General features: G+C 38.5%; 2 protein-coding genes and 1 pseudogene across 14 annotated transcripts; 2 read left to right on the plus strand and 1 right to left on the minus strand.

Moving 5' to 3' along the window:
* Positions 1 to 9,949: 9,949 nt before the first annotated feature.
* On the plus strand, positions 9,950 to 21,088 carry LOC125164464 (selenoprotein W-like; annotated as a pseudogene).
* Positions 21,089 to 31,331: 10,243 nt separating this feature from the next.
* Positions 31,332 to 55,628, minus strand: DHFR (dihydrofolate reductase). Of its 7 annotated transcripts, none has more exons than XM_047858808.1 (7): positions 55,378 to 55,628; positions 55,012 to 55,061; positions 52,870 to 52,975; positions 46,708 to 46,834; positions 42,831 to 42,985; positions 36,935 to 37,020; positions 31,332 to 31,691 (listed from the first exon to the last, which is right to left on the minus strand). In XM_047858808.1, exons 1-6 carry the CDS (start codon positions 55,461 to 55,463, stop codon positions 36,942 to 36,944), a joined length of 603 nt encoding a protein of 200 aa, XP_047714764.1. In that variant the 5' UTR covers positions 55,464 to 55,628; the 3' UTR covers positions 31,332 to 31,691; positions 36,935 to 36,941. The 7 variants fall into 7 exon arrangements, 5 of the variants coding, with proteins under 5 accessions (XP_047714764.1, XP_047714755.1, XP_047714773.1 ...); XM_047858799.1 differs by having other exon boundaries at positions 36,914 to 37,020; XR_007152182.1 differs by lacking the exon at positions 42,831 to 42,985.
* On the plus strand, positions 51,699 to 242,634 carry MSH3 (mutS homolog 3). 7 transcript variants are annotated; one of them, XM_047858749.1, is made up of 24 exons: positions 51,699 to 51,774; positions 57,577 to 57,697; positions 68,367 to 68,587; positions 72,409 to 72,624; positions 74,287 to 74,403; positions 75,038 to 75,155; positions 77,028 to 77,173; positions 81,483 to 81,649; positions 112,737 to 112,849; positions 115,703 to 115,817; positions 127,735 to 127,819; positions 131,115 to 131,224; positions 148,229 to 148,361; positions 162,039 to 162,226; positions 162,956 to 163,124; positions 168,682 to 168,746; positions 171,101 to 171,217; positions 176,821 to 176,928; positions 184,735 to 184,846; positions 202,178 to 202,335; positions 227,316 to 227,502; positions 232,189 to 232,318; positions 239,273 to 239,441; positions 241,881 to 242,634. In XM_047858749.1, the coding sequence occupies exons 1-24, from the start codon at positions 51,715 to 51,717 to the stop codon at positions 241,987 to 241,989; spliced, it is 3,234 nt and encodes a 1,077-aa protein (XP_047714705.1). In that variant the 5' UTR covers positions 51,699 to 51,714; the 3' UTR covers positions 241,990 to 242,634. The 7 variants fall into 7 exon arrangements, 6 of the variants coding, with proteins under 6 accessions (XP_047714705.1, XP_047714716.1, XP_047714689.1 ...); XM_047858760.1 differs by lacking the exon at positions 51,699 to 51,774 and adding an exon at positions 55,113 to 55,246; XM_047858733.1 differs by lacking the exon at positions 51,699 to 51,774 and adding an exon at positions 55,613 to 55,908.
* The last annotated feature ends 45,724 nt before the right edge of the window (positions 242,635 to 288,358 follow it).

The raw sequence follows: 288,358 nt of genomic DNA on the forward strand, positions 1-288,358 counted from the left end.
GGCAGCTACACCCCCACTTGTCTCCGTAGACCCCACTCCCAGAGACAAACACACACAGACACACAAACCTATACCTGCAAGTTTCAGGGAACCAAGGTGACAGGATTTCCAAGCTGTTGAGTATTCTAGCTGTGTCTCCACAGTCCCCGCTGGCTCCGGGAACCAAGCTTGTTCCCTCAGTTTTTCCTGAGAGCGAGAGCGAGCAAGCCCTTGGTGCTGTCAGAGAAGGGCAAAGGAAGGTGACTGGGGCGACAGCGCCGGGGCACCGGTGGGGGCGGGGTGTGCGTTGTGTCGCCTCGTCTCTGAGACAAGACAGGTAGCTGGCGAGCTGAGGTGATCGCCATCCACGTGAAGGGGCTCTGCCCAGAGCGGCTGCGGAGCGGTCCCCGCAGCGCCAGTCCGGAGGACACGGCCCTCCCTTGGGAAATGGCGCGCGGGAGGGGAGCAGCCATTGCCCCCATCCTGGGGCAGGCGGACCTCTGGATCCCGGACCTCCCGTAAAGGGGTGCGGGGTCCAGGTGCCAAGGCTGTGAGCGCCCGAGAGGCGCCGGGACTGGACTGCCCGCCCCCGTGTGGCTCCCATTTGTCAAGCCAGTGGCTGTAAACGGCTCCGCAGCCCCCAGCCCGCCTCCTGCGCCCAGCCAGTACCTCCCGCCTCCCGGCCGCCCGAGGCACCTGCGGAGACGCGCGCCAGTCGGACCCCCAGACCCGCGCGCTCCTGCGGCCTCGCGAGCGCCGTTCCCGCTGCAGCGCCAACACGCGCCCGCGAGCCCCTGCCCGGATGCTCCCCGACATCCTGCAGCCGCTGGCTGCCCCTATCCACCCTCCGGCGCTGCAAGGCCGAGAAGGAGGCGAAACCTGTATCTTGCCGGGGTTCAAAACCGAGCCGCTGCAAAGCCCGAGCTGAAAACAGGCAGGGTTTGCGGGAGGCGTGAGAGTGGGCTTGAGTGGAGTCTGGACAGGCCCCTGCCCTCCAGCAACCTTCCGTCGGCTCCGGGTCTCGGTCCTCGCTCAGGGCATCGCAATGTCAGGTTGCGCGGGAGCTGCGGGCTCCCAGGGCCTGGGCGTACCGGCCGGGGCTCACGGAGGCCGCGGCCCTCGGGTAGCTCCTTCGATGCCCTCCTCCCGGCAGCCAACACGGCGATCCAAAGTTTCTCCAAGTGTAGCCTGCAGAGACCGCGTCGCAAGCTAACCTGGGACGCGCTGTCAAGTCGGCGTCGGCGCCTCCCACCCTCGGCTCCGCGCGGACCCTCAGCGCGGGAGGCTCCAGGGTGCCGTCTGGGCTGGCTTGGCTTCGAAAGCTCCTCGGCGGCTGGAGTCGCGGATTCCGGTAGGTGCTACCCTGTCCCCGCCCCTGTTCTGCCGAGCGAGGAAGGCTGCGGGCCCGAAGCCGCGAAGCGTCGGAGCGGGGGCCGGGAGGCGCGCACCTCGCCAGACGCCCGGGCGGTGCGGCGTTTCCGCTGGGAGTGACGCGCTGGCTCCTCGCTGCACGGCAGGTGGGGGCGGCGAGGCCAAACTCTGCACGGACCCCGGGGCCAAAGTCTGTCTCTGAAGCTCCGCCCTTTGTCCCCACGAGTAGCCCCACCACATACACCCACCTCAACGCAGCCACCGCGCTGTGGCGGGGACGACTTGGCCCAGAGTAGGGGCGGCAGGGTCTTCCCCACTGCGAGGAGATCGCCACCCCTACCGGCCTCTGATTTCCCCTGTCATACCTGCATCTCTCCCTCCAATTCATTATCCACCGGGCTGGTCCGTGTGTCTGTCTCCCGCGGCTCCTTCTTCCCCCTTCCCGTCCCTGTACCCGCTTTGGGTAAAGCCCCGGTCTCACTTCAAGTTGGGGTATTGGTGGGAGCAACCGTTCGTGTTTTGTTTTTATGAGTTTATAACTTTATTACGCTATTATTAAAACAGTAATATAACACTTCAATAAAATTTAACAAAATGTGTATTTTATATGCCAAACTCTGCTGCAGCGGTTTTAACTCTTCATTTATCAGGGATCGTCTGGTGGAGAAAAAAACTATGACCATATTTTGTTGCTGAGTTAATGTCAATCAAAACTAGTTTAGTTTTGAGCCCTCAAAGGGGGAAAGTAAACTTATCTCTGGACAGCCTTCTTTTATTTAGAAAAATAACCCGTTGAAATGGGCCCTTTAGTAATAATATATAAAGCAAGTTCACAGGACATCTTAACCCAGAGTTGGGCTCTGGGGAGTTGGAATCCTGGATCTGGGTTGCCCTGTACCCCACCAGATTTTGATCGGAGATTGGAGGGTCCCAAGGTGGCAAATTTGGATGAAGGCACAGATCTCCTATCCTCTATTAAAAAAAAAAAAAAAGTTTTTATTAAAGTATAGTACATACTAAAAGGTGCACATTACACAAGTTCAATGATTTCGCACAAAATGAAGCATCTTTAAGATCAAGAGACAGAACATTACCAACTTCCCAGAAGGCTCCCTTATATTCTCTCTTTGGAGGGGGCAGGGTACTGCCTTCACTCAGCATAGATTATTTTTGCTTATATTTGAACTTTACAGCAATTGAATCATACAGAATGTACTCTGTTGTCTGACTTTCTTTCACTGGACATTGTGTTGAAGATGCTAACTGTCCATGGTCATAGTTTGTTTATTCTCTTTGCTGTATAGTGTTCCACTGTGTAAATTTACCTAAATTTATTCATTTTGCTACTGATAGACATTTGGTAATTCTCAGGTTTGAGACTTTATAAATCATGCTGCTAGGAACATTAAAGTCAATGTCTTTGGTGAACATGATGTACATTTTTGTTGGGTACATACCTAGGAAACATACATACAGATATACATATATGTTCAGCTTCTATAGATATTATGAAATAGGTTTTCAAAGTAGATGATCTAATTTTCACTGTTTAATTAGTTTCTTTTTGCTGCTTGTAACAAATTACCACAAACTTAGTGACTTAAAACAACAGAAAATTTTTATTTTAGAATTTTGGAGGTCAGATGTGCAAATTGAGTTTGCCTTTTCCAGTTTCTAGAGGCTGGCTACATTTTTGGCTGGTGGCCCCTTAACTCCAACCTCCAATCTCAATTTCTCTTTCAACTTGGCTGCTGTTGTCACATCTTTTTCTCCCCCTGCTTCCTTCTCTCCCCTTGACCTTCTTGCCTTACCCTTATAAGAACCTTTGTGACTATATTGGGCCCACTCAGATAATCCCATCTGAAGATCCTTAGTTTAATCACATATGCAAAGTTCCTTTTGCCATGTAAGGTAACATATTCATAGATTCCAGAGACAAGAATGTGAACCTTTTTGGGGGCCATTATTCAGCCTACTACACATAGCAGGTTATTGAAACCTACTATATTGGATGCATAGAGAGAGGCTGGACTGCAATGAAAGAGAGAGAGGGAAAGAGGGAAAGGAAGGAGGGAAGGAGGAAAGAGAGTGAGAGAAAGGAAAGAAGAAAGAAAGAAAGAAAGAAAGAAAGAAAGAAAGAAAGAAAGAAAGATGAGAAAAGAAAGATAAGGAAGAAAGAAAGGAAGAAAAAAGAAAGAAAGAAAAGAAAGATAAGGAAGAAAAAAGGAAGAAAAAAGAAAAGAAAAAAGAAGAAAAGAAAGGAAAGAAGAAAGAAAGAAAGATAAGGAAGAAATAAAAAAAGAAAGAAAGATGCAGGGAAGAAGGAAGGGAAAGAAAGGCAGAAAGAAAAAAGGATGATGAAACCTGGAGATTCAATTCACCTGGAGGATTGGCTCTGTTGCCCTAGGGGCTGTGCCAGGACTCTTAGGCAGGAGAGGGAGGCTGATGCTGGAACATTACCTCTGGCCACCACTATCCTGGCATCACCAACATGTCTGGGGCCAATGGTTTTCATTGTAGAGAATGAGAGTCTAGGTCAATTTGGGCCTGGGCACCCTGCCAAGTGAAATGTTTGGGAAGGCAGACTTTTCTCTGTGAGTGTTGGTAGCAGCAAGAAAGTAATGGTGAACAGATCACATTATGCACTGTGGGTAAGACCCCATGGTCAGCAGACAGTGCCCCCACCCCACCCATGTTGCTGTCCATCTTCCAGGCTCTGGGGACTGATCTGTTTCAGGGTTGATGGTGGAATTGTGGGGACTGACTTCCCACAGTAGGTGAGGTAAGGTGAGGATGTGATGGGATGGCAGAGCCTGCCAATCTAGGCAGGCATGCCCATGCCTTCATTGTAATTTGAATGTTAAAGGAAGATGGTTGGCTTTAACTCTCTAGACTTAAGGATCAGGACATATAGTTTCTACCTACTTCTGAATCTAATTTTGGTCCAGCAACCACACCCTCGAAGGAGATAGATGTTATTATCCCCATTGAAGGAGGTAGATGTTATTATCCCCGTTGAAAGAGATTAGATGTTATTATCCCCATTGTACCAATGAGATCACCAGAGCTCCAAGCAGCTTTCTGATTTACTGGAGGAGTCTCAGGAATGGAACCAAGAGCAGAGCAATCCTCATAGCTCTTCTTGCTGCCCTTGGCACTGTCCCACTTCCCTGGTGTGTGAGATCCACTGACACCTGAAGTGATGGGAGCTGAGAGACAGAGCTGACCCAACATGTGCAAACCAAAATGGACACATCCTACTTTGTTGGTGATTCAGTGGGATTACCTGGTTTAATGCCTTCAAAAATATGTTTTGGTGGGGTTTTAGGAACAAGTAATGGTAGATGCATGTGTTTGATAGGCATCTTGATCAGAAATCCCTCTACCAACTTTCTGCCTTCCAGAAATGAGCTGAACACTTTGGTCTATTGATGGAACTCCTCCATTTCTCTTCAAAATGGTTGTTTGTACTACAATTCATTTACTACCTCTTTAATTCAGATCTCAAGACAGAGAAGAGATGTGTGGTTAGTCTGTCATTTTGAATTAAAAATCCCTTGTTGGGGCACCTGGGTGGCTCAGTCAGTTAAGCATCCAACTTCGGCTCAGGTCGCGATCTCACAGTTCATGGGTTCAAGCCCTGGGTCCGGCTCTGTGCTGACAGCTCAGAGCCTGGAGCCTGCTTCGGCCTCTGTGTCTCCCTCTCTCTCTGCCCCTCCCCCACTCACGCTCTCTCTGTCTCTCAAAAATGAATAAATGTTAAAAAAAAAACGTTTTTTTAAAAAATCCCTTCTTGATCATCCTCATAGTCATAATCATTATTAATTATTGTTCTCATGGGGATGCCTGGGTGGTTCAGTTGGGGGTTAAGCTCCAACTCTTGATTTTGGCTCAGATTATGATCTCATAGTTTGTGAATCTGAACCCCGGGTTGGAGCGTGCTTGGGATTCTATCTGCACCCCCTCCCACCCCCGCTCACATGCTCTCTCTTCCAAAAAAAATTTTTTTTTAATTAAAAAATAAAATAATTGCTCCCTTGTCTTAAACAGCTTCCCTCTGTCCCAGCCTCTTTGTCTTCCTTTCTATTCCTTCCCCACCCTCCAACTTAGGTTTCTCTGCCTTGACTGCTTACTTAAGTTGTTCAAGTTCCCAAGGATGGTGTCAAATCTTTGGAATCTCCTTTTACCTCACCCTTTTCAAACTTGGGTCAAGTACTTGCTGGGATCCCATAGCTCTGCTGTGACCCTGGGACCTTTTTCTGTGATTCTCCTGGATGGACCCTATTTTATAGATCCTGTGTCTTTGTCTTTCTTAATTCACTTCCTCTATTTGTTGGTACATCTCTACGGTAATTTCCTAGGAAGGGTATGTGAAAGGTAAATTTTGGAATGGTGAATAAATAAAATAAAATAAAATAAAATAAAATAAAATAAAATAAACCTTGGGTTTATTTTTATGTAATATTTTAGGAATTTAGGAATCCCTTTACATCTGTAAACTCATGTAGTTTAGTTCTGGGAAATTTTCTTGGAAATCAGTTATTAAATAGTGCAGTAAACAATATATAGGCAGAGTGGTATAAAGCACTTGATTTTTAACTTTAAAGACAAAGCACAGAAGACTTCATTATAATCGCAGGAGAGATTAACCTTTTTATCAATCTCACTGATATAGAGATAAAATTATAGATGGCAGGGGGAATGAGTGGTGCAGTTGGTTAAGTGTCTGACTTCGGCTCAGGTCATGATCTCATGGTTCCTGGGTTCGAGCCCTGCGTCAGGGTCTGTGCTGACAGCTCAGAGCCTGGAACCTGCTTTGGATTCTGTGTCTCCCTCTTTCTCTGCCCCTTTCCAGCTCACACTCTGTCTCTGTCTCTGTCTCTCTCTCAAAAATAAATAAACATTAAAAAAAAGTATACATGGCAGAGCAGGGCGTTAGGAGAAAGGAAGTGAGTGAGGGGAGAGTGGGGTCTTTGATAGCCTCATCTTACAAAGTAGGGGGTGGTGGTGAAAAGGTGCTACCTACATTTAATTGAATAGAAATGACAGGTGTTAACTACTGGAAACACTGGGATAGTGACACAGCTATCTCTATGGAGGGAAGCAATGGTGTGGTGAGGCTTTAATACTAGGGGAGCAAGCCAGGTTTGGGAGAGGGAATGACCTGTGCTGGGAAAGCAGGGAGGGGGTTAGGGTACAGCATTTAAACAGGAAACTTTTCTTGACTAATTTTTCTGCCCTGTCTCTCACAAACTTCTTCTGACATGTTTTTGAGACAGAGAGAGCAAGCAGGGGAGGAATAGAGAGAGGGGGACAGAGGATCCAAAGCTGGCTCCACACTGACAGCACAGAGCCCTACAAAAGGCTGGAACTCATGAACCATGAGATCATGACCTGAGCTGAAGTCGGAGGTTTAACCAACTAGCCACCCAGGTGCCCCTGATATATATTTCTAAAGAAAAAAAAAATTTGAGGTAAAATTCGCACAATAAAATAAACCTTTTTATATATTTATTTTTTCAAAATAAACCATTTTAAAGTTAACAATTCAGAAGTTTCAGAGACAGTTTATATATATATATATATATATATATATATATATATATATATATATATAATTTTTTTTTCCTTAGAGAGAAAGAGTGTGAGTGAGGGAGGGGCAGAGAGAGAATTACAAGCAGGTTCCCGGCCCCATGTCAAGCAAGACATGGGGCTCTATCCCATGATCCTGAAATCTTGACCTGAGCCGAAATCAAGAGTCAGATGATTAAGTGATTGACCCACCCAGGCGCCCTAGCGACAGTTTTTGACAGCCTTAAGTGGTGGGTCCCGGAGCTGGTGTGGCCAAGGGATAACTGTCTCCTCCTTTCCTCCACTGTCAGTGGCCCTTAATCTCCTCATCAATTCAGGAAAATAATTTAGTTTCAGCTCTTGAGATGCAAATACATTTTTCAAGGCCTTTTTCACTTAAGAAAAGATCCAAATACAATGAATATTTTCCTTTAGAGAGAGTCCTCTATAGGAGAACCTATAGGCTAAAGGCCATAGGAAAACGTTAAACACTAAGTTCCTTGTCACACTGAGCAAAACAGAGCATATTTTGCTTCCTATGTTCATAATTTTCTTCCCCCTGGTTCCTTTCTGGTGATTTCTTTATGTCTCCCTCTTTCTCCATACTGTCCTAGCATAAGTGGAAGTCCCGTGGCTGAGCCTTCCCCCAACATTTTTTTTTTTTGAGAGAGAGAGGGCGCAAGTGAGTGAGGGGGCAGAGAGAGGGAGGCGGGAAGAATCCCACAATCCCCAGCATTTTCTAAACCTTAACATCTTAGAGTGGAGATGGGCTACTTGCTATTTCCAAGCTGCCAGCGTTTTTCTGATTCATCTTTGGGAGAAGATTGCTCTCCTGTTCTGGGAAGAAAAAAAAATGTTTTGATATGCTGGAAAGATGGTAAGTGAGGTTTAACATCTCCATTTAAGAGTCCATGCTTAAAATCTGTCAGCCTTAGACTTGGATGTGCCCAGTCTCCCAAAACACTTAGCTGTTCACAGAGGTCCCATGCATCAGGCCTTCCTAATAGGAGGAAAGTTGTCATTAAAGAATCGCTTCATAATGGCCTTTAAAAGTTACCAATAAAGGGGCGCCTGGGTGGCTCAGTCGGTTAAGCGTCCGACAGGTCACGATCTCTCGGTCCGTGAGTTTGAGCCCAGCATCAGGCTCTGGGCTGATGGCTCAGAGCCTGGAGCCTGGAGCCTGCTTCCGATTCTGTGTCTCCCTCTCTCTCTGCCCCTCCCCCATTCATGCTCTGTCTCTCTCTGTCTCAAAAATAAATAAACATTAAAAAAAATTTAAAAGTTACCAATAAAATAATTAGCAATAAAATCTGTTTTATGTTCAACCCTTGGTCCTTAGGCTACAATCCTTAGGCCAGGGCATCTTTTCCCTTGGGGGTAGGAGGTAGGCCTCTGTATCTGCTCTATATCCTAGCAGATGAATATTTAAGTGGTTCTCTTGGATTGGAGACTGAACCCTTCAGAGTTGAAAGGCCCAATTTTTTGGTCCCTCTGCACACTGACTTCTGTGATATTACAAAAAGGCTGGAATTTCCTAAAATTTAGGAGATGCCTAGGATTCTTTTCTTGGACTTTGTAAATGGCTTAACAAATACAACAGCAGGGGCAGCAGTGATACTGGGTTATCCAGTTTTAGGACTGCTTCCTCAGAACCTAAGTGGGTAGATCCAAATCCTTTTGTGGAATTCAGAATTTCAAGACCATGAGGAACTGCTGTGTATTATGATAAGAAAGATGGATTTTGTTGAGGGTAGAGTTGGCATGGGGGCCTGAACATGGAGAAAATAAGTACTGCACTCTGAGAAGACACAGAACAGGCCTAATGGAGAGGCCAGTTGGGGTACCCTGACTTATAGACTTTGGGGCAGTCAGGACCAGGATCTAGATTTAAGTATCAGCGAAGATGGTTTGGGCCCAGTTCAAATGTTTTTACTAAATGGGTCTCTCTCTGTAAATGTATGTGTACATATATACATGCATATACACACAAACACACATGTACACACACACACACAGACACACATATGTAGTATCACGCTCTTTCTCTGCCTCTCTCTCTATTCACACAACAAAGAAATCTGTGTTCACCTCATGGTCACAAAATGGCTGCTTAACTTCCAGGCATCATGTCCACATTTCAAAGCTGAAGAAGGGTAAGGGTTAAAGGGCAAAAGATGTACACTATCTGTATCTCTCCTGGTTTTTTTTGTTTTTTGTTCTTGTTTTTTTTTCTTTTTTTTTTTTTTTTCAGTAAAACAATAGTTTTCCTTGGAACCTGACTCAATGATTTCCCCTTAAATTCACTGACCTGAACTGGGTCATATGGCTACCTCTGCTTGCCAGGGAAGCATGATTTTTTAGTGAATTCATTGAAATTACAATAAAATCAAGGTTATGTTGGTAAAAAAAGACAGACTAACATAAGTTTTCTCCCTGTGACCCTGGACAATTACTTAACCTCTCAGTTTCCAGGTTTCCTCCTCTGGAAACTGGAAAACTGGTCCATAACTGTGCCTATCTCAGAGGATTATTATGAAGATTAAATGAGTTAATTTTTATAAATCACACAAAATATGACACTATAAAAGTGTCTGTTAAATGCATTGATAAAGGGAAGAGTGTTCACTGGATGGGGATGAGTAGGGCCTCCCATTAAGCATGGCTTTTCTGCATGGTAATTCTCTTCTGCAGTAACAGTCTCTTGAATGTTACAAGCTAATAGTAGCTCTACTTCAGGGATTATGGGGAGGGCTGCTGCCCTCACTTGGCACAGGCAGTTGGCAGCAGCCTGGAAAAGCATTGCAAGGTGATCTGTAGAGAGTGGGCCGGGGGCTAAACTCCTTAACGTCACAAGGCACAAGAGTAGTAGCACAGCTGGAGCTGGGATACCGCTACCTTCCCCAGCATCCCTTACAGCTACTGTGACCATGTGAGTCGGCTTTTGCCAATAGAGTGAGTGGAAGTGAAATGTATGGAAAGGAAAACCCTTGGCCTTTGCCTTCTGCTCCTCTCCCATCCAATGACAGTGATGGCCATGCTGGAGCTCCTCTGTGAAGCTGCCAGGAAGCCTGTATCCCCGAATGACTGAGTGATACAGGCCCACCGGTTGACCTAGAACACCTACACTGAACTATTATATGAGAAAGAAAGAAATTTCTATTTTTGTTTGAGCCACTGCATTTGGGGCTTATTCATTCCAGCCTTTTACCTCAACTAATACATTACTATCATAATTTAAACTATTTAGGAAATAACAAAGACTACCTATGCAGAGGGGAATTGAGAGGTTGGGGTATAGTGATGGGAGGGAGTTTCGTTTTATTTTTACTCCATCTCTACAGTTGCTGAAATTTGAACCATATAAATGTAATACTCAAAATCTTAAAAAATTTCGGGGGTGCCTGGGTGGCTCAGCAGGTTAAGCATCTGACTTCGGCTGGGGTCACGATCTTGTGGGTTCATGGGTTTGGGCCGGGCGTGGACTCTGTGCTGACAGCTCAGAGCCTGGAGCCTGCTTTGGATTCTGTGTCTCCCTCTCTCTCTGCCCCTCCCCTGCTCACACTCTGTCTCTCACTCTCAAAAATCAATAAACATTAAAAAAAACTATTTAATAAAAAAGTAAAAAATTTCAACCCAACTTCAATTGAAACAGCTTAAAAAAATATTTAGTTAACTAGAGATGTCGATCCTTCACCACAGTGGTCTGTCATTGATTGGCACTCAACCAGCACTTGATTCCCCTATCCATGAATCCTATGAGCAGGGAAAGGAGAAAGGTGGGGGGTAAAGCTGGCAGAAAGGAGCAGCCAGGTGAATTCGTGAGTGGGAGGCAGACTTGCCTGTCTCCACCCAAGACCTCTCATCTGGGTGCCGGCGATTGGACTCCTCATCCCCCAATTGGACTGGGCATCAGCTTGAAGGAGGTGATCCCTGCATGCAGATTAATGCCACTTCCATTTCCTGAGCATCCTATGTGCCAAGATGGTATCTTTTAATAGGAGGCACTCCGAGAGGCTTGTCCTGAATTTTTGCTTGGATGAGCAAGGTGACATTTTGTACCATTTGAAGGAGCATTCAGTTTTCATCTCTGTGACCTGAGTTGACTTTTCCTGCCTCCTATGTTTTATGTTGGCCTGAAAGAATGGCTTATTATTTTTCCAATTGATGATTTCCAACAAAACTCCCATTTAAGAGACAAAAGGAAAGGGGCAGTATAATATTGAGTGACTTTCTCCTTTGGGACAAAACAGAAGTTTCTTATTTAATGTGGAGCTAGGGAGGGCATTGTGTGATTGATAGTTCAGAATTTTCTCAAAATCTAATGAATATTTGAAATGATCATTTTATTCTTGCTTTTTGTTTTCTTTTACCATACAATGGCTCCTTTTTATAAGCACTGCCCCTGGGAAAACACTCATGGCATTTTCCCCTCCTAGGTGCCCTTGAACTCAGTGTATTTTTCCCAGGAGAGTTTCTCAGTTGAAATACTTGGTAAATTAGTAACAGAAAAAGGAATCAAATACTTTCAGAAATCACTTTTTAATAGTTTGAAAGTTGAAACATTAAAAAACTAATAAACTGTTGGTACCAATTTAATGATCTCAGTTTAATCCTCCCCTTTGGTTCTCAGTTGCCCACCAGACTAAGCTTCATGCTGGTCCCTGAGGGTCCCTCATACATCGGCCACAGGCCTTCCTAGCCTTACTACCCGGCATTCCCTGTGGGATTCATCCAGAGCCACAGCCAGACTGGGTGCTGCTGGTTCCTGGGTGCACGCGGCCCACGACTCTCCCCTCAGATGCCATCTTGTCATGAAGTAACTTTCCCCTTCAACCAGAGGCTGCAACCACACTTTGTGGATTTGGGTCCATGTCGCGTGGAGTTAGTGGCACAGGGCTGATCTTAACCATCTTTGCAGTTCTGCACCCTCTGACCTGGCCCTGGCACATAGTAGATGCTTATGAGTGTGAACTGCACTGAGGGGCTAAAGAAACAACCCAAGGCCAGACACATCTCTGTCAAAAAATGTACGCTCTGACAGGGCTGACAAACCACAACCCATGGGCCAAGTCTAGCTGCTGCTTTCTTTTTTTTTTTTTTACAAGGCTCATGAAATAAGAATGCTTTCATATTTTTACATGGTTGAAAACAATCAAAAGAAGTAGAATATTTCATGACATTTGAGAATGACACAAAATTGAAATTTTAGTACTCATAAATCAAGTTTTAATGGAACCCAGCCACACCATTAGTTTACATCTTGGTTGTTTCTGTCTTCCCACTTTCACAGCAGAGTTGAGCCGTTGCAACAGTGATCATATGGCCAACAAAACTTGAAATATTCACTGTCACTTTACAGAAAGTTTGCCAGCCCCTGCTTTATAGGCAGAGGTCTTTGAAATGGAAATGTTTGTTTTTGGTCTCTTCCAAATCTATGGTTGTGCTAGAAGCATAAATGGCTATTATTTCTCTGTTTTTAAAATACTATTTACCATTTCAAAATTTTCTGAGTAACTGCCCTGTGTATAATAAACCAGAAGTATTCATTTCCTGTCACCCTCAAGAACATTCAATAGAGGTACATTCAGTACAGGTGGGAGGTGGCTCTCTGGAGATATGGTGACAAGCAAGATAAACAGAGTCTTTCCCCTTGTGCTGTTGACTCTGATGTGTGGAAAATTCAACAATCCATAATATAAAGTATGATCGTTGTTTTGATAGAGAAGTTAGAAGGCACTCAGAAAACAGAAGGCAAGAATACCTTAGCTTGTTTAGGTAGCATCAGGGGAGACTTCTCAGAGGAGGTGACATTTTCAGTGAGACCCGAAGGATAAGTAGGTATCATATCAGTGAAGAGTCTTTTACATGGAGGGAGACAAGCTTCAATCTTATTTAAGCTACTGTTATTTGAGGGTCTCTGTTACATGCATGCAAACCTGTATCATAACGAATACATCTTTTTTTTAAAAGATTTTATTTTTAGGTAATCTCTACACCCAATGTGGGGCTCGAGCTCACCCCACGACTGAGAGTTGCATGATCTACTGACTGAGCCGGGCAGGCACCCCAGTTCTTCATACCAGAACAGACACTTCCTTAAGCAGTTGGCAGGACCTGCTTCTCCTGTGGGAAAGGGAGTCAGAGCCCCTGGGTCGCCCAGTGCAGGGAGGAACTTTGCGTTCCAGGATATGGGACTCTGGGATGCTGGCTGCTTATTTCTCTTTAGGGAGGTTTTCTTTGGCCTCTGAATATCATAAAAACGTAACAAAAGCAGAAGACCTCTTATGTGCTGATAACCACTGCATTTTGTCAGACAAGTTTCTCTCTGAGTTCACTGTTCATTCTGGAAGACTGTCTCAATCCTTGAGCTCCTTGGCAAAACTGTCTTCCCATCTCTTTTCTACCCCGCCCTTCCACATTGGCCGTGGAAGGGGTCCCACCTAATGGCAGCAATCTCGTGGAAGCCTGCTTGCCACTTTGTTTTCAGGGTGGAAGAATTGTTTCTGAGGGTTAATGGATTTACTTTGGAAGGAGGCTGAGAGGACTTAGCTCTAGTGTCTCTGCTGACATTTGTCACCGAAATTTCAGGTCACTCAGCCATCCCAGCTGATCTATAAAGCCAGGACAATGCAACATCTTAGGGAAATTAACACCATCTCTGTGAAGAACTTTAGACCAGGACTAAATGCCAGATATTATTTTTTACTTTAAAAATCAATGACAGTGTGTGCTCAGAATGAAGATGTGCTTGCTTCTTCCTTCCAGTGATTCATTGTTCATTCCAAGTACTCGCTTTGTCATCCAGAGGAGCCATGTAAATAGGAAAAGGCAGCTCAATAAATTAGTCAGTATCTTGATGAATATGGTTTCATTAACTGGACCAATCACTGATTCACATAAATCAATGAGTGATCAAATAATGATGGAATAATCTATCAGCTGTAAACCTCTCAAGAACATAATCAACCTCTTACAAATGCCTCCAAGATGTGTTAAATTTATAATCACAAGTGAGAAAAGTGTGTAGTTAACATTTGTCATTTTGGTTGTCCAGCATCCCAAAACTCCTCCTATTTGGGTGAGTGCAAGATAAATGGAGCCCAGGATCAGGTGTACCACTCTGGAAGGTGAAGAGGAGCAGATAATCCTGCTTTCGACTCCTTGGACATGTGTATAGACATTTGACCAAGGCTCAGCCAATCAGAGACTCTTCCCAAGACTTTGGCCCTTCAGGGAGTGATAACAAAGCCAGTGATAGTCAAAGATCATTCAGAGTGACTGGGTGGAATTAAGACTTCAGTGAATGGTGACACGTATCCAGGGCTGATGGTGCCAGTGCCAGCACCCTATACTGACTGAACCTCTGGTGGGGTATTGACTGAGCCACATCGCCCTGAATTCCTGTTTCCAAGATGAACTGTCCAATCTTCCAGTATCTTTCCAATAAATTTCTTTTTTGCATCAGTTAGCCAACATTGGTTTTATTATTTGCAAAAACACTGGCTGTTTCATATGCTGTGTGAGAATAATACACATGCTATTATTCTGTACCTGGTCCAGTTCTAGACCAGGAAGAATTAATTTTAAAACAACAGTTACTTTAAGGGTCCAACTGACAGGAAAGCATGTATTTTACAAAGAATGTTGAGTTGTAACATGTTTGTTCAGTGCACTTAATTGCTGCTCACTCTTTGAAAGGACAAAGGACCAATCAGAAACAGGCCACAGTCTCCAAGAGCCTGACAGAAAGGCAGTGGCATTTTAGAATTCAAAGGGACCTTTGAAACCATCTCAGCCAAACCCCTCATTTTACAAATAAGAAAATTGAGATTCAGGCTGGCCAAATGATTTACCCCAAATTGCATAGCCAATTATGGAAGAGCAGGGATTGTAATCAGTCACCCACTCCTGGAGAATTGTTTTATTTGGCAGGAAAGACAGGCAGGGTGAAGAAGGGAGTGGCAAAGAGAGGTATCTAGTTTGCAGAACTGGGATCACGAAGTGTGTTTGGTCGCAAGGCCAGGGCAGTCACAGGACCGGATCATGAGGTCAGAGGGTTCCCACATAGAAAAGCTGGCTGGATGTTGAGATGCTGCTGGAATGCAGGGTTGGCTAACAGCATAGTCTCAGAGCTAGAGCCAAACATGAATCTCTCTTCTCATCCCTGAAATGTGTAGACAAGGAGTCTAAGTGTTTAAACACTTAAAAAAAAAAAGAAAGAAAGAAAACCCTATTGGAACTTGTCACTTTTTCTGAAACTCTGATGAATATAGCTGTCACTCCTGAAACTTTGATTCCCTCTTTTTTTGGTCTTTATTCTGACATGCCTAGTAGAATCTCATTGCAATTGGACCTGTCACCAGTCGGTGACACTATCTAGTTCTTAGGTAGATTTATCACTTCAGTTTGAGGTGTTTGCTTTACTTGTTGTGGGGCAGATATTAGTTATATGGACACTCCCACTCCCCAAAAGAACTAATAAACCATTTGGGAGGATGGAATTTGACTCATTTAGGCTTGAAAATCAACATGTAAAATAAATGTGCTTTCTCAAGCATCACTGCATGATACAGCATGCTTTCGTGTTACGTTATTGACAGATGGGATGTCAATAAAAAAGGTACATCAAAGCATTGATGTACCTTAGGATAACTCATCTCTTCTGTATGCAATAGCCATTTAGAATTGCTTTTTGTTTATCATTTGATATATGCCCAATATAGATCTTCTTACTCTATTTTAAACTTACATTGCTGCATGAGCAAAGGACCTGCAATGAAAAACAAAAAACTGTTTCCAAACCAAGCAGGCGATCCTGCAGGGAATGGGGGTGTTCCAGAACAGAGAAAACTAGAGAATGCATGCAAAACTGGGACAAGCCTTAGTGGGAAAAGTCCAGCCCATGTTATGCCAGGACAAAGGAGAGTTGAAACAAGAACCATTTCTGCAAGGCTGAGGTTGTAGCTCCTAGTTAACAAATATGGAAGGAAGAAAGAAAACTAAGAAGTGATCACCTGGTTAATATAAAATATTAAAAAAACTTTTTTTAAACTTTGAAAATATTTGGTGAGCATTTTTACAATGTAAAATAGTAGTGTGGTGAAAAGAACTAATTGTTACATTCTGCATTAAAGAAATGTTTAGGTGATAATAACTAATCATGGTACAATAGGATTATTTGATGGTTTGTGGATTTAAGTTAAGGATGTTCTATTTCTTTTTGTTTTTTAATTAAATTTACATTGGGTTGAAGGTAGGAAATATGAGCCTCTTTTTTTAAAGTTTATTTATTCATTTTGAGATAGAGAGCATGAGAGTGTGCATGAACATAGGGCAGAGAGAGAGAGAGAGAGAGAGAGAGAGAGAGAGAGAATCCCAAGCAGGCTCCGTGCTATCAGTGCAGAGCCTGATGTGGGGCTCAATCTCACGAACCGTGAAATCATGACCCGAGCCAAAACCAAGAGTTGGAGACTTAACTGACTGAGCTCAGTGCTCCAAGGATGTTCTATTTCTTAAAGAATGGGGAGATTAAGAACTAGAAAATTACTAAGAATTAATATGCCTTTCAGTTTTGTTTCCAACTCAAAGGAAATCATTTTAAGGCAGGAAATATTAAAATGAACTATGAGGCATTCATACCAGTGTCATAGAATCCGTGTCTTCAAATTCTGTGGAAAAATACCTGTGTGTCAAGGCTCCTTGAAAAAGAATACGTTGTTGTTGTTGTTGTTGTTGTCGTCGTCGTCGTTGTTGTTGTTGTTGTTAGAACCCTTTCTAGTGGCTGAGTTTTAAGTGTTCCTTGACCCCAGTTAAGATTGATTATGTTTGTGACTAGGTAAGAGAGTTCACCCAGAATATTACCAAAGCCATACTTGGTGCAGTTTTCAAGATCTCATGCAAAGTAAGACAGGGATTGAATTCTAATTTGCAAAGACTAGGAAGATGTTTCCAAGATCCTAATAGATTCTGGTTTTCCATCTTGACTAGCATTCTGTAAGGAGTTCCTTAGTGTGGATGCAGTTGCCCCTGGGCAGGTCATTTCTTGGAAATGGACTGGACGCATTCCTTCTTCTAATCCCTTGCTTGCCTATTTTGTCCCTCTTCTCCACTCCACATTTCTAAATCTTACAGCTCCTTGGAAACCCAGGGGACCTCCTCCATGAAACCTGTGCTGACCATCTTAACCACTATGGCATACTCCTTTTGTGAGCTCCTATAATATTTTAAGTAGTAGTCATTTGATCCTTAGTTTGCATGTGGACTACTCTTTATGTGCCTTCTTAGTAAAATGCCAGGGTCTTTAATGTTCAGGGTCATATCTCCCACCTCTCAATCGCCAACAGTGCCACCTCAGTGTAGGCAATGAGCACTGGATGACTGATTGACAGCCCTACTCAGCATGGTGGCTTATTTTAAATTCTGCAGAGAGAAAAAAAAAACCCAGCGTGCAGAGAAAGAGGGCTGCCTTCAGATTTCCAAATCCAAACTCAGCCTGAGGCTCATGTTGGGATTCCCTGTTAGCTTACGTTGACATGAGAAGGCATCTATTACTTGTCTTACAAAGACACGTGGACCTGACAGAATGACATAAGGTTCTGGAATGTGGTTGTAAAAGGCAATGTATAACTTCTCAGGTGATCACTGATTTGAACAGGAAGCCTTGGGAGCATTGCAATTGACTAAATGACTCAGAAAGCTTTTACTGAGAGTCTTAAATGTAGGGCAAGGTATGGGAATATAGCAGATGCTTTCAGTACTGATGTTACATCCCCTTGAGCCACCTCTAATTTCAGTCAGGCCCCATAACCTAATAGTGACATTGAGAATGTATCCTTTAAAGAATTTTCATCCTTTCCTGCTTTATTCTCTCATTTCTGCTTCTTAGGATCACATCCCAAATAAATTACTTGTTTCTAGACCTTGTTTAGGCTTTGTGTTAGGGGGAACTTGAGCTAAGAGAGAGAGATATATAGGATATGGTACTTGCCCTTAAGGATCTTATAAGTTTAGATGGAGTATTTGGACACATATTCTTGGATACAATAACATGAAAATAAAACACAGATTTCAATTTAATGACACACAAGTAGTACAGAGTCTAGTCCATTATGACTGATACAGATTTTATGAAATTTAGTAATAATTCTTCCAGCTCTGATAGTTCTAACTAGGAAGACTTGGTTCTTCCAGAATTATTATCTTTTGATATTTTATTAATCTCATATCTTACTAAAGCATTCTGTTCTTAGCTGAATATGAAGACGTGGGATTGGGTACATTTTGTACTATATCCTTCGTGATCTGTAATTATATCCTGTCATTCAAATGCTAGTCTATTCAACTTTACAGAGCTTAAACATCCCTTAACATTTTACTTCTCCTAATACTAAATGGAACACTTAGGTGTTCACAAAATTATCCTGGAACATGTCATGAGAATAAACAAAATGAATTGAAGTTATCATTTTGTACTTGGGGCCAATTATTTTAAAGGAAAAAGACAGGGAACTTAATTTTTTCACTGCAAGACTAATATAGCACTATTTTTGAAAATTGGGAGGTGAATAAATACATCATTGATAGAAATATATATAGAATGTATCAAAGCTTGTTATTGTAATTTTGTAAATTTTTATGATTGACCATATTATAGATACATTTTTAACACAATTGTAGCACTCGTAAATTTTGTATTAAATTCTATATGGAGCCAATTTTGGAGCTTTAAGAAGTCATTTTGAGAAATTTTCTGGTCACATATACTACTCTGGGATTATAGGCTGTCACTATCTACCAGACAGAGTTCGGTCCCCTTTCTTGAGTCACCTATGTCTTCTAGCCTCTTTTAGATAAGGGAATCTTGGTTGCCATGTTTATAAAGGAAGTCATAAAATTTCTTAAGATATCAAGCTTTTAAAATATTGCAATGATTTTTTTAAAGCTTTGTTGAAGAGAAATATGTGTCCTGAAAGCAGGGCATTGCTTGGATTTGCATTTCAGAGTCCGGGCAAGACCTTTCTTTCCTGCTAGATTTTAATTTTTTCCCAAGCCTTATGATAATAAGAATTTGTCTTCAGAGATGATGGTAGGCCTTAGTTTTGGTCTTTTACATTTATTTTTCCTATGCTTTCAGTGACTTTTTACTATGAATACTCTTGTCCTTCAATTCTAGGGACTTTCACGATTTCTTTGATACTTTGTTTCCATTTTCTCTATTCTACTTTTTGGATCTTGTATTTTTGGCATATTAATCCTCTTGGATTCATCATGTGTATAATTTCTCTCCTATTATGCAACTTTTTGTCTTTTCTGCTTTTGGCAGGATTTTCTCAGATTTATCTTTGAACTTTATAAGAGATTTCTTTCATTACTAACATTATATTTAAATTTTTTATTTATTAGTTAATTTTTAACAACTGAGACTTACTGAAAATATCAAAAGAAAGCATTTCATACACACAGTTGCCAACAGAAATAGGCAGCTCAGTAGAATAATAAAAAGTGGCTTATCAGGCTGTTTGTTGAATGGAGTATGCCACTAAGGACGCTTAAGCGTAGCCATGATACCTTTTTTGTTGTTGTTGAGAACTAACATCGTATTTTTTAACTTCCGAGAACTCTTTTTTGGCATCTGAATATTCTTTTTCTATAGCATCACTCTTTTATTTCACAGATACGTTATCTAGTTTAACCTGAGGCTATTATTAATAAGATCATTTTGAAATTCTCTTCTTTTCATTTTCTCTGAGTTCATATTTTCCACCTCACACTCTCACAACTTTAAATCTAGTGGAAGAGAGTCTTCAAAAATATAAGCAAAATTCCCAGAGTTTGATTTTATGGCCTCTGATTGGCACACCTTGGGCTACTTGCTCATTATTGAACCAGTTATTGTGTAGGGCAATGCAGCTTTTTTTAAGTTTATTTATTTATTTTCAGAGAGAGAGAGAGAGAGAGAGAGAGAGAGAGAGAGGGAGAGAGCAGGCTCCCTGCTGCCAGCACTGAGCCCGATGCAGGGCTCAAACCCAGGAACTGTGAGGTCATGACTTGAGCCGAAATCAGGAGTCAGTAGCTTAACAGACTGTGCCACTCAGGCAACATTTGGAGATGTCATTTTCATGGTTGGTTGGGAGCGGATCAATGTTCTTCCCCTAGAACTAGACAGAGATCAGCTGTGTTAGAACTGAAAGTGAGAGATGAGTAATTTTCAAAGAAAACGAGGAGGTTGTTTCTAGGAAGAGAGTCCATGGATATCAGATGGCCGAAAAATAAGACACATTCAGTAAAGCTCCTGGCATAGGGGTTTCCTCACAACAACCTGGCCCAGAGCTCAAAAAGCCAGTGTCTGAATTCCTGCAGTGACCAGTTATTCACAATTTCAAGGAATCCAGTTAATATCCAGACGATACTACTTTTTAAGGAAGTCTTACATTATGCCAAACCCTAGCTTCCTTCAGCTGTCATCTGTGATGGCTGCACCTTGGAGTTATGTGAAGGCAGCACTTATGTTCCCAGGTCTTTCTTTTCAGACTCAGCATCTCATGTTGCTATAGCTCTTCCTCACCTGACAGCACTTTGAATCCTTTTTCTATCTTAGATCTTCTCTTTTTTCCTCTAGTTTTGTGCATTTTGCTGTAGCATGAGCAGTCTAGAGTAGAGTACCATCAGGCAGTACAATTGATTCAAATTGGTTTCTGAATGTAATCTAAGATCAAGTAAAGAATTTCGTTTATTCACTTAATATGTATTGAGCTATCACTATAATGATTCTTAAACCTCTGATGCACACTAGAGCCACTAAAGAAACTTGAAAATCCTTGCAGTGGAGCTCACAGGTCCACACCCTGCCCTAGCTGCGGTCCCCATCCAGGGCGCTCACTGTCAGAGTAATTTATTGTGGCGCTTGAGGCTACAAGTGTAAGTATCTTAAGCTCAAGAAGAAGTTAGAAGATGATGTCCCCAAATGCCTGGACATCTGCGGCGAGGGGACTCCCCAGGCCACATGCTTCTTTGAAGTGATGGTACCAGGGAAGTTGGTTCACTCCAAGAAGAGAGGTGATGGCTACATGGACAAGGAGAGCAAATTTCTGAAGCTGGTGGTCGCCATGAAAGCCAGCTTGGCTCAGGGCTAATGTGCCCTGAAGGCAGAGTCCAGTGCCCTTGGGCCAGCCCCTTGTGGCAGACGCTTCAAGATGGGAAGGACTGAAATGTCTTGTGGGTGCATGGTCTCTTTCCCTGATGTCCCTGTGGCTGCTGGGTGGGGGCAGAGACAAACCCTGGTCCTTGTGTGTGTGTGTGTGTGTGTGTGTGTGTGTGTGTGTCCGTGTCCCTGAGAGGGTAGCTCTGTACCCTCCCTTCCTTGCTTCTTCCTCTCCCTGCTTTTCCCCTTCTCCTGGCATCTCCCAGGCCCTGGCTACTCTCTGGCATTCGGGGTGGTCCTGCTTGGGGCTTCCGTCTCAGGGGGTGGCCAAGAGAGGGATCTGGATGAGTGACTTGCAGATTTCAGCAGTGTTGGCAACAGTTTACTATTCAATAAGCATTGGATGAGTTAAACAAAAAAAAAAAAAAAAAAAAAAAAAAGGAGGAGGAGGAGGGGGAGGAGGAAGGGAAGAAGGAAGGAAGGGAGGAGCTTAAAATTCCTGATGCCCAGGCCACACACCAGACCAAAATTGGGCTCTCTGGGATGAGGGGATGAGAACTCAAGTATCACTACTTTTTTAAGCTCCCCAGGGGATTGTGATGTGCAGCTAGAGTGGAGAATCACTTCTCTACTATGTGGCAGACCTCCTTAAAAATATAATCTCCATTCTTACGGGTTCCTTTAACGTATGTTTTTCAGAAAATGAATTAAAACAATTTTTTTAATGTTTATTTTTGAGACAGAGAGACAGAGCTCGAGTGGGGGAGGGGCAGAGAGAGACGGAGACACAGAATCCGAAACAGGCTCCCGGCTCTGAGTTGTCAGCAGAGAGCCCAATGTAGTGCTGGAACCCCTTGAACCACGAGATCATGACCTGAGCCAAAGTCGCATGTTTAACTGACTGAGCCACCCAGGAGCCCCATTTCAGAAAATGAATTTGAGGCTTATTTGCATCATTTGCCTCTGACTAAGCTTATTCACTTTCTGCATAGGACTGTTCATCAAGTCACATCAGGGAAAGCAACCTGGGGCAAGATAAGCCATTCGGCCAATGTGTAATTATTGAGGTTTCTGAAAAAAGTGATTATGTTAATACTAGGTAAAATATTACTTTTACATAATTTTCTCAGTTTGGCTGATAACTCCTAGGGGATAGTGTCTGAGTTTATTTAATTGACCTCACACTGCATCAAGAGTAACGTTATGTTCTGGTGAAAACTTAAGAGCTTTTGGAATTATTTTCAACCAAAAAAAAAATGTAGTGAATTAGAAACCATCTGTGAAGCTGCTGAATTTTATAGAAAAGGCTTCATTTAGACTGACATTTATCTTGTAATGTGGCAGTAGAAAAAAATTCTGAAACATTTGCAGAACAAAGGTTAAGGCCAAACTTACTCAGTGTGATGTTTATAAAGCATAAATCTGCACAGAAGAGGGTAGATGTATTATTTATGTTTAAGTACGTGTCTATTGTGTGTTTTAAAATCTCATATTAAATAAAGTAGATTCACGGAGGAAAAAGGGAAAGGAGGGAGGTTGAGAATAGGGAATGAAGCAGGTCTCCTTTCATTTCCCGCCTTTAGTTTTATTTATTTATTTTTAAAGTTCATTTATTTATTATGAGAGAGAGAGACAGCGTGAGCAGACAAGCAGCAGAGAGAGAGAATCTCAAGCAGGCACTGCATGAAGCCCAATGGCAGGGCTTGAATTCATCATGAACTGTGAGATAACGACCTGATCTGAAATCAAGAGTCGGACGCTTAACTGACTGAGCCACCCGGGTGCCCCACACATTTCCTGACTTTAGAACACTTCTGCCCATTTTTATTTTGAATATTTTCAAACATGTAGAAAAGCTGAAAAGAATATTGCAGTAACATCTGTGTACCGTTATGTATTCCAAAGGCTCGAGAACCAGGAGAGCTGATGGTGTAGCCCTTGTTCAAAGGCCAGCATGCTTGAGATCCAGGAAGAACCAAAATTTTAGTCCAAGTTTGAAGGCAGGAAGTAAAGCTGATATCTTACTTCAAAGGCAGTCAGGCAGGAAGAATTTTCTGTTAATAATGTGTGGCAAGATCAAACTTTTGTTCTATCAGGCCTTCAACTGATTGGATGAGACCCAGTCATGTAAGGGAGGACAGACTGTCTACCTATTTAAATGTGAATCTCATCCAAAAACACCCTCCCAGAAACTTTCAGAATAATGTTTGACCAAATACATCTGGACACTCTGTGGCCCAGTTAAGTCGACACATAAAATTATTAATTGTATTGGTTTTCTATTGGTGCAAACTTACATCACAAATTTAGCAGCATAAAACAACACCAATTTGTTATCTCACAGTTTCTGTGAGTCAGGATCCTGGGCATGGCTTAGCGGGGTCCTGTTCTTAGGGTCTCACAAGGCTGCACAAAGTGTCCCACAGGGCTGTGTTCTCATCTGAGACTTGACTGGGAAAGGATTTGCTTCTAAGTTCACTCAGGTTGTTGGCAGACTTCAGTTCTTTGAAGGCTCTGATTTCTTGCTGGCTGTCAGCTGGGGGCCATCCTCAGCTCCCAGAGGCCACGACAGTTCCTTGCCATGTGGGATCCCCAACATGGCCAGTTACTTCCTCGAAGATAGCAAGCAAGGGAGAGGGGGACTCCACTCAGAAGCCACAGTCTTGCATAATTTAATTACATAATCATGTGGTTAAACATGTACATCCTGTCACCTTTGCCTTTTTTTATTTTGTAGAAGCAAGTCACAGGTCCTGGTCACACTCAAGGATAAGAAGTCACATAAGAGGATGAACACCAGGAGGTGGGGATCGTGGGAGCCACTGTAATTTTGCATACCCAAGTCTCTATTTAGATATAAGAATTGCTAACGTTTTGGGGCTCCTGGGTGGCTCAGTCGGTTAAGCATCCAACTCTTGATTTCAGCTCAGGTCATAATCTTATGGTTCATGAGTTCAAGCCCCTTCTTGGGCTTTGCACTGACAGCCTGCTTGGGATTCTCTCTCTCCCTCTCTCTCTCTGTCCCTCTTCCACTCGTGCTCCCTCTCTCTCAAAATAAATAAATAAACTTAGAAAAAAAGAATTAACATTTTGCCACATCTGCCTTCTATCTCTCTCTCTCTCCACACACACACAGACACACAGATACCACATATACACACACTCCCACATTTTTGTTGAACTACTTATAAATGTCATGATTAATGTTACCCTCTAAATACTCATTCATCTCCTAAGGGTAGTGCATTTCTACATAACTATGATGGTGTTATCAAGCTATTTTCACCCTTTCTTTCTTTCTTTCTTTCTTTCTTTCTTTCTTTCTTTCTTTCTGCCCTCTTTAGCCATTAAATCTCAGCTCAGGTGTCACTGCCTCTGAGAAGCCTTCTTTGACTTCCTCAGCCAAAGTGAAGTTTCCTTTCCCACATCTCCTACTTTACCTGCTATTTTGTGCTTTTGCATATCACTGTTTGCTTACATGTTTGTTTCTCAAATGAACCATGGGTTCCTTGAGATCAGAAACCATGTGTTACTGTCTTTGGATTCCATGTGCTGATGTGACTTACGTAGATGCTTAAGAATTTTTTGATGAAGGAAGGAATCTTAAAATTGAGTCTGCAGTAGGGCTGCAAGTGGGACAGTGGGGGCTGTGTTTTCACAGATAGGATCTTGTTTGATCCTGGACCATCAATTAATTCCATGGGGGAAGATCTGCATCAGTTTTGTTCCCTCCTGTATCCCCATTGCTGAGCATGGTGCCTGGAAAGTGTGCAATAGAAGTGCTTTATATAAAAGCTCAATAAATGATTTTTAAAGTTTATTTATTTATTTTGAGAGAGAGACAGGACGAGCAGGGGAGGGGAGAGAGAGGGAAAGAGAGAATCCCAAGAGGCTCCACACCTCTAGCATGGAGCCCGATGTGGGGCCCAAACCCACTAACCGAGAGATCATGTCCTGAGCTGAAACCAAGAGTTGGAGGCTCAACCGCCTGAGCCACCCAGGTGCCCCTCAATAAATCATTTTTGTGTGCATGAGTGATAACTCTGTGGGCTGAGACAGGTGCTGCCATCATAATTTAGTGGAAGAACCAGCATCTTGGGGAGGTCAAATAACCTGCCCACGTGTTTTGGACAAGCCAAGCCTCAGAGTGCCTGGCCTGCCACACCCCTTTTAGAGAGGGACGGAAGAAGGCTACTCAACACACTTGGTTGACCAGGGAGGGAACTTTGTCCCACAAGCAGCCAGTCCTTATTGGGCTGACTTTAAAAGGTAAGTTCAGGGGCGCCTGGGTGGTGCAGTCGGTTAAGCGTCCGACTTCAGCCAGGTCACGATCTCGCGGTCCGGGAGTTCGAGCCCCGCGTCAGGCTCTGGGCTGATGGCTTGGAGCCTGGAGCCTGTTTCCGATTCTGTGTCTCCCTCTCTCTCTGCCCCTCCCCTGTTCATGCTCTATCTCTCTCTGTCCCAAAAATAAATAAACGTTGAAAAAAAAAATTTTTTTTAAATTTTTAAAAAAAAAAAGGTAAGTTCAGGGGCACCTGTGTAGCTCAGTCGGTTGAGCGTCTGACTTTGGCTTAGGTCATGATGTCACGGTTTGTGAGTTTGAGCCCCACATCAGGCTCTGTGCTGACAGCTCGGAGCCTGGGGCCTGCTTCAGATTCTGTGTCTCCTTCTCTCTCTGCCCCTCCCCAACTTGTGCTCTCTCTATGTCTCTCAAAAAATAAATAAGTGTAAAAAAATTCTTTTAAAGGTAAGTTCAAAAAATCATATTACTGCTTGAGAATCTGAATTAAGTAACAGAAGAGGGGTACCTGGCTGGCTCAGTCAGAGGAGCAGGTGACTCTTGATCTCAGAGTATTCAGTTCGAGCCCCACATTGGGTGCAGAGATACCTAAAAATAAAATATATTAAAAAAGGAAACAGAGACGATGAGGACTCAGTAGTGGGAGGTGATAGGCTGGAGTTATGAGGGGCACACAATGCAAATCAGACACAGCAGGAAAGAGACCACACCTGGCAACCAGCAGAGCCACCCCCTCCCGCCCCCTTTCCGAGTAGCCTTCACATTCCCATTTCAATGTGTGTATGTCTTTGTAGTCAACACTCTGTCCCACCCAATCACCCAAGGTAATTCCAGGAGGGTTACTTATGCCTTGCAACTAAGGTTTTTAATAAATGTTCCTACATGGACCCAGAATTGAAACCCAGGCTTCTGAGTCCAGTGCTCTTTCTACTTTTCCAGGGCTTAGGGACATTATCTTTGTCCAAATTTTAGCAGAGGGCAATGCAAAAATGGTGTCTATTAAATGTATTTTAATGACAATGAAAAAAGCTATCTTAGTGACTCTGAGTGGGAGGAAACAGCCATTGAGGCAAACCAAATCCCCTCTCAATTTAAGCTCGACCAGTTCGAGGGTCCCAAGAAACTGAAAACAGGCCTTTAACGGAGTACTTATTTGTTCAAGGCGTCTGCCTTCTCTGCTCTTTCAACACAGATCCCCAGGAGTTCTGGTCGCCCCCTCCCACCACCTGCCACCAGGCTTGCTGGGCAGGTGGGGCCAAAAGAGGAAGACAGGTGGCCACTTGAGCACGTGGCTTCTGCCCTTCAAGTTTCAAGGCTGCCTGCAAAGAATGCCAAGATTTTGGTTTCTATCGATGTGTGGCTTTTGACACGCGAGCTAATGCATATATTCCAGGTGCAAATCGTTCTTTCCCACGAGCTGTTTCTGCGGGTCTCCAGTGAGACAATTACCCGGTTCTACTTAACAGAATGACTCAAGGACGGATCTAAGGGCTGGCTCGTGACGAAGCCTGGATGTTTTCCTGCCCTCTTCCCTGGCTTTAGAAATTGCATTGAAAAGTTAACGTACACAATGTTGCAGCTCCCCTCGTTGTCCCCCACGCAGCTGCTTGTGAGGGCAGCCGGCTCTCCAGTGCTCCCGGCAGGCACTGCTTTTCAAGCGCTGAATGGGTAGGTTCCCAACTCCCCGCAATGACAACGGTGGACCCAGAGGGGCTGGCTCACTCCCTCATTTCTCTGCAGAGATGCCTCTACTTAATGATTACCTACCTGGGCGTCACCCTTTGAAACTGACTGAAAGAGCTTATCTTATAATCAACATTTCCCAGAAATCACTCGCAAGCCACAGGCTATGAAAAGAAACAGATTTTGAGAAATTGCACTTAATGTACGTTGTCAAAAGTCTGCAGAGCTGAAGGCCAGCACTTTGAATATTTTCAGATTTGATTTTCCAAAGAAAGGCTGTTTGAAGCTGCAGATATCTGGAGGCGCTGATAAAAAAACAAGAAGGAGATGTCCTATTGGAGCTGTATTTTCAGGAGCATGAGGGAGACCATTTTAAAGGTTAGACTTCACCCTTCAGTGGTTTTTTTTATTATTATTATTAAAATTTATTGTCAAATTGGCTTACGTACAACACCCAGTGCTCATCCCAACATTCACCTTTCAGTTTTAATCTAAGCTTGAAAAATCATTAACTATGGAGAAGGAGACAATTAGGATTCAATTATAAATAAAAAAACTACCACTGGGGTTGACATTCGGCTTAGACTGAACTATAGATTCTTTAAAAAAAGCATCCTGATAGACCCCCAAATGTGACATTTAGTGCTTAAGAGACTGTTGCCTTTTTTCAAAAAACTTTCTGATGTGAAAAGGAAACAACTCCTAGGAGGCATATAGCACAATATCTTTTTCGGTCACTTTCATTACTGTGAGGGTTTGTTTTCTGTGTTAACTTGGCCAGGCTATAGTACATGGTGATTTAATCAAACACAGATCTAGGTGTTGCTGTGAAGGTATTTTATAGATATAGTCAACACCTACAATCAGTTGACCTTAAGTAAAGGATATCACCCTTGACAACTGGCCTAATCTAATCAAAAGCAAGGCTTTTCCAGAAAAGAAATGGTCTCAAGATTTCAATATCAACTTCTGGCTGAATTTCCAGCCTGCTGGCCTGCCCTCACAACTGCATGAGTCAATTCTCTAAAATTAATCTTTTAGTATGTATTTCTTATTGTTTCTCTAGGGAAAATCCGGACCAATACTCAATGACATGTATGCACTTGATGTAATAGCTGAAGTTTTTAAGCTGGAAATTCAGTACCAATCAATATGGATGAGCCTGCTTTCTGCCCCCCTGAGTCTATACTAAGTGAATTGATAACATTCTTGATTTCAACCCAAATGTCACAAAGTGCTGTAGAGGTAGGAAGTGAGAAAGATGGGTGGTCAGGCTCCCTGGGGATGTACACCAGCGAACTCTGGGTGGCGTGAGGGCCAGCAAGAAGCAGTCACCAACTGAAGGCCTGTGGGCATCAGACCTCCTTCCCACTCACAGTTAGGGACAAAGACCTTCCAGGAGTACATTTTGAGGAGAGAATGTAGACAAGTCTGTGCCACTTATGGCCTATTGGGGAAGGACAGGCTTCCTATTCTAGATGGAAAAGCCAAATAAGAATATACCTCTTAACAGAAGAACACTTTTTACTAAATATAATGACATAGGCAATGAGAATATAGGTAATATAAAAACTAAAATCCAAGCCCAATGTGTAATGTTAAAAAAAGCCTGTAAATAATAAAATTATATACCTGTGCAAAGGGTGGTCTTATTTGTTCCATTCTTTACAAAAGACATTTAGTCTCTGCCCATGAATGAGTCACTTTCCTAAAATAAGGAGTTCTTTTCTAAGACCTGAACCCTGCTTATATTTCTCACAACCATTAAAGAACAATTAGCCTTAACGCCTTTTAGTCTTCTGGGTTCAAACACTTCAGGGAGCCTCACTAGAAGCAAGATGCATTTTCAAACCATCCACCCAAATCTCTTAACCTCAGAACAAAGCTTCAAAAAATAGAAAACTCAGAAAGATATATGTACCTCATGTGTATTACATTATTTATAATAGCCAAGATATGGAAGCAACCCAAGCGTCCATCTGTAGACGAATGGATAAAGAAGAGTGGTGCACGCGCACGCACACACACACACACACACACACACACACACATACACACACACACACACACAGAGCAAGAGAGAGGGAGAGAGAGAGAGAGAGAGAGAGAGAGAAATATTACTCAGCCATAAAAAATGAGATCTTGTCATTTGAGACAACATGGATGGACCTAGAAGCTTTTATGCTAAGTGAAATAAGTCAAAAAAGACAAATACTATATGATGTCACTTATATATGGAATCTAAACAAAACAAAACAAATGAATAAATAACAAGAAAAAACAGACCTGTAAATACAGAAAACAAACTGATGGTTGCCAGAGGGGAAGGATGTAGGGGAATGGGCAAAATGGGTGAAGAAGACTGGGAGATCAGGCTTCCAGTTATGGAATGAGTAAGTCACAGGGATAAAAGGTGCAGCATAGGGAACATAGTCACCAGTATCGTAGTAGCATTTTATAGTGACAGATGGTAACTACACTTGTGGTGAGCAAAGCATAATATATAAACTTGTGGAATCACTATGTGGTACACCTGGAACTAATGTAACATTGGCTGTCAACTATACTTCAATTAAAAAAAAAGGAATTAACTAGATCCTTTACAAGGGAAAAAAAGGAAAGAAAGAGAAGAAATAGAAAAAAAAAGAACAATCAGGAGAAGCAGCAGTCAAGTTGTGAGTCTGGTATCTGTCTCTTTCCCTTTACGGATGTGGCAGAGTCTGGTGCTAGGTTCACCGAACCTGTTTCCTCTTCCCTCTGGTCCACAGCTAGCCTACATTTTGCAGCCTCCTGGCATTAGTGTGTGATTATGTGACAAAGTTTTGGCCAGAGGACTGTGGGGGAAAGTGGTACGTGTCTCTTCAAAGCTTGCCCTGCCAGACCTCCCACATGTGATCTTCTGTACTCTTTCCTTTTTAGCAACAACCTTGGAAATCCCTAGTTGAAGATAGAATCTCCAAGGTGGAGGGAGTCTGAATCCCTGAATCTCCACCTGGAGAGCTGCCTACTGGTCAGAAACACCTGTGTTGCACTTTATTTGAGCAAGAAATAAGCTTCCATGGTGTTAAGTCATTGAGATTTGGGGTTTATCTGCTAAGGTAGTAAATCCTTAACCAACAGAGGAAGTGGCTAGCATTGCTTTTCACTTTTCATGTACTGTAGAGAAAGCTCACATCAACTTTGTTTTCATCTATTGACTGGGAATGTAATTTATAGCCATGTGGCTAATATAATGAAATGCCATATCAACCCCAAATGTGGATGCCACATAGAATTTATTATAATGAGATTGACTATATGATAGAAATTAAATGTGACATTTCAATTCCAGATTGCAAGATTCTATCTATCAACATTTTGAAGATGCTAGACATCTTGAGGGGAGACAAAGGTGAGTAAGATAGTTTCTGCCTGGAAACAGCTGGCAGTCTGGCATAGCTGAACAAGCAAACACTGTTAATTGTATTCTCATATTCATCCTCCTTTCTTCCTTGCCAGGAGAACTTTGATTTTGTTGGGGTGGTGGGGAACAAAATGATAGGTGACAGGTCAAGATTCGTTTTAAGGCAGAGATCCTGAATTCTGATGTGCATTAGAATTAGACTCAAGTGCTAGGAGGATTTGGGACAGGTTTTGCTTTCCTGATGAAAGGGAAATATGTGCCTGACATTTCTCACTTCCTCTCTTCCTCCTGCTGTGAACATGCTTTGATTTCTGAAGCAGTAGTAGTCATTTTGAAATCTTGAGGGAAAACCCCAGAGAATCACAGAGCCAGTAAATCCAAATTTGTTTACCCCACTGTTAACTGGACTTGCTGGTACTTGCAGCTGAAGACACTCCTAATTGATAAAAGAGAGATGAGAATAACAAACAGCTGTTAGGCAAGCTGCGGGTAAGTGCTTTAACAGAGATAGGTAGCACTGGGTGATTCAGAGGAGGGTGAGAAGGAAGCCTTCATGAAAGAGGGAGCCCTCTGAATTTGGACAGGACTCTGAGGAACACATATGATTTACACTCGACGATACAGGGATGGAGCCATTATACGGAGAGAGAACTGCATAAGGAAGGGGGTGTGTGTGGCAAAGCTTGGCTCTATGTGGGGACTTGTGAGGAGCTGAAGGTGGCTTGTGTGTGACATGGAGGGAGTAGAAATTTTAGACAGTAAGTCTGGGAAGATTGATCATTGCCATCTGGAGAAGACCATAAAGGCCAAGGTGGAGTTTGGTCTTAGTTGGGTCAGCATGAAGGGGAGACGGTGGCATAATAAGAGGTGCAGTTCAGAGACTATTTGTTGGCCATGTTTATCATAGTTTATTTGTATTGAAAACCGCCAATTTAGATTACCCCAACAGTCCAAGTGAGAGCAAATAAAGACCTGAACTAGATATGGTTATTAAAGAGAACAGATTGGTGAAGTGAGGTGAAGTAGGTGAAGTAGGTGCTTGCCGCTGGATGGACCTGGGGCCTGATGACACTTGCCCTTCCTTGGTAAGGCCTTGTGCTGGGTTTTGGAATCTGGAGATGAAGTTTCTTCATGGTTTTTCCTCTGCTGGGAGCATATATCTGCCTTCCTCCTGACCGTCAGTCACCATCTCTCTAGATCCTTCAATACCAAGCTCAAATCCCACTTCAGAAGAGTCCACATGTCTATCAATAGGAAAAAGGATAAACAAATGGTGGTGTGGCCATACAGTGGACACTACAAAGTTATAACAAGGAACAAACCAGTGACACATGTAACAGCATGGGTGACTCTCACATAAATGGTGCTGAGTGAAATAAGTCAGACATCCTGTATGATTCCATTCATATGAAGTTCAGAAACAGGCAAAAATAATCTAAAATGAGGGAAAAAAGCCCCAGAATAGCGCTTGCTATTGGGAAGGGGTATGAAGGAGTTTTCCGGGGTGATGGACAGAGGTTTGGGTCATGAAGACACATGGATTTACTAAAACCTATAAAATGGTACACTTAAGATCTGCATTTCTCCATATAGATTTTACCCTTCCCCCCAAAAGTAAACAAATTTCGAACTGTGGTTAATGACATACAAGCTAAGAATCTAAGGATGAAACATCCTGAGATCTAAACTTACTTGGAAATGTATCAAAATATATAAGAACGACTGATGGATGGATGGATGGCTAAATATGTGTAAAGCAGAGATAGCAGTGTTAACAATGACAGAATCTAGGTGATGGATAAGAATGGGTGCTTAATGTATAATTCAGCTTCTCTGTGTGCTTGAAATAGTTCATAATAAAATAGTACGGGAAAACCCTTGAGCTTAAGATTTGATAATTCACCTATCAAAGAGGACTGGTAATAAAAAAACCTGCAGGCAAACATTGGCCCTTTGCAGGTGCTATGACCAGGGCATCCTGTCATTCAGGATGCCTTCCCAAATAATTTTGTGTAGTAGGTGCAGCAGAAATTCTCTTCTCTGTTTTCTACACTTTTTCCTGAGCTCCGGCATCATTAAGTCTTCCCCCCTTACAGACTAACCCTCTATTCCTTCAGGGTTTGTGTGTCCGATGGTCCTGGGGCAAAGTACAGACTACCTAAAACATGTCCTCCAGTACTAAGTTTCACATCTAGTTTAATTACTGACTGCAAAGTTATTTGAAAATACCACACAACAGGGGTGCCTGGGTGGCTCAGTTGGTTGAGCATCGGCTCAGGTCATGATCTCAGGGCTCTTGAGGTCAAGTCCCACGTCAAGGTTTGTGCTGTCAGCGCGGAGTCTACTTGGGATTCCCTCTCTCTTGAAATTATACAAACTTAAAACACACACACACACCCCAGTGTGGTTTGTTCCTTTGTTCCAAGAGTAAAGAGATTTAGAGAATAAAGAAATGTCAATGTACAGACAGAAAAACTTCCCGGTCCCCTTGAGGTCTCCTGGGGAACAGAAAGGGCAGGACCAAATAATTAGAAATGGTTGGCAATGCAATTTCATTTTTGCCCCAGGAAAAGCCCAACTTCACATAGATTGTAGGGCTTCTTTCCTCTGTGTTTAGCCAGAAGCTCTATCCCTTTTATGACCAATACCTTTTCGTTAAGAGTCTCTAATTCTACTCCTGATACTCATTTAGTGATATATTTCTTTTTTGTCCTAACTGGAACATCCTTGTTCACAAGTTTCAATCTTTCAGAAATCACTATTTTTCAGAACCCTTTCGGCAGCTGGCCAGCCGACTTTTCCCTCACAAAGTCATGTTGCCTATAGGTCATTTGCTGCAGTTTTTAGTTTACCAAATATATATATAAAGCATCTTGTTAAAGGGACATCTGTTCCTGTGTTTACTTACTATGTATCTCTTTGAGCTACTGATATTACTTTCATATGTATTTTTATTACATATTTAATGAAAATCTAGTTCTTAATATAGATCAGCAACACATCGTTCTAACCTTTACAATTTTACTTTCTCCAATCTCATACATGTTGATTTACAATTTGCTCATTTTTCTATTTTGCTTTATTCAGATGTCCTAGAGATACGAAATAAAGTTTCAGGGTTTTTTTTGTTTTGTTTTGTTTTTTTCCCCCTGCAGGGCCAGAAGCACTCTCACTCAGTGATTTACATCCTTGGATACGCTTTAGAATCATCTGGGGGTGTTGTTTACTCTGCAGATTCTGGGACCCATCCCTCATACAGGTGTACTAGTGAGGACATTTTGAGAAACATTTATTAGGACGTGGGTATGTTACATAATTTCAACCCCACAGAAACATAAAATGGGCTAACCTGAATATTTAGAACACATGTTCATGTTTTATTATTTACATTTTAGCCTCCAATTATCAACACTTGACAGTGCTGTTTTATAAATCAATGTGGAAAAAGAAGACTTGCATTTGTCTTGAAAATGAACAAACCAGGCACCACGAGAGAAAGCCTGATGGTTTTCTAGCAATCGGTCTTTGGAATTTTGTGTGACCCTTGGCTAATTATGTTTTCTTCTTTACATTTTTAAGCGGACTCTGGGGATAAATTGCCATTAAGAGTCTGAAATTTTATGTGAGGTGTTCAAGGAGTATCAGGAGGTCAGCACTTACAAACTTGCAACTTCTTAAGGAAGAATTTTTACTAAATACATGAAAATGGTGAAATAAAATCAAGATCCCAAAAGTCTTGCAGTGAAAACAGTAGTCTGCTCTCTCCCAACCTCCAATGTCCTTTTCATTGGCAAGCATTTTCATCCTCTTAGCTTTTCCTTCTGGTAGTTATGTTCATGTTGGTTTCTTTCCTCCAGTTAACTATTTTGGTCATTTTTCAAATGAATGCATGTATTAATGTATATTATTTTTAGCCTCTTAAAGTTTATAAAAAACCTGAGCAGGGGCGCCTGGGTGGCGCAGTCGGGTAAGTGTCCGACTTCAGCCAGGTCACGATCTCGCGGTCCGTGAGTTCGAGCCCCGCGTCAGGCTCTGCGCTGATGGCTCAGAGCCTGGAGCCTGTTTCCGATTCTGTGTCTTCCTCTCTCTCTGCCCCTCCCCCGTTCATGCTCTGTCTCTCCCTGTCCCAAAAATAAATAAACGTTGAAAAAAAAAAAAAACCTGAGCAGTCTCCTGCCCCACACCCTCCCAACTCTCCAGATTAATGGCTTTTAACAGTTTCTTCTGTTTTTTCTCAAATAATTGATCACATCTTGATTTGTTACTTTACATATTAGTGATTTCCTGATATATCAATGAGGATTTAGCAGTTAGACAGCTATCCCCACTTTTCGTCTCATATTGTCCCCAAATAGTTACCAGACTTAAGTTCTTTAGTCCTTTTGGGTTGCTGCTACATTCTTTTGCAAATTTCTAGATAGCAACATAGAAAGATTTCTCTTGGTATTTATCCATGAGTACAACTGTTAGGTCGAAGGGTATGTGCTTCTTCATCCTGAATAAATATTGCCAACAAACATGGTAAAAGGCTGACAATGTCAAGTGTTGGTGAGAATGCCACATCTGAGTATGTGGGATGGTACCTTACTGCAGTTTTAATTTGCATTTCCTCAGTTACCAGTGGGAATATTTATCTTTGCATGTTATTTATTGGCTATTTGGGTTTCCTCTTCTCTAGATGGCTTGCTTCTTTCTAAGTATCTGAGTCCTAAAAATTCTAGATACCTGTACTAATAGTTTGCTGATTATGTTCCTTGCAGAAAGCTCCACTGTTTTCTTAAGGATTTTAAGTCTCATGCAGTATTGATTCCTTTTCTTGTCTGTGATGTTTTTTTTTTTCCCCCCTCTTTGGAAGATTTTAGTAAATTCCTTTATACTCTTGATTTCTATATTCTAATTTTACAGCTGAACATAAGGGGCTCAATTATTATGTTAATTGTTCATGAAATCAAGCACATAATACTTAAAAAAATCTAATTACAATAGGCATACCTAATTCATAAAATAACATGCTCAACTCTGATACTGTCGACAGTTTCAGCATACATTTTCCTACACGTACTATATACCATTAGTAAATTTTTTAGGTAAGATACACAATTCACTTCTTTTATTTAACAGTCTTTGGCATTTTTCTGTCAGTACCTCATTCTTTTTAACTGTTACAGACAATATTAAATTCTACAGACATATTGGTTGGTTATTTCTTTATTGATTGTCATTTGGGCTGTTTCCAAGTTTTATTTTTTAAGTTTTTTTTTTTTTAAGTTTATTTATTTTGAGAGAGAGAGTGCACGTGTGTGAGTTGGCAAGAGGAGCAGTGCAGAGGAGAGAGAGAATCTTAAGCAGGCTCTGTGCTGTCGGTGTAGAATCTGATGTGGCTTGATCTCATGAACTGTGAGATCATGACCTGAGTTGAGATCAAGAGTCTGACGCTTACCCGAATGAGCCACCCAGGTATCCCTGTTTCCAAGTTGAAAAAAACCAGTGCAACAAATTCTCTTGGGTCTATCTCTTTGTTGTTCAGGATTAATATTTAGAAGTAGAAACTCAGCTCTGGGTCCAAACCCAGAATATTTTAAATTTTAATTGATATTGTTAACTTAAACTCTAAAAAAGTTGTATTAATTTACAAGGCAAAAAATGCCCTTTCTTTGGATACCTAACAAATCCAAATCTTTGCTAACATGGTAGGAAAACATGTTTTAATTTTCACTTTTTAATTCAGTGAAGTTTAATTTTGTTCCCAACCTCATAATTTTGGTTTCTTGCATTATCTAGTTTCATTTCACTACCTTTTTAATTTCTTATTTTAGCCATATGCTTGTTTTAAATCACTTTTTTGTAAAGAACAACTTTATTCTTCTATCATTGTAACATCCATGGAATCCCACAGAAGATCAGAGGCAGAGTTTTTAGAGGTCTCAGACCTTTTCTTTTAACCTTCAAAAAGACAGTGTCCTACCTGCCTCTTTACTATCCCAATGGAATATACCAGAGTTCCCTCAACTTATTGATTGCCTGAGTGAACAGAACCTTTTTTGAGAAGAGTGAATGAAATGCATAGAGAATTCAAAGCCTCTATTTTAATTTTCTTTTAATATCTGAGTTCTATCTCTTCTGTTTATAATCCATGTCTGACCTTTGGACAAATCTGTCTAGTTCTATCTCTATAGGTCCTAGTTTCAACTCATGTTCTCGGGGAATTTTTTCAACTTTGGTTTTTGAAAGATATGCTACCGTAGGCAGGTGCTGGTCCTTGATGGGCATCATACAGCTACAGCAAAAAAGGTTTCATAAATGGTCACCTGATATGGAATAGTTAAGACTAATCTTAACTATAGTCTACATAAGATTAGTTTATAAAATCTCATTGCTTACAAATAATTAGCCATTGACCTAAAGTCACAAAAGTCTTTTTTTCTAATATTAAAAAATATGTAATTGGAGGGGAGGGGGAACTAACTTGAAATAAACCAGAAAACACCTTCACATTAATTGTTCTTCTCATATACTTCAAATTTGTACTTAATGCTTTTCTCCTCCTGGATATCAGAAAGAACACCTGGGTATCTGTAAAAGAAAAATATGTGGAATAATTTGTCAATTAAAAAAAAGATATATACTGTGTCAGTTAAAAAGAGATAGCTCAGCCAAAAGGCATCAATAAAGTAAATAAAAGTTTCGTCTTCATTTTTTTTTTTTTTTTTCCACAATGCTAAGTCACGGTGAAACTGGGTATCATACAAATACACTATGGAACAGTGTAGGAAACAGAAAGAAAAACTTGCAAACTGTACAGAAAGTTAGGAAACAAAAAGTGCAATTTATCCTTTCCTTCTGACTCCTAATTCTTCTGTCTCAAACTAGCCACTGTCAGCAGTTTCTTTTACCTTTCCACTATCACCCAGCTAGTATGAAATTTAGTAACATTTTGCAAATCTTACACTTGATATCAAATTTCTTGCGTGAGCAAATGAAAAACAAGATACAACCTTTACCTGCTTAGAGCAGAACTGAAGTTATGTGTCCTGTATGGTGAAAGATTCTGCTGTTTAATCAATGGACACCACGCTGCTCTAATTTCCCAGAGTGTTCCTCACGGCAGTTCTTTTATGGACATCACTGTTTATCTGAAATTTTCTCTCACTTAGATCTGTGTTCCCGCCACCTTCCAATTCAAAACCCAAGCCCTCCTTTGCGTATATACCAAGAGGCAGAGTTGCTAGATCATGTGGTAGTTCTATTTTTAATTTTTTTGAGGAGCCTCCATACTGTTTCCACAGTGGCTGCTACCAGTTTGCATTCCCACCAACAGTACACAAGAGTTCTCTACATCCTCACCAACACCAACACTTGTTATCTCGTTTTTTGTTTTTGATAACAAATCAGAACCTCAAAGAAATATATATCCTCCCATGTTCACTGCAGCCTAGTTTACAGTAGCTAAGCAACCTAAATGACCATCAACAGATGAACGATTAAACAAAAATATTGTATTTACATACAATGGAATATTGTTCAACTTCAAAAAAGAAGGAAATCCTGCCATATGCAGCAACATGGATGAACCTGGAGGTCATTATGCTAAGTATAAGCCAGTCACAGAAATAAGCCAGTCACAGAAGGACAAATACTGCATTATCTAAAATGGTCAGACTCGGGGCACCTGGGTGGCGCAGTCGGTTAAGCGTCCGACTTCAGCCAGGTCACGATCTCGCGGTCCGTGAGTTCGAGCCCCGCGTCAGGCTCTGGGCTGATGGCTCAGAGCCTGGAGCCTGTTTCTGATTCTGTGTCTCCCTCTCTCTCTGCCCCTCCCCCGTTCATGCTCTGTCTCTCTCTGTCCCAAAAATAAATAAACGTTGAAAAAAAAAAAAAATTTTTAAAATGGTCAGACTCATAAGAACAGAGAGTAGAAGGGTGGTTGACAGGTGTAGGGGGAAAGGGGAAACACAGTTGTTCAAAGGGAATAAAGCTTGTTGTGTAAGATGATTAAGTTCCAGAGATGTGCTGTGCAATGCTGTGCCTACAGTTAACAACACTGAATTGGAAAACTAAAATTTTGTTGAGAGGAGGTCTCATGTTGTATTCTTACAATAAAATTTTTTTCCCACTGAAAAACCCACCACCAACAAAAAATCCCCTCAGGTCCTCCACTGAGGACTGTACTGACCACTCTCGTCTCCAACCCAAATCTTATACTTCCTCAGTATTGTGCGAGCTGCACCCCCATGTGCTCCAGGTGGGGATGAGGAACACCTGCTTTGATCAGACTTGTGTTTGACTCTGGTTCTGTTGTCTTCATCCTTATGAATAATCTGGCCCTGAGTTCATTACATTAAGTGCTCTATAAATGTTATTCTTTAGTATTATGAGTTTCTTTCACCCCGTATTTTCTAATTTCTAATTTTCTAATTTTTCTATTTCATGGTAGCAGGGATAAGATAGGAAAAGATTTAAATCTTTTATGATACCCAGTGCAATGCTGAGTAATAATAGGTATTAACCTTTTGTTGACTAATCAGAGGTTATGCCATTTGATAAAAAACATAAACATATAAAGTAACAATAGTATAATAACATATAAAGAAAATAAAATCTATGTTTCTATTTACTAACCATTTCCTGAGCTGTTTCTGTTCAACTGTTTTAGTAGGAATATAGCATTTTTCTTTTTTTAAAGCAGTGATTTTTCGAGGCCAACTTTTAACCATAATTTTAGTTTCTTTGGAATGAGTCACCAAAAAGTAACATTTACATTTTTGTGTGTTTGTAAAATTCTCAAGAGTATCAAGATTCTCAGTTAAAAGATAAAAGCAAAATATCAAAATTATTTCTAAAACCACAAATAATACTTAGAAATACTATGTTATTGGCTGGGTATAGTCAGCAGCCACGGTATTAATGTTAATCTGCTCTGCGAAACTGAAATTCAACTCTGCTTCGGATTAATTTTACTTTTCACAATATTCATATATTCAGTCTATTATTCTTTCAAGAGAGAGAGCATGCCTACACACAGAGAGGGAGGGAGAGAATCCCAAGCAGACTCCACGCCCAGCGCAGAGCCTGACACAGGGCTCAATCTCACCACTGTGAGATCATGACCTGAGCCGAAATCAAGACTCAGACACTTAACTGATTAAGCGACCCAGGCGCCCCCATATTCAGTCTGTTTAATAATGACAGAACTACCCCAACCATCATAATTCCAAACTTTTCTGAAGAGCAAACTGCTTAGGAGCCACATATGAACTCTGAGTTTAAGCCTAACAGGATGTGGAAATGCCTCCTATTTGTTATGAACCACCCAGATAGAGATCCCCCTCTAGAATCTTCAGGCAGTAAGGAATCCAGTAGATATGAAGAAACATAAGATTCGAACTGACAAAGCATGAGAATACTGAGATGATGTAATGTAAAGTCTAAGAAAGAGGTAAATAGTTATCTATAAGAAACAACTCACAACTAAATTTAAATGAAGACAATAGCAAGCACAGGCTCAGGAGGAGACATACAAATAGTATGAATAAGGATCCGGTTGGCTAGTCAGGAACTAATGGGAACAGAAGAGGAACTGTTAGCCCATCAAAAACTTTCTTAAATTTGTCCACTGATAAGGGGCATCTGTCCCAGGTCTGGAGCCAACTATGGCCTCAAAGGCCTCTTCTGGCCTTTATCCTCTTTGCATAGTTATATGGAACGCTGTTAACTACAAGGAAAAACCTGTTTGGGGCTCATTAAGCAGAAAACTGCTGGTATAAAACATTTAGGCCTGCTGGTTTGGCTGGAGCCTAGTGTGAAATAGTTTGAGATGGGAAAGGTTTCTTACAGGTAAGATGAATGAGGGCACAGCCTTAGAGGACAGGCTGGAATGCTGCTGTCAAAAAAAAAAGAAGAAGAAAAAAAAGAATTATGCAGACAATGACCCATGGGGGAAAAAGGCAGACACAAAGTAAAACCTAACTTTGTTAAGATTTTTTTTCTGCTTTTAGGTTTCTACCACTTGTGGCTTCACCCACATTCTAATTTTATTCCCTTTGCACTTCACAATAGTCCTCTCATCTTTATTTCATTTTACTAGTGCTTTTATTACCAGGAAGTATGGTGTTAATAAAAGATAACTGTTTGAACTGAAACTTATGTCACTACAAGAGGGCCACTAATAGGGAGAATGGGGGGGTCTAAACTCTGTGTAGCTGTGGGAAAAGAAAAAGGGGAGGTAGAGGACAATCAGAGCTCATTTCTGGACAGTACGGAGCAATTCTAAGTTCCCCAGTGTACAGACATTTGGAGAGAATGCAGCTCAAGAACTGAGCAACATTACAGATTTTCAGGGACAGAGTATATTCTCTTTGTCTTTCCAGGTTTCTCTTTTTTCTACCTCAGGAAAGACTGACCTACTCCAGATCTCCCCTTAGGGGATTCCCTGCACTCTGCGTTGAGGAGGTTGTTACTATGTTGGTACAGGCTTCAAAGTAAGACAACCATCAAATGATGTAACAGGAAAAAAAAAAAAAAAAAAAGACTCCATTTTCTTTCATAGCCTTGTCTAGAATGTCCATTTTTGAGCAATTTCCTTGGAATTTGGTTTTGGATAGAAATTTCCTATCTGAAGCTTCCCACTATTAAAATTTTCTAAGACATTTAAAGAACTGGGGAGCCTGGGTGGCTCAGTCACTTAAGTATCCGACTCTCGGATTCGGCTCAGGTCATGATCTCACAGTTCATGGGTCTGAGCACTGCATCGGGCTCTGTGCTCTCAGTGAAGAGCCTGCTTGGGATTCTCTCTCAATCCCTTTTCTGTGCCCTTCCCTCATTCTCTCTCTCTCTTAAAATAAATAAATAAACTTAAAAAAAAATAAGTAAGAACTAATACCAATCCTTCACAAACTCTTACAAAAAAAAATAGAAGAGGAAAGAGACCATTTCCTGACTCATTCTGTGAGGCTGGTACTCTCCTGACACCGAAACAAGGTGAACACATTATTAAAAAATGAAACTACAGACCAATATCCATTATGAATATAAATGCAAAAATCCTCAACAAAATATAAGCAAATTAAATCCAGGAACATATAAAAAGGACTACACACTACCAAGTGGATTTATTCCAGAAATGCTAGAATAGTTTAACATGAAAATCATTGAATATAATACACCATATTTATTAATATTTATTAATATTAGAAGGATGTGTTAAAACCTAGTCTGAAAGCATTGATACGATTAATCTACTTTTACTCTTCATAGCCAATAGCTGAGAAGTACTTAAAAAAACTTTTTTTTAAAGTTGAAGTATGAAAAGTGCTTTTAAACTAAAATGCTGTGAGTTTTCAAAATCAGGCAGTTTCATACTGAAATCTTAACTCCATCTTTTCTTCCATCACCACCACTGCTATCCAAGTCCCTTGTTCTTTCACCTCAACTCCTGCAGCTAACTGGTCTCCCAGCTTCACTCTTGTCCCTTCTGTTCTCCACAAACAGCTGGAACAATGTCACCCTCTCTTCAAACCCTCTAAACTTGTGTCTGGTCTGACCTCTCTGGCCTCCCCCCTTGCTTATAATGCTCAGAGTAGTCAGTCCCTGCTCAGGGTCAGGGAGCACAACCAAGCTTGTTCCTGCCCTCTGGTCTCTACACGAGCTATTTCTCTGGTTTCTGGAATGCTCTTCTCTTTGCATGGTTGGCTTCTTGACATTTAGATCTCAGCGTAGACACCACCTCTTCAGAGAGGACTTCTCAGACAATATGGTATTTACCACATCACAATATTTCAGTTCTCCATATAGCAACTCTCTTAATGTTTACCTTGCATTTACTACTCTCCTTTTCTACTACAAATACTCTAATCTTAGAGAGCAGTGACATCTTCTTGGTAAGCACTGCTTCCCCAGTGCCTAAGACAGTGTCTGATGCTAAGCAGAGACCTCATAGAATGAGCTAATGACTACTCTCTAGATTTCAGTCAAATTATTAAAACTTAAACATCCCAAGTTTGTTAAAGCAGATTTCCCAAAATTCCTAGTTTTTTAAAAAATTTTTTTAATGTTTATTTATTTTTGAGACAGAGAGAGACAGAGCATGAACGGGGGAGGGGCAGAGAGAGAAGGAGACACAGAATCGGAAACAGGCTCCATCCAGGCTCTGAGCCACCAGCCCAGAGCCCAATGCGGGGCTCGAACTCACAGACCGCGAGATCGTGACCTGAGCTGAAGTCGGACGCTTAACCGACTGAGCCACCCAGGTGCCCCTCAAAATTACTAGTTTTTGTCTGCAGAACACATTACTACTCCAAATTCAATATGAAGAGATAAACTGTTTCTCTGATTCTTAAGCAGGAAATCCAAAAGTACTTCAGACAAATTAATAACATTTTACTTACTCTGGGAGAAGTTTATATTTCTCCAAATCAATTTCTGGAAAAAATGTGTCACTTTCAAACTCCTGCATAATCCTTGTCACAAATAGTCTAACGTGGCCTGGCCTGTTCATGGCTTCCTTTGAAAAAACACAAGAGGCATCAATTTCTTTATTTATCTGTCAAAAGAAACAGAGACTCTTAAGATTTGTTTGTTTTAATTACATAGTCAAGTTTGTATCTGGTATTAAGAGACATGCTCCATAACTTGTCACCTCCAAAGCATGCTATTTAAATATCCTATTATTAAGTTTGGGGTCCTGCAAAGTATGTCTTAGTTATTTTGAGAATGGCACTAATAATTATCACTAATTATGAGAGTGAGTTTAAATATATTCTGGCCTCTAGTTTGCTTACACGAATTCTTTTTTCATTTAAGCATTCAGTATTATCTTCTTTCTTTGGTGGTTGTTTAAGAATTAAGAACCCTAAATTATCTAGTTGCTCTCCACAGAAAAATTTGCATATGTATATATATGGATAAGATAGTATATAATTTTATGAGATTTTGATTACTAAAAATCCCAAGGGCATACTTAATTAGTACATTTACACAGAATTTAATAACGCTTCCATTTCTTAGGAGACAGCTATAATGCTAGCAGGTAATTTACTTTCTTAGCCTCTGTTGCTAATGATTGTATTGGCCTTATATTGTTAATGACTTTTCTAACTATAGCCTATGCTACTATGTTGATAGTTTCTATAGAAAAAACTGCACTTGAATGAGTATCTTAAAACTCTAATAAAAAGTCATGAGTCCTAATTGCATCTCCAAGAAAGAAATAACCCTTGATTTTCAAATAACTTATGGAAGAAAAAAATCTATAATTTCAAGTGTGTGTTATCCTTGAAATTCCAAATAAGGGCATAGAACAAATGTTACTTTTTATTTTTGGCTTTTTACTACAGTAAATATAAAATCATTTATTCTCTTGCCCCAATCAAATAAATATCCTACCAATTCTTAATGTTATCAAAAATTAGAAAAACTGAATAGGACGAACCACAGCAGCATTTGAAAGTCTGTACCCAAGGAAATACTATATGGCACAACCTTTTCTGTAAAGGGTCATATGTAAATACTTTAGGCTTTGTGGACCATGTGGTTTCCTTCTTTCCTTTGTGGGCAACAGCAGCTGTAGACAATACTAAACCAATGGGCATGGCTGTGTTCCAATGAAACTGTGTTTACAAAAACAGGCTGGCCCCAGGGAAGATGAGCCTAAAAGTTCTATAAGTTATGGTGATGAGAGGCAGGTGCATAATATAAAATTACCAGGTGGAGATTCTACTTCCTTATAATTTATGTACATATAAATACATCAAATTATATATTTAAATATTTATAAAAAATAGGGGCGCCTGGGTGGCTCAGTCAGTTGAGCGTTCCGGCTTCAGCTCAGGTCATGATCTCGCGGTCTGTGAGTTCGAGCCCCGCGTCAGGCTCTGTGCTGACAGCTCAGGGCCTGGAGCCTGCTTTGGATTCTGTGTCTCCCTCTCTCTCTGCTCCTCCCCTGCTCACACTTTGTCTCACTGTTTTTCAAAAATGAATAAATGTAAAAAAAAAAAAAAAAATTAAATATTTATAAAAAGTAGATTTTCAAGTGAATGTGGTATTAAATCATTCAAAATGCATATTGAACAAAATAAAGAAATGACTTGTTTTCCTAAAAATTCATGCTTGGCTGAAAGATCAAAGGAAAATGTCCATTTCCTCATAAAACAAATAAAGCAAACCAAAGGTTGTAGAAACAGGTCTGGGATCCTGTTATATCTTTAAGTCTTTTAAAACAAATTCAGTGTATACATGTTATAACAAGACACCAAAGTGTAGGGGCTGGCTTTTTTCCTTCCCATAAACTTTAATTTTTTATTAGTGTTTTAAGAGTCCAAAAATTCTATTTATTATCCTCAAAAATTTTGAAAGCTGAAAGTCATTTGGTATTCAAAAGAAGAAATATTTTGGAGCACCTGGCTGTCTCAGTCTGTGGAATGTGACACTCCTGATGTGAGGGTTGTGGGTTTAAGCCCCATGTTGGGTATAGCGATTACTTAAAAAAATAAAATCTTATGGGGTGCCTGCGTGGCTCAGCCGGTTGATCATCAGACTTCAGCTCAGGTCATGATCTTGCAATTTTTGAGTTTGAGCCCCGTGTCAGGCTCTGTGCTGATAGCTCGGAGCCTGGAGCCTGCTTCAGATTCTGTCTCTCTCTCTCTCTCTCTCTCTCTCAAAAGTAAATAAACATTAAAAAATAAAATAAAATAAAATAAAATAAAATAAAATAAAATAAAATAAAATAAAATAAAATAAAAAAAAATAAAAAAAAATGAAGTTTTCAGCCGGAGCCTCCATCTTCCAGTAATTCACCAAGGGAAAGAGGAGAGGCACCTGCTGAATGTGCTCTAGGTGTTCTAGGAAACATGGAGTTGTTCCGTTGGCCACATACCTGTGAATCTACAAGAAAGGTTTATTTTGGACATCAAGGGAATGGGCACTGTTCAATAAGAAATGTTTCACAAATGTTACCACTGCAAAACTGGAAGAGTCTACAATGTTACCCAGCATGCTACTTGCATTGCTGTAAACAAACAAGGGCAGATTTTTGCCAGGAGAGTTAATGTATGTATTGAGCAAATGCACTCAAAAGAGCCGAGATAGCTTCCTGAAGTGTGTAAAAGAAAATGATCTGAAAAAGAAGGAAGCCAAAGAGAAAGGTACATGGGTTCAACTGAAAAGCCAGCCTGCTCCACCCAGAGAAGTACATTTTGGGAGAACCAATGGAAAAGAGCCTGAACTGTTGGAACCCCTTCCCTATGAATTCCTGGCATAAGCGTAAAAAAAAAAAAAAAAACAGACCTCAAGACTGGGAAAAAAAAAAATAAGGACTCTTTTCTCTTTTACTCGTTTTTTCTATTATTATGAAACATGTAATAGTTTTCCTATGCTTTCATATTATACAAAATTGTTAAGTTTTCTTTTAACAAATTCGTATACATTTAGTCAGTGTATAGTAACTGAGAGCCCCATCCTTTCTCAGTAAGGACCTATATATTCTTGGAAAAAGGGGAGAATTCAGTATATCAGAGCACATCTAGGGAGTAGAAAACAGTGCAATGCAAGTACAATTCTTTTTTTTTTTTTTTTTTTTACATTTATTTATTTTTGAGACAGAGAGAGAGACAGCATGAACAGGGGAGGGTCAGAGAGAGAGGGAGACACAGAATCTGAAACAGGCTCCAGGCTCTGAGCTGTCAGCACAGAGCCCGACGCGGGGCTCGAACCCACAGACCGCGAGATCATGACCTGAGCCGAAGTCGGACGCTTAACCGACTGAGCCACCCAGGCGCCCCAATGCAAGTACAATTCTAAGGGAAGGATTTAGAATGTTTTTATCATTTTTAGTGTTTATTTTGAGAGAGGGAGAGACAGGGTGGGGAAGGGGCAAAGAGAGAGGGAGACACAGAATCTGAAGCAGGCTCCAGCTGTAGGCAGAGAGCCTGACACAGGGCTTGAACCCATGAACCGTGAGATCATGACCCAATTCGAAGTTGGTTGCTTAGCCAACTGAGCTACCCAGGAGCCCCTAGAATATTTTTAAATTAGAAACATCAACTATTTGGAATTGAAAATCAACTGGAACAGGCTTCAAAACTCGCTTTTATATTTTTATTTACTTTTCATGATAGTATCTAAAACGAATAAATCAAATTGACAATGTGTCTAGTTTACAGTAGGGATAATGTACTTCCTTTGCTCATGGCCTAATTTTTTAAAAGTTCAGATGGCAGGGAATCTGAAGGAAAGTGGGGTAGAACATTTCTTTATGATTTTACTTACCTTATAAACAGAACTGCCTCCCACTACCCAAACCATGTCCACTTTATGTGCTAATTCTGGTTGCTCAGTCAGTTCTAAGGCATCATCCAGACTTTTGGCAAGAAAATGAGCTCCTTGTGGAGGTTCCCTGAATTAAAAAAAATTACAAATAATGTTTATAAAACCCATTCATACCAGTCAAGTAATCTGAATTGGAATAAGTAATTATAAAACCAAAATCATAAATATGAATTCTTTCAATAATAAACACTTAACATCAATATGGCCTATGACCAATAATTCAAACCATATTTGTGTATGTACGGTCCACAATGAATCAAAAAACAGAAACACTTCTGGTATCTTGTGATATTTATGGTTGAAAAAAATCAGAAGAGTAGTGGTCTCTGGAGGGATGGGGTAAAGATTCACTGGGAAGAGGCATAAGGGAACTTAGGAGGGGTCATGGTAAAATTCTCCATCTTTGATATGGGGTTACATAGGTGCATACATTTGTCAAAATTTAGCAAAAGTACATTTAAGACTTGTACATTTCATTGTATGTATATTTATCTCAAAAGATGGGGCACCTGGGAGGCTCAGTTAGTTAAGCGTCTGACTCTTGATTTCAGCTTATGTCATGATCTCAGGATTCCTGAAATGAAGCCCTGCATTGGGCTCTGCGCTGTCAGCTTGGGATTCTTGCTCTCCCTCTCTCTGCCCCTCCCAAACTTGTGTGTGGGCGTGCTTGCATGTTTGCTCTCTTTCAAAATAAATAAACTTAAAAAAATTGTAAAGAAATATTGAACTCTAGTTAATGATATATATATGCTGAAGTATTTAAGGGAAAACATACTGATGTTTCCATGTTACTCTGAAATGCTTAAAAAAAAAAGACCAATGGATGCATGGATGGATGGTAAAACAAGCATAATAAATTGTTAATGGTGGAATCTATGTGTTAGGTATACAGGTGTTTAAGGTTCTTTATGTTTGAAAGATTCATAAAAAATATTGGAGAGAAAAAAAAAATGTTGGAGAGAGAGTAGTATGTTTGAATGACTAGTTTGGAATGATGTTCAAACTGTTAATATGTGATGAATGGGGAATAAAAGACTTTTCATGTTTGAAATATAGAAGTGGATGAAGTATTAATAAGCATGTATATTTTTTTAAAATCCAAAGGAGAAAGAATTAATTTCAGTGTTACATCTTCAGTTTAATTTCTCCCTTATCTCCACAACTGTTTATTTTTTCCTGGGGGGGGGGAGGGGGCGGGTGGAGAGTGATAATTCCCTTTATAATTGAAGAAACATAGAATTTGACTTTCATTGTAATTAGAGAACAGAAATTATAATTCAAAGTCAAGTTCTTAGAGTGATGCTTTAAAAAATTATGTAACTGTCTTTGAACTAGTGCTTATAACAATGATTAATCAACAGCTAATGGAGATTACTAATTCTCTTCACTGCCTCCTCCCTCACCTCCTTCATAGATATTTTACTTATTTCACCCTTTGTCATCTCTAAAGGAGTAAGATAGCACAAAGAATGTATTTTGACTAAAAGCTGAAAAAAGACTCGCACACCAGGGTGAGGTTAAATGAGCCAAGGAAGTCTCTAAGGTGTCAGGGAGGCTGCGAGTAGGCTGGACAAGGCTGTGTAGGGGGAGAACTGAGTCTAGATTTGAGCTTGGGAAGAAGGTAGTCTAGCTAAAGTCTAGAATGACAAACAGAGTCCAGGTGGTTTTAGTAACTGAGGATGCTGAAGTCAGAAATGATGACAGGTGTCAGGGAAGAATGAAAAATGGTGGTTTAGGATCTGACATAGTGACTTAGGATCTGACATGAGAGGAGAATTTGAAGAGGTGTCCTAGAAATTGGTGGGTTGTAGCAAAATAATTTAGAAGGTGGTATAAATGTTTGGCGTGGATTCAAAGAAAGGGGGCAATCATTCTGTGTAGATTATGGAACAATGGCTTGAAATGCTTCCAGGGCTTAAGGTGAAGACTACTTTTTTACCCTTTTGTAATGAGTCTGTTAAAGGAAAACAAAGACTAGATTAAGGATTTGTTTCAGATTTTAATTATCATAAAGACATGGAGGAAATGCTTCTGCAAAATGTTATTCCTTAGCAGTTTAGGAATGTTTGAAACACTTGACCCAAGATGGGTATAAAAACATAAGCAAAAAGTTGAGCTAATGTTTGAGCTAATTAGGCCACTGTGTTCACTGTGTTAAAGCACAAATCCTAGGAACACAGTGAATAGTATATAGCAAACACTCAATACTGTGACTTATTTCATTGCCCACTTTCCTTCCTCTGTTTATCTCAGACTAAGAGAGATTGCATTCCCTGACAAGAGAGTTGGTATGTGGTTCCATATGTAGTCAAGCATGTGGACATCTTTGATATCTTGTTTCAAACTTAGAATCTTAGCTCCTGAAGAGGGCTGGCATGAAGACTAAGAGATAATGCAAAACAGTAGGCACACCAGTGATACTTCCATCCTTCTCCCTTCTCCAGAGAGGCTGCTTTTTACCTGGATAGTTACATTAGAAAGATCTAACATTTGAGGACCCATTTGCTCTCCCAAGTAGTGGGAACAGGTAATACTTTATATGCATCAGACTAGCAGTCCTATGTAAGTACCTTTATTCCTTTTTATAGATGATATTGAGGCTGAAGGATTCAGTGGCCAGTGGTTATAGATCTAGGAAATGGTGGACCTGAGATTTGAACTCCAGCAGCCTGACATTGGGAGTCTGTGTGTTACAACTCCCTACATAGACAAGGGATTCAACTGGTGGCCATAGGCTACAAAGGTGTCAAATTCTCGTCCCCTCAGACCTCAGGATGGTGTGGCCTAGTTTAGCAGAGCCTTAAGACCAGTGTCCTCTGGCCTTGAGCAGCCTCATTTGATTACCTCAGGGTACCATATAAACATTATCTTTTCTCACTGTGCCTGATGTGAAAGATGATGTGGCAGATGGAATTCTGGCTCAATTTCCTAGACTGTTGGGAAAGCATTTAAAAAATAAAAAACGCTAGGCTAGAATCATATCTTAACCAGAATTCAAAAATATGTTCAATTTAAGACCTTTCAAACTCAGTCTCTGAAACAGAATTTCCAACTAAAATTAAAATTGGTTCAAGCATGCTCCATCCTCATAATCGAATACTATGTACCCACAAAAATATTCATAGAAATTAATCTTTCCATATATCAAATGGGGAAAAAAAGACAGGTTACAAAGTGATATTATGTGGGATCATCCTATTTTTATAAATCACCTAAAGACCATCCATTCTGTAAAAATTTCTGAACCCCTGCTTTGCTAGGGGATATACTAAGTGCTGGGATATACTAAGTGCCACTGTACCAGTGGCAGGCAGAGCTGTATCTCAGCAGTGGCCATAGTATGAAAAGGATATGCGATGGGGATGTGTGGAGGATGCCAGGTAGGCAGAGGTGGTACATCATCTGGGTGGGGTGATGAAAGAGAATACTCCTTGGAGAATGATCCCTTAGCTGACAGTCTCAAAGGAGATAAAAACATGTGCAAGACACGGAAGTGATGGATGACCATAGAGGATACTGAGGTTTATACTGAAGTTACAGAAGTTATTTATTTAACACAAGAAAGCTCCAAGAAAGTTGAAGGTAGAAGTAGTATGTAGTGAGGTTTAAAACAGTAAAGGGTAGCACAACAGAGCAAGGTCTTGAGACCAGGAGAAAACGGGAGTCTAGGATAAAGTGGTGGGGGCAGAAGGATTCTGGTTGACAGGAGGGGATTTTTGACTCAAGACTGTGGGAAGGAAGAACAAAGTGATAGATTAGGGCAAAAAATGAGATCACAAACCTGCTCATTGTGCTCCTGTTAATATTTTCTATTAGAGACCAAAGGTAATTCTGCCAAAATAGAAAAGCTGGGACAGTAGGATCTGATATTGATAGGGTCCTTTCTGTGTGCCATAAACTTAACATAAAAAATTTCAATTAATCCTCAAAATCACCCTAAGAAGTTCTCATTATTAATCCCAGTTAGTAGATAAGGAAACTGTCATTCAGCAAGGCATCAAGTTAATAGGTACCAGACCAGGTATTAGAAGCCAGGTTGGTAACTCTTTGCTGTACCAAGTGTGTGAATAGTGAGGGCAGAAGAGAGAAAGCTTTAATCACTCTGGAGAATATGACAGACCGTAAAAAATTATTATACTATGAGACGTCAAATAGCTTTCATGAGTTGAAGACAATTTACAACATCTTATATCATGAAGGAAATTTTGGATTTACTAAAGATGCTCTCAAAGCTACAGCACTGTGGTAAAATTTATTTAATTTTTGGTTCCAAAGCCTTAAAAAATTACTTTATTGAGCTATAAGTTATATACCATTCAATTTATCCTTGAGGATTCAACTTCTTACATTGGAGGGTGGTGGTGAAAAACTGAGTATTTCTAAAAGCTTGCCTGAGCAATAGCGATTACATGGGTAAATCTCTCCCCTTTAATTCAGAATCTAGCACTGTATGGCATACAGCAGGTGCCCAGGTTATGTGTGTAACTGACCCCCAAGTAGGGAAGCAGAAGGAAGCACACAAAATAAACTCTAAAATGTTTTCCTAACTGGTATGTTTATTTCCTCGGAATAACTGATAATAAAAACTCTGAAATTTTCTGTCTTAAAAAAAACAAGTGAAATATAGCAACAAATGTTATATAAGAAACAACCAAACCCAATTACATGCACAACAGTGGGGCGGGGGGCGGTTATAAAGAAGTAATTAGACTCATCATTTGCGGAGATTTGCTGGCTCAATTGAATATCCCCCCCCACTGAGATTTGTTTATATCTGTTGTAGCTCAAGCTAGCCATAAATAAACTTGAGTAGTATTCAAGAAGATGTTATTAAAGAGTCTCTGGGAATGGCTATACAGTCTGTGAATTTGGATTCTACCAAGTAAAAAAGATAATCAGAATATCCTAGCAACCAGAATAAAGAGAACAGTATAAAGACTGAGGCAGATGGCAAGATGCACATCAACTTATTCCTCATCATCCAAGGCGATCAATGCAAATATTCTGGTATACTTTCTTTCATGTTTTTACCTGTGCCATTCTAGAAGGGATTTGGGAAAAAAATCTATATAAGCCTGAACCCCCTTGGCCTACGGTTGTATAATGTTTTTTTCCCGCTCATAGTGTGATGGTCTTTGATGTGTTCACTTGGCTGGGCTATAGTCCTTGGTTATTGAGACACTAATCTAAGTATTACTGTAAAGGTATTTTGTAGAAATGATTAAAGTTGATAAATCGACTTCAATCTGGGTAGGCAGGATTGAATCAGTTGAAAGGCCTTAAGAGCAGCTCCTCCAGCTTCCCTGAAGAAAAAATTTCACCTGCAGATAGCAGTTTCAGATCCTGCTGAAGAGTTCCAGCATGCCCTTTCTGACGGTGTGCCCTACAGAGTTTTGGACTTGCCTAGCCAGCACCACAAATGTGTAGGCCAATTCCTTGTAATAAAGTCCCCAGGGCATTTCCAGGCATCAGGAACTATCTACTCCAATGTTAGATTGGAGGACAGGAAAATTCCTAGCAGAAGCTAACTGGAGACACTTCTCTTTCTTCAGGATCCCTAGGTCAATTCCAATACTTTCATTTTTTTCACCTGTAGACATTGCATAAAGAATACAAGTACAAAATATTATTTGGGTGTTGTGGTAAACTAGGAATAATCGGGCACAAGGTTATGACTGATTTTTAGCCCATCCTAAAATTTCTATCTTACTGTATCCAGGGCAGGGTATGGAGAGGGGATAAACCACTTAATCTTGGTAAGCCCCAAAACATATGTGAAACTAGAAAAAAGTTATTAACTGTATTGTATACATGATGATTGAGCCTATTGAGTAACAGTTCAAGGAAACTGGCAAAGCTGTTACCCCAGGTGAGATTTAATGTAACTTTTCAGAGTGGTGAAATCAATCACTTAAGGAGCAGAGTGAAATTATTGTCATGTGGCATAAATAACTGCTTATTCATTTTCTGTAATCACCTTTATGACATTAAGCAGCGTGATCAATAGCGCTATATTTATACAATTTTGTTTTGTCATACACAGACCTCTACCATAAGAAATGGGACATGATTTTTTTGTGGTGAATTTGTGATAATACTTACTTGAGGTCTCTACTGAGAACTATGTTAATTCTGTCCTTTAAAGGTCGATTCTTCTCCGGAATAGAGAACCATGTCTTTCTACCCATAATCACCAAATTCTGTTTACCTAGAAAATCACATAAAAATAAGTATATTCTGGGAGTATACATTTATATTTTCATATATTCATTTATATGTGCAGAGATAGGACTGTCACAGTGACACCTAGTGGATCTGCTTTAAAAATTAAAACTTAAAACAGGCTTACAAAATTGACATTTATCACCCATTTCCTAAATATACTATTTTTCTCTTTGGTGTTATCTGATTTATATCCAATATTTAGTTTTAATCAATTGCAATTATGTATAATAGTGAAGAGCCAAGATTCTGGGGCAAAGTGCTGAAACTGAATGTATTCAGTCATCTACTAGGCAAGTCACGAATCTTCTGTGCCTTATGTTAATGGAGATAACAGTAGTTCCTAGTTCTAGGGTTATTGTGGGGATTGAGGATTTAGAACATCTAGTAAGTACCGTTTAACTGTTTGATGTAATAGTATTATTCATTTGTATACTTTGTATTTATATTAGTAGCCATACTTTTAAAGATAGCTGTTTAGGATTCCACTCAATTAAAAAGCCAAAGTGCTTTCAATTGTGCCTCTATTTTTTAAGTAAAATGCTTCTATAGAAACTTTATACACCTAACTTCCATTTTTCATATAATTATGTGGAAGAAAAATCTTGGGAGTCAGATATCTGGATCAAAGGAATACACACATTTCTATAACTCTGGGTATGTTCTGGCAGGCTATCAAAAGAAGTGCACGTGTCTGTTTTAAAGAATCATCATTAGTTTGAATTTCTTTAAACAAAAATACTAACATTTACAAAATACAAGTACACTATGCATTTTTCTGTATTTTACATCATTACTCATAACCAAATTATCACCTCCAAATGTGGAGACAAATTTTTTTCCTCTAAGAATTAAAACCCCAATAATTCATGGTGCCCCCTGTAGAATATGCACTGCATTTTCAAGGACAGAGCTTTAAGTGTTAATAAGGAGATATCAGTGATCAAAAATAACAGCCAAAAGGTGAGGAATTCTGATGAGAAATGGTACAGACTTGGCCTAACAACAAAGGTGGAGATAATGAGTGAAGAGCATAGGAAGACATTGGAAAAAAAATTAAAAAAAAAAAAAAAAACAAAGAAAAAGAAAAAAGAACAAAAAGCCAAGTCAACCTTGGTATCCTTTCATCCACTCATCAAAGAAACACTGTGTTTACTGAAAGCAAGTGAATAGGCCAGGTGTTGGATGCTTTTCCTATCACTAGATCATACACTGGATTCTAGAGTGGTTCATGTCAATTCTTTAGCTTCAAGCTCCTGCTATCTTGTCTCTACCGGTGACCCAAGTGCAAGATCCAAGGACCTTGTACCTGTCCTGTTAAAGTTATGCTGCATCTGCATTCTGATTGACTGTTTGTCTTTTACTCTACTATTTCTTCTCCTATGACCAAATACGTATCTCTTAGGTTTTCAACGGGCATCTCACCACTATATTTTCTTCCATGGTTGTCCTCTCCAGTGTCAATTCACCCACTTTGCTGTACCTGAAATTATCCTGGAGATCCCACAAATTCCTCAAACCTCAAAATTATCATTACACCTGCACACTCTTCTCCACTTCTTTATTCTCCATGTCACCCAGACTCTCAAACTGAAGATCTGAGAGTTCATCCTTGATTCTTTCCTGCATCACCTTCACCTTTCTGATTTCCACATCGAGTTCATGGAACTGTTTCTTTTTGTTGTTGTTTTTTTACTTTTCTTCACTGCCTTCCAGGCCCTACCATCGCTTTTAGCAGCTATGCCAAAGGCCTCCTCTGGTCTCCTTCCCTGCTCTTTCATTAAAGCCTGTACCTAGCTGCTAATTCTGCCCAGTACCTCAATTTACGCGTGCCCACATAAAATTTCAAATAACTTTTTTTTAAAAACCGTGACAAACCTTGGGAACTGCGTATAAATCACTGGTAAGACAAAAGGTCCCAGATTAACATGGAAAACTTTTTATTTAAGTAAAATTTGCACTGATAAGCTTACTCAAGCAAGATGTTTCCCAAACCTCAATCACTTAAAAATCCCACATTACCTTCTACGGATGAGGTTGTGGTCATCCTTTGGAAATACTTGAATTCATTCCTATAAATTAGACAAACAGGGTTACTCAGAACATTATCTGGTAGGCAGACGCTGCACTGGGGGTGGGGTGGGGGGGGGTTGGGAAAAGTCCTCGCCAGGCAACAGGAGCAGGACGGAAATCGAGAACTTGGCCGGCCGGCTCCAGATGGCGGAAAGAAGCCCTGGCCCAGCTCTTGCCTGCTCAGGTGAAAAGTCCGATCCCATCCTCCCAACCGAGAGCGTCTGTTAGGCCCCTCCCTGGTGCCGCGATCAAAAGCAACCCGCGCCAGTTCTCCCCGTCCCCCAACACCCAATCCAGCTCCGGGCCCGTAGGTACCTGAGCGGCGGCCAGGGCAGGTCCCCGTTCTTGCCGATGCCCATGTTCTGGGACACAGCGACGATACAGTTTAGCGGACGAACCATGACAGCCGCTGTGGACACCACACCGCTTGCTCACGACCCTGGGAATCCCGGCCGAGCTTGGCGCGAAATTGCAGCCATCCCGCCCCCTCGGTCCTATTTGTGCAGCCGAGGTCCCGCCCCCTGCCCCGGCGCACGGCAGGGTCGTGACGTGCTCGCGCACGCAGACTAGGGGAGCTGCGGTGGCGTGCTCGCGCTCCCGCCTGGGCCCTGTCCCAGTGGCGTCAATCTGTGCCCTGCGATGTCGGGTCGGAAGCCTGCCTCTAGTCGCGCCGCTGCCGCCGGCCCAGCTCCTGCAAGGCAAGAGGTTTTGAGCAGATTCTTCCAGTCTACGGGAAACCTGAAATCCACTACGTCCCCCACGGGTGCAGTCCCGAAGGCCGGCCCTGACTCTGATTCCGCAGCGCCCCTAGCGTCCACTCTCCCGCTTCAGTTGCCGCCACACGTGGTGGGTTCGGTCCAGGACGGGGCGGGGCCAGCGGGGTAGATGGGGCGGGACTAGATGGGCGGGGACGGTGCTTGTGGGTGGAGCAGGAGGAGATGGGAGCAGTACGCGAGAATCGACGAGATGAGCCGGCCCGATGAGATAGGGGCGGGGCTCAAAAGGGAGAAGGCGGGAAAAGCCCGGCTGGTCTCCTTTAAAAATGTAGTTCAAAGATTGTACTTTCCACTTGGAGTAATAGACTCGAGGCCAAGATCACACAAGTTCTTAATGGCAGACCTGAGAGAGGAACAGAGGGCTCCTGACTTCCATTCTGATGAGGGTAGTGGCCTGTGGGCAAAGGATACATCTTTTAACCTCCATTCTGCCTCCTTTTTTTAAAAAAAAATCTGGATTGAAAGTTGAAGAGGAGCTTTATTTACCTTATTTATATGTACTTGGTTAGGTGACTGGAAGAAAATTGCCACTGAATCTCTAGTTTTTAAGGGTACAACAGTGGTGCTAATATTCTCAAGCGACTAATAAAGGCAGTCATATTGTGCAGTTCCTCAGTGACTATACTTATAGGTAAGATTGTAAAGTTTGATAGACAATTTGGGTTAAGTTCCTTAAGGTGGTGCAGATGTGAATGGTTATTTATTGGTTCCTTTCTGTTGCTTGCCACCTTTCAACTGAGTAAGTTAAGTTTGTTTTGTTCTTACCAGGGACACTGCCACCAGGGAAAACCTCAGGGTGAGCCCCTCACTGGGTCTCCCTGGTACAGTATTTTTAAACTGAGAATATGGAAAGGGATTGCAGACTGGCTTTAAGCCACCTTCCAAGTTTGTTTTGTTTGGTTGTTTTATTTATTTTGAGAGAGAGAATGAAAGCAATTGGGAAAGGGGCAGAGGCAGAGGGAGACAGAATCCTAAGAAGGCTCGTCAAACTCACAAACCCATGAGATCATAACCTGAGCCCCCCAGTGTGCCTACTGAGCCACCCAGGTGCCCACACCCTCCGAGTTTTAATACGGATGGGGTGACAGCTACTTCATAGTCTTCCTTTCATTTATATTTCTTCCAGAGAGTGATTGCTCCTCTCCTGTCTTTGATTTTTGATGATAGTCTACATTTTCATGAATACACCAAGATTTTGTTTTATACCTAACATTTAGAGGTTATTTGGTGAAGATCTTAATTTTTGACAGGTTTCCTACCAGCACATAGGTCATAATCTTACGGTATTTTTGGTGGTGAACATAAGCCAAGTTTGTATATGAAACAGTTACATTACAATTCACAATTCGAAAATGATAGTGTTCTTTTATTATCTACTTAGTTTCACCTTTCCTAAATTGATATTTTTTTAAGAGGTATTTTATTTAACATAGGTAAGTAGGATGATTCAGGTTTTATAATCTGTGATAGGTGAAGGCTGACTGAGTACATAAAGCTATCAGTCTTAGTTCTAATTAATTGTAGCAGGGCTTGAGGTGCTGAGGTTCATGACCTGCCAGTCTTTACATTGTCTTTCATGATGGTAAAGACAGTTCACCCACAGTTCTTTCTAGAGCTGAAAGTATTTGATTCTGTGAAGAATGGAAGGCAAAGACCTTGTCATTCAGAAGTAAGGTTTAAATTATTTTGCATACATCAAGTTTTGAGATTAGACATAACACATCACTTTCCAATATAGGTTGTGGAAATCGGCAGAAGTAAAAAGAGACCACTGGAGAATGATGGGCCTTTTCAAAAGAAAGCAAAGAAAGTCCAAGAAAAGGAAGGAGGGAGTGATTCAGTAATGTCTGGGAATGTTGGTGAGTCTTGGGGCGAGGAGTTTTCATTCTCAGGAGTCATCACACTGACACTGTATTCTCCAAAGAGCAGAGGAGGTTATTGGAGAGTTGTGCCATTTTTTTCCCTTTGTGGAAAAAAGATCTCCATTGCACTTGAGTAGTGCGGCCCCTCCATATGTGGTGGTGTGAGTAGGAGGTTGGGGGAGTGGAGGTAGAGCTGGAATTCTGGAATTTGCTATGGTTCTTCCCATTTTCTCTTTTATTTCTCCTACCTAATTTTTTGTCCTGATTTTTAAAAATGTTTATTTATTTTGAGAGAAAGAGAGTGAGCAAGAGAGAATCCCAAGCAGGCTCCATGCCCAGCGCAGAGCCTGATGTGGGACTTGATCCCACGACCATGAGATCATGACCTGAGCTGAAATCAAGAGTTGGATGCTTAATCGACTAAGCCACCCAGGCGCCTCTGTCCTGATTTTAAAAGTTTTATAAAAATTTCAAACATAGAAATGTACAAGGTAGACCATGAAAGGACACTATAGTCACTCCCTTTTAGTGAGGCCTTATGGTAACACATATTTGGTATGTTATGTATATTATATGCTGTATTTTTAGACCAAAGTAAGTCAGAGGAAACAAAATGTTATTAAGAAAATCATAGGAGAAAATATATTTACAGTAGTGTACTGTTATTTATTGAAAAAAGTCCCCAGTAAGTGGACCTGTGTAGTTCAAACCATGTTGTTTAAGGGTCAACTGTATTTTATAAATTGTATTATACTGTATGTACTAATTTACAGCTATCATTTTCCACTTAACACTTCAAACAGTTTTCAATGTCAAGGACATGTAAATCTACCCTGTGCTTTTTTATTTTTTTTAATTAAAAAAAAAATTTTTTTTTTTCAACGTTTTTTATTTATTTTTGGGACAGAGAGAGACAGAGCATGAACGGGGGAGGGGCAGAGAGAGAGGGAGACACAGAATCGGAAACAGGCTCCAGGCTCTGAGCCATCAGCCCAGAGCCCGACGCGGGGCTCGAACTCACGGACCGCGAGATCGTGACCTGGCTGAAGTCGGACGCTTAACCGACTGTGCCACCCAGGCGCCCCTACCCTGTGCTTTTTTAGCATGGCAGTGTTCTTTCTGTATGCTAAAAGTCTTTGGATAAAACCACCATTCTTGAGCTCGTGTACTTCTGGGGGTGGTGTTGGATTTATAGATGGATGAGCAATGTTTCTTTAGTTTTTGGCCTCAGAGAGCTTGTTATGAGATGACAGAAAATGCTTCTTTCTTTATTATCCCTCAAAATGAGGTAGAGAATGAGACAAAAGAAAAGCCGAAAAAGTCTCATTTTAGTGGGTCAGCATAAAGGTATCTATCCTTCCTCAGAAGGTAAAATTTGGATTTGCGGTCAGCATGAAAGCCTTAGTATGAAAGAACTATAGAGATGGGAAGGTATGCTTAAAGAGAAAGATAAATCTGATAATACTCTTTCTGTTGTCAGTAAGGCAGTCGACTTAGGATGTTTTGAAATAAGACCTTTGCTACTTGTTAAAAATGGCGCTCGGGAAAAAGGGAAAGGAACATCTACCAGTCAAGCTCTTCCATTTGGTTTCCAGTCTTATTAGACCTTGTGCTTCATTTTCGATCAGTTCTCCTGCTGTGTTTTCAAATTCAGTAATCTTCTGTGGTGTCTAATTCGCCATAAATCTCGTTCAGTGAAATATTCGTTTCAGATATTATACTTTTCACCCTTAGAATTTCTACTTCTTTTAAAAAACACTCCTGTTTGTCTATGTGAATTATATCTCAGTAGAACTGTTACCAAAAAAAAAAAAAAACACAACAAAAACAAAAACAAAAACAAAAAAACCCACAAAACAAAAAACAAATTAAAAAAAACAAAACTTCCCTTTTGTTCTTTATTTTTTTTTAATTTATTTTGTTCTTGTTTTTTTTCTTTACCTTTTTGATTACGTGGAATATATTTATAATATCATGTCTCCATATGGTAATTCTGTCATCTCTGTCATTTTTGGGTCTGTAACCCTTGACTATTATTTCCTTCTTTTTTCATGTCTAGAAATTGTTTGGATCACAGATACTTTGGACTCTCTGTTAATTACATGTTAGGTTTTGTGTTTCTTTAACGAACGTTGGATATTCTTGCAAGCAGTTAAATTCTTCGTGGATTTGTTTGATCTTTTTAAGAATTGCTTTTAAATTTTGGAAGAGAAGATTTAGAGTAGTTCTTTTCTTAAGGTTTGATTTTCTAGAGTTAGAAGGGAGTGCTCGGTAGCAGTAGCACATTATTGTATAGTATTTCTACTACCGGGAGACGACAGACATTAATAACCTTTAGAACATAGGTAATAGTGAAGGATAGTAACAGTTTTAGAAGATGATGAGGTTTGAATATTTATTATCTTTATTTTTAATATAATTTATTTAGTTGTAAGTTTATATAATCTAATTTGTAATAATGGCTGTGTTTGACAACTGGTTCACAAAATTCTTAAAGATTTAATAGTTGCCTCTAGTAAGTAAGCCAATATCAACTGGCCACATCCAATACACCACTAGTATGTAAGCTAGTTTGAGTTTTCTCATAGCTTGAGTCTCCAAGGATGACCACCCGGAGAGTCAGACAGAAGCTGTATTGATTTTAAGATCTAGCTCCAGAATTTACATAGTGTTGCATCTGCCTTACTGTCTTGGTTGAGTTAGTTACAAAGATCTGTCTTCGTTCAATGGGAGAGAACATATAGATCCTGTCTCTCAGTACAGGAGCATCAGCATCACATTGTAGGAAGAGCAAATGGGATGGGATATATATGTTTGGCCATTTTTGATAAATAAAATCTCCTACATTGCTCAAAATTCAGACTTGACATTTTCTGTTATTACCACCACATCTTCGTTATCCATTCATCTGTTGGTGGACATTTGGGCTCTTTCCATACTTCAGTTATTGTCGATAGCACTGCTATAAACATTGGAGTGCACGTGCCCCTTTGAAACAGCACACCTATATCCCTTGGATAAATACCTAGTAGTGTGACTGCTGGGTCCTAGGTAGTTGTATTTTTAGTTTTTTGAGGGACCTCCATACTGTTTTCCAGAGTGGCTGCACCATACTGCATTCTCACCAGCAGTGCAAAAGAGATAACTCTTTCTCTGTATCCTTGCCAACATCTGTTGTTGCCTGAGTTGTTAATTTTAGCCATTCTGGGGGCACCTGGGTGGCTCAGTCAGTTAAACATCCGACTTCAGCTCAGGTCATGATCTCTCGGTTTGTGATTTCAAGCCCCGCGTCAGGCTCTGTGCTGACAGCTCAGAGCCTGGAGCCTGTTGTGGATTCTGTGTCTCCTCCTCTCTCTGCCCCTCCCCTGCTCATGCTCTGTCTCTCTCTGTCTCTTAATAATAAATAAACGTTTAAAAAAAAATTTTAGCCATTCTGATGGGTGTGAGGTGGCATCTCATTGTGATTTTGATTTGTATTTCCCTGATGATAGATGTGTCGGCCATCTGGAGTCTTCTTTTGGAGAAATGTCTATTCATGTCTTTTGCCCATTTCTTCACTGAATTATTATTTTTGGGGGGCATTGAGTTTGGTAAGTTCTTTATAGATTTTGGATGCTAACCCTTTATCTGATATGTCATTTGCAAATATCTTCTCCCATTCTGTTGGTTGCCTTTTAGTTTTGCTGATTGTTTCCTTTGCTGTGCAGAAGCTTTTTATCTTGATGAAGTCCCATTCATTCATTTTTGCTTTTGTTTCCCTTGACTCCAGAGACCTCTTGACTAAGAAGTTGCTATGGCCAAGGTTAAAGGGGTTTTTTTGCCTGCTTTCTCCTCTAGGATTTTGATGGCTTCTTGTCTTACATTTAGGTCTTTCATCCATTTTGAGTTTATTTTTGTGCATGGTGTAAGAAAGTGGTCCAGGTTCATTCTTCTGCATGTTGCTGTCCAGTTTTCCCAGCACCTCTTGCTGAAGAGACTGTCTTTATTCCGTTGGATATTCTTTCTTGCTTTGTCAAAGATTAGTTGGCCATACGTTTGTGGGTCCATTTCTGGGTTCTCTATCCTGTTCCATTGATCTGAGTGTCTGTTTTTGTGCCAGTACGATACTGTCTTGATGATTACAACTTTGTAATAAATACGGCTTGAAATCTGGGATTGTGATGCCTCCAGCTTTGGTTTTCTTTTTCAGGGTTGCTTTGGCTATTCGGGGTCTTGTCTGGTTCCATACAAATTTTAGGATTGTTTGTTCTACCTCTGTGAAGAATGCTGGTGTTATTTTGATAGAAATTGCATTGAATATGTAGATTTCTTTGAGCTGTATCTACATTTTAACAATATTTTTTCTTCCAATCCAGGAGCATAGAATATTTTTCCATTTTTTTTTGCCTTCTTTGATTTCTTTCATAAGCTTTCTCTAGTTTTCAGTGTATAGATTTTTCACCTCTGGTTAGATTTATTTCTAGGTATTTTATGGTTTTTGGTACAGTTGTAAATGGGATCGATTTCTTGATTTCTCTTTCCGTTGCTTCATTATTGGTGTGTAGGAATGCAACTGATTTCTGTGCATTGATTTTATATCCTGCGACTTTGCTGAATTCATGGATAAGTTCTAGAAGTTTTTTCGTGGAAACTTTTGGGTTTTCCATATAGAGTATCATGTCTGCGAAGAGTGACTTCCTCCTTGCTGACTTGGATGCCTTTATTCATTTGTGTTGTCTGATTGCTGAGGCTAGGACTTCCAATACTAGGTTGAATAACAGTGGTGAGAGTGGACATCCCTGTCCACTTAGGGGGAAAGCTCTCAGTTTTTCCCCATTGAAGATGATATTAGCGATGGGTCTTTTCTATATGAGTTTTATGATCTTGAGGTATGATCCTTCTATTCCTGCTTTTTCGAGGCTTTTTATCAAGAAATGATATTGTATTTTGTCAAAAGCTGTCTCTGCATCTATTGAGAGAATCATGTGGTTCTTGTCCTTTCTTTTATTGATGTGATATCGCATTGATTGTTTTGTGGTTATTGAACCAGCCCTGCATCCCAGGTATAAATCCCACTTGGCCATGGTGAATAATTATTTTAATGTATTGTTGGATCCGGTTGGCTAATTGTTGAGGATTTTTGCATCCATGTTCATCAGGGAAATTGGTCTGTAGTTCTCCTTTTTAGTGGGGTATTTGGTTTTGGAATCAAGGTAATGCTGGCTTCATAGAAAGAGTTGAAAGTTTTCCTTCCATTTCTGTTTTTTGGAATGGCTTCAAAAAATAGGTGTTAACTCTTCTTTAAACGTTTGGTAGAATTTCCTTGGAAAGGCTTCTGGTCCTGGACTTTTGTTTTTTGGGGGATTTTTGATTACTGATTCGATATCTTTACTGGTTATGGATCTGTTCAAATTTTCTATTCTTGTTTCAGTTTTGGTAGTTTAAATGTTTTTGGGAACTTGTCCATTTCTTCCAAATTGCCCAATTTATTGGCATATAATTGCTCATAATATTCTCTTATTTGTATTTCTGCAGTGTTGGTTGTGATCTCTCCTCTTTCATTCTTGCTTCTGTTTATTTAGGTCCTTTTTTTTTTTCTTTTTGATCAAACTGGCTAGGGGTTTATCAATTTTGTTAATTCTTTCAAAGAACCAGCTCCTGGCTTCATTGATCTGTTGTACTGTTTTTTGTTGTTGTTGTTGTTGTTTCAATAGCGTTGATTTCTGCTGTTCATTCTTTAATAGGATGCGCTTTTGTCTCCCAAGTATTGATTGTCTTTCCAAATTTTTTCTTGTGGGTGATTTTGAGTTTCATAGTGTTGTGGTCTGAAAATATGCACAGTATGATCTCAATCTTTTTATACTTGTTGAGGTCTGATTTGTGTCCCAGTATGTGATCTATTCTGGAGAGTGTTCCATGTCCACTTGAGAAGAATGTGTATTCTGCTTCTTTAGGATGAAATGTTCTGAATATACCTATTAAGTCCATCTGGTCCAGTGTGTCATTCAAAGCCATTGTTTCCTTGTTGATTTTCTGTTTAGATGATCTGTCCATTGCTGTAAGTGGGGTGTTGATGTCCCCTACTATTATGGTATTAGTATCAGTGAGTTTCTTCATATTTGTGATTAATTGATTTATATATTTGGGTGCTTTCACATTTGGAGCATAAATGTTTACAATTGTTATATCTTGGTGGATAGACCCCATAATTATGATGTAATGCCCTTCTTCATCTCTTGTTACAGTCTTTATTTTAAAATCTAGATACATGGCTACTCCGGTTTTCTTTTGTCGACCATTACCATGATAGATGGTTCTCCATCCCCTTACTTTCAATCTGAAGGTGTCTTTAGGTCTAAAATGGGTCTCTTGCAAACAGCTCATAGATGAATCTTATTTTCTTATCCATTCTGTTACCCTCTATCTCTTGATTGGAGCATTTAGTCTATTGATGTTTAGAGTGAGTACTGAAAGTTATGAATTTATTGCCATTATGTTGCCTGTAGAGTTGGAGTTTCTGGTGGTGTTCTCTGGTCCTTTTTAGTCTTTGTTGCTTTTGGTCTTTCTTGTTTGTTTGTTTGTTTGTTTGTTTTTTTCATATTTTCTGGTCTCAGAAAGTCTCTCCTAAAATTTCTCACAGGGCTGGTTTAATGGCCACAAACTCCTTTAGTTTTAGTCTGGGAAACTTTTTCTCTCTCCTTCTGTTTTAAATGACAGCCTTGCTGGATAAGGAATTCTTGGCTGCATATTTTTCCAATTCAGCACATTGAATATATCCTGCCACTCCTTTCTGGCCTGCCAAGTTTCTTTGGATAGGTCTGCTGCAAACCTGATCTGTCTTTCCTTGTAGGTTAAGATCTGTTTTTCCCTTGCTGCTTTCGTGATTCTTTCCTTGCCTGAGCATTTTGTGAATTTGACTATCATATGGCTTGTTGATGGTTGGTTTTTATTGAATCTAATGGGAGTTCTCCATGCTTCCTGGATTTTGAGGTCTGTGTCTTTGCTCAGGTTAGGAAAGTTTTCTGCTATGATTTGTTCACATAAACTTTCCAGCCCTTTTTCTCTCTTTTCATCTTCTGGGACTCCTGTGATTCTGAAGTTATTCCTTTTTAATGAACCACGATTTCTCTAATTCTTAAGTCGTGCTCTTTTGCCTTAGTTTCCCTCTTTTTTCTGCTTCATTATCCTTCGTAAGTTTGTCCTCTGTATCGGTGATTCGCTGCTCTGCTTCATCAGTCCTTACCGCTGTGGCATCCATTTGAGATTGCATTTCAGTTATAGCATTTTTAATTTCGTCCTGACTAGATTTTACTTCTTTTATCTCCACAGAAAGGGATTCTATGCTTTTTTCAACCCCAGCTAGTATTCTTATTATCATGATTCTAAATTCTTGTTTAGATTTCTTGCTTGTTGTGTCTGTTAAGTCCCTGGCTGTCACTTCTTCCTGTTCCTTATTTTGGGGTCAGTTCCTTCATTTCGTTTTGGAGGAGGAAAAAGAATTAATAAAATAAAAAAACATAAAAATTAAAAAATTAGAAACAACACAAAAGAATCAAATAAATGGTACTAGATCCTAGGTGTGTTTTTGTTCTGGTTGTGAAAGAAGCTTGATGGAGTAGTGAAAAAAGGGAAAGAAAAGAAAAGGAAAAAAGGGGGGATAAGGGAAAACGTTTGACAATTTAAAAAAATGAATACAGTAAAATAGAATAAAATGAAAGTAAAATAGAATTTAAAAAACTTACAAGAAAGTAAAAAAATAGTAAAAAAGAATTACAAATATTTTTTATAATAACAGAAAATATAAATAAACTTTTTCTTTCTGTATTTAAGAACCAGAAAAGAAAAAGAAAAAAATTTGAGTAGATGGACTAGCAAACAGAATGAAATAAGATGGAAATTACATCCAGTTTCCCCTGGAAGTCAAACTATGAAGCACTTTATAGTCCATAAACTAAGCAGGCATAGAGACTCATGGTGTTCCTCTAGAGTGTGGTTGGCCCAGTTGGTGTAACAGCTCCATTCTCCACTAGGTGGTGCTGCTTAGTTTACTGGGGTGGATCGTTGTGGTGCTTATAGGCGTGTATATCCAGTAGCAGGAGGAGTGAAAATTGTGTCACCCAGCTAACCAGCCTCTACTATCAGAACTCTGTGCTCTCGCTCATTGGCAATCAAGCACCCCTCCTTTGTCTCCAGCTTCCATCCACTCCCCACTTCTACACTGTCGGTGACCAAGCCAGGTGACTTCCAGGCGGCACCTCCCTCCCAAGTTTTATCTCAGATGGGGCTGTATTTCCAAATCCCGCACTTCTGAGGGCCCTGCAGCTTTGACCTGCTCAGACCCTCTGGGGGAGGGTCTCACAGAGCAATGGCCTATTGCCAACGTGCCCCCAGGAATGTTCCAGAGACCGCGCTGCTGCCGATGCCCAGAGACTGTGGTGGGGTGCCAGCCTGTCCCAGAAAAAGTTTGCACGATTGTGTAGCAGCAGCGTTTCAGGGATTATGGTAAATCACAACACACATCTGGCGCCAGGCTTTATCCTTAACTTCTTTGTTCCGACACCAGCAAACATGGCTATTCTCTGGGGTCTGATGAGACCTTTGTATGTGGGGAGGCCCCACAGCCTACCAGATGTCCTCACAGCAGGGGAACTCCCTTTCGCCATGTGGCCCGAGGACCCCTTGGACCTCACTGTCTGCTCCTGGGGATTTTGCCCTTACCACCAGAGCTCTGCCAGGTATTGAGCTGCAGAGTTTTAGACTCTGTGCTCCCCCTGTTTATAGAATCTTAATGGTATTTAAACCCTCTCCTTTCTCCTTTCTCCTTTCTCCTTTCTCCTTTCTCCCTTTCTTGTTCATTCCCTTGCAGCTGTTTCCACTCTTCTACTTTCTTTCCAGCTGCTTTTGGGGAGGGGTTCTTTACTCGTACTCTTCCTGTCTCCATCCTCTCTCTGCAAGCAAAAACAGCTCCCTCCCCTCCGTAGTTTCTCTCTCCCCCAGTTCACCTCTTCACACTTAGTACCTGCTGAGTTCTCTAGTTCAAGTTGTGCACATTGTTGTGTTAATCCTCACATCAGTTTTCTAGGTGTGCAAGATGATTTGGTGTTGATCTAGCTGCATCTCAGGGATGAGAGACACAAAACAAACTTCCATGTTACTCTGCCATCTTGGCCCCTGATTCATGTATACATTTTGAAAAGGGGAGAATAATTTGAAAGATTCAAGTGTACGTTATCCTAGTTACAAGATTAGCAGGAGACAAGGTAAAATATACATCTGAAGAGAGCTTTAAATATAAACATAAAATATATGTATATGTATAATTAAATATAAATATGAAAAGTTTTAAACTCTTAGGAATAGGCAAAACACAAGTTTGCCCTCAGAGTGTTTTTGCTTTAATAGGAAAGGTAAGAGATGATACGCAATCCCTTTTTCATCATATTTAGTGATAGGAAAAATAATGTATTCTGGCATATGGTAGATAGTAGACAGTAAATGATAGTTTTCCTTCTTTTTTATGGGTTGCTTGCCTCTGAGTAACTGCCAGGTGGCAGATTGTGGTAAAGGCTATGGCGAAATGTGATCTTGTTATAGGGACATGGACAAAAGATGATTTTAAGCTAGGGGTGTTACCAAAGAGTTTCATGGAAAAAGTAGTTTTGAGAGGGATCTTGAAGAATGAGTATGATTTTGACACATAGAAATTGGGGTCAGGGCATTCCAGGGAGAAAGAGTAGCATGAGCCATGCTGTGCAGGTGGGATAGCAGGTGTGTTGGGAAAGGGTGGTGATCTGCCTTCCTTGGTGAACCCCCTGGTGTTAGTATCTCTAGGTCTTTTCCCATTAAGATGATCAGTTCCAACAGACCAGTCTTCCCTGCTCTTGGCCTGGAGTGGGGAGCTCTGGCTGCCTATGTTATGAGAGCTGATGAAGAAGAGGCTGGGGTCTTAGCTTACAGTAAACCCATCTTCCCATTATTCCTCTGGCTTGGACCCAGTACTCCATCTTTGCTGTGCCTGTTTTACCTTCTCCAGAGGAACTTTCAGTCTTTTGCCGAGGTGGAGGAAGCACAGCTGCCCTTGAGCTTGGAGTAGGGTAGGGGTTTAGGATCAACTTGTTTGAGCCAGTCTTCTGCCGAGGTGGAGGAAGCACAGCTGCCCTTGAGCTTGGAGTAGGGTAGGGGTTTGGGATCAACTTGCTTTGAGCCAGTCTTCTTTATTTTAGAAACTCCCTTTATTACATATTCTGTTGCCCCGATTCCTGAGCCTTTTAATTTTTTCGTGTTATAAATGGTATTGGTTCTTAGTTTTCTTCACTACTGGTTTTGGATTTAGCTTTCAGGTGTGCTAAATTGGTTATTGTTTATTCATTTTTCCTTCTAGCTTCAGATATTTTATTTGCACCTGTCACCTCTCCTTTTCTCTCTGTCCTTATCAGCTCATATATTAAAAAAAAAAAAAAGGCAAAACCCTACTGTAGTTTGTAATGGAGTTTCATGGCCAAGGGAAATTATATGTATGTTTCAGCATGCTATCTTTACCCTGAATCTAAACGTTTATTTCCTTATCATGTTGTAGTTAGATTTATTGCTTTAATGAGAAGCTCCCTCAAAAATCTTACACTGGTTATGAATTGATATATGAGAACAAAATACTATTGTTATATTTTCTTCTAATTTGCTAACTAAGAGCCAAAGAAATGTCTGAGGATGAAGACTGTTTTAAAGTCTCTGGAAAAATTGAAAGAATTCTGCTGCGATTCTGCCCTTCCTCAAAATAGAGTCCAGACAGAGCCTCCTCAGGAGAGATACGCAGTTCTGCCAAAATGTACTGATTTTGACGATATCAGTCGTCTCCGTGCAAAGAATGCAGTTTCTTCTGAAGATTCCAAATTGCAAATTAGTCAAAAGGTATGTGTTATATAGATGAATACCGATTACTCAGATCAATATGTTCTTTTTTTTTTTTTTTTTTTTTTTTATTAATTTCTTTTCTTTTAAGTTTATATGTTTATCTTGAGCGAGAGATTCCCAAGCACTGTCATTGCAGAGGCTGATGCGGGGCTCCAACTCACGAGCCCTGAGATCATGACCTGAGCCAAAACCAAGAGTCAGCTGCTTAAATGACTCAGCCACCCAGGTGCCCCAGTAGGTTCTGAGGTGCCATTAGGTTCTCTGAGTTCACACAAGGCAGTTGTTCCCAAACTTGGATAATCACCTGAATTAGCTGAGGCTGCTTTTGCATTTTAGTTTATTTTTTCAGTCCCTGGACATTCTGATTTACTTTGTATTAATGAGGGATGAATTGGTTTGTATTAAAATGTAATAAAAGCCAGGTGATTCTGATGTACAGCCTGGATTATGAGCCCCTGACTTGGGGAGATTCTTGATAATAAATACTAGCACAGTGTTTTATAGTCCTTAGAGTTACCATCATTAGCCTGGAAAATCCCAGGCAACATATATTGTTTCTGTGGTTTTTAGTTGAAAGCTTAGTGATATAAATTCAAAGGCAAACTAAATATATATAGATCTTTACTTCCACTGTTATATGATACATTAATGTTTTTTTCATCGTTGCCAAATTAGGAATTTAACTTTTGCTCCATCACTAATATCTCTAATTCAGAACAGTGCTTCTCAGCCCAGCTTTAAATTAGAATCACCTGGAGGACTTTAAAAACAGATTAAAAAAAGACTCTTCTTCAGAATCATATTGGTCGTCACTAAGAACTGACTTTGCATGTTGTTTAAAGCTTTCATTTTATTTTATTTTATTTATTTTTTTGAAAGTTTTTATTTTTATTTTTGAAGGAGAGAGAGACAGAGCATGAGTGGGGGAAGAGCAGAGAGAGGGAGACATAGAATCAGAAGCAGGCTCCAGGCTTTGAGCTGTCAGCACAGAGCCTGATGCAGGGCTCGAACTCATGAACTGTGAGATCATGACCTGAATTGAAGCTGGACGCTTGACCAACTGAGCCACCCAGACACCCCTAAAACTTTCGTTTTAATGTATAGCAATGGTTGAGAGCCAATGAATTAGAGAAATAGTTCCTTTTATTTTTTTGAGTCATTTAAATGAAAAACTATGGATTTTTGAAAAGTTATGGATTGAAAGCTATGGATTCTTTACTCAGAAAAATACTCACACCAACACAATTTTGTCTATATTATTAAGAAGTTTACACTTCTTCCCACCAAGTCCAGATTTATGAGCTCCTCCTTCAACTAAGCTGAGATCCATTGACTTATCTTAGGTCATCAGGAAAAAAAAAACGTTTTTTTGTTTTTGTGGGTTTGTTTAATTTACACTTTCTTTTAACACTTAGAAGCAGTTCACCTGAGTGTAGTGGTCATAAAGTATAGATATCAAAAAGTTTGTCTATTAAATCTCATTTTATTAATTGGAGAATTTATCCTAGGGCTTCATGAGAGCTTGTTAACTAATTATACATAAAACAACCAGCTTGTTGTTTCTGGTTCACTGCACATTAGAAGTCACCAGTTAGAAGGGACACCTAGAAGTAGTACATGGACGTCATTACAGGAGATACCTGACTGTTTGGTGTTATGGAAGGACACACATGAATGGTAAAAAGCTACCAATTGAAGTTAAATGCCCAGGGTCTACAACCATTAGTGTGGGGATCATCTGCCCCATAAGTCTTGGTAGGTTTTAAAATTCCCTTTTTATTGTGCTGATCATCCTGTATTGTCAAGACAAAGTTAAATTGAGTTCAGAATGCTGTCCCTGAGAATATAAAAAAGAGTATAGTGTATCATAAGTTTTTCCACCCAAATGATGAAAAACAACTTGCTTAATACTCAAGTATTCAGATAGACTTGTTGGTATACTATATGGATAAAAGTTTCTTTCTGCATGCCTACTCTTCATTCCATATATGAATAAACTATAAAGAACTTTTTTTTTCTGTAGGAGATATATTTTCTTACAGTTTTAAGTTTTACAATATGTAGTATTCCTGGATTTTACATAAAAGATATGGAAACGAAATAGAAAATCCATCAAAATTAAAAGCAGATGACATTCTCTCATCTGATACATTGACCCACTTTTCTGTTGCCACAACTCCCCACACTTCACCATACCTCACCATCTCATTGCTGATCTTTGGAGATTTGCTTGGCTACACTACTCAGACAAATTACATCTCTACCTACTCTTGCAGCTAAGATGAATTTTTTAAACAGTTAGCAACTGTAGAGTACATGTTCCTGGACTTCCTCTTTGACCAGAGTCCCCTTGCTGGGCCATATAGGACATTTCTCTTTTTCTCTTCTCTTCCCCTGCTGATCACTCTGCTTTCAATACATATATATATATTTAATATATATAAATGTATTTATATATGTATAAATATATTTATATATTAATATATTTATATATAAATATATTAATATACATAAATATATAAACAATATATATTTAATATATAAATATATAATAATATATATTATATATAATATATTTATATATTTTTATAATATATTATATTATATATAATATATTTTTATTATATATAATAAAAATATATATTATATATTATATATTATGTATATTATATATATTTATATTTTTAATAATATATTATATTATATATATAATATATATACTAGAATATATTTTTTATTATATATAATATATATTTATATATATTATACATAAATATATTTATATATTATATATAAATATATTTATATATATTATAATATATAAATATTTATATATATATAAATAAATATATATTTATTTATAGAGAATGCATGGGAGAGGCAGAGAGAGAGGGAGAGAGAGAGAATCCCAAACAGTCTCCTGCTAACAGTGCCGAGCCCCACACGGGCTCAAACTCACAAACTGTGAGATCGTGACCTGAGCTGAAATCAAGAGTCAGATGCTTAACCAACTGAGCACCTGGGTGAGGTGCCCCTAGGCTATATTTTTAATTCCAAGTGTAGCTGATAAAATTTTCAGGTGATAGCAGTGATACAGTGACAGTTAGTTAGAAGGCAGATTTATGCTACAAATTTGTGTCATTTTACCTTTTATATAAATAAATCCCATAAAAAGGAATTTGCCTTAAGCTCTAAACTGGAATTATGGTTTTCACACATGAAGGTAAGGATAGCAGGAATACTAATGTTGAATTGTGACTTTGCGTTTTGTATTTTCCAAAAGCTCTGTGTCATATTTCTTTACCAAAAAAATTGTGCTTCTTTCTTGGAATCAAGATTAATGGAATATACTTTCAGACTGTGCTTGGAAATTTGAAGCATTAAGTGCAGCTATAACAGATAGCATATGCTTATTGAAAGTGGTTTTACTTACTGTTGAGAGACAGATATTCATGTCTGCTCACTTTTTGTGCCTTATGCATCTGGGAATAAATAAGGAAAAGAAGAATGTTAATTACAGTAGATTTAATGAAATAAAACTTAAAAAGAGGTATATAACTCTTTACAATATGTAGGTTTTTAAAATTTCCTTAAATAGTTGTACAGAGTTTAGTTTGGCTCATTTTTTAAAAGTCTTTTACTCTGAAAAAATTTCAAACTTGCAAAAATGTTTATCTGAATATACTATGTGCCTCCTACAAACTTTCACTTAGATAAACTAATTATTAGGTTTGTGCTGAATTTGCATTCTCTCTCTTTCTGAAAACTATTACTATGGTTAATACTTTGTAAACTATAAAAATCTTTTTGGTTGCCAGGACAAGACACTTTTCGATCTCAGTCCTTCTGGATCTTCACAAAAGGGTAATGACAATTTACAGACAACTTCTGATCCTAAACCATCTAACAAACGGACCAAGAGCATCTACACACCTTTAGAATTACAGTACATTGAATTGAAGCAGCAGCAGAAAGATGCAATTTTGTGTGTGGAATGTGGATACAAGTATAGATTCTTTGGGGAAGATGCAGAGGTAAGTTATTTTTGCAAATACTGTTCCATGTTTTCCTTATCCAGCCTTAAGTATTTTGCGATATTTTTGTTTCCATTTCTGACCTTATGAGAGAGCTAACGTGATCAGTTGCCCTTGAAGAATGCTGTCATTTAAAGTAAAAACTATAAATAAACACGGGCAAACTTGGTGGATGCTAGGCTTTTAGGGGAGGAAGTGAGGAACCCCTTTTGGAATGTCGTGTCTGTTCTCCATGGTGCTCACCCAGTACCTTTCATCCATTGCACGGTGATTGGATGAATCACTTAGTGAATGAACCATAATCGTGTGAGTATTTACGTTTCCTGATGAAGACTCAAGCAGAAAAAATTTTGAGATGACCCATTTACTCTTAATTTATAAATTTTGATAGCTAGGAACATAGTTCCATGTCAGCAGAAGAGCACATTAACAGCCAGCCATCCACAGAAGGTGTTTGAAGTGTTACAATGTCTTTGTATGTCCATCATCTTGTTATCCTCGTCTGAGTTGATTTTGTATTTGATTTTGAGGTATTTGATATAGGCCGAATTTAACGAATGTCAGAAGTGAATTTGAGTATTTAGTGGGCAGGCTTAGGGAAAGCATTGCTGGTGATGTCCTGTTGGAGTCATGCGTGATTGTGATCCTTCCACACTTTTCAGTCTCTGGCATCATGCATCATATGTCCTCAGAGAGTGATGAGGTGGCACATCTAACATCTATCTTGTACGATAGGAAGTACAGACTTGGCCAACGTTTTTCTTCCAGCTTTTAAAATCCTATTGTGGCACAAAAGTGATGTTCTTTAGTTCAGGTGGCATCATGTGTTTGGTGTCATGAAGTAAAAGTTTGAAATAGCATGTTTTCTGAGGACACAAACAGATATGTAGTTGTCATTGTATAGGTAAAGGGTAAAAGAAAATGCTGTTTTCTCCCCTTCTCTCCAGGTTGAGTAGTAGATGTAGTCTTACCACCCAGTAAAGGCTGATGTTTTCTAGCCTTGCAATGAGGAACTACTGTTCAGAGATGGGTGGGGCAGGGAATGAGAATGTTGGGGTGAGCATTCCATGGCTCCAGTGGGCAGTGTGTGAGCCGTGGTGTTCTCCAGTAGAAAGTGGGGACTTAGGTGGTGCTGCCTGATTCTGCACTCCTCTCATTTATGCATCTGATTAGCTAACCATACCAGGGGTTTCTCTTCTCATTTCCTCAAAGATGCCCACTGTCTGAGTAGCTTCAGAATTTATGTTTTATAGTATCTCCTAATTTTCAGTTAGTTGCATGTGCTATGTAGCAAATTCTTACTCTATTATAGTGTTTTGTTCTGCATTGAATATCATTGCGCAGGCTTTTAGGGGAGGCTCAGCACTTTAAGGTTTTGTTAGATCTAATCAGCATAGAAGACATGGCATGTTTTTCCACGACATTGATATTACAGATGTTGGCTCTGAGGTTAGGTCATGGGAACTGCCAAAAAATAGATTAAACTATAGGCTTCTGTATGGGGACTGTCTTTAAATTTTTGTATTGATAGGCCATTCACATAGAGAAGAAGTGCACAAATCCTAAGTGTATACCTTGATGGATTTTTAGCAAAGTGAGCGAACACCACGTGGGGATTCTTGAAATAGACATTTATTGATACTCTCTTTTTTAATTTTTTAGGTTGCAGCCCGGGAGCTCAATATTTATTGCCATTTAGATCACAACTTTATGACAGCAAGCATACCTACTCACAGACTGTTTGTTCATGTACGCCGCCTCGTGGCCAAGGGATATAAGGTCAGCCTTGGCTTTGACTTGAGGGAACAGGATGATTGGATTCCTTTCCAGAGAGTGAAAGCATGTTTCATAAGATGGTATTATAATGGGAATTTGGCATTTGGGAAACAAAAGTGTGTCACAATTATTGGCATTATATCTTTGTGAGTTTTTAGCTTATTATATTTTTACGGTAATTTTTTTTTAAGTTTACTCATTTATTTTGTGAGATAGAGAGAGAGCATGAGTAGGGAAAGAGCAGGGAGAGAGGGAGAGAGAGAATCCCAAGCAGGCTCTGTGTTGTTAGTGTGGAACTTGATGTGGGGCTCAGTCTCACAAATTGTGGGACCATGACCTGAGCTGAAATCAGTAATTGGGCACTTAACCATTGAGCCACCCAGGGGCCTCTAAAATAAATTAAAAAAAAAATGTGTGTGTATATATATGTATATATATGTCTGTGGTAGAGTGTTTCTTAGTGGTTCACTTGAAAGCTCCTTGTAGTGTTTACTTCTTAAGCCCGACATCTGGACATTGTGGACTAAGGTGTTTATTTTTAAATGTTTCAGAATTAACCTTTTAAGTCTTGAAGTGTGTTTCTTTAAAAGAAATTTCCATCGGATTTGATATTCAGTATTTCTTATTTTTGTTGAAGGTGGGAGTCGTGAAGCAGACTGAAACTGCGGCATTGAAGGCCATTGGGGATAACAGAAGTTCACTTTTTTCCCGGAAACTGACTGCTCTTTATACAAAATCTACACTTATTGGAGAAGATATCCTTTTCAAATAGTAATTTTTCTCTTAAATATTACAATGGCTTTGTTTAAATAACATTTTTACTTAACTGTTCTTTGAATGGGTACCTTTTTGGTGAGATAAGGTAATCTAGTTACTTTGACCTTTGATTAATGCACTACTGAAGAGGGAGGGGTTGGGAATGGCTGGAAACAAGCATTTTCAAATGCCATAGTAAAAGGGGAGTTTGTCATACTTTAAGAGCAAAAAAGGGAGCCTGATGAAAGATGATAGCAAGTTAGCAACTGATTTGAATTGCATCTTCCCTACACTGTATGGGTGGTAGTTAGGTGCTTAGGGCCTGTAGGCCCCTCGAGATCCTCCCTAATAAGACAAGACCTAAAAAACAGCTTGTTAACTTCAGAATGTGAAAAGAAAACTACGAAGTTAACACACAGTTAATTGCTTATCAAAGGTAATAGTAGGCCATCCTCATTAATTGTTAGCTTCATAAGAATTTTATTATTTTAAAAAATAGGTTGCGGGTGAACCTTTCTCACTTTGTGAGAACCCTCGGTGTGCACAGTGATTGCCCCCCAATTTTATAGTCATTCATTAATTTAGTGAATTACTTGAAGCAAAATGATTCTAATAGCACAATCATAAAATTCTATTTTTTAAAAACCCAGTAACTATATATGAAATGGGACAAAGATGCGTTTTAAAATGTTTACTGTGGAAAAAAAAATGTTTACTGTGGGATGGGGTCAGGTCTCAAAAAAATGTAGAGATAAGGTCTTAAAAGATACAGTGTGAAAACATTTCTTTTATAATTTAATACAAACCAACTTATTTAGAAACCTGCTTCTACCCAAATCAGCAAGACCGTTTTGTTCCAATAAGATTACGAATAGGTACAACTCAGAATAGACCCAAAACCATGAACAATTCTGTACTGTTCTAAGCTGATCAGGCTGTAAGAACCTGGTAATTCTATTGTTTCTTTTACCTGAACTTGAGTCTCTTATTAAAGCCTGCTCCTAAAATGTTACACCTCCCTGCTTCTCTTTTGGTGTTGCTATAGCTCTTGCCTGCTGTTGCCTAAGTTGGGTTGTTTCCAGACTGACTTCATCCCAACTCAACACTTATCCCTGAGAATTTAATTAATGGACTCACTAAACACACACACACACACACACACACACACACACACACACGTACACATAAATGTTTCTGTTTTCTTTTTTGGGTTTCTTTTTCATGTCTTTTAAAAATTCTCTTGCGGGGCGCCTGGTGGCGCAGTCGGTTAAGCGTCCGACTTCAGCCAGGTCACGATCTCGCGGTCCGGGAGTTCGAGCCCCGCGTCAGGGTCTGGGCTGATGGCTCAGAGCCTGGAGCCTGTTTCCGATTCTGTGTCTCCCTCTCTTTCTGCCCCCCCCCGTTCATGCTCTGTCTCTCTCTGTCCCAAAAATAAAATAAACGTTGAAAAAAAAATTAAAAAAAAAATAAATAAAAAATAAAAATTCTCTTGCTATTTCTGAAAGCTTTAGGCACTTTAAAGGAGGAAAGTAATTTACATTTATTTTAGTGTATTCATGCTTTGGAATTAAGCACCATGGGATTCAAGTCTCAACGTTATCCAAGTAAAGAAGAGGGTTAATATTTGAGCTTCCCCAAGGGGTACTCTCCTAGGCTTTTTGGGAAGTGACAACATAATAGCTGTCTATCCTCATGAGTCGCATATCTCAGGGGAGTTAAGGCATGCAACTATAATCAGAGTAAATCAGAAAAATGAAGCCTGTGTGGAAGATTTTGCATAGAGCAAAAATGTCTGGGACAATGAACCATTGTTTTAAAGGAGAAAGCAGTTAATGGGAATGTAGCATATAATTTTCTTTAATAATTATTACATGTGAATCCTTTAGTCAAGCTGGATGATGCTATAAATGTCGATGAGATAGTGACTGATAATTCTACCAACTTTCTTCTGTGTATCTGTGAAGATCAGGAAAATGTTAAGGACAAAAAAAAGGGGAACATTTTCATTGGAATGGTGGTAAGTACTTTGTAGGTGAAGAATGAATGATAGATGTTCATGGTATCTCTGTGAGTAATCTTGTATGGTTTATAATGAGACTGATCAAGGGTGCCCTCAAGTAACTTACTAGAAAAATATTTTCCTCGTAATTTGATATGTTAAATCACTAGTTACAAGTTTTCTCATATGGCTACTTGGTACTGTGTACTATGGAGACATCCAGGTAGTTTCTGTCCATGTGCTCTATGCATTTAGGGTTCAGGATGGACACAGTGACAGGTATAGATATAGATAAGAAACAGAGCAGAATAAAACACCAAGCCAACACTGTGCATGGATAGCAAAGGATTTTACAAATTTCCTCTAGGGATTTGAAATTAAACGCATGATTTTGTGATTGTTCTATACAGATTTGGAGTAAAGGGGATAGTTAAGGGGAAATGATAGTTGGCCAATGCAAAACTCCATGTTTAATTAACGTTAGGAATACTTACAGTCAGTTTTCTAGAGAAATATAATTTGTGAATCATGGTTTCATTGATTTTACCCTCTGGCAGTTTGTGAGTAAATTTGCCCATTTACAGACCCACATGGACTTGGCTCAAAACCTTAGGATTTTTAGTGCCCTTCAGAACTATTAGATTTTCTTTTTCTCTTGTTGTTAAAGCAAAAGTAGGACTCCTTGCCTAAGTAATAACTAATTCTCTTTGGTTTTTTTTTCTAATTTTTGCAATCAGCTGCAATATCAACACAGTTCTTTTTTTTTTCCAGCAAAAATTCTTAACAACCCAAATGTCTCCAAAGTACCTTTTTAAAAAAATTAAAAAAAATTTTTTTTTTCAATGTTTATTTATTTTTCAGAGAGAGAGAGAGAGACAGACAGACAGACAGACAGACAGACATAGAACACGAGTGGGGAAGGGGCAGAGAGAGGAGACACAGAATCTGAAGCAGGCTCCAGGCTCTGAGCCATCAGCACAGAGCCCAATGTGGGGCTCGAAGTCTCACAAACTGTGAGATCATGACCTGAGCTGAAGTCGGATGCTCGACCGACTGAGCCACCCAGACGCCCCTAGAAAAATTTTTTTTAATCAAGTGTTTATTTCTGAGAGAGATAGAAGGGGGTGGCAGAGTGAGAGGGGGGTAGAGGATTCGAAGCAGTCTGTGTGCTGACAGCAGAGAGCACGATACAGGGCTAGAACCCATGAACCATGAGATTATTACCTGAGCTAAAGTCAGATGCTTAACTGCTGAGCCACTCAGGGGCCCCTCCAAAGTACCTTCTAATACCTTATTTTGGGGGGATAACTCTCTGCTAGCTTGACCTTTGCTTAACCAATAAACTTTCAGACAGTTTGCATTACTGTTGGGTGGCTCTGAATGATTTTTTTTTTCTAAATAATTTTTTTTTTTATCTTTGAGAAGCACTTTTTATCTAGTCACAGGCAATTGGATTTATTTACAAATAGTAAGGTTATTTGCTTTTAAGCTCTAACATATGTAATGTGCTAATTTATATTTACCTGAAACTCAGCCTAAAGAATAGAGTTGAATGTATATGATTCCTCTTTAGTGCTGAGTGGTTGCCACCAGAATTAACCGTTGTGTATGAACTGTGATGTGAAAAAATGAGAAATGATAGTTTGCCTGTCAAGTGTTTTCTTGGGTCTTGTCCTTGTTCTCATTGACCACTTTTGGGCTGATGACATCCAAAGCTCTGGGTCCAGGCTGCACCTCTCTCCTGAGCTCTAGCCTCTTATATCTATCTTTTTGCTGGGCACGGCACTCAGAATTTGTCCTGACTCCTCAAACTCAGTGTGGCTACAATAGATCTGTTCTTTTTTTACCCTCAGTACTATTCTTGTTGGATTTTTCCCTGTTGTTACGAGTGTCACTACCTAGGAGCTATCTTTTGGGTATTGGCAGTTAGTCTAAAATCAAAGTCTTTAGCATTGATAGTATCACTGCAGTTAGGCCCTCTGCCTTCATTCTGGGCAGTGCATGGTTTTATACAGCCTAACTTTGTGTTTCTTAGTGTCACATACCACATAGTAATAGATGTTGCAGGCATTATAATATAGACCATTTCTCTAATTAAAAAAAAAGCAGGGAGGTGGCGCCTGGGTGGTTCAGTCAGTTAAGTGTCTGACTTCAGCCCAGGTCATGATCTCATGGTGCCTGAGTTCAAGCCCCCACATCAGGCTCACTGCTATCAGTGCAGAGCCCACTTGGGATCCTCATTCTCCCTCTTTCTCTATCCCTCCCCTACTCATATTCTTTCAAAAATAAACATTAAAAAAATAATTAAAAAGGCAGAGGGGAATTTGTCTGATAAATTTGTTACTTGAACTTCTATAAATAGCTTTTGTAAATGCTAGATAGATTGGGAGATAAACTTACTTATGTATACTAACGTACTTACGTTCCAGCTATCTGGGCACTAGAGAAGGCCTCTCGGCTAATATTAAGGAGGTACTTTGAGCCAAAAATGAGGGACTTCAAAAAATTATAAAATATTCAAAAGAAAAATTAATAAAACAGAGTGCTTAATTACAGTAATATGAGACAGCACTTTAGGGGTTAGGAAATATTTCCTCTGGGAAATAGAACATTGCCTTGAGAAGGGCCCCCTTCCTTCAGCAGAGGTTAACTGTAATCCAGACTTGTATGATAATAATTTCCTTGCTTTTAGTTCTAGTTTTACCTCCTTAAACTATATACAAATGTAAACATATTGTGTCTTTTGGAGTCTTGCTTCCTTTGCTTGCAAACTACTCTCATATAGTATTTGTATATGAGATTTATTTGTGTTACTGTAGTAGTTGTTACATTGTCATTGCCATATTATATTTTATGATTTTCAGTTCATTCATTCATCTCTTGATGGACATGTGGGTTCTTTTTGGTTTTGGTTGTACAGAGAATGCTGTTATAAACTTTTTTGTGCACGTTTTGTGGTATACCTATGATATACCCTGAGTATATACCTAGGAAGGATTTGAGTTAGGAGTATGGAGTTTACAACTTTGCTAGGAAATATGACGCTGTTTTCCAAAGAAGCCATGCCAGTTGACCTTCTGTCAGCCATGTTTGAATATGGGGGTGAGTATAGCTTATACCATCTGTCACTAGTGCCATGCATTTCTTTTTTTTTTTTTTTTAATTTTTAAAAAAGTGTTTATTTTGACAGAGAGAGACAGATCATGAGCAGTGGAGGGGCAGAGAGAGAGGGAGACACAAAATCCCAAGCAGGCTACAGGCTCTGAGCTGTCAGCACAGAGCCCAATGCAGGGCTTGAACTCACAAACTGTGGGATCATGACCTGAGCCGAAGTCAGATGCTTAACTGATTGAGCCACCCAGGTGCCCCACTTTTTTTTTTTATGTTTATTTATTTTGAGAGAGAGAGTGCAAATGGGGAAGAGAGAGAGAGGGAGACACAGAGTTCAAAGCAGGCTCCAGGCTCTGAGCTGTCAGCACAGAGCCTGACGTGGGGCGAGAACTCTTGAACCGGGAGATCATGTCCTGAGCCGAAGTCAGACGCTTAACTGACTGGGCCACCCAGGCGCCCCCATGCATTTATTTACCATCAGCAGAGGACATGACAGTGGCCTGTGGAGTGAGATCACCTGGATCTTGTTTCCACCACTTTATCACTCTGCAACCTTGGCTAGGTTTCTTACCTTTTTTCTCCTTTCTCAAACCATGAGTTTTTCCAGTTTATCTTTGCTATATTGGCTTGGGATGCTAGGGGGTAGCTTTTAGTTTTTATGGTTATTTTCCAGATTAACTCTCCACTTGGGATTCATTCAGAGTTTGCTATATTTTTGTTAGTTTTTGGAAAAATTATACTTTTATTGATTAATTTTATAAAATGAAATAGAAATTTACTACCGCTCTGGTGGCCATGTTACTAGGAACTTATTACTTTTTAGTGATGACAACTGTTATTTGTACAGTACTAAATAGTTTATAAAGCATTCGTGTTTGTTTTATGATCTGACCATTGCAGTGACCTGAAGATGAAAGTAGGCTGGTTTATTCCCACTTAGAGGAGGAAACTGAGGGTTTGGTGACTTGTCAGAGTCATTCTGTCGGGTTCGTTGGAGCCCAAACTTGGCTCAGGCTGTTTCTCGCTTAGTGTAGATATTGGTGAATCTGACTTCTTACATAAGAATCTTGGAAAGTACACAGGTTTTCAAACACTTTAGAACTGGACTACACACTAGAGAGTGTATCCTCTTTACTGTTTCCATGTGTGTTTATAATGTGTCAAGGTTATAATTGGGAAAAATATGTTTTCTGTGATGTTGCATTTTTGTTTTCAGGGAGTGCAGCCTGCCACAGGTGAGGTCGTGTTTGATAGTTTCCAGGACTCTGCTTCCCGTTTGGAGCTCGAAACTCGGATATTGTGCCTGCAGCCCGTGGAGCTACTGCTCCCCTCACACTTGTCAGAGCAAACAGAGAATCTTATCCACAGAGCCACAGCTGCTCGGTGAGTTGCCACATCATTGGAAAATACTACTGATTTTGAAACTCAGATTTAATTCCCAGACTGGGAATTAAACTCATTAAATTTAAACTCATTGAAGTTGTTAACAAGTTTTTACTTACAGAAGTATTTTAACAGTAGTGGTGGAAATTAAAAAAAAAAAGAAAGAAAAAGGAAATTACTCATAATATCACCTTAATGTAGGACTGTTAGAGCGGTTTAATGATACTATTTAGTAATTTATCTTCAGTTTTTAGAGGTAATTTAGAGTTCATTTCTTAGAAAGGTTATGTAATTTTGAAAATGCTGCAAGTTTTAATTTGTGGCTGTGTCCAGTTTTATTGATTAGATCTAACGTCATACGTCTTACTTATGCAGCAGTGTACTAGGCACTGTGGCATCCAGAGGAAGAGGATGTGTTTGTCGTCCATGTTTGGCAGAGTTTATAATCCATCAGTAGAGGCAGATGTGTACATATCTAACAAGATTCACAAAGCATGATGTTAAGTGACAACACGAAGGTACCTTGTTGGGACCATTCCATACTGCCACCTGGAGGAGTATATGGGGAGAAAAGACACTGGAAAGGCGGGCAATGGCTCCAGGGGACAGGACTATGTACTGAGGAATTTGGACTTTAGACTAAGCAGGAAAGCCCATAAAGATTTTTATTTAGTAGATTGACAAATCAGGAAGTCAAATTGATGGGTAAGTGAAGTTCCAACTATTTTTTTGTTCTTAGAGTTAAGAGTGTCACGCTTTCATTTAAATTGAACTTCTAAGTAGTTTTCATAATAAATATTTTTTATTATAACACTAATCCGTGACCATTTAGGAAAAATTGGGAGTTACCAAAAAAATGAAGAGCTAAAAATAAGTCAAATCCTATAACCCGGAGATAGTTATTCTTAAATGTTTTGGTGTGTTAATTCTATGCATATGTATCACATTTTTTGATTTATGAAGTTGGATTCATGTTGCAAAATCAGTTTTGTGTCCTGTATTTTTACTTAAAATTCCCATAGTTAAAAAAATTTTTTTTTAATCTTTATTTATTTTTGAGAGAAAGAGAGAGTGCGAGCTGGGGGGGAACAGAGAGAGAGGGAGACACAGAATCCGAAGTAGGCTCCAGGCTCCAAGCTGTCAGCAGAGAGCCTGACGTGGGGCTGGAACCCACGAACCTTGAGATCATGACCTGAGCTCAAGTTGGATGCTTAATCGACTGAGCCACCCATAGGTAACCCCATACTTTTAAAAGGGAAATTTATCTTATTTTATTATGGAAAACATATAAAATTATACCGAATAGTGTAGTGAACCACATGAATTCATCAACCAGCTTCAACATTGCTCAACTCAATTTCATTTCATCTATATCCCTACTCCCTCTCTCCTTAGATTATTTACTTGAAGCAAATTCTAGAGAACATCATCTGCTGATATTTCAGCAGGTACTCAATGGAAACAAAATGACTGCATCTCATTCAGTCATGTAAATGGATAATTTATCCATTCCCCTTTTGTTATGCTATGTTCATTTTTTTAACTTCCACAAATATTACTGTGATGAGTATCCATGCATAGAAATATTTGTGTGCATTTCTGATTATTTTCTTAAGCTAAATTCCTCCAAGTGGAATTACTGGGTCACAGGGTATAAACATTTATAAAGCTTTAGAATTGGTAATATCAATTTATACTTCTGTTGCTACAGTACAGGAGAGTTGCTTGAACCTTGTTTACAATGGATCATGTAAACAATCTCTGCCAACTGGATAGGTGAAAAATTCTCTATCAAGTTCCTTTGTTTGGTTTATAATCGTTTTCTGACAGTGAGTTAAAACCTGAATAATTAAAACTGACACAGTAGACTGATTAATTAAAAAAATTAATAAAATTTCTAAAAATTTTTAAAAGTCTTCTAAAACTTTATTTCCAATATTTTGTGGTTTTGGTTTTGTTCATTTTTCTTTATAACTGTGTGTATATTCAGTTGACTTAGATATAACAGAGACTAAAGTTGATGAATTGAATGAATACTTCCATTTTTCTGATTTCTACTTTTTAAAAACAAAATAATAAAGGCAAAAATTCAATAAAAGGTAAAAATATTCCACAAAAACATTGTCAAAAATGAGTTTTTTTGGCTGGCGGGCAGTATTGCCTATGATATTGCTAAATGTTTATTCATCAAATGAAATTCAGAAGGCATTTGGCATACTGAAAGATAGTTCTGGTGTCATATGTGGGCTTTCCCAAATTTGATGCTGCCTTTGTTTTCTTTTTATTTATATTTCTTTAGTTAGCATTGAGAATGTATAACTTTTCTTATTTTCCCGTGCTCATGTAATTTTTGTTTTATTCGCATTTTAGACTAAGCAAAGTCAAAAGTTAATCCCCGTTTCTGTGAGTGTCTAAAGCTAATCTATATCCATGGACACATGGAGTGCTAGAGATTCACAAGTTGAGCAAATATTGTAGCTCTTGTGATGTAGGGTTTGGGTTGGAAAATTGGCTTTGCACCTTACTGACTTCACTACTCACTCAACTGTGTTGTGTTGTCCTTCAGTTTCCTTTCCTTTCCTTTCCTTTTTTTTTTTTTCCTCCTTTTCTTTAATATAGGGGTAATAAGAGTGCTTACCTCACAGGATTATTCTGAGTGTTAAATAAGTTAATACAAGCAAAATGTTTGCAATAGTGGCTGGCATAGAAAGCCCTCTATAGATAGCAAGCTGTCTGTTAACTGTATGATTATTATTTATTATTATTTGCCATTGTCATTTTAAATATTGCTTCTTCCCTGTTCTTTTCTCGAATGCCTTCTTATTCTGCTCTCTATGCGTGGCCCTTTGTGGTGTTATCTCCCACCTCCAGCCTTCTTTTAAAATTTCTTAAAAATGTTTTTATTTCTTTTTGAAGGAGAGAGAGAGAGACACAGCATGAGCGGGGAGGAGGGGGGGGCAGAGGAGGCTCCAGGCTCTGAGCTGTCAGCACAGAGCCCAACGTGGGGCTTGAACTCACGAACACTGAGATCGTGACCTGAGCCGAAGTCGGATGCTTAATCTACTGAGCCCCTCAGGTGCCCCTCCCACCTCCAGCCTTCTGAAACAAATGTCTCTCCTGTTATTTTTGGCTCTTGGGGATTTCCTCTTTTTTGTTGTTGGTTTTTGACTCTGTTTAAGAAACATTTTTGATTATATTTTAATTCACCGTTTCTATGGGTTTTTTAATTTGTTTTTTTTTAACCTTTATTTGTTTTTGAGACAGAGAGAGACAGAGCATGAACGGGGGAGGGCCAGAGAGAGGGAAACACAGAATCTGAAACAGGCTCCAGGCTCTGAATTGTCAGCACAAAGCCCGACGTGGGGCTCGAACTCACAGACCGTGAGATCATGACCTGAGCCGAAGTCGGCCGCTTAACCGACTGAGCCACCCAGGTGCCCCTCTATGGGGTTTTTAGTATACTGTCTGGACCAAGTAAGTTTTTCATGCTTACAGTAGCATTCTCTTATTTTTGTACTTGGATCTCTCCCCATTTTGAAACTACTTCAGTAATCATCTGTATTTTAGTCCATTTTGATTTTCATTAAAATTTAATCTAATTTTTAGCATTTAACACTTAATTCACTTTTTCTTTATTTTATTTTTACTGTGTCAGGTGTGTCCTGCCTTAATTTCCCCATGAGTGCTCGTGAGTCCATTTTACATTCATAACTTAGCTTTTATCAATCTGAGATAAAATTCCATCCATATTTTTTTAAGAAAGAACAAAAATCAGCAACAAGGATAGGGAATAATTTTAATGTATGAACAACATAGCCTGTCAAAATTCTGTTCCATATTTACTACCAGTAAACCATATAGCCTTGAATTTTCAAGAAGAAATTTTTTTTTAATGTGTATATATTTTTTAGAGAGAGATCATGAGCAGGGGAGGGGAAAAGAGAGAGGGGGCAGAGGATCCAAAGTGGGCTCTGCACTGATAGCACAGACCCTGATGCTGGGGTCCGACTCAAGAACTGTGAGTTCATGACCTGAGCTGACCTTGGATGCTTAACCGATTGAACCACCCAGATGCCCATTTTGTTTTTGTTGGACTTTTGCCTGTTTTAAACAGTGATAGGTAGATTCTGGTGTCTCAGACTTAGAATCCACTCTTTTTCTTCTGTAAATCTGAAGGTAAAAATAACAGTTTTTGTCAGTTACTGGTTAATATATATTGATATTGAAGAACAAATAAAGCTGTGTGAGAAAAGGAAGAATGGCTTGGAATTAATGGAATATGCATTTAAAAAAATTTTTTTTTAATGTTTATTTATTTTTGAGACAGAGAGAGACAGAGCATGAACGGGGGAGGGTCTGAGAGAGAGGGAGACACAGAATCGGAAACAGGCTCCAGGCTCTGAGCTGTCAGCACAGAGCCCGACGCGGGGCTCGAACTCACGGACCATGAGATCATGACCTGAGCTGAAGTCGGAGGCTTAACCGACTGAGCCACCCAGGTGCCCCGGAATATGCATTTTAAAGTATTAGCGTTTTTTTATAATCTTTGGCCACAAGGGGTCTCCAAAGGATTTTCTATTCTGTGAATTATCATTTAAAGAGTACCAGAATCTGCACATTTATTTTTATATATCTAGGTAGACTTAGTTACTTTGTATCACATGGTAATTAAGAATAACTACATATTAGTGAAAGGTGACGCTAAGATAAAATTGTTTCTAAGTAATGATAAATAGATTTTCTTAGGTTATTTTTATTTATGTAAAACATGTTCATAAAGTTTCGGTTTGGATCTTAGGAAATCATTTTTACTATTTTTTGTTACCTTTCCCATTTGTTGTAAGAATATATAGAGGGAAACAGAGAGAAAGATGATTTTCAACCCTATATTAGTTGCATTTAAGGTCGCTTTAGCTTAGATATGTTATATGTCTATAAAACTGGTTGAGAGGAAAACTATCTAAAACAATAGACAAATATTAGGCTGTGTTTAATAGTTCTCAAAGAAACTGATATTTGAGGCAGATGAGAAGAACAGAGCAGATGGTGCCCAATTTTGTGTTCAGAGAGGTCAGGGCTTCCTGGGCCCTGGCACAGCCAAAGAAGGCTTTATGTAGGAGGTGGGCTGGGCTGGCAACACTTGCGGGATGGGAGGCTTTGAATTGTTAGTGGGGAGGAGGGAAGAGTGTGCTGTGTGTGTGCACACGTGTACGTGTTCGTGAACAGTATGAGCTCTGAGGCACACAGGCTGGAAATACTAGAGGAGGTGTGAGGATGGAGGTGACACTTTTTCTAATTGGAGGTGAACTTTCATGTTGAGTAATGGGGAAGAAAGCATTGAGGACCATAAAATCCAGCCACGGCAACTGGAATCTGATGGAAGTCAGTAAGGCTTCTGAGCAAAAGAATGGCATGACAAAAGAGAAGAGGCAAGTCTACTACCTAAATGGGAGAATTGAACTTAAAACAAAACAAAACAAAACAAAACAAAACAAAACAAAACAAAACCAAACCAAACCTGTTTCCCTGAGGGGCAACAAGAATAAGTACGGGGAGTCTGGAGAATGTCATAGATGGGAGTAGGAGGAAGGAAAATAGAAAGAAATGGAAAGGAAGGGGATAAAAGAGCTGGGTATAGAGCCAGGGCAAAGCAGGGATATGTGGTCATCATTTATCTGTTGCAAATGATATGGCCAATGGTATGTGTTAATTTTTTACAGTATTGACTGTTAAAATTTTCTGAAGCTGCATGATATTGACAAAGATAGTTGGTTATAAATTAACCCTAACCAGTTCAGATCACTTATGAAGTATCTATAGAAGAATGACCTTCAGTACTACAGTGATCTAAGCAATTTGGCTTAGGAAATCCATGCTTGAACACATCAGGATTTACTCAAAGGTAGATGTGTATGCTGCCGATTTGAAGAAAACATTCAAATCTTGATGTTGGGGAATAAGAATAACTCCTACTGTGGATACTTCCAGTGTTTGAAAGAGAAATATATTATTATGTTTTTGTGTCCACAGACAGCCTTACATCTTTAAAGGTTTAGTCAAAACCATTATCTGACGTGATTGTTTATAACGGAGATTTGTACCATCTGAGTGTCTTTTATAGATATTTGAAATTACCATTGCTGTGTTTTAATTTTGTGTTTCTCTTTTATTAAATTGTATTAGAGATTAAGTACTACTTTGTCATACTTTGATTTTCAAATTTTTAATGGAAAATGTTTTGTAGTTTCAGTATTAAAACGAGATTATTACTTTGAGACTATGTGCATAAATTATCAGAGCAATTGTTATGTAAATTAGGTATCCGTGTTATGACTAAAGTCCAACTTCTTGCTAATGTCATTAGTTGAATTTAGCATTAGTTAAAAAGTATCAAATATTTTTGAAGGATGAGAGGAAAAAAATAGACAGATATTACTGATTAACTTGGTTAAGAGGAAGTGCTCCACACGTATGAAATGTTAAGTGGCTAGTACTTGATGGTCTGAATTTAGTGACTGCACTCTTCTAATATGTTTTGTCAAAGCTTAGTAAGTTTAGTGCCTTGGGCTTATATGAAGTCATTTCAGTATGATTCTTACTACGAGTTGTTGGGAACCAAGTAAATGTGGCATGTATCAAACACTGGGTGGCAGGCAGATACAAGCCAAAAAGTCCCTAAATTTGGTGGGAAGATGAATCTGGGTAAGGTGAGGGCATTCAAGGGAGTGTGAACACAGGATGGGGTAAGGGAATTGTGAACAGTGAGTTGAATGGAGTGTTAGGTGTGTATAGGCAAAGAGTGGCCTGGGACAGAATCTAGCACTTAACTGCTTAGTGAACATTTGCTACATGCCAGTGTGTTTATGGACAGAGGGGAGGACTGTACCTGTTTCATGGAGGATGCTGGGCACTAGCGGGAAGAATTTGTGCTTTATTTTGATGTTTTATCAACTTTGGCTTATTGACTCCTTTTATTTAGTATTTTGTGTTAGAATTTTCTTCTTGTAAATTTGTTAAATTACTGGGGCAGTACATGTCTTTTGTAAAAGTAAAAATAATCTATTTTTTTAAAGTTTATTTATTTTTTTAGTAATCTCTATACCCAACATTTGGGGCTCAAACTCATGACCCCAAGATCAAGAGTTGGATACTCTACCAACCGAATCAGCCAGGTGCCCCCAAAATACCTGTTGTAAAGAAAACAATTCTTGCTAACCTTCCCACCCAATTTGATTTAAAGTATTTGTGTTAGAATGTGACTTTAATATTTATAAAACTTAGAATTTAGTGCTTTAGCTTTATATCTTTTTTTTTTGTAGCAGTAGTCAAAATAAAAGTTGAAATTAAAATCAGGCAAATGTATAAAACTAATAAACTGAAGTGAACAGTATTTTGGCACAAAGGATGATGTTCTTGTCTGAAAATAAATTGTTCCTCATAATTTGAGTGGCATGTGTCCCCCATTAAGGACCAGGTTCTTTGCAGTAGTTCATTTTTTCTATACTGTGATGTGCTTTGTAGACTCAGTTTTTTCCACAGTTTTTCTTTTTGAACCACAGTGTAACTTAAGTGATTTGCCCTCTACTCTCATTTGAAGACTGCCTCTTTTTTTTTTTCTGATTACACCTCAACAATGCAAGTGCTCTTTATTGCTAATGTGATGTTAAGCATAAACAGAAATGCAGGAACTGAAGCATGTGGCAAAATTCATTAAAAAAAATTTTTTTTTTATGTTTATATTTGAGAGAGAGAGAGAGACAGACAGACAGACAGAGTGTGAGGGGAGAGAGGGGCAGAGAGAGAGGGAGACACAGAATCTGAAGTGGACTCCAGGCTCTGAGCTGTCAGCACAGAGGCAGGCGCAGGGCAGGGCTTGAGCTCACAAACCATGAGATCATGGCCTGAGCTGAAGTCAGATGCCTAATTGACTGATCCACCCAGGCGCCCCTTAAAAGGTGGTAATCTAGTTGATTTAGGACAGGTTTTTTTCAAACCAAAGTTCATAAAGTCAGTGTGGTAGGTTGCACCTAACAGTGAAAAAAATAAATAAAATAGAATTTATCATAGTGCTTCACATGTAGTAAAGGTTAAGTGTTTCAGAAAAGGCTTTTTTTTCAGTTTTGTCTATGCATTATTTCTGTCTATAGGTATGCCTTCTGATCCTCTTTGCAATTCCTATCATGTTTGTAATTCTCCAAGAAGGGAATTAAACTCCTCATGTAATATATTAATTAAATGTTATCTTAAATGATCTCATATATACATTCTTATTACCTAAAACTGATCAGATACTACCGAGAAGTATATTTTTAAATAGTACAAATGAGAGGTAGTTAACATTTAAGGACTGTATATTTAAAACTCTAAAGTTGATTTGCATACCATATATTGCCTACATAGAAAATGCAGAAGTGACAGATTATTAGAAGTAATAAGGGTTCATCAAGATTGTTAAGTGAAATCAGTAAATGAAAATGAATAGTGTCTTAATACAGCAGCAACAAATAGTAAAATTCTTAAAAGAAGGTACTACTTGGAATAGCAACAAAAGCAGTATTATTTAGGACTGTATTCACCAAAAGAAAAACAAGACCTTAAAGAAAATGTCAAAACTTTATTGAACAAAGAAGAACTAAATAATGGAAGGAGGTGTATTAAAAATGTGTAATTAGTAAAGTAAACTTACTGTGATTTTACAAATATTTATGGTGTAGAATACAGATTCTTAAGTTGGTATTTGAGTTTAAAAAAATGTGGATTGATTTAACAGAAGCTTGGATTGTAGTGGTGATATGCTCATAGATGTGGTAACATCTTAAAAAACTTTGTTTTAATGCTTTTATTTTTATTTTTGAGAGAGAGAGAGACAGAGCTTGAGCGGGGTAGGGGCAGAGAGTGAGGGAGACACAGTCTGAGCTGAGCTGTCTCCCTAGTGGTCTAGTGGTTAGGATTCGGTGCTCTCAGCTGAGCTGTCAGCACAGAGCCTGACGCGGGGCTCAAACTCAAGAACTGCGAGATCATGACCTGAGCCGAAGTTGGATGCTTTAACCCACTGAGCTACCCAGATGCCCCTAGATGTGGTAACATTTTTGAAGATGCAGGGGATAACTTAAGTTAGGGAATTGTGCTAGAGCACACAGTAAGGGCAGTGTATGTCACGTTTTCTGTTTCTTGTCATTTAGATTTTGTATGTGTGTTTGAGCTAAATCTAATATAAATGGGAACATTGCTTGCATGGGAAAAAATTTCAGACCAGAGGTTTAGGGTAGTACAGATGATGATGAATTTGAAGCTTAGGTCACTTAAACTCCATGACGATGGGTTACTCTCCATTTTTCAAAATAGTTTGCCTTTCTAAGTAAGATACTTTATTCTGCCTTCAAGTTCATGTTATTAATTTAGATGGCAGTAAATTCTAGTTGATTATTTTGTTTTAAGTTTATTTTTGAGAGCAAGAGAAAGTACAAATTGGGGAGGAACAGAGAGAGAGGGAGAGAGAGAATCCCACGGAGAGGCTTGGGAATCCCCCATCAAGGGGCTTTAACTCAAGAACCATGAGATCATGACCTGAGCCAAAATCAAGAGCCAAATGCTTAACTGACTGAGCCACCCAGGCACCCTGATTATTTTTTTCTCATCACTAAAACTATCCGTAATGATAGATATTTCTAGGATATTCTCAATTTATTGATACATCTTCTGAGTTATGCATTATAATACATTCATTTATTCTTAAAAACGTTTATTGGGTGCTTACTGGGTACCAAGTTCATTATTAGATAGTGAAGATGCAAAAATGAATAGGATCCCTATTCTCCCAATTCTTATGGTCTAGAGGATTGGTATTCATGGAAGTAAATAAACAATGATAACGAAAGCGCTGATTGTTAAGGTTCCAGAAAGTGACTGGTAGCATGAGGACATCAAGCTTTGCTAGAAGGAGTTAGGTGAGGCTTCCCAGAAGAATAGTCCAGCACTGAGACTAGAAAAATGATAGCCAGGCAGATGGAGGTGTAGGAGAGCATGGTTTTCTTAGGGAACAGAAGCTAGTTTGGTCTGCCAGGGCAGGCATGGCAGCCTGAGACAGGACAGATGTGGGGTTTGGAGAGAAAGGTTGTGTAAAGTGAAAGTGGAAAAGAACCAAGAGAGAAAGCAATGTAATGGAGGGGTTGGACAAAAAGTTTCCTGTGAAAAAGATGGAGAAGGAATGACTGGTGGCAAAAACTATATCATAATGATCCTTTGAGTCCCCAGTACCTATTATACATGGCTTGCATATACTAGGTCCTTAATAAATGATCAATGAGTGATTAAACAAGTGACTTTTGGAATAGGGAAGAAATGGGTACTTCCTATTTGTTTTTCTTAAGAACATTGATTTAGGTTTTATAAAATGGAGGGATTGTTGTAGTAGTTGGATATTCATACATGCAATATATATGATGATAAAGGTGTATTTAAATGGTATAGATGTGGCCAACTCATTTACTTCTTTTGGGAAGACCATATTAATTCCTTACATTTGGAAATTAAATAAAAACTTAACAAAAAAAATTCCATATCATTTTTGCCTATGGTTTCTAGTCTTTAAAAAAAATAATGTCACTTTAAATTAATTTATTTAAGCTTCTTGACATTTCCGTGGATATTCCCTTACAGTAAATACTAATGGAATCTACATGGCTAAGTTTTCCTGTACAGGGAATTATATAATTATTTTAAAGATTGATATTGATGGGGAAAACAAGGTCCCAACCTCATTTCTGGTACTTGAAACCTTTCCTGTGTGGTACTCATAGGAAATCTTCCCCCCGCCCCCGCCGTGTTTTTTTTTTGTTTTTTTTGTTTTTTATCTTCCTCATTTCCTTCATTCTAAAGTAAGAGATAAATATAAAGTTGACTCCTTTGTTACTGCATTTCATTGTTTATTTTATGGTAATTTCACTTTACTGTTTAGAAAATTCAGAATAAAAAAAGTTGCTCATGATAGTGGATTAAATAGCAGAAAAAATCTCATACACAGGAAGGAAATATCTTTAAGAAAACATTTAAAGAAAAAGTCTTCTTAATAATAAAAATCTGTTTTATATATTTTTTTTTAAAAATATTAATTCCTTTCCTGCTGGAAATGCCATTGTATTTTCAGTAGTTCTTTTTTTTTTCTTTTTAATCACCAAATACAGAAGAAACATTCATAAGATTTTTTCCTTGTGGTCTTAACAAGAAAACAGTTGTTTTTGTATTTAAGATTTATATTGTGTTATTTTTATTGAGGTATAATTGACATAAAACATATTAGATTCAGATGTGCAACGTAATGGTTTGATATTTATATTGTGAAATGATCAAAATAAGTTAACATCTAGTTAACATCCATCACCATTCATAGTTACAAATTTTTTTCTTATGATGAAGACTTTTAAGATCTACTCTCTTGGGGGGCACCTGGGTGGCTTGGTCGGTTAAGCGTCTGACTTCGGCTCAGGCCATGATCTCATGGTCCCGTGAGTTTGAGCCCCGCGTCGGACTCTGTGCTGACAGCTTAGAGCCTGGAGCCTGTTTCCGATTCTGTGTCTCCCTCTCTCTCTGCTCCTCCCCTGTTCATTCTCTGTCTCTCTCTGTCTCAAAAATAAATAAACGTTAAAAAAAAAAGATCTACTCTCTTGGAAACTTGCAATATACAAGACAGTATTATTAACTGTAGTCACCATGCTGTGCATTACATCCCCAACTAATAGTTTTTAATATATGTAGTCAGCACTTTTAATGGGTATGCTTAATATATATCAAACGGGTGTGTTCTTATATATGAAAATGCCGATTTTATTTTTAAAAAAAAAATTTTTTTTTCAACGTTTATTTATTTTTGGGACAGAGAGAGACCGAGCATGAACGGGGGAGGGGCAGAGAGAGAGGGAGACACAGAATCGGAAACAGGCTCCAGGCTCTGAGCCTGACGCGGGGCTCGAACTCACAGACTGCGAGATCGTGACCTGGCTGAAGTCGGACGCTTAACCGACTGCGCCACCCAGGCGCCCCTGAAAATGCCGATTTTAATGTTCATTTATTTTTGTGAGAGAGGGAGGGAGGGAGGGAGGAAGAGAGAGAGAGAGAGAGAGAGAGAGAGAAAGAATGAGTGGGGGAGGGGCAGAGAGAGAGGGAGACAAAGAACCTGAAGCAGGTTCCGGGCTCTGAGCCGTCAGCACAGAGGCCAATGCAGGGCTCAAACTCATGAACTGCAAGACCATGACCTGAGAGCTGAAGTCGGATGCTTAACTGACTTGAGCCACCTGGGCGCCCCAAAATCCAGATTTTAAAACATGGTAAATAAATACATGATAGTTACTGTACAACAGTGTTTGCTATAGGGTTTATCTAAATTCTGAGCCCTTGTATATTTTCATTGAGTATAACTCCTCAGGGGTGTCTTTACTTGGAAAGTATAAATGGAGTGTACATGTAATAGGTTTACTGAGCAGCTGAATAGGAAGAAACCGCATTTGAAGAGTCTGGAGGAATGACTTAACTGATTAATACAGAGAACCCCCAAGATAGGGCAAGACTGCTTAAACAGAAGGTTCGAAAAGCATTGTGTGAGGTATACACAATTGCTTTACTACTTCTGCTTGATTTTTGTAAATACACCTATTCATTTGGGGTTGAAGATTTAATTGCATAAAGTCCCCCAATTAAAGCATTTTATTCTGAAGTTACAAGGTCACTGAGGTAGTAAGTGGCAAAGTCCACTAGGACTAGATCCCCAGTCCTAATTGATGCTTGTAAGTCCACTTTTTACTGTCATTAAGATACAACCTAGTGGCAATCTAGAATACAAATATCTCCATAATTGAACTCTTAATATAGGTAGCCATCTGTCTATAAGATCTCTTCAGTTACTTCTTTCTTCCCTTTCCCTCTTCATAGTTCAGGAAGAGATTCCTTCTCCTTTCTTCCCTTGTAGCAAAACTTCCTTTCACTATCTATTTTAAATAAAAAACTTGAGGCTAGCTTGATTTGAGAGCTTCTCTGGGCTTGCTTATGGTCTAAGTCTTGTCTAAGCCTATGTCTAAGTGGACTTAGACTTTTCATTTAGTCTTTGCAATGACTCCTACCTGTCAAATCTTCCCAATGAAGAGAGATTTCTAATTTGCTTTATTTTTCTTGATTACTCTGAGATTATTCTCTTATCTCTTGTTTTCAGGCCAGAAATTTCTTCTCTCTCCCGTCTTTTTTGGTGGGTTATTTTTAACTGCTAGCCTGAGTTTTGATTTCTAGAGCAATAAAAGTCTGTGAAGTTCTGCTGTGTTTTTTTCCCCTCTACCACTTTGCTTTCCACTCTGTTCCTTCCTTACTCTCTTATCCCTGTTTTTGTCTTCTGTTTGGTGTTTGATTTAATAAATAATTTGACTTAATATACTTAATACTGAGGTTGATGATGTTTCTCCAGGTTTACTTGGGAGCTCCCGCACACCCCAACAATTTAGAAAACTCTGACAAGTTCTTGGGACTGTTTCCTTCAGTGTCATTTTGAACTCTTTCTTTTTGTACCTTCAGCTGTGACACACTCTTCTTGGCCAGGCTGAGCTGGGCTCTGCCTCTCATAGGAGTGCTTGTAATCCTAAACACACAATGTGGTTATACTAGGTTGTCCCCAACCCTAATAGGAAGGCTGGGAGAGAGGGGAATGCGTGAGTGGATCTGCATTCCTTCCCTAATGGCCTTGTTGGACCATGACCATCCACAGGTTTAGTCTTTACCTGGTAGGACCATTGAGATCAGGGGAGTGTCTTTAGGGTGCTTTGTGTCTAGTCAGGAAGGCCTGCACCTGAGCCATCATGGCAGTGCTTTTTTAACTGTGGTCCCAAGTCATTAATGACTCATGAAAACAATTTTATGGATGGCAATTACCATTTTAAAAAATGCATTAGAATAGTACAGAGTTGAAGATAGATAAGTGCATTGTATGTAATAATCTAAGTATTGTTTAATGAAGCTTTTTCCATTTGCTATATATCCTAATCCTGTCTAACCCAAGAAAAAGTTGCTTCAAAGAATGACATACTGACTTCTGGTCATTCCTGTTAATGATGTATATACAATTAACACATTAACTGAATGTTTCCCTTTTCATTCAGCTTCACAAACATTATACAATTGTCATGAATCTCATTGAGATTAGATTACTACCTTTGGGGTGCCTGGGTGGCTCAGTTGGTTAAGTGTCTGACTCTTGGTTTTGGCTCAGGTCATGATCTCACAGTTTGTGAGTTCAGGCCCTTTCTTGGGCTCCGTGCTGACAGTGGAGAGCCTGCTTGGGATTCTCTCTTTGCCTCTCCCCTGCTTGGTCTTTCTGTCTCTCTCTCAAAAATAAATAAACCTAAAAAATTTTTTGAAAAAAAAAAAAAAGGAAATTATTACTTTTGCCCAGTGAGGGCTACTAGTCTATTTGGAGAGCCAGCACATATACTCATTGCTCTGGGTACAAAGCAGATTAATACAGTGTGATAGGAAAGCAAACTGAATACTAAGAGTACACGAGAAGGAGAGAATGGAGCAGTATTCCTTAGTAGAAATATGATGTGATCCACAAATGCAAGTCACATGTTATTTTGTTTATTTTTAAATGTTTTATTTATTTTTCAGCGAGAGAGACACACACAGTGCCACGGGCAGAGAGAGAGGGAGACACAGAATCCGAAGCAGGCTCTGACGTGGGGCCTGAACTCACAAGCTGTGAGATCATGACCTGAGCCGAAGTCAAAGGCTTAACTGACTGAGCCATCCAGGGGCCCCCTTGTTTATTTTTTATTAAAGTATAGTTGATACACAATGTTACATTAGTTTCAGGTGTACCACACAGTGAGTGATTCCCCAAGTCTGTACATTATGCCTATGCTCACCACAAGTGTAGTACCTACTATCTGTCACTGTGCAACACTGACTGTTCTTATGATACCATTGAACACATAAGCAATTTTAAATTTTCTGGTAGCCAGAGGTGGTGCCTGAGTGGCTTAGTCAGGTAAGTGTCTGACTCTTTGGTTTTGACTCTGGTCATGATCTCACGGTTTGTGAGATGGAGCCCTGTGTTGGGCTCTGTGCTGACAGCCTGGAGCCTGTTTGGGATTCTCTCTCCCTCTCTCTTTGCCCCTCCCTTACTTGTGTTCTCTCTCTCTCTCTCTCAGTAAATAAACTAAATTTTCTGGTATCCACAATGAAAAATAAAAGGAAACAAGTGAATTTAATTTTTTTTTAATTTTTTTTATGTTTTTATTTATTTTTGAGACAGAGAGAGACAGAGCATGAATGGGGGAGGGGCAGAGAGAGAGGGAGACACAGAATCGGAAGTAGGCTCCAGGCTCTGAGCCATCAGCCCAGAGCCGGATGCGGGGCTCGAACTCATGGACCGCGAGATCATGACCTGAGCTGAAGTCGGACGCTTAACCGACTGAGCCACCCAGGTGCCCCGTGAATTTAATTTTGAGGGTACGTTTAATTTAACATATCCCAAACAGTCATTTCAACATGTTCTTCTTTTGCATTCTTTTTTATACACTAATTCTTTACATTCCTTTTTACACACTCAGTTTTTAAAATCCATTATGTGTTTTACACTTAAAGCACATCTCGGTTCTGACTAGCCACTAGCCACATTTCAAGGGCTCAGTAGCCAGCCACATGTGATGAGTAGCTACTATGTCAGGCAATGTAGTTTTACAGAATGTAGGGAAACTTTATGTAAGAGAGGGCCTGGAATGATAGGTAGCACTTAACTAGACAGGTGCTGGGAAAAGCATTCCACAGTGAGAGAAAAGTTTAAACAGAGATGAAATAAGAATTTGTTAAAAAAAAAAAAAGTTAATGAAGCTCTTAGTATATACCAGGCATATTCTTTTACTAACATATAAACAACAGTTCTTTGAAGTAGTAACTATGTAATTTATAAACTATACATTTTTATAAATGAGGAAACAGGCTTAAGTAGTCAAGTAGCTCTGCACACAGGTGTGCGTGTGTCTTTCTGTCTGTAGAAGGCAGAAGGATGGCCCTCCAGAGATATTCACGTCCCAGTTCCTGGAACCTGTGAATATGTCAGATTACATGGTAAGGGGGAATTAAGGTTGCTGCTCAGATGACTTTAAGATGGGGAGATTGCCCTGAATTATCCAGATGGGCCCAGTTAATCACAGGAGTCCTTTAAATGTGGAAGAGGGAAGTAGAGGAGGTCAGAGTGATATAATGTACTTAATTTGACCCACAATGCGGGCTTTGAGGCAGAGAAGACAGCATGAACCAGAGAATGTAGCCTGCCTCTAGAAACTGGAATAAATAAGGTAGGAATCCTCTGGGCCTACACCAATGGGTTAACGAGGCATAAAGAAACACAAAGTCATAAAATGCTCACACCTGAGTTTGGGTAACCAGATTGGCACTCCAAGAATAGGGAGGCACAAAGGTGCCAAGAATAGGGAGGTGCAAAGGCACCCCAAAATAGGGAGGGGGTGCTGAACCCCCCCAAATAGAGGCAAAGGCCTGAAATAGAATTGGCACAAAGGTGCCCAATACATAGGAATAACAAGACTAGATATTCAGGATGAAAGCACCCCAAGTTTATTTAGCACTATAGCAGAAAGCTGCTTTCATTGGAGAATAGGGCCAGGTCAGGTAAATTGGTGAATTGGACTTTGGACCGCTGAGCTGTAGGCAAAGCAGCTAGGAGCAGAGATGGTTAACAAAAGAAAAGGTGTCTCGTTAGCCCTGAGGTTATTCCCCCTATCTGTCTCATCCCCCTAGGCTGGCAAAGATAAACAGGCACAGCACCTCGTGTCTCCTGTTAACAACCACGTACCCATCTGCCCACCGCCTGGATTTTGTTTTCTATTGACCCAAACCCCAAACACTGTGTATCTTCAAAATCCCCTTTCCCCCCTCACATCCACAAGTTAATGTTCCTAGTTTCTTTGTCTCTTTGTACACGCACATCACGTTTGCAAGCCTTCTGATGTGAATAAATACAGGGCAAGGACTCTTATGCGGGCTCTTCTTGTCCCCCCCCCCCCCCCCCCCCCCCCCCCCCCCCCGACATTAGCCATCTCTCGTTTTAATCCTGCATCCGCTCTTTTGCTAGACAAAAAGAGAACTTTAGACAGAGTCTATGACTTCAAGGAACCCCATTCTCACCTGGAGCATCCAGAAAGGAACATAGCCCTGCCCAGTGAGACCAGTGTCAGACTTCTGACCTAAGTAACTATGATAATAAATGACTGTTGTTTTAAGTTTGTAGTAATTTGTTACAGTGGCAATAGAAGAGTAATGCACTCAATATCTTTGGGTTCTGGCTAATGATGTAAAATGTTTTTCTTAACCTTTTGTTCATCAGTAGCTATTTACTGGAATTAAGTCAGACCACTGTCTTTCTTGGATGCTGAGTTTATTCTACCTCATTTTTCCCAGTAGCTGGAAAATGACAGGTGTTTAATACTGTTTAAGTAGACATAACATTTCTTGCAAATAGGAATATAAATACTAGCTGTGGTTCTGACTGAAATATTGGGAGTTTGGAAGTACTTGATAAAGTGGTGACTGCCATTTTCAAGTCTGAACAGTTTCTAATTGCTAAGTCAGGGTATCATTTATGTATGAATTACCTTATAGGTAAGTATACTTTACAGTTTTTTATGTAACTCTTAACTATCAACCCCCAGATGTCACAAAGTTTATCTGTGGGTGATTAAATTGAGTAAGACAAGAGATTGCCCACCCATACATAATGAAATCCTCTTTCTTCTACCTTCCAGAGAACAGTGAGAACAGCTTGGCCTGTGGGTTGATTGTCATATTCTGCTTCCTTCCCACCTACTTTTTGCTACAGAGAGACAGAGCTTAGACTCTCCTCACATTCTGTGAAGAAAGGGCTTCCTTAGGTTAGTTCCATGGCCCTGTGTACATAGAAGGAGAGAAGCTTCTGTCTTGCTTCCTGCTTGCATATTTCCTTCCACTTTATCTTTCCTTCTATGCTAACAGTGCAAAGATTTTACTTCAGAGATATGTATTTTATCCACTCCTACCGTTATCCCATATGCTAAAATACTACCTTTGTCAAAGTGCTGATCTATGACCATGCTGTGCAAACACGTAAACGTACGGTGATTTTTTTAAAAGTACAATTCTAGAGTTAAATGCTGGCTAAATGTAGCAGACAGCAGTGGAATTCCTTAGTCCCCTGGGGCTGTGGCGATGTGAAGTGTTTGTGGGTGTCTCTATTCTAACTTCAGAAGTGGAAAATTTTCCTGCTTGCCTGTGCTCCGGGTGCTTAATGCGTGCAGCCTCATCTTCTGGAATTCTCTTTGTGGCTTGGAGAATCTGTATGCTTTTTCCTGCTTTTATTCTCAGAGGCTCTAAGCCATGCTGATTGCTCCTGAGGGACTACAGGTGCTTTTTTACCTTCTAAGCAATCCTTCCATGTAAAAACTGAGAATTAGACACGCAGCAGATAAGGAGACGGTGATTTTGTTTTATGGAGAGATTTTCTCTTGCAGACTTCTCTTGCAGACTTCAGATTCTAATTTGATTTGGTGCATTTAAATAACAAGTCATGCAAGAAGGTTAAATTAATCCACTTTCGAAGAGTTTGATTTGCAAACCCATTACTTGTGTAAGGTAACCTATACCTGAGGCCAGAAGAATGGCACCCTTTCTCCCACCTCGTCTCTTATCCTTGTCCCTGGGCCCTAGCTGCACCAGACTATTGTCATGTTCAGAACATGTCATGTACAGTGAGAAATGGCAAGAACAGTGGTCTGAGTACAGCGTCTAGGGCCAGACACCCTGCGTTTGAATCCTAGCTTCCTCACTTTCTGGCTGTGGATCTTAACATTTTTTTGTGGCTCTGTTTTCCTTAATCAAAAACAGCTATGTAATAATACAACTATCTCATGAAATTGTAGTGAGGATTAAGTTAGTTAATACTCGTAAGGGCTTAAAACAGTGCCTAGAACATAGTGAGCACTGAGTAAATATTAGCTCTTATTTTTCTTTCATCATTTATTTTCTATCATTCTTAAGCTATTCTTAGGTTGCACATTGTGTTTTTCCCACATCTATCTTTTAAAATACTCTATATCCTAACAGTCTTATTGCTTTTATGAAACTGTCCTACACTTTTTAGGTATGAGTCCAACCTTGGCTATAATTGGAATCGCATGTGGATATTAAATCCTGATGCCTGCATTTTTGGTCTGTGCCACAGCTGGCTTGTAGAAGCTTTGTGAATGGATTGTTATGTTTCCAGGAGTTTTCTGTCATGTTGTTAATGCAGGGGTAGCTTAAAGTCAGCCATAGCGGGTATGTTTACACACTTGGAATTGGCAGATACCACCATAGCATTCCTCTCAATCTGGTTGGTATTCTAGTGATTTGTTTATAAGCCTCTCTAAATACATGTTCAGCCTTTTGCAGAGTATATTAATTTGCTAGGGCTACTGTAACAAAGTATCACAGATTGGGTGGCTTAAAGACCAGAAATGTATCGTCTCCCAGTTCCGGAGGCCAGGAGTCCCAAGATCAAGGTATCAACAGGGTTGATTCCTTCTAAGGGCAGTGATGGAAGGATCCTCCAGGCTTCTTTCTGTGGCTCACAGAGAGTTATCTCCTTCCTCTGTTTCTTTATATTGTCTTCCCTTCTGTGTGGGTCTTTACGTGCATATCCCCTTTGTCATAAGGGCGCCTGTCATACCGGCCTGGAGCCCACCCTAAGAACCTCACTTTAACTTGATTACCTTTGTAAGGACCCTGTCTCCAAATAAAGTCATATTCTGAGATACTGGGGGTTAGGACTTCCACATAATGGTTTTAGGGGGACAGAGTTCAACCTATAACACAGGCAGGGACCTTCCTTTTTCTTTTTCTCTGTTTGTTCCTGTAGTATTTACACAGTGAAGATGTGTTGACTTGAACGAAAAAGGAAACACCAGTTAACTGGTGTGTTGTGTATAATTTTTTTAATTCATTGTACTATGAATTTCAGATAGTCAATTTGTTGAATTTTTTTGAAGCACGTCTTTCTGGGCGTAATATAAAAGTCAGTATTTATAGAGAAAAGCATTAGTTTAGGAAGATTTGTTATTTTAGGTTGTCTGAGGCAGGTGTGAGCTTGTTAGTCAACTCAAAAGGCATATGATCGGAGTGAAATAGTCTTGATTTTGTGTCTTGCTGAGAAAATGCTTTTAATCATGCATGAAAAAAATGAGATGAATTTGCAGTGATCTGAGAATGTTTTAATGCTGATAGTCATCTTTAGGATTACATAAGATGATAGTTCTCAAAAAAGTAGGTTTTATTTTCTTCTTTTTCTCAAAGGCAAATATAATGTCACGTAACAATTTTGTGATACTTCTGATTGAAAAAATATCTTTGGAAGCACAGGAAGCATAAATTATTTTTTAAAAAATTTACCTTGTGTTGAATGATTATATGTATATAAAACAGTGGATAACATTTAAACTGTGATCATCTCAAATTTGGAGCATACTTTTTGAAGTTAAATATTTTTCTTCAAAATCATACACTTCTCCACACCACTGCTTTTTGCTGAATAAATATTGGAATTAGAACCTTATTCCAAAAATGTACTTGAAATACACATGTGCACAGGAATTTGTGTAATTGTTCAGTTTTTGTTTAATAGAAACATTTCAGTTATAAATTATATCTCACAAATATCAAAGGCTTTATTTTTAATCTGCTTTAATCAAGTATAATTTACATGCAATAAAATTTCCACATTTTAAATGTATGAATCAAATCAATCTTGACAAATGGGTACATCAGTATAAACAACCCCCCAATTAGGATGTAGAACATTTCCATCTTACCAGAAGGTTCCCTGTGCCTCTTTGCAGCCATTTTCTCCCTGCCTCTGCCTCCTACTCTAAGCAAATACTGGTCTTATTAGACTGTTTTAGAATTTCACATCAATATAATCATATACTTTTATGTCCAGCTTCTTTTAGCATAATGCCTATGAAATTCACCCATGTTTCTGTGTATCAGTAAGTTTTTTTAAATTGTTCGGTAATACTGCATTGTAGGAATGTACCAAAATGTGTTCATCCATTCACTTGCTGAATATTTGGCTTTTGCCTTTTTTCAGTAAAGCTGCTAAGAACATTTGTATACTAGTTTCTTTTTTTAATGTTTATTTATTTTTGAGAGAGAGAGAGCGAGACAGAGTACAAGTTGGGGAGGGACAGAGAGAGAGGGAGACAAAGAATCTGAAGCAGCAGGCTCCAGGCTCTGAGCTGTCAGCACAGAGCCTGATGTGTGGCCTGAACCCACAAACTGTGAGATCATGACCTGAGCCGAACTCGGACGCTTAACCAACTGAGCCACCCGGGCACCCCCATATACTAGTTTTTTTTAATGGACATATGTTTTTATTTGGGGTAAATCCCTAGGGGTAGTGGAAGTGGAATTGCTGGGTTGGGTAAATATGTACTTAACTGTGTAAGAAACAACCAAACTATTTTTCAAAGTAGTTGCCCCGTTAAATACTCCCACCAGTAGGGTATGAGAGTCGTAGTTGCCCTACGTCTGCATTGCCAGCTCTTGGTATTGCTAGTCTTATAATTTTAGCCCTTACAGTGAGTGTGAAGTGGTGACTCATTTTGGTTTAACTTCCTTTTTGGGGGGTTGGCCAGTGATATTTTCATGTGCTTACTGGCTATTTTGGGTTATATTGGGTTACTTGTCTGATGGAGCTGTAAGAATTAGAATTCTTTCTACCTTCTGAATAAAAATGCTTTGTGAGGTATATGTATTGTGACTATTTCCTCCCAGCCTCTGGCTTGCCTTTTAATTTTCTTGATGACCTTGGAATACCAGAAGGATTTTTTTATTTGTTTGTTTTGTTATTTTTTAGAGAGAGAGAGAGAGAGAGAGTGTGTGTAAATGCAAGCTGGGGAGAGGGAGAGGAAGAGAGAATCTTAAGCAGATTGCACACCCCTTGTGGAGCCAGGTACAGGACAGAAGGTTTTGTTTTTGATGGTTTTGTCAATTTCTTCTTTTATGGTTAGTGCTTTTTGTGACCTAAGAAATCTTTGCCTACTTGAAGGTCATGAAGATTTTTCTCTTATGTTTTCTTCTAGAAGTTTTATAGTTTTAACTTTTGGCTCTCTTACATATTTTGATTAAATTTTTTAGGCATAGTAGGAGTATAGGGATTGAAGTTCCTTTTTCTCCATGTAATTACTAGTTGTTTTCACTTTGGTAGTTGAAAAGACGCTTCTAGCCACATTGAATTATGGTTGGGTTTTACTTTGAGCTTAACTTTGAAAAGTAACCTGGATTTTTATGTTCTTCTAGTAGATATTTTAGACACTGAGTTTCTAGGATGTCATTTTAAAAAGTTTAGTCTCGAATGTTATTTATGTATTAGAAACATAGAGTGAATGGGACAGGAGCTCTAGACGCCCACTGTGCCGATTTGCCCCTACTAGACCCAATTAGAGATGAGTATAAAATCGATGACTGCGTGTGTGTGTGTGTGTGTGTGTGTGTGTGTGTGTGAAAAATTAAGCTAAAGCGTTGGTGGATCATCCAGGAACACACAAAAATAAAGACTACACAATAAGTACAGTCTTAAGTAGTCAATTTTAGAGCTTAGCTGCTTTTGTTTTTAATTTTCCTTGTGTTTAACTTTAAAAAAGGATGTTAGTATAGGTTAGCCTTTCTATATCTTTTTGTTCTCTCATGTTTTTTTTAAGACTGCTATTTAAGTGACTACTGAGTAACTTTTGTTTCTACTTGTGAAATGAAAATGCTTTGTGTCTGTTTAAGGAACTTTCAAGTATCAGAAATAGGTGAGATCGTATGGAAGGGGTGCAGTGATTTCTGAAATCACCCATTAGCTTTTCCTCCCTTCACCCTTGTTCTGTTGGGGTGGAAAAGGTGCTATTGGAGACCTATCTTGGTAGCTACTGGAAATACTCCTTATTGCTGACATGTCTTTTTCCTTTTCCTGTCTCCTCCAGTTACACCTATTCTAAAGCTCTCTCTCTTTTTCCCCTTTTCTTTTGAGTATGTGACTACTTTCTTTTATTCTTAAGTAGTGGTAATAATAGTAATAATAATAGCAATAGCTAACAATATGTTTTAGACACTATTCTAAGTGCTTTCTATTTACTGACAGATTTAATCTTCACAAATACCCTGTGAAAGAGCTACTGTTCTTTTAACACTGATTTTATGGATGAGGCAACTGAGCAGAGAGATGTTGAGTCTAGGGTTGTATAACTGGTAAATGGCAGAACTGGCATTTGGTCCAGACTTCCTGGCTCTGAAGCACATGCTTTCAACCACAATGTTACATGACCTTTCAGGAAAAACACACAAGGAAGTAACCATTCCCTTCCTTCACCTCTGTTTCTGGACTTAAAAAGGAGTAATGTTTTATAGCATAGTTGACCTATTATTTTGGTTAATATTTCATGAAATTTTCATTCCGTTATAATGCATATTACAGTTTGTATTTCTGTCTCTGGCAATAAAGTTTCTAACAAAAAGCATGTGTGCTTAAAACAAGGTAGCTTTATTTCTAAAGCTGTTACTTTACAAACCACAGTCCCACGTGTCTAGTAGAAAGCACACGCCTTCCTAGCATGTGGTTCTTCTGGGAAGGCGTCTTAGAGAAGGTGAGTCTTGGCCCAACTTTTAAATAAGAATGTGCACAGAGGTCTGGGGTATGGTCTGTGGAGATTGTAATGGGCAGACAGTTAAGAAAGGATGGAGGTTTTAAAATGTTGTTGAAGAGAATTCATTGTAAGAGATTTCCAAGGTCAGGGAAGAAAAGCTGGAAGGTCATGACCCTGGGCAGAAATGAATGGCTTCTTGAGGCCCTTGGGCTTTTTCTGCCTCCATTTCCTCCCCTTCACGTTTTCCCTTTCCCTTCGGTTTCCCAAGTTCGAGTATTGTAATCCTCTTATTTTCCTCCTTCATTGCAGAGAAGTAGTTTCATGTCAGGTTTGCCAAGACAGATTGGAGATTTTTTTAATGTATGTATTTTTAAAATTCATTTTATTTTATTTATTTTTTTAAAGTTCATTTATTCATTTTGAGAGAGAGATCACACCCGAGTAGGGGAAGGGGAGCGAGAGAGAGAGAGAGAGAGAGAGAGAGAGAGAGAGAGAGAGAGAGAGAGAATCCTAAGCAGCTCAGTGCTGAGTGGCTTTCCATCTCATGACCGTGAGATCGTGATCATGACCTGACCCGAAATCAAGAGTTGCATGCTCAACTGACTGAGCCACCCAGGCACCCCAGATTGGAGATTTTTTTGATGCATCTTTACCTTAACAACAACAACAAAATAAGTAGCAATCACTATAGAAGAAGAAAAAGTAAAACCAAAAGTTTGGAGAAAGCTAGAGAAAGTCTTAGAAAGACATGAATTTTCTTAGTACAGACTTCTTACATTAATGTAAAACTTACCTTTTCTTCTTTCGAAGATCACAGCAGCCCTGCATGCTGGCCTTGAATAGTTCCTGGGGTTTGGCCCTCTGTCCTGAGGCCTCATGGAGCTTGCATAGTGAGTGAGGAGCTTCTCAGTCCTCCCTTCTATTCCCCATCACGCCTGTCCTTTGTGGGTGGGCCTGGTGTGTTTACTTCCACTCTCTAATCCAGCAGAGGATCTAAATCTGCTTTTAGTTTTTAGTCCCCAGTGGCACCTTGGCTAAGATTCTATCTCCTCTGCTTGGTGAGGAAGGCTGGGAGGAGGGTCCTTCTAGTCTCCAGAATCTCCGGGTACTCTGCCTGCCTGTTGGTTTGATCTAAAGCAGACTTAACCAGCTAAAATCAAACTTTAGGTCTTCCTTGCCTCAGTTCACTGTTGGCCATGTGGACTTGGGTAGAACTTGCCAACTTTCTTAGAAGCTGTGTTATAGTGTCTACTTCCTTCTCTGAGTAGCAAAAGATTCCGTTTCTCAGTTTGAAATCTCTTATTTTGTAGTGAGTTCTTACCAAAAATGTTTAAAGTTGAATGTGAACATATCAGCACGTATAAGTGAAAAGCTTGAAAGTAGGCTAGAATCAGGCCTGCCTGCATTTAGGAGCTCTTCTTTGTCTCACCTCCTTGTGTTCACCTTCCTCTCATGTTCCACAAGGTGGCAGGATGGCTCCAGCGACTCTGTCCCTGGACTCAGACTCCAGGGTTCAAGTCCAGGGAAGCGGATGAACATCTCCTGGGAGTTTCTGTATAAATTCTGTAATCCATTCTTTCCTTTTCTTTCGCTTTTCTAATCAACAGTTTTATTTTTTGAAGAGGTAGTATATTCTAGTGGCTCAAAAATCTAAAAGAATTTGAAAGGTAATGGGGTGAAAAGTCTTTCTTTCATCTCCTTTTTGTCAGTATGGAGCACCTGTCTTTGTCTTATTTAGTGCTTTTTGTCCTGAATTCTGTCTTGCCTGATAATAAAGTCTTGTCCCATGTTTTCTTTTTAATTTGCATTTGACTAGTCTATTCATCTAGGCAAGTTTTTTCCGGTGATCCCCTTTATTTTTAACCTTTCTGAATTACTTTCTTGTAAGTTTTACTCCTGATTATAGCAGAATTTTTTTTCCCCTTTGTAATCCAATCTGAGATCACTTCTATTTTAATTGAGTTCATCCTATTTACATTTGTTGTTTTGGCAGATATATTTGATATTAGGTTTTTATTCTATTTTTGTATATTTTAAAGACTTTCACCATGTGGCCTATTGTCCTTGTTTTTGTGGGATGATTCTGATATTTGTTAGGGCTAGTGGTTGTCTTTATAATTTTAATTTCACATAATGCCCTTAGCCTTCCTATAGTTCCCTACTATAAATGGTGATAAGACTAATGAATTTCATACTAATTCTCATACAGAGACATCGTAACTCTGTTACATGGTCTGTTTTATTCATTCTGGATCTGTGTTACATGCTATCCTCAGAGGAGAGAATTAATCATTCAGCCAGGATGCTTGGAACTCCATCAGTATTTTTATTATCAGTAAGAATACTGTCAGTAGAGGCTTTGTGAGTTTTCCTATAGCAGATTGTCAGCCTTTAACAAGGCTCTTTTTGTCTATAAAAATTATAGTTTCTAAAGTTAGCATAGATCATAAAATTGGTAAGCTGACATTTGTTTGGTCACAGTTGAACATTAGATCAAGATCTTTGTAGGTGGTCTATTATTCAACACCAGAGAGTCATCAGTTTTATGTTCAAGTTGACATTAAAAGATATTATTGGGTCTGAAGTTACTTTTTTTTTTTTTTAGTGTGGGTTCCACACTCATTGAGAGTTTTATCACCATTTAATTTTTCAAAAACAATACATTTGGCAACAGAGAGGCATGTTGCATATGAAAAGGATTTTTTTTAAATTAGAAATCTTAATTTAAAACAGTCCAGCTTGGCATACCCCATGTAATGACTGAGACTGCTATTTTGACCATAGTCTTCCGATCCAGCATAGAAGGGGAGTCACCACCCTGGGCCCAGGGAGGAGCACAGCCTCTATTTAGCTTCCTTTCCATTCAGGAGGCTTATGCCCTGGCCACAAACAGCCTCTGTAAAGGATGGGAAAGGGAGAGTGTCTTTATAATTTTTTAGACTCAGGTCAGTTACATGACCATAGTTTATTTCTTTAAAATTTTTTTAGTGGAAAGATACTTACTACCCACCTGTAAAAGAGCAGCTGAAACCTAGACTGTTGTTGGAAAAGATTTACACTTCCTCTTTGTGTTCTAGCCTTGCAGTGACTGCCAGTGTGGCTCATGTAGATGACTGTTTCCAGTCTGCAGATTGCCTGTGAATCATCCTGAAAACTCTGTTGAAAATGAAAACATCCCTTCTCCCCTAACTTCCTGCTGAATTCAGATCCAATACGTTTGGTGTATGGGATCTGTGCCTTTAATGTGTGTTGCAGGTGATTTTCATGCAGGTATTCCACAGACTGTAGTTTGAGGACATCCAGATCAACAGTTCTGTGCTTAATGTAGAAGTTTTACTAAAATCTAGTTTGACAAAATTCTGGTTGGTTATTACTCATTATGTACACAGTGTTTAAAGTAGACATTTGTTTCAAAGATAGTGATTTAAATTTACCATAACTTTCTTCAATTAAGAAATCTGACAAAACAGATTTTATAACTCCAACCAGTTTGTGGAAAAATGTTTGCATGAAGATGTTCAATATACAGATTGCAGAATGATGAATTTAACACTCTTGTAATGCTTCCATGAAAGCCTCAAGGATAACTAACAAGTCCATTTTTATCAAATTTAGTGGGTTTCTAAATCCTTATCTGCTTATCAAACAAAACGTTAATTAGAACAGTAATTGAGTAACCAGCTGCCTCTTGCGTTCATTCTAGGAATTTGTACAAAATCACTGTGGAGCTCATGTAAGGTCATTCACTGTTTTTTGAGTTCCTAAATAATACCTTTACTACAGGCTTCTAAAAATCCAGGTATTAAGGGAGTCTACAGGAAGATAAAAATTGATAAGAGATTTGTTAAAGTTAGTCTGATACTCTCTATCCAGTGGATTAAGGTGAAAAAAAATCCTTCTTCAGCACCACAGATGGGAGAAAATCCTCCCTCTTAGAGTTCTTCCTGGATCAGCTTATGCTTGCCTAGTCTTGTAGTAGAACAGAAAAAGCTTTTGGAGCTAGGTATGCTGGCACAGATTTTCTGGGGGAAAAAAAACCCAGTAAGAAATCAGGTTTATAACTTTACTTAAGTAGCACAGAACATCATGACAAGAATTATTCAGCATTAGAAAATATGAATAATATATTAAGAAATTAAGTGAGATAAGCCATGTGATTATTTTAACACATGTAGAAAGAGCATTAGGTTAAGACTCAATAATCCTTTATGATGAAACATTTTTTCCCCAAACTGGGAAACTTACCAAATCTTAAGCCAATAAGTCATTTATTCAAAAACTTGTAGCAAGTATTGTACTTAAGAGTGAAACTTTAGAAGGATTCCTATTATTGTCAGCAAGAAGACAAAGGATGCGTGTTAGCATTACCTTTGTTCAACACAGCCTGAGGGTCTTAGCCAGTAGTGTAATGCGATAGGAAAAAGAAAAGAAGATTAGAAATTATAAGGGAGAGGCTAAAAAAAAAAAACGTTTTTTTTTCCAGGTGATATTGATGCATACATAGACAATACAAGAAAATAAATTGGAGTATTCAGTAGTTACTATGTACAAAAATTGATAGGTTTTGTATACCGTCATAGCTCTCTACTAAATATGTTTCCCTTCACAGTAGTATTAACCTGTAATACACCTAGGAGCACAACCAAAGAATATAAAACATGGAGAAAATTACATAACATTATTGTTATGTATAAAAGAGATAGAGAAATTGTACTGTCTTTAACAGTGGGATATCTCGATTTGTTAAGATACTTCTAAATTAATTCATTGTGTATCCATTCAAAATCCTAATAAGGTTTTTGTGAAACGTGGCAAGATGAACCTGAAATTTATAAAGAAAATCAGAGGACTATGAGTAGTCAAGGCAATCTTGAAAAGCAAGGTCTAGGGGCCGTGCCACAGATACTGATACCACGCCATGGAAATAAAGGTACTGTGGTCCTGATACAGAGATATATAAAAAGAATGGTGGAACAGGATAGAGAAGCCAGTAACAGGGTCACACGTATATAGAAATATGATATTTATTGGATGCAACATTATGAAGTGGTAGAAAAAGACAGAATGTTTTATAAACAGTGCTTTGAACATTAATGAATGATCATATGGAAAATCAAACTGTGTTTCTAACTTTATACCATCCCCCCAAATAAATTCAGGTGAACTTAATTTGAAAAGCAAACCTTAAAAATTCACTAGAAAATATAAGAAATAATGGAATACTTAGAAGTAGTTAAAAATTAAGAGAGATTTGTCTGGCTTCATGTATAAATTTTATAATGCTGAATGTAAAAGCAATTTATAGAAGGATAGGTGAAATAAAGTACCACTTAAGTAAAATTTACCACATGAAGTAAAACAACATATTGTATAAAGATGCTAAGGTATATTGCAAAGTCTAAAAACCTATGTGGTACTAATATACACCAAATTAAAGATAGTGTTTACTTTTTCAGATGGTAGTGAGATGAATGTGACTGAGGAGGAGTGTGTGCTGTTTGTTTGCTTATTTATTTAACATAGTATTTTCTTTTTTTAAAGTCAAAATGGGTGTTTTATTTATTTATTTATTTATTTATTTATTGGACTCATGGAATATTTATTTTATACTTTGGGCTAAAATCTTATAGTACATTATTTATTAAGCTGCTCAAATATTTCAGCTTTGGCCATTGGTAGTTCTTTCAATTGACTCCTGGTGCCCCTTTGACATACCCATCAATGTGAATTTACATTTTTTTATTACTTAAATTTTTATTTTTATTTTATTATTTTTATTATTTTTTATTTTTTGTTTTTTTTTCTGTTTTATTTCCTATTTTATTTATTTTTTAATATTTAATTTATTGTCAAATTGGTCTTCATACAACACCATCCCAACAGTGCCTTCCTCAATGCCTGTCACCCATTTTCCCCTCTTCCCCACCCCCCATCAACCCTCAGTTCTCAGTATTTAAGAGTCTCCTATGGTTTGCCTCCTTCCCTCTCTGTAACTTTCTTTTTCCCTCTTCCCCCCCTTCCCCTTCTCCCTGGTCTTCTGTTGAGTTTTCCAGGATCCACATATGAGTGAAAACATAATGGTATCTGTCTCTCTCTGCCTGACTTATTTCACTTAGCATAATACTCTCCAGTTCCATCCACAGTGCTGCAAAGGGCCATATTTTATTCTTTCTCATTGCCAAGTAGTATTCCATTGTATATATAAACCACATCTTCTTTATCCGTTCATCAGTTGATGGACATTTAGGCTCTTTCCATCATTTGGCTATTGTTGAAAGTGCTGCTATAAACATTGGGGTACAAGTGCCCCTATGCATTAGCACTCCTGTATCTCTTGGGTAAGTTTTTAGCAGTGCTATTTCTGGGTCATAGGATAGATCTACTTTTAATTTTTTGAGGAACCTCCACACTGTTTTCCAGAGCGGCTGCACCATTTTAGATAAAATGTTCTAAAGCAACATGTGACAAATGTTAACATCAAGTGAATATCCAATAATAAAAGAAATTGGTGAATAAGTTATGACTTTTACATACTATGAAGTATTTTTCAGGCATTACAAACAATTAGCTGTTGCTAGGTCACTTTATGTGGAGAAATTTCCAAGAGTTAATGCTTATGAAATAATACACAGAGCTTGTGTGAAGTCATCCCATTTTTATAAAACAAGGACACATTTGAGTATGAATGTATATGATATATGCTTGTGTTTGAGCATATGAACATGAAATAAAATTAAGTTTCACTCTAGGCTGTTAACATTGGTTGGTAGTGAGGTGACAAGGGAAGGAGGAGAGGAGGGGGGGAATGGGGAGCTCTGTGCCACAGAAGAGAAAGAAAATGTACTAGTCAGCATGGATGATACGGTTTTATGTACTCACATAATCTTAGACACGCATGTGTGCACAGAATTTTACAGAGACTATAGAAGCACTTTAAATGAAGACAGAGTTGACCTAGGGAGAATTTACTGTGTTTGAATGGTGAGTGTGGTAGAAACAGACTTAGCAAAAAGCCAACCAGACAAAGATGCCATTTCAAAGAAAGAATTACTTGATGATGTATTTAATTGGTAGAGTATTTAAACAAATGGTGCAATTAAATTAAAATGATGCTTTTCCATTTTTCTCCCTTTTGTATTTATTAAAGTAATTGACCTCAAATTCAATGGGTTCTTGATAATCCCAGTGTACTACTTGATATAAAATACCAGTGGTAAAAGTGGTAATTATATTTTATGAAATGAGACCTTTTAACAGGGAAACTTTAGATCTTTCTGTTTTTTTCAACTTAGGAAGGAATAAAGAATGAATTTCTTTTTTTGGTCAGGCCAAGGCCTAAATACAGATAGTTCCAATTACGAATAATTATCTTTGAAGTTTTCATTTTTTTCTTTCAGTGTGCGGGATGACAGAATTCGAGTAGAAAGGATGGATAACGTGTATTTTGAATACAGCCATGCTTTCCAGGCAGTTACAGAGTTTTATGCAAAAGATGTAGTTGACATCCAAGGTAAATATTGATATGTGTTAGCCTTAATGTCCTCAAATACAACTGAGTTGAGATTTGGATAAAGGTGCGAGTTTGATTTTCAACTTAATGAAAACTAGGCAGTTACTGCTAAATAACTGGCAAGAGTAGAGGCAGGTGTTCACTGTTCTTGCACTCATCAAAACACCCCCTGCAGCTTCTTCCTTTGTAGTTATGACTGTTTAGTAACTTCATGTTTTTGACAGATTCATTGGAGTGTAAGGTATTACTGATCACCCTTCCTTTTTGCTTCTCTTAAAAAATAGCCCGTTATTTTCCTTGCAGTTTTGCAGAGTATTTGGTTAAATCTCCTGATTTGGTTAATCTCCTGTTAGATTGATTGCCAGAATTTAAATACCAGAACATTAATGACAGGGTCTTAATATGTTAAGTAACCATTATTTGTTTAATTCACCTGTCCTCGCCAGGTATCATTGCTTGATTTGGTCTGTACCTCTCCTTCCTGCTAGTCCAACTTCTGTTAAGGTTCATTTTTATATCCTATCACATGCTATAGGACTGTTACCATTAGACCATAGATAGACCAGTCTCCCCTTGGCCCTCCTACAGACACCAGTGTCTTGTTAGCATTTCTCTGCCCATCTCCTTTAATCTCTTGGTGCCAGATTGAACTGAGTGTCTATGAGGGTAACCCACTTCTGACACAGTCTGTATTATCACAAGGGATTGTTGTCTTATGCTCAAGTAAAGACAGGACTAAGTCCCAGGCCTACCATAAGCCACTTTTGGCATCAGATTCACTTGGAAGGGTGGGAGAGAGGAAACCCAGCTTGCTAATAGGGCACTTGCTCCTCTTAGTAGGAATAGCCCCGCACAGGGTTTATAGCTGTGCATAGGGTCACTGAGGGCTGAAGTCATGCTACTGTCCCATCCCTTTGAGTGACAGCTCAGCTGCAGAGGCAGGAGACACTCATCAGGATCTTCCCAGGTTTAGAAGCCTCATACAGTGCCAACTTCAGAGTCAGTATACTCAGAGAAGACCCAAATTGTAGAATCAGTAATTCTTCTTAGTCCAGATGCCATTTACTGGTTTCAGGTCATTGTTAACCACATGCAGTGTTACCTCAGAATACACTGGCACGTTATCTAATTTATCAGATATCCTGGGGACTAGAGATAGAAAGTTAAAAGATGAAATTCTCAGAAGGTGGAAGAGTTTCGTTAACTCTTTATTTATACCTTTGTTTTATAAAAAGCCACAATTGGAATTAATGTATTTGGTATTACTGATTTGTAGAGGATATTTTGTAATGTTTTTTTATTTCTGAAAGTAGCAAATGGCTATTGGAAAAAAAGTCCAAACATAGTCGTGCATAAAGAAAAAAGTAAAAGTCCCTCCCCTCAAATCTTTAAGAAGTTTTCTATGTACAAATCTACACATATAACTATATGTGCATAATTCTGTATATTTAATCTAACCTGGATTTATTCTTTTAATTTTTTTTTTTTTTCAACATTTATTTATTTTTGGGACAGAGGGAGACAGAGCATGAACGGGGGAGGGGCAGAGAGAGAGGGAGACACAGAATCGGAAACTGGCTCCAGGCTCTGAGCCATCAGCCCAGAGCCCGACGCGGGGCTCGAACTCACGGACCGCGAGATCGTGACCTGGCTGAAGTCGGACGCTTAACCGACTGCGCCACCCAGGCGCCCCGGGATTTATTCTTTTAACTAATTTTTATTGATGGCCTATTTTGTGAAGCATCACACATACAATAAGGAATAAAACAGACAAAAATTCCTGCCCTTCTGGAGTTCACATTCTAAGGGCGGATACGTACAATAAATTAAGTTAGTGTGTTTGAAGGTGGTAAGTGTTAACAAAGAAAATAGCACATGGAGGAGGGTGAACTTGAATAGGGTGATGAAGTAAGGCCTCACTGAGAAAATGGCACTTAAACAAAGATTTGAGCAAAGATTAAGGAGTTTAGGGGTAAAGCCATATGGACATGTGAAGGAACAGTGTTTCAGGCAGAGACAACAGTAAGTACAGCATATCTCAGGTACCCGTTATGTTTAAGGAATAAGACGGAGCCTGGGTGCTAGAACAGAGTAACTAAGGAAGAGAATAAAGGAGGTGGAAGGCAAGTTGTGGGGCGTTATTCACCTCCAGACCTCTGTAAGGGGTTGAGCTGCTTCTCTCATGTTGGAGGATTTTTATAAGCAAAGGAGTCTAATGGTCTGCTGTACATTTTAAAAAGGATTCTTTTGGCTGCTCTGTTGAGAATAATACCCTGTAAGGCACAGGGATGAAGCTGGGAGACCAGATGGTAAGCAGTATTCCTGCTGAGAGATGAGAATAATTGTACAACTTTTCCCCCCTTCACTCAGCAATATATTATGGATAGTTTTCTGTGCCTTTATAGATAGTTGTAAGTCATTCTTATTGGTAGATGCATAATAATCTGGACTTATCAAAATTTATTTAACTATTACCTTATTGATGTTCAGTTAAGTTGTCTCTAGATTTCACTATTACAAAAGATTTTTCAGCTCACTTCCTTGTAAATACATCTCTGACAAGCATTTTAGAGTATTTCTGGGTCAAAGGGGATGGGCATTTTAATATTTTGAAAAAGTTGCTCAATTGCTCAGTTGCTCTCCAGAAAAGGCTTATTTCACTATCAAAATGCCTGTTTTTCCATGACCTAGGTATTTGTAATCTTCTAACATTTTTCCAAAGGGCAGTTTTAGGAAGTATTGTCTAAATTATCATTTCAATAACCATAAGCTGAATTTCACTTAACTTAAAGTTTATTTCTAACAATGGTGAACAATAATTTTAATGAAAGTCTATATTCTGGTTTTTTTTAGGTTCTCAAAGTTTTTCTGGCATCATTAACTTGGAGAAGACTGTGATTTGCTCTTTGGCTGCTATAATAAGATACCTCAAAGAATTTAACTTGGAAAAGGTGCTTTCCAAACCCAAGTAAGTAGTTTTTAAAGCTAAACAAAACAAAACAAAAAAACAAAGGGGGTAGAGTTTTATTAAAAACATTTTCTTTAAGAAAAATTCCTTTTTAAAATTCTTTTGGCTTGAAGTTCATGTGGATTCATTTGGAAGTAAGAGCATCTGGGAAGTTTTACATTATTGACTTTTCTTTGATTATTGACTGACAAAAAGTCATCTTCTGTTTTCTACTGTATGTCGTCATTAAACCATAATATGTCCAGCGTTAGAGTGTGATTCAGTCTCTCCGTATTTCAGTGTATAAAAGTATTTCTTAAATTGAATGTGGTAAGTATGGTACTCAGAGAAGTTCAGCTACTATTGATAGAATATTCTGTTTAGGGGCAAGGATGACCTATATGGGTACTATTGGTGAAACATATTAATTAATATAAAAATATCCGTAAGAATTTTGTCAATTTGTATTCATGTAGCTTTTTAATATACTGAATTCTAAAGCACAGTTAATTGGTAAGTAGTATTAAGTAGAATTAAGAAGTGGTATTAAAAAACATTCATAAAACTTCACTGCCTTTCTTATTCTTAGTTTCAGTTCTCCATAGATCATAAAGTTGGAGATAAAGAGGATAGATACTAACATAGCTTTTTAAAAGAGTGATTAACTTTGTAGAGTTCAGAGATTTAAAAACTGGCAGTTGACATGCTAGGAAGATAATAGTCTAAAAACCAGTGGAATAAAAACAGGTAGTGGGATCATTTTCTTGCCTTTCTGTATTTCACTTTCAGCAGCCCCTTGTTTTTGGCTTTGTGAAGAATTACCCTTTATCATTTTGATCCTTGATAAGTAAGCTTCTTCCTGTTCTGCAGAGGTGGGTGGGCAAATAGGAGCTACCTCAATAAAATGGCCGAGTATGAAGTGGGGTACAAAGAGGTCGTCCTGATTTGGTTGTTGGGGAGGATGGGAGAAAGGCATGTCCCTTGGGAATCTTTTTGTAACGTCTTTTTTGGTGTGTGTTCTACGTAGTATTTAGGATAGAACAGAATATCATTTCTCTGAAAGCGTTTTGTCCTTTTTAAAATCAGTCTAAATGTCCATCAACAGGAGAGTGGATTTATTATGTTATATTCATGCAGTGTGGTGTTATACAGCAATGAAAATAAATGGACTGGAGTTACACATACCAGTATTCAAAAAATTGTGTTACCATTATATTGAGCCAAAAATCAAATTGCTGAAGGACATATAGTACATACTATTATATGAAGTTAGAAACATGTAAAAAAGTCACAACTGAAGTAGTGCTTAGGAATATTAGTTAAGAATACACGCATGTGTATGGGGTGCCTGCGTGGCTCAGTCGGTTAAGCATCTGACTTGATTTCGACTCAGATCACGATCTCACCATTTGTGAGATCGAGCTGCACATCAGGCTTCCTGCTTGGGAGTCTCTCTCTCCATGTCTCTCTGCTCCTCCTCTGCTTATGCACGCACTCATTCTCTCTCAAAAAAAAAAAAAAAATTAAAAAGTATACACAGGTATATAGGGAAGGTACAAAGACATACATGGAAGTGATGAACAACAAATTCAGAAGAGTGATTTCTTCTTCTATTGGGGAAGGAGGGGAAGCAATAAAGGTTGGTCGGGGAAATGGCACAGGGGAGTTCTAACTGGTGTTTTATTTTTTAGCCTGAGTACTGTATTATTAATCTGTATATCTTTTACTATGGCTGAACTGTTTTGTTAAAGAGTATGAGCCTGGTATTAACACCTTATTGGGTTCCACATTAAGCTCCAGTGATAGGAGACTTATGGCAGAGATTGATCCATACAGTTGACTGTGCTGGATCCCTGTAATGAAAGGATGGCAAACTACCTACCATTTGACTTCCTCAAGATAGAGAGCCCCTCTAAATGAGGTAGAATTAGTGACTGATAACTTGCCCATTAAGACTTGTTTCTATGCCTATATCACCAAGCAATGAAGTATTAATTTTGGAATAAAGAAACTGACTTTAAAAACAATTTTTTTTAATGTTTATTATTTATTTTTGAGAGAGAGAGAGAGACAGAGCATGAACAAGGGAGGGGCAGAGAGAGAGGGAGACACAGAATCCAAAGCAGGCTCCAGGCTCTCGGCTGTCAGCACAGAGTCCAACTCAGGGCTCGAACTCAAGAACCGTGAGATCATGACCTGAGCCGAAGTGGGACGCTAAACTGACTGAGCCACCCAGCCACCACCTCCCTGCCTTTCTATTTATTTATTTATTTAAAAAAATTTTTTTAATGTTTTTATTTATTTTTGAGATAGAGGGAGACAGAGCATGAGCAAGAGAAGGGCAAGAGAGGGGGAGACACAGAATCTGAAGCAGGCTCCAGGCTCTGAGCTGTCAGCACAGAGCCCGACCCGGGGCTCAAACCCACGAACCATGGGATCATGACCTGAGCCGGAGTCAGACGCTTAACCAACTGAGCCACCCGGGCACCCCTCTGTGCCTTTTTAAAATTAAATTAAATTTAAATTAAATTAAGTCAGGCTCTGATGTATTTAGAGGTAGATATATTTGGGTCTAAAACATTATCATGTCCTCTTTAGTTTCAAGTCAAAGTAAGAATAATACTAAATAGTAAAACGTGTTTATTCATATTGAAGTTAAATTAGTTTATTTTTAAATCATCTAACTTGATAAGTTACATGAAGCTGAACTCTTTTCATTTTGTATTTGGTGGTGGCGTTGGGCCTTGGTCAGGAAACTGAATCTGCTGATGACTTAGTATGTGTCTAATCTGGTAGTTGGGTGATCCCCTCCTCTCAATGCCATAGAGCCAAAAACAAGAAAAATGGAGATCCAGAATGTTAAGCCCTCATATGGTATAAATTTCAATCACTCAGAATATGCCCAGCACCAAGTAGGCAATCAGTAAATACAGGATTAATGGAAGAAAAAGAAAGAAGGAAGGAATTCATCCTGTGAGTGTGGTTTTGATTGGAAATTGCCAAAATGTCATTGGCAAACTGGTACTATTGTTTTGCTTAAATGTGAAATATGAATGATGATGTTATATAGATGGCATGTGATTGAACTTTGAAGATAATTCCAGAAGAGTGATTCCACACTTACATTTTGGAAAAAGAATGTAACCTCTCAAGGTAATTACTTTGGAAAACATGAATGTTCTTGTGTATTGAGAATTCAGTTCTATTACTTTAAAAGTTCAGCAGCATAATGGGGGACGCCTGGGTGGCTCAGTCAGTTAAGCGTCCGATCCCAGCTCAGGTCATGATCCCGCAGTTCATGGGTTCGAGCCCCGGGTTGGGCTCTGTGCTGACAGCTCAGAACCTGGAGCCTTCTTCGGATTCTGTGTCTACCTCTTTCTGTCCCTCCCTCACTCACACTCTCAATCTCTTTCAAAATTAATTAAACATTTACAAAAAATTTAAAAAACAGTTCAGCAGCATAAGATACTATTATATTTACTTCAAGAGCTGTGTTAATGGGGAAGTTTTTATTTTCCTTGTATTGCAAATGCTTTCATAAAAACTGGCATATTTCATAAAAATTTTGATATGCATTTATTTTGTGCCTTTACAATAGAAATTTAGGATATTAGAGAAAATATGTCATTTTAGGTATTCTTAAAATTGGATTAAGTGAGGGGCGCCTGGGTGGCGCAGTCGGTTAAGCGTCTGACTTCAGCCAGGTCACGATCTCGCGGTCCAGGAGTTCGAGCCCCACGTCAGGCTCTGGGCTGATGGCTCAGAGCCTGGAGCCAGTTTCCGATTCTGTGTCTCCCTCTCTCTCTGCCCCTCCCCCGTTCATGCTCTCTCTCTGTCCCAAAAATAAATAAACGTTGAAAAAAAAAATAAAAAAAAAATTGGATTAAGTGAGGTTTTATTAGATAGGTTAAATTTGGAGGTTCCCAGGGTGGCTGGGTGGCTCAGTCGGTTGGGTGTCCGACTTCAGCTTAGGTCATGATGTTGCGGTTTGTGAGTTTGAGCCCACATTGGGCTCTGTGTTGACAGCTTAAAGCCTGGAGCCTGCTTCGGATTCTGTGTCTCCCTCTCTCTCCGCCCCTCCCCGACTCACACTGTGTCTCTCTCTCTCAAAAATAAAGAAACATTAAAAACATTGAAAAGAATTTTTTTTGAGGTTCCAGTTTGTTTTGAGAGTTTAAATAGCTTTGTCCAGAGCAAAATAGTATAATAGAATAAATAGAATATGAGGGATATTAGTCATTATGACAGACTCCCAGGTTGGATTCCCAAATTGATGAAATTGTAAAGGAATTGGCATTTTTGTTAATTTTGGAAATGAGTGCTTTTGTCTTTTCAGATGACTTTTATTAAGATTGGTATGGTCAGAACTTCACATAGTTTTTGGAAATTTAGGAAAGAATGAGAAAATCCACCCCAGGTGAACTGTAACAGCTTTTTCTTAGAAAACTTCTTATAACAGAATGGTAATGTAGAGTGTTTACTTTTACTAGTGAAAATGAATTTTACAATTATTTTAATGACCTCTAATGGGTAGAGACCAGAGATGTGGCTGAATATCCTAAAATGGACAGGATATTCCTCTGTAGAAAATACTTATTTAGCCCTAAATTCAACAGTCCAAAAACCAGATAAAGATACCATAAAAGAAGAAACTATAGACCAACATGAATATGGACATGAAAATCTTCAAAAAAATACAAGCAAATGGAATCCAGCAAAATAAAGGATTATACATCATGACTATGGGATTTATTCTAGGACTATAGGTTTGGTCTAACAAATGGAAAATTAACGTTCTGTACCGTGTCAGTATAATAAGAGATAAAAACTACAGGATCATCTCAACAGACAATTAAAACTCCCCTTCATGAATAGAAACATCCACAAACCAGAACTAGAAAGGAACTTCCTCAAGCTGAATGAAAAGCTCAGAACCTCGTATCATACTCAATGGGAGAAAGAATGAATGCTAACCCCCACCCCGCCCCAAGAACAGGAATAGGAAGAGGCAGTGTTTTCTCACTTTTATTGAGTATTGTCCTAGAAAGTGTAGCCATGGCAGTTAGGCAAGAAAATGAAATAAAAGGCATCCAAATTGTACAGGAAGAAGTAAAACTGTCTGCTATTGCAGTTAACATGAAATTCTGTATAGAAATCCTAAAGAATCCACAAAAAATATTAAAGCGTATAAAATGAGTTCAGGAGGTTGCAGGATATGAGATCAATATACCCAAATTAACTGTATACCTATATAACTGTATATCTGTAACCTTGCAATGAAGAATCTAAAAATGAAATAATTTCATTTATATTAGCATAAAAAAAGAATACAATACTTAATGCATTTAACAAATGCATTATGAAATTACATAATGATGATGGTTGCACAATCTAACTGTTAATATACTTAAAAACCATTGAATTGCATACTCCAAATAAATGGTGTGGTATGTGAATTATATCTCAGTGTAACACATATACACATATATATTTAAATGTTATTAGTACCAAAATTGGGAAATCCTTGTCTGCGTCTATTTTATTCCCACTCCTAAAGCAGTACTCTTCTGAGGCTTCCACCCAGTGCCCCAGGTATTTTGAGGTATTTCCACCCTAGTTGGTCAGAGAGCAAACTATTGTAAGCCCTGTGTAAACCCTGGTCAATGTTTGACCTAGTGTTTTCTTGTGGTTCTTTCCTTGACCTCATGGAGGTCCCCCCACACATTTAAGGATGAGTACTTGGGCAGAGACCTGAGCGGACCCTTTTGCAGATCTTAGGAGCTCTTTCTGTGTGCATCTCTGTCATCTCTGGCTTTCTGTCTTACAAATTCTAGTTCTCTTGTTCTCTGCAAAAAGTCACTCATAATGTTTACCTCATTTGTTTTTCTTGTCTCTGGGATCACGGTTCTGTGCTGTCTGATGTCTAATAGCTGAAAACAGTCTTTTAAAACTATAAAATTGTCCAGGTTTTTAATTGTTTAAGGTTAAAGGATAATTCTCACGCATTTAATCTTTTTGAATGAAAGCAAAAGTCAGGTGCCATTTTTGAACATCACACATTAACGACAGAAGAGGGAGATGTGTGAAATTGCACAGCTATCCTAAACGATTCCTCTGTTCTAAAACTTCCAGAAAAATGATTTCACTTAAAAAATAAAAATAGTGGTATGCTGGGTGGCTCAATCAGTTAAGTGTCCGATTTCATCTCAGGTCATGATCTCACGGTTCATGAGTTCGAACCCCTTGTTGGGCTCTGCACTGACAGCTGAGAGCCTGGAGCCTGCTGCAGATTCTGTGTCTCCCTCTCTCTCTGTCCCTCCCCTGCTCGTGCTCGGACTCTCTCAAAAATAAACAAACATTAAAAAGATAACCAACTTAAAAATTAAAAATAGAAAAAGAACCAAATTCAAATCTTAAACAAAATGTTTATAAGAAGAAACAGAATAAAGAGCCACATAGCATCCTTACAGAAAATGAATGTGTGCCAGAAAGATGCCCACAAATGAAATAAAAACTATAACCTGCTACTTCAAAATACAGTGATACTAGCTAGTAGATAAGAAAATGATACTAGATGTGAAAGAACAAATGAGAAATAGGAAAGCTTTGAAATGAGATGATAGGATTTAAGAATGATCTGTGTATTAAAGAATAAGATCAATTTAGGAGTGAAGAGTAAACTAGAAGGAACACTAAAGTGAATAAACATAACACATTTACTTGAAGAGAAATAGACTTGAAAAGAGAGATGTGCACATAATGGTTAACATAGCAGACCTGATGAGACAACTTGGAAGACCTACTTGTGAGCTTGACCCTTAACTGGCATCTGGGAAATTTTCCAGCGTTCTCTGATATGAATGGCTCACTCTCCCTAAACTGTGAAAAGAACTTGGTTTATGCTAACTACTTGCTTGTTTCTGGGAGCTGGAATTTTGGTACATGTAAGGGAAAAGATGCCTATGTGACCAGCTTCCAGTGTAAACCCCAGGTGCTGAGTCTCTAATGTGCTTCTCTGGTGGCCATTTCACACATATCATCATAACTCAGTGCTGGGGAAATTAAACACATCCTGTGTGACTCCACCAGGAGAAGACTTTTGGAAGCTTGCCCTTAGTTTCCTCCAGACTTTGTCTTATGTGTCTTTAACTTTTTTTAATTTTGTTTTGTGTCCTTTCACTGTTATTATTAATAGCTGTGAATATGGCTATATTCAGTGTCCTGTGTATTATCCTAAAGAATCACTTGGGGCCCTTTTATATACCTTTCTTATTATTTTCCTCTCTAATGTACTTGGCATCTTTTAGGAATGTAAAGATATTCATTTTGTTAATTACAAATCAACTTGAAGTGATTCTACAATAAAACTGAAGTTTTATAATAAGTAAGTTAATGAAAAGATTAGACACACGGTGAATGTATGAACTATGAAAACTATACATAGAGAACTATTTTCCACTATTCCACCATTTTATAGGTAATGGTAGGGGTTGGTTGTTTTTGTTTGTTTGTTTCAAGTTTCAAATTATATTTGAATAGGATCTTTGTAAGGGATTGGGCTTTGAGATAATATGTGTACCTTTAACTTACTCTAAATCAGAAAGATTGGTTTTCATTTTTTGAAAAAACTGGGGTAGGGGTGACACAGAATCTTAAATTACTCTGGCAAATTTTCAGCAAGGACATTTTCCTCCCATTATAAAACTTAAGGGGGAAAGAAGCATCCTTTGTTTTTTTTGTTGTCTGAAATATTAATGAAGTATTTTCCCATGTTACTTACCTGGATTTTTATCCAGGTTCACACAACATGAATTCTAGCCAGGCATTGTTGATGGGGTTCATTTCAAAGCACATAAAATTTGACTTTTTCCAAAAGGATAAATAATTTAGAATTGCTTGATTATTTCATATCGATGATCCTATCGATGATCGATGTTGAATTCCTAAGGATGCTGGCAGATAAAACCCTGAGTTCAAAAATATATATAATTCTAGTGGAAATAGGCACTGACAGGAGGAAATTTCTTTTGTATTTGGAAAGAAGAGCCCACCTCCAAAATACATTATCAAACAAACATATGGGAAACCCAAAAGCCTATTAGGTTTTTATGTTGCTTAGTAATTACTGTTTCATAGGAATCATTCCAATTTAATATTGCCCAGTGGTTGATCTCTTTTATTAGAATAAATACAGACATCGGTTTCAAATAAACTCCTTGCTTCTCACTGTGTCTACTTTGAAATTTAGGGGACTTGTTCAATAAGGGAAAAAAACTAAAGCAAAACAAAAAACTGTATGCACAACTCATTAATACTGCCAATTAATAAAAGAACATATACTGTTTCTCTAAAGGTCTGGTTTTGTGAGCTAAATTAAGTTGCTTTGGTTGTTCAGTTTATTGGGTTCATTTTGGTATTATGAGTATCCAGTAATTATATCCAGTAAAAATATAGGTGAAGACTCTAAGCCTCCTCCCCCCAGTGCTCTTTGTACTAGGCTGTGGGTTAGTCCAAACCCAATTCTCTCATGCATATATACTTTTTAGCAATAGGGCACAAAAGCAGTCCTGTAGGGGCGCCTGGGTGGCTCAGTCAGTTAAGCGTCTGACTCTTGGTTTCACCTCAGGTCATGATCTCATGGTTCAGGAAGATTGGGCCCCACATTAGGCTCCATGCTGAGCATGGAGCCTGCTTGGGATTCTCTCTCTCCCACTCTCTCTGCCCCTCCCCTGCTTACTGTCTCTCTCCCTCAAAATAAATCAGTAAACATTAAAAAAAAATTTTTTTTAAGCCCTGTAAACTCCTCTTTGAGCTCCATGAAATTCTTTTTTTTTTTTTTTTAAAGGTTCTGACAGTGCCTTGCTTCAGAGGTTCATTGGAGGCATAGTAGGAGTAGGATTTCACTTTTAGTTGGAGTTAGGTGACAAAACTCTCAACTAATTGGTGGAACAGGGATTCTTTCAGAATCCTAAACCTAAGACTTCATTCTTCAGGGTATGGACTGTTGAGTTTACTAGTTCTTGTTGAGGGTGAAGCTAGCTGAACAGTGTTTCTGGACAGTCCACGGATCTTAAATGTCACTTATTTATCTTACAGCTCTGGTGTTCATGGGCGATGAAGACAGCTAGCTGAGATGTTTTAGAAAAGGCTGTTGGATTATGGGTTCTTGATTAGTCTGTCTTTCAAACCAGATGAGCATCCCTGTAGAGTCTGTATTTGATGGAGGTACTCAAGTGTTAATCACTTCTAGTTAATCAACTTGTCAGGAACAGGGGAAGGAAATGACTTCTGTCCAAACACATGGGAACTGGCTAGATATTAACTCAAGTTCAGGCTATCAACTCTTCCAACTTGGATCTTTGACCATGGAGGTGTGTGAACACCTGTCAGCTACCCAGTAAATCACTGCCTAATTGTTTGTTTCTGAAAATAATGTTTTACATTTTATTATTGTCTCTGGGTGTTTTATGGACCTTTGTGAGCTTTATTCAAAGGAAACCAACCAACCAAGCCAAACTGGTTTTCCCATAAGAAAATGGCAGACATTTGTTGAACATCTGTGTTCTGCTAGGCTCAGCAGGTGCTGCAAAATGTATGACATAAATAACTCTTGCCTTCAAGGAACTTAGATCTATTAATGAGGGTAGCAGAAGAACATGTAATTGCTGTAATACAAAGCAAATTAAGTTAAGTGCTCTAAGAAGGAGTGAAAGAGCTACACACACTTGCTGTCAATCAGTGTTAGAGTTTCTTCCTTCTAAAAATCATTAACAGGTTTTCGCAGAAGGTATGTCAAACCTGTCAGAGAAATCATGCTGCTAAAGGACAGTTCTTACTAGGCAGTATTCCTAATAAGCAGTAAGGTATTTCTTTTTTCTGGAGCTTTAGTTGGGAGAGTCATCTACAAGTGAAGGCATCTCTTTTTCTGGAGCTTTAGTTGGGAGAGTCATCTACAAGTGAAGGCATCTCTCTGAGCACAGGCTCTGATTTTAGGTTCTAGACTCCTGGATGGAACCTTCTTTCCATAACTGGCTTGGGAACGTGGGTTGTATTTAAATCTTATCACAGCCATGAGAGGTACAGTAGGTTTATAATGCAAACACTCATGCTTTTCCTCCACATAGTTCAGTGACTTGCCATTTTTTCTTGCCTTTAAGAATAAGCTGTAAAATCTGGAGTACTGATGCATAGGGGCACTTGTACCCCAATGTTTATAGTGGCACTCTCAAGTCAGAGTGGCTAAAATGAACCAATCAGGAGACTATAGATGCTGGAGAGGATGTGGAGAAACGGGAACCCTCTTGCACTGTTGGTGGGAATGCAAATTGGTGCAGCCGCTCTGTAAAAACAGTGTGGAGGTTCCTCAAAAAATTAAAAATAGACCTACCCTATGACCCAGCAGTGGCACTGCTAGGAATTTACCCAAGGGATACAGGAGTACTGATGCATAGGGCCACTTGTACCCCAATGTTTATAGCAGCACTCTCAACAATAGCCAAATCATGGAAAGAGCCTAAATGTCCATCAACTGATGAATGGATAAAGAAATTGTGGTTTATATACACGATGGAGTACTACGTGGCAATGAGAAAGAATGAAATACGGCCCTTTGTAGCAACGTGGATGGAACTGGAGAGTGTTCTGCTAAGTGAAATAAGCCATACAGAGAAAGAAAGATACCATGTGTTTTCACTCTTATGTGGGTCCTGAGAAACTTAACAGAAACCCATGGGGGAGGGGAAGGAAAAAAAAAAAAAGAAATTAGAGTGGGAGAGAGCCAAAGCATAAGAGACTCTTAAAAACTGAGAACAAACTGAGGGTTGATGGGGGGTGGGAGGGAGGGGAGGGTGGCTGATGGGTATTGAGGAGGGCACCTTTTGGGATGAGCACTGGGTGTTGTATGGAAACCAATTTGACAATAAATTTCATATATTGAAAAAAAAATAAGCTGTAAAATCTGTAAGTGCTGTTGATAGAAACATAAGGGAATTGAATTACTGTATTAGGAATGCATTGATTAATATACTTTTTAAGATGAAAGACTACTAAGGACAAAATTGGAATTGTGCATACACTTGTTAATCATCACAGCTCAGGGCGCCTGGGTGGCTCAGTTGGTTAAGCATCCAGTTCTTGATTTTGTCTCAGGTCATGATCTCACAGTTCATGAGATTGAGCCACATGTTGGGCTCCATGTTGAGTGCGGAGCCTGCTTGGGATTATTTTCTCTTCCTCTTCTGCCCCTCCCCTGCTTGTGCACTCTGTCTCAAAATTAATAAATAAACATTAAAAAAAATCATCACAACTCAATACTCAAGTCTATTTGCAAGTTAATTGAACTTTAAGCTCATTTGGGATAGTTGTACAGACATAAGGAAAATGTTAATTCTTTGAGCTTAAGGAAGTAATTTTTGCCACTTGGTTTTATACTCCACTAAAACATTAGTCCTATTAATTTGTGTTGTTAATTACAGAGTATATAACATTTGTTGCACCTATCAGAATGTTGATTAAAAGCTGTTAAAGGGTTTATCAAGATGACCTCATGTTAAAGAATAAGAGATGTTTTTAAATACTTGCACAAATTTTTCTAACTAATTTCATAGCTTTTCCTGAAGATACCACATGCTCTGCTGATGATAAAAGACTGTGTTTGGTTTTATTCCTGGAAATGTAAAAAAGAGATGTTAGTACCATTTATTTCCCTGTGCTTGTTTATGGTGTGAGACAACTATCCTTTTGCATCAGTCTGTTTAATGGCACCAGCATCAATGAAAGACAATATCCCAAAGAATACTCGTTTGCTGCTTTTGATTTGACTTTCTGTCAAAGAGCTCATTTTTGTCATAATGGTATTGGAATTATCTTTAGTGCCTAAATTAGTTTTTCAAATTCCTTTATGCACTTATATCATGGCTCATGTTTCATTCTTTTACAGGAATTTTAAGCAGTTGTCTGGTGAAATGGAATTCATGACAATTAATGGAACAACATTAAGGAATCTTGAAATCCTACAGAATCAGGTCAGGTAAACATAAAGGGTAACTGATTCAAAATCCCTTTGAAAAAAAAACTTGGAATAAAGTAGCAGTCTGTTCTTAAGAGTGTAGGTGAGAACAAGAATATTATGTTCAACTGATTACTCTGCCTGTACTCTTTAGTAGTTGATAACTGAAGCATCCATTTTTTTGAGAATCAGATATATGAACTATTTCCCTAGGGGTTACTTTGAGAGCTATAGAACTTCTTTTTTACTTATTGAAGTGACATGCCCATCCTGATAATTTGTGTATCATACATTTCTTTGGAAAGACATCATCTTTGGAAATTAATATAAAGTGGATATTTTGTCTCCTTGATTATATCTTTTCTATATACCTTAATTTTTCATTGAAATGTTTTGTCTTATTCATTCAGCATTTGAAACAAAGTTACTGTGATATTCACATATTGTAAGATGCATAAATTTCATTTCACAAGCTTCTGTCATCATTTATTTGCCCTTTATTGATGAATTATGAAGATAATGGAGACATTAAATTGATTATTTTAATTTATTGACTTACAACTTAGAAATAAGATATTATATAATGTTAACATAAAGTCACAGAAATAAAAAGCAATTCCACATCATTTGATAAGTAGTTGCAAAGCTGAATCATCTGAGTTAAATGGTTTAAAGCTCTTCAGAAATATTTATTACTGGGGCACCTGGGTGGCTCTGTTGGTTGAGCACTCAACTCTTGATATCGGCTCAGGTTATGATCTCATGGTTCATTAGTTCAAGCCCCAAGTTGGGTTCTGAGCTGACAGCACAGAACCTGCTGGGGATTCTCTCTCTCCCTCTCTCTCCTGCCCCTCCTCTGCTGTCTCTCTCTCTCTCTCTCAAAATAAATGAATAAACATTAGAAATGTTTCTTACTATTGTGAATTAAAGTAAATGCTGAATTTATTCTCCTGACTCCTAGATTTATGTATTACTAACTAGTTTCTCTTGTTTAGTTTCTTCATCTTCTAAGGTATCCTTGTATACTAGTCAGTCTTACTTTCATACTGTAACATTTGTATCTTGTCATTACATTATCCAGAAATTGAGAATTATTCCTGCAAATTTTTTTCATCTACTCTGTATACATTCTCATGATAGCAAATGAGCAGAAGGAAGAAAAGGACATTTCTTGGATGAAGAAGAGCTCAGAGTCAGAGTATTCAGCTGAATACTTTGTTCCAGCCCTGGCATTCCAAACTTTCTTTATTCTGCCACATCCTTCCTATTCAAATTCTACTGCTGTGGAGTCAGTTCTGAAATTAAATTCCTAAGGGAAAAATCACTTACCATTAAGTTACCCTTATCAGGACTTGGGCCATTATGGAAACAGAGGCTAAGAATTCACATCTTCGGCTCGTCTTTGTTTGCACTTGACTTTGGCCTCCATTACCATGGAGGTAATGAAGCGGGTAATGAGGAGGGAGGGGGCTGGGTATCAGGGAGAGCAAACGAGTAATAGAACTGTTTATCTCCCACCCCTCCCTCTCTTGTCTGAGAGGGTTCTTCAGTGATGCAATAAATACTTGGAAAGTTATTCTTGTCCGCTTTCCTCTTCCTGGGACCCTTTACTGTACTCAGGCCATTGGGGCTGTTGTTTCAGAAGGAATGGTGCTGTTGTTGATGTGGATTGCCCTGGTTAGTCAGCTCTGTCTGTCCAACTCATTCTCAGGCAGGCCTTCTGTGACCTATGGCTTTTGTGTGTACTTTGTTTTAAACTCCTAAGGCCTGGCCGCTTTTGTCATCCCTTTCGTAGTTAATTTCTGCCAGGTGCCATCATGTGTTAATTATGAGTCATTTCTCCCATACTTGGAAAGAAGTACCCTAAGGTCTTAATACACCTTTGCTGGCCATACAACTGAGTACATAAGAGGTATTCTGTAAGTACCTGCTTGATGATTTGAAGGAAAAGGAAAAAGTTACAAAAAACTTAGGTGAAAACTGCAGTCTTATGTTCCAAATGAGTCTACTGTTAATAGACTTTTTGAAATACCATGTAACCTTGGTTAAAATTAACTATCATCTCTAGTTAATTGTAAATTGTTTTTTTGGGGGTTCAACTTTCAAGTAGCAAAGCATAGATAGATAATTTTTTACTAAGGACTTAATAGAGCAGACTAAAATAAAATCCTTCCAGGGCAAATTCCTAGAGTGCAGTGCATTTTCACTTCCATCTCCAGTACCTTCTGCTTGTTCGGTGTTTTCATGAGAGTGTCAGTCCTTAGAATGAGAACTCTGAGGTGGTGGAAGATACTGAATTGCTGAAGGAAATTAAATTATCTTCACTGTACTTGCCAAGGGAGAAAAGTATGTATTTTTAAGAAGCTTAGGACAAGCCTGTATTTTTAAAGATTTCTACAGGGGCGCCTGGGTGGCGCAGTCGGTTAAGCGTCCGACTTCAGCCAGGTCACGATCTCGCGGTCCGGGAGTTCGAGCCCCGCGTCGGGCTCTGGGCTGATGGTTCAGAGCCTGGAGCCTGTTTCCGATTCTCTGTCTCCCTCTCTCTCTGCCCCTCCCCCGTTCATGCTCTGTCTCTCTCTGTCCCAAAAATAAATAAACGTTGAAAAAAAAATTAAAAAAATAAAATAAAAGATTTCTACATTAAAAAAGGGAGAGGGGTGGCGCCTGGGTGGCTCAGTCAACAGGTTAAGTGTCTAACTTTGGCTCAGGTCATGATCTCATGGTTTGTGAGTTTGTGCCCACTTTGGGCTCCCTGAGCCTGCCTCAGATCCTCTGTCCCCCTCTCTCTCTGCCCCTCCCCCACCTCTTTCTATCAAACATAATCATTAAAAAGAATATTTCTGAATATTTTTAGTTAACAAAACTACACAGACTGTCCCTTTTTTGTGAAGATATCAATACTTTATATAGTGCATGTGTGTTCATATGTACATGCATTCATCAAACATTAAACACCTGTTATGAGCTGTACTTTATGATAGGCATGTGGAACATTTAAAATTGAGGTATATGGAGGGGTGCCTCAGTTGGTTAAGCATCCGACTTGGGTTCAGGTCGTGATCTCATGGTTCGTGAGTTGAGCCCTGCGTTGGGCTCTGTGCTAGAAGCTCAGAGCCTGGACCCTGCTTCGGACTCCGTGTCTCCCTCTCTCTCTGCCCCTCCCCCATTCATCCTCTGTCTATCCGAAATGAATAAATCTTAAAAAAAATTAAAATTGGGGTATATGGAATAATTAAGGCACATGAACAATTAGCAGTTTTGGTATAAATACAATGTCTAGTTAATAAAACTTTTCTTCTGGTCTTTCTTAGACTGACATGAAAACCAAAGGAAGTTTACTTTGGGTTTTAGACCATACTAAAACCTCTTTTGGGAAACGGAAGTTAAAGAAGTGGGTGACCCAGCCACTCCTTAAACTAAGGTAAAGGGGATTCTTTTTTGTGTGTTTAATCTGAAATTGTATAAATTGTGAAATTAAGTGTGTCTTAGCTTCCTTAAAACCAAAGTTACCATGGCTTAAAGAACAGAATTTTAGGGGTGCCTGGCTGGCTCAGTCAGAGGAGCATGCGATGCTTGATCTCAGGGTCATGAGTTCAAACCCTATGTTGGATGTAGAGATTACTAGAAAAAATAAATAAACTTAAAAAAAAAAGAACAGGAGAACATGGGTGGCTCAGTTGGTTAAGCGTCCGACTTGGGTTCAGGTCCTGACCTCACAGTTTGTGAGAATGAGTCCTGTGTCAGGCTCTACGTTGACAGCTCAGAGCCTGGAGCCTGCTTCAGATTCTGTGTCTCCCCCCTCTCTCTGCCCCTGCCTTGCTCATGCTCTGTTTCTCTCTGTCTCTCAATAATAAACGATGTTAAAAAAAAAAAAAAAAGAACAGAATTTTAAATTGGGAAGATTTTATTTTGTATCTGGCCATATGCTGTCTAATATTGTGAGGATCTGTTCCTTGTCCCAAGAATGAGTCTGCTTACAGGGTGCGTCAAAGGAAAGTGGGTTACCCAGTTAATATGGGTCATCAGTAGTATAAGAGAGTTGGGAGGACGGGGCTGAAGAGATGGGGCACTGCCTTTCATAGAAGGCTTTGAAGGCTAGATGGAGTTGGTAGCCAGGGGAAGTTAATCCAGTGATTCTGAGCATGGGATGATAGGATCAGATCTGGGCTTGTTTTGTCCTTAGCAGTCTTTCATGTTAAAAAGTATATTAATCAATGCATTCCTAATACAGTAATTCAATTTCCCTTATGTTTCTGTCAACAGCACCTACAGATTTTAAGTGGGGGAGGGAACAAACTTGTGGTGAGGTAAATTGGCAAGTTCACAGGAAGGTTCTGAGGGACCTGAGCTAATGCAGGAACAGTAGGGAATCTGAAAGAGGAGCCAGGTGTGACACATTTGGGAAGGTAAATGAGTAAACTAGGAGCCCCTTCAAGGAAGGTCGGTGAATCTGATGCTTAAAACACAGCTGTTTCCAAGCTTGTCTGCACCTTGCGGTCACTTGGGAAGCTTCACAGATAGTGATGTCTGTGTACAGACCCCACAAATTATGATTTAATTGGTCTCCATTGTGGCCTGGGAGTTGGAGGGTTTGAAAGTTTCCCAGATGATTTCGATATGCAGATAAATTTGGGGACTCTGACCTAGAACAGTGTCTGTCACTTAGTAGGAGCTAAGTAGGAGCTTAGTAGGAACTAACATTCAGTAATGTTTATTGAATGAATGAATGCTGTTATTTATTTCACTTTTACTATGTACCACTATTTAGTACTCAAAATCATCTTCTGAGGTAGGTTCTTGAGCTGAGTAAACAAATTCAGAGCTTCAGTAACTTGTTCAATGATTCATAGCTGGTAGGGCCCAGATTTTAAAAGATCATTGACTCTAGAGCCGAGCAGGCTCTTAACTATTCTGAACAGCTTTCTGAATAAATAGACCAGAACGAGTGTGGTGAGGTGTTAGAACTGCTGTGTGTCAGCTCTGTCAACTGAGTGAGTCAGTCTAGGAAGTCCTTGGGTCCCACGTCATGTCCCAGGTGCCCACTTCCCCATGCCATATTCTCACCTTTGAAATGGTAAACTCCCTCCTCACAGGGTTGCGGTAAGGAATACGATGAGACAGTAACCCTAACTACCACATTTGAGCTCTTTATTACATAACAAGCACTATGCTGGGGCCTTTATATACATGTGCTGCACAGCCGCCTCGCTACTGGCTGCATTTTACGTTCAGCTTAGAAAGTAGTCTTCGGTAAAGATATCAGTGCTGGTGATAAGCTTTTTAGGACACTTACGTTGATAATGGTTACCAAATCACTTCACTTTAATTTTTCTTCTTGAGCATAAAGACCTGCAGATGAGGGAACCTGGGTAAAGAAAACATGCCGTGAATGGAAGTAAAGTTGATCCTTGAACAGCACGGCTTTGAACTGTGCAGGTCCACTTATATGTGGATTTTTTTCTGATGCAGTACAGTGCTATCAGTGTGTTTTTCTTAACGATTTTCTTAGCATTTTTTTTCCTACAGCTTACTTTATTATGAGAATACAGAATGTGAAACATATATAAAATATATGTTAATCAACTATGTTAATAAGGTTTCTGGTCAACAGTAGGCTATTAGTAGTTAAGTTTTTGGGGAGCCAAAAGCTGTACTAGGATTTTTGACCATGGGAGGGTCATTGCCCCTAATCCCCACATTGTTCAAGGGTCAACTTATCTACTTTGGTTCAGTACTGAAATGGGGAGCAAAAGCAGACCAGATGGCTTTCTGCAGAAAGTGTGGAAAGACATCTACCTGAGCATCCACAGCACTTCTTACATTCTTCTTTGCTTGGTTGAAGTATTCAGCAGAAAGAGTCAGTAGCAGACTTTTTCATGTAAATTAAAACTTTTATTTCTGTTGTTAAATTTGTTTTCTATAACCAGGATTAATTTGAGATAAATTCAGCAGACCATGTCGTATGCTCTCTAAGAGCTGAATTATGTATCTCTTGGGAGTCTACTTTCCCAGGAAGCATGAAAGAAAATATGCCATGTGTTGAACACTGATGCTTTCCAAGTATGAACTTTAGACCAGCCTAACACTTACATAGTTGATAACAAACACACAAAACTTTTTCCTTTTAATTTTAGATCACAATTTTAAAACTTTTATCTTTCTAATCTAAAAATAATTTCAAAAATAATTTGTTAAATCCTAGTTGCTCTTTCATCCTGTTCCCAGTACCTAGAGAAAATTGTCAGCTGATTAGTCAGTGGTTCAGCTGTGTATTTATTATTGTTTACACTGACTTAGGTGTCATGCAGATCACAGATCATATCAGTATGATTATCCAGGCTAATATTCTGACTCGGATGTTGGCAGCCTTTTAAAAGTTCATTCAGATCCTGATTTTCTTCTATAGCGAGATCATAGAACAAGAAATTGGTGACAAGCGTATTTAGCAAGATAAGGAAGGTCTTCCAAAGTTCTCCAGGAGCCCATTGTTTGTCAGTTATCCATGAATTCTCCCTCAAGAACTTCTTTGTATTTTTAGCCCATTTTAGTTCCGGGGCAATCACACAGATCATAAATCCAGGACCAACTGTTTTTTAAGTTTTAGAGGATTTTCCACTCCCATCACCTTTTTTTTTTTTTTTTTTTTGTATGAAATGGCCTCTTCAGTGTAGAATTTTACTAGTGACTTTTAGAAAGTATACATGACTTTTATCCTATACTTACTGACTGTTTCAAAGACTACTTAGATTATTGACACTGGATTATACTTTACTGAAACCAAATTAGCTTCCCCCCCTTTTATTTATTTTTTTGAGAAGCTGAAAGCCATTTTATTTTTTTATAATTTTTTTATTCAGGTATAATTAACATGCAATGTTATATTGATTTCAGGTGTACAATATACTGATTAAACAATTCTATACATTACTCAGTACTCATGATAAATCTGTTCTTAATTCCCTTCACCTCTTTCACCCATCCCCCCTCCCACCTCTCCTCTGGCAACCACCAATTTGTTCTCTGTATTTAAGAGTCTGTTTCTTATAAATAGGTTATGCTTTCTTATGTGTTGTGACGTATACTTTTTATTAGTTCTCTAAGTTTAGGCAAGAAGATGCTTCATTGTAGTTCTCTGGCTGCTGCTGCTTCTTCTTCTTCTTCTTCTTCTTCTTTTTTTGGGGGGGTTCATTTATTTAATTTTTTAAATGTTTATTTTTTTTTTTTTTAATTTTTTTTTTCAACGTTTATTTATTTTTGGGACAGAGAGAGACAGAGCATGAACGGGGGAGGGGCAGAGAGAGAGGGAGACACAGAATCGGAAACAGGCTCCAGGCTCCGAGCCATCAGCCCAGAGCCTGACGCGGGGCTCGAACTCACGGACCGCGAGATCGTGACCTGGCTGAAGTCGGACGCCTAACCGACTGCGCCACCCAGGCGCCCCGCCACTCCCCTGTTTTAAACTCTTCATTGGCTTTCCACTTGCTTCAAATAAAATTAAAATTCTTTAGGGGCGCATGGGTGACTCGGTTACTTAGGCATCTGGCTCTTGGGTCCAGCTCTGCTCGTCATCTATGGTTCGTGGGATCAAGCCCCACATTGGTCTCCACGCTGACAGCACAGAACCTGCTTGGGATTCTCTCACTTCTTCCCCTCTCTCTTTTCTCCTTCTCTCTCTCTCTGTTTCTCTCTCTGTCCGTCTTCTACTTGAACTCTCTCTCAAAATAAATAAACTTAAAAAAAGTTAAAATTCTTGGGGCACCTGGGTGACTCAGTCAGTTAATGCCTGATGCTTGGTTTTGGCTCAGGTTGTGATCTCACAGTTTCTTGGTTTTGAGACCCCCATCAGGCTCTGTGCTGACAGCACGGGTCCTGCTTGGGATTCTCTTGCTCTTCCTGTCTTTCTGCCCCTTCTTCACTTGCGCTGTCTCTGTCTCTTTCAAAATGAATAAACTTAAAAAAAAAATTCTTTAGCATGGCTCTTCTCTGCATTCACACATTCATCATCTTCTGGTCACTCTGGCCTTTTGGGTTTCTGAGCTTCTAAAAGTTTTTTCTCATTCTGTGGTCTTTGCATTTGCTGGGCTCTCCACATAGAATGTTTTTCTTTTTCTCTTTAATCCTCAAATGACTGATTCCTTTTAAGCCTCGCCTTTAAAGTGTCATTCTTCAGAGGTTTTCTCTGACCACCTAATCTAAATTGTGTTTCCTGTGTCATTCTTCGGTAGCATATAGGACTATGTATCATGGATGATATTTGTGTTTTTTGTTTATTTAATATCTAGCTCTTACTAAATTGTGTGACAAGCATTTGATAAATATTTATTAAGTGAATTATTAAAATAGTGAGTCATTCAAGACCAAACTCAGCTCCTTTGAAAAGTCCTCCTTTTCCTCCTTTCTTCCTCTGTAGAAAGTTAATTGGTCTCAATTTTGTCCAGCCCCTACCCCTTCATCACTAACCAATACAGAATGCATGGGGGGCTCACAGTGCTTTGAATTTATAGATGATCAAGAAATTATGAACAAATGAATCCATTTGAAAATGAATCCATTTGAAAATCATAGGGTGAAAATGTTGTGACATTTTGACAATGTCAAATCCATTTGAACAAATGAATCCATTTGAAAATCATAGGGTTCTCATTAGACTTTGCAAATAAAGGCACACCTATGTGAGAGAAGTTTCTTTTTCTAAGAAAAACAACTTGATTTTGAAAGAACTTTAGAAGCAGGTTTCCTTCATAGGATTCCCTGTTTTCGTGCAACAATCACTTAATTAGGTCTGAAAACATTAACACTTAACAGTGGAAAATATGGTTTGCCCACATCTTGCATTCTTGTCAATTGTTAGTGGAATTAGAGTAAATAGAAGTTCCTTGGTGAAAGTCAAGTGACTCAGTAAGGAAGCCAGGTTGGGTGATGGGAAGGGGCCATCTTCCCACCTTTGGCACAGTTGGTTTTAAGTATCGTGTAAAAGGTTTGACTCATAACTCTGACCACGTCTAAATAGGAATTTTTTTGTGTAGAGTTATTTGGGTGCACTCTGATTTTCCTTTGGTTCTTTAAGGCTATACCTGTGGAATTTGATCCATAATTTAGATAGTGTATTAGTTTGCTAGGGGTAACAAAGTATCACAAAGTGGGTAGCATCAACAACACACATTTGTCTCACAGTTCTTTCTGAGGCCTCTGAGGGAGAAGCTGTTCCATACCTGTGTCCTGGCTTTTGGTGGTTTGCTGGCGATCTTTGGTGTCATTTGGCTTGTAGATGCACCTCTTTTCTGTCTGCCTTCACATTCACAGGGTGTTCTTGCAGTGTGCTTATCTCTTCACATGACATTCTTTCAGTAAGGATGCAATCTTACTGGATTAGGGGCCTACCATATTCCAGTATGACCTTATGTTAACTAATTACATCTACAGTTACCCTATTTCTAACTAAGGTTACATTGCGAGGCACTGGTGATTAGGTCTTCAATGTGTATTTTTTTGTTGACACAATTTAGCCCATTACAGGTAGGCTCAGTAATTTCATATCTTTCCTCCTTTGGGCACAAGCAGATTGAATATATTCATCTCTTGAATGGAAACAAGTGTTTTGATTCTCATTTAAATATATTGCACATGTATTCAACATCTGAAGTGACATTGTAAAGAACCATCGAATTTTGTAAGTTGCAAACATTGTGCACTTTTGTGCCTGCAGTACAGTACTCTGGAAAATCATTCATCTAGCTTATCTTTGAAAAACATTCTATTCTGCGTCTATCCAGGTGAAGGTATTTACACAAAATGTTAGATTGATTTAGGGATCAGAAAGAGACATTTATATGTGAAAAAAAAAAATAAGGGAAATGTTTGGGTAGAAAGGAACAGAGGTCCAATTCTAGGGGTTGAGGAGAGAAGGGTAGCCAAGGTGGGAAGGGAGAGAGCTGAGGGCTAAGAGGTAAGATGTGTTACTCTGTCAGGGGGTCTTGTGTGGGAGTGGAAATAAGATGGCAGGGCAGGAAACTTAACGTCTGACTGTGTTGTGTTATTTTAGTCTGTGATATGTCTATTCTTTCAAACAGTTATTCCATCATTTTATAGAGGTGTAAAACTGAGACTCAGGTTAATTATCCAAGATCATCCAGGTAGCACATAGGGCTCATCTAGAATCATACTTCAGGAGTTTTTGAGACTTTACCTTCAGTTCTGACGCCCTCACTCAGTTGTGTCACTTTGTACAAGTTATGAATTTTCATATACCTCTGTTTTTCACCTGTAAAATGGGAATTATAATACCTTCCTCACTCACAGTGTTGTTGTGAGGACCAAATGAGACAGTATATGTAAAGAATTCCTGTGGTTCTTAGCATCAGTTATGTGGTTAAGAAAATAGCTGTTGTCTTTAGAATTGGTTATAATTTATAACCAAAAAACTGGAGGCAACCTAGCTATTAGTAGGGGAATAGAAAAATAAATTGTAACCAGTCTTACATTAGAATAATGATGCAGCGGTTAAAATAAAGACAGTCGTATGATGACCCAGCTGGAGGCTTCCAGGGATGACAGGGCAGAGGCTGTGCGCTGTTGTCAGCTGTCTAGCATCTGTCTGGTTGGTTCTGTATCTGGTTCTTGCCTATGTTTTACCTTTGCTTGTAGCTACAGTCAGGATTGTGAGGAGAGTTTGCAAGGAGCACTGGTGAGTAAGTCGTGTCTTTATCAGTCCCCTCTCAGAATGGTGCCACCATTGGTAATTGAGCTCTTTCATTTTATGTGGCTGGGCTTGGATCACAGCCTTTCTCTTTTACTTAGTGCTCTGAACCTGAGTCCTGGGAACTTAGGAAGCTCAGTCTCATGTTCTGATTGAGTACACGTTAATGTGTTTAACACTAAAGGTAGTACATTGGGTGGAGAAACTAAGTGCTTAACAGCAGCAACAAAAAACACCACACGGTTTGATAGTTCTAACAGTGGAAATTTTTATTATTGTTTTTTTTAATGTTTATTTTTGGAGAGAGAGAGACAGAGTGTGAGTGGAGGAAGGGGCAGAGAGAGAGGGAGACGCAGAATCTGAAGCAGGATCCAGGTTCTGAGCTGTCAGCACAGAGCCCGACACAGGGCTTGAATTCATGAACCGCAAGATCATGACCTGAGCCGAAGTCGGACACTTAACCGACTGAGCCACCCAGGCACCCCTACCAGTGGAAATTGGTTTCTTCTTTATCTTTGCATAAACAAACCGTGGCCTTTCCCTGGGTGGGCTGGATTGAGGGTGGGCTGGAACTCCTTACATAGGCATTTAGGAACTACACAGCCTATTCAGTCTTAAACATGTGATTTCTGAGGTCAACCTGGGTATTGACATCCAGCCAGAGGAAGGGGACAGGGTATGGAGGACGTATTTTTGGTTCACCAAGTCTCGCGGTGAGTGGTAAATTTCTGCTCACATGTCATTGGGTAGAACTCATTCTAATGGAATCAGAATGATACCCCTTAACTGCAAGGCAAGTTAACAGATGTTTGTCAAGGACAAAGAAGACATGTTTGATGACTGCCTAGCAGTCTATTGCCAGAGATGGGCTATCCCTTTTTTACCTGTGTATAGTTGTATTTCAACTGTGTAGTACTCTTTTTTAAAAACATTTTAATGATTAACTTATTTAAATTTCTAAATAGGCAATACCTTCACATAGTTGCAGAGTTTAAAAATGTAAAAAGATAATATAGTGAAGTATTTGTCTTTCATCTCTGCCCCACATCTGTCCAGTTCCTATTGGATAATCATGGTGGTTATTTTCTTGTCTATCTTTCCAGAGACTTTTTGTTTTAAAAGCAAATAAATAAATATGAATATGTATATTCCTGCCTCCCTTTTTCTACGTGGATGGGGGTGTAATATACACAGAACTCTTTGCTTCTTTCCCTTAGTGATAGAAGATAGTTATTTTAAATTTTGTGTTAGTCTTTCTCCATTACAAGATGTTGTTCCTACTCTTAAGGAGTTTCTAATCTAATTTGGTCAAGGTCTAATCTAGTGAGGAGGATATGCAGGTAGGGAAAGCTTTTGTACCTAAGATAAAATACTTATCTGGTACACACTGTACAGTTCAATGCTCTAATTAGAGCAAATGAAGAATCCTTTTTTAATTCGAATTAGATTTTTAGAGAACTTCATAAGAGAATTAAGTGTGCTAAGTTTATTCTTGGCATTTAAATCACATAAACCATTGAAATTAGCAAAACTGAAAATTGTCGGTATTAGGAAATAGGTCTCTGACTATTGGCTACATTTTTGTGTAATTATCGAAAGCACTAAGTACATTCTAGTGATAGTTAATTCTCTTGAATGATTAAATGACTTTTATTTTGGTAAACTCATATGTTTAGAGTATTAATGGTGTTTTTCTAATTCATGGCTCTGGCCTAAATGACAAAGTAATAAAATGTTATGTATTTCCTTCATTTACCATTTAATTTATATTAACAAAACTAAATGCCATTTTTTAAATGTTTATTCATTTTTATGAGTGATGGGGGGGAAGTGGGAGAATGAGAGAGAGAGAGAGAGAGAGAGGACAGAGGATGTGACGCAGGCTCTGCACTGACAGCAGAGAGCCTTATGCAGGACTTGAACCCATGAACTGTGAGATTGTGACCTGAGCCCAAGCCAGATGTTCAAGTGACTGAGGCACCCAGGCGCCCCCAAATACCATTTTAAACTCTCTGGAACTTGTTGCACTGAACTGCATTATGAGGCCCAGTTTATTCTTTGTGATCTCCCATTTTCCATGACCCTGCCAACACAGCATTCAGCTTTGGTGACTGAATTTCCTCAGCCCAGTGAGACACACAGTACTGCTCATAAATGGAAAGGAAGATTAGTAGGTGGTGCATAGCTGAGAGCGGAGATTGATTGGTGTTGACCCCTGCGTCTTTGCCTTTGCTATGTGACTGTATGAGCAGAAAGTGCTGCTACCAAGAAAAAAGTGATCCCACGTGCCTCTTATCTGAATGTCTGCCCTGACTTAGTGCATATAGAGGAACTAGTGTCTCTTGGGATGCTTATCTTGGGAGCCTGTAGCTGGTCTCTGCTTTGTTGTGTAGTAATAGGCCTCCATGGAAGTCTAAACTGGTTCATGTGACCAGCAGTAAATGGAAGCTTTCATTTGTGCTGAGGAAGAGACGTACAGGAGAGAAGGAGGAGGAAGAATTGGAGATCTTTTCCTTCTTGGCTCTTCCAGCTTTATTTTTCTCTCTTTGTGCCTTTACTAGGAGGGATTTTCAGAGTATATCCCCTCAAAATGTTGTGGGAGGACTTCATTTCCTGTGGCTGTAATGTCATAAACATTGCAGAGCTTTTTAAATAATAATAACAATAACAACAACAACAACAATAATAATAATGGGAAAACCTAAGGGAAGAGATTGAAGAAGGAGCTAGAAATGGAAGTGAGTTGACTTTGTTGCTGCCACAACAACAACAAAAATGGGAAAACCTAAGGGAAGAGATTGAAGAAGGAGCTAGAAATGGAAGTGAGTTGACTTTGCTGCTGCCATTGTCCCCCAGCCTCTGCAGGTGTTGGTAATCAAAAGGATTGGGTTTGTAAGAGCCTTGTGGGAAACTGCAGGGAAGGCCTTGTGTCAGTCTTAAGTTAGGGAGGCCAGAGTAATGTGAGACCCTCAAAGGATCATAATCTCACTGAAGAGAGGGGACAAAGAAATATGTCTGTCTTGGCCTAGTCTTTACAAAGGGAAAATTTTCCAAGAATTCTTAACCCAGGTTCACCCTCACTCAGGTTTGCTATTCCAATTTGTACTATCTGTGTGGTCTGGCAATTCCCAACTTGTGAAAGTTGTTTTAAATGGTCCCATGCTGGGACTCCTGAGTGGCTCAGTCTTTTGAGCATCCAACTCTTGATTTCGGCTCAGGTCATGATCCCAACATCATGGGATCAAGCCCCACAATGGTCTTCACATTGAGCATGGAGCCCACTTAAGATTCTTTCTCTCTCTCCCTCTCTCTGTATCTCTCTCCCTCTGCCTCTCTTCCTGCTGTCTCTCTCTCTCTAAAGACAAAAGAAAAAAAAATGATCCCACACCTCAGGGTTCCTAGCAGAAGCAAATGCAAAGCTTCCCTGAAGGGATACACTCTCAGTCCAGGCTTCCTAGGAATCCCAAAAAGAAAGCTCTACGATAAGCTCAGAAGCCACAATTACAACAGTCACGGGGAAACAAGTAACCATGGCTGTGAGCAGAAATTATAAACAGCAGAATTAGAATCCAAGATATTCAGATAATGAGATTATGAGAGATAAATATCAAACTACCAAGTTGAAAGAAATACAAAAGAAAATGAAAAATATGAGCACAGAACAAAAATGCCATCAAAGGAGAGTAGGTTGTTTTTTAAGAAGAACCGCATACAACTTTTAGAAACAGCAGATGGGTTAAACAGGAATAGATGCATTTTAGTTAAAATGCAGGGTAGTATCTGAAAAACTTACCTGGCATGTAGCACAGAGAGACAGTATGATAAAATGTACAAGAGATTGAAAGAGAATTAGGTGGTCTAACATAATCTTCGTTAGTTTTCCAGAGGAAAATTGGAATAGGGAGAGAGACATTATGCAAAGAGATTGTCCTTTGACAATTCTTTATTAGGATGAGAATTTCTTATATTTCATGCAAGATATAGATGCTTAGGTTTTGAAAGCACATGGACCCAAAGTGCATTTGAGAACACAAAAAACCCACATTTCAATAGGTCACGCTGAAACTATGACACTAAAATCAAATGTGAAAATATTAGAGCAGAGAGCAAAGAAAGATCATTTGTAATGCCCTAAAAATTATATAACTGATTTGATTTCTAATTTCTGTGCTTCATTTGCTTACTTTCAGTGATTTCCTTTGGATTTGTTGAGTTTTTTTTTGTTGTTCATTTATTACCACCCATTCCCTGCCCAAAGCTCCGTGGTTTGTATTGCCTTTCCCTGTTGTCTCTTGTTTCTGTTGATTCTTACTCATCTAGTTGCTTTTTATACTTGATTATCTTTGTGCACTGGTTCTATTCTTTGAACATTTATTTTAAGAATAATGTGAAGGCTAGGATGAAGGTGGCTTTTCTTCTTGTTTGCTTCTGCCAGGTTCTTGGTGGCATGGCCAGTCTGGGACCATCTTAATTTGAGTTCAGTGTTTGATATGTTCTAGTCCATCCAAATGATGCTAACGGAGGCTGTGAGTTCATCTTTACTATGAAGCCAGTTCACTTTCTGGCAGAATCTTCTGGTATATCTCTTTAGTACAAAAGTGGCTTTGACTGCTGGATTACTTCTCTGGGTTCTTGTTTTTTTTAGATTTTGGTGTAGTTATTCCTTACCATTTTGTTAGTTCTTTGATACTTTTATGAACATGCTTTTTATGTTTCATGTGGCTTTTTAAATTGTCCTCATTAGAAGGATGGTCTGAAAGTACTGGTTCCCACCATTACCAAAAGCAAAAATCATATTATGCTCTTTTCAGAGACTCAAGTTTATGTCTTAAATTGGTAATGGAAGGTAGCTGTCAGAGAATTGTTCTGCTTAATATTCTGAAAAGAGTGAACTGTGGTCTGTTACTAAAATGATGCATCATTAGAACAGGAGTAATAGAAATCCTTAAAAGCTTGTTGGGTGATTTATAATTTGCAACAGGGTACATATTCACAATAGCACTTTAGAATGTAATTTCATAAGTAAAATAAAAACTTACTTTCGTGGTGTGTAAGGTTCTGAGCCTGATGTTTGTGGATGACTCATACTCCATCTCTTTACATGTTCCTTCTTCCCTCTCCTTCCCTGCCTTATCTATCACAACTCCTGCTAGTTTGACCTCTTTAATGTCTCTTAAAATATGTGCCTTTTCATCCCTCTATTCTCTACCCAAGTTCAGATCATCAAAATCACTCCCCTGGATTACTGAAACAGCCCTCCTGCCACCATCCTTATGTCCTTTCACACATTAACCGTTGGCTCTCATTGTTCTCAGGATAAAGTCAAAGCTCCTGTGTGGCCCGTGCCCCTCACATGACCATTCGCTACCTAGCTACCTAGCTGCCTAGCTGCTGCTGTCACACTCTCACACTGTCACCCTCCATCTTCCTGTACATCTGCCTGTGCTCCTTCTACAGTTGGCACTTTTGTAAGCACACAGTAATTGTTCATTAAGTGAAGGACTGAATGACGTGTGTGAAGCTAAGGAAATTCAAGTAATCATAAGCCCTCTTATGTTTCTATTAGAAAGCTGTGTGGGTAGTTGGTTTAGCCATATTGCATGAGTACTATATTAATGTCTGAATTTAATTTATTAATTATATATCATCTGTCTTTAGAGCAAGCTTTTCAGTGAAAAGTCAAAGCAGAAACAAACAACAAAAAACTACCTCTCTTCAGTAGTCTGTATTTGAGCTTTCCTCCCCCATATAACCTTATGTTAAAATTATAGAGGCTTCTCCACAGATAGCAACCAGGAGGTAAAAACTTCATCACATGTCCTTACAGTGGCAACAGCTGTAGGTTACGTACTGTATTTCTGACTGATGACCACACACAACAGATAATAGCATCATTACCCAGTTCATCTTCAAATGTGAAGGACTCCAGTGACACTTTTAGTCCTTGGGTCTTTTGTGCTAAAGAAGAATCTTTGTCATCCCCAGGACCTCAAGTGTGTGGTTTTTTTGTCACATGGAATGAAATGACTCAGGTGCCTTATTTTATTTTGTTTAGGATGTGTCATGCTGTGAGATCAACTGTAGACTACTATAGGGCATCTTGAAATAAGCATTTTTATTATCATAGTTGACAGTTACTACTTCCTGTTTTGTTGACTGTCACAATCACTGAATGTTTCTTATTGATTGCACCAAAATAATTTTTCTCTCTTTTGGTGATCTCACATATTATTTTATTAGGGTTATTTGGAAAGTCTTGTTACTGCTCCTAATTAAAGAACAGTTCCAAGATATACAAACTCTTTAAAAAACTTGATTAGAAGTCAGTTTATTAATTTGCATTGTGATCTGCATATAGGAGCTAAAAGTAGCTCCCCCAGTGGTGAGAAATTTGTGGTAAACAGTGCCGCACACCCTGTCACCCTTTTCCTGCCTGTTTTAGACACCTGGAAATGCGTATGGCATTTTTTCTCAGTGTAGCCTAGTAACCAGTCTCAACACAGTAATTCAGGTCCCCACGACCAGTCAGATTTGGCCCTTGAGATCCCAGGGCTAGCTTTTCTTGTGTATTTCTTCCTTGTTCACTTTGCACAGAATATATATTTTTGCATGTTTCGCCTTATGGCTCTACACACAGTTATTTTCAAACTTACATTTTGGGTGCTGTTTCTTCCTCCTCCATTATGTTCTTTGTGGTACCTACCAAACAAATTGTCTAAGCAAATAAAGATCACTGTAATAACAGTGATGATAACTAATGTGTATTGAGTGTTTACTATGTACCAGGCACTGTACTAAGTGCTTAACATGCATTATTTCATTGTAATCTTGTAAGAACTCTGAGTTAGAGACCACTATTCTTCCCATTTTAAAGATGGAGAAACTAGGGCAAGGCTAAATAACTGGTAAATGGCAGAGCCTCGATTTTCACCAAAGTCACCTGCCTTCTCAACCCCAATTTTTAACCTCTGAGCTGTTACCTCCTTAACCAATGAAGGCTGGGTTAAAACCAGAATGATCATAGTAAACATGCTTTTGCCTGTGCTGTCATTGGGCTAAAATAAAAATCCAGTACCTTTGTATTTTTCCAGATTGCAAACCAACTTAGCACAACATTTTTTGTCTCTTTCTAAGAAATTTATAGTTTTATATCTATTTTTAAAAAAATCTTCTGGAAGATTTCATAAATATGACTTAGGTTTTTATTAACCTCTTTTGCTTTTATCTTTCCATATCTCCGACAACCTTTATAATTTTTGAGAGAGTAGCTATCTTTGTAGGCTGTCTTATACGTTCACAGATGGTATTATTCTATCTGTCCTCATACCATCTGCAGCATCAACCTAGTCTATTCCAATTGGTGTTATCTTTCATTTATGCAGGAGTGAGTTATTAAAATAAAACTTTATATTTGTATAGCATTTTGGGTAAACGTTAGGGTAAAACATGGATTTATTTTATCACAACAATCTTATGCAAAGAAAATTTAATTTTTTATTTTTTTCACCTCTTCCTGAATTACTTTATATGTAGTCTTTGGAATTGAATTGAATTGAATTCAACAACTGTTTATTGAACACATATTATGATCCCAGACCTGTGAGAATGAAGAAATGATCCCTGTTTTCACTTAGCTTATAGTCCAACAGAAAAGACAGAGAAGTAAATATAATTACATTTTCCACTATGGAAAGACTGTAGAGGGTCATGTGGAAAAGGATGGCAAAGGATTAAATTTGATCTAGTGAGCCCAGAAAGCCCTTTCAGAAGAATGGTACGTAGGAGTGTGCCAAACCAAGTAGAGCTGGTAGGCAGTAGGGAAGAGGAAGAGAGTCTTCAAGGCAGAGTGAGCAGCAAATGAGGAGGCTCCGATGTCAGAGAACTTGGACGAAGATATTGGATCAAGTTCACTCTGACTGAGACTTACAGACAGAGGAGGAGTGGCAGTGGTCAAGGTGAGACTTGAGAGGTAAGGTAGGCAGGGGTACTGGTTACCCCAAGGTAACCAGTTGTCTTGTGGGTCAGTGAAGGAATCTAGATTACTGGCAAGTCATTGATGAGCTGAAAGCAGAGGTTAAGACATGAACAGATTTGGGTTTTAGGAAGACTGCTCAGACTTCTCAGTATGGAGAATGGATTGGAAAAAGAGAATTAGATAGATCTGGGGAGGAAAGTTAGGAGGCTCTTTTTGTAGTCTGTGTGAGACATGATTTTTACTTACACGAGGGTAATGGCAGTAGAGATGAAAGAAATAGACTGATTTAAGGGACCACTCCACTGAGAATGGAGGAACCAGTCTATATGTTTACAAAGCTCTGGCGTGTTCTGTATCATGCTGAACCAAATGCCTGTTCTACATAGTAGAGCATGAGCCAGAGAAAAATGGAACAAAAATGAAACCAAGTTAGTATGCATTTTGTAAATAGGCATGACCTCACAGAGTAGTTTGAAGGGTAATAGAGAGAAAAGAAATCAATGAGCTGCCAAGTACCATACTCAATTTAACAGTCATCTGGGCAGGATCTGATATAAGGCTTGCCCTTCACATCAGCATGTGTGATATCAACAGAATTTTGATAGACAAATACGTATTCAGTAGCTGATGTTTCCCTTTGCCCCTAAATGTCAGTTCCTTCTTTCATTTGCTTGCTTGCTCATTCTTTTATTCATTCAAAAAAACATTTACTGAGGGCCCACTGTCTATTAGATACGTTTTTTATCTCAGTCTTTAATACCACATTATGGCGATTGTAACTAGTATAGGCCTTTAGTGTTTATAGGTACTAGATGGGCCACATCTCATTTAGCACACAGTTAGTTAATCCATTTTCCATTTTAAGTTGACAGTTACGCCATTTCCTCCCAAGCGGCCCACCTATCACTTAGGGTGCAGCCACTGGTGAAATCCTGCAACCCTGTCTGATATCATTTCTTCTGTATTTTCTGTTGCTGTTCTGAGTCTTTGCTCAGGTTCTGTATGCCTAATCCCATTTTGGTCAAACAGTCAATCAGTTCAGCCACCACCACCAAGTCTTCTATCAAAGTAGTTGGCTGAGTGAGGTTTTTTTTTTCGACGGAGGTGATCAGTTGTTACAGTCAGAATAAACTCACTTGCCCATTGTAGACTATTAGATTAGTCAAGGGAAAACAAGTGGTTGTAAGAAATGAATCCTCAATCTTGGTGGTTTAAATACTATAAAAGTTTATTTCTTGCTAATGTGAAGTCCACCTGGTGGCAAATGTGGGAGCAATGGGTTTTCTGCTACAGTAAAGGGACCCAAGCTGAGAGAGTCTTCAGGTGGCTCACAAGATTGTTCTGGTCCCAGCCTTCAGCTGGGAAAGAGCAAATGTGAAAGATCACACAGGAGGTTTTTATGAGCCAGAGCTAGCCTTGGCTTAATCCTTCCTGCTTGCAGTTTATTGTCTACAACTTGAGTACTTGGCCATACCTAATTGCAGAGGGAAACTGGGAAATGTCTGTGTGTTTGCCCCGGAGGAATGGAAAACCTAATGAGCCAGGTTCTGCTCCACAGAGCTAATGTCTTTCCTTTTGTGATACTTGCTCTTTTATTCAAATGAAAGGGGCAGGGAAGGGCCAGAGGTGTGGAGGAGGAGTCTCTTTTGTGTTTTCTAAGTAGCTGTTGTCTCAGTGCTTGGACATGAGAGTGGAAACGTATCTGTTCTGAATTCCTAATATAACTTATAATTGTTATTACTCTGTTCTCACAGGGAGATAAATGCTCGACTAGATGCTGTATCGGAAGTACTCCATTCAGAATCCAGTGTGTTTGGTCAGATAGAAAATCATCTACGTAAATTGCCTGATATAGAGAGAGGACTCTGTAGCATTTATCACAAAAAAGTAAGTGTGATAGAAAGCAGTTCTATTAAAACTGGCAGTGTTCTTCAGCATGAGGATCCCAGATATTAAAACGTCTCAGAGTTTTATTTTTGTTATTATTTTGTGAAATCTTAGAGATAATGACAGAATTCTTAAGAGAATTAAATTATACAAGTTGAAGGTATTCCAGTTTTTGCATTGTAGAAAATAAAGTTTGCCCATTTCTGTTAACTACAACAACAGATAGAAGCCTTTCTGGTATAATACAGGATGTTCTTATGTTGCATCCTAAAAACGTGGACCATCATCACAATAGGAAATTTCTTAGACTAGTCAGTTTTAAAAAGAGATGCCTTATTTCTTTTGACCCCAGAACAACTTCTTATTTAACTTTTCCAAAGGAAAGATCTACTATTATGTTTGTGGTGGTATCGCTATACAAATAAGTTTGGGTATGGAAGGTAAGCAAAAAGCTTTATTGTGACTTTCATCACTTAAGCTTTACAGTTTGTTATAACAATCAATAACAAAAGAGGTTTTCCCCATGAGACTAGCAGGAGATTTTTTTAACAGAAACCTTGCAAGCCAGAAGGGAGTGGCACGATATATTAAAAGCGCTGAATGGGAAAAATCTGCAGCCAAGAATTTTCTATCCAGCATGGCTATCATTCAGAATACAAGAAGAGATAGAGTTTCCCCAGACAAACAAAAACTAAAGGAGTTCATGACCACTCAGCCAACTCTGCAGGAGATATTAAAGGGACTTTGAGTAGACAGGAGAGACCAAAAGTGAAGTCTAAAGGTAGGAAACCCAAAAACAATAAAAATGAATATTTCAGTAAAAATCAGTCAAGGAACTCACCCACAAAAAGGATATAAAATATAATAACATATACCTAAAATGTGGGGAGGAGAGAAAAACAGTTTCAAACTTGAATGACTGTCAACTTAATATACACTGCTACATGCAGATTACAGAGTAATCATATATGAAAAATCACTAATAAACTTGTAAAGAATAAAGAAAAAGAAATCTAAATCTATCACTGAAGAAAATCAGCAAAATGAAAGAGAAAGACAAGAAAGGATCAGAGAAAGTCTTCAGAAACTACCACAAAATAAGTAATAAAATGGCAATAAATACATATCTATCAATAGTTACTTTAAATGTAAATGGACTAAATGCTCTAATCAAAAGACATAGGGTGACAGAAAGAATAACAAAACCCATCTATATGCTGCCCACTAGAGACTCATTTTAAACCTAATGACACCTGCTGATTGAAAGTGAGGGGATGGAGAAACATCGACCATGCAAATGGATGTCAAAAGAAAGCCAGAGTAGCAATACTTACATCGGACAAACTAGACCTTTAGGCAAAGACTGTAGTAAGAAGGGCACTATATAATAATAAGGGTGACAGTCCACCAAGATGAAAAAAACAATTGTAAATATTTATGTACTCAAATACATAAACAGTTAATAACAAACATAAAGGAACTAATCAATAATAATACACAGGACACCATCAAAACCCTAGAGGAGAAAGCAGGAAAAAACCTCTTTGACCTCAGCCACAGCAATTTCTTACTCGACACATCTCCAAAGGCAAGGGGATTAAAAAGCAAAAATGAACTAATGGGACCTCATCAAGATAAAAAGCTTCTGCACTGCCAAGGAAACAATCAACAAAACTAAAAGGCAATCGACGGAATGGGAAAGATATTTGCAAATGACGTAAAGGGTAAAGGGCTAGTATCTAAAATCTATAAAGAACTCACCTAACTCCACACCCGAAAAACAAATAATCCAGTGAAGAAATGGGCAGAAGACATGAATAGACACTTTTCCAAAGAAGACGTCCAGATGGCCAACAGACACATGAAAAGATGCTCAACATCACTCCTCATCAGGGAAATACAAATCAAAACCACACTGAGATACCACCTCATGCCAGTCAGAGTGGCTAAAACGAACAAATCAGGAGATTATAGATGCTGGAGAGGATGTGGAGAAACGGGAACCCTCTTACACTGTTGGTGGGAATGCAAACTGGTGCAACCGCTCTGGAAAACAGCGTGGAGGTTCCTCAAAAAATTAAAAATAGAACTACCCTATGACCCAGCAGTAGCACTGCTAGGAATTTACCCAAGGGATACAGGAGTGCTGATGCATAGGGGCACTTGTATCCCAATGTTTATAGTGGCACTTTCAACAATAGCCAAATGATGGAAAGAGCCTAAATGCCCATCAACTGACGAATGGATAAAGAAGATGTGGTTTATATATACAATGGAATACTACTTGGCAATGAGAAAGAATGAAATCTGGCCATTTGCACCAAGGTGGATGGAACTGGAGGGTATGCTAAGTGAAATAAGGCAGAGAAAGACAGATATCATATGTTTTCACTCATATGTGGATCTCGAGAAACTTAGCAGAAGACCATGAGGGAGGGGAAGGGGGAAAAATTACAGAGAGGGAGGGAGGCAAACCATGAGAGACTCTTAAAGACTGAGAATAAACTGAGGGTTGATGGGGAGGTGGGGGAGAGGGGAAAGTGGGTGATGGGCATGGAGGAAGGCATTTGTTGGGATGAGCACTGTGTGTTGTATAATTTATTTGACAATAAATAATATTAAAAAATAAAATAAAATAAAATAATAGTACAATACTAGTAGGGGACTTTAACACCCCACTTACATCAATGGACAGATCATCTAAACAGAAACCCAGCAACGGCTTTGAATGATACACTGGAACAGATGGAGTTAATAGATATATTCAGAACATTCCATCCTAAAACAGCACACTACACATTCTTTTCAAGTGTGTACAGAACATTCTCCAGAATAGATCACATATTAGCCCGTAAAACAAACCTCAACAGATTCTAGAAGATCCAAGCCCTCAGCAAAGTAGTATTAGAGGCCACATACCTCAACATAATAGAGGGCAGATATGAAAAACCTACAGCTAACATCATCCTTTTTTTTTAATGTTTATTTATTTTGAGAGGAAGAGAGTGTGTGAGCAGGGGAGGGGCAGAGAGAGGGAGGGAGAAAATCCCAAGCAGGCTCTGCACTGACAGCATGGGGCCTGATGCAGGGCTTGATCTCACAAACTGTAAGATCATGACCTGAGCCAAAATCAGGAGTCAGATGCTTAAATGACTGAGCCATCCAGGCGCCATTAACATCATTCTAACTGGTGAAAAACTAACTTGTTTTGAGTAAGACAAGGATGTCCACTTTCATCACTTTTTTTTTCTTTTTTTTTTTTTTTAATGTTTTCATTTATCTTTGAGACAGAGAGAGACAGAGCATGAGCAGGGGAGGTGCAGAGAGAGGGGGAGACACAGAATCCAAAGCAGGCACCAGGCTCTGAGCTGTCAGCACAGAGCCCCATGCGGGGCTCGAACTCACGGAGTGTGAGATCATGACCTGAGCTGAAGTCGGACGCTCAACCGACTGAGCCACCCAGGCGCCCCTCATCACTTTTTTTCAACATAGTTCTGGAAGTCCTAGACACAGCATTCAGACGACAAAAGGAAATGAAAGACATCCAAAGGGGTAAGGAAGAAGTGTAACTTTCACTATTTGCAGATGGCATGACACTCTGTGTAGAAAACCCTAAGCTCTACCAAAAAACTGCTAGAACTGATAAATTCAGTAAAGTCTCAGGATACAAAATCAGAGTACAGAAATCTGTTGCATTTGTATACACCAATAATGAAGCAACAGAAAGAGAAATTAGGAAAACAGTCCCATTTACAGTAGCACCAAAAATAGTAAGATACATAGTAATAAATGTAACCTCTACTCTGAAACTATAAAGCTCTGATGAAATGTCCATTGACCAATGAACGGATAAAGATATGGTATGTGTATATATACATTTATATATACACATTTATATATACACACATATACACAATGGAATGTTACTCAGCCATAAAAGGAATGTGAAATCCTAACATTTGCAATGACGTGGATGGAGCTAGAGAGTATTATGCTAAGTGAAATAAGTCAGAGAAAGACAAATACTTTGTGATTTCACTCATATGTGAAATTTAAGAAACAAATGAGCATAGGGATAAAAAGAGAGATACTCAGTAAACCAAGAAACAGACTCTTAAATATAGAGAAGAAACTGATGGTCACCAGAGGGGAGGTGGGGGTTGGGTGGGTGGGTGAAACAGATGATGGAGATTAAGGAGTACACTTGTGATGAACACCAGGTATTGTGTGTAAGTGTTGAGTCACTGAATTGTGTACTTGAAGTACACTGGTAGTACACTGTATATTGACTAGCTGGAGTTTAAATAAAAACTTAAAAAAAAAAAGATGAGCTATAGGAATATTACACAATGGAATGTTACTCAGCCGTAAAAAAGTATGAGATCTTGCCATTTGCAACAACATCAGTGGACCTAGAGGATTTTATGCTATGTGAAATAAGTCAGACTGAGAAAAATAAAATGAATAAACAAAAAAGCATAATCAGACACGTAAATACAGAGAACAAACTGATGGTTGCCAGAAGGAAGGAGGTGGAGAGATGGGCAAAATGGATAAAGGGGAGTGGGAGGTACATGCTTTCTGTTACTGAATGAATAAATCATGAGAATAAAAGGCGCTGTACAGGGAATATAGTCAATGATATTGTAATGACATTGTAAGGTCACTTGTGGGAGCACACTTTTGTTGTGGGAGCAAAAAAAACACTGATGAAATTGAAGATGACACAAAAGAAATGGAAAGACATTCCGTGCTCCAGTATTTGGGAGAACAAATATTACTGATACTGCCCAAAGCAATCTACAGCTTTAATGCAATCCCTATCAAAATACCAACAACTTTTTTCACAAAACTAGAACAAGTAATCCTAAAATTTGTATGGAATCTCAAAAGACACCAAATAGCTAAAGCAGCCTTGAAAAAGAAAAAGCTAGAGGCATCACATTTCCAGACTTCAAGTTATATTACAAAGGGGTAGTAATTAAAGCAGTGTGGTACTGGCACAAAAATAGACATGTAGATCAATAGAATAGAATAGAAAATCCAGAAGTAACCCATAATTTGGTCAATTAATGTTTGACACAACAGTCAAGAATATCCAATGGGAAAAAGACAGTCTCTTCAACAAATGGTGTTGGTTAAACTGGACACTGACGTGCAAAAGAATGAATCTGTACCACTTTTTTACACCATACACGAAAATAAATTCAAAATTGATTAGAGACCTAAATGTGAGACCTGAAACCATAAAAATCCTAGCTACACAGGCAATAACTTCTCTGACATCGGCTGTAGCAGCTTCTTTCTAAATATGTCTCCTAAGGCCAGGGAGATCAAAGCAAAAATAAACAATTGGGACCATATCAAAATAAAAAGCTTCTGTACGATGAAGGAAACAATCAACAAAAGTAAAAGGCAGCCAACAGAATGGGAGAAGATATTTGCAAATGACCTACTGATAAAGGGTTAGTATCCAAAATATGTAAAGAACTTATACAGCTCAACACCCAAAAAACAAATAATCCAATTCAAAAACGGGCAAAAGACATGAACAGACATTTCTCCAAAGAAGACATCCAAATGGCCAATAGACAAATGAAAAGATGGTCATCATCACTTATCACAACTGAAAACTACAGTAAGATATCACCACACACCTGTCAGAATGGATAAAATCAACAACATAAGAAACAAAAGGTGTTGGTGAGGATGTGGAGAAAAAGAAACCCTCTTGCACTGTTGGTAGCAATGCAAACTACTATAGCTAGTGTGGGAAAACAGTATGGAGGTTCCTCAAAAAGTTAAAAATAGAATTACCTTATAATCTAGCAATCACACTACTGGGTATTTACCCAAAGAGTACAAGAACACTAATTCAAAGGGATACGTGCACCCTTACATTTATAGCAGCATTATTTATAATAGTCCAGATATGGAAGCAGCCCAACTGTCTGTCAATTGATGAATGAATAAAGAGACTGTGGTATAGGGGCTCCTAGGTGGCTCAGTCGGTTAAATGTCCTACTCTTGACTGCAGTTCAGGTCATGATCTTGAGGTTCAAGAGATAAGACCCACGTCAGGCTAGCCTGCTTGGAATTCCATCTCTGCCCCTCTCCCCTCAAAATAAATAAACATTAAAAATAAAGATGTGAGATATACACACACACACACACACACACACACACACACACACATACACATATACATATATATAGTGGAATATTATTCAGCCGTAAAAAAGAATGAAATCTTGCCATTTTGCAATGACATGGATAGAGGTAAAGATTATAATGTAAATGAAATAAGTGAGAAAGACAAATACCATATGATTTCACTCATGTGAAATTTAAGAAACAAAACAAACAAGAGGAGGGAAAAAATAGTTGAGAGAGAAAATAAAGAAACAGACTCTTAACTATAGAGAACAAACTGATGGTTACCAGATGGAAGGTGGGTAGGGGGATGGGTTAAATAAGTGATGGGGTTTAAGGAGTGCACTTGTCATCATGAACACCACGTGATGTATTGTTGAATCATTATATTGTCCACCTGAAACTAATAGTCTTTTAAATATACTGGCATTAAAACAAAAAATTAATGATAAATAAATGAAAAATTTTCCACACTTAGGGAAATCATTTACCTTCAAAATATGTCTAAAAATAGTTATATTTATAATTGCTAATAAACTTTCTATAATGTTTTACCTTTTGTTAAATTCATTCACATACATTAGACCCTTTGTCCCTTGTAAAAACTTTATGAAATTGATGAGGGGATACTGTGTTTTTTACCTTCTTACTAATGGGAGGCTATATATACTGCTATCTTTACGTAATGCTACCACAGCTTGCATTACCTTGTATAAATGATGATTCTGAGAAGAGAGTTAGTAGCTTGTTAGTAAATGACAGCTAGTATTTAAACCAGGGTCCTTGACTGGGTTTTTAGTGGGTACACTTTCGGACATTACCATTTTTGATGTAGTAGTTACTACCATTGCATTTTTTTTTGGTTATCCCTACATAAGCCATCTTTATTTTCCGCCCCGATGTAAATCCTTGCCAATGTAATAATTTTTTGTAGGATAATTTTTATGTGCCCACATTTTAGTTGTGACCAATTTTTCATTAGTCTTTACTTTTTTTAGTCCTTTCCCCCACAAAGTTTTACTGGAACGATACGTGCTGCTTCTGAGAATACTTGCAGTGCCCAGGAGGACTTATGTAACTGTTCCATATGCTTCAGCTAAATTTGAAAACAAAGAACAAACCAGAATTGGGAAATACTAATCCCCAGGAAAAAATGCCCGAGTTGGTTATGGGGTCAGTAGAGTCTGTTGTACCATTACTTGGTACACTTGTGTTGTGGTTTTGCTGGCAGTGGCAGAGGTTGTCCTGATACATTACTCCCCCGTTATCCGCCGTCAACAGCAGGCCAGAAGCAGATCATCCTTCTGACGTTTCGTCAGTTGTATAGCCTAGCACTATGTCACAGTGCTTCATTTTATCACGTGGGCATTATATCATCTCACACCATGACAAGAAAGGTGAGTGGAGTCCGATGTATTTTGACAGAGAGACCATATTCATATAACTTTTATTACAGTATATTAAAAATGTCTTATTTTATTGTGCATCTCCTACTGTGCCTAATTTATCAATTAAACTTTATCATAGGTATGTACATAGGAAAGACAGTACATATGAGATTAGGTACTTACTATCTGTGATCAGATACCAGTGGGGATCTTGGAACATATCTCTTGTAGATAAGGGGGGAACTACTGTAGTTGAAAATTTTATGGTTGACATTTTGAGGTTAGAGTGGATGTCAAACCATTTGTTATGTTGTATCATTGGTCCAGTGCCTGGCAATCAGAGCATATTACTACCCTTCATCAAGCAACAGATCTCCAAGCACCTTGCCTTCACTGCTTGAAAGGATTCACTGACAGTTGTTAAAGATTTTTGTTTTTCTCGAGAAAAAATAGGGACAAAGCTGAGAAAATTGTTACTTGCTAATTAAAAGAGCTGAGTCAAGGGGCGCCTGGGTGTCTCCATCTATTGAGTGTCTGACTCTTGATTTTGGCTAAGCTCATGATCTCAAGTTTGAGTCCCACATGCATCAGGCTCTGCACTGACAGTGGGGAGACTGCTTGGGATTCTCTCCCTCTCTCTGCCCCCCCCCAAGTACATAGATAGACTTAAAAAATATATATATATATTAATATATCATATATATCATATATATTAATATATTAATATATTATATCATATACGTGTGTGTGTGTATATATGTGTGTGTGTGTGTGTGTGTATATATATATATATATATATATATATATATATATATATATATAAAAGAGCTGAGTCAAAGAATCCATGGCATCAAGACGGAAGCATCTTTCCATGCTACTGTGATTTCTATTCTTTGCTTCCTCTCTTTAAACTTTGATGTTTGCATTTCATGAGGTTTGTGTATTTACAAAAGTTTAAAAAACTCTGATAAAAGAGTCTAATTCTGTTTTTAAATTGAGATATAATTAACGTAGCATTGTATTACTTTCAGGTTTATCACATTATAAATGGCTTGATATGTGTATATATTGAGAAGTGATCACCACAATAATTCTAACTAACATCCATCACCACTTGTAGTTACAAAGTTGTCTTCTTATGATGAGAACTTTTAAGATCCACTCTCTTGGCCACTTTCAAACATACGATACAGTATTATTAACTATAGTTACCGTGTTATACATTACATCTCCAGGACTTTATTTTATAATTGGAAGTTTGTACCTTTTGATCATCTCCACTCATTTCATCCACCTGCCTTCCATGCACCACCTCTGGCAACCACAGATCTATTTTTTGTATCTATGGATTTGCCTTTTTAAAAAATTTCACATAAAATTATATGGTATCGAATCAAATTCATTTTAAAAGTAACCAAGAATGACTTTTGTTTTAGAGTTTCAAACTAGACTTTAGTGAAGGAACTTATGACTCACTCAGAGGTTGTTCGTTGTTGCTGTTTTAATGTTTGCACAAGAGCATGCCCAAAGATTGATTTGAAAAGTGAGAATTAGAAATGACTTGGTAACAGACCAACTTTAGTAAGCCTAAATGCTTCAAACCAATTTTTTATAGATTAGTTAGCTGGCTCTTGGAACACACCATCAAACACATGTCTGTTCTTTATCATTAGATTACTCTAAATAAACTTCTGCTGTATGCACCAAATGGTGAGTGATATCCTGGGTACAGACTGTGCCAATTATGTAAAATTCATAAAATGGTTAAGAACACTGTTTGGATGTTGTGGAAGTGGTGAGCCTAGGCCATATGGCTGTGTGGAAAGTGCCATGGAATAGTCACAAATAGGTATTTTCATATTGATATTAGGGGATACCAAGTGGGCCGGCCCTGAAACAAAATAAACATTTCTTTTGATAGTAAAATTTCAAATCCAAATCTTAGATAATGGTGCTAGTCTTAGAAACCCATATTAACTGTGCTTAAGACCTGTTTTGTAAGAAAATGATACATAACTGCTAAGGTTGGTGAATACATTTAAAGGATTATAGCACTTAGTAAATGTTAGAGGAGAGTGTTTCCAGAATTTTGTAGGCGAGAATGGTTTCTTGGCCAGACTGGTATAAGCCTACAGCCACCTTTCAGTATGGAACTTAGGCTGGAGTTCTTACAGTCTCATGATGACCTGTTTCCACACTTATGATGTGTTCTAAAGCTCTTCCACAGTGAAATTTGCTGCTGGAAATGGGATTGAACATGAGTGACTCCAGGAGCAACTACTTCACTCTTATCCTCAGCTTTCTGGCAGTTCTACTGAGGTGTTTTGTTTAAGAACCTAGAGAACTGGGGTGCCTGGGTGGCTCAGTCACTTAAGCATCGGACTTTGGCCCCAGGTCATGATCTTGTGGTTTGTGAGTTTGAGCCCCATGTCTAGCCCTGTGCTGACAGCTCAGAGCCTGGAGCCTGCTTTGTATTCTATGTCTCCCTCTCTCTTTGCCCCTCCTCTGCTCGCATTCTGTCTGTATTTCTTTCTTAAAAATAAACATTAAAAAAAATAATAAAAAAGAAACTGGAGAACAACCTGCCTTGGGCACTTAAAACTTGATTGAAAAGTACTTTTGGTTGTCAATTTGCTTCTGTTGCTGATTTACACTTTATATCTAAGGGTGAAAAATCAATCCCTTCTAGTCTCTCAAATTACAAAAGTTACAAGAGATTATTATTCAAAAATTGTATTGAAAATGTTTACTTTTAGTTCTTCACTTTTGTTAGAATGTATCTATTTAATAATTAACTATAATAGTATTGGCCAGAATACGTCTAGGCTCCACATTACAAGAATCCAGCTTCCTATGTGTATCTTTCCCATCATACAGTGGCCTATCTGAGGAAGAGATGCTTTATGATAACACTTTGGATTCAGTTGTTATTCACTTGGGCCTAACTTCTTATTTTTTTGCATAATTTGCCTCATTCCTTTTAGTTTAAAATTCTTTCCAAATATGTTGTGTGCATTAATTCATTTTATGCATATTACCTATTATGTATACTTATAATTAACCCTAAATCATCCTCTCATCTCAAGATACTTATTTCCATCACATATTTTATTTCATTTTCTTAAACTTTCTGACCTGATTCACCCTAGACTAGTTGCCCTGTATACTAGTTGTATAGCTATAGTTCATTTCCCTTGAATTGAATCTTCTGTTCAGTCTTTCTGTATTCCATGTCTTCCTCTTGGTTTATTGCTTTCTTCTGATGGAGTACATTCTCTAGAAGCATCCTGGAGAAAAGGTATTGGAAATACAGTTGACCCCTGAACAATGAGGGAATTAAGGGCACCAATCCCTGCACAGTTGAAAATCCATGTGTAACTTTTGACCCCCCCCCAGCACTTAACTACTAATAGCCTACTTTTGATCTGAAGCTTTAATGACATTTGATTAACACTATGTTTTGTATATGTACATTATATACTTATTATTACATTGAGGTAAGCTAGAGATGTGAAGAAAATCATAATGTTAAGAAAATTTCTTTTAAGAGAGAAAACACATTTACAGTACTATAGTATTTATCCAAAAGAATTTGTGTAGAAGTAGACCTATACGTTTCCAACCTGTGTTGTTCGAGTTAACAGTAAATGTTTTGAGATATTGATGTCTGGAAATGTCCTTTTTTTCTACTCACATTTGATTGGTAGTTTTACTGGGTATAAAATTCTAGGCTATACATTACTTGGTGTGATTTTTTTTTTCTCCCCTTCTAAAAATTTTCTTTTTTTCCCTAGTGTTATAAAATTTCATGTTGATTTTCCATGATTTAGTTCTATTTTCAACCATTGTATTGAGCCCTTCAATCTGGCAACCAAGTTCTGGGAAATTGTCCTGAATTATTTTTTGGTTCTTTCTTTTTTGCAACTATTTTATTTTGATTGATTGAATTCCATTCTTGGAATGTTCCTTTAAGAAAAAAAAATAGTATCCTGTTCTTGTTTCATGTTTGCATTATTCTCTGATTAACTGAGTGTATTGGTTGTTTTTTTTTTTTTTTTGAGACATTTTCTTCTATTTATTTATGCTGTGTATATCTATGTAAGTAGAAGAAAATGAATGTCTTAAAAAATTTATTCGTTGATTTATTGTTTGTTTTTTTTCATTTCACATTAGAATTTTTTATCTGATGTCTGATCATTTTTAAAGAGTGGAGGGCTAAAATGCTGATAGGAAGTGCTCTGTAGTTGAATATGGTTTGCAAAATATGAGGTGAACTGTACAATATACTAGCTGATCCATTTATGGGGAGAACTCCTGCTTTAGTATCTTCAGAGTTTTCATCTTGGGCTCATGAGATTCTCCAGGGTCTTTTCTAGCCTTCTAAATGGCTAACAGTGTTCTGGGAGCTAGAAGGGGACAACTGGGAATCTCAGCATTGAGTTTGCAACTGTTTTCTTAATCCCTTGCTTTTGGTGGTACTGTCATCCTTCTCTGTGCTTGAAGATGGCTCAGATATCCTATGTTTTCCCTTCTCGAGAGGATAAAACTAGTCTTTTGTCGGGTAGGAGAATAGTCGTTGCTCAGTGGTGTGGAGACGAATAGAGTATTGAGGGATAATTGCTTCTTAATTCATTTTCAAACAGTCATTTTCAGCCCACCCCCGGGTTCCTCTTCCAAAGATAATTTGTGCCACCAGTTCCTCAGAATTTTAGGATTCTTGGTGTAACTTAAGTTAGGTCCTAGCTTACCTCATATCTACCTTAAGATTCTAGTATCATGAGTCTTCTAAATCAGTGACCACTTGTCCATTTACTTTATAGCTTCTAAGTTGTTGTTGCTGGTGTCTTTTCTTCTAGTTATTTTTGAGGTTTTATGTCTTTTTAAACAACCTTTGACTGTGGTTTCAAGATAGAGTGAAATGAGATACACATGTTCATCTTATTCTCTTTATCAGAAGCTCCAAAAGTAAAAATTATTCATGTTCATGTTAAAAAATTGTCAGTGTGTACAGGAGTATAAGATAAAGTGTAAAAACTTTTCCTCTACTTTCCCCTGCATACACACTACCCAGGGGTAACTAAAGTAAGTTAACAAGTGTACCCTCCAGAAATTTTTTTTGTTTATATTTTTATTTATATAGAATAATGCATGTAGTATAATCAAAAGTGAAATTTTACTGTATAAATACATATGTGGTATATAGTATAAACATATACAATGTTTGTTTAATATGTTGAAATTAGGGAGTTCCGTATTGATGTGTACATTAATATGTACAGATGTCTTAATTTTTTAACTGTTTAACAGTATTATATTGTATGAGTTTTTCCTAATAAAATCTCATTTGTTAGATACTTGTTTCTTATTCATCTTTTTAATATTATTACCAACAGTGCTACTATAAATATTCAGAGCCACATATCTTTTTCATTTCTTGTTATAGTTTTAGTTTAATTGTTAAAAGTGGAATTTAGTCAAACAATCCTCCTCAAAGAGGATATGCCTCTGCTAATGGTATATCAAAGTGTCTTTCTTTATATCCTGTGTGACTCATCTCTTATCAGCCTTTTAAATCTTTGGCATTCTGATAAGTGACAAATGCTATCTTGTCATTTTAATTTGCTTGTTCTAATTATATGTGAGGTTAATCAAGTGCTTATTGGACATTCCTTTTTTATGAGCTGCATATTCAGTTCATTTAGCCATTATTCTTTGGATTATTCCTTTTCCAGGTCGATTTGTAAGAGCTTATTATTCTAGGGATAGTTTTGCCCTTTATCATATGTCTTGCAGATATTTCCCCAGGATTGTCCTTTATATTTTTGACATTGTTTACTGTATTTTTGCTATATGGTCCATATATTTTAAAATGAGAAAATATTGAGCAAATATTGGCTTTACTATCCCTGACCCACATTGTTTCCTTGAGAGCTTTAAAATATTATAAAGTATTTAAACTATTGATTTAACATTTGGAAGGTACCAGTAGTATTTTATTTCAATTAACTAGTTTATAGAGTAAATTAAAATTTTCTTATATTCTAACTTTAAAAAGACCATTAATTAAAAGACCACTAATTAAACATCATGTTCATATATCTTGTATTATTTAGCTAAAAAATATTTCTATTTTCAGTGTTCTACACAAGAGTTCTTCTTGATTGTCAAAACGCTGTATCACCTGAAGTCAGAATTTCAAGCATTAATACCTGCTGTTAATTCCCACGTTCGGTCAGACTTGCTCCAGACATTTATTTTAGAAATTCCTGAACTCCTCAGTCCAGTAGAGCGTTTCTTAAAGCTACTTAATGAACAAGCTGCCAAGTAAGTAGTAGATTCGTAGATTATTGTCACTGCTGGAAATAAAGAACTCATGTATTTGCCCTTTGGTGAATGGATTCCTAAGCTTCCCTAGCAGTAATGGTAGGAATTGCCTGTGAAATTAGAAATGTGATTGGATGCTAAAGGCTGTCAATTACAGCTGGAAGTAACCCTCTTCCATCTAAAACTTAGTTCATTATTTAGGACAATACAGTACTTCTCCAGGTATTGGATGATGAAAAGATAAAGTCCAGGCAGAGCAACTGGTAGCATTTATTAATTTAAAATTGTGTGGCAGATGGCATCTTACACTCATTTGCTAGATATCCAGTGGTCTGCCTTATATTTAGAAATTACAGAAGCAAAGTTATCCTTTAAGAGGTAGTCATTTCACAGTTCATCCCACAAAGAACTCTGTATAAAGGGGGGGAAAAGACAGTATTTTCATTTGTGCTTATTTTCTGAATAGGCAAACAACAAAAAATTTCATTTTATCTCTCACACCATGGAAATCATGAACTTGCAAAATGAAAATGTCTTTAGGATAATTTTGTCTATCTTCAAAGAAATTGAGAAACCTACCTGTAAATACTTAGTGGCAGAACTGGGATTAGAGCCTCGTTTCCTGGCTCCCAACTCTTTGGTCTTTTATCATGCTGTGAAAAATAATTGATGATCGGTATAAGTAGTATGCTTCAATATATATATTTGCTTTTTTTTTCCATTTTTTAGAAGTGGGGATAAAACAGAATTATTCAAAGATCTTTCTGACTTCCCTTTAATAAAAAAGAGGAAGGATGAAATTGAAGAAGTTACTCACAGGATCCAAATACATTTGCAAGATATACGAAAAATACTAAAAAATCCTTCTGCACAGTATGTGACAGTATCAGGACAGGAGGTAATGTCAGACATAATTTTATTTTGCATTAGTTTATCTCAGGTAGAAAAGCTACTTTAAAATGTGAACAAAAATCCGAGGACAGGATGAAAGTTTGTTTTGTTTAGTTTTTATATTTTTTCTTTTGTTCCTTGGAAATAAGATGTAATGCCTTGTTTTGATAAGAATGATTTTAGTAACAGTATTTTGTGTTTATTTACTTTAGTCCCCTGGTGAAATCATGCAACGTAATATTACATGTATTTTAATATTATTTCCTGAAATGTATTATAGAAAACCATGATTATTGTAAATAGTAATTTAGAGGATTCATTTACCCTAAATCCAGGAGAGAGAAGTTAGTCTTTGATGTCTGGCCAGCAGATAATGAAATGATATGAAGAGAACCACCTGTGTTGATTGGATCATAGTGATTAAAAGGCAGGGTTTCCTTCTGATGTTAGTATAGCTGCTAAAAAACAAAAAGAAAAAAAAAGAAACAAAACTATAGTGAAAACCTACAGTTAGTGAGTCTTCCATAAGATTATGTAAGTGCCGTTTAGAATGTATTTTGGTTGTTTTTTTTTTGGCATGTGTACCACTGTTTAAAGTTTGGTGTTATAAATATCTGAGTGAGAACCAGGAAGAAGTATGCCTTTTAAATGTAGTTGTATCCTTCGGTCTTATTCTGAGTCTTAAGGCATGCTACTTCTATATCTTATGTTTAATAGATATAAAGATTCTAACTGAGGGAATTTGAGAAATCCTACTTTGTTAAGATAGCAAATTAGGAAATGTGTGAATAATTTCCAGATCATGAACATTTTATTCAGAATTTTTAAAAACAGGTATTTTTCTAGTAGGGAAGACCTTAATTTCAAATAAAATTTTTAAATATTTGCATTCCTTTACATATTTAGTGAGAAGAATGTTGATTTGTATGATCATTTGAAATAAGAAATCCTACAGTAAATTATAATCTTTACTGAAACGTTTATTAATCTTGTGCCATTTAATAGACCATTGATTAAGTCGGCCTGTCTTTTGGACTAAAATTAAATCTTTTGGACATTTTGCAGTATATTCCACATAGAACTCCATATAACAGAAAAATAATTTGACAATCTTTATACTTGGTTGCCCTCCCATAACCAAATATTTAATTGCATCATTTGGTTTCACTATGCAATCAAGACCTTGCAAAGTAACATATGACCTTACCACCACTATTCTGAGCTATTGTTGAAAATGAGATGATCAAAACTGTTTAATAACATTAATGAAAGATAGGTAGTAGAAAAGTGGTGACCTGGTGTTACAGTGGGGAAAAGCTGTGTGTGTAAGTGCCCCTTCCCCCACTTACATGCTCTGTGACCACAGCAGAATCACCTGTGTCATGAGACTACTTTAAAAACCAGTTGAATTAAAATACATGAAAAGTGCTTTTTAATTCTAAAGCACTACGTAAATGTTCTTCATATACTACTACTACTACTACTAATATAGTTACCATTTATCAAGCACTTGCTCAGAATGGTGCTAAATGCTGTACATGTATTATTTAACCCTTATAATAACACAAAAAGGGGCTATTGTCATTTTGCAGCAAAGAAAACAGGTTTGGAGTAGTTAGGTAAGTTACCTGAGTCAGAAGCCCCGTCCTGCCTGACTCCAGTCTTTCTACCATGTCCTTCTTTCACTTTACTCACAAATATTAACATTTTATTTTATAAAACCCAGACATCTTAGAGCTCATAATACACAAACTAAAATAAAGCTTAAGTCTTGGGAGGACAGTCCTGTATCCAGTTGGCAGTTTTACAGTGAAAATGGGGAAAACTGATCAGGAATTCATAAGCAATAGTAGACTAGTATGTTTTGTTTTGTTTTGTTTTTTATATCAGTGTGGTAATGAAGTTTAAGAAAAAGCACAGTATGGAGATGAAGTAATTGGATTACAAATAATTAGGGAGATACAAATTATCTTATTCTTTACTTAACCTTCAGGTTAAGGTGATGAGTTTGAGGCAAGAAATTTCTTAGTTATTAACTGTGGGATGGATTCTTAATGGTTTTTTAAAAAAGTACAGAATTTTAATAGTACATCAGTACAGAATCACTTTTATAACATTTTTTTGAGAATTAGTGATTCTATTCAAACACCAAATGAATTCTAGATTTTCAGCATTGTTATCAAATTCTGTTTTAAAAACTTACAATTATTCAGAAATACTTAAAGTACAGAGAACCGACTCTGTCAAATATGATTACCTCTGAGAAATGAAAGAGGATAGCAGGAAAGTCCTTAATTTATATATGCTCTTCTTTTATACTCTTCTAAAATTTTATTCTGTACATATAACTGTAACAATTTTTTAAAAACCTGTTTTAGCAGCCCCATGTAGTACATGGATTTTGTTATTATTGGTAAAAATAAGTAGATTGTCAAGCCAGTATTAACTTTTGAAAACATTCATTTTTCACCTCTGTTTCCAGTTTTTATGTACTTATTAGAATACTATAAGCCTTACTGACTATGCACATTATTATCTCTGACTCTGATAGTATTTGTAAGAAAATAATGAAAGCAGAAACTTAGTTCACTGCTTCTATGATAGTCTTTCTCATATTTTAGATATACAGAGAATCATCTTTTTTTTTAATGTTTATTTATTTATTTGAAAGAGACAGAGAGACCAGAGGCAGAGACAGAGAGTGTACACATGTGCAAGTGGGTGAGGGGCAGAGAGAGAGGGAGAGAGAATCCCAAGCAGGCAGGGCTTGATCCCACAACCATGAGATCATGACCTGAACCAAAATCAAGTCAGATAACTGACTGAGCCACCCAGGTGCCCCTAGAGAATTATCTTTTAATCTTGAATCAAATATGGAATGGATATGGGGTGATATTTAGATTTGGAGTAGTACTGGTAAGTATTATTCCTAGGGGAAAGGGAAGAATTATTAGGCAGAAATCTTTAGGAAAAAACATTAGTTCACAACATGCAGCATATCCAGATTCTGCTTGGTATGTTTAAGATATGAAAAGCATTCTCCATTAAATCTTACTTCTAAATAAAAAAAAAAATATTTGAAGATTCTTGAGGAGAAGAAAGAAAAGGGGGATAGTAGGAATGGGTTAAGTGTGGTATTGAAGAAAACAGAGAGCAGTTTCTGGAGTTAATTAAGCAAACTTAGCCATGATGCCAGCCCAGTGATATGACAGACTGTAGTTGAGTAATGGTATCTGACATTTGAGCAACAAAGAATTGGATCCTAGGAGTATGAGAGAAAGTGCTAGAACAAATCATGGCACACTTCGCATCACCACCTAAGAAACAGGGACTGTAGAGCAGGGAAAGTGGCTGTGAGAATACTCTAAGCTTTCTGAAATATTTGTTAATTTCCAATTTTAGTTGGTTTCCATTTTTGTAGCAATAAAATTCTTAAAAGGCCTGTCTGCTCATTCTTAGAATATTTGTAGAAGGAAACAGAGAGAAACTTTCCTATTCGTTAGGTAGTATAGAAGAGAACAAAAACCTGCTAGTCTGTTTTTGGAGAAACCCCAGCTGAGAAGAAGAGGACATATAGGACCAGCACCAACTTGAGGAAGTAATCCCAGGGGTGTAACAAGCAGAAGGTCTATGTGGGCTTTTCCAACTCTCACCCTGTTTTCCATCCAGTATTGGCTCTGCATTTGGCTTCTTTCAGGATATGTAGTCCTTAGAGTAGACCCTTGATACTTACAGATTGAACCATATGGTGCACACTATTCCCAGCATGCTTCAAAGGGCCATAACTAGTAGCAAGGCACAGATATGAATCCGGTGCCCCATGTTGCCCTGTTATGGCAAATTAAGTAAGCCAGCCTCCCTGGCTGCCCAGTGAGACAGTTTTAACTAATTTTCAAAATTTCCGCCTTCCTTTCCTTAGTAACTCCAGTCGAGCTCTGTGTTAGTTATTACGGTTCTAGATGTATTCTTCCCAAGTATTAGTGCGCCACTGTGGTCCTGCATTTTGCAGTTTACTGCAGGCATAGCTCTTCCCAGAATTATTTTATGAAAGGATCAATATACCTTCTTGTTGGGCATTTAACAATAATACTTAGGCAGTTTTTTTAGCATAATCTTAAAGCGCTTTTATCTTTCTTGTCATTGATATTTATTTTGTGGGTTTTTTCCTCAGTTGCTTTTTGTAGCCGAAGGCTAGTTTTTAGACTCTTCACTCTTAATTGTTTAACTGGGTGTAGCAGGTTTGAAATTGTATTGTCTCCATATAAGAAGGCTTCATTAGTTGCAAAATTTTTTCTCAGAATGAAAATTCTTAAAATTAACCAATAATTTCTATATTATTTTTTTAAGCAGAATCTTTTTTTTAATGTTTATTTACTTATTTTGAGAGAGAGAGTGTGCACGAGCAAGGGAGAGAGAGAGAAAAGGAGAGAGAGAATCCCAAGCAGGCTGTACGCTGTCAGCACAGAGCCCGATGTGGGGCTTGAACTCATGAACCGTGAGAGCATGACCTGAGCTGAAACCAAGAGTCGGACACTAAACTGACTGAACCACCCAGCCACTCCAATAATTTCTATGTTGTTTCTATGAAATATAATTTCTATGAAAAACTACACAGAAAAATAAACTCAAAAGATAGGCCAACACTTCTAATAATATGCATATTGTGAATACCTAAAATGTTATAAAACTGGTATACGTAAAGAAGTTCCTGCCGCCATCTCAAAATTAGTGGTAGCCACATAGCTTCTGGGTTCCCTCCTGTACAAAATAAATGTTTGTGCGTTTATTCACTTAAATAAAACATTGCATTTCATTGCAATAATACAGGAGAGTAAGCAGGAGGAAGAGATGACCTACAACTAATGCTAAAAATGAAAGGCATGATAGTAGAAGTTGATTTCACTTGCTTCCTGGCCGATTTCAGAAAAGCTTGCTTGCAGAACGCAGTTGGCTTAATAAAGATATAGTTCATATAAGTGAAAACTTAAAGAAAACACCCTTTGGATAAAATATCTTCTGATAGCTGAAGAAATCTGTGCTTTTTCATGAGGATACTTTTAGATATTGGGCTCTTTGTGTAACAGCCGTGACAATAAATCCTCTTCTGTTCGGAATAAGGGATGGACCATATCTCAAACTGGTATAGCACTTCATAATTGATATTTTAAAATTGTATGTACTTAGAAATTCAATCGTATTACTGAGTAATAGAATTCTTAAGTAAGTGGGTACTAATAAATGAAAGAGACTGTTAAAGAAAAATCACCATTTGTAATATGCACATGATAATGTTATAAACATTAAGTTGTGAAGTTATATGCTTATTACAAACTTTTGTTAAATACAAGTTGTACTTTATTGCAAGTATTACAACCCTAATTAATAATATTTGGTTATATACATGAACATATATTTGGACATACATGAACTTCCCTTTTAACAGTATTGGATTTATTTTGAATGTTTAGAATAGTATTTACTAAACTGATAGAAGTTTTGAGGAAACTTTAAAAATATAATGGTTAATCATTTAAATATGTAATTTTTATTTATATTTCTTTTAGTTTATGATTGAAATAAAGAATTCTGCTGTATCTTGTATACCAACTGATTGGGTTAAGGTTGGAAGGTAGGTTTAAAAATACATTTTTTTCTTAATGTGAATTATAATGACACATTATGAGCATGTACACCTGTATGTTTTTGGAATGATAATAACCACATTCATGACATTAAATATGATTCTTCCCCTTTGGTTTTCTTATGGAACTTTTAACCAAAGAAATAATTATTTTAAACTCTTTCTATCATTGATTTTAAAATATTTTTTCCAAAGAGTATCTTATTTGTATATATTTGTTTTCTTGTTTTATTATTGTTTTATTCTCACACCTTAGAGTACACTTTAAACACATGAAAAAATGTTGGAGGATCTTCAGTTATAAAATTAATTTGGTTGCTTGAATTTTCTGATGAATGCCATACCTGAAATTTCATTTTCTGCTTCACTGAGCTCTCTCTGCATTTCTTTATTGTTGATGCTTTCCATGCCACATAATTATAATAGTTGTTTACATCTTCTTTTTTGTAAGTTGTATCATGAATTGATGAAAACAAATTTAATCAAAAACAAAATTAGAAAACCACATTGAGACTGCCCTTTCTCCTTGGTTAGGCATTAATTCCCAAGAGGGGACTCATTTAAAGAAGTGATGTTAGAGAAGTATATACTCCTGTGAATCATATTCTTTGTGAAATATTTATTACTACTGTTATTAATATGTTTGCTTGAACTTTAGATGAAAATGTCAGATTTGCCTGAGTAAGCAGAAGAGAGCCTAGTAGCTGGTGATTGTATGAAGGAACTATGTTAAGGATGGGAGAAAATTTTGACATGTATGAACGATTATTATAATTTTAACTTTAATTCAAAAAGAAAATGAGTTATCTATTGCCACTATCAAAGAATCCTGAAGGTACAATCATGGGTTTCTTTAGCTTGTTTTTCTTACATGTTACTAGAAGCCATAATTGAGATTTGAGTATTTTGTTTTTAGGGGATGTTTTCTCTCCTTGCAAGTATTCTTTCGTTTTCTGTCCTATACTATAGCTAATGAATCAAAATATGCTTTATGAAGAGAAGTTATTTAAAATTGTGCATCTAATTATCTAAGAAACTGAAATGTTTCACTGAATGAATTTTGTCGGAAGAGAAAGCTATGACAAATAGGTTTCCATAGAAGTCTAGATGATAATTCAGAAGCAATAAGGAAGGTATAAATCAGTGTCAGCATCTTGTGAACATTCAATGATGTAAATTGAAAGAATAAATAAGATAGTTTGGGGGAAGCTCATTGTTATATTTTATATGTTACTTGGCCATCAGAACCTTGACAGGGATAGGTTAGATTATCAGTCAGGTTTTGCATGTGAAAGTCTCACCCCTGTTCCAATAATGCCAAATTAAACATACTTGTGACAGGAGTAGGGGAGCAAACAAAGAACAGTGCAGTCTGTCATCACCTGCCTGTCACTTAACTCCAACCTTCTCTTCTCAAAGGTTCAAACATAATAATAACATCAACAGTGGTAATAATCACCACATCCACAAAACAATGCTTAACATTGGGTGCTAATGTCATGGGACATTGGCACCTTGCTAACCACTATCTTATCCTGTTAACAGTACCTATGACATAGATACTGTCATTATCCCCATTTTATAGATGAAGAAAGTGATGTTGAGAGAAGATCAGTTATATTTGCCCAAAGTCACACAGCAAGTAAGTGGCAGGCAGAGTTAGAGCCTTGGGCCAGACTTTTTGACTGGGGACCTGTGGCAGGCCCTCTTGTGCTCTGCAGTTTCTTGATGAAGAAGCAGAGATTATACACAAGCTCAGACGAGGAGCATGTGGTATTTCTTCCCTTCTGGAGCCGCTGTGAATCTACAGTTAGATAACGAAGCATTCTTCTTTGATTGCCTCCTGAATTAATGCATTGCTATTCTTTGTAATTCTTTATAGTTTTCTTTTTTTCACTGAAATACTGTAGTCATACAGAAAAGTATAAAACTTAAAGAATATTATGACCGTCATCAGTGTATCCAGCTTTGTCAGGACTTATTTGCTTCTGATCTTTTTTTTAATAAGCAAGCATTTTTATTTAGTGTAACTTAAAGAAAAAAGCTTTCTGCTTATGAAATGGAAACTCTAAACTCTGAACTTGTCATATGGGTATAATTTAAAATGCATTTTAGAGCTTCCTGAACAAAGTCCTATGAACTCCAAGTACTTTATTTACAACAGAGATCTTTGGAATCAATAGAATTCAGGACCATAATTAAAGAATGTTCTCTGTTTACAGCTATTTACTTTCAAGGTTCATCAGAGAATAATAAATAACTACTTTAATTTTCTGAAGTGAAGGTATTAGTGGTTTCTTAGTAACCTTGATTTCCTATTTATGTTTCTTCCCCTCTTCTAGCACAAAAGCTGTGAGCCGCTTTCACTCTCCTTTTATTGTAGAAAATTACAGACGTCTGAATCAGCTCCGGGAGCAGCTAGTCCTTGACTGCAGTGCTGAATGGCTTGATTTTCTAGAGTGAGTTTACAATGAAAAATATACTCTGACTTTTTGCTATGAGAAATAGACCGGAAAATCTTTCTATCAAAAAGAAAAGTAGAGATTACTGCTTGTGACCTGCCATAAAATAGTTGAGTACATGTGTTCTCTCATTTTATTTTTAGTCCGTTGAAATGTAAGCTCATCTTAGTCCGTAATGAGAGACCTAATATAGTTTATTGTTACTGTACCTACATTTAGTTGCTAAGGATGCTTGGTAGAGTCACGTTTTGAAATTCCACTTTGGACATCATTTACTTATAAAAAAGGCCTAATATTTTCAGAGTTGGACAAATATGGGTTAGTTGTTCTGTTTTTAATTTCTCCATTTAATTTTTTTTTTCTTATTTTACATCCTATGTATTTCCTAACTTTTTATTTTAAAGAATTTTAAACATGGGAAAGTTGAAATGAACGCTGACACTCTCTTCACTTACATTTATCAAGTGTTAACATTTTGCCACATTTTTTTTATATCTCTCATAGACTTTTTTTTCTGAACCATTTGAAAGTACATTTTAGACATTATAACACTTCACCCCTCCCCCTAAATCTTAATTAAGCATACATCTAAAACTAAAGACTTTATACTATATAATCTTAACACCATTATCACATCTAAAAAATTGATATTAATTTAAGGAATATTGAGTTTCTTTAATTCTGCCCCCCTCCCTGATTTTTATTTTATTTTATTTTTTTTTTAATTTTTTTTTTCAACGTTTATTTATTTTTCGGACAGAGAGAGACAGAGCATGAACGGGGGAGGGGCAGAGAGAGAGGGAGACACAGAATCGGAAACAGGCTCCAGGCTCCGAGCCATCAGCCCAGAGCCCGACGCGGGGCTCGAACTCACGGACCGCGAGATGGTGACCTGGCTGAAGTTGGACGCTTAACCGACTGTGCCACCCAGGCGCCCCCCCCTCCCTGATTTTTAAATGAAAGCTCAAATCAACTTTCACATGTTGCATTTTGTTACTATGTTTCTTTTCTAGTTGAATCTAGAATAATCTCCCACATTTTTTTGTTTTTTATGAGATTTTCTTTTGAAGAGCCCTTGCCATTCCCTCAAAGAATGTTTCATAGCTGGATTTATTCATTGCTGTGTGTTCATACGGACAGGGTTAAGTCTGGGGTGTGCTGGTAAATAAATGATAAACAGCCAGCTCTCTGGAAGAATAGTAGTGTTTGTGGTGCTTGTTGATTTCTGTAGTGTAAACACTCCTACCTGGGCTGATTTCAAGCTGCTGCTGGATTGGAGTTGGGAAAAGAGATGTACAATTGACCTTCATGAGTCCACAGCTATGAACCGCTCATCCAAGCACTTTATTATTCTTCAGATGATATCTTTGAGTGAGATATTATCACCCCCTATTTACAAATGAATTAATTGAGATACAGAAATAAGGAGTAAGTTGCCTACATTGGTTGGAGCCGAGATTCAACTCAGGGTATCTAGCGGTAGGTTGTGCCCTTTACCATCAGGTTGTAGAGGCTGCCTATGGTAAATACGTAGGCGTCACTCTGAACAGAAATCTCTCTGGTAGTCTTTCTCTTTAAAACCTTAAACAGTAAGTATTCAGCGAGGTTCTCCAGGAGCTAAGTAACCAGTCTGGCGAGTGAAAAAAAAAGATTCTGTGTGACAGTTTTTAAAAGGTAGCTGTTTGCCCAGAGGAGTCTTGGATTATAGCATCAGAAGGACATTCCACTTTACTTGTCCTGAATCTCCTGAGGTTATCTTGACTCCTAGTTGTGGACCCAGGGATAGAAACTTAGTGGTGTATTCATTTCCTTTTCCACTTCACTTTCAATTTTCCATTTTAAGGGTTTTCAGGGCCTTTGAGTCTCTAGTTCTCCTGTTTTGCCCTTAGAAGTATCACTGAGACATGAAAATTAGATTCCTTTCAGGCTTCAGGGACCACATTCTAGGATCCTGCAATTTGGTGAGTTGATACATATTCACTCTATTCACAGTATACACAATTTTACACATCTGGTTTATGTTCTCATTGCTAATATTCTAGGCTAAAGGAAGTTCAAATCTCCCAGTGCAAACACTTTGGCTTTATTCTTGATTCTGTCTTCCTTTTTGTCCCTTTATCTGTTATCCTGTTTGTCTTTTTTGCCTTTGAAATGTCTCTTTGATTTGTCCCTTCTGTTGTTCCCTTGTAGCACCCCACCATTTCTGCATACCATTCTTACTGTTTCAGCCCGCTGCCTGGGCCCTTCTACCAAATTAACCCAGGAGAATTTTACTTTCATCATACCACCACTTTGAGAGTTGCTATGAGTAAGCTGACATTAAATACAATATCACAAAGGATATGATATTCATGTTGCATTGCTAAGTGCAGGAAGGATGCAAAACAGTAATGTGTAAATTCATATACACACACGGCATACAAACCTTTTATCTTATAAGATTAAATATATGTATGCCATTATTTTATTATCAGTATGCTTATTGGCCATTTATGTATCTTCTTTGAAGAAATGTATTTATATATATCCTTGAGTATTAACTGATTATTTCTGGATGGTGAGGTTACTGGAGATTTTAATTTACTTTGCAAAGACATGATATCAAAAGTATCTTTAATGTACTTACATTACTTTCAAAATAAGAAAAATACATTATATTTTTATCAAAAAAATATTGGCTCAATTTTAGCTACAGCTTTTGCAACTAGAGCCCCCACTTGAGAACAATATTGTTAAGCACAGTACTTATTAAGGTGCCAGATGGTGTGCATATGATGTCATTTTAAAAAAATGATTAACCTCAATGAACCTGACGTCAGGGGATTGAATACCAGCTATACACGTGTATGTCTCTTATTGAGATACCGTTATGCATTAGTCATAGTAGTTTGGATCAAAATATTGCAAGAAAGCAAGGCTGAAAGAAAGTTCTTTCAAAAGTAAATGGAAACTTCTCTCAAAAAATGTGTCTCTTCTTCTGTATTCTAGAAGATGGGCTGTGGATGTTGAATAATCTTGATTACAGATTTTTAAAAAATTAAGTTATAATGCCTCCTGTACAGTAGTTAAATATTTTAGAAATAAATTTGTAAATAAAAAATAAGATAACTTTCTTTTTGTTAATTTCAGATGCCATTGGGCAACATCTGATGGTAAACTGTCATAACAGCTTTAGAACCCAAGTGTCTTAATCTTTTTCCTGTGGACCTAGCAATATCTTTTGACCAGAGATTAATGGCTTCATTCTTAAATTTGTTGGTGGCTTAGTGATAAAGTTTCATGTTATGCTGTAATCCCAGTCTATCAGATTGTTACTTGAGTTGCCCGTTTTTTAGCTTGTCATTTTTCTAGGTATGGGTAATCTCTTTGAAATTTGGGGAAGTGTAGCAAATGGACAAAGATCAAGAAGTCAAACAAGACTTTGTAAGAGTTATAATGGTGATATTAAAGGTTTATGACGGTTTTTTATTTTATTCACATGTCTTATTTATGTAATTGACATGAGAAAGAACATAATAGGCTACATCAAAATAATTCCCTTATCTCTCTCTGCCTTTTCTTTTTTCTTTTTCTTTCTTTCTTTTTTTTTTTTTAACTGAAATGGTACCCCCTGAGAGCTGTGTCACTCATTTCAATTCCATATACTAGAATATCATCAAGGACAGTTACCCTCAACCGAAGTCTCCTAGATAAGTAGCAAATTAAATTAGGGTCTTGCTGGCCTGGACAAGACCTGAGAAGGAGAGAGTGAGAGTATGAAAAAAATGACTGATGTTTAAAGCTGAAGGTACTTTGATATTCACATTGAGGGAGATAAGAGCAGAAATATCAAATGTAGCTGCTCTCTGGCAAAGCAGAGTGCCAGGATAGGAAGACCAAATGGGTCAGTGATGAGAACAGGGACAGAATAGGACACAGCCCAAGAGGTAAACCAGTGGTTAGATCTAAATTGAAGTTACAACCGGGAATAACAAGGCATGATCACTGAGCAATCACTCAGGAATGTAAGGTCTGTGTACCATGTGACATTTTCAAAACTGAGTCATTTTGTTTGTTTATTTATTTATTTTGAGAAAGACATAGTGTGAGTGGGGGAGGGGCAGAGAGAGAAGGGGAGAGAATCCCAAGGAGGCTCTGCACTGCCAGCACAGAGCCTGATGTGGGGCTCAAACTCATGACCGTGAGATCATGACCTGACCTGAAACCAGAAGTCAGATGCTTAACCAACTGAGCCACCCAGGAGCCTCCAAACTGAGTCATTTTTAAGGTGACAACAGAACATTATCTATCTGATGCCGGGTTCCAATCTCCTTTTTGCTTGGGATTTCTTAACACTGTTAGTGGAATTCTTGTTTGTTTTAATGAACATTAATTCAGTGAGAAATAGGTAAATTATATTTGTTATACTATGTTCAGACAAAGAGGTATAAAATATACTGTAAATATACTTTTCAGTTCATAAAGTTAACACAAAAGTAAAACTGGATACTTAAAATGTTGCCTCTATTTGGAAAAGTCATGTATATACAATACCTTTATATAATATTACTGGAAAAATCATATTACAGATTCTAAAAACTCAATATAGTGATAATATAGGAATAACTGATTACATAGTAGCTTAATTGGGATATCCTTTTCAAGCTAGGAAGTACTCTAAAACTTTTGGATTTAAGAAGTAAACAGATTAAATCTCAAAGTTTCTGAAACACATTGTACAACAGAGAAATCTTTTTTAAGGGAAGCATTCAGCATAATACTCTCATTTTGGGGGGAATCTTCTTTGAAAGGTTGTAAAGTATACCTGTGATATGAGATAATGGAATAATAAGTAAAAAAAAAAAAACACTTGCATACATTCCTATATATTTTTAAATACATCTTTCAATAACAGTTTTCTAAGCTTTTAATCACCAGGTATTTAGTTAGCCAAAGATTTGAGACAATGATTGTTATCTTTTTAAAAATAAATCTAAAATTTAATTTATATATGCATTTTTAATAATGTAACTGAAGATCACTGAAAAAAAGTACTTTTCTTGCTTGCCTTTAACAAAATTTATTATAATGGCTACTGTATGCCAAAGTTATGGGCGGTATGTTAGGGCTTGATAATGATAAGCAAATCAGACAAACATGGACTCTACCATCAAGAAGCTTCCAATTCAGCATGAGAAAAAGATATTGAAACTGTTAATCCTAGTTTGTATGATGCTATCAAGGAGAAGCACAAAGGGAGGCTGACCCATCTGGGTAGTTCATGTTATTTAAGTTGAATGAAAATGATCACATTTGTGTTAATTATATCTAAGTTGACTTGTCATGGTCAAATGAAATGTGTAATATGGTGTTAATAGTACACATCTTTTTATAGAAGTTATTTTAAATATATGTAGTTCTATCCAAATGAAACAAAAGAAGCCTCAGTAATCAAATTATTATATCAAACTGAAAAGTATTTCAGTGTAATTTCCATGTTTCTTAGGTATCCCTGGTTATTTTGTTTATGCTCATCTTAACTAATAAAGTGATTACTTATTGTACAGCTTTTATAGCTCTAAGAAATCAGTGTCCTCACCTTTTTGTTGTTGCTTCTGTAGGGATTTTAGTGAACATTATCACTCCTTGTGTAAAGCAGTACATCACCTAGCAACTGTTGACTGCATTTTCTCCCTGGCCAAGGTCGCTAAGCAAGGAAATTACTGCAGGTAATGTATTTTTTAACACTCCCCCCCCCTTTCAGTGCTTTAGACTAGATGGCATTATTCCACTAATTTTAGCATTTTTATTATAAAATATTAAAATATGCAAATATTTTGCACCCTTTGTAAAGCTGAATGTCAACACATATAGCTTGATTTGAAATTAACACATTCCTTTCTTGCTTGCTCTGTCATTTAGTACAGTGAAAGCAGATGTGACTCCAGAAGTGATTGTTATATATTTCAGTTTTTAAGTTTATGTGGGTGACATTTAAAAAAAAATTTTTTTTAATGTTTATTCATTTTTGAGAGACAGAGGCAGAGTGTGAGTGGGGGAGGGGCAGAGAGAGAGGGGGACACAGAATCCAAAGCAGGCTTCAGGCTCCAGGCTGTCTGCACAGAGCCCGACATGGGGCTCGAACCCACGAATCTGCGAGATCATGACCTGAGCCGAAGTCAGATGCTTAACCAACTGAGCCACCCAGGCGCTCTGGTGACATTTTTTAAAAAGCATAATCCTTTCATTTGTTAGCATTGACTTAAATACTTTGTAATATGTTTCACTTCATGATTATAAATACCATCTAAATCAGATATGGCTGGGACTCATTGTATGATCCATTTTGAGGAAGTGTTCTCTATTGCTCTCAAATTGTTCTTCCTTAACTTTAAAACCTTAAGCTTGAGCCAAATCTTTGGCCCAGTGCTGTGCCCTCCAGGCCCACTGGGTGAGGATCCTACCTTCCAGACCTACTGGGGCAGCATTTCTGTTCCTGTAGTTTTGCTGGGCAAAGATTGGGCCCCCAGAGCTCCAGGTCATGTTGCCCCTTTGGTGGCCCTATGCCTGGGCTCCACCCCTGAAGTGTTTCTTTGTGATATTCCCATGTCTGCTGGTGTCTGTGCCTGGCTCCCTCCTGTGGCTCCCCCAGGCTAGAATTTTGTGTTGGTGGCTCTCTGGGTCTGGAGACCATTGCCATATTGGGGGCTCTCTGGGCTATCTATTTCATAAAATCATAGCCCGCTCATGAAGGCTCTTATGAACCAATCGCCTTCCAAAGGCCTCACCTCCTAATACCATCACATTAGGTTTCATATGAATTTTGGGGAGGACACAAACATTCAGTTTGTAGCACAAAGCCTATTTTTTCATATACTTAAGGAAATTTAAGGGAACATTTACCTCACTGGCTATGGTGAGGAATAAAAAGAAAACATAGATGTCTTACTGCCTGTCAGTGCTTGTGACATACAGAATTCATTGTGTTTGATTAGATATGTTTTGCTGTTCATACGTCTTTCATATCTTGGTTTCTCTTTAGTTTGAGCCAAATAGCTTTTTTTTGAACATTTCAATGTTCTTTATACCTAGCATAATACCCATAGTGGATGTTAAAAAATTGGTTGTTGTAAAGTATTTATTTATTTATTTATTTATTTATTTATTTATTTATTTAGGGGAGGAGAATTGCAGGAATTGGCTATGCCAGTTTTAGATTAAAAACGTACTTTGCTATTTCATTTCATTTTGTTTTGCTATCTATTTATGTGTGGAGACCAACAGTGTTGGGCACAATAGTTTTGTTTAAAATAGGTTCTTTGCATTTTCACTATTGCCCAATTTCTTCTCACATCAGAGGGCTTCAAAAATTTTATCTCATTTATCATCCATAAAAGTGAGATCTGTAAATTTACTGTAGTTGAATCTAGTTCTGGGAGAATAAGAATCTACTCTCCATTGACTTGATTTCTTCCTTATGTACTGTGATCTTAGTAGGACTTCTTTCTTGCTGTACAAGGTTTGTGAAGCTAACTTTTCCTAAAGGATTTTGGTGAATTAAGTAGAGGATCAGCTACAACCTATGCCCTTACTGTGTCTTCCTGCAAAGCTCTTCCCACTGAAAAATACTTGTGCCTGGCTTACCTCTTCTTATACTTCTTCAAGTGGCCTTTTGCCATTTGTTACTGCTGATGCTGCAGCTAGTAAGACCAGAAGAACCATGTCTATGGTATGTGGTTTATATTATAACAAATTTAAATATTTGTATCTGTAAAACATATTCTGTACTGTCAGCACAGAGCCTGACGCGGGGCTCTACCGTACAAACTGTGAGATCGTGACCTGAGCTGAAACCAAGAGTCAGACGCTTAACTGACTGAGCCACTAGGGCGCCCCAGGAATTCTTTATGGAGATGTAGGTTTGGCAAAATCTCTGAGGAGTGAAAATACATACCTTATTACATCACTATAAAAATCTGATTAATTTGTAGACTCATGAGAGATTTAACAAACATTTTAAGTATATACACTAGACAGGTTTGGTCCCAGATTTTTCATTTAGGGACTTCTCCTTTTTTTGGCATCTTCTAGTCCATATATCAAGAGACTACTTGATTTGCATAAGTAAAATTTGAACTCTTTTAAAGCATATCTTTCATAGTGTAGACTTTGGATCAGACAGACATGGTTTTGAATACTTGCTTGGTTATTTAACAGCTGACCTTAAGCAAGTTACTTAACCTCTCTGATCCTCAGGTTCTGCATTGCCATAATACCTACCTCTCAAGAGATGTGCAGATTAAGTGAGGTAAATCTATATTAACTTTTTAAGCAGGACCAGACAGATGATAAGTACTTAGTAAATAGCAGATAATATTTTTCAAAGATGCTTATTTTAAAAATCAGAAGGATTAAGTATTTTAAAAATTATTTGTCTTTAATAAAAATATGGGGTATGTTAGTATGTTTCATACCCATTCAATTTATTTTTTAAAAATCATTTTTGGTTCTCTATCTTATCTGTCTCTTTGAACATGATCAGCATCGTTATCTTAAAGTCTGTGTCTGATAATTCAAATATCTGGAGTCCTTATGGGTCCTTGTTGCCTTGTTTCTCTTGCCTTGTTTTTGTTCATTTTTGTTCTTATATCTTTTTGATGCCTGGTTGTTTTGATTATGTTATAGGCATTATATTTGTAGAATCATTATAGAAATAACTTGATGTTATATTTCGTCTGAAAGAGTCACATTTGCTTCTACTAGACATCTCAAGATGCTGAAAATACTCTGGCATCAATCTAAATAATCTGTCATCTTATCTGGGCTTGAGATGACTCAAAGGTTCAAAAGCTGCCATTATTGCTTCAAATGTATTTCTTATGCCTGGTGTGCAACCTATTGGTGTCTCAGTCCAGAGCCAGGCTATCCTTCGTCTCTACCCTCAGCTGTTTCCTCAGGAATCAACACACTCCCTGGGACTCTGTCCTGCCCCAGGTCTTGGTTTGATAATTCCTTGATGTCTTGTTAGTTATCAGGTACCATCAAGTAACTATTTTCTATACTTTATCTAATTTTTCTTTTTGTCCTCAGTAGTATTGTTCCAAACGCCATATTCTATCAGGAAAATGAGTTCAGGAAATATTTCATATGCTAAAATACTTTCCAAATTGGATACTATATATTTTGTATTAAGAAAAATTCACTGGGGTGCCTGGATGGCTCAAATGGTTAAGCATCTGACCTTGGTTCAGGTCATGATCTCACAGCTTGTGAGTTTGAGCCCCACCTCAGGCTCTGTGCTGACAGCATGGAGCCTGGAGCCTGCTTCAGATTCTGTGTCTGCCTCTCTCTCTGCCCCTCCCCACCGCTTGCTCACGCTCTCTCTCTCTCTCTCTCTCTCTCTCTCTCAAAAGTAAATAAACATGTAAAAAAAATTTTTTTTAATTTTTCTTGAAAGAAAAATCCACCTGAATATTTTTAAATGAAAAATCATACCATAAACTTTAGGAAATAAAATCAACTTCTCTTTTTTTAGCAGAAATAAAATTGAGTGTAAATAGCCACCAAATAGGAAACTTTCATCTAAAATGCATTTTAAGCTAGTATTTAAGTATCTGAAGTTTATACTTTTTCCCCCTTAGATTTCCAGCTTGCTCAAAGATATTAGTGCCTTTGAACTATTGATGTTAGTTCAGACTGATTATTGGCTTTATAATCACGATCTTTCTTTTTTTTTTTCTAAATACTTTTAGGACATTTTATTCACTATAGCCTAACCTTGAGGCAAAAGTTCTTATTCTGTCTTTCTATCCAATTTGTATTTTGGATATTATATTGTTTTACTAATTGTATTGTTTCCCTGAGGCATTTAAAGGAGAAAGATGCTGTTTCAAAAATATAAAATAAATTTGTTCAAGTTCAGTGTTTCATTCTTTCCAGGCAGCATCCAGATTTCCTTAGTTCTTCTTAAATGCCGTGTCATCAACATGTTTTTCATATCCTTCTTGCTCTATCTTAATGTAGTGTATCGTCTCATTTCTCCAAATTATCGTTTGCTTCTCATTCTACCAGGAAGTGTTTTGTCTTTATATAATTTTGATAGTGACAGAGTAAGTCAGTCACTCATTTTCACAGATTTTCGAGCAGAACAAATCATTCAAAATTTTATTCTAAAGTGAAGACCTTCCTCAGAAATCCTATCAGTGTCATGAATAATGATCTATTGATTTCACTTGGCAGAACACCTAGGATTTTATTTTAAAACTGATATTACTTACAGATGCTTTCATTTTTTTTAGTAGTAAATTTATAATGCACCTAGGTAAAAATCCTGTCTTTAGAATTGTACTTTAAAATCCAAAAAATGTCCTTTTCCTGTCATTTTAAATGTCTCTTTCCAAAGGATAATTTTAAATTTTTACTCAGAAGATACTGTAGTTACTTTCTTTGAGAAATGTGAGGGTATATACTTGGGGTTTTGTTAGCCAGATATATTTAAGGAAAAGGATTTAAGTATTTAGGAAAGTACTATTTCTTAGTATTATGAGTAAGTTCAGAAATGTGTTTTATGCTAAAGTTCTGAGTCATAGAACTTAATAATCAATGAGTATAAGTTAACACAATACGAGGACACTGTTCACCCAGCACATTGTCAGAAATTAGAAAATTTGGTAATACCTCCTTTAGGTGAAGTTGTGAAAAAACAAGTCAACTTTCATATCCTGCTGGTGGGAAGATAAACTGATACAGATATTTCTTTTTTTTTTAAGTGTTTATTTATTTGAAAGAGAGTAAGTGCACACATGTGTGTGTGAATAAGCAAGCGGGAGAAGGGAAGAAAGAGAGGGAAAGAGAGAATCCTAAGCAGGCCCTGTGCTATCAGCATAGAGCCCGATGTGGGCCTCAATCTCATGAACTATGAGATCATGACCTGAGCTGAAATCAAGAGTTGGGCACTTAACTGAGCCACGCAGACATCTGATATAGATGTTTCTGTATGTTAAAATAAAAAATAAGCAAACCCTATGACTTAGAAAGCATACTTCAGGAATTTACTCTAGCTTAGACAAACACTTGTCTATATGTAATGGGTATGTGAGTGTGTGTGTGTGTGTGTGTGTGTGTGTGTGTGTGTGTGTATGTGTGTATATATATATAGTGTGTATATATACATGGTTGTTCATTTCACTATTGTTTGAAAATCTAAACACAGTCTAAAATATTTAACAACAGAGAACAGCTAACTCATTTATGTGGCAGCTTCCAAAGAATGTTAAAGATATGACAGGAAATTATCCTAAATCTTCAATATACCATACCATCAGTGTCCACTGGACCTAATTCAGCTTTTGAGTTTCTTAAATGTCTTTCAAAGAACAAAGAGAAAATTCATGTTTTTTTAAAAAGAAGAATAAAACTCATTCTGTCTTGCATTTACACTATGGGTCCATTGGACCCTTTTATAAATATGAGATGTATTTTGGGATCTTTAATGATTTTATTGTTTCTATATCTGGAATATCTTGCTATTTCATCATCCCAGGAATTACTTAATTATTGTTTATTGATTATTTCTACTAAAAAGTCTAAGAAAACTAGAGAATGGTAATGCAAAGGTGAGATAGAACTCACTATCACACCATCCTTCAGGGTTCTAATTGTGTTGCCTGAAGTGCTGCATCATCCTTCAGGAAGTTACAAAAAGAATGGAGATAACACCATTATAGTCGGCTTCTAACTTTCTTTGAACATAGCTGAGAACTCGCAATTTTTTATTTTTCACCCATAATAGCACAAAAAAGTGGCAGAAGACATTTCACAATTATTAATCAAAAGATGAATGTGAAGAGAAAGATAGTGCTCTAGATACTAATGATGATAATGAAATTTCTTGTATAAACCCAATCTCAGATTATGAGTGTTCAGATGACAGTATCCTGGATGAATTTTCCCCAAACTCAAGAATCATTATGCGAATATATTTTTCTAAGGGCAAAGTGAAATGTGTTCTTTTCCAGTCAGTTATTCCATAGGCAGCACACATCATGCAATATTTGGTGACAAGAACCTGATCCATCCTGTTTTGCCAAAAGGACATGTAGTAGTTTCTTTTGTCTTTTATGAAATTTGTGCCCTGAAGTTTACTTGATACTGTTTGTAGGTGGACAGGTGCTTAAGGTAGAAGACTGAAAGAAAATAGACGATGTGAAATAAAAATATTGACTTGGTTGACTATTCTGATTTGATATTTATAAATATAAAACTGAAAATTTGTTACAGTTGTGGAGCAAAGAAGATGCCTGGCCTCTCCTCAACAAAACTATAAGCTTTAAAAGATTTCAAAAAATTCAAGTATTACATTTTCGTCCATGCAAGTTGGGGAAGAACCAAAAATAATGATAAGCCAGAACATTTTAGAAACGTATTGAAATCAAAAATTAGTATTTATGAATGTCTGTTGTCCTAGGCACATGCATGATGGTTGGTGAGCAATTAATTACATTGAGAGTGTATTGTCCGTTCCAAGTATATATGCCTTTATGAGCAGGAAAATGTGGAATAAAAATATGAGATTTGCTCTGTTTAAGTTCTTACTAAAATTCCCCCTTCTGCAAATTATTTGTAAAATGACTATATTTGTAATGACTGTACATTTTGAAATGTACTTTCATTTGTAAAATGGAAGTATTAAAAAAAAAGTAGAAGAGTCCATTGGTGAATAGTGAAGCCAATGTTTTTAGTGTATATTGAGTGTTAAGGGGGGAAATGTAGTTGTAGAAATACACATTACAGTATGATCCTGATTTGTTCTGCTTTTTTTTTTTTAAATAAATCACAAACAAATGCAATGAGTGTATAAAAATCTAAATGCAGAGAAGAAAGTTGGGAAGGATAGATACCACACTGATCTCAGTGGTAATCTCTGGGAAGGAGAATGAGAGTAGGGCAGTGCTCATGGGGGATATGATAAATAGATAAAGCTATAGATAAAAACAAAGTTTAAAAGCTTAAATAACAAGACCAGCAAGGCAAAAAGTTAAGTTTTATATAAAAAAAAAAGTGAAAGATACCAATGATCCTAGAAAGATGTTTCAGTTGAACAGAATATAAAAAGTTTAGGTCTCCCAAGTCCAGCACATAATATAATTTCTATTAATGTAATAATTAAATCTGGACTAATTTTCAGGGCTAGCCTTTATTATGCTTATTACTAAAAATGATTTAAATAATACTGATCTGAACTGTAACTTTTAGTAATGAAAATATTGGTCTTAGATAATATTAACAAAATAAAAATTAAAAAAGATCTTGTAAAGTAGACTTCAGCAGTAGAGCTACTGTAGGACTCTGCTGAAGTTTGTCCTTCAAACACTGTTACAATAATTGTCCTAATTCTTATAGTTAAAATTTAACTTTAATACTCAAAGCCTTATTCTGGATGTATTCTTAAAGTCTGTTTTGTAAACGAGAACTTAGAGATTTTTTTAAAAGGCAGTTTTCATGCCTAGTAAATTGAAACATGCTTCTTTTTGCAGACCAACTCTACAAGAAGAAAGGAAGATCATGATTAAAAATGGCCGGCATCCTGTGATTGACGTGTTGCTGGGAGAACAGGATCAATATGTTCCCAACAGTACGAGTTTATCAGTAAGTACCATGTGATGCCAAATGAGTAAAAGATGATAACACGGATCCAAACTTTTAAATACAAAATAAGTATTTTTCTGATTTACACAGGTTTTAGCTGGTTTTCAGTGTTAAGTGTGGTAATCTTGGGCTCTACTTTTATATTCATCACCACATATGGAATTGGTGACATTTTCAATGAAGGATTATCCTTAAGTGGAAAGATGTAGCATCTAAATGGTTAATCTTAAGTTGTTATCCTAGGTAACTCCTAAAAATATTTTTCATTTATGAATGCCTAAATATGCTAATAGAGTGGACTCATACCATGGTTTTGCAAATTCCTATTAGTGTTTATCATTGTATGCTTTGACCTATGTTTCACCATTTTAAAATGTTCTGTGAAAGAATTAGAGATGTTTCAGCTCATTTCGGTGATGAGAACTTTTGTCATATGGGCTAGAGTTCTCTCACAGAACATTAATGATCCTAAAGATTTCTTCATTTAATACATACTTACTGCATTCCTATTTAGCTTCAGTAGCAAAGCAAGTGTTAGGACAGAGAGTAGGAAGCCAGACAGAGATACACACTGCTCTGAGGGAGCTTGTGACCAAGCCAGAAGGTTGTCCTGCTGTTATAATAGATGATCTAGGAAACCAGGTGGTCCCAGGAGCATGTAGCAGGTCAACCTAACTTATTATAGGGGGAACATTGAGCAAGGGTTCCTGGGGATGAGATACTAACTGAAGAAGGAGTCAGCATAGGCCAGAGAAGTAGAGAGGAGTATACCAGGTCAAGGAACCAACATGGGAGAGGCCAAGAGTGAGGCAGAGCAGGGTGAATTCAGGGAAGTGAAAGATGTTGAGTAACCTGGAAAAGTGAGTATGAAGAAAGAAGGGTTCAGAAATAAGGAAGAGGCCAGTTTGCTTGCATGCCATATTAAGGAATTTGAATTTATTCCTAAAGGATTTAGAATACTAGCAAGAGAGTGATTAAAACTGGGGAAAAAAAGCAAACTTATGGGAGGGAGGGTGTGCATGTGTGCCTTGCCTTTGTGTGTGTGTGTGTGTGTGTGTGTGTATTACATAGAGTACACTGTCAAAGATAAAGCCATACACTAATTAAAGTGGTAAGGGTAGAATCACATTACTGTGATTGCAGTAGGGAAAAGAGGATAGTGTGGACTGAACTCAACTTCAGTTTGTACAGAGATGACTGCGTGTTTTAAAGGGAGAGTGAGGGACTAGGAAAGAGGAATGGGGTGGGTAGTGGAGGGGGTGTCCTGCAGATTAAAGGGAGTAGAAATTGGAACAAGCAGGGAAGGGGATTGGTTAATGTGAAACCTATCTGGGTTTATTAACTGGCAGTTGGAGCTTCTATCCTCATACGGGGAGTGGAAAGAAAGGGAGAGTTGTCTTCTTGAATGTTTGCATTTCAAAGAGATGACTCACCTTGAGAAGACATTTCTAGGTGGTAGAAGATTTACATCTCAAAGGGGCAGAGAATGGATTTCTAACTAAGCTTTCTGAAGGAATTGCTCTCAGAGGAGGTACAGGGGCCTCTCTGCTGGTCATCACCTTTTGTCTGGAAGAAGCAGTAAATTCTCCTGGCAGTCTTGTACTTTTTCAGGTAGGAACTTTAAGAGGGTTGGGGTCATCCTAAGAACATGGCGTTCAGCTGCAAGAAACTGTGCTAGTGTTTATTCTGGTGTCTTAGTGGGGTGAGTAAACAAAATCATTTGTGCTGAAAGTGTGCAATTTTTAGAGGCCATGGTTGAAGCCTAGTGGAGAAGAGGGCCCCGGAGGAGCCTGACTACAATTTGTTCAAAGTGAGAGTCTTGGTCAGCATAGAGTGAAATAATCTGGTGATGAGATCAGTGAATTACTGTAGGGAAGAGTTCAGTGAGAGAGGTTGTATCAAGGAATGAAATGCCTGACTTTAAGATTTCAGAGATACTGCTCTTCTGGGAGATGGCAAGCCCTAGGTTTGGCCGTGGAAGGTGGGTAGCAGAAGTGGAGGTCTTTGGAGATGAGATCAAGGAACAGAGTTTGGGAAAAAGTCATCCACATGAATGTTGAAATCATCTAAGAGAACAGCAGCATTTGTAGGGAAAGCCAAAGGTGTTCCAGGTGCCAAAGATTCCAAGGGATGGAGACTGGTGACAGAGAATTTTGTAGATGCCTGCAGTGAGGACAAGCAGAGGTGGTAAAGTTCTAAAGAAACACATAAGAACACATAAGGGAGAACCTCTGAACTCTGAGATGTGTGTGGCAGGATGTGGCCGAAAGCGCAGCCTCCAAACGAAGTGAACAACAGCCAGGTTTCAGTTTAAGCCTTTTTGAAGGAGGTATTAAACAAGAAGGTTAGAACCACAGAAGGGCTTGGGAATTTTTCAGAGTTCAGTGGGAAAATTGGAATGTAGCAGAGCAGTTAGAAATTAGGTCAGAGAAAGGAAGTCCAGAACAGCAAGGGAGTTGGGAGTATAACAGAGTATTCCCTCTTGGGCTGTGAGCAAGGGTGACAGAGATACGCACATGGTGAATTTGGCTGGCCCCAAGTGTGGTAAGTGAAAGGAAATGCTTTGAATTACATTAAGTTTAAGATTACATTTTGATATAACACACAGACTTGTTGGTAGTGTATAATCTGGTCCACAAAGTCTGTAAACTTGTTCGTTCTCATTAGGGAATTTGTAAATTGCTTAATTTATCAAGCCAAGTTAATACGTACTGATGCTTTATTGACTTTTAAAAGAAGAATGAACGTAAGAATTTCTTTTTCAGTTCCCATAATACCAGTGGGGGTATAGCTTTTCTTGAGAAAGTAATATAGTTGTAACATTTAATACCTTGGTTTATATTTTACTTACAAATCACTTAAACATTACTTCCTGTTACTGTCCCCATCCCCCAGCACGCCAGCCAACTCAAACGCAATCCCAAGTATGTTATCTTCAACATTGATTTTTTTTTGTTTTTTTCCCTTTTTCATTCTTTTTTTTTTTCTCTTTCACATTATTTTGAAAGTATTATACTGGGGCGCCTGGGTGACTCAGTCGGTTAAGCATCTGACTTCAGTTTAGGTCATGATCTCATGGTTTGTGAGTTCGAGCCCTGCATCAGGCTCTGTGCTGACAGCTCAGAGCCTGGAGCCTGCTTCAGATTCTGTGTCTCCCTCTCTCTCTGTCTGTACCCCGCTCACGCTCTGTCTCTCTCTCTCAAAAACTGAATAAACGGTAAAAAAAATTTTTTTTAATGAATAAAAAATGTGTTATACTGTTTAATAAAGCAAGATTTGAGAACCTAAAGTAGCCTTTTACCTAATTACAAAAATGTTTTAAGGAAACATTAAAATTTTATATTTAGGGGCGCCTGGGTGGCGCAGTCGGTTAAGCGTCCGACTTCAGCCAGGTCACGATCTCGCGGTCCGTGAGTTCGAGCCCCGCGTCGGGCTCTGGAGTGATGGCTCGGAGCCTGGAGCCTGTTTCCGATTCTGTGTCTCCCTCTCTCTCTGCCCCTCCCCCGTTCATGCTCTGTCTCTCTCTGTCCCAAAAATAAATAAACGTTGAAAAAAAAAATAAATAAATAAAATTTTATATTTAAATTTTTACAAAATAAATGGAGAGATTTTTTTTCCAGTAGGCACTTTAGAATATTCCAGAATATTCTTTTTTTTTACATATGCTTTTTCTAACTTGAGTAGGAGTTGATATAGAACTGTTGCTATGGTGAAGTGCATTCTATTTTGCAGGGTATAAATTTATATATAGGGATAGTGTTGAAAAAGAACTTACTATGTAAAACTCAATTTAAAATAATTTATAGGTGTTAATTATAAAATATAGCCTGAAAATAATTTCCTGAAAGTCAAATGACATTGTTACTTTTGATAATCATGTAATTTTAAGAAATGGTCTTTTGTACATGTGATTATAATATACTTTTCTGGATTCTGTCTTATGTGAACTTATTATAGTTCTTCTGAACAAGCCAACTTTCTGCCTACTTCTCCTCTGCCAGTTTGAAGAATACTCTTTTTTTCACATTTCACAATTTTGCATTTATTTATGAATTTTTATTAGCATTATTTTGTGAATATTTTGTTCTTAGCGATTTTGACGCACTTTGTGTCAGTATTGTGCATGATATCAGGCTTATAAAGAAGAAAGAGACAGACTACCTCCCTAATGTGGTGGGAGACATACTCAATTACATTAACACTAATAGAGTATTTAACACAAACCATGAGGGAACTAACAGACTACCTGGTAGGAACACTGGCCCCAAACTTGAACAGGCATTTCAAAGTAAACAATATCCCAGTGGTCATTCAACAGACTAACATTTATTTTCTTGACCTGCTGTATATTAGCTGTTATAGAATACAAAAATATAGCAAAGAATTAAATAGAGAGGAACTGTGACTCTGAGGTGTTTGGGTAACATTGGGTGAAGATCCTAATGTGAAGGTGAAATGAAGACCAGGAGAGAGGTCTGAGCTGGAGTTAGGGATTTTAGGATGATCATGATGTATGTACAGGAGTTTAGATTCTGGATCTCTCAGGGAAATTATGTAACAATGTAAAGAAGGCTGATGAAAAAAAAGCCCTCTCAGGCGCTAACACTGAAGAAGTAGTTTCACTAAAAGCAGGTTTAAGTGAGGACTTTCTAAGAATCTTTTAAACATATTTCCCCTACCTTACTTTCAGAATTCAGAGTTCTAGTTTAGTCACACTTGCTCCAGTGGTAACCAGATGCTACTGTGTATTTCTTCCTATCCTGTGACACCCAGCTCTGCCACATCTTCTAGGAAACCTTGGTTTGACTTCTCCAAGCAGGATTGAAAGGAATACTCTTTTAAATCCTCTTTTTGTTTCCCTTCCCGATTCACTGCATAATCTGAGTGTTTGTGGACTTAGCAGCGCTGGATTTCCCCATGTCCATCTTGCCCATCTCCAGTTCAGTCCTCCATTCTGCAGCTGCAGGGCTTTTCCTAACCTGTCCTGTCACTCTCGCACTTAAAATCATGCTTAAAATTCCAGCCATGTAGTTCCCAAGTTACCATGCCTCTGGGACTTGGCAGATGGCATTCCCTCTGCCTAGAATGTCATCTTTCCCCAACACCATCCACTCCTGCCTCACACACACCCACAACCCACCCCATCCCGCCCTCCAGCTCCTGCTGTTCTTGAAGTCTTGTCTTGGATGTCACTTTCTGCACTGAGCCTCTCCCAACCACTGCTGGGTTGGGTATCTCATCACTTACCCGTTACACTCTTATTTCTCCCCATTTTGGTACTTACCCGGTTAATTATAAGTGCTTTTGTATGTGGTTCCTAGTGTACTGTAAGCTGCATGAGAAGGGAATAGGCTTCTCTGGTTGGTTGTAATGCTGCTGTCAGTCACAGTTCTCTGGCATTTAGCGGGCATCTAATCATATTTGTTAAATAAACAAGGATTAGCTATAAGCCTTGAGCAGTCTCCAAATCTCACTCTAAATTTTTGCCCTTTTTTCCCACAAAATGTTATTTTTTAGGATGTTGTATGGGAATATCACAGTTTCCTGAATAATTATACTGTAGAACTAGAAGGGATGTTAGGGATCATTTCGTGTAACCACCTCTTCTTACTTAGGAGGAAACCAAAGCCCAGAAAGAGGAAGTTGACTTGCCAGAGGTTACCCAAGTTGAGTAGTCTTGAACTATTTCCCAGAACACAAAGTATTGTCAGGCAAGCCAATGCTTTTTAATCTTCTTCACTTTTTCACTGTCTTGAAAATGATAAGGGTATGGTGATAAACTGGAATGAAAGGAAAAGGAAAATGTTGCTCAGAGCCAAAGGAGGTTGGCCCAAGGCTCTGGCAACCCCAGCCCCAACTGCCACCTTGAGGATTAGGAGGTCAGCTTCTTAGCATACCTGTGACCCATGAGGCAGACCAAGACATAATGTGCCAAGATAATTCTGCTTGGGAAATGCCACTGCAATCCCGTGCAGTCTCAGCACTGTTTATTTATTAAACCAAATGACTTTCTAATAGATGGATTTTTGACAGCAACTGAAGTTGGAGTTTTAGTTGGTTGTTGGTTTTTTTTGTTTGTTTTTAATGTAAGTAATATAAATTCCCCTTATTGGGAGAGGGAAAGGGAAAATTGTGGTTCAGTGTTTCTCAGTTTGTGGAAGGGAAGAAAACGAGTTGAATGTGCAAACCAGGAAGGTTCCCAGGAAATACTTGAACCCTGTGGATCTCTGTATCCCCAAGGGAAGTCCACAGCCCAGTGGTGGTGGGTGGACACTGAATTCCCAGTGACAATCCCTTCTCCTGAAATCAAGAAGGGACTTTAAGCACCTCAGCCCCTAGCACTGTGTGGCACATAGTAAGTGCTCACACATTTGTTACATGAATGATGCTTGAAAACAGTAAAGATGAGGGCGTGCTGGAGGGGAACAAGATCACCAACTTCCCATTTCCTTCCTTCTCCCAAGATAAATACTTCTAGGTACCCTAGAAATACTTGCCTTGACTATATAAAAGACTGATTATACTAATTTCATAAGCTATTTATTGACTCTTTGTACCTAATTACCAAGCAGAGTAGCAGTAATGCATACCATAAAAATATGTTTGAGCACTAAGCTTAATTTAATTCTGTGCCTGAATTATTCTCATAGATTTTGCTATAAATGTGATTTTTGTATAGTATAATCATGGGATCATACTGTTAAAAAAAGAAAGTAGAGGAAACATTAATGGCACTTGAACATTTTTTTCTGTTACTTCTCACCCCTGGTACCCATTTCTTCCTGCTTCTGAACCACTGAGATAAAGAAGGATATTTTATATGATAACTGATGACTTTTTAATGGGTTCTGACCTGGGCTTCTCTCTTCCTGTCCATAACCTATCTCCATTGATTGAATAAGTACTCATCCTTTATGACCCAAAAGATACTACTGCCTCCTCAGAGCTTTCATCATTACTCTGGTCAGAAATAATCTCTTTTAAAAAACTGAGAACAGGGGCGCCTGGGTGGCGCAGTCGGTTAAGCGTCCGACTTCAGCCAGGTCACGATCTCGCGGTCCGTGAGTTCGAGCCCCGCGTCGGGCTCTGGGCTGATGGCTCAGAGCCTGGAACCTGCTTCCGATTCTGTGTTTCCCTCTCTCTCTGCCCCTCCCCCGTTCATGCTCTGTCTCTCTCTGTCCCAAAAAATAAATAAATGTTGAAAAAAAAAAAAAAACTGAGAACAAACTGAGGGTTGATGGGGGGTGGGAGGGAGGGGAGGGTGGGTGATGGGTATTGAGGAGGGCACCTTTTGGGATGAGCACTGGGTGTTGTATGGAAACCAGTTTGACAATAAACTTCATATATTGAAAAAAAAAAGAAATAATCTCTTTTATCCAGGCATTTTCTTTGTTTTGTTTTTAAAACTCTTACCACGTACCACTGTTGGTACATAGAGGAAGTGGGAGAGTGCCTAACAGTGATTGGAGATGTAAATTCCAGTCCTGTTCTGCTGCTGTTTTGCTATCAGCTTGGATAGACCACTGTTCTCTTCATCTATGAAATGAGGGGATTAGGTTGAGTAACAACTAGCTCTTAGTGGAATATAAATTGGGCAGCATCCAGGCATCAGAAGGATTTGGACCCTTTCCTCAGCATCTCAGCTTGTAGTCTGTACTCCTCTCCAGCCTCATTATCCCCCTTTCTGTTTGTAGTTCACCTTGGGTTAAAAGTGCAAGGATTTGGCTAAGAGTTTGTCTGGAGGAGGCTTTCGCTAGGGAGTCTCTTACTGTAACCTGTTATTGATTGACATTTTCAAGGAATAAAACACTTTGAAACTGCCAAACTTTTTCAGCAGTTTGCAACTATTATAAAAATAGTTCTACCATGAGCCTTTCTTGAAGATAGGTGTCGATATCGGTACCTGTCAAGGAAAGAAGGCTTTTTTGTAAAAAGCAGCTAATGCCCAAGTCTTGGAAATTAACGTGTGACACTTTTGGTGTTTTATTTATTTAATTTTTTTTTGCTATACATCTCCTGACTTTAGGACCGTTCTGACCATCATTTTAGTGTACCCAGTGATGGACCCACGGATGCTGGCCCTGCACCAGAGTAGCCCTTGTCCTGTTTAGCAGTGACTGTGACTCTCTGTCATTGAGCAGGGATCCCCTATGAGACATTTGTCCAGAGATGATCTTTACTTAACATCCCAGTTCTGCTACTTAGTAGCTGCGTGTTACTGGACAAGGTACCTAGAGTCTCCTGGCCTGTGTTTCCTTGCTGTAACGTGGAAATACAGTAGTACTATCGTTACCCTGTGAGGCTGTTTGTTGTGAGAGCTAAATGAGATGGTGCACATCAGGTCATCAGCACAGTTATCTGTGGCACTTGTTAGCTGCAGTGTTCTTATGGTAACTTAAAACCTTTTATGTTTTCATCTCCGCTTTGCTTCTCTTTCCACAAAAGACAGAATTCAGTGTGGAAGTTGACTAGTTATCTAAAAACTTACTGGTTTAGATTCAGTGTTTGATTCTTGATATTCACTGCTAGGCTCTTACTGACTGATGCTATCCAGACAGACATCACCAGTACCAAGGTAAAAACTTGAGATATTGAACTTTAGTCCCCTCAAAGGTTCATTGAGGTGGTAGATGCCATCCAGAAACATAGTCCCCATGGTGGAGTACTTCCGTGTTTGTTGACTGTCATTTATTCATTCAGCCATCCATCTGTGATTTCCTGAGAGCTTGCTCTGTGTGCAGCATCACGCTCAGTACCTGGCATAGGTCTGGGCACCATCTAGGCTGTCCAGTTTGATGTGTTCTTGGTAACTTCAGTAGGTTCCGGAAAGGGTAAAGAGTTTTTGCCAATTTTCAGCTTCTAGCTATTCTCTTGCAATGTTTCCTCATCCTGACTGGTTTTCCAGATAGATTTAAGGTGTTTTTCATATCTAGGACCTTTTGATGTGTGGACATCAAAGGACATATGATCCTTGCTGAAAGGTAGATGCATAAAATACATGTGTGAGATTTCTTTTTTCTTTTTTTAATATTTATTCATTTTGGGGAGAAGGTGGGGGAAGGGCAAAAAGAGGGACAGAGGACCTGAAGCGGGTTCCCTACTGAGGCTGACAGCCGCGAGCCTGATGTGGGGCTCATACTCACTAAGCACAAGATCATAACCTGAACCAAAGTCAGACACTCAACCAATTGAGCCACCCTGGTGCTCCAGGTGTGAGATTTCTTGATCATTTCCTCACTAACTAGGTTATCTTGGGAACTGTAGAGGACAGGGAGTCCCATATTCCTGACTAGTTTCCAGAGAGAATGCACATGATTTTTTGATATGTCAGGGTGGTGAATATCCCTGTTGCAGTGCCTTTCACACAATAAATTCATATATTTGACCAGTACTTATTAAGTGCCTTCTTTGTAGCAGGCCATGTTATATTCATTGGGGATGAGCAAGATAACCTAGTTCCTCTCATGGGAACTAACTTTCTAGCAGTGACGCTGGTAATAAGTAAACAAGAAAATTAAGGAAATTTCAGAGAAGGGTAAAAGATATAAAGAAAATCAAATGGGTTTCATGATAGAGTGTGACAGGGCAGAGGGGCTTAAGTAGATTGAGTGGTCAGAAAAGGTCTCTCCTGGGAGTTGATGTTTGAGTTTGGACTTGAATGACAAAAAGGATCTAATCAGGGAAGAGCACCCCAGATGCAAGGAACTATGGAAAGGCCTGGACAGCTTGGCACCTTCCAGCAGGTGGAAGAAGAGCATAAACCCAGCCTGGCTAGTAGTAAGTGAACGTGTGGAGGGTGGGAGGAGACTGGGCCAGAGAGGCAGGCATGGCCTTTTGGCAGTGGTGTGGAGTCCAGGCTTTATTATTAGAACACTGGGGAGCTGTGTGAGGGCTTTTTAGCAGGAGACCAATTCTGTTTTCATTTTTTAATTTTTTTATTCATTTTTGAGAGACAGAAAGACAGAATGTGAGCAGGGGAGGGACAGAGAGAGAGGGAAACACAGATCCGAAGCAGGCTCCAGGCTCTGAGCTGTGAGATCAGGTGAGATCATGACCTGAGCTGAAGTCGGACGCTTAGCTGACTGAGCCACGCAGGTGCCCCTGTTTTCATTTTTAAGACCATCACTCTGACTGTTATGTGGAGAACGGACTGTGGGCAGAGAAGCAAGAAGACCAGTTGGGATCTACTGCAGTGGTCCACCAGGATGGTGGCAGTAGAGAGTGGACAGGTAGTATTTATGCTCTCAAAGTCCCTCCTGATTCTCCACAGTGTCTTTTTTACATTAGTGTTTACTAGAGTGTGCCCAGTGTATAATTTAGCTCCCATTGGAGGTATAAATATTAGTGCTTATTGGGAAGGCAGCCACTTTGTCACCTAAAAATAGTTAAGTGAGTTGAAAGCATTTCATTCCTTAAAGCCTCCAAGTTAGTTCTCACCTGAAATCTTCAAATCCTGGATAGGCCTGGAAAGTTCACTTCCACAGAAGTGACCGCAAGTCTGGGGCGCCTGCGTGGCTCAGTCAGTTAGTCATCTGACTTCAGCTCAGGTCATGATCTCACGGTTTGTGAGTTTGAGCCCTGCATTGGGCTCTGTGCAGGCAGCTCAGAACCTGGAGCTTCTGATTTTCTGTCTCCCTCTCTCTCTGCCCCTCCCTTTACCCCTCCCCCACTCGCATTCTGCCTCTATCTCAAAAATATATAAACACGAAAAAAAAAAAGAGAAGTGACCACAAGTCTGACTGCGGTCCCTGTGTACCATTTCCCCCAAGCACTTTGGACAAGTGAATTCCACAGTTTCCCCTCTTCAGTTGAACACAAAGCCACATCTCCAATGTCATATGCCTGAATTTGGACCTACTATTTTTCAGAGAATCATAGAACTTGAAGGTGAGAGATCATTTAATTCACCCTCATTTAAAAAAAAAAATTTTTTTTTTAACGTTTATTTATTTTTGAGACAGAGAGAGACAGAGCATGAACAGGGGAGGGGCAGAGAGAGAGGGAGACATGGAATCTGAAACAGGCTCCAGGCCCTGAGCTGTCAGCACAGAGCCCGACGCGGGGCTCAAACCCACAGACCGTGAGATCATGACCTGAGCCGAAATTGGACGCTTAACCGACCAAGCCACCCAGGCGCCCCAAATTCACCCTCATTTTAGACACTAGGGAACTGAGAGCTACACAGTTGCACTGACATGTCACTACCCTGTCAAATTTTTTATTCTCATTGGATGAGAAAACTGAATCAAGCACTAAGTGTAAATGTTCTTTTCTTTCAAGGCTTTGGAAGGAGTATGGTGTCTACAAATAAAAGGTGTGTAGGACTACCTGGGTGGCTTAGTTGGTTAAGCGTCTGACTTTGGCTCTGGTCATGTCACGGGTTCGTGAGTTTGAGCCCTTCCTTGGTCTCTGAGCTGACAGTGTGGAGCCTGCTTGGGATTCTCTCTCTCTCTCTGCCCCTCCCACAGTAGTGCGCTCTCTCTTTCTTTCTCAAAATAAAGAAATAAAAACTTTAAAAAATTACCTTAAAAATTAGTCTTTAAAAAGATAAATGTATATATTTTTATTGTTCTTACAGCTTTCCTAAATTATTAAAAGAATTTTTTTTTTTTTTTTTTTTTTTTGCCTGTGCACGTCCATCAGCCCCCTTCATTGTTCATTGAGTTTGGTAATTGCACTTCAGGCAGCTCCACCAACAATGCCTTCATGGTTCGGGACCTCATCATGGTGCATGTAACCCATCTGTGGGTCATTTCCCTTGTGTTACAGTCTTTTACTTTCTATTATATGTTTCTCTTCTGCTATTCTATTTTTATGTAACTATGCTGGAGGTCCAAATAATAAAATGTCATTTGGAAGTTATATAAATTTTTCCTGAATCTGTAAATCAGTTTATAAGAGCTATTTGATGGTTCATGATGATTATTCATGAAATGAATAATTGAATCTTAAGATAATTCATTTAAATAATTTTTAGTTAATATTTCAAACAAATGAAAAAGTGTAGAAAACAGTATAATAGACACCTGTTTACCTTTCACTCAAATATCATAGAGAATGAACTTTCGTAATATGAACTTGAGATTTACTTAAAGTAAATAAAATGTTATAGATATAGGTAAGGCTACACATAATTGCTATTTCTTTTTCTCCCCCTTCACCTCCTCTTATTGGTAACCATTATCCTGATGTTATTTAGTATCCTTGTGCAAGGTTTGTATTTTGTATATATTTGTATTTTAACTGTATATAATTTTGTGTGTTTTTAAAATTTACATAAATATAGCACATTGCACCTATCCTGTTGTATACTGTTTTGTAAATGATTGTTTTAATAATTGTATAGAATACATCTCATTTTCCTGATGATACATTCTTTCCATTTTTTTGTCTATTATGAATACAAACAATACTAGAGTGAACAGTCATAGAAATATCTTTCTGAGTACTTGTGTATCTTTCTAGGGTAGATTACTAGGAGAGGAATTGCTGGGTCATGTAGACCAGTATACGCAGTCTTTAAGCATTTCCAAATTGTTCTCCGTATCCTTGCCAACATTCTGCATAAATAGACTTTTAAGCCTTTTGATGATCTGATGAATGTGAAAGCTGTCTTTTAAAAAATATTCCTTCAAAATTTTTCACCGTTAGTATTTCTTTATTCCTTCATTTGAATGTTAGGAATAGCTTGTAGATCCCTTGAAAAATCCTGCTGATTTCGTTTTCCTTTTCCTGATTAAGAAAAGTTTTCGGCTTTGAGTGTTTCTTTTTCTGTAAATATCCTGTTTGTGTCCTTTGCCCATTTTTTCATTGTTTTGGTGTTATTACTGTGTAGAAGTACTACTTCTTTATGCCTTTTTATTTTGTGTTTGGTGGCTTAATATAATTTTTTAAAAAATTAATCATAGTCTTTCCTTTTATGATTTATATTGTTGTGTTGGTTTTCCTATTTCTTTCAGTAAATCATTCTCTATCTTGATGCTATTAAGCTGTTGTTCTATGTTTTCATCTAAAAGTTTAAGGTTTGCTTTTCATAATTAATTCCCTCATCTAGATTTGATTTGGGGCCACTGTGTGAGTTTCTGGCCTACCTCTATTTTTTTTCACATGGGTACCCAGTTGTCCCACCATTGTTTGTTGAACATAGCATACATTGTTTTTGCTGATTTATAGTCCTATTTCTGACCTATACCAACTCATTTGGGTTTTTTTTGTCATTTTCTTTTAAAGTTTTGTTGACAGTTTTTCTTGGGGTTGTCTTTTTTTTGATTTGAAGTTTATTTTCTTTATTCTGAGAGAGAGAGAGAGAGAGAGAGAGAGAGAGCGAGCATGTGGCAGTGGGGGGCGGGTGGTGAGAGAGAGAGAGAGGGAGAGAGGGAGGGAGGGAATCTCAAGCAGGCTCTGCGATGTCTACACAGAGCCTGAAGCAGGGCTCAATCTCATGAATACGTGAGATCATGAAAACCAAGAGTTGGACACTTAAACACCTGAGCCCAGGCACCCCTGATTTGTAGGAGTTCTTTATGTATACTGGATTTGAGTCTTTGGGCAATATATAATCTATACATGTAATCTATGTTGTAGCTTTTCATTTCCTTTATGGCATCTTTTAGTTAATAGTATTTAGTTTTGTTTTTTTAAATTTTTTTTTTAACATTTATTTATTTTTGGGACAGAGAGAGACAGAGCATGAACGGGGAAGGGGCAGTGAGAGAGGGAGACACAGAATCAGAAGCAGGCTCCAGGCTCTGAGCCATCAGCCCAGAGCCTGACGCGGGGCTCGAACTCACGGACCACGAGATCGTGACCTGAGCCGAAGTCGGACGCTCAACTGACTGAGCCACCCAGGCGCCCCTCATAGTATTTAGTTTTAATGTACTCCAATTTTTAAATCTTTCTTTATAGTTAATTATGATTTATGCCTGTTAAAGAATCTTTCTCTACCCCAAGGTCGTATATTATTGTCCAGTTATTTTATTTTATTTTATTTTATTTTATTTTTTTATTGTATTTTTATTTTATTTTATTATTTTTTTGGCTGTCAAAGCTATAATCTACCTGACATTGATTTTTGTTTATGTATGATGGAAGTTAGGAATCAGGATTTCTTATTTTTCTATATGGACATCCTTTTGACCAAACCCCAGTTATTGAAAAGACCATCCTTTGTGTACTTTGCTACAATGTCACTTTTGTCACAAATCAAGTAACTGTGTACGCATCAGTCTGTTTCTGGACTTTGATATATTCCACTGTATGTCTTTGTGCCAGAATCACACTAATTTATTTATTTATTGTAGCATTATAATATTGAGCCTTTCAGTCCATGAACATAGTATATTCTTTCATTTAATTAGGTCTTCCTAAATTTCTCTCAAAAATGATTTATAGTTTGCTGTGTAGAGGGCTTGGTCATTTTGTTAGATTTATTCCTAAGTATTTGATTTCTTTTGATATTGTGGTAAATTGTATCATTAAATTTCTTATTTTCGGGGTGCCTGGGTGGCTCAGTCGGTTAAGCGTCTGTCTTCGGCTCAGGTCATGATTTCACCGTTCATGAGTTTGAGCCCCATGTCATGCTCTGTGCTGACAGCTCAGAGCCTGGAGCCTGCTTCAGATTCCGTGTCTCCCTCTCTCTGCCCCTCCCCCGCTCACACTATGTCTGTCTTTCTCTCTCACACAAGTAAATACACTTTAAAAAAAATTTAAATTTCTTATTTTCAATTACTTACTGCTGAAATCTAGAGATAAAGTTTTATATTTATTTTATATCCAAAGATCTTGTTTAATTCATTTATTGACTATAATAATTTTTATAGATTTCTTTAACTTTTCTGGGAACATAATCATGACATATAGGAATAATGAGATTTATTATTTCCTTTCTAATAATTATACTTTTTATTTCCTTTTCCTGCACCTGCCCTTTTTTTAATGAGTAGATACTGAATTTTATCAAATGCTTTGGAGATCGTCATCTGATTTGTCTCCTCTGTTTTCTTAATGTGGTGAATTATATTGATTGGCCTTTGATTATTAAACCAACCTTATACTCCTTAAAAACTCTAAATTGTTTATATAATATAGCTTTCGATTGGTTTAATGTATATTCATCCATATATACATAATAGATGAAATTGGTCTGTAATTTTTCTTTTTTATTATGTTCTTGACAGGTTTTTGGTATCAAGATTGTGTTGGGGGGTGCCTGTGTGGCTGACTCCGTTAAGCATTCGACTCTGATCTTGGCTTAGGTCATGTGAAGCCTGCTTGGGATTCTCTTTCTGTCTCTCTCTGCCCTTCCTTCTCTCTCTCCTTCAAAATAAGTAAATAAACTTAAAAAAAAAAGATTCTGTTGAATTTTTGGAATGTTTTGGTAAGAGTTACTTTGGTTTTGTAGAAGAGTTTTTGTATAAGATTAGTGCTGTTTCTTATATGTTTGCCAGAATTAGTGGGAAAATTATCTGGGTTTGGAGTTTTCTTATGGAAGGGCTTTTAATTACAGATGTAATTTCTTTAATAGACACAAGCTTATTCAGATTGTGTTTCTTGTGTCATTTTTGCCAATTTTAAAAAAGCAATCAGTTCATTTTATTTAAATTTTTTAAATATTTGGTTATGCCAGATGTTTGGTTATTTATAACAGGTTGATTATTTTTAAGGCTCTGTAAGAGAAATAATTTTATTTTAATCATTATTTTCATCATTCTACTCATGCAAAGTTTCTTTTCTTGTTCTTACTATGCTAGGCTCTTTCTGTTCCAAGAAACACAGATTCACTCAAGTTCCTTCAAATAATGGAGCTTTATGACACTCATTATAAAACCACATGTAACCATGAGAGAAAAGAATCACAGGAAGAACAAGATCTCTAGTACAGTTTGGCTTTAGCGAGACTGGAAATGTCTGGTTAATTAGGGTATAAGACAGCTTTAGAGATGGAACAGATTTTCTTCTTATCCCCTGAATAGTAAGACTTTATAATATTTTACTTTGAGACTCTCATTATTTGCATGTGCATGAAGTTTCTCAACTCCTTTAGGCTCCTTTGCTGCTTCTTACCTTTTATTGCTAACTACCCTCTTTACCCCTTGTTCTGTATAATTTTTCTTCATACTTTGTTTCCTCATAAGTTAATACTTATGGTCCCCAGTGCTTTGTGGTCTTGTTCTGTGTTTCTTTTCAACCTCTACTCCATATACCAACTGATTGAATCTCTCCATGGTTCTCAGTTTAAACTCCCAAGAGATTGTATGGTTAGTTTCAGAAGACCTTTTATGTGAGGCCATGTCTTGGGCTCTTGGTCAGATACAGAGTGGCCACTCTTGACCAGGCAGGTATTGCCCAGAGTGGTGGGTTCACATAGCACATCACATGGATGTCTCGGGCTCACTCCTGTCTACAAAGGGCTACAGTTGGACAGTTTCCCTTAGGATGAGTCTATATATGGCAAGTACTATAATTGGTTAATAGAGGCAAATTCTAGAAATTAAATTAGTGCAAGTGTTTGAGCTTTTCTGCCTCCTTTACATCCTCTGGTGAAATGCCAGTGAAAAATGCTGATAAAAATGATATCTAGAATTTGGTATTGTAAATCTCTTTAGTAGTCATCTGTCTATACCTGAAAAAATTCCTGTGCTACCAACCCAAATTAAGGCCTTGGGCAATTAGCTGTATAATACCTGTAGGGTTTTTTTTTTTTTAATGTTTATTTTTGAGAGACGCAGAGAGAGACAGAGCTTGAGCAGGGGAGGAGCAGAGAGAAAGAGAGGGAGACAGAGGATCTAAAACAGGCTCCAGGCTTTAAGCTGTCAGCACAGAGCCCGACCTGGGACTTGAACCCAAGAACCGGGAAATCATGACCTGAGCTGAAGTCGGACGCTTAACCGACTGAGCCACCCAGGCGCCCTATAAATACCGGTAGTTTCAGTATATGTGCTGCCGAAGCGAGCACTAAATACCGGTAGTTTTAAGATAGACATATTGATTGGTTTTAAATGTAAGCAATATAAAAAACACACAAAGAGGCAGGTAAATGAATATTTAATGAGAAAGCCATAGTAGTTATCTCATTTAGGTTGCTTCTTGTTTTTTCCTTATTTATACACAGAAACAGTCATGTACATTGCTAAAAATTCACTGTTCTGCAATATCATGGTTCAGGGTTAAGACAAAAAGGCCCTCTTTCCATTTGTGATACTTAATTGGTAACGTATTTAAATATCATAAAGCCATCTTTTACTTAAGGCATTCCCATTTATGGAATAAATTATAGCTGTTATGTAAAAGCCCTTTGGGTACAATAAGTGAAATTGCTTTTTAATTTTCTAGGGGGACTCAGAGAGAGTAATGATAATTACTGGACCAAACATGGGTGGAAAGAGCTCCTACATAAAACAAGTTGCATTGATTACGATCATGGCTCAGATTGGCTCCTATGTTCCTGCAGAGGAAGCAACAATTGGAATTGTGGATGGCATTTTCACGAGGTAAAAACATTAGTTCTATTTGAATGTATTTCTGAAAATAAGTCAGGCCCACATTGTCACATGAATTTTCTGTGTACATATTTAGATGAATAGATTTGCTCTTAAAACATTTAGAGCTTAGGAGCTTAAAGAGAGCATTTCATCATGAATATTAATACCAGAGGAGACCAAGGAGAGCATTTTGTCCACTAGTTTTCAAGTTATTTTTGGTTACTAAGTTCTTACTTTAAAGAAAATCTTATATAAAAGATGAATATTTAAACACATAAAAGCAGATCTGCTCTGCCTGAGTCAGAGTGGAAGGCTTACAGACTTGACTGGATGGGCTCTGCAGAGCACAGTCTGAAAACCAGCCCACCCTCCTCATTTTATAGGTGGGGAACTGACATGGAGAAGGGCACTGCCCAAGATTATATATGTATGTATGTATGTATGTATTTTTAATGCTAAGAACATTACCCGTAACTAAGTCTTACCCTTCATTTATAAACCTAAATTGCATGTCATATTAGGAATAGGAGTGAAATATCCTGGTCTCACTAATAGGAAAATCATAGTTCAATCTATTTATTCAGATTTATCAGTTCCTTGTCAGTATAAGAAGTATCTTATACTTCTTAAGAGCATGAACATTTTTGGAAAAATTAAATATAGTCCATATGTATGTAGTCAGATTATGTGTATAAGTGTCTGATTGGTTGTGCAGCTGCATATTTCTATAACACTTGACTTTGGAATCACATCAGAATATATCACATACTGAGGCGCCTGAGTAGCTCAGTCGGTTGAGCATCTGGCTCTTGATTTTGGCTCAGGTCATGATCCCAGAGTTGTGAGATTGAGCCCCACGTCAGGTTCTGTGCTAAGTGTGGAGCCTGCTTGGGATTCTCTCTCTTTATCCCTCTGCCCCTACTCCACCTGTGCGTGTACTTTCTCTCTTGCTCTCTCTCTAAAATAAAATGAGAAAAAAAAATACATGCTGATATTGATGCATTTGAGTAGACATTAAAATACTTTATCTTAGGGACGCCTGGGTGGCTCAGTCGGTTGAACATTTGACTTCGGCTCAGGTCATGATCTCACGGTCGGTGAGTTCAAGCCCCGCGTCGGGCTCTGTGCTGACAGCTCAGAGCCTGGAGCCTGCTTCAGATTCTGTGTCTCTCTCTCTCTCTCTGCCCCTCCCCTGCTCATGCTCCGTCTCTCTCTCAAAAATAAATAAACATTAAAAAAACTTTAATTAAAAAAATACTTTATCTTAGAGCTTGGTTTTTAACCTGAGAGTGAGCAGAGACACCTAAATTCTGTTTGATACCCTATCACCAAACAGATGTTATTTTGATCTTTATATATTTGTAGATAAATTCAGTATAAGAAATTTAAGGACTCTTTCTTTACTTTTTAAATTGTAATTAGTCTTCTATCTTGTAAAAATAAATATACTAGGTATTTTATTTTGGTTGCCTTAGTAGGGAGAGTGACAGAAATTTAACCAAGGGAAAAAAGATTAAAAGGAGAAGAGGGAAAGAGAGAAAGACTTCTTGGGCAAAGTAAGATGGTTTGACTGGAAGAGAATCTTGTTAGTGAGCAGAATATCAGTTATGGATATTTTTAGATGTATATGTATTTTAGATATAAGTAATAGAAAAAAAATAAGAGTTTACTTTTCTCATACAATAAGAATGCTTGAGGTGCACTGTTGTTTCCGCTGTTGTGGTGGTTCTGCAATATTTTTGGCCTTTCCCTCATAGCTGCTAGATAGTTGCTGTGACTCCAGGCATCACATTCATGTTCGCATGTGGGAACAGGAAGAGAGAATGCCACAGGCTCCCCAGCCTCTTCACCCGCCCCCCCCCACCCCCCGCCTTCTTTTTTCAGGAAATCAGTGCCTTTTCAGAAGCCTCCGAGAAGGCTTCCACATATATTTCACTAACCAGAATTGTGTCTCATGGCCATAATTGCAAGGGAAACAGTAAGAATTTGGTTTTGTCCAGCTTTTCTCATGAAGTTAGGCACATATTTAGGAATGGATTCATAGATAATCAGAAAATAGTTTTTGCCTATAAGAAATGAATTCAGTGATAATAATAAAAAGTTAAACTTTATAATAGTAACATATTTAAAATACCAGAAATAACATTCTTACCAATGTATAGTGACTGTTTTAGGCCCCTTATATTAAATGCTTTATATAAAGTACATTCAGGGATAGCAAGTATAAGCCTTCTCAAAAAGGATAAACCACACTAATTTCAAGAAATTTAGGTGTTTATTCATTTTAATTTATTCTTTTGTCCAGCATATATTAGCATCTAATATATAACAAACAATGGGACTGCCAAACAACCATATTTTCTCTTCTAGTGAAACTTACCTGGTGGAGATGATCAATATTAACCAAAAAAATTACATAAAAAATGTGAAATTGCAGCAGTGACAAACATATAAAGGCTGTGTACAAGATGCTCTGACAGTCTGCGAGCAGGGTATGAGCTAGACAGGGAAGGCTTCCCTTAGCAAGCAACTCTTGAGGCCTATCTGAAGGGTGAGCTGACTAATCAAAGGAAGAAAGACAATTTCAGACAGGGGGTGTGTGTGCAGAGTCTCTTAGCATTAAAAAAAAATCATAGATAAGTGACTGAAGAGTGACTCTCTAGGGGAACATTATTCTAGATGAAGTTGAAGAATAGGTAAGGGCAAGTGACACAGAGTGTAGAGGGTTGGGACTTTTTCCTCAGCCATGAGAAACCATTGAAGAGTTCTAAGCAAGGCTTGGCATGATCACATCTACATTGGCTATAATGCAGGAAACGTTTGGAGAAAGGACACAGTAGTAACCTTATCAATAGACTCCTGCAGTGGTCTCGGTGAGAGGTATCAGTACTTTGGATGAGGTTTGTAATGTCAGTTTGAGTGGAAAGGAGTCTCATTTGAAAGGTGTTTAGGAAGTAAATCAACAGGGGTTGGTGATAGAAGGGATATGCAGCTGAGATGAATGAAGTGTCAGAGATGACAGTGGTTTATGCATCTTGTTTGGACAGTGCTGGCATTTACTGGAAGAGTGTGATTTTCTTTTTGCCATAGATCCTGACTTTTATTTTTATACGTAGTAAGGAGAAATACCCTGAGACATTCTAGGGGAGCTGTCATATAGGCAGTTGGATATAGAGTCCAGAGGAAAAGATGAAAAGTAATGATATAAATTGGCTGTGAGACATCTCTGTGTAAGTGGTAAGTGAAGACCTGGGTGTGGCTGAGATCATGTTAGCAGAGAGTATAGTGGGGAAAATAAGGTCCTAAGACTGAGTCTTAGGACTACCAACATGTCATAGGTGAGTAACATGATAAGCTAGAGAAACCAACAAAGGACGAGTAGCCAGAAAGGGAGGACAAAACCAGGATGTTACAGTGTCAGGGAAAGACTCCTCCAAGGAGAAAGGCAGTGCCAACAGCACAGAGAGGTCAGGTGAAAGGAAGCCTGAAAAGTCAACTTCGATCTTAACAAGGTGGCTGTCACTATTGACCTTAGCAGGAGCTGTTTCGGTGGAATGGTGGGACCATACTCCGGTTAAAGAGGGTTAAAGAGTGAGTGCGAGGTCAAGAAATAGAGTGTTAGTACAGGTGTCACCAGGGCAGCTTGGCCAGGGGGAGACGGTGAGAGATCCAGTGAGGGACTTGTTTTGTTTTTGAATGGTAGACTTGAACATGTTCCAGAGGGATATGTTATATCCATAAATTTCTGATTTAAAAAATGCCTTGATTACCTTGGGAAATATTAGAACAAGTTAGTAATGATACTTCTAACAAAAAATCATTAGTCACTTTGTAGAATGAAAATTGAAAAATAAAGAGAGAATCAAGCAGCAAGTCTGTCTTTCCACCCAGGTGAGAGAAAGTTTCTCACGATGGAAGTGTTCCAGCTAATAAGCAAAGAAGGAACGACAGAATTAGTGTGTCACCCTTTTTTTGCAACCCCTCCAGGGTGGAGTTTTTCCAGAGAATTGAATGGAAGGGCAGAGGGAGTTTAAGAGTTGGCCAGTGTATGTTGGGAATGGTGGACCATGGAACTTTAAGAAGAGGGCTGACAGCACCAGGGAAGGCACGTGGTAGGTGGGCTAGAGTCCTGAGAGGTTTCAACAACAGTCTTGGTGGAGGTGCTGTGTGAGCTGGAATGGGCAGCTTTTGAGATGAAACAGTTCATGTCTCTGATGAAGTCCAGGATGTGAGTCTGGTGATGGATGGCTGAGATAGAGTAGAGGAGGAGATGGGCAAAGAGGAGATCTAGGATTGAGCGGGATGGTGCTGGCTGGTTTAGCCACGTGGACCTGAAGGGCTACTGGAAGCAATGGTGGGGCTCTTGGTGGAGACAAGATACACGCCAAGTATTAACAGCTTTGATGAATGAAGGGGAGTGATTTGAAACTGAATAGCTGCAGCATGGACAAAAGGAGGATGTTACGGTCTGGTGGTATAACCTCAAAGGAGCTGTTTTTATTACAAGAAGGTAGAGCCTGGAAGGAAGAGCAGGGAGCCTGAGAATCCTTGTGGTATCAGGTGAGGCAAGGAAGCGAATAGCCGGTTCTTCCTGAGAGGGCTGCAGGGGAGGGACTAGAGAGGAAAAAGGAGGGAGTGCACTTGTGGAGAAGAGAGCGAGGACACGAGATCTGGCTGGTTATTTGGCAGCTATTCCGAAGTACCTAGTGTTCAGGTTTAGGAGGTGAGTGAGGCAGAGAGTTGGATAAAACGTGAGAAGTGTAGAGCCATATGGACTTGATGTTGGTGCCAAAAACCACAGAGGAGGACACACAGTGTTCTGACTGATCAAAATAAGGAAAGTAGAAGAATGGGGTCTGGAGACTAGTCTGACCCAGCTTGGGCAGTGGTGGATCCACAAGCTGTAGGTGCTACACGCTGCAGCCTAAATGGGTCAGCCGACTGTAGCCCTGAAACGAGACACACACTGTGTCCTCTGGACTCAGAAGCTCATCAATCAAACAGGAAAGAAATAGATGAAAACATGTGCGAGGGTCTGATTGCATTGTCCCCGCCAGATATTACTGAGTGCCCTCTTAGCCAGTCATGCATCTTTTAAGCTTTAGGCCTAATCTTGGCACCCATTGCTTACTACAAATTATTGCAGAAACTGGTTCCCTGCTCTCTGAGTCTTCCTTTTTTCCTTCTCCAGTCAGTTTTCAAGCCCCTGTGAGGTCCTTTCAGAACACAGCTATGATCGAGTCATTCTGGTGCTAAAGTCCAAGTCTCTGAGCAAATCAGTCAAGAACGACCAGATGAACCCCAATCTTTTCAGTCTTGTTTTCTGTTTCTTTCCCTCACCTACCTATGTGTCAACCCAACTCTTCTTTCTGAATTCTAGGAAGCTATTATGTACTTTCCCATTTGTCTTTTTTCAGTTTATACTATATCCTGGACCAGATATACCTCTCTTGCTATTTTTCTTGTTAAGATTCCACCTTCTTCACGAAGTCTTCCTGGAGCCCCATAGCCACAGTTAATGTTTCTCATCTCTATACTGTGTGTTTTGCCTTTTTTAAAAAAATGTGTATTTATTTGTGTGTGTGTGTGTGTGTGTGTGTGTGTGTGTGTGTGTGTGAGAGAGAGAGAGAGAGAGAGAGGGAGGGAGGGAGGGAGGGAGGGAGAGCGAGAGCACGCAAGTGGGGGAGAAGCAGAGAGAGAGAAGGAGACACAGAATCTGAAGCAGGCTCTAAGCTCTGAGCTGTCAGCGCAGAGCCTGATGTGGGGCTCAAACTCACAAATGGTGAGATCATGACTTGAGCCAAAGTTGGACATTTAACTGACTGAGCCACCCAGGTGCCCCTGTTTTGCCTTTTTTTTTTTTTTAGCCAATAATAATATTCCCATTTATTTATTTATTAATCTACAAAAAGAATTGCTACATTGTATGGTAGTTCTTACTTTGTTTTTTTTAAATATGAAATTTATTGTCAAATTGGTTTCCATACAACACCCAGTGCTCATCCCAACAGGTGCCCTCCTCAATGCCCATCACCCACTTTCCCCTCCCTCCCACCCATCAACCCTCAGTTTGTTCTCAGTTTTTAAGAGTCTCTTATGGTTTGCCTCTCTCCCTCTCTTTTTTTTTTCCTTCCCCTCCCCCATGGTCTTCTGTTAAGTTTCTCAGGATCCACGTAAGAGTGAAAACATACGGTATTTGTCTTTCTCTGTATGACTTATTTCACTTAGCATAACACTCTCCAGTTCCATCCACGTTGCTACAAAAGGCCAGATTTCATTCTTTCTCATTGTCAAGTAGTATTCCATTGTGTATATAAACCACAATTTCTTTATCCATTCATCAATTGATGGACATTTAGGCTCTTTCCATAATTTGGCTATTGTTGAAAGTGCTGCTATAAATATTGGGGTACAAGTGTTTTGCCTTTTTTAAATAGTTCTTACCACTTTTTGTTTTATAGTTATTGGTGTAAACCTCTGCCTCTCCTGTTGCGTAGTCCATTCCCAGAAGGTGATTTTCATGTTTTGTACATTTCCCTTCCCCTTCCCCAAACCTGGAACTCTGCTTTGTACATATATAACAGACACTCAACAACAGGGCTATTGAATGAACTAATCTTTAAGTCAAGATCAGGCCAATAGAAGCTAATCCCATGGGCAGTGGGGAGTTGTTGAAGACTTACGAGTAGGAAGATGATGTGATCAGAGTTACTTACAGTTGAGGTTTCAGGAAGATTAATTTGGCCACACTTTGAAAGATGGATTATACAAAGGGATGATGTAATGCAGTTATTCTTGGGGAGATCCTGAGCATCTTAATTAGACTGACAGAAATGGAAGTGGACAAGGGACAGAGGAGAGATGTTACAGGGTTAGAACTGACAGGCTTTGGTAACTACAGTGGATGAAGAGTGATAAAGAACTAGAGACAAGGAGGCATCAAACCTCGGTGACCAAGAGAAGTGAATGGTGGTGTTTGTCAGTGACCCTAAGAAATTCAGGAAGGGGATCTGTTTTCAGAAGTGATCTTAACTTGTAACATGCAGCACAGCTAGGAGGCTGCGTGATAAGATCGCCATTAAATTCCCGTGTCTTAAGCAGAAACTATAGACTGTTAGGAGACAGTGGCTCAATAACAAGATCAAAACTCCAGTGTACTAAACACTCATTTTTCTTAAAACCTTACAGTGTACTTGAGTTTTATGCTAGGCCTTAGGGATACAAAGCCGAATGAGGCCACGTTACCTGCCCTCAAGAAACTCACGTGTGATAAGGACAATCCATGGAGGCACAAGGCATTCCATTGCTGTAAGATCATGCAGTGCTTGAGAGGTGTTTGTATATGTGTATTTATTTGCTTGTTCGTTCATTAATATTTATCCTGCCATCTTCCAGAAAGTAGTTAAGTCAGTTTACAGAAGATTCCAAATAGTGTGAGTAAAAATGAGGGTAAGGGCTTAAGATGGAGCCAGAAATGAAGCTTACAATATTTATCACATAATGACCAACTCTGCTGTGGGGAAGCTATAGATTTGTCTCAAAGGTTTCCATGAAGGTAAACTTGTTCAGTTAAAATAGTTCATAGTACCTAGAAAAACAAATGAATTACTTAAGAAAACAGCTTTAAAAAACCTGTTTATTTTGTTAGACAACAATTTTTAGTGAAAAGACCAGCTAGTGGCTGACCTAGAAGGTACTCACGTGGACCGTGAGCTTTTTCCTCCATGCTGCTGCCATGATAGCATGACTTTATCTTGTGAGCCAGGAGCAGCCTTGAGGAGCTGGACAGGTTACTAGTCACTGCATAAGGGAGAAACTAAGCTGTAAACCTTGCGAACACCAAAGTCATTGTTTCAGTATAGTGGTTTTCATTCTGAATTAACTTCCTTAAACACACCCATTTTTTTCAGCTACTTGGGAATACATTTTACCATTACCTGGTACTGGTGGGCCCATCCAGAGGTAATATTACATGAAAGAAAGAATATTCTTGTTATAATAACAAAAAAGAGCTGGTTACAAAACCTGGCATTCTGTTTGATTCCACTTTTGTAGGAGAAATTATATATGTAAATATATGCAGAGAAAATCATCTAAATAGAAGGCTATATTCCAAAATATCATGAGGGAGATGGGATTGTGGTGAATGTTCTTTTCTTCTGCTTATTAATATTTTTAAAATTCTAAAATAAATGTAACAAAGATACAACCTCAGATTAAAGGCAGTATCAGTCAAAATAAGATGTTTTATAGGAGTCTTGTGAAATGCGTATATGGTCACTGTCTGAAAACACTTTTTTCCAGGGCAAATTTCTCTTCCCTACTCAGTAGCATGGCATTTGGACTTCTAAGCCTGAACATTCCCAGGTACTTCAGCATATCAGAGCTTACTTTTCCAAAAAGTTTCTAACCCAGCCTGTATGTAACCTTATTTCTTCCTCCTTTAGTGATGGTTTTCTTGTCTGGATCAATATAGAAGATTGGTGTCTTTAATTTTCATAACACACATATTATCATCTGCACACGGAACATCTAGAAACAGTGAGTTTTAACCCTTAATGTACATTGGACTTTTTTTCAATGGAGCTTTAAAAAATACTGATACTTGGACCCTAAACTCAGTAGTTCTAAGTTGGACTGGGGTCTGGAAGTTGACACTTTTGTAAGTGTCCAGACAACTTTGGAGTGCAGCCGAGAAGCATTTCCACTGCCCTTGCTGGAGAGCTCAGTTGTTTAATTATAAAAATAATAGATCCTATTATGAAAACAATTGAACAGTATGATAGGGTATAAACTAACTTTTACCTTCTCCCCAGGTCAACAACTATTGATGATTCTTTGTATAATTTTCCACCAATTTGCAGGTATACATAAATCTTCTCTTATATAAATGGTATTATATTAAACATTATGCTATGCAGCTTGCTTTAATTTCCTAATATGTGGGGGACATATTTCTCTATCACTTCATGCAGATTACTCTCACATGTTTTTTTTAATGTTTTATTTATTTTTTGAGAAAGAGAGAGAGAGAAAGGGAGGGGAGGGGAGGGGCAGAGAGGGAGACACAGAATCCGAAGCAGGCTTCAGGCTCTGAGCTGTCAGCACGGAGCCTGATGGTGGGCTCGAACCCACGAACTCTGAGATCATGACCTGAGCTGAAGACAGACACTTAACTGACTGAGCCACTCAGGTACCCCTCGCATGTTTATTTTTTTTAATGTTTGTTTATTTATTTTAAGAGACAAAGAGCACACACAAATGGGAGAGGCAGAGAGAGAACAGGCTGCACGCTGTTAGCACAGAGCCCTATGTGGCACTCAGACTCACAAACTGTGAGATCATTACCTGAGCCAAAATTAGGAGTTGGACACTCAACATACTGAGCCACCCAGGTGCCCCAGTCTCGCATGTTTTTTTTTTTTTTTCAACGTTTATTTTATTTTTGGGACACAGAGAGACAGAGCATGAACGGGGGAGGGGCAGAGAGAGAGGGAGACACAGAATCAGAAACAGGCTCCAGGCTCTGAGCCATCAGCCCAGAGCCCGACGCGGGGCTCGAACTCACGGACCGCGAGATCGTGACCTGGCTGAAGTCGGACGCTTAACCGACTGCGCCACCCAGGCGCCCCAAGTCTCGCATGTTTTAATGGCTGCACTGGATCTGCTGTTCAGAGATTCCTTGTTTCTTTAACCTCAGAGACCTCCATCTGGGATGCACTGCTTTAGTGTAAGGACCCTGTTCCCTGTCTTTTCTTCTGTTCTTATTCCCTTTCCTGTTTTAATTGAAAGGAGTCTGCATGGACCACATTCATTTATATCCTAGATCCTTACTAGAATATGGTCTAATATTATGCTGTTACAGTTTTCATTCATTTATTGTGAAATAATTCAGACATAGGACAGTCCCATAGGTAAATACCACCCTAGTAAAGTAATAGAACATTTTGCCAATGCTATTGAACCCGTAATCCTCCCTGATTCTTTTCCCCTCCACCCCATCTAGAGGAACTGCCCTTTTGTCTTTTTTTTAATGTTTATTTAATTTGAGAGAAAAAGAGAGCGGGGGAGGGGCAGAGAGGTTCAAACCTTGAACCTGAGCCAAAATCAAGAGTTGGGCCCTTAACCAACTGAGTCACCCACGTGCCCTGGAACTACCTTTCTTGACTAGTTTTCATCCCATGCATTTCTCTATATTTTTACTCCCTGGGTATGTTTTTTGAGGAACACTTTCTACGTATCACACCACACTGTGTATTCTTTTGCACTTGGCTTCCCCCTCCCATGTTATATTTATGAAATTCACCCATATGGATATGTATAATTCTAGTTTACTCATTTTTCTATAATTATGGTATTCTATTGTATGCATCTACCACAGTTTATCCATTTTCCTTGATTGGTATTTAACATGATTCAAATTTGTTGCAAATGCAGACAATACTGATACTTGTCTTACATGTGTTTTCTGGTGCGTATGAACGAGTTTTCTGAATTGAGGCTATCATTTAGGAGTGGGACTATGGAGTGTAAGGAATGTGCATCTTTCTTGTTCTTCAAGGGGGCTGGGGCAGTTTAGAATCCTGCTGGCCGTGGGTAAAAGTTTGTACTCGTGCTTTAAAATTAAAGAGACATACCCATTTGATGATGTTTCTATATAGTCTCCAAAATTGCTCATAAGGAAATTTTCATTTTTATTTACTGACCTTTACATGGAGTGCCATCTGATAAGTCATTTTTTGTTCATGCTAGGAAATTGTTTTCCCTCCATGTGCATGCTGTGCCTGTTTACAAAAAGACTTGAAGCGATTTATTGGCCTTCTCTGACAAACTGCCAGGCCTCCTGTCATCAGCCAATGGCTGCTTCCTCTTTAATTCCTTTTTGTCTTGCCTGCCAAGAAAGCAAGAGCTAAATTCAAGGCTCAGGTGCAGAAACAAATTTGGTTTAATTTTCCCCCTTCTCTTCTTGCATGGGAGTATTTCTCTAACATGGTTCTTATAACAGCTGCATGAGAACCATAGAGATGCTTGTTTATGATTAATGTTTAAAACTTTCTAAGCCCTGTATCAGAGACCTATTAAATTGGAATTGCAAGGATGAGACCACAAAATTAGCATTTTCAAAGCTCATGCACAAATATGCTGTCTCAAATGTGAGGACCTACTGTCTGGCTTAAAATCTTAGTTTCATATTCATTGTAATTCTTCCACCATAAATATGTTGTTATTGTAAATCACTTCAAATTTTTTTTTGTACTCAATGTAAGAAATATTGGAAGTCTAGCAGAGTGAGACATATGCATAAAATTTGTCTCCAAATTTTATCTTTAAATTGGTTGTTTTCATATTAATGATTGAACATTTACAGCACTGGGTTTAAATTCATTAATTGCATAAATACTCATCGAGTGCCTACTATGTGCTGTGCACTGTGCCATGAGAAGAATAAATAAATTTTTGAAAAGCTGCAAACAGACAGGATGCTTTAGGAATATTTTTTCTGAATGTTGTAATCTTGTATAATCCTTTCCCTAAGAACATTACTTTTAAAAAGTCAAATTTTGGGCTCTTTCCATAATTTGGCTATTGTTGAAAGTGCTGCTATAAACATTGGGGTACAAGTGCCCCTATGCATCAGCACTCCTGTATCCCTTGGGTAAATTCCTAGCAGTGCTGTTGCTGGGTCATAGGGTAGGTCTATTTTTAATTTTTTGAGGAACCTCTCCACACTGTTTTCCAGAACGGCTGCACCAGTTTGCATTCCCACCAACAGTGCAAGTGGGTTCCTGTTTCTCCACATCCTCTCCAGCATCTATGTCTCCTGATTTGTTCATCAACTGATGAATGGATAAAGAAATTGTGGTTTATATGCACAATGGAATACCACGTGGCAATGAGAAAGAATGAAATATAGCCTTTTGTAGCAATATGGATGGAACTGGAGAGTGTTATGCTAAGTGAAATAAGTCATACAGAGAAAGACAGATACTGTATGTTTTCACTCTTATGTGTATCCTGAGAAACTTAACAGAAGACCATGGGGGAGGGGAAGGAAAAAAAAAAGTTAGGGAGGGAGGCAAACCATAAGAGACTCTTAAAAACTGAGAATAAACTGAGGGTTGATGGGGAGTGGGAGGGAGGGGAGGGTGGGTGATGGGCATTGAGGAGGGCACCTGTTGGGATGAGCACAGGGTTTTGTATGGAAACCAATTTGACAATAAATTTCATATTAAAAAAAAAAAGTGCAGGGCGCCTGGGTGGCTCAGTCGGTTAAGCGTCCGACTTCGGCTCAGGTCATGATCTCGCGGTCCGTGAGTTCGAGCCCCGCGTCAGGCTCTGGGCTGATGGCTCAGAGCCTGGAGCCTGCTTCCCATTCTGTGTCTTCCTCTCTCTCTGCCCCTCCCCCGTTCATGCTCTGTCTCTCTCTGTCCCAAAAATAAATAAACGTTAAAAAAATTTAAAAAAAAAAAGTGGAACTTTGGCAAACATATACACTTGGCTCTAATTAGTATTTATGTATTAGTGTTTGTATATATATTTATCAGTGAAATATTTCTAGACACTTATTTCTAAGGATCATTAACATCTTTGAGTGCATCCCTGGAATAAGATCTCTTGTTTGTTATCCTGATAAATGTAGGCTTAAACCTTATTCACCATTTTAGACTCAGTAATTAAGTTTTAGAAAAGCAATGAATTATTAAGTCTGGCTTGAAAAAAAAAAAGCAAAACACTTGGCTTCTCTCAGCATAATTTATTGCCATTTATGTCACTTAAATGTTGGTAGAAAGGGATATTTACATTAAGCGGTCCTTGGTTAATAAGTTGCATGCCATGCTACCCATGTAAACCCTCTTATGGCCCCTCAGTTCAGGAATGCTGTGTACTCACGAGTGTGTTTATTTTGAGAGAGAATTAAAGTGTAATAGGCGTTTGAATACTTAACTTATTTCAGGTATTTGCATTTGTGAGGATGATAACTGATTTGTTTGTCCAGTTGAGTTTAAGTCCATGAATATTGATTGAGCACCTAGGTGGAGTACTTGTACTCTATTAAATATGTATATAATGTATATTTATGTATATTTAATAGATATTTAACATGTATATATATCCTAATGTGTGTGTGTGTGTGTGTGTGTCTGTCTGTCTGTCTGTCCTCCTAAGACAGAAAGAAAACCCCTTGAATCAGTGCATGTCTTCTAGTTGGTAGTAAATACTAGCACTAAAAATCACACGATAAATGATATTTTACTAAATGAGTAGGCTGTTATGAATTCTATTGGCATCAAAAGTGTTGCCTGTGAGTATCTCTGTGGTTTATTTAGTTCCCGCAGCTGTGTTTGGCAAACAGGAGATGCCTCACTTCATCTTTTTGCTAGGAAGTGGTTGTATGAATTTAATACTTCAGAGTCACCTGAGGATTTGGTTTGGTTTGAAATCCATATCCCAGGCAGTTCTCCTGAAGGCAGATCTCCTGGAGATAGTGCTGTAATTAATTGGTATGATGAGGGGGCTCTTAGAGTCTGTCCATACTTAAGAACCTCTGCAAGTGACTCTAAAACATATCCAGATTTAGGAGCCATTGTTCAGTTTACAGAAGGGACAGCAGAATCCAAGAGATGGTGATTTGCCTGAGTTCTTAATGTGTATTTAACTATAAGGCGGCATCCTTTGGTTGTGTCAGGTTCCCCTTTAGTAATCTTATTAATTAATCTGATTAATCTTACCATGATGACTGATGAATCTTACCTTTCTTTTTATGGCCTTAATCATTTGTGGCTTTCACAGATATGGTTACAGTTGGGAAATAACATTTTCTCTGTTAATTATTTTCCTCTGAAATTCTTGGGACTTTCCCAAGGAGTGGACTTGAAGATGTGTTAGAGAGTAATTTGCCCAGTCAGCACTTCCTGGGGTCTCTTTGATAGGAAAATGCCTGTGCCCTTCCTAAGTGGCCTGCATGTGTTTGTAGATGTTTTCAGTGAACGTGGTTTCCTGAGAACCAACACAAGTTTGGCATTTTCCTGGATTGCCATCTCGATTCTCAGCAATGTTTCCATTGAAATCGAAAGATTGGTGCAGTGTTCTTTGTTTGGTTATATTTGCAGTTCAGTGTTACAACTTGTATAAATTAATTTTAAATACTATAATGTGAACTGATTGCAACTGTTAGTAGAAACAATTATATTAAACTTTCTTCTTGTCTTTTATAATAATTTCATTGTTGCTAATAAAGTGATTGCTAAAAGAAAGCTGGTTTTTTAACCTGGTAATTACCATCTTTTTGCCTTGTCTCAACATAATGATACAGTAAAGTATTTATCATTTGGGATTTTTAAAAATAAAATTTATTTTCTAATTGCACTGTAAAGCTTGTTTGTTGTGCAAAATATAAATATAGAAAAGCTCAAAAAAGAAATTTAAATCACCTGTAATTCTACTGCGTGGAAATCGTTGTTGTTTAGGTATATGGCTTTCCAGACTCTTAAAATGAATCCATGTAGTGCTAAAGCATTTGTGATTTCATTCCATTTCTGGTTAATGTTTATGTTTAATTAAATGTAACACAGATCTGCTACTTCATATTTTTATGACTTTTAAGAACTACACAATATCTACACATCTTATAATAATTGGTATCTTTTTGTAGCTTTTTCCTTGGACTTTTTTTATTTCTACTTCTTATACTGCCCTTCTCAAAAGTTAGAATACTTTGTTATTTAGATTATTTCCCTTTTATAAATTTGCAAAATATAGAAAAAATAAAAGCTTAGACATGTAGACAGTACAGAATTCTGTTAACTCTTTAGCAAAGTGAAGTAAAGAGGAACATCTTCAATTTCAAAAAGAAGGCAAAATCAGCTAACGTAAAAGTCCTCCTCTGTAGAGCACTTAGAAGACAAGTAAGGTATTCCCCTTACATGAGGAAGCTGGAATAGGCAAACTCATAGGGACAAAAGGTAGAATAGAGATTACCACAGGCCTCATGCGAAGGAGAGCATAGGGAGTTTGTTTTTTAATGAGTATAGAATTTCTGTTTTGGGGTATTGAAAAGGATCTGGTAATGGATAGTGGTGATGGCTGCACAACATTCGAATGTGCTTAATGCCACTGACTTGTATACCTGAAAAATGTCAACTGGTTGTGTGTGTGTGTGTGTGTGTGTGTGTGTGTGTGTGCGCGCGCGCGCACGCATGCGCACGCGTGCATATAACCACAATCTTGAAAGCACTCAAATGTGTCAAAAAGTCCTAATGCAATATAGTAATTGTTGCCTCTATGTAATAATTTTGATATTTAAGCTCTAGTACTGATCATTCAATATGAAAAATTCTTTTTCTTTGTTTATTGCAGCACTTCTCCCTTTTGCTAGCATTTTCCTTGTGTAAGACCCAGAAATTGTGATTTGAGGGGACAGAGGTCCAGCCCATTAGCTACCATTGAAAAACATCTAGAATGTTATCTCAAAATATCAAGATCTCATAAAAACAAATTCTTGTTCAAATTTTCATATAAGTGTTCTTTATTTTAGAAACTGATACAAAAAAGTATTAATTTCTTGTCTCCATTAATGCTTTATTAAGCTTTGTTGACCTATATAAGGGTAATAGGCGAGGAGGGAGTAGGGGATTAGAAAGATTAGTCAGCCGCCACTCCTAAAAATATCAGAGTGATTTTTTTTCTTAATCACATAACTGTAACCTGTGTACTTGGAGCAAAATAACTCTAAGATGAAATCTAAAGAATGTGTTTTCCATTTTTTACTACTTTGAATATATAGACAGAATTATACTAATTCCATGTTCTAGAATTCCTTAAATCTCTAACATATTTTAACTTTTGGAGAATTTCAGAATCGTTATCCAGTATTATGTTTTGTGAAATGCTCGTTGAATTAATAAAACATTATAAAAACTTCTTTAATGTATACTATCTTCAAAAGTGTATTTTTGGTAATTTACTGGGATATATTCAATATAGCAGGATAATAAGAGATAGAATGGTATCTAAAGACACTGGAACTGAGAGAAAGTAAGTGTAGAAACATAAGATAAAGTGCGAGTTGTTATTTGTTATTATAAGGTGTTATTCAGTTATTAGTAATCATGATGAAAAGGAAAATGTGTTTAGTTATAAAATTCTGTGTCCATAAGAATTATATAAAGTCATTATACTGCTGAAATTTATTGGAAAAATAAATGGTATTTCTGAAGGGAAGTTAGCAGAAACTATTTTTATCAGTAAACCTTCCCCATAGTTTTAAGCGTACACTTTGTGTAGTAGCCTCAGTTACTGGTTAACAAGCTGGCATTTCTTCAGTGTCTGCTGGGCAGCATTGTTACTTGATCATCATGTGCTGAGGAAAAATAGAATTGTAATAGACAATTTGTTGCCTCCTAAGGCAGTGACTTTCAAACTGTTGTACAGGGTGTTTAGAGTCCCCCAAAGCCCCCTCTGGATGAGGAAAGATGGCCTAATAGTGCTGTGTCTTGACCAAATCAGCGCTCCTTTTATCTAATCGGTAGTGAGTTTCTTTGTGAAATTTAATTTGAGCTAGGGATTTAATGGATAAAAAGATATTTGAAAATCACTGGCCTAACAGTAGAGTTAGGACTGTTGCATAATAAAAATACATCTAAGAGCCCCTGAAATCTGGTCTCCTCTCCTTAAGGACAGAAATACCATGAGGCACGCTGGGTAATTCAGCTCCAAGCCAGAAACCTGAAGGCCTTTGTATTTTTTTCTTCTCTGTCACAAATTTACTATGTCACCTTGGGAAAGTCACTTGATATCCGAAGTGTTTGCCCTCATGTGTTAAATGGTGGTGTAAAACGATCACTACCAATTTAGCCAGCAGCACGACTTTTTTGACTCTTTTGGCTTGCTGATAGGAAATGCTTTGCTATCATACAGGCTCTTCCCTTCTGTCAAAGTGGAAGGGACCATTGGAGAAAGAAGTGGCCCAGTTCTCTGTAGGGAATGTGAACATAAGAAAAAAACATTAGTGGAAGGGAGAGTAAATCTGTCTGTACCAATCATATTTTGGTGTGTACATCCCTTCTAGTCAGACTGGTCCCATAGGACAAATTCAGTGAGAGCAAAGGCTTTGGATAAAAGGTGACCGAGAGGTTTTCTGGGCCCTGATGCTAAGATCAATAGAGAACAATTTGTGGTCATCAGTGATAAAATCTAAGAGGGTCAGGATGGAGAATGGGTGATTTGTTAGTTTTGTCAGTTAGAAAGGCCCTGAAGACCTTAGCAAGGGTAAAGGGTAGTTTGGATAAGCACAAAGTAAATAGCATTTTAAAAAATTAATCTTCACCAGCATGGCTTGACTTTACCACTAAAAATTTAGCATAGCTTAAGCATTTGTACATCATATAGGTTATAATGAACAGTAAAATTTGGACTTACTCTTGTATTTATTAATTTTTAAATATTTTATTTTTGGGGGGGAGGGGCAGATAGAGAGTGGGACAGAGGATCCAAAGTGGGCTCTGTGCTGACAGCAATAAGCTCAACGTGGGGCTCAAACTCACGAATTTTGAGACCATGACATGAGCCGAAGTCAGATGCTCAGCTGACTGAGCCACCCAGGTGCCCCTGGAGTTACTGTTTTAAATGCAGTGTTTTAAAATTGAGTGGAAAATACAAGTGAATACTATCAAGATTGTGTGCTAATTTTTAATTACTGGGTACCATATAATTGTAATAAACATTCCATGAAAATATTAGAAGTTAATTTTTTATGTCCTTTAAACACTTATGCTCCTTAGAATGTGTACATTGTGATGTTAGAATAAACTCAGTGACAATGTGCAAAGATAACCCTGATTTATACCGAAGCACAAAGGAAAACAGATGTTTAAATCCTTTCACTCTTTGAGACTTCTCCCACAAATGGTTAGTCAGCAATTCTCTTTTTTAACTTGAAGTTTAGACATTCATATAATTTGTTTACTCTTGAGTCATTTTGGCTGGGTAAGTTGTGTTACAAGCCTCGGAACAAATAATTTCAGCAGTTGAACATGACTGAGTCAGTTCATGTACAGGATGTATTGAAGATCCTGGTCCAAGATACTATGCTTAGCATTTGAGGGGAATGCAAAAGTAAGTGTAGCTTGTGGAAAACAAGGCCGTCAGTTTGTAGAAAAGAGAAGAGGGAAGATTATTCCAGGCTAAGGAAATAATGAGGGAAAACATTGAGGGATAAAGGTGTGTCGTATCAACTTTCTGAATATATACTAAGCACCACTGAATTATAAATACATTTTAAAGGGTGAGTTTGTGATGTGTGAATTAAATCTTGATAGAGTTGTTCTGCTTTAAAAGATATGTGGCATATATCAGGGAGCAAGTATGAATTGAGGTGGCAACAACATGGGGTCTAGGGACAGAAGGAGATGAGATTGGAGAGAGGTGACAGGTTTGGGGCCAGAGTTCTCAGAGGCCTTGGAAACCATGCTAGGAATTTAGGGTTTTATTTTCCAGACGTTAGGAAACCATTGTAAGTTTGTTTTCTTAAAAATTTATAAATATTAACTTATTTATTTCTCCTAACCATCCTAAGAAGTAGAAAAGCAGGCACTATTGTTGTTACTGTTTACAGATAGGGGAACCGAAGTGTCCTAGCTGGGATTTGTATACTTAGCTATTATCGTCCTGCCGCCTCTTGGATAGTACTGACTCATTTGGTATGTACATGAAGCAGTTGTCAGTGATTTACTCAACAATTAGTAATAAGATTTTTTTAAAAAGTACATACGAGCTTTTACAGTCATTCATGTTAACATGAACTCTTAACTAACATTGCATAAAAAGCTCTTGTCCAATTTGAGACACCTTGTTTTTCTTATACATTTCCAAAAATTCTTTTACTGTGGTAAGAACAGTTTGGGGCACCTGGGTGGCTCAGTCAGTTGGCCATATGGCTTCAGCTCAGGTCATGATCTTGCAGTCCAGTCCATGGGTTCAAGCCCCACGTCAGGCAGAGCCTGGAGCCTGCTTTTAGATTCTGTCTTCCTCCCTCTCTCTCTCTCTCTCTCTCTCTCTCTCTCTCTGCCCCTCCCCCACTTATGCTCTGTTCTCTCTCAAAAATAAATGATAAAAAAATTTTAAGAAAAATAAGAGGGTGGGCCCTTAGAGGTTTACTATGTCAACTTACCCGTTTTATGGATGAGGAAGCTAGGACCACACAGAAAAAGTACCTAACTTGGCTAAGATGACACAGTACTTAGTGACCAAGACAGGACAAGAGTGCTGGTCTCTTCACTCAAGGTATCACTCTTCTACCATATTTAGCTACCTTACATAATTTATAAATTCCATGACTTTTTAAAAGTTTTCACTCCATCTTATAGACTAGAACTTCCTTTTTCAGTATGACAGTTAATTTTTTAATGCCAAAAAACAGATATATAGAAAGTTCAAGTTCAAGGCCTAAGGCCTAAAATAAGAATTCACATATCTCTAGTGACTAAAAGTCAGCCTTTCAGAACATCTCTATTGTGTAAAATGTGATTTGCTTCTTTAAATGTAAATTTAAGTGACCTTATCTATATACATATATCTATATTTATTGACTCTGTATTTTATTTTGAACTGATTCCTAAAGGCACCTCAGTGATAGTAATGAAATGAACACTTACACAGCCATGTTAGGCCAATATTTCCTACATGTCTTAATCCACTGGAATTGGGAAAGAAGACTTTATTCAATAATCTTTTATTCTCTATTTTTGTATCAGATGTTTTGCTAGGTGCTTGGAAGAAGAGAAAGGGTCACTAACTGACCAGTAACCCCCCACCCTGAGACAATAACTCTAAACATGTAATAACTTTCTATATTTTATTCTGCACAGGCAGTTTTTAATAAAAATGACCTAATATAACATTATTTTTAAGTTTACTTATTTATTTTGAGAGAAAGAGAGTGAGCAAGCATGCATGTGTGCAAGCAGAGAGATAGAATCCCAAGCAGGCTCTGTACTGTCGGCATGGAGCCCAATGCAGGGTTCGATCCTACAACCCTGAGATCATGACCTGAGCTGAAATCAAGAGTTGAACGCTTACCCAACGGAGCCACCCAGGTGCCCCATAGTATAAATTTTTTAAAAAGTATACTTACGGGGGCACCTGGGTGGCTCAGTTGGTTGAGTGTCCAACTTCAGCTAAGGTTATGATCTCATTGTGAATTTGAGCCCCATATAGGGGCTTGCTGCTGTCAGCACTCATTCTGACCCTCCCCCACCCTCACTCTCTCTTTCTCTCTTTCTCAGAAATAAGTAAATACGTGTGTGTGTGTGTGTGTGTGTGTGTGTGTGTATGTAATTGTAGAAGCAATGCCTGTTATGGTAGAAAACAAACAGTACAGAGGGCACACAATTGAAAACTAAAAGGCTCTCCCCCTACTCCCCATCATCTCTGGCACAGAACTAGCCCTGTGCAGTAGGCAGTCACTCTGAGGGTTCCTGATTTTGTTCTGCTGGTAGTTAACATTACAATGTCTATAAAATATTCTTCCCTCTAATTTTAGATTTATTTACTTTAGACAATATCTGTTGAACTTCTGGCAACAAATACAAAGAAATCATTTATCAATCCAAGACCCTTCCAGTTGTTAAAGCTGTTCTTACTTTTACCTTTCCAAAAGGTCCCAACATCTGCCCTGCTGTAATTCTCTTGTTCTCTTTCATAGGCTAGTTTACAAATAGAAGGACCCAATAGTCAACATTTGTATTATTAGGATTCATGTATATGTTACATCCACATTCACTGGAGAGCTTAAGAAGTATGTAATCCTTAAGGCGTTGGACTATCATAGGGGCTCCTCTTAGGCATCCCTCCTTTAAAATTCTCATTTCTTCCCAGCTTTTTTCACTTCTGTTATTCCCTGTAGTTCATGTTTTTCTCTTGAATGCTATTTTCTCTTCTGTATCTCTCTTTGAGCAGTTTTTTCATGAGGACTCATGGTGGCTACTTTTCTGAGTTCTTCAGAGTCTAAAATAAGCTTTATTTTGTCTTCATATCTGTTTTGGAAGTTTAAATGAATATAAACTTTCAGATTTTAAATGTAAGGGAATTGTTCCCTTATCTTCTAGTTTGGCATTCATTGTAGGTAAGGAGTTTGATAGCATCTTATTTTCATCCCTTTGTTAGTAATGTTTTTCCTCTCTTCTCTCTCTCTCTCTCTCCCTCCCTCTCTCTCTCTCTGAAGTGTTCAGGATTTTTAATTTATTTTTATTGTTTTTTTTAAATGTTTACTTATTTATTTTTGAGAGAGGGCACAAGCAGGAGAGGGGCAGAAAGAGAGGAAGACACAGAATCTGAAGCAGGCTGCAGGCTCTCAGCTGTCAGTGCAGAGCATGATGCAGGGCTTAAACCCACAAACTGTGAGATCATGACCTGAGCCAAAGTCTGATGCTTAACCGACTGAGCCACCCAGGTACCCCTGAAGTGTTCGGGATTTTTAAAAAATTCCTGTCGTTTCTTAAATTTTACCAGTGTGTTTCTGGGTGTAAGTCTTTTATTAATCTTATTCAGCATTTTGTGGAAACTTTTCACTTGAAGATGCATGCCTTATTTCAGTTTAGCAGTAATTTCTTCTATGATATTACTACTTTTGTTGTGTCTGCCTTCTGTACTTCCTATTGGGTGGACTTTAAGCCCTTAGGAACTGGCCTCCATGTTAAAATTATTTGTGTGTATTTTTCAGTCCTTGATGTATTCACTGTGCTGAGATATTTCTTTGAATTTATCTTTCAGATTAAAATCTTGGTCCTCCACAGTATCTAATTTTAATCCCGCCTATACAGTGAATTTTTTCAGTGATCATATTTTTAATTTACAAGATTTTTTTGTTCTCCAGCTGTTCCTTTTTTTGGTGGGCTGTTTTATTTTAAGGCTGCAGTTTCTTAATCTTTCTGAGGCTACCAAATAGAGGTTTTGTTTGTTTTAATTCTGTTCTTTGAATTGTATTTTTATTCATTTCCTTTGTGGTAGTTGTTTTGTTGGTTGTTCTCAGTCCTCGTCTTTCCTACCATTCGTTTTCTTCAACTGTCCTCAAATTTTTCTTTAATTTTGGATGCTGTCCATCTGTCTGAACGGAACACTGCTTCAGGTGCTGTAAACACTGACGTGGCTCAGCAGTTGGGTAGGTCTCTTTGCCTAGCAGATCCCTCCACCGAATCTAAACACTTTCTGGTGACCTAGTGTTTTCACATATGTTGTGACCATTTTTCAGTGTCTAATTTCTAAGTGTACCAGTTCTACTGGTTGCATAGCTTTCCACCCAAGTATTATTGCTCTTTCTCTTTTCCTTAGGCATTTGCTTTTTCCAGTTTTTCACTAGATAACATTAAGAAACATATTTGTACACACATTTTTCATACCTCTGTGATAATTTCCACAGCATTAATTCCTAGAGTGAAATTTATGGGTCATGAAAAACTTCTGACAGACGTTGCTAAATTGTGTTTTGGGAGGTTGTAACAACTCTCAGTCTCACATAAGAATATCCTTTTCCCTACACTCTTGACAGTGGTAGATGTTATCATTCTTGTTACTCTCTTTGCTAATTGCATATGTAAGACAGCATTTTATTCCTGTTTGAATTTGCATAATATGTGAGTATTTTCATTAGTTTTTGTGTGTGTGAATTGACTCTTATCCTTTGCCTATCTCTCTTTTGGAATGTTTACCATTTTGTTTAGCTTTATGAAAGTCCTTTTTTTAGGAATATTAACCCTTTGTTATATGTGTTGCAAATATGTTTGTCAGTTTGTGGTGTTTGCTGTACACGTTTTGGTGCTAAGTTTATAACGTCACCTACCTACCTATCCAGAGATTAAATTTCACCTGTAAGTGTTGGTATGGTTTCTTTTTTTTTTACATTAAACTTTTAAATTCATGTAAATTTATTTTGGAATATGGTTTGAGTAGTGGCATACCTGTTGTTTTTTTTTTCTCCTGAAACAACCAGTTAGCTAGCATGTTTTTTATTGACTGATCATTCATTCTTTCCTCCCTTCCTGATTTGAAATCTCTTCCTTATCATATACTAAGTGTTTTATGTGTGTATGTGTGTATCTGCCTAAAAATATCTTCCCAAGAGCACCCTACGGTTCATGAAATTTCTAACCAGACCACTCTGTTACCATACTGTTTCTAGAAAGCACTGAAGCGTAATACTTAAACTATTATATTACATTTTTTTAATGTTTATTTATTTATTGTTGAGGGAGAAAGGACAGAAGCAGGGGAGGGGCAGAGAGAGAGAAGGAGACACAGAATCTGAAGTGGGCTCCAGCCTCTGAGCTGTCAGCATAGAGCCTGCTGTGGGGCTTGAACTCACAAACTGTGAGATCATGAATGAACCTGAAATCAGATGATTAACTGACTCAGCCACCCAGGCACCTCATAAACTATTATATTAAAATCTTACTCAGTGCTTGCCTGTTATTCTAATTCTTGACAACCGAAGACCTTCCCCCCAATATTTGCCTTATCAGAGCATTTTGTTATCAGTTAAAGATTTATTCTTTTTGTCAGCTTGCAACCTGTCAGGAATAAAAGCAACCATGTTAAATGAGGGTAAACATGATTCTGAAGAATTCAGAGTGGTTTCAGAGATAGGAAACTTTAATCTTGCTTTTTGGTGGGGAGAAATACCAATAAACATTGACAATTGAGATAAATAACAGTATTTGAACTTTGAGGAAATAGCCAAAATGCTCATAAGTTAGCAACATTTCAGAAATTATGTCTTACAGTTATTGATTTTAAAATGGATAAAATTAAAACACTTTCAGTAAAACTAAATGCCACTAATTTCTAAATTCCACTGATTCCTGGAGCAGTTCTCCTAAGGCTCTGCATATCTGTGGGGAAAACATTATACTTCATTCTCCCTGCCCAGAACAAGACTCAAGCCCAGAGATGGGTAAGGCTGGATTTCACCATGAATTTCCCCAGAAAGAAAAGGTACCATTATGCTGCTGTATGTAGGTGACATGTGAACTACTGTAGCAAAACTACATGGATGAAGGTATTTTGCTGAGAAAATAGTTACCAGAATTCACAAAGCTGGTTAGCGGGTCAAACACCTGAAATCTAGGTTTTGCTATTAACTGTATGACCTGGAGTGGCTGTTGCTTAATGATTCTACCCCCTCCCCCCACCTTTTTTAAAGAATCCTTTTGGACTAAATAGACATTTTCCCAAATGTGTTCTGTAGACCATTATTGCCACAGTTACCTTGGGAGTGGTAGGTGTCCACAGTTAAGTGAGTTAGACAAATGCTAAATAGTAGATACTTTTCTAGAAACTGCACAATGTGTGGTAGAATATTAAAGGATCACAGAAGTCTTACAGGAAAGAAACTCTTACATCTTTTGCATCCATTTCATGACATCCCTAAGAACTATGTTCCATGAAGTCTACTTTAGGAACCTGTATTAGGTGTCAGAGATTACTAAACATTTGTGATTCTAATAAAAAGTTTTAGCTTCTATAGATAAATTATTTCAACATGGTACTTCAATTTGTAGTACCAAATCTTCTTGAGATACTAGGAAAAAGTCTTTAATTCTAGTACTCATAGATATTTAAACACAGCAACACAGAGAAGCATTATTTTCCCTTGTGAGTACCAAAATTCTGGTTTGGAGTGACTGCTCAGAAGGTAGGGTCATAGGTTTTCCTATTTTGGGGGAGCTCTGTCCAGTACCTCAGACTCTATCCACAGTGCTTCTAAAAGGTGCAGTTTAATGTTAGGCACACAGTGTTTCTAGAAGTTACCATTTGATGTTAGGCACTCTTTTATATCCAACACATGTTTTCTTTTGTCTAGTATGATTTCAGTTATTATTGGCTCAAAGTGTATAGACCCTTAGGGATCATTTATGTTTATTGTTCACAAAGTAATACTTGGCTTCCTAAAAATGAAATTCAGAGGAAAAATCAAGGTGTTTTTATTTTATTTGTAGGATGGGTGCTGCAGATAATATATATAAAGGGCAGAGTACCTTTATGGAAGAACTGACTGACACAGCAGAAATAATAAGACAGGCCACATCCCAGTCCTTGGTTATCTTGGATGAATTGGGAAGAGGAACAAGCACCCATGATGGAATCGCCATCGCTTATGCTACACTGGAGCATTTTATTAAAGATGTGAGTATCTTGTACACCTTTTTGTATGTGAATGGTACATAGTATCCAAATTGTTTTTCTGACCTCAGCTTCTAAATATTCAAAGTTATCTTTAATTATTATAATTGACTCTATACCTGTAATTCACCATTAAATCACTATACATTGAATTTAGATAGATTAGCACTGCATAATGTCTGTAATTCTTTGATGTGTCTTCTTTTGCTGAAGCAAATAAATCTGGTCAGTAGGATAATGGTCTCCTTGGCAATACTTCCGCCCAGAACTGTTTCTTATTATCCTTGGCAAACTAAATCAAGAGCAGAGACCCTGCCTGTCCCTCACCCACCTGCAACCCAATCCTTGAAGAAGACAAAAAGGAGATAGAGACATTTTTACCTGTGAAGTACATTTTTCAGCAATATCCTACAGGATCTTGAGAGAAGGCCTTTGATCTCTTATCTTTGTATCTTTCTGCTTCACTCCTTCAGTCCATGTCTGTTTTTTCCATAGTGCAGTTCTGAGCATCTCAGTGTGAAATTTTGTTTGTGTTGAATTCTCTATCCCTGTCATCTCCCTCAAACTCCCCCCCACCCTTTTTAAGTTTATTTATTTATTTATTTTGAGAGAGAGAGAGAGAGAGAGAGCAGGGGAGGAGGAGAGAAAGAGGGGAAGAGAGAACAAAGCAGGCTCTGAGCTGTGCAGAGCCCAAAATAGGACTCAAATACATGAACTGTGAGATCATGACCTGAGCCAAGATTCCGAGTTGGATGCTTAACCGACTGAGCCACCCAGGCACCCCTTCCCTTTATCAATGCTCTCTCCTCTCTCTGTTTGTTTTGGTCTCTCCCTATCTGTCTTCTTTTGACACCTGTCCTGTACCTAGTCTGTTCTAAGATTTTTCTATGTCTGTTTTGTTCTCCACTTTTTAAACACTTTTGTGTCTTTCCTCCATTTTCATCTTTTTCTGTCTTCCTTACATGACCAATACAAGCATATTTTTTATTCCTATTTCTTTGCAAAACATATAATACAAAAATAAACTCCCCTTTTCTTTAAACTTCTGTGATCCTCAGTTTTTGTTTGAACATTCAGTTGGATTACATAATTAATGATGGCATGTTTTCCACTTTAAAATAAGTACTTTTAACTTTGCTTTACAAAAATTCTTTATTTGCAAAAAGAGCTCAAGAACGTTTCTTTAATCATTTTAGAAACTGCATATCACACATTAGTAAAGTCCTATCATTGTCTCCAAAACACATTTTATTTACTTATTTCTGAAACATTAAGAGAAATTTTTTTTCTTAATGTTTATCTATTTATTTACTTTTGAGAGAGGGCATAAGCAGGGAAGAAGCAGAGAGACGGAGGGAGACATGGAATCTGAAGCAAGCTACAGGCTCTGAGCTATCAGCACAGACCCCAATGTGGGGCTTGAATCCACGAAGTATGAGATCATGACCTGAGCTGAAGTCATTCGCTCAACCGACTGAGCCACCCAGGCTCCCCTTATTTTGAAGCATATTTTAAATCTTCATTTAAGAGCCTTTAGGAATGAATTATGACAGAGTGGATTTGCCACCTCTGAGTTTCATTGTTCCTGCTGTATGGCTGCATATCAGTTAGTATGACTATATAACAAATTACCCCAAGACTAAATGCCTGAAAACAATAATAATCATCTGTTATTTCTCACGATGTCTGGAAGTAAGGAATTTGAGAGTAGCTTAGCTGGGGGGCTATGGCCCAGTGTCTCTCCTGAGGTTGCAGTCAAGTTGTCAGGCAAGGCTGGCATCATCTGAAGGCCTGACTGATAATGGAGGACCTTCTTCCATTGTGGCTCACTCGTTGCTGGCAAACTGGTGCTGGCGGTTCACAAGCGTGAACATTGGGAGGTGAAGAACTTGGTGGCTGTTTTGGGGGCTAGCTACCAAAAGCAGTTTGGCAATATCTTAAAGATCCGTTTAAGAACCCTTGGGAACAAATTATGACAGAATTAAATTTGTCACGTCTCTTCTCATTGCTTTTATAGCAGTTTTTTGACATCTTAAATATTAATGAAGAAAGTGTTATTTTTAGATAAAATTTATGTTAGAGGTAAGTCATTGAAGAGGATTCTTCTGGAGCAAGAATCTCTATGCTTTTTATGGATGAAAATCCTTATTTTCATGGTATCTTTTGATTGCCGACACTGGGAACAGAGATCAGAGAGGAGGAATTAAGAAGCTGTGTGTTTCGGCTGCAAGCTGAAAATGGCCTTGAGGAGAGCTGTGTTGTGACCCAAACCCTTAGGTCTTCTGGTTAGAAATGCCTATCAGCTCAGGGAATGGACATCCTTGAGACAGCTGGTCTGAAGACCCTTCAGGGCAGATTTTAAGAGCAGTTCATCAAAGAAATCCTGCCTTAATAGGTTTTTTCGCGGGGGGGGGGGGGGGGTGGTTGTTTTTTTTGTAATTGTTATAAGAGAGAAGGCACATGTTCTGACTTTTAATGAGGTGATTGGCAGATGAATCAGACCTGGAGTGCTTTGATTTAATTACCCTCTTCTGCTAATATTTAGACCAAGATTTGGCATTAGCTTCTTTTAAGATTTAAGAACTTTGGGATTTCTAGAATACATAATATGTGTGCTTTAAAATAATGCTTATTAAAAATCCACAAATCCATATTAATACTAACAAAACAAAAGTAAACTTTAAAATGATGGGATTAGGGTGAGGAGAAAGAAAAGCTCCTCTTTATAGAATACCAACTAATAAATACAGAGAGAATTTTTTAAAATCAGCATTTACGAGTCACTGCAATAATAACTCATTCAGGCAGTGATGAGCAATGGATGGTAAAACTTTTGGATGAAAGATTGTTGAGGAAGAGAATATTCACACAATCTCAAAGTACTACTCCACAGGTTATTTATTAATTACAAAGGAGAGAGGTGTTAGTATAGTGAAGAAATTTTCTGGGCACTTACTTAAACCAAATAAGCAAATTTATCATCCCCAATAATGGGTCAAATTGACATCATATGCCTCCTGATATGATGTGCTGAAATGAGTACATCACCCACATAAATATGTGTAATATTTCTGGCAGTAAGGTTTAAGCTTATTAGGAGGAAACAATCAGCCAAATCCAAATTGAGAGACATTATGCAAAACAACTCCTGGATATTTCAAAAACATTAATGTCATAAAGATGAAAAAGAAAGGCTAGGAACTCTTCTAGATTGATGGGGACTATAGAGACATGACTAAGTGCATGGCATGATCCTTGATTTTTTTTTTCTTTTTTTTTTTTTTTTTTAATTTTTTTCAACGTTTTTTTTTTTTTTTATTTATTTTTGGGACAGAGACAGAGCATGAGCGGGGGAGGGGCAGAGAGAGAGGGAGACACAGAATTGGAAACAGGCTCCAGGCTCTGAGCCATCAGCCCAGAGCCCGACGTGGGGCTCGAACTCACGGACTGCGAGATCGTGACCTGGCTGAAGTCGGACGCTCAACCGACTGCGCCACCCAGGCGCCCCCGATTTTTTTTTTTTTTTTAATACAAAGAACATGTATAAAGAATATTACTGGGACAATTAGGGAAATTTGTGGACTCATGTTAGATAATAATGATATACCTGTGTTAAATTTCTTGATTGTAATAATTCTGATTAAATCAGTAGGAGAATGTTTTTGTTCTTAGAAGACAGAATTCTAAGTACAGTAAAACCTTGGTTTGTGAGCATAATTCATTCCAGAAACATGCTTGTAATCCAAAGCACTTGTATATCAAAGTGAATTTCCCATAAGAAATCATGGAAACTCAGATGATTCGTTCCACAACCCAAAAATATTCATATAAAAATGATTATAATACTGTAATATAATATAAAATAATAAAGAAAATACAAAATATAAAGAGAAATAAGCCAATTAACCTGCACTTATCTTTGAAAACAAGAGAGAGGAGGGTTATTGTGTAGGACGACTTTCACTATCACTAACGAATGTTGACTACGGTGCAGTATTAATAAACTCTTATCATATACTATACTTAATGTAACTGGCAATAAGACAACAGAGGAGAGAGTCTATATCTGCAGACAACCTGACCTAGAATGAAGCAGAGCATTCCTAAGCTTACTCTTATATGGAAAAACAAGAGTGTCCATAGGTGCTTTGAAGTGACAAAAAATAAACTGGTTGTGGGCACTTTCCAGTGTTCTGAAAAATCACTGTGCCAAACACAGTGCTTGAGACCAAGCATTTGAGCATGGGAGACGATCACCCACAATCATGTAGCAAGAGAGAGAGAGAGAAGATGCATTGGCTTCATGTGATCATGTAACATTGAGCGTCACGTACTACTCATATTGTAAGGCATGGCTCATTGATCAAGTCAGAATTTATTAGAAATGTTTGCTTGTCTTGCAGAACATGTTACTCGCAGTCCAAGGTTTTCCTGTATGTAGGTAGGGATGAAGTGTCATGTCTGCAGTTCTCACATGGTTCAGGAAAGTGTGTGTGTGTGTGTGTGTGTGTGTGTGTGTGTGTGTGTGTGTGTTATGGCAAAATATTAACAGGTGGTTGTCTAGCTAAAGAAAAATGAACATTCATTGCAACGTTCATGAAGTTTTGAACTTTTTCAAAACTAAATTGAAGAAAAGTTTGAAATAAAATTTAAAAATAAAATAACATTTATTATGTCTTACTGCTTTAGGTGAAATCCTTAACCTTGTTTGTCACCCATTATCCATCAGTTTGTGAATTAGAAAAAAGTTACTTACAACAGGTGGGAAATTATCACATGGGATTCTTGGTCAATGAGGATGAAAGCAAAGAGGATCCAGGTACGAAATAATGCTTGCAGTAAGTAAAACTGGAATGTTTTTGGTTTTCATATTTGATAACTCGAAAATCATACGTACATGAACTTCTTATTAAGTAAAAGCTGTGAATGTTGATTATAAATGACATTTGTCCAAATTCATTTTCTCTAAGCTTCGGGTCAAGGAGAATGTACTTTTATCTTCACAACCTCTGAGTGCTTCTCTGGTCTTTCTTACCTCATTTTACTACAAGAAGAAGATGGGGTCAGGGGCAACGTGTAGGTTTTACTCTTAGATGCATCTCAGGAAAGATACCCTAACCGTCAAGGGTATTAGTCACCTTTAGAAATGTCCATTGTAGGGGCGCCTGGGTGGCACAGTCGGTTAAGCGTCCGACTTCAGCCAGGTCACGATCTCGCGGTCCGTGAGTTCGAGCCCCGCGTCGGGCTCTGGGCTGATGGCTCAGAGCCTGGAGCCTGTTTCCGATTCTGTGTCTCCCTCTCTCTCTGCCCCTCCCCCATTCATGCTCTGTCTCTCTCTGTCCCAAAAATAAATAAAAACGTTGAAAAAAAAATTAAAAAAAAAAAAAAAGAAATGTCCATTGTATTTCCCCAAATACCATCCCCAGTATTCTATACTGGACATATGTTTTATCTTAACTTGACAAGGAACCTGAATCTCAGGTAAAGTGGCCAGCCCCTGTGGGCCACTTGGGTGAACTGAGCCTAGAATCAAAAATCTGCTTGCAGGTTCTTTTCTACTCTGTGAAAATGGTATGTGGGGCCTACAGTATTTTACCTACCCTTTCCACTATGTACTAGTGTCACACGACTGAGACATTTCATGAAAAAGAACATCATTAGCCAATAGAAATAAATTCAAGTGCTGTTAAGTAATGTAGTCAATTTTAGTATAATTTTATTTTCCTGTTCAGTAGTAATTTTTTTAAGCTCCCAACTTTTGGGCCAGTGATGGTTTACACAGTTGCTGTGCTATAATGGAAAATTCATTATCCAAGACACTCCAGAGTCCAAATTTTATTTTGGAAAAGTAATAAAGATGGACCTGAAAAAGAAATCAGGCAGCTGGCCCAAATAAAACAAAGCCCTCGACCTTAGATAAATGTAATATTAGGCAATCCTTGCCTTTCACCACTACGCAGCCTTGAAAAACACATCATAAATTCTCTCATGGAAGCAGTTTCATGTCTATTAATCTGCATCCAAAATGACAGGAGGAGCTTATAAGCTAAAACCCAGTGGGATAAATAAGAGTTCACCATCAGGGAAGGGTCATTGATAAGCGTTTATGTGAACAGACTACTAAGCCATAAGTGTTTTGGCATTTTATCCTGTTGATTTAAATGTTTATTCATGAGCATAATTTTAAGCATTAAATAATGCTAAAAGGCTCTGGCTAACAGGCGGTAGACCTCTGCTTCTGGCCTTCACCCATGCCCCCTCCCCATCCATTGCCAAGGCGGCTGCTTCCAACTCTTTCTTTCCTTTCTTCCATTTCTCTAAATAATAGGCTGATCTTCCTATCTCTGGGTTCATCACCTTGACACATTACTATTTGGCTTCTCATCGTGCTGGATGGGAGTCTGCAGCCTTCCCTGCTTTGACCTTCCACTGTACTCATTCCAGGTGCCTTTGGTCTCATTCCTCTTCATAGTTTTCACTGTTGTTGCCAGTAAGGATTGCTTACTCATGAGCCACGTATGAGGACAAGTGCATTCTCTTTGTCTTGCAGCTTTTTTGTTCTTTGTATTTTTGAAGGTCATAATTGCCTTGTTTTCAGTTCATTCTTCTATTTGAGTCTGTATGTGACTCTCCCTGAACCTTCCAATAGCTTTGTAAAATGCCTCTCTAGGCACTTTTCCAGATGACACAACTATCGGTTCCACCATTCCTCCTGGAGCCCTTTGTCCTGCTCATCTGAACTGTTTGCTCCCTAGCCCTGCTGCACAGCTGTTGTCCTGAGACCTGCCTTTACCAGCATCCTAGGAATTCTCTTATCCCACCTTCTGTGCATTTGATTGCCAGTAAAAGAACACTTAGATTCACAAGGGCTCCACTCACAAGAATGTAAATAATCTCACATTACAGGAACCCCAGAGGAAGAGTGGGCTTCAGCTCCTCTTCTTTGCAATTCTCTAGGCTCTGTTTTCCTGCCTTGTTGGCTTTATCATCAGGCTAGTGACAGGGTGGCTGTGGCTCTTTCATGTATCAAACCCAGAACTGACACTGTCCAAAGGACAAAAAGGGACCAGCATTTCCTGTGACTCTTAGGAGCAAGAGAACTTTTCTCATATGCTCACTGGCTTCTCATCACTGTCCCATCTCCTTTTCAGAATTGAATCACATGCTCATTCTTAAACCAGTTCCTAGAAGTGAGAATGGCAAGGATGACTTTGATTAGCCTAGATTAACCAGGATCAATTTTTGGAACTTGGTATGAGGACATTATCCCTTGAGTTAATTCCATATAAAATCAGGGTTTTCTTGGGGTTGGAAAAGATTTTGGATGCCCTACTAATAATACAACTTAAGGAGGTAAATGGAGATTTTGCAGGAATGAAAATGTCTTCAGTATCCCTTCATACTTGATTTATTATTTAGCTAGGAATTTGGGGTTGAAAGTAGCTTTCACTCAAAATGTTGAAGCATTACTCCATTGTCTGATTACTTCCGGTGTTGTTCCTGCTACATTTGTGTTTCATCCATTACCTCTAACCTAACTCCTCTGCTGTCTAAATTAGAGGCCATTGCATAGTCAAGTGCCCCAAAGGCCTTTTGGGTGGCTTCTAAGATACTGTGTTCTAATTTCCCATAGTGAGGTAGATGAAGCAATTACCTGGTAGTAAGAAACATGTATTTTTATTCTAGTCTATAAATTCTTGGAAAAGTTACCTAACTTCATCCACCTCTAAATTTTATGAATCTGTCCCAAAAGCGACTTCAGAAACTATTTGATCAGCACACATCTCTTTAATAACTGCCTAGAGAAATTTGGCTTTCAAACAAATTTTGTTAAGTTCCCTTGTAACAAGCAGGAACATGAATTATTACTTTCACTGACTCTAAGCAATGTCACATAAACTTCTCAGTAGTATCCTTTTAGGAAATGGTTATAGCTTACAAGTGAAGTCCCCACCAAGCAGTTTTATCTTTTTTTCTTTTATTTTTTCAATATATGAGATTTATTATCAAAATGGTTTCCATAAAACGCCCAGTGCTCATCCCAAAAGATGCCCTCTTCAATACCCATCACCCATCCCCCATCAAACTTCAGTTTGTTCTCAGTTTTTAAGAGTCTCTTATGCTTTGGCTCTCTCCCACTCTAACCTCTTTTTTTTTTTTCCCTTCCCCTCCCCCATGGGTTCCTGTTAAGTTTCTCAGGATCCACGTAAGAGTGAAAACATATGGTATCTGTCTTTCTCTGTATGGCTTATTTCACTTAGCATCACACTCTCCAGTTCCATCCACGTTGCTACAAAAGGCCATATTTCATTCTTTCTCATTGCCACATAGTACTCCATTGTGTATATAAACCACAATTTCTTTATCCATTCATTAGTTGATGGACATTTAGGCTCTTTCCATAGTTTGGCTAATGTTGAGAGTGCTGCTGTAAACATTGGGGTACAAGTGCCCCTATGCATCAGTACTCCTGTATCCCTTGGGTAAATTCCTAGCAGCCAAGCACTTTTATTTATTGTCTTCTCTCACATCTAGCTCTCTTGCCTCCACATTGCCATCACACACACACACACACACACACACACACACACACACACACACACACACTCTTTCCCCTTCTCCTCTCTAAGAGGCGTGAAGGACAGTATTGATGTACAACATAACTATAAAAACTCCCTAATGTGATTATGGAAGAGTGGTCACATTATTTACCTTGATGGTGTGAAAACTACCATAATGAGTACTACGGTAGAGACCAGTATATGATGACAAATTCAGCACCTGTTTGTACTGAGATACGTTAACTTATTTAGAGCAATATAATATTTTATATAATATAGCTATAAAATATATTTTTATTTAAATGTGTTTATATATTTATATATTATTTGTAAATCTTTATCTTACTCTAATTTATATATAAACATTAATATATAATTAATAATTTATATATTTAATATATATTAATATATAATACAGCTATAAAATGTATAGCTATATTAGATATAAAAAGCATTGTATAGCCATATATATGAAGAAAAAAAGCCATCAGCAAAGCAAATTTTAACTATGGGGGTTTTGTGACATTTAGTAGGCTTTCAGGAAAGGATAGGATGGATGGATGGATGGGTGGATGGATAATGAATGGACAGACAGATGAATGACAAGGACTAGCATGGAGGCTAGGTTATGGAGTAGAGGCTGGAGGTAGGGACTTTAGTTAGCACTAAGCCAGTGGAAGTGATAGACTTTTTTGTCTTAAGGATGAGAAGAGTTTGCTTTTTTGAATGCCTGCTGCTGTTTACTTCACTTGTGGTCATGTGAGCAGCAAAGAGTAACAAAAAAGTACCCAGGTTAGCAGGCACTGGTTTCTTCATGCTTCTTTCCTAGTCTATTTCCACCCACCTCCTCACCTGCTCTTTGTGTTCCTTGAGTTTTATTTGGAGTCAAAAGGTATTCTTAGTGCTTTGTAATGAGAATTTTAGTCTGTATTCCTGAGAGTGCCAGCATTCTTTCCACCTCCCACTTTCAGCCTTAGAACAGTGTTATTTGTTGCTGAATTCTTCTAGGAGGTTAAAGAATATTCCATTATCCTTTTTCTTGGTTATGCTTTTTAGTTGTTAGCTGATAAAAGAATAAAGCATACACATTTCTCAAATGACATAATGTATGAGAAAAAGCTCTTGATAAACTTACAATAAGTTTTAGTAAACATAGGGTCTCAGAAATCATTAAAAATCTGGTTCATTTTGGGCATTTTGGCAACACAGTGCAAATTAGATTGAATTTCATAATAAAAGCTGCATAATCTTGAGGTGCTTTAGAGTTATCAAAGATTAAACTGTGCAGCTTTATCTTTATATTATTGTACTTTATTATATCCCAGTTCTTTAGAAGTTTTTAATTTATGTGCATGTATTTGTGTGGTAGACTGGGTTCCTCAGGGAGCAGATTCTGAGATTTCTGTGCCAGGTGTTGATTGGGAGTGCTCTCATGATCAACATCTGAGGGCTGGATTGGGTAGGACCGAGCTGGCTTCAGCCACCCTTATAGAGAGCTGTGAGATGGGATTGGTCCATGAGAGTTACCTCAACCTGGGGAGAGGGAGTGTGACCTTTCTACTCCTTATTAGTTAGCTGTTGTCACATAACAAACATATTGTCATGGGTTACCCCACAGCATAGCTTAAAACAGTAAACATTTATCATCTGATCATTTCTCTGGGTCAGGAATCCAGGGACAGCTTAGATGGACACTTCAACCTCATGGTTTCTCACAAGACTATTATCAAGGTTGGCTAGGTCAGTCATCACTTCAAGGTTTGACTGGGGGAGTTTACTTCCCAGACCTCTTACATGACTGCTGACAAGCATAGAAAATCTACTTTCAAGTTTACTCATGTGGCTCTTGGTCAGAGACATCAGTTTCTTTCCACGTGGGCTTCTTCATAAGGCAGCCCACCATATGGCAATTGGCTTCTCTCAGAGCAAATAAGCAAGAAACTGAAAGTGCCCAGGACAGAGGCCACATGGTCTTTTGTAATCTAATCTTAGAAATGACAACGCATGGGGCGCCTGGGTGGCTCAGTCAGTTAAGCGTCCAACTTTGGCTCAGGTCATGATCTCACAGTTCATGGGTTCGAGCCCCACGTCGGGCTCTGTGCTGATAGCTCGGAGCCTGGAGCCTGCTTTGGATTCTGTGTCTCCCTCTCTGTGTGCCCCTCCCTTGCTCATGCTCTGTGTCTGTCTCTCAATAATAAATAAGAGTTAAAAAAAAAAAAAGAAATGACAACACATCATTTTTGCCATGTTTTGTTCATTAGAAGTAAGTCATTAGGTTCTGCCCACCCTCAAGGGCATAGAATGACACAAGGGCATGAGCACCAGGAAGCAGGGTTCTTTGGTGGCCACCTTAGAAGCTGTCTGCCAACCCCCATAGCTATCTATTGAGGTGCAGGCTACCCTAGAAAGGACATGACCTCAGGTGAAGCAGGTCTGGGACTGAGCTGAGGTGACTCCCAAAAAGGGGATATAGCTGAAGATTGTGGGCTAACAACTTCCCTGACAGCTGGGGCAATAAACCCTTTAGTCCTAAGTGGGAGCTGAGTGGTACTGAATAATATTCACTTGAATATAGAACTCTTAGTTAACCCAATATATTTAATAAACTGGAATTTCTCAGTCTTGTTATTAAACTGTGTAACATGTTGTATTTCTTTATGTGTTTTTTGCTGTTTTGTTTTTAGCATTCTTAGAAATATGTCTTATGTATTTTACTTTGCAGAGTGTATTACATACAAGACCATTTAGCGAGCACATTCTTTTACTGAAAAAACTTTTTTTCGTCTCTTTTAAAGGAGAAATTATATTGTACTATGTATCAGAATTATTCTCTTTCTGATAATAGCAGTAGAGTCCAAATTTTTTAGCCAGCAGCGTAAAATGAAATAAATCTAGCTTACCCCAAAGCATTGTTAAAAACCCTTTTAGGTGGGGGCACGTGACTGGCTCAGTTGGTAGAGCATGTGACTCTTGACCTCGAGTTTGTAAACTCGAGACCCATGATGAGTGTAGAGATCACTTAAAAACAAAATCTTAAAAAAAAAACCAAAAAACAAAAAACGCTTTTAGGTGAGCTTTTGGGTGTTTCTTTTTCAGATTGCAAATTTTAATTGAAGTTGTAAGAACTTATAGGTCTTATTTAATCTTCTACTTTCAGCTTTCAGGCATGGTTTCCTTTATCTCCTTTTTTTTTTTTTTTTTTTAATTTGTAGGTGAAGAACAAGTCCCTGATTTTGTCACATTTCTTTATCAAATAACCAGAGGAATTGCAGCAAGGAGTTATGGACTAAATGTGGCTAAACTAGCAGATGTTCCTGAAGAAATATTAAAGAAAGCAGCTAGCAAGTCAAAAGAATTAGAAGGATTAGTAAATATGAAAAGGTCAGAATGATTGTGTTAACAGTTTTTGGTTCATAAACCTTCCACATTGTCCAGCAGGAAGAGGATTGTCCTGTAAATGAACATAAGGTTTACCTTTAAACATCTCTTCAAATATTCTGAAACATTTAATTACAATAAAATGAAAACAGATCTTTGAAAAGCTCATGTGAATTCAGTCCGCCTTCTCTGCTCAGATCTTTATCTGTTGAGTTGCTATATTGGTTTTTCAGTCATTTTTCTAAAGAACTAAGTTAACTCCTTACTGTGTGCCAACATGTTAGTTGCTTAAAACATTCAGTTATATAGCAAATTACTAAAAGAAACGACATTTAAAACCTTTAGAGTACTTCTTTTATTCTTATATTGCATTCAGAGATTAAGAATTCTGTCAGGACATGAATGAAAATAATAGTATCATAGAACTACGTAATTGTAGTCAGTATCCCCTTGTCACTTCTTTTGTGACAAGATTTTCCTTCTAAACTGCCTTCTTTCTGTCACCTAGACTGTTTATGTGAATGTATTCTACTTTTTACCCTTGGTATCCAGCCAGTATATATATAGTCAGTGTATTAACTAATCTTAATATAAATAAATATACTTTGGAAAGAAGATATTCCTAGGAAAATATCCTATTAAAAATAATAAATTGTACCTTTTTTCCCCCAAATACAAGATTTTGTTATAGAAGGACATAAGCTCTTTCTTCATCCATCTCCTTCCCCAGCCCTGTACTAGGTGGAGAGTCTGATCTGCCCGGGACAAGACATTACTGCCTGGCATGAGGGAATAGACTGTTGGTCAAATAGAAAATCTTGTCTGGTCACCATACTGTAAGAAACATTTTTAGTCCTGGAAATCATAACCAAATTTAAATACTGAAATAGTAATACCTAATATTAGTTAAACAGTTGCCAACTTGTGTACTACAGTGTAGTTGTGCAGCCAACTCCTCCAGGTCCTTTCTCCTGTGGTTCTCCCGTGGCACTCTACGCTTTGCAATGGTAAATGGTGGTTGACCAAGTCCCAAGTGCTGGAATAGTATAAATGACATGCAGCTTCTTCTGTTGACACTCTCTTTTGGATCATTTCCACAATGCCCAATTAGAACAGTAATTATTTATTATGAGAGTTTAAAGATAAGCCCTTAGTTCTCTGCAAAGTCCAAGAAAAATTATTTTATTTTATTATTTTTCTTTTTCCCTGGAGAAACTAGAATAAAACTTTACTACAAAGGGATATATATGCAAGGTGGCAATAAAATATGATAGTTTATACTTACTGCTGCTATATATCCTATATAATAGCAAGAGCAATAAAATTCAGACTATAATAGTTTAACTCTTCCAACTACTGTGTAATATTTTGAAATCTATAATCTGGACAAGATAGAGAATTGTCAGAAGAGGTTGCATTGGGGTGGAATAATTTATTAGGGTGCATTGGGGTGATCATTTATTAGGACACTATTTTCATTATTTTACCTTTTACTGAAAGTGTTTATCACATCACTTCCATTGGCAAGATCAAAGAAACCAAGGGGAATCTTGTGCATTTGTGTAGCTTTGTTAGAGTAGCTAATATTTATTGAATGCTTGCTGTGCACAGAAACAAGTCAAGCAGTCATTTGCAGCAGCCTAGACACAGTGCCAGTTACTATTCTTACTGCTTTACATACCTTAACTGAATCCTTACGACAGCCTTGTGAGATAGGTACTGTCATTATTCCCATACGGTAGTTTGGGAAAACGAGGCCAAGCAAGGGTAGGAAATCAACCAGGAAACCAGGGTCCCATAACTATTCAGTGGTGGAGCAGTGACTGGAATTCAGGTACTCTGGCTCCAAACCCTAAACACTTACCTGGCAGTTCTTCTACAGAAAAAATTATGTCTGTGTTCTGTTGGCATTCTGCTCTTTTTTTTTTTTAATGTTTTATTTATTTTTGAGACAGAGAGAGACAGAGCATGAACAGGGGAGGGGCAGAGAGAGAGGGAGACACAGAATCGGAAGAAGCCTCCAGGCTCTGAGCCATCAGCCCAGAGCCCGACGCGGGGCTCAAACTCACGGACTGCGAGATCGTGACCTGAGCTGAAGTTGGACGCTTAACCGACTGAGCCACCCAGGCACCGCAGCATTCTGCTCTTTCAGTAGCTAGCTTTACGTTATAAAATCGGTTTTACTTTTCATCCTGTGAGCATAGCCTGTGGCCTGAGTTAGAACAAGCTGGGTTCTCCCCTCCTTGGAGGCAGTAGTGGCAGTCAGCAGCCTGAGTCCTTGATTATAACAGCATCACTAGAAGGCTGGCGCTGGCACAACTTCCTAACCCCAGAGCCCTGCCTGGTATTCCAAAGTCATAGACCTTTTATAGCTTGCAGTGAGATGTATTGTCCCCCAACCAGTTCATTTATAAAATAAATCATGTTTTATTTTCTCTCCAGGAAAAGGCTAAAGTGTTTTGCAAAGTTATGGGAGATAAATGATGCAAAAGGCCTGCAAAAGTGGAGAGACGAGTTTGACGTGGAAGAAATTTCAGGCTTCTCATCTTGATGAGAACGAAGACTACACTTGTGAACAAAACATGGAGAGTTAAAAATGCCATCTGTACAAAACAACTGTCCAGTAACAGCCTATCTTTGTGTGATGTGAGCATAAAATCAGAACTATGGTATATTCCCATTGGAAATAGGCCTTTTGTGTAGAAAGTCTGTGCCAGGTTCTTGTCATGCTGTCTTACAAAAGTATAAACAGTTTTGAATATTAAGATTTCTGTTCTATCATTAGAAAACTTCATGAACAGTAAGCTTCACATAAAATCACACCTCCTAAATGAAACCTAACATGGTAAAATATAGTTCACGAACTTTCAGAGAGTGACATAAAAATTTAATTCATATTTTTATTTGTTCCAGTTCAGATTAATTTGCAGCTGAGTGAGATGTCTAGCAGAAGTGTACCTTTCTATTTGAACTAAAATAATTTTATAATGCTACCAGTTTATTCACTATAAGCGTAAGAATTTTTGATAAGAAATAGAAAAGATCATCAGGCTTTTAGAAAGTAGAGCACAGAAGGAATAAGATGATATGAAATTTGAAAAGTTAAATACTGTCACAGTTTTAAGCAATTTAGAAATTGTTGGATGAAATTATTTGTCATGCATTCAGGTAATAAACATTTAATGAATACTTGCTATAAATTTTGATTTTTTTTTGTTGAATTTTGGGGTTCTCCACTGTTTGGCAGTTGGTACTTTTTAGGTTTAGTTATGGAACCAAGGTTGCTTCTCCCACCATATACACAGAACTGAACTTAGTGATTTGGGATCTCTCTGTTAATCAGTATAGAAAGTGTATCATCTCCCCAGAATCAAAGTATTTAGCTTTGTTGATACTTGACAACACTGCCTCCTTGCACGTTTAGGGTGACATGTGTTCGACTGAGTCCCTGAGTTTTTCACAGCACTTAACAACCTGGCTTCTCATATCCATGTGTTTTTTGTTTCTAAGTATATGATCTTGCACGAAGGCTCTCCGTTCTGTTTTCCACCCATTTATTATTCCTGCTTGTTAAATGTCTTCCCCGCATTTGGCAGACATATTTCTAATGTCTTTAGTTTATTTCTTACAGTGGCCCTCACAATGACCCCTAGACCCAGAAATCATTATAGTCTCCCCAAGCTGAGGAGTGGTTGGTTGCTACACTTTTGAGTCACTCACATTTTAGCCCCCTGGTTCCCAGCCTTTTTGAAGTTAGCATATGATACCATTTGATTGATTCCATAATCCCTTCAGAAATATTAACACAGTGAAATTCTCAAGAATGTCTCAAAACAGAGTTTATTGGAATTTACTATCTAAATTTTAAAAAGAACAATACTTTTTAAATAGTGTTTGACTACTCAATAGGATTTTGAATGTTTGATAATCTTTCTAACAAGATTTTCAAGGTAGTGCTATAACCTTACTGGCAGGCCAGCAAGAAAAGGAGATGGATCCAGGAAGAATCCCATGCCTGAGGGAGCTGCAGGGACCAGCAATCACTGGTAATGTCCAGATGGATATTTCGGGCCATCTCTGGCTTGGCCAGACCAGCGTCAGCATTTAAGCAGGTATGGGCTCCAGGAGCAGTGTGTCCCAGGCAGTGGCAGTACACAGGGTCTGGAAGGTGACAATGTGGATTATTGCAAGGTAGATTCTTGATATCAGCTGGCCAGCCAGTTTGCAAGAGGCCTGCTCCAAGTTTGGGAGAAGGCCAGCACTGCTGAACTGCATTTCCAGATGAGGCCCATTCCTAATCAGGTTACTGAAGGGAAAGTTGTGGCAGAGTCCCAGTCATGAAGACTGTACAGATGCCATGAAGATTGTCAGGAAAAATGCAGTTGATTGGGTACATACTCCAGATACCAAACTTACGGGTACAATTCTAATGCCCTCCAGATACTAACTTCATTTCCTTTCGATACATACCCAGCACTAGAATTGCTGGATCATGTGGTAGTTCTGTTTTTAATTTTTTTTTAAGTTGATTTATTTACTTTGGGAGAGAGCATGTAAGTGCAGGCTTGAGTGGGGAAGGGGCAGAGAGAGGGGGAGAGAAAGAATCCCAAGCAGACTCTGTGCTGTCCGCATGGAGCTGGGCTCAAAATCATGAAGTATGAGATCATGACCTGAGCTGAAATCAAGACTCAGATGCCTAACTGATTGAGTTACCCAGGCGTCCCTCTGTTTTTAATATTTTGAGAAACCTCCGTACTGTTTTGCATAACGGCTGTACCAGCTTATATTCCTACCAATAGTGTACAAGAGTTCACTTTTCCCTACGTCCTCACCAATGCTTGTTATTACTCATCTTTTTTATAATAACCATTTTAACAGGTATAAAGTGATACCTTATTGTAGTTTTCATTTCTATTTCCCTGATGTTTACAGTCAATTTTAGAACATTATCATTACTCTAAAAAAGAAACCTGTACCCATTAGCAGTCTCTCTTCTTTCCTCCCCCAAATCCTTAGTTCTAGATAGCCATTAATCTGCTTTCTGTCACTACAGATTTTCCTCTTTTGGACATTTAATATGAATGGAATCATACCATATATGGAATCTTTTGTATCTGGCTTTCATTTAGCATATTGTTTTCAACGCTCATTCATGTGGTAGCATGCAACAGTATCTTATTCTTTTTTATTATTGAAAACCGTTTTTGCTTTATACTACATTTTATTTATTCATCAGCTGATGCATATTTGGGTCGTTTCCATTCTTTGGCTTTATGAGTAATTCTGCCATGAATGTTCATGTACAGTTTTTATGTAGTAAGACAGAATTTTTTAATGTAATTTTTTTTAACTTTTTTATTTTTTTTGTAAGAGAGAGAGAGCCCGAAAGCCCATGTGAGCAGGGGAGGAGCAGAGAGGGAGGGAGAATCCCAAGCAAGCTCCATGCTCAGCATAGAGCTCAACACAGGGCTCAGTCCCAGGAACCATGAGATCATGACCCGAGCCGAAATCAGAAGTCGGACACTCAACCTAGTGAGCCACCCAGGTGCCCCAACACAGGATTGTCTTTTTAAAGCCCCCCCACCAGAAAATTCTCATGTGCAGTCAGGTTGGCGAGCCACTAGTCTCGGTGATTACAGTTGACTAAATGATATTTTTCATTGGATTGACAAGTATATGCTTCCTCTCTCCTTGTGGCATATACTGTAGACTCCCCAATAAGTGTTTGTTGAAAGAGAAGGAAAAACCAAACCCTTCCAGATTAGAAACTCAAGGAAAAGACTCCTTTCACAATCGAGGCACCATTTTACTAAGGGGTCAAGATCCATAAGAAAGTATACTATATCTTAAAATCTTAAAAAAAAAAATTATTCTGGCAGTTCATTTAAGTTTGAGCCTGTTGTCATGATTGTAGTGGTAATGGGGCTGGTGAAACCGTGCCCACTGCATGAATTCCAGAGTAAAGGCTAGATTGAAATCCAATGTGGTACACAAATTAATGTTGACCTTTACTAAGTTCCAAGATCAATATTAATTACTGCTGCGGTATGTAATTATAAAAGTGCTGTTTGATGTTTCACACCAAGGATATGGGTAGAGAGAGAAAGGAGCTTGAATTAATACCATCTGTGGTTTCTAACTTTATAATTAAGGTGCATTCCTCTTTGGAACATTGTGCAGTTAGTATATATGATTATTGTTAGGTTTATTATGCCCCGAGATGTATTACCATTACAAGGATATCCTTTCTGGTTTGGTTCGGACAGTATTGGTCTATACCTTTTTCCCGGCATAGTTATTAAAAGTCTCTTTCACTCAAAAATGTCCTGTTTGGGATAATACGTTATATGGTTATCCCAGTTATAGATCTTGCTTCATGGGCACACTTACTGACTTGATAGATTTTGATTATCATCTTTAAAAAATCCACTTTTTTCTTACCCATTGTATGAACTGATGTTTTATCCCGAAGGCCCTCCAGTTTTTTTTTTTTTCTGTTCGTAATAAATGATTTGTATTGTGGCATTTAGAAAATGTGACTGTCTGCTAATTGGCATGTTAGATATTTGTTCCCTAACCTGTTTTGGGACTACATTCCTGAAGTCATCTGCCTTGTGTCCATGAAATCATGGTGAAGAATGTGCACCTACATGACTTCATAAGACACACAGCAGGGCTCTCTTCTTGCAGAAATAATTATTGAGCTTGGAAGGAAGAATCCTTTCTCTGGTTGTTTTGTCCTTTGCTCAGATTCTCCCTTCATTGCCTTTGACTATATTGTTTTTTTCTGGACATTCAGAACAGTTTACTTCTATATCAGAAATATTACATAACAACCAGTACAACCACTCTGGAAAACAGTATGGAAGTTCCTCAAAAAATTAAAAATTGAACTACCCTATGACCCAGCAATTGCACTAGTGGGTATTTATCCAAGGGATACAGGTATGCTGTTTCCAAGGGACCCCAGTGTTTATGCACCCCAGTATTTATAGCAACATTATCAACAATAGCCAAAGTATGGAAAGAGCCCAAATGTCCATTGGTGGATGAATGGATAAAGAAGATGTGGTGTGTGTATATATGTGTGTGTGTGTGTGTGTGTGTGTGTGTGTGTGTGTGTGTGTGTATATATATATGTATATATATATATATAATGGAGTATTACTCAGCAATCAAAAAGAATGAAATATGGGTATGCCATTTGCAACTACGTGGATGGAACTAGAGGGTGTTATGCTAAGCAAAATTAGTCAGAGAAAGACAAATATCATATGATTTCACTCATATGAGGACTTTAAGATACAGATGAACATAAAGGAAGGGAAGCAAAAATAATATAGAAACAGGGAGGGAGACAGAACATAAGAGACTCTTAAGTATAGAGAACAAACAGAGGATTGCTGGATGGGTTGTGGGAGAGGAATGGGCTAAATGGGTAAGGGGCAATAATGAATCTACTCCTGAAATCATTGTTGCACCATGTGGTAACTAACTTGGATATTAATTTAAAAAAATAAATTACAGGAAAAAAAAGAAATATTGCATACTATTTTGCTTCCTTTATCTTAAACCTCCCTTCCCTGAAGCTCCCTCACTGGATCACGGCTGTCCCTCCCTTTATGAGAATCACCTCAGGAACTTTTCAAATGCATATTTCTAGGCTCCACTCTCCTTGTACTGAATCTGAATCTCTAAGGTTGGGACACGGATTGGTCAGTCATTGTTAATTTCCGCCTCCTGTCTTCTCCATTTTCTGTCCCCTTTTTCTTTCTCACCTCTCCCCACACATTAGTAATCTTGTCTCCAAAGCCATTTGCTAAAAATCTTATTCCTTAGATCACAATCCCTTTCCAAGTTTCTGTCTGATTTGGTAGGTGTGGCTTAGGGTCCAGGGAATGTAATTATTTTTTAAATAAACTTTATTTTTTAGAGCAGTTTTAGGCTCACAGCAAAATTGGGCAGATAATACAGAGTTCCTCTATACTCTGTGCCCCCACACAAGCACTGCCTCCCCCATTATCATCATCCCCCACCAGACTGGCATATGTGTTATAATCGATGACCCTACATTGGCACTTCATTTTCACTTAAAGCTCATGTGTATACATTAGGGTTCGCTCTTGGTGTTGTATACTCTGTGCGTTTGGACCAATGCATAATGACGTGTGTCTAGCATTGTAGTATCATGCACGACAGTTTCACTGCCCTAAAAATTCTCTGTGCTTTGCCTGTTTTACCCTTCCTCACCTCCAGTCCCTAGAGACCACTAATCTTTTTACTGTTATCTGTAAGTTTTGCCTTTCCCAGAATGTTACATAGTTGAGATCATATAGCCTTTACAGATAGGCTTTTCTCTCTTAGTAATATGTATTTAAATTTTTTCCATGTTTTTCACAGCTTGACAATTCATTTCTTTTTAGCACCAAATAATATTCCAATATCTGGGTATGCCATAGTTTTTATCCATTCACCTGCTGAAGGATACCATGTTTCCAAACTTTGCCAACTATGAATACAGCTGCTATAAACATCCACATCCAGGTTTTTGTGTGGACATAGTTTTAAGTTCATTTGGATAACTACCATAGTGCAATTGCTGGATCGGATGGTAAGAGTATATTTAGTTTCAACTGCCAAACTGTCTTCCAAAGTGGTGGAGCCATTTTGCATTCCTCCCAGAATTGAATTGGAGTTTCTCTTAGTTCCCGTCCTCACTGACATTTGATGTTGTCACTATTTTGGATCTGGGCCATTCTGATAAGCATTTAGTAGTATCTCATTGGTTTTTTTTGTTTGTTTGTTTTTAAGTTTATTTTTGAGAGAGAGAGCGCACGCATGAGTTGGGGAGGGTCAGATAGAGAGATGGAGAGAGAGAATCCCAAGCATGGCTCAAACCTGACCGGAGCCAAAATCTAGAGTCTGGGACGCTTAACAGCCTAAACCACCAGATGCCCCTCATTGTTTAATTTGCAGTTTTCCTGATGACAGGATGCTGCTCATCTTTTCGTATGCTTATATGCCACGTGTATATCTTTGGGGAGGTATCTGCTCAGTCCTTCTGCTCATTTTTTAATTGGGTTGTTCGTTTTTTTGTTGAGCTTTAAGTGTTCTTTGCATGTTTTGGATAATAGCCCTTTATCAGATTTGTCTTTTGCAAATACGCTGTCCCAGTCTATCTCTTGTCTTCTCGTTCTCTTGATTATGTCTTTTGCAGAGCAGGAGTTTTTAATTTTAATGAAGTCCAGCTTATCAGTTGTTTTTCTCATGGATGGTACCTTTGGTGTTAGGTCTGAAAAGTCATTGGCATACTAAGATCATCTAGATTTTCTCTTATTTTCTGGGAGATTTATAGCTTTGCATTTACATCACGTTTATGATCCCTCTGAGTTAATTTTTGTAAAGGGTGTAAGACCTATATCTAGATTCATTTAAAAAACATTTTTTTAATGTTTATTTATTTTTGGGATAGAGCACGTGCAAGCGAGGGAGGGTCAGAGAGAGAGGGAGACACAGAATCCAAAGCAGGCTCCAGGCTTGGAGCTGTCAGCACAGAGCCCAACACGGGGCTCGAACCCACAAACCATGAGATCATGACCTGACCCGAAGTCAGACGCTTAACCAACTTGAGCCACTCAGGCACCCCTAGATTCATTTTTTTAGATAGACTTTATTTTTAGGCAATTTTTGTTTCACAGAAAAATTAAGCAGAAAGTACACAGAGAAAACTTTAAAGAAAAAGAATTGAGTTCTGAGAAGCATGGCCATAATGCCTTCAGATTCTTATCAGAAGAAGCCACTTCTGCAGATAACAGTGAGCCTTTAATTTCTCCAAACTCTTTGTATTTCTTTTTAACAGACTTTCAGGCAAAAGAAGACATTTAAAGTCGTATTTTTGTATTGTGAGACTTAAAAGAATATCTATAAAGAGCATGTGCAATACCTCAAACTGTCCTTAAGCTTTTTGTCATAATGGTATTTTAATAATATTCTAAATATTTTATTCAAATAAGAATAACAGTTAATAATATTCTAAATAATCAAACCAATGTATAGCATAATTAGGAAAGGAGATAATGAAAATATTCCCAAGCACCGTCTCTGTTTCAAGACCTTGAGCACTACGGTTTTCCAGCAATCAGTGGCTTTGGTATTAGTACACAAGCTAGGTTCTCAAATGTTCTTTTTTTGCAGGTACAAAAAACCATGATGGCCTTAGTCAGAAATTAACCTAAGAATTAATGGACACTTTTTAAACAACAGATAAACAGGTCCCTATGTGAATTAATGCTGGTCACTTGTTGGCCGTAGTGTAACTTACACTTGCAGTGTTAATGCTCCTAGAACAGTCACTCCTATGTCAGGTAGAGACCTTAGAGTGAGGTCTGAATCAAAAAGTTTTTGAGTTCATGTTCTCTCTCAGTGACAAAATGCAATTCCTTATTTATAGGAAGGAGCAAGTTGAAAATTTTAACTTTAATACAGAGGTAAGTACCAGGGATTGCAAGGCATCTGATTTAAATATAAACATATAAACATATATTTATTAGTAGTAGGTGAGTGTAGGTAGCCAATTTCAAGGCACCTCATTATATTCAGGTAATTCAGTTACTAGCACCAAAACAGAAGAAATAAAACGTTACATAAATGCCCAACCACAGTTAAGACCTTCTGAAATTAAAATGATCCCTTCAGAATAGCAATGTTTCATAGACTTACTGATCTGTGCATAAATGAATAAATGTAATTTAGTTAATAGTGGTAGACTCAAGTTGCAAGAGCAGAAAGGCACTTGAGGAAACATTGAAACTGCAACAGAAACAGCGTAACCTGAGCTAACAGAAGATGATAAGTTGGAATAATTTTCAGAACACAGCATATACAGTTCTCTTTTGTTTATCATTTCATTAGCTGTGGGCTTTCGTTTTTCTCTACTTGGCGGCTGTTCCACCATTACAGGGAATCAGCTTCTTTCTGTCTTTGTTTCTGTTACTTTTCACTTCCTTTCTGTTCTCTCTCTGTTCCCTGGCCTCTGATTTTCCATCACTTATACTTACTGCCTTCTCTCCAGGGGTGTCCTCATTTCTGTGCCCACTACCAATTTCTTCCTTTGTTCTTCAGCTGTCCCAAGGAGGCTGACCTGATTGGCTCAGTTTGTCATGATTATTCCTGTTGGGTAGTTCTTGTCTTGGACCACCTCATAGGCTGCTGACTAGCCTGAAAAGTAGCAACCCTTGGATCAAGCAACTACTCTGTACAGTCATTTCTGTCTGGGATGGCAGCTTCACTTTATTCAGAAGGAGCTACAAGCTTGGTGGCAACTTTGATGGCAGTACAGGTGATTGATCTGGTTTCATGAAAGTGCTGAAGGTTTATACAATATATAAATACGTGGGGCTTCCTAGAAATAAAGGAGTTGACTGGTTCATCCTAGCTGGAGCGGTATATTCACATATGCATCTGAATTAGCGAAATACCTGAATTACATACAGAATGTTTTTCACAATCTATAGATTCAGTAACATCATAAATTTGAAAGGGAGATTGTTAACTGAAACAAAGATAAAAAATTTGGGTTGGTAAAGAGAAAGAAGTGCTTTCTCATTACCATGTTATAAACTTGATGAAATCTTAGTGTTTACATGAATAAAGTCTTTCAATGATGAGTCTAGAGTTAGTGTTAAAATGTATATAAAGTGATATGGAAATTTTGACAGTTTTGGGGGAATGGAATAAAACTAGATACTACTGGGGTAAGTATACTAATGATAATGACAGATCCTTATAATCCCAAATTGTTTAGGATTAAACCTGTTGAGTTGTTAAACAAATCCTGATTGGACACAAATAGGTGAGTCTTTACTTCTTAGCAAATAAAAATTCTCTTAAATCCCACAACTGGGAAAATGTTATAATGGTCCAGTACTTTTTGGTTTTTAGCTGAGTTCTAAATTCCCTTGTTAAAACATAGATGTGCAAGTTGATCTAGAAGATGTGGCATATACAGTTTATTTGTTGGCTACATTAAACAGATTGAGCAGATCATCCTTGAACTTTTAACTAAATGTCTAGATGAAAAAGAATATATTCCTGTCGTAGGAATGGAAGCACTTGCTGGTGTTCATATTCCCCCACAGTAAAGAAGTGAGAAGATTTAATCAACTCTGGACTATCACACTTAATGAACCAAGATTCTTGTACACATGGCTGTGTGAATTAATGGTTAAAATGTCCATTGAATGTGTCTATCCTTTCTTTCTCCATTTCCTCATGTGTTTCCCTTTTTTTCTCTTTTAGTGAATAATTCATAACTACTTAAGTGATGTCCTTTGCTCCTGCCTGTACTTATCACCCTTACATGCCACCTACCATTCCTCTACCTTTTCTTATTATCTCAGATCTGTGATGTTTACTTTCCTAAAATACCTTTCTTCATGGCTTTCCAGTGACTGAACATGCTGAGTGACTTACAGATTTGGGGTTGAAAGGGGATTTTGGAATTCACCCACTGAATCTTGGTTGCCTCGGCGTGTGGTGTGTGTGTTTTATCACTGAGTATCATTTTTGCCAAGAGGAATATCCAAATGGGAACAGGAAGGGCCATCATTGTTCGTGACATCTAGTATTCATTGTAGTAGGAGGAAAGGATAATTGTTCACTCAGCTCAAGATTTCTACCTGAAATGATGATATGCAGAAATAGCACTAAAAAGCCTTCACTTTGGCTCCAAAGGCAATCTTCTAATTATGACTTGCCTGATCATTAATTGAAATATGAATGTGATGTGCATACAATTAAGGCTCCATGGGTCACTTCAAAGAGCACTGGACAGAGTTAACAGACTAGTTCTGGTGCTGGCCCTACCATTTAGTATCTTTTAAAAAGTCACGTACAATATAAAAATCTCAACAACTCGCAAGAAAAACAAACCTCAGTATGGCTCAAGTGTTAGACTTATCAAACAATGACTTTAAAACAGCTATTATAGCCCAGCTTCAAGAAGTAAGAGAGAATACTCTTGAAATGAATGGAAACGTAGAAATTCTCTAGAGAAATAGAAGCTATAAGAAAGAACCATGGGGGCAGTAGGGAATGGGGAGTTGTTTAATGGGTATAGAGTTTCAGTTTTGCAAGATGAAAAGAGTTCTGAAGATTGATTGCACAACAATGTGAATGTATTTAACACTACTCACCTGTACACTTAAAAATGCATATTTCTAAGTAAAAATAAAGCATATTTCAGAGAAGAGGGGACCAAATGGATATGTACAAACTGAAAACTGCAATAATTGTGAAAAAATTCAGTAGATGGGCTCAGTTGTAGAATGGAAATGATAGAGGAAAGAGTCAGTGAACTTAACCAATATCAACATGTATTATCCAATTTGAGCGACAGAGAAAAAAATTATCAGAGTCTCATGTACTTATCGAACAGTATCAAAGGTATAACATACCTGAGGTCAAAAAATTAAAAATAGAACTATCATGTGCAATCCAGGAATCGCACTACTGGATATTTACCCAAACAATAGGAAAACACTAGTTCAAAGCAATATATGCATCTCTGTGTTTATTGCAGCATTATTTGCAATCGCCAAACTATGGAAACAGTCCAACTGTCCATCAACAGATGAATGGACAAAGTATATGTGGTGTATATATACAATGGAGGAGTATTCAGCCATAAAAAAGAATGAAATCTTGCCATTTGTAACAACACGGATGGATCTAGAGAGTATAATGCTAAGTGAAATGAGTCAATCAGAGAAAGACATACCATATGATTTCACTCATGTGGAATTTTTTTTTTTTTTTATTTTTTTAAAAAATTTTTTTTTCAACATTTATTTTTGGGACAGAGAGAGACAGAGCATGAACGGGGGAGGGGCAGAGAGAGAGGGAGACACAGAATCGGAAACAGGCTCCAGGCTCTGAGCCATCAGCCCAGAGCCTGACGCGGGGCTCGAACTCACGGACCGCGAGATCGTGACCTGGCTGAAGTCGGACGCTTAACCGACTGCGCCACCCAGGCGCCCCTCACTCATGTGGAATTTAAGAAACAAAACCAACAAAGGTGGGGGGAAAAGAACACCCAAAAAAGACTGAACTATAGAGAACAAACAGATGGTTACCAGAGGGGAGATGGGTCGGTGGGGATGGGTGAAATAGGTGAAGGGGATTAAGAGTATACTTATCCTGATGAGCACTGAGTAATATATAGAACTGTTGAATTACTGTATTGTACACCTGAAACTAATATAACACTGTGTGTTAACTACACTGGAATTTAAAAAAAGAGGAAAAGGTATAACATACATGTGTTTGGAGTCCCAGAAAGAGAGGAGAAAGAGATTGGTGCAGATAAATATTGTGAGAAATATAGGATGACCTGTCAAAAACATGATTATAAAGATTCAAGAAGTTCCATAAATCCCAAAGAAAGTAAACTGAAATAAACAAAAAACTGTCCAGATGCATTGTAATCAAACTGCTTCAAATTAAAGAAAAACTTGGAAAAAGAAAAATGGCACACTACATATAGAGGCAAAATGATCAAAATATCATGAGTTGCTCAGCAGAAATCATGGAGATAGAAAGCAATGGAACAACTTAGAAAATGTTTTAAATGCTGAAAGAGAAGAAACATCAACTCTGATTTCTATATTCTGTGAAAATATTCAATGATGAAGGCAAAATAAAGTCTCAGATAAAGGGAAATTAAGAGAATTTATTTCCAATACACCTGCCCTAAAAGAAATGCTAGAGGAAGTTCTTCAGGTCTAAGGGAAATAATACCAGAGGGAAACTTGAAACTTTAGGAGTAAAGGAAGAGCACCAGAAATAGGAAATATATGGGTAAATATAACACTGTACTACTCCTCTTGAGTAGAACTTTAAGTAGTTCTACTCTTGTGTAGTTCTTTAAAATATGTACAACGGTTGGGGCGCCTGAGTGACTCGGTTAAGCATCCGACTTCAGCTCAGGTCATGATCTCACGGTTTGTGAGTTTGAGCCCCACATCAAGCTCTGTGCTGACAGCACTGAGCCTGCATCGGATTCTCTATCTCCCTCTCTATCTCCCCGCTCACGTGGTCTCTCAAATAAATAAACGTTTAAAATATGTATAATGGTTGCAATAAACAATATGACATTAAATGGTAGGATTTTCAGTGTACATAAATGTAATACATTTATGGATAATTACGTAATGTAATTATATAATGTAAATAGATAATTACAACATAAAGTGTGTAATGTAGCCTATAAGATTGAAAGTTTCCTAGATTTTATTTAGAATAATAAAATATTAATAAGTGGATTACCAAAGTTAAGTATATTTTAATCCTTAGAGCAATCATTACAAATATTATGCAAAGTATATAGTATAAAAAGCCAAAAGATAAGTTAAAATAGTAAACTAAAAGATACTCAAATAATCCAGAAGAAACCAGAAAAGGAGAAACTGAGATATGAAGAAAAAGGGACAAACTGAAAAAAATAATAAACTGTTAAGTCCAACCATATCAGCAATTACATTAAATGGAAATGTTCTGTAAACACCAGTTAAATACAGTGTCATTTTATTTAAAAATAAAGATCCAATTATATACTATCTGTAAGAAGTCCGCTTTGAATAATACAAATAGGTAGAAAGTAGGAGGATGGAAGAACATACATATGCAAAAACTAATAACCAAAATAAATCTGGAGTGGCCATATTAATTAGACAAAATAGACTTAAGAACAAGGAAAATGAACAAGTATAAAGAAGTAAATTACATTACAACAAAATTGTCAATTCACTAAGAAGACATAACAATCCTGAACTGTATACAGCTAGCAACAGAGCTTCAAGATATATAAAACAAAAACTGATAGAATTGAAAGGAGAAAATAGATAAATCCACAATTACAAATGGAGACTTCAACATTCTCTTTCAACAATAGCCAAATTATGGAAAGAGCCTAAATGTCCATCAACTGATGAATGGATAAAGAAATTGTGGTTTATACACACAATGGAGTACTACGTGGCAATGAGAAAGAATGAAATATGGCCCTTTGTAGCAACATGGATGGAACTTGAGGGTGTTATGCTAAGTGAAATAAGTCCTACAGAGAAAGACAGATGCCATATGTTTTCACTCTTATGTGGATCCTGAGAAACTTAACAGAAGACCATGGGGGGAGGGGAAGGGGAAAAAAAAGTTAGAGAGGAAGGGAGCCAAACCATAAGAGACTCTTAAAAACTGAGAATAAACTGAGGGTTGATGGGCGGGTGGGAGGGAGGAAAGGGTGGGTGATGGGCATCGAGGAGGACACCTGTTGGGATGAGCACTGGGTGTTGTATGGAAACCAATTTGACAATTTCATATTAAAAAGATTAATAAACTTTAAAAATAATAAAAATAAAAAATAAAACACATTATCAAGTACATCAGTTTACAGATTAATAGACTTAAAACCAGGAAATTCTGAACAGGAGGCACCATGGATGAACCTTGGGGACATTATGTTAAATAATATAAGCCAGTTCAAAAGAAAAATATTCTATGATTCCACTTACATGAGTTACCTAAAGCATTCACATTCATAGAGAAGGTAGAATGGTGTTTTGACGGATGGGAGTAATGGCAAATTGATACGTTATGTGTGCCCTATTCAAACTCATTTTGAGTTCTTTAGAGAACAAAAAAAGTTTACTAACTTTCAGAAAAGTCATACATGATTTCTTTAAAATATGTTGCCATAGAAGTTTATTAATCATGAAGTAAATTAAAGTAAGCTCTAAGTGAAAAAGCTTGCTTTAAATGCTTCTGCAAAGTCATAGGCAACAATGAAAGCAATGTTTCCTCCCATAATTAATCGCAGAGAAGTCACAGTTACGTAATTGTCCCGTTTTTTATCCTGAAGATACAGGAGTGGAATGTGAAAGAAAGAATGCTCTGAGAGAATTGCTTTGCAAGGACTTTATCAGGCAGGCTGTGTCCTGGAAGGACTAAGGAGAGCTTTAGGTAGGGTTTTCCCCCAGTATAAATGAGCTTCTCAACAACAAAATGTATCCTTTTTTCAACTAGGCCATGAACTATGAAAGATTAGGCTATTGTGCTTGTGTCAGAACTATCCCTTGAGCCAGCCTAATTCTAGATTAGAAAAAGAACATGAGGGGTTGTAAGGCAGTTAAAAATCCTCTCTGTGCCCAGAAGGGCTTAGAGCTGAAGGGAAAAGGGGATGGAGCCCAGGAAATGGGATTTTTTATGGCTGTTTTAAGTTGTTTTTAATATGGTTGCATTGTTTATTGAAAAAAAAATTTAAGAAAACAGTAAATGCTATTATACATTTCCTGGTTCTTCAGGTGGCTTATCATAGGATAAATGGTAAGATCTGGCTGCTATGCTTTAATGGCAACAGAAAGACTCAAGCAAGTTTTACAAAAGCTTAATGGTGAGTCACTAATGTGCAGGACCATATTGAAGTGAATAATGGCTAAGTGACACATTCATCTTTTTTTTTTAAATACTTATTTTTGAGAGAGAGAGAGAGAGAGAGAGAGAGAGCACACAAGCAGGGAAGGGGCAGAGAGAGAGGGGGAGAGAGAATCCCAATCAGGCTCCATGCTGTCAACGTAGAGCCTGATGCAGGGCTCCATCCCAGGAACAGTGAGATCATGACCTGAGCCAAAATCAAGAGTTAGACGCTCAACCAACTGAACCACCCAGGCACCCCACACATTCATCTTGATAGATTGCATTTTCATTCAAGATATTTGTTGCCCCACCATGAGCTCACCTTCCTGCAGGAGGATAATACACCTGGCTGTTGAACCCAGGCATGGCCAAATGACTTGCTTTAGGCAATAAACTGGGGGTATAAGTGACAGGTATCATTTTGGAGCAAACGTTAAGAACCAGCATCTAGTTCACCGTGGTCTTATTCCTCTGCTGTGAGACCAGCAACATCCTGTATAGGAGCTACTCTGTGAGCCTGGGTCTGTGAGTAGAGTTGCAGTGAACCCATTATGGACATGTTAATTGGGCAGGAAATAAACCTCTTTTTACTTGGAGTTGTTTGTTTCTGCAGCATTACTTAGCCTATCCATGCCACAGCAGCATCATAAACATTTATATAGTCTGTATTGTATCTCACTTAGACTTCTTATTTACCTACTTACGCTTTCCCAAAGGCCAAGTTTGCACAGTTTCTTCTCCATTCCTTAACAGCAGAATCCCAACTTCACTCTAGCTACACACTGTTGCCCAATTAATAGTCTAAGCCAATTATAACAACTTGGTTCCTTCTTGAAAGTAATGGCCCACAACAGGCACATGAAAAGATGTTCAGCGTCGCTCCTTATCAGGGAAATACAAATCAAAACCACACTCAGGTATCACCTCACGCCAGTCAGAGTGGCCAAAATGAACAAATCAGGAGACTATAGATGCTGGAGAGGATGTGGAGAAACGGGAACCCTCTTGCACTGTTGGTGGGAATGCAAATTAGTGCAGCCGCTCTGGAAAGCAGTGTGGAGGTTCCTCAGAAAATTAAAAATAGACCTACCCTATGACCCAGCAATAGCACTGCTAGGAATTTATCCAAGGGATACAGGAGCACTGATGCATAGGGCCACCTGTACCCCAATGTTCATAGCAGCACTCTCAACAATAGTCAAATTATGGAAAGAGCCTAAATGTCCATCAACTGATGAATGGATAAAGAAATTGTGGTTTATATACACAATGGAATATTACGTGGCAATGAGAAAAAATGAAATATGGCCTTTTGTAGCAACGTGGATGGAACTGGAGAGTGTGATGCTAAGTGAAATAAGCCATACAGAGAAAGACAGATACCATATGGTTTCACTCTTATGTGGATCCTGAGAAACTTAACAGGAACCCATGGGGGAGGGGAAGGAAAAAAAAAAAAAAAGAGGTTAGAGTGGGAGAGAGCCAAAGCATAAGAGACTGTTAAAAACTGAGAACAAACTGAGGGTTGATGGGGGGTGGGAGGGAGGAGAGGGTGGGTGATGGGTATTGAGGAGGGCACCTTTTGGGATGAGCACTGGGTGTTGTATGGAAACCAATTTGTCAATAAATTTCATAAAAAAAAAAAAAAAAAAGTAATGGCCCAGGAGTGAGCATGTGATGACTAAGTTCTAAACAATCGATTTAAGAGGAATCCACTGGAGAATTCAGGAGAAATGCTTCCTTTCTGATAAGAACAACATAATGCAAAGAAAAAGTATTTGTTTACTTTCCTCCATTTTTAGCTTTGAAAGCTGTAATATAAATATGTCGTGCCTGGAACTGTGACCACAAGGATTAACACTAACGCCCTGAGAGGAGTGGACTCAAGCATACAAAGAGCTGGGGCACTGGGGCACCTGGGTGGCTCAGTTAGTTGGGCATCCAACTTTGGCTCAGGTCATGATCTCATGGTTTGTGAGTTCAAGCCCTGCACCTGGCCTGGAGCCTACTTCTCAACCTCTGTTCCCCTCTCTCTCTGCACCTTCCCAACTTGCTGCCTTCTCTCTCTCTCTCAAAAATAAATAGACATTTAGAAAGAGTTGGAGTCCTTGGTGGCATAACTGAACAACAAAATCAACCTTAGGACTGATTACCTGGACTTCTTAGTGAACTATTAATGTCCTTGTAATTAAGCCATAAGTGTGATTTTGTTGTTGTTGCTTGTTGCCAAAATCATCCTAACTGATGCAGCACGTGTAAACAAAGCATTGTTGCTTTGGCCAATTTCACAAGGGGTTCATCTTTATGACTGGCTCCAGATAGGCTTAGATTTACCAGTTCTTAAAAAAAAGTACAGTGGAAGTCAAAGGAATTTGGAAACTTTACTGAATTTGGCCACCATAGTAACGGTTGTCACCTTTAAAAAATTTTTTTTTAAATGTTTATTTTTGAGAGAGAGAGAGACAGACAGAGACAATGAACAGGTGAGGGGCAGAGAGAGTTGGAGACACAGAATCCGAAGCAGGCCCCAGGCTCCAAGCTGTCAGCACAGAGCCTCACACGGGGCTTGAGCTCACGAACCACAAGATCATGACCTGAGCTGAAGTCGGCACTTAACTGACTGAGCCACCCAGGTGCCCCCGTACAGTTCTAACCTTGATGAGATCCTCTTTGGTGTATGCGCTGAATGAAGCTCTCTGCTCTCTATGGCCATTTGCTTGGAGTAGGTTCATGTATCTTTAGGTAGGCCTAGAGCTACCTGGACCTCATCTTTTCCCCAATGGGGAAATAAGTCATTTGACCACCAAACCCCAGTATGAGATTTCTCCAGCAAAAGATAGTCAAGCTAGAGGGCTGCCAGTGCTATTGTCTTGAGCTCTTTCTGTTATGTTGCATCCTAAAGCTGTAGTATAAATGAGGGCAGAGGGACCTCATGGCTTAAGTCTCAAGGAGTGCTCTGTGTGTGTCCCTCCTCTAAGGCAAGGCTCTTTCCCCACTGGTCCCAGTAGCTGTCATGAGCAGCAGCACCAACACAGAGTAGATCATGGATTTAGGCAAGTAGGCCTGCATCTAAATGCTCAACGTTAAGTTTAATCTTTTCATAATTTCTTGGAACAACATCCACTTTGGCATTCTGTTACCATCCATTATTTCCAGATGTTCCTTGTTTTCCTTTTACTTTTCTATTTCACAAACCAGGTTTTGTTATTTTTAATCTTTGTCTTTTGTCTGTGTTTGTGGATCCCAGAAAAGGTCTCAGAAATGTGATCCTTCTTTGATTTTTCTAGGTATCTTTTTTCTTTGTTGTCATAGCTGAGTGTGGCTTCTGGACATCATAGAGGAGTGTTACTTCAAGGTTTCTGGAAACATAACAACTTTCTTAATTGTTCTAGGTCTACTTTCCATTTATTTCCATTTTACATGTATTACCCAGTTGCCAAAAATGTTGTTTTAATAGTTGGTGGCCCTTTTGTATTGTCTATGCTACCATATACTTCTTTTCATCCTGTAAATAAGTGAGAAATACACAAAACTTTTCTAATACAGTTATTTAAATCAATATTGTAACTTTTGGAAAATTCCATTAAGAGCAGTTAAGTTGCTATTAAACTAATATAGTCTCCCTGCCCCCCCCCCCCCGCTCCCAGTCCTGAATGGTCCAAATTCATACCCATCAAAATAACTTCCTATTTTAAATTTGTATTATCTTTTTTTTTAATGCTTATTTATTTTTGAGACAGAGCATGAATGGGGGAGGGTCAGAGAGAGAGGAAGACACAGAATCTGAAACAGGCCCCAGGCTCTGAGCTGTCAGCACAGAGCCTGAGGCAGGGCTCCAAATCACGGACCGCAAGATCATGACCTGAGCCGAAGTTGGACGCTCAACTGACTGAGCCACCCAGGCACCCCTGTCTTATCTTATTTTAATTTGTTTAGTGTAAGGTAGATAATAATTGGCTATATTTGCTATTTTTCTCCACTCTCTATATTCTCCATTTTATACTTAGCCTGCCCTTTGGTCAAGTTTTGTTGCTAGTGGGTGCCTGTGAGTTCTTAGCATTCTTTCTTAGATTTATGCCTTGAATCAGAAAAGCCTTTTTAAGAAATCTGTTTCTGCACGCTGTCTCATAAAATTTTCTTTGGATGGACTAATGTGCCAAGCTCATAAGGAGTTTAATGGCTATCTTGCCTTGTTGATTTATTGTGTATTTTGTTGTTGTTGCTAGAGAACTTCTGTTCTCCCCTCAGCTCGCAGAAACCTTGAAACATCTGTGCTTGGGAGAAGGATGATCACATAGAAGTGAAGACACACATGTAACTGCTTTGTTGCTGCATATCGTGTGGCAGTAAAAGTCAAAGGTCCTGACGTTCCAGACAGTCAATGACGTACGAACAGCTTGTGTTCTAACCATCTGTATGTCAGCTGCTTACCTGCACTGCATTTCCCTATGGAAACAAGGTTAAGAGGGGCACTTATGTTTTTAGGTTAGTTCAGAAAAGCCTATTTCACCCAGAATATAGCTAAAATTTTATACATTGCAGTGAATAAGAGCAGAGTATTGTTATAATACTAGTAAGTCTTAAATAGCCAAAAAAGCAATACAACTGAATAAGAAATACCTTTAAAAAACATACAGTGGGTGCCGATAGTCAAGGAAAAAGAAATTTAATCTGATGGGCCTATAGAGGAATATACTTTTAGGAAAATTCCAATGGGGGCAATGGAAGGACAAATGGCACTAGTTTTCTTCCTTCTTTCCTTCCTTTCCTTTCCTTTTCTTTCCTTCCCCACCTCCCTGCCTCCCTTCCTTACTTCCTGAGCATCTCATAGCACAGAAAGCTTTATTCATCCACACTGTACCAGAGAAAGGCAGGCTCACTTTAGCATGCTGTCATCCTCGGCTTCTGCCAGTTCTCCCTCATTCCATTTCTTTTTATCCTTCTTCTCTCTCTCTTAAGCTGCCATCCTCCTTTCCTCTTCTGCCCGAGGTTTCAGTAACTATAGCGCTTGTCTCTGTAGGCCATGCCGAGGAACAGGATGGAGTAGTGGCAGAGCTTGATGAAAGGCCTGTACCTGTACCATCGGCCCCATCTTGTCTGTATGACCCTCACACCCACTAGTTTTCTTTATTATGTTTCTCTTTAAAATAAATGCCTTGATATAGTTTCAAAATATTCTTCAATAAGCATTACTTTTTATAACCAGATCAAAGGTGCTGAATGTTAATTTAATAAGAAATTTTTAAGAAATGTAAAACATGATGGTTTTCTTCTTGTTTGAGACAGTTGTTCCAAAGACAATTTTGATGTAATCAACCGGTCATAACTTTAATCTCCTTTGGTTGTTCATGACTGTCCAGTGAGTGACAGGCGCTGCTCTAGGCTCTGAGGATACAGTAGCCAACAAGAGAGATGGAAGTCTGCTTGGCTGGTTTATAGAGAGAATGAAGAACTTCTTTGTGAGAGATTTCCCAATGGAAATGGGGCAAGGAAGAAAAAGGTGAAGAGGAAGGGAATTACTGATGTAGATGGGAGTTGGAGATTTCTTGAGAAGAAATGAATTCACCTGGGAATAGGAGAGGACAGAGGGAGAAGGTAACCGCAGAATGTTGGACTCACTGGGGAGAAGAGAAAGTATGAAAGAGGGAACCTGATTAGTAATCAGTCCAAGTCATGGGGTGACTTGTCTACCCCAAGACAACTTGTATGACCCAAGGTGAGAGAGAGAGGTGAAGAAAAGCAGTTTTGGCACAAGCAGAGAGAAGGGGCCGTTTTGCAAGATGGATGTTAGAAACTACAGGAAGTGAATCACAGGAAAAGGGTAGACTGGCAGAGACTTTGCTCAAATATATTCCATGATTTAAAAGAGTAAATCATAAAGAATAATTTGAGAAATTTCCAGAGGTTTCAATTCAGATCTTCTTTTGTTTTGTTTTAATTTTTTCCTAAATATTGTTTTAATTAATTTCTTAAAGTGTTTAGTTTAATTCCAGTTAGTTAACATACAGTAAGATATTAGCTTCAGGTGTACAATATAGTGATTCAACACTTCCATACATCACCATGTGTTCATCCTGACAAGTGCACCTAAATCCCCATCATCTATTTAACCCATCCCCCTACCCACCTCCCCTATGGTAGCCATCAGTTCTCTATAATTAAGAGTTTGTTTCTTGATTTCTCTCTCTTATTTTTTTCCCTTTGCTTGTTTGTTTTGTTTCTTAAATACCACATAGGAGTGAAATCATATGGTGTTTGTCTTTCTTTGATCAACTTATTTCACTTAGCATTACACTTTCTAGATCCATCCATGTGATTGCAAATGGCAAGATTTCATTCTTTTTGATGGCTGAATAATATTCCATTGGATTTATCCAACACGTCTTCTTTATCCATGGACATTTAGGCTGCTTTCATATCTTCCCTATTGTAAATAACGCTACTATAAACATAGGGGTGCATGTATCCTTTTGAATTAGTGTTTTTGTATTCTTTCGGTAAATGCCCATTAATTAGTATGATTGCTGGATCAGAAGGTCATTATACTTTTAATTCTTTGAGGAGCCTCCATACAGTTTTCCATAGTGGCTATATGTGTTTGCATTCCTACCAACAGTGCACTAGCTTCCTGTTTCTCCACATCCTTGCCAACACCTGTTATTACTAGAGTTGTAAGTTTTAGTCATTCTAACGTGTAAGGTGATATCTCACTGTAGTTTTTTTCACAATAAAATGCTATTTTATATTTGTTATAATGTGGTAATTTGTGGTTGCAAATTGTCTAATATATTTGGAGGGACAGAGGTGGAGAGTGCTAGTTAGGTAACTAGGACTCCACAACAGTGAGTACATAAGAAAGTGGCTCTCTTACTTGTGAGTAAGAACGAGCTCACAAACTGTGACAACTTGCTCACCTGGTTTGCAGCTTCATCCAATTGCATTTATTTTTACTGATATTTCCTCATTTTCACTTTAAGGAGTCCTTGACATTTGTTTTAAATGCATTTAAAGCAATGCAGATTCACCCAGTTCCTACACCATTCACCCAGTTTCTACACCCCACCCCACCCCACATAGTTTCCTAAAAGGGTCAGAAGAATACGATGGTTAAGAACATAGACTCTGGAGTCAGAACATCTCATTTTGAATTGTGACTCTAAGGACACAGTCATTTCCTAGCTGTGTTATGTGACTTTGGGCAAGTTATTTAACTTCTCTGGTCCCCACTTCTTTATATGTAAACTGGGATATTAATAGCACATAGATCATTGTTTACTTTGGAAATTGAATGAGTTAATGTATGGGAAGCTCTTAGAAAAATGCCTGTCTCCAAGTAGTGCTAGTTTTAAAAAGCAAAACAAAACAAATAAAACTAAAAAATAACTACACCATTTACTCACATTAACTAAAACAATAGCAAATGTTGGTGCATGCATATTAATTTGCATATTAATTTACTAGAAACATTCTAGTAAATGCTTGTGTTCATACAAATGGTTAGAAGCTGGCTCAGCTTTTTAGTCTCAGTGCACCCTCAACACTGATGATCAGAAGAATCTGGGTCACTTCAGTTCCTTGCAGAGGCCAAATTTGTTGGTTGTTCTTTGTTACAGCTGTGTTAGGAGCTGCAAATGTAAGTGCTGTCAGTCTTCCTACTCAAAGATGGGGATGATTTTTTTTTTTAATTTTTTTTTCAACGTTTATTTATTTTTGGGACAGAGAGAGACAGAGCATGAACGGGGGAGGGGCGGAGAGAGAGGGAGACACAGAATTGGAAACAGGCTCCAGGCTCTGAGCCATCAGCCCAGAGCCCGACGCGGGGCTCGAACTCACGGACCGCGAGATCGTGACCTGGCTGAAGTCGGACGCTTAACCGACTGCGCCACCCAGGTGCCCCAAGATGGGGATGATTTTTGGTTTTTTTTATTATTTTTTTTAATGTTTATTTTTGAGAGAGACAGAGACAGAATGCGAATGGGTTGGGACAGAGAGAAGAGGGAGACACAGAATCCAAAACAGGCTCCAGGCTCTGAGCTGTCAGCACAGAGCCTGATGCGGGGCTCGAACTCATGGACCATGAGATCATGACCTGAGCCGAAGTCGGACGCTCAACCGACTGAGCCACCCAGGCGCCCCAATTTTTATTTGTATGTAGATGTAGCACAATTTCTTTTAAGTGGGTTCATGAGGGAAAAAACCTTAGAACTTTCCCTTTTGTCTTTGGATGCCCTCCTTCTAGCAGAGCTTCTCTGGAAAACAAAAATAAAAACAAAACTGTCTCTCTCACCAAATCTGGTCCACACGAGCCAGTGATTTAACCAGAATTCATCCTTGGGGAATCTCCACCTAGGTTTTATCCCCCATCCAAGCTTTGTCACAGAGACTCCATAACCACCCTCATCCTCATCTCTGTCTTAAAGAAAACCTATATTTGAACTTGAAACAGGTGACTGTTAGAGGTCAAACATACAGCTCTCTACCTCTGAAAAGCCTGCCTGCCTCTTGCTCTCCTCCCATACTTCCTGTGTCTGCATTTAGAGAAAATACGCCACTGATTCCAAAGAGATTTGGGGGAGAAAGGTCACCAGTAAAGAAGTGGACACCAAATAAAATATTTTTCATCATACTTGGAGGAAGGAGGTAAAGGTAGAGAAAAGCAAGAGCAACAAAGGAGTGGGGGAATGAAAGCAAGAAAGGAATTCAAGAAAGAGAGTGAGGGTAGAGAAAAATGCTAGCTGCTTTTGTGGTTGGTGTCATGAGGAGGAAGCTGAACAAGGTAGGATTTAGGAGATGGTCCACTAGCCTTATATATGAAGTCAGGTAGGGAGAGTTACTAAAAAGCCTTAGTCTTCAGCACATTGAGGTGATAGCATGCTCAGTCAGACTAGGGGTGCAGCAGAGATATTAGGTTAACAGAAGATATGTCCCAAATTGTTGAGGCGGGCTCTGGCTACATAAGTCCTTGTAGCCATTGGGCTGACCTTGGGCAAAGGTCAGCACCATGGATAGTGCCAAAAGGTGATTACTACATGGACCAGAAGGAAGCAAAATGAACCCTAGGTATTCAGAGATAGACTTAAGTGTGTGATTTTTGTTTTGTTTTTGTTTTGTTTTTGTTTTTTTTTTTTAGTTTTGCCCCTGTTTAAAAACCTTGTTCTGCCTATATTCAAAAACACTGACAAAATATTTGTTTGGTGCCTACTGTGTGTCTGGCACACTTACTCGTCCCAGAGAATGACAAGGGAATAAGATAAAGTTCTCTGTCCCTAAGAAGTTTCCTACACCCTGGATAAACTAGAGATTTAAGCAACAACAATAATTATAGCTGAAATTTATTGATCAATTACAATGCACCAAACATATAATACTAACTGCCACAGATCAATTATTTTATTCTCTCAACAGCTTTATGTGAGAGGGGTTATTATTATTATTATTATTATTATTATTATTATTTTAGGTGAGGACACTGAGGCACACAAAATTTAAGAAATTTTCTTTATAAGAAATAAAACCAGAATGTAAACCTAGACATTCTGACTCCAGTGTCCATTACCACACTCTATTGTCGACTCAACATTAATAAATGCCACCTGTGACAGAGATATACATAAAGTACAGGAGGAACATATTAGAGATGCACCTGAATCAAAACTGGGTTTGGGAACAGGGGGCACATTCTGGGAAGTCATCCAGCAGAGTTGGCATCCGACTTAAATTTTGAAGAACAAGGAGAAGTCAGTCATGGAGAATATATGGGAGAAGGCATGACATGCTTAATCTTACAGTCACAGGCCTATTGACAGTATGAGGAGCCAATCCATTGTCCCCTCCATTCCTCAATGGAGGTTTGGAAAATACAGAGAACAGAGAGATTGGGAGATGGGCCATGCCTTCTTTGCATCCTTGTACCTCAATCAGAAAAGAATTGGGGCGCCTGGGTGGCGCAGTCGGTTAAGCGTCCGACTTCGGCCAGGTCACGATCTCGTGGTCCGTGAGTTCGAGCCCCGCGTCGGGCTCTGGGCTGATGGCTCAGAGCCTGGAGACTGTTTCCGATTCTGTGTCTCCCTCTCTCTCTGCCCCTCCCCCATTCATGCTCTGTCTCTCTCTGTCCCAAAAATAAATAAACGTTGAAAAAATAAATAAATAAAAAAAAAAAAAGAAAAGAATTGAGATTTTAGTATAGATTCTGGACAAGACGGGTCATGAGGTAGAGATTCTGAGTATCTTTTCATGTGCTTATTGGCCATTTATGTAACTCCTTTGGAAAACTGTTGATTCAGATCCTTTGCCTGCTTTTTAATTGAGTTGTTTTATTGTTCAGTTATAAGTGTTTTTTATATATTCTGAACACTAGACCCTTATCAGGGTCTTAAATAATTTTGTATAATAAAGAATTGTACCGACCTTTGTCTCTAGCTTCTGGGAGACAACGTCTAAACTCTGGGAGTGTCCCAATGTCTTTATCACTCATGGTGGGCTCCTCAGACCACACCTGACAGTTTGAGTGAATGAGGTGACTCACGGTGCACTCTTTAAAGTAAAATAATCAGAATCACTTTGATAGAAACCATTGGATCTGATATATCTGTTATTGGCTTAGTGAGTTATTCCTCTTTTGATTACACATTCAAGTTTAGATATATTTAAATGCAGCAATGGTCTGCAATTGGCAAACAAGGGAGGTTCATCACAGCCCCTCAAAGTAATGATAAACTGATTAAACAAGGAGGCCATTAGAATGAGGTGGTTCTAAATACTTAGCAGCTTCCATATGCAAAACAAAACCTAAGTCTATAAATGCCTCAAAAACCTAAGAACTTGAAACCTCAGGACAAGCAGTCACCAAGAGCCAACTGGTCTTTCCCAAATACGGCAATGCTTAAGCTGTAGCCCGTCACATAATTCCCTTGCTTTGCTTCCCCATCTTCCCTATAAAAGTCTCTCCCTTGGCTCCTGTCAGTGGAGCCCTCCTAACCACTTCCAGTGTGGCACTGCCAATTAAAATAGACTTTTGCTCAAATAAACTCTTAAAATGTTTAATATGTCTCAGTTTATCTTTTAACAGCCCCCATTTTGTGTCTCAGAAGCAGTTTTGGTCACCTCTCAGCCTTCTCAACCCAAGCAAAATAACTCAAACTCTGAAGGCTCTTTCAACTTCTTTAATAATTCTGATGCTTTTTTTGTTCCATGCTTAGATGATCATATCCTGTTAAATTATAAAGATAGGCTCTAAATTCATGTTATGTAGCAATTTCTTAGGATGGTATATTAGGAGAGAGAAAATATGCCTTTTTTCATAAGGAATATGTCGGTTGGAATATAGGTGCAATCAGGGCACCTGGGTGGTTCAGTCGGTTGAGTGTCCGACTTCAGCTCAGGTCATGATCTCACGGTCTGTGGGTTTGAGCCTCACATCAGGTTCTGGTGCTGACAGCTGGGAGCCTGAAGCCTATTTCTGATTCTGTGTCTCCCTCTCTCTCTGCCCCTCCCCTGCTTGCACTCTGCCTCTCACTCTCTCAAAAATAAATAAACATTAAAAAAAAATTTTTTTTAGGTGCAATCAGCCAGTAGAAGAAGTAGAAAACACATGTTCTTTACTTTTTTTTTTTGGCCTCTTAGACAATATTCAACAGCAGTAAGTTGTCTCTATAAAAAATAAAACCTTTGTTTGCATGGAGAACAGGATGACTTCACTGGGTGTAGAAGGACAGCATTTTCCACTCAACGCTGTCAGTTAGAGTTGTCCTCCTTGCCTGAAGTGTCCCCTTCCTTTCGGGTACCTGAGCAACACAATGATCTATTTTTCTTTAACAATGAGTCTTCTGGGTACAAAGGGAAAAACTGTCAGTTTGGACTGAAGCAGTTTAGACTGAAGATTGCAGGGGATCTTGTGAATTTGCCAATACTTTGACTTTAATCCTTCTTTTCTCTCAAAACTAATGAAAATAAAGTAAAAATACAGCAACAAAACAGCCAAAGGAAAAGCCAGCCATTCACAGTTAACACTTCTGAGGGACTACACTATAGAACTGTAATAGTGGAGCAGAATTTAAAGTTTTTAAAGATCCTTTATTATTAATCTGGTTATTCCTGGGTTATTAACCAGTTATTCCCAGATAGTGGCTTTTATTCTGTTCATTATATTTGTGGTACTATCTATTTTTGTTTGCTTCTACAACCAATGTCTTCTTTTTTGTTGATTTCTTTATTGTGGTAAAATGTACTGAATATCTAATTAGGAAAATCAAGCTGTTTCCATTTTAGTATAATTGGAACCTGTATCAATGGAAGAATCTTAACTATGATTTGCGTTAAGACAAGTTCATATGAGGCATAATGGAGTAAACATACACATACTACTGATGATGATATAATTTAGTTGCTGTGCCTTTTAAAACATGGGTACAAAATAGTGTTTCGAGTCCCGGCTGAAGGACCTCATGCCCTCTCTCACTCCCCACTAACGTTAGCTTCTATGGGTGTGTCAGCTTCCTACTGCAGGAGATGGAACAGCCCTTATTTTGTTGTGAGATTTATAGCACTCAGTAGGATGCCTGCCATATAGGAGACACTCAAAAAATGGAGCTATTTCATGTTGATTGGAAAGAACAAATGTTTTGTTCATTTATTTATATGGCCTGATACAGAATTTTATCCAACATTTTGGATTCTGGACACCATTTCTTCCTATTTAAAAATTTTTTTAATGTTTTTATTTATTTTTGAAAGAGAGAAAGACAGAGGGTGAGTGGAGAGGCAGAGAGCGAGAGGGAGACACAGAATCCGAAGCAGGCTCCAGGCTCTGAGCTGTCAGCACAGAGCCCAATGTGGGGCTCAAACTCACGAACTGTGAGATCATGACCTGAGCCAAAGTTGTATGCTCAACTGACTGAGCCATCCAGACACCCCTATTTCTTATTTTTAATGTTTCCTAATGGTCACAACCTTCAGGTTTCCTAGACAACATCTTTTTTTTTTTCCCTCAAGAGGTTCTTGACAACTGTATTGTAAGGAAAAGAAGATGTAACTTTCATGATTTACAGTGACATATCTAGGTTGTGCATTGGTCCAGTTTGCATAGAGAGAATAGCCTGCAAGTTCCCACATCGCAGCTTGTCTGTCATGGGGCTGCCCAGTGCCTGCGTTTTCCCACTTCTGACTTAGGTTGAAAAGTCTAAGCATTACCAGACCCCAAACTATAACAGGCCTGGAGGGGTGATGGTGCTTGGGCCCCTTTGCTAGAAGGTGAAAAAGGAGGAGACCTTCAACCTGCTGGGAAACAGGTGATGAATAACAACAGAGTAAAGGGTCAACCCACAAACATCTATTTTATGTAAGGTGCTGGTGCTGGCTGCTTTGGGAACTACAAAAGAAAAAGATAATGTCCTGCCCTTCAAGGAATCAGTCAAGAGGATATCAAGGATCAGTTACATGAATTAAATCGAAGCCAGAGTTAAGTCTCAATACTAAAGATCCCAGTAGGCAGCCTCTGAATACAGCTGATTGATGTGGGTACTGCTAGGGGGATCCAGAGGAAAAAGAGAGAACTGTGGGCTGAGGGCTTGGCAAAGGCTTCCCAGAGGGGGTGGAATTGGACAGATGGTAGAGTCCAAACCTGAGGAGAGCAATGGCATGAGAAAAGGGTGCCAAGGAGTGTTTGGGTAAAGATATCAGAAGCTTTGTAAGAGGAATCAGTGTGGTAGGAGGCTATAGAGATGCTAGGAGCACTTGGCTTTGTTTGTAAAAGTCAGGGGACCTCAGTTTCCTCATCTTCCTGAGAGGATGGAGCATGTGCTCCTTATAGTTCCGACCTTTTATGATCCTGATCCTGAGTACTGACCTGAGGGCAACAACCTACTTAACAAAAAAGGCGTCTATTGGCTCATGTAGACCAGAAAGATGGGTGCGGATTTAGGAAGGCTTTGCCAGTACTTACTCCCCCGCCTGTCCCTCCTCCTTGAAAGACACAAAGGATGCAGTGGCAAGACTGTGGGCTCCTCCCACACTGCCAGGGCTCACTTGGAACTCTTCCTGTTACTAGCTGCACCTCAGTTTTATTCTGCAACAAATGAGGACAGCAACAGCAGCACCCACCTGTCAGGATTCTTGTGTGGAACTGCTTAGAACAGTGCCTGGTGCATAGAGCAAGGGCTTAATAAATCCTAGATATTTGTCTTATCTCTGCTTGGCTGACTCCCTCTGGCTCCAACTACATAGAGGCTTCTGCTCTACAGAGGAGGGTGTGGCTGCTGACTCCACACCCCATCTTTGTGACCCAGTCTTACAGCTAGGAGGTGAGGACACTAGGATTGGCTGCCCTGGAATCATGAGGGGACCCAGAGAGGAAGGAGCCTGTGGTGGGTCAAAATAGAGTGTTAGGTAGACAAAGAGTAGTTCACTACATGCACATCTGATCTCACAATCAAGCGCATGGAGAAGCAAAGCACATAATCTACATTTGGGGGTGAAGGAACCACGGTACGAAAAACTTACGAGGTTCATAGGAAAGTGACAGAGCCAGGAATCCACCCAGGCCTGTAGCTCCACATAAGCAAATCTCAAAATACTTTGTTACCGTAAAATAAAGGCTGCCTTCTATTTCCTCTGCCTTTCCTATGGCCTTATTTTCAATAAGAATGGAGGTTGCTTCAGCTTCAACACAAGTATTTACTGAGCACCTACTGCATACAGAGTGCCAAGCACTGGCAGAGAAATCGAAGCAGGAAGATGAGTGAGGCATGGCTCTTAGACATGCAACGTTCCTAAATACAGTGTAGAAGACAGCACACCCAAATGTGCTTGCCTACAGGGTAGCTTGTAAAAAGAACAGATCAGTGGATCCAAAGATTTTTTTTTAATGGAAGTTGGAAAATTGAGGACAGTTTGGTGGTCAGTTCTTTATTTTGCTAAGGATATATATGTTTTTTAAACCCGCTGTCAACAGCCACTATCATTTTATATAAAACGGATGCGTAAATTCCTAAAAAATGAAGGGCAAAATTTTCAGAATTAAATTTTAATAAATACAATTGTATGACAAACTTACTACATTCTTCTTATTTTTCTCATTCCACAGAGGATCAGTGGAAGTTTTTATAAACCAATGTTTTGAGAATCATGGTCTAAATGAATTCCTAAATGTCACTGGTGCCAGATGACATATGGGCACATTTTGGTATTTTTGAAATAAAAGCCTGCTAGAATATGAGGAAGTGCTATTGTTTTATTTCATTGCCCAAGTGGGGCCCTGGCAGTTGTTCTAATGACACTATTCCAGGGGTCCAGGCCTCAGTGGGCAATGGCTCTTTGGATGAGCTTGGTATGGTGCCACTGGGAGAACTCGATATGTTGTATGGAGAGGTTTAGCTGCTTCCTGGTGGGTCAGACCAGTTAACCAGAGGAAGTGCCTTTGATAAAGGACATTGAAAAATAATATTTTTTCTTTTTCTTGACTGTTGTGACAGTTTAGAATGGAAAACGCTCAAGGGATAATGTTACTATGTCATGTAGATAAGTTACTAATAAAGTTCCAAGGGGGTATAAATGGAAATCCAAAATTCCCAGTGGCTCAACATCTATGTTCAACTCTACCGATCCGAATCAGCAAAACTCTCTTTCCAAATACACTGAAGTCTACCCTGTGTGTCCCTGTATAAGTAGTTTTTTCCACATCTTGATTTCAAGGCAATTTCAATATTAATTTTTTATTATTAAAAAAAAAAGCATATTCTTTGCCATTAAGACAATTGAATAAGGGTGCCTGGGTGGCTCAGTCAGTTAAGCGTCCTACTTTGGTTCAGGTCATGATCTCGTGGTTCGTGCGTTCGAGCCCCAAGTCAGGCTCTGTGCTGACAGCTCAGAGCCTGGAGCCTGCTTCGGATTCTGTGTCTCCCTCTCTCTCTGCCCCTCCCCCACCCACTCTCTTTCTCTTTCTCCGTCTCTCTCTCAAAAATAAACATTAAAAAAAATTAAAAACAAAGACAATTGAATATACTGTTAAAGTTCCTGTGATCTTTCAAGTTTATTCCTGCAGTAATCTGAGAAGCTATAGTAACAATACGGGAAATTAAACCAAAAGATCATAAGCTGAATTCAGCTCTTTAATTTAAAAAAGGTTATTACCAAAGTAAGGGTGGGGGTTATCATCAGATTTGGGGCGATTTCTTAGTTTTCCTCAGATGCCACTTAAAAATGAAGTTTAAAGTATCCCCAGGATACTTTGTCTTCCATTAAGGCGATCTATAATCCACTTTCCTTGGTCTCTTTCGTGATTACAGTGCTTGCCGTTTGTATTTGAGCTGAAAATAACACAACATAGATGTACTCTAGGAGTGGAAGCCTGGTATGCATACCAACAGGAGCTAATTTTGTCACAAATAATGATCACAGCGGTAGATATCAGCAACTACGCCACCATACAAGTCATAAAAATAATCTCATTGACAGTTAACTTCACACACTCAAGGAAACAAAGGCAAATAAAAGTAATCAAAATGCGTATGTAACACAGCGTAAAAGATCTCAGGCTTGACTTCTGAAGTTATTTCTCTTACTAGCTCAGAGTATATGGATTTTTGAAGTTTTCTTTCTAATGTTTCTGGGTCACATTGCCTTCTTTTTAAATTGATTTGTTTTTGATTTTTTTAAACACATTTTTTTTAATGTTTTATTTTATTTTCAAGAGAGAGCGTGAGCAGGGGGGGCAGAGAGAGAGGAAGACACAGAATCAGAAGCAGGCTCCAGACACGGAGCGTGTCTGCACAGAGCCGGATGTGGGGCTCGAACCCACGAACCGTGAGATCATGACCTGAGCCGAAGTCGGACGCCCAGCCAACTGAGCCACCCAGGCGCCCCTGTTTTTGATTTTTTTAAAAGCACCTTTTGAGGTATATGTGACACACCAAAGGCTGTACATAATTAATGTAACTTGATGAGTTTTGAGATAAGTATACATCCACAGAACCATCACCACAATTTATGCCATGAACATTTCCATCACCTCCAAAAGTTTTCTCTCACTCTCTTTATTAGTTAGTTATTATTATTATCATTATTATTTAGTGATAAGAATGCAACATAAGATCTACCCTTTTACCAAAATGTTAAGTATGCAATATGGTATTATTAAGACATCATAGACAACAATGTGATGTCCAGCAGATCTCTAGAACTTATTCACTTTGTATAACTGAAACTTGTGCCTTTTGACCACTATTTACCTATTTCTCCTGCCCCCTCTATCCCTGGAAACCACTATTCTACTCTCTGCTTCTGTGAGTTTGTTTTAGTTTCCTCATATAAATGGCATCATCTGGCATTTGTTCATCTGTGTCTAGCTTATTTCACTTAGCATAATGTCCTCCAGATTCATCCATGTTGTTCCAAATGGCAAGATTTTCTTTTCTTTTTTTTTTTTTTTTAAAGCTGAATAATATTCTGTTGTGGGCATGTCCAACATTTTCTTTATCCATTCATCTGTGGATGGGCAATTAGGTTGTTTAGCTGTTGTGAATAATGCTGCAGTGAACGTGGGAATGCAGATATTTCTTCAAGATCCTGATTTCCTTTCAATATATACTCTGACGTGTGACTGCTGGATCATGTGGCAGTTCTGTTTTTAATTTTTTTGAGGGACTTCCATGCTTCTTTATATAGTGGCACAGGTCATTAGTGAAATATTCAAAACATGTCCCCTAAGATCAGGAACAAGGCAAAGATAACCACTCTCCATCTTCTATTCAATATTTTACTGAAGTTTTAGCTGGTATGAACCATGAAGTTTGGACAGAAAGAAAAAATGTCTCTGTTTGCAGGGAACAAGACTATCTTCATAGAAATCCTATGGAATCTGTAGTGCAACTGTGAAAACTAGAAGTGGACTTAGGAATTTTTCAAGATACAGTTTTCACACACATAATTCACTTTAATTTCTATACACAGCAGAAAAAACAACATGTAATTTAAGAAAAACATATTTTAGCTTTTTAAAAATCCATACAATAGATATGAATAAATTTAAGAAAAAAATGTGACATAATTGTACGTTGGAAACTACATAATGCTGCTGAAAGCAGTTTTTGTGTGTGTGTGTTACAAATACAACTCTATTTATATACGAAAGTGGTATCCTACCGTACATGCAATTTCGTAGCATCCTTTCTCTGAAAATGAATACATTAAGGACACGTGTTGACATTCTTAATTATTATTTTCAAACTGTAAAAAAAAAAACAACAAAAAAACTCTGGAGCTTGGAAAATTTCAAGCCTGTATAACAAGAAACACAATACCATCATAAACCTTCATGCACCCGTCACCCAGATTCAACATTTTGGGTTCATCTGCCACTCTCTTGCCTTCCATGGAGGTATTTTTCTTTTAATGTAGTACAGTTGATATACAATATTCTATTAGTTCCAGGTGTATAACATAGTGATTCAACAATTGTATACATTATGAAATGCTCACCGTGATAAATATAGTTACCATCTGTCACCAAAGTTATTATAATGTTATTGACTATATTCCCTATGCTGTACTTTGCATCCCATTACTTATTTATTTTAGGCGAAACACACCACCTTCTTTTCAGAAACATTTTTTTTTCTTTTTAGAGAGAGAAAGCACGAGTTGGGGAAAGGGGCAGAGAGAGAGAGAGAGAATCTTCAAAGTGTGGAGCCCGTTGCGGGACTCAATCCCATGACCCTGCGATCATGATCTGAGCCAAAATCAAGAATCAGATGCTCAACCAACTGGGCTACCCAGGTGCGCCATCTTAATAGAAGATTAAGATTGCCATCTTAATAGAAGTATCACAGAATTTTTCAAATGGGTCTACACCTAGAGATTGCTGCTACACAGAGACCAGTTTTATAAAAAGAATGTGCCTTTCAGGGCTAATTTCACACTTGACTCCAGAAAAGGAGAGCAGAACTGTAATTTGAACAAAATACAACTATTGAATGCTACAAGAGAAAATGAAACATACTCCTATACCAACTGCCAGGCAATGTTCCTGCCTCCAAAGTACAGCCTGGGGCAATGCCAGATGGTCCTTCCCAGGAAATTGAGCTTGTCTTCCACATAGGAAATCTGAATGACTCTATCCCACAGGAAATGCTTTATTATCCATTACCATGAACATTGTGAGAAATTAAAAAAAAACAACAAAAAACGAGGGCAGCAATAGCTGAAGATTGATCAAAGAAAAAGAGGCTGTTAAATAATTGAGACTTCTGATTTCTTGGCATTTTGGCTAGGACCAGGGGATTGTGGCCTTAAAATAATGCGGTAGAATTATTATGGGGGTAGACAGAGCAATAATAGCTAAAAAATGAATATATACTATGTATCTAACACTGTGCTAAAAGTGCACAAATATTACTCTTTACAACAATTCCCTGAAATCAGTGTCATTATTATTATGATCATCTAGCATCCCCGTTTTTAGTTGTGGAGATCAATGAACACATTTCCACTGGATTCTGGGATGCCAGCTCATAGAGTCGCCTAAATTCTTACTTTTGATAAATGGCAGGACCACAGTTTGAACCCTGATCAATTTGACTTTAGAGTCTGAGACTGATATTATGTTTAACAGTGTCATGACCAGGTCCAGCATTTATATAAAATAATACTGCTTCAGACATGCTATTCTTTTGAGTGTTAGGAGGCTCCATTATGCTTTCCCTCGCTCCGATAACATTTGTTGGGGAGCTTTTCTACCTTGTTCTTTGCTCCCCATACCTTTACTGAGGTGTTTCATCCAGTCTTGTCTTCTTCAGTTCAAATTACATATGTTTTGGTCTCTGCTAACAACAGGATTATGTTTATCGATCGTTTTTAAAAATGGCTTCAGTGGTGACCTTTCTCCTCTGCTGAAAGGGCCTTTTAATTTTCATGCTGCTACAGGTGAGCCACACCTAAGCTTAGGGGAAAAAACAAAAAACAAAACAAAAAACAAAAAACAAAAAACCTAAAGTAAGCCAAACTCTACAGCTTCTAATATTATTTGGACAATTGAATTCCTATATAAATTCTGAGAGATGATAGGCGGGGTCAGACTTATAATATTGCTCAATATAGGGCCTGGAATCTGCAGTAGAGGTGTGAACATGGATTCATTCCAGCCACCTCTGCTTTCCCTTGAAACTTTCCCTAGCAAGGCTCCTCCCCTGCAATGTCCACAGTGCTCTAGAGTTAAATACAAGGATGAGGGGGCCTCTGGTGGCTCAGTCAGTTAAGCGTCCGACTTCGGCTCAGGTCATGATCTCACAGTTTGTGGGTTCGAGCCTCTCGTCGGGCTCTGTGCGGATAGCTTATGGCGTGGAGTCTGCTTGGGATTCTGTGTCTCCCTTTCTCTCTGCCCCTCCTCTGTGCACGCTCTGTCTTCCTCTCAAAAATAAATAAACTTAAAAAAAAAACAAGAATGAAAAGATATCATTAATTATGGCCAACATGCCTAGTGCACTTAGTGTGCCAATGTAAGTGTAAGTTATCTTTACCCTTTCAAGAAAGTCCTATGATTCTGAGCAGTTGAGTAATTCCTTTGGGTCACAGGCAGCAAGTGACAGAGTTGTGGGATTTAAATTTTGAACCTGAATACAAGTTGGGTTTGTTTGGGTTTGTGTTTATTTCTTTTTTGCCAGAATCCATGTGTCTAAAAGTTATCAAACACTGTCTGCCTGGGCCAGGCCCTTTGCAACACCTTACAGGGAAAATGGATCAGTCAGTTAGGATCGCTCTTCAGAAAGGTCGCAATCTTAGGCGCACCTGGGTGGCTGAGTCAGCTAAGCGGCTGACTTCGGCTCAGGTCATGATCTCACGGTTTGTGAGTTCGAGCCCTGCGTCAGGCTCTGTGCTGATGGCTCAGAGGCTGGAGCCTGCTTCGGATTCTGTGTCTCCCTCTCTCTCTACCCCTCCCCAACTAGTGCTCTGTCCCTCTCTATCTCTCAAAAATAATAAATGTAAAAAAAAAAAAAAGGTCGCAATCTGACTAGTAAGATAAAATATAAGTATATGAAAGTTTATTGACCACAAAAAAGTTAAGTCCTATTTCAAGAGGGGTTTCTTGGAATACAAAATTGGTTGTCAAATATGTCTTACTAATCGTAATTGCCACTAGGACTTCAGAGGAGGTTGAAGGGTCCCAGGCTCAGGGTACAGGTGGGGTGTAGTCACCTCTGCAGAAAAGATTGGATTTCCCAGAGTTGTCAGATGGTGGGGCTTTCTAGGTGAGAGCAGGGACCAGACCCAGGGGTAGGGTAGGTGAGTACTAGAATTTAATACTGCACTCCACCTCTTTTTCCCCTCCCCCTCTCCAGTTGTTACTCCTTTTGATCCAGGGCTTTCATGCTGCAGTTTCTCTTATTAAGAAGGAATATAAGCTTAGGGGCACCTGGGTGGCTCACTCTTGATTTCAGCTCAGGTCTTGATCTCAGGGTCATGAGTTCAAGCCCAGCATTGGGCTCCATGCTTAAAAAAAAAAAAAAAAAAAAGGAATACAAGGGGCATCTGCATGGCATGGCTCATTCAGTTAGGCATCTGACTTAGGCTCAGGTCATGATCTCAAGATTCTTGAGTTCAAGCCCCCCATCAGGCTCTTTACTGTCAGCACAGAGCCCAATTTGGATCCTGTCTCCCTCTCTCTCTGCCCCTCCCCTGCTCATGTGCATTCTCTCTCTCTCTCAAAAAGAAACATTAAAAAAAAGGAATACGAGCTAATAAATCCATTCATAGAAAGATGTGTACCCTTAGTAGGAGTATTTGCATTTTTACAAAGTACACAGGGGCACAGTAATGATAAAGTGATGACTCACTCACTGATGGTGGAATTTCTCTTGCTCAGTGTCCCTCAGAGGCCTACCCTGCCCATGTGCACTGCCACTTCTGGATTTCGTGTTGAACCGGTGAGCGTCACTCTGTCCCTCACAGCATTTTCTGGTTCAGATGTTTTTTCTTAGCCCCTGCCAGGGCTGGAGCACCAAAGTCCATCTCTGGTGGATCAAGCAGAGCGCGTGTTTTGCTAGTGGTGGTGACTGATGTCTTTTTCAAATATAAAGTACACACACATTGTTATTCTTTGTATATTTTTTCAAAACTTTTACCAAATCCTGAGCAAAAAATAATAATCCACATTTTAAAATGATCTTCTCATACTACTTGAGAGCTGAGTAGCAGTTCCAGAATCTCATTTTATTTGCCTCAGGCAAGCATATGCTCCTCTATATGTGTTTTTGACTGACACATTTACTGCTTCAGACTATGACAATTTTGCCATTTAAAATAAACTATGGAAATTTAACTGCATAAGGATTTGATGATAACCTCCAGCATGGTAAGCCTTAGGTCATCCGGTAATTGTCACTTCTACCCTCATGTATTCAGATGGACTTGAACTTTAAATGGGCTTGAAAATAGCCTTGGGAACAAAGAAGTCAGGCACAGACACCAGGGTTAGGGATATCAAGCATCCCATTTCTTGGGCACTTTGGGGTTTCCCAGGATGGAGGATTTCCAATGCTAAACCCAGGAGAGTCCTGGGCAAACTGGGACAAGGTGGTCACCCTATGAAGACAAGTCGCAGGGCAGAGGTGAGGCTCTGAGTCTCACAGGCGGTGTGCTGTGGTGGGCCAGGCTGCCAGCCACATGGAGAGCAGCTCTCTGCATGTGGAGGTCGATGCCCAGAAGGAAAGTGCCTCTCTGATGGGCTGTCCATGGCTGTGTGAGGTTAGCTTTTTGGCCCACAGAGCTGTGGGTATGGGTGAAATAACCCAATAGAAGGGGTAGAGAAGACGAATAGGAAAAGAGAGGGTGAGGAGTGTGAGCACTGCAGTGGTTATAGGCAACCTGCAGTGGACCCTGGCCAGAGAGGAGAGAAAATGAAGAGGAACACGGCAAGCTGTTCTAATATGTGGGGCCCAGATGAGATGAATGGTTTTGTGCAGCTCAGGGAGATGTGCTTCAAAGGCACAGACCAGGACTTCTTAGCCCTAGCCAGCCATTAGAACTACTTGGGCACTTTTGAAAATGCAGATATCTGGGCTATACCCCAGGCTAATTTGAATTAGAATTTCTGGGGGTGGGCACTATCTCTGGTCTTTTTAAAAAGCTCCTACATGATCCCAATATGCAGATAAGATTGAAAACCTTCGATCTTGCATACCTGAGTGTCCCTGTGTGTGTGTTCTGGCATTGGAGAAGGCATTTTGATTTCAGTCAACCCAAAGGATATCCCTGTGCACTCCCAATGATACCTGGGCCAGTTTACCTAGCTGTGTGTGTGTGTGTGTGTGTGTGTGTGTGTGTGTGCGTGTGAGTATATCTAGGCACCAACAGTCAGAGATGGTAAGTAAGGAACATATCCATTAATATTTAGACTACCTATCATTCTTCCCTGCTCCCATCTGGTTTACTGTAGAAACTTCCCCTCCTTAAAATGTTTCCTTATTATTGCTAGGAGGCCACTCTGAGAGTTCACACAGAGGTCTGCACATGGTGTCTTCCTCCAGCCTCCTCATTGGGTTACCAGCCCAGGCCTTTGGTCTGTTATCCCCATGAAGCTGAAACCACCTTCTTGCAATTCTGGCCAGTGGGAATGGAGGTTGGCAGAGGCAAGCTCGCCTTCGCCAGTCGATTACAAGCATGGAATAGATCTTTCTGTAGCTTTCCTCAGAACAACAGAGAACTGGAGGGGGGCGGGGGAGAGGGAGCAGAAGACAGAGAATGCAGATGTTAACCTGGAGACTAACTCAGGAGTTCCCTGGTACAGAAGGAGTTTCTCTTTCCTTTCAATCCAAGTTTTCCCTCTCTGGCTGTCATTTCTTATGACATCAACCTCCTCTCAGGATGATTCTGTGGAAGGTAGATTTGCTCTTATTTGTGGAAAAAACCATGTCCTGCCCCAAGGGCTTGCTTTAAGACTCTACTGGGACTTAAAGTCAACATGAGCTATCTGTGGTCTTCAGTGTAAAATAGCACACCTCGGGTAGGTAGGACATCAATACTCCAAGCCACGGTGAGTGCCGGCTGAGCTTGGTACAGCTCCTTTTCAGTCACTTCTACATGAGGGCTAAAGTTCCTACAAAAAAAAAAAAAAAAAGTTTCCTTTGTAGAAATCCCAGTAACATGAACTCTTCCTCATCTCTGAGCAACTGTCAATTAACTTCTCAAGAGCAAAGACAGAACTTCAACTTCTTACCTTAAACAACTAAAACGTAGGACAAAATATACAAAACAGTGGTTTGCAGACATGGGACAATTGACAGTAAAGGACTGTGATTCTTAAGTGAAGGAAGCAAACGAGATGAGCCCTACAAGTGCCTCACCTTGCAGCCTAGAGAGTAGCCAGGCTACAGCACTGCGAGTGAGAACCCAGAGGAAGCCTGCTGGTCTCAATGACTTGAAGAGACAAGATTTAGAGTTTAGAAAAACAGCAGCTAGAATACACTGGACAGACTGCTAGGCGGGAGACAGTTGCTTAAAGAGAGAGCTCTGAATCTGCAGAAGGTTCCCCTCCAGTATTCAGCTGTGTCCTGACTAGTTCATACATGAGAGAATATGACTAAGGTCAGAAAAAGAACCTCCAGAAAGAAGCAGGAGGAAAAATCTCCAGAGCTTACACCACTTCTTAGAAGTCAGAATGGAAAGGTCTCCTAACTCATGGGGTATGAAGTAGAGTGCTCAGATGGGTAGGCCATATTAACCTACATTAAAAGCTGTTCTGGGCCTACCTAAAAAAGCTTAAAAGCAAGTCTCACATGGATCAAACATTTTCAATTTACTTAACTGGGTTCCAGAACAAAGTAAAAAATACTTAAAGGGATATATTATAATACACAAACAAACAAGACCAATAGACCTCAAAAGGTAAAATTCACAATATCTGGCATCTAACCAAAAATGGCAGAGTAGCAGGCAAAAGTGGCTCATAGGAAGGAGAATATGCAAGCAGTAAGAGCAGAGCCAGAAATGACATAAATGACAAAATTAGTAGAGCAGGACATTAAAACAGCTATTATAAACATACCCTATATGCTCAAGAGGTAGAAGAAAGCATGAGAATGATGAAGAGGAAAATGGAAGACAAAAAAACCCAAATCAAACTTTAGAGATGAAATATACAGTGTTTGAGATTTAAAAAATACACTGAATGGGATAAATAGCAGATAATACATCATGATGAAGTAGAGTTTATGCCAGGAATGCAAGGAGATGTTTTAATGTTTATTTAAAAATTTAGGGGCGCCTGGGTGGCGCAGTCGGTTAAGCGTCCGACTTCAGCCAGGTCACGATCTCGCGGTCCGTGAGTTCGAGCCCCGCGTCAGGCTCTGGGCTGACGGCTCGGAGCCTGGAGCCTGTTTCCGATTCTGTGTCTCCCTCTCTCTCTGCCCCTCCCCCGTTCATGCTCTGTCTCTCTCTGTCCCCCCAAAAATAAATAAACGTTGAAAAAAAATTAAAAAAAAAAAAAAAAAAATTTAAAAATCAACTATTTCTTCACCAAATTGAACAACTAAAAAAGAAAAACCCTATGAATATCAGAAAAAGCATCTGTCAAAATTCTGCATTCGAACATGGTTTTCTTTTTTTTTTTTAAATTTTTTTTTCAACGTTTATTTATTTTTGGGACAGAGAGACAGAGCATGAATGGGGGAGGGGCAGAGAGAGAGGGAGACACAGAATCAGAAACAGGCTCCAGGCTCTGAGCCATCAGCCCAGAGCCTGACGCGGGGCTCAAACTCACGGACCGCGAGATGGTGACCTGGCTGAAGTCGGACGCTTAACCGACTGCGCCACCCAGGCGCCCCCGAACATGGTTTTCTAAAAAAAAAAAAAACCAAACTCGCAGCAAACCAGGAATCACCGGAAACTTCTTCAGCCTGATTAAGGGCATCTATTAAAAATCTACAGCTAAAATCATACTTAATGGTGAAAAGACTGAATTATTTTCTTCTAAGATCAGGAACCATCAAGGATGTGCACTTTCACCACATCTATTTAACATTTTCTTTTAGAGGCCCTAGCCAGGGCAAAAGACAAGAAATGGAAATTAAAGACATACTGATATAAAAGGGAAAAAATCAAACTATGTTTATTAACAGATAGCATTGTCTCTGTAGAAAATCCTAAACTGTGAAAAGGTTACAAAACCTTGTAAGTGAATATAGCAAGGTTGTAGGATATAAGATCAGTATATCGGGCCTCCTGGCTGGCTCAGTCAGAAGACATGTGACTCTTGATCTCAGGGTCATGAGTTTGAGCCCCACATTGGATGCAGAGATTACTAAAAAAAAAAAACCAGTATATGAAAATCAATTTTATTTCTATATAACTATCATTGAACAACCAGAAAATAAATTAGAATGTGATTTATTATTTGTTGTGCACTGAATGCTTGTGTCTCCCCAGAATTCATGTGTTGAAATTTAACCTCCAATGGGATGGTATTTGGAGGTGGGGCCTTTGGGAGGTTATAAGGTTGTGGAGGTAGAACTCTCATGAATGAGATTTGTGTACTAATAAGGTGATAAAGGGACCAGAGCTGGAGTGCTCTCTCTCTGTGCAATGTGAGGATATAAGAAGTCAGTCAACTGGAATTGGGGAGAGGGCTTTCACCCAACCATGCTGACACCATGACATTGGACTTTTAGCTTCCACAACTGTGAGAAATAAACTTTTTTGTTTGTTGATAAACCACTCAGTTTATGGTATTTTGTTAGAGCAGCCTGAGATAAGACACCATTGCATCAAATAGTATGAAATACTTAGAGATAAATTATACAAGTTGTGCAAGGCCCATGCGCTGAAAACTAACAAAACACTGCTGAGAGAAATTAAAGAAGACCTAAACAAAAGGAGATATATACCAAGTTCATGGATTGGAGGGCTCAACATTGTTAAGATAACAGTTCATCCCAACGTGGCCTACAGATTCAACCCAATTCCCATGTAATTCCAGCAAGACTTTTTTTTTGTAGAAATGTATAAGCTGAATCTAAAATTTACAAAGAATTACAAAAGATTTAGAATAATCAAAACAATTTTGAAAAGTAAGAAACAAGGTGAAAATCCTAAATGACTTGATTTTAAGTTTTTAGAAAGTTAAAATAATCTAAACAGTGTGAGATTGGTGTAAAGATATACATCAATGTAGATTTGTATATATATATAAAGCTATACATCAATGCAACAGGATAGAGTCCAGAAATAGACTCACATATGTATAGCCAATTGATTTTTAACAAGGATGCCAAGGCAATTCCATAGGGAAAGAATAATTTTTTTAAGAAATGGTGCTAGAACAGTTGGATAGCCATATGCAAAAATATGAACCACAACTCATACCCTATACCATTGGAATAGGATAGTGTAAACGGATAGGGCTAAATGTAAGAGCTAACACCAGAAAAATTCTAAAAGAAAACACAAGAGAAAATCTTAATGTCCTTGGATTAATCCAAAAGACAACCCAGATGTTCATCTACAGAAAAATGGATAAACAAATGTGTTTACCCACTGTTTATCCACTCAGACAGTGCTATGATTAAAATACTATTCAGCAATGAAAAGGAACAAGCTATTGATAACACTCATCAAAATAGATGAATCCAAAATCATTATGCGAAGTGAAAGATGCTAGATAAAAAGAGTACATCAGTACATTTATATAGGCTTCTAGGAAAAGCAAACTGACTCACAGTGACCAAATGGACGAGTGGTTGTATGGGGGTAGGAGGGCAAGGAGAAATAGGATGGGAGGGATTTCAAAGAGGAATGAGGAGACTCCAAAGGGAGATAGAGATGTTTGCTATATTGACTGTGGCCATAGTTCATGGCTATACAAATATGTCAAAACTTATCAAATAGTATTCTTTAAATCTGTGCAGTTAATTGTAAGTCAATCATAATCACAATAAGCCTGGTTTTAAAAAGTACAAAGAACAGTTTGTAGTATAGTGTGCAGTTTAAATCCATGGAGAAGTGTAACAGTCAGGAAATTAACACTAGGAAATGTAATAAGAAACCCAGTATCTCAGGGATTTAACACCACAAAAGTTTATGTTTTGCTTATGTTATATCATCACTTGGGTTATACTCCCCCTGGCACTGAGCCAGCCAATGACTCCAGGACCTTGGCTCCTTCTGTCTTGTAGCTCTGCTGACTTCAACATGTGGTCTTTACTCTTACCAAGTATAAGGAGAAAGAGCAGAGATGATCATGACCAGACCTACAAGGAGGTGCCCTTCAGCTCCTTGCTCATCATCCCTTAGGCCAAAACCTAAGGGTCTTTTCCATGCTAGGAAGTCTTCTCCACGTTAGGAAGTCTTCTCCATGCTAGGAAGAAGGACTAGTGCTTTCATCTATACATCTAGCCAGTTTCTGCCAGAAGAAAAAGAGATGTCAGAATAGTTAAGCACACAATAATGTGTATTACGAAAAAATACTGAGCTTCTGAGCCAAAATACTTGCATTCAGATCCTTTCAGTTTTCTCCCAGAGTGAAAAGGTATTTGCTTTATATTTCTGAACTAAGGGCACCTATTCCAGGAGTTATCTTGAAGGAACAGTTTCTGTGCCTAAAGAGAATCCAAGTCTCTAACTCCTAGGAGGCAGAAAATTGGTATGGTCTTCACATCACTCCCACAGCCTCCCCTACTCCTTTTCTACTTCTGCCCCCAAGGTATACAGCTTGCGCCTACACCATCTGCAACTATAGCACGTCTAGAATGATGTTACAGAGCCACCAAGAAATTTGCTCAGGGGCTTTTGTGCAGTTCAGCAGGATAAAGGGATTCCTTGCCTAAGCAGTCCTTTAGCTTCATTGTGTGACCATTTGAACAGGCAGTAACAATGACAAGATGTGGACTCAAGGGCTTATACCACCAGTTGTGGGAACTTGACAAGCTCACTCGCTCTTTCCTCAAATACTTTCTTCACCTGGCTTCTGGGACACCACACTCTCCAGGCCCTCCCTGCCTGCCTGCTGTTTGTTCACTTTTTTTTTTTTCCTGCTGTCCTCCTCCTCTTCCTAATCTCTGAATGGTAGTTTGCTCCCAGGGCCCTCTCCTGGAGTGTCATCACATGTATGATTTAGGGATTTTGAAAAGCTATAGAATACATTCTACATTTGTGGAAGTCAGCTCCCTGCCTCCCAAACTGAATAGTTTTTGGACATCAGATAAAAATTGTCCTCCCTCTTTCCCTTTTTTTTGTCAAATTATCTGGATAACTTCTCCCTCTACAAATAATAGAGGAAGGGAACTTATTCCAGATATGTCAGTTAATTGCTAATTTTTTTCTTATACCTTGCCTAGAAAAGGCAAAAAAAAAAAAAAGACCCTTTCACTGTTATCAGTGAGAAATGCTTTATTGCCCTGAAAATCAACTTAAACTGACCTTTTCGGGGAAAGAGTCCATAAAATGCAAGAGGGAAAAACAATGAATTCACAGAAGAGCTTTGCTCCCACCCACTTGGAACATAGTCCCTTTAGCCAACCTGTTTGATCAGCTGGGGAAAAAGCATCCTCATTTACATAACCTCCTGACCCTTTGTGTTTCAAGATGGCACCATTCCAGGGAAGCAGTTTCCTTATGAATGAAGGAGGCTAAAGGCCCACCAATGCCCATCAGACCCCATAGGATACTTCTTCTCTAGATTGTCCTGGGATTTCTGGTTGTTTCCATTCAGTCTTGCAAAATGATCTAATATTTGCAAATGTGTGTGCCCTCTAACAATTCAGTGACCAAATAGTATATTAATTTAGGAAATAGTTACTGTAATAACTTTTTGTAATAATGACTTGTGTGCCAGGTGCATATAAGCTCTCCTACTGGGTGCTTCTGGGATTATAGCCCTGTCTTGAAGAAGCAGATAGGCAAGTGAGAAACATCTAAACATTAATTCCTATTCCTAATAGACTGAGCACACCAGGACTAGAGCACTGTCTTTTCTCTGTATCTTCTACATCACCTAAGTTTGAGGACATAAACAGGTGATCAATCAATCAATCTTTCTCACAGTGAATTTCCATAATTAAAAGCAACAAAGATCACGGAGCCAAATTTCAGAGGAAGCCAGAGCTCCCTTCTGTCACTGTCAGGGGGGCCATGACAGCTACAACATCTTACAGGGTAGGAAGTGATGACGGACAAGAGGCTGAGGTGAATACTTCGTGTGGTTCAAATCCAAAGGACATTTGAGTAGAAAGAAAAGATCAGTTATTACTGAAATTAGCCTCCACACCAGAGACATTGTTTATTAGGGAAAGAGTGTTTCACATCTGGAGAAAAACCACAAGTGGCTAGAAGGTTTGAATACTCATTGCAAAATTGTTTTTGTACTGAGTTCACACACTAATGGTTTCCACTCAACAATGGAGCCCATCAGCTACACAGGTATCAATTCATGATTCTCAGACCTGGGACTGGACCACAGAGAAGGAAATAAAAGGCCTCCTGAGGCAATTGCCATCTCCTCCTCATCTAGAATAAATGTCCACGTTTATTTATTGTTTCTGTACTATATCTGCTCTAAAGAACAATGCAAGCTCCCAGCTGGGTGAAACCCAAATTAGCACAGCACTGTCCCTAAGACATTTAAAAATGTGCAAAGAGAAATTGACCACTGCTCTCACACTGTAAATTCAAATGGCAATTTCTCTATTGTATAATTTTTAATAGTGAAAGTGTTTTGTTTTTGTTTTTAGGGAAAATGGAAAAAACACTCAGCTGCTCAGTGAGGCAGAGTTAAAATATTCTGCAAAAACAGCACTTATGGAACAGGCAGAACCCCTGGGCCATCAATTTATGAACACACAACTTGTGGCACAAGACAGGTGTATTGTTGCAGATTCATGGTCCGGAAAAGGATTTTATTTTATTAAAAAAATTTTTAACAATAAACACTTCATGGCAAACTATTTTTATGATAAGTGACTAATGGGAATAAAAAGTATATATAGTAGAATCAAATACTAGCACTCCCTGGGGCTTTCACTAGCTTTCTTCTGCAGCTGCTGGGCACGTTATTTCTTTTCCACTTACATTTTATAATAGGGGTCTCGGTTGTCTGGTCGTACTTGTGAGATTTGTTAATCAAATGCATTCCAGTCCTAGCTAGGGTATCTAGTGAATCTAAGACAGCATGACTTCTGGAGACATTCTGGCAGGGCTCAGCAAGTCTCCCTTGTTTGGGTATTTTTTTCTGGTTGAAAACTCTGCTTAAAATTTAGTTTCTTTCATCTTAATCCTGAGAAACCACATGCATTGAGAAGGGACCAACAGCATCTAGGAACAGGGGGTTGCCCTCATTAACCTTCTCCTCCAGTTTTAAATACAACAATGCAAGTACAACAGGAAACGTCAAGGTTGTCCGTTATGTAAAGCCACCCTGTGACTCCACCTACGGCTATGGAAATGCATGGATGGCTGAGTGTGAGTGTATGGATGTG

The sequence above is a fragment of the Prionailurus viverrinus genome, chromosome A1 (genome assembly GCF_022837055.1).
Source record: "Prionailurus viverrinus isolate Anna chromosome A1, UM_Priviv_1.0, whole genome shotgun sequence".
In the NCBI taxonomy this organism is placed as follows: Eukaryota; Metazoa; Chordata; class Mammalia; order Carnivora; family Felidae; genus Prionailurus; species Prionailurus viverrinus.

Coding starts and splice junctions, on each gene's coding strand:
- MSH3 (XM_047858733.1), top strand. CDS start 55,702: ATGTCGGGTCGGAAGCCTGCCTCTAGTCGCGCCGCTGCCGCCGGCCCA. Junction 57,698..68,366: donor AGTAATGTCTGGGAATGTTG/GTGAGTCTTGGG, acceptor TTGCTAACTAAG/AGCCAAAGAAATGTCTGAGG. Junction 239,442..241,880: donor GGATTAGTAAATATGAAAAG/GTCAGAATGATT, acceptor TTTTCTCTCCAG/GAAAAGGCTAAAGTGTTTTG.
- DHFR (XM_047858808.1), bottom strand. CDS start 55,463: ATGGTTCGTCCGCTAAACTGTATCGTCGCTGTGTCCCAGAACATGGGC. Junction 55,062..55,377: donor CTGCCCTGGCCGCCGCTCAG/GTACCTACGGGC, acceptor TCTAATTTATAG/GAATGAATTCAAGTATTTCC. Junction 37,021..42,830: donor AAATATAAACTTCTCCCAGA/GTAAGTAAAATG, acceptor TTTCTTTTACAG/ATACCCAGGTGTTCTTTCTG.